The sequence below is a fragment of the Oreochromis niloticus genome, linkage group LG16, assembly GCF_001858045.2.
Source record: "Oreochromis niloticus isolate F11D_XX linkage group LG16, O_niloticus_UMD_NMBU, whole genome shotgun sequence".
In the NCBI taxonomy this organism is placed as follows: Eukaryota; Metazoa; Chordata; class Actinopteri; order Cichliformes; family Cichlidae; genus Oreochromis; species Oreochromis niloticus.
Window position 1 is genome coordinate 12,458,010 of NC_031987.2, and position 252,475 is coordinate 12,710,484.

The following is a 252,475-nucleotide window of genomic DNA, read 5'->3' on the forward strand; positions in this document are numbered from 1 at the left end:
AAAAAATTACAAAACAAAGCACTTTGGACCATCTGGAGCTAGAGCTTTCATCACATGATTATCGCTACACTGACCTCATTATTTGAAATTTTGACCAAGTATATTACGAGTCTGCACCAGTGTAATAGTATATATGAGAGAAAATAAGAAAAAGCATAACAAGTCCTCCTTAAGTCAGTAAGTCTCACAGATAATTATGGATGGGAATCGAGAATTGGTTCCCAGTAGATCAGTTGGAATTATTCGTCTGCTTGCCTAGGTTTGTGCAACAATTAGCTGATTTCAAGTTTGTGTGCCTTAGATGCAGTCTACAGTGCGGATATGAACTTTTATTTTTAATTGCAGAAAAGGACAAGAGCACAATGGTAAAGTGCAAACTGTATCCAGACAGAAACAACTGCATAATGTTGCTAACACTACCTCAGCTCTTTGCAGGCACCTGCACAGACAACATGCTAACGTTAAGCTAGCCAAGGACCCAAAGTCTGAACTTTAACAGTAGCACAGTGGATGAGTAGTCAGACTACTCCAGACTTTATTTCAACCTATTCATGTTTCTAAAGTAGAATAATTAGGATAGGGATTTGTGTTGGCGTGTGGGACTGTTGCCTATGGGTTTATATTGTTAAATGTTCATTTCGAGACAGTGGGTTTCAGGTCTTTTTACGCAGAATCACCAAAGTAACGTCACTGGTATTGTAATGAATTACTTTCTCCTGGGAGTAACTAAGAAATATACTGCATTAGTTTTAAGAAAAGTGTTCCGTGTGTATGTGTGTAATGCATTTTATTTTGAGGAAAAACCCCAAAGCTGATCACAACAAAGAAGGGAAAGCTTTCAAAGTATACTGAAAACCCACTCTGATGTGAATCCAACTACACCTCTTGGAGCACATCTTGCCATGACACACACACATTCAGACTCACAAGGTGAAATCAATAACATCCACGTTATTGCAGCGCTAAAAAATCTCTCCTCCCAACCCTTTCCACTCCTCCACTACTAATATATTATTCAAATTAAATAAGAATCAAGCCCAGAAAAGGGATTACTTTGAAGTCAAACAATTGCACTACTAAATAGCTTCTTCAAAAAGTAGCTTGCGCCTGGGAGCTCAACCCAGCTTCTACAGTAAAGCAGCATCTTATTCTTCAGAAGTTTATTTATCAGCTGTTTTGAAGCTAAGCAGCAAGATGCTACAAACTATGAAAGTACTAACACTGCTAAAAGCTTCAGTCATATTAACACTAAGCACACTGATATTATCTTAATTAAGAAACTGATTAGCAGTTAAGCACCGATAATCAAATGCACATGAATTAATTCAGCATGTGTGAGCACCTCTCTTAAAAGCAGATGTTTTGTTAGTTTGCTGGTCTGGAGCATTCAGGTGTGTGTTAACACAATACCAAGGAAAAATGCCAGCGATGATTTTAGAGAAGCAAATGTTACACCCATCAATCCCTAAAGCTTTAAACACCCACAATCAACATCATAGACTCTGCAGGCCTTAGTTATAGTTAAATGCTAAGGTTCATTGCAATAAAATTAGAAAAAGACTAAACAAATGGAGATATTTGGCCATAATGAACAGGATCACATTTTGTAAAACCAAACACGGGATATCAGCACAAATACCTTGTATCAGCTGACAAATATGGTGGTGGAGGGGTGAGGATCTGGACTGTCAGCCACAGGACCCGGGCACCTTGCAGACACTGAGTTGACCATGAACTCCTCCATATACAAAGGTATCCTTGAGCCATATGTGAGGCCGTAGGAGAAGTTGAGTCATGAATCTCAGTAGAGCAGCTGAAGGTGGTTCTACAAGCTGCAATATAATGGGGTGTCTTTTTCACATGGCTGTAAGTAAAATTAAAAAGGGACGTGGATATCAGAGTAACTTAGTAGGAATGAGTGCAGGATTACTGTCAGCAGTCAATCAGCTACACATTTCTCTAAATGTTTTGTGAAAAAAAGTTGTTAAGGCTACTGTAGCTGATGTTTAAGCTGCTTCTCTCCAGCTTAGCCCAGACACTGAACAGCATTTTAGTGAACGGATTGTAATGAATCTAGCTGCTCTGCAGTGAAGCACATACAGTTGCTGCAATAAGCAAGAACTACATTTCCATGTATAAGTAGTGAATGTGCTCAATTTAAAGATGATATAAAACTTAAAGAAGCATTAAAAAATGAAACTAACATTTTATCAAAGAAAAAACGCTTTTATTAACATTTATTATGATTTCATAAGATTTTTATCATGCATACATAAAGGCACAGTAATGGTTACAGCTCCTGAAATTGTAGTTGCTGGCACCCACTTGTCATACAGTATATTCACAGGTTCCATTTCACATAATTTAGCCATTAGAGGTTGAAAGGCTGTTTTACACAGTGTGAAACAGTCTTCATTTTTCTTTTAGTAATTCCATGGTTCTGCACTTTGGACAGGAAGCACACACACCACTACCTCTCTGAAACAAACAGGTCCATTATCATCATAGAGCAGATCCAACACGTCTGATGAAACTCATTATATGAGTCCATGAAGATCACAGCGAACCATTCAGCAGAGAGGTTGAAGAGATGAAACAAGAGGGAGATGGAGACATTGCAAACAGCACTGTCATCATATCTCTCTTGTGTCCAATTATTGCTACTGGCTCCGTCACCGACTCCTTTAATAATTCCAAATTTATATCCAAAATGTTCAAAGAAATGTGTTTTTGATGAGCAGTAGTTTGCTCAGCTTTCTTTCCCATAAGGGCTTATTCAGCCAGGGAAGGTGAAAAAACTCAATTCATCATGGAGAAACTCTTCCTGCGGCTTTGTGCTGTGTCTTACTTTCCCATAAACACACACATACAGGCATGAATGCGCATGTACATATGTATAAACACACACACACACCGAGGGATGTGTGAGAAATGTGAAAAAGCTTATTCCAGGGAAACCCATCTGATATCTGTTTCAGTTATTACCATAATAATTGGCACTCCACTGCACAGAAGAAGAGCCTGGCAGACTAGGATAGAATAATAACTAGATATGAGAAAGGAGGGGGCACTGCAAAATATACCAGTCATAACGAGTCTTATATTCTCTTTATTTCTCCTAAAATTTATGCCCAGTGGGCTGCAATAATTCTTCATCATTTCAATAGATTTCATTGGATTTGTTTTAGGATGTGTGAAAAAAAGGGGCTGTAATCATTTTAAAATGAGTCATAATGAAGGAAAATTATACTTAGTTAAAGAAATTTATGGAGGAAAAACAACAAATGAGAGCATGATCAGATGATCAGTGGCGATTTCCATATAAATTTTTCAGTGTCACAGAGAGATGAGCAGGTAATGCCAATGAGCATCTGTGGAGTACACGCAGTGATGCTTGGTTTCATGCTGCATGTGCTTCTGCTCTCCTGGCTGACAGCCATGTGAATCTCTGCTTTGCTGGGATTTTACCGCTGCCATGTCTCATAAAGTATTTTCATTGCTTTATATGAGGTTCTTCTTTATGTTGGAAGAGCTTTGCTTTGTATTTTTCTCCTCTATATCCACAATTGATTTTGCTCCAAGCATGCTCCAAGTGTTGATGAATGGCTTTATTTGGGTTAATGATACATTGTGTAGATTAAATAGCTATATGACGACAACAAAGATTGATGCTATCTTTGGGATTTGGGGATACAGTACAAAGCTAGAGGTATGGGGATAGTATTTCCAAATAAAATTTATAAAATCATTGCTAATCATAAGTCATTCATAAGTGTTTTTTTTGAAGATGCTTTGTTGGAGGTGACCAGCATGGACAAGATTAGAAATGAGCACATCAGAAAGACAGCTCAGGCTGAGTACTTTGGAGACAAAGTTAGAGAAGCAAGGCTGAGATGGTTTGGGGAATGTGCAGAGGAAGCATTTTTGATATATTGAGTAAAGCTCATTGAATATGGTGCTTCCAGGCAAGAGGATAAGAAATAAATATCTCAGAGGAGATTCATGGATTTAGTGACAGAAGACATGCAGAAGGATGGTGTGACAGAGGAGGATGCAGATGATCTGCTGTGGCAAGCTCTAAAAGCTGAAGAGGAAGAAAAAGAAAAAGGAAAGAGAACAAGAGGAAGAGTGATCTGTTCTGCCACACTCACACTCTTGGTTAGGTGTAAATGAGAGAAATTTCCATGCAATTATTCACACTAGTTTTAAAACATAGCTATAGCTTTTAACAACAGCAAGAAGAAATGATCTATCCAGTCTGCTGGAAACAACCCCAGGAAATAACATTAGATGAGATAATAAAGCTTCTCTGCCATAATTAAAAAAGATGTTTCCAAAGAAATATCTAGTTAAAATTAAGTAAGAAAGACCTCCGATCAGTCTTTGCTCCTGACACTCACTGGAAACTTTTGTACAGCATGCTGTATATCTGCGTAAATGTAAACATCACATAAGGCCTGACAAAGTGACACATTCTGTCTTCTTAAATGTCAAAAAAGCCCTCACTAGTTTAACTGCAGCTATCCTTTACTCACACCTTTTGCAACTTCTGATCAGTTTCTATTACCTGCTGTGTTTTAGGGTAAAGAATTGTTTAGCATGACCCCAAAGAATCGATTTATTACCTCCCTGTCAAAGGAAAAAGATGACTTGGCTGAGGCAGAGGGAGTTTGTTTTGCATTAAAAACCCTGCCTGTGGCTGATTCTGTTAACAAACGCCCCAACAGAGACTGAGCCACATGGATTTATCTGTAAGACACCAGGCATTTGAATGACAGCTGCAGTACGTGCTATTGATTCAGCAACTGGAAGGAGACTGCTAATGCTGCGTGGGACAAGTTGCAAATAATTTCATCATGTAGGAAGAAATCCCACAGATGGCATTGTAGTCATTTGGCAGGGAAACCTTGAAGGTGAACACCCCCCACTTCTCAAACATCTTCAAGTCACGATCAAACATTTGGCAATTAAAAACACAGATAGTTGAGCTGTAGGCTTATCTCTATGCTCTGTCTGGTTCATAAAAATATACTATTATGGTCACTGGGCAGCAGCTACAGTGAGCAGGTGGAGGTTTACACCAAAGTGCTTTATGGCTCCAGGCTGCTGCCGCTTCGCCACCCCGTTGAGAAATTAAGGAGGTAAGGAGGAGAAAGACAAAAAGATGGACTGTTGGCTCGCTTTTGTTTGTGTTGGCCGGTTTCCTCCAAGGTCACAGACAAGATGGTGCATGACTCATAGAATTAGTTCATAAATCATTCAATGGTTGATGAGATAAAAGCCAATATCTGGAAGCAGTTTGGCGTACGAGCTATCATATCTGCCACAAATACATTAGCAAACAACTAATTTGGAAAACAGATTGTGAGAAAACAGTACTGTCTGAATATATTCACAGGTGCATGGAGGACGACTGGAGAAGGCGAAGGTCAGGATTTGTGTTCTACACCATTGGTCCCCAACTTTCTTTGCACCACGGACTGGTTTATGTCCGACATTATTTTCACGGACCAGCCTTTAAGGTGTTGCGGATAAATACAACAAAATAAAACCAGTACCAGTACCAAAAAAAAGATTTATTCATAACACACAGGAAATACCCAAGGAAACCAAGTTAACAATTAAAACAATAACAAAATAACAATAAAAACTGATAAAAACCCTGAAAACCATAAATTTCACACCAAAGCCTGAACCCTTGCTGCCACACCACCTCAATTTTTAGGTTTAGACCGATAAAATAGTTAGAACTAAAGATATTAACTCAAACAAGTGGCTGAAGGGCTATTAGTATGAATTTATTTGATGCATGGTGCAGCATGGCCCTGTTTGAATGTGGTGTTAAAAAGCATTGGGCACAATTTTATCGCATGTGGTCAAGACACATTACCATTTACACCTGTGTCTGTCATGTGTCTCCATGGAGGACAAGTGACTGCTTCAGACTTTTATTTTTTTATTTTTTTAACTACAAGGTTAAAGGGCCCTGTGCACAATCACTGACAAAGAAAACTAAATGTTTCACTGCACATGTCAGTGCAATATCAGCTGTTGGCATAAGAAAGATTTTTGCAATTTCCAAGAAGGACGAGGACAAGAATAATAAAGAATGCTATGTCAAAAGCCTCCCAGACCACGTGGCAAACTGCCATTTCTTTATATTTTGGTTTCAAGGAGCCAGATTTTCCTTGTAGTTTTTTTTTAAATTACAAGAAAGAATAAAACATCCTTATTTGGATTTTTGCTGCTTTTACACATTTTCCTTCCAGCTCAATCATTGTATCTCACCATTTTCAGAGGAATGTTTTTTTTTAAGCAACTTAACGTTGACCTATGAATCATTCAAGCTTAAAAAGAGACACAACCACAAGGGATGTCTAGCAAGTAGAATCTACTTTTCAGCCAGTGGTGTTAGGATCTTGATGGATCGTGATGGAGCCATGAATGCAGAAACGTACTGTTAGATTTTTATCCACCATGCACTATGTGAAAAGCATCTGATTGGCATTGGCTTAATTCGGCAATGATCCCAAATACACTGTCAATGCAGTAAAAGCTTACCTGGGTAGAAAAACACACCATCAGTCAGCCAACATCCAAGGCAGAGCTCTGAATGTCCTTCAAGAAGCCTGGAGAACTATTCCTGAAGACGACTGAAACAGATGAGAAGAAAGCCCCCTAAGAGAATCCAAGCTGTGTTTAAGAATAAATGTATTCATACAGCACCAAATATTTCTTTTCAAGCTTTCTATAATCATACAAGCATGTGTTCTTGCACATATTTCAGTACATTTCGGCACCATAATTCCCATTTTCCAATGAGAAATATAAAGAAATGATTGGTGACTCTAGATTTTTGCACAGTACTGCATATTTGAGGCTTAACAAATGTGATTAATGCACTTCTTCCCTTTTTTTGCATCAATATCTTCATTATAAAAAGTTATAATCCATGTTACACCTTTGTTTAGTGAACAGGGTTGTCAGGAGAAGAAATGTAACTGAATGCTCGTAGGCCACTAAGTGAGGGATGTAGGTGGTTCTGATCTCCAGGGGCCAGAAAACACCCAGCACACTATTTATTTAGTCATTTAAAATCATCCAGCAGCTGCGTCGCATTTGGTGTCATCAGGCTCACATTACCCGATAACAAGTTAGGAATATTGCTCCTCGCTTTTGCCACCCACCCTCCCACTCTGGGAAACAGATCCTAGAGGCGTTGATGACTGAGAGATGACAGACTGAATTGTGTTAGCTTGTGCTGTTGCTAGTCTTCCCCCACATCTCCCTCACCTCCTTTCTCCATTTCTGTCTCTTTTCTACTCCGTGTGTCATTATAAGATGATATTAGCCCGCTAATTCAGTGCAGGTTTATCGTGATACATTATTAGGTGCTCACAGTTACACGAGTCACACCTTCCTTTCTTTTCCCTCATTGCCTCAATTTAGCATGACCTTCCCAAAGCTGTCTAGCCAGTATGTCTCATTATTGCACCACAGGGGGCTGAGACACACACATCAGGATGGTGAATATACACACACATGCAAATCATAGATAATTAAAGTGAATAATAATGACAGGCACGCGCAAGCAAATCAAATATCTTGTTGTTCACGTGTATCTACGCAGACACACACACACAGACACATGCAGCTGCACAGGATTGATGACTGACAGGAAAACTCTGGAGGAAAAAAAAGGTCTAAAAAGTGAGACAGCATGAAGGCTTTGTAGATTTATGCAGACAGGCACAAAAACAGAGAACATGGAATTTGCAGCAAAATGGAAACTAAATAGGAAACAGTGACATATCAGATTAGCTTTAAAGTTTGTTTGCATGTGGTCAGAAATCTCAAAATGAGTCCCATGATGTTATTGACAGAGCTCTTTTTCTGCTTCATAAATGCAAATAACTTAAAACTCCATAATCAATTTTCATGAGTAAATTTCTTCTTTAAGACATTTACTAATGGAACTTTTTTATTTATGTGTGCTGAAATCACCAAAATAACCCAATGAAAATAAATAAATAAATAAAAGAACACTTTTTAATCAGAGTGTAGCATGAAGCCAGTTAAACTTCTGGGACATTGACTGATAATTACTGTATTTGTCTAAAATTTCCTTGAGATTGGTCCACCCATTAAGGAGAAGATTGGGTACATACAGATATGTATACATACATATGCTCCAATTACCATTGCAAAAGATAATTATTACCTATACTAATTATTACTTATTATTAATTATAGCCCAGAATGACTTTCTTCGCATTGTAGCTGCATTTGCACTGCAATCTTTCCCACTGCTTCAAAACTTTCCACTGTTAAAGCACACAGAGGGGTTCGTTGTGGGTTTCAGTTAAAATGTGGACTGAGAAACAACACAGACCTTAATGATTTTATTAAATGTAAGGATTCAGTTGCAAGATTTCATCAACTCAAACATTTCCTCTGCTTGACAGCTAAAAACAAGTATATGCAAAATCATTGTGACTATAGCTGTCATGGTCTAGGCTGTGCCGCTTCCTCTTTCCTGTTTCCTATTTTCCCTGTTTGTCTTGTTGTCTCTGTCCTGTTTGTCTCTCTCTCGCTTTCTCTCACTGGGGATTCATGTTTGAGCCATTCTCCAGTCAAGCCCTGCTGTATTTATACAAAGCTTTACTCTTTATTCCCTTCAAGAGCTCTCATTGCCTGCCAGCCTGGTTGTAGCACACTGGCTAACTTTATCTTATTTGGAGCTGCGTTTTATATCCCTGTCCTGAGATCCACTGGCTCTCTGTGTTTAGTGCTTCAGTGTTTGCCTTGCTCTACCCAGTTTGCCAGCCATCAGCCAGGCTGACACCACACCTCATTTCTACCTTGAAAAAATGACTTACCTGCTCTAAGCCTCTCAACTCTACCTTTCAATAACATTATTTTTTGAGGTGTTGGTGGTCCAAAAGTATTAACTACACTTAGCAGTAAATTTTTATTTTATTCTTCTTCTGTCATTTATTTGTTTCTACCAATGTACAAAGTGTAGCACACAGCACATCCCTTTTTATACAGCATTTTCCAGCATCAGCTAGGAACAAGGGTACTAATATTCATTCAAGTAAAGAAACTTGAGGATGCATGCGTCCTTAGCAGTTGATGCTCCGAAAACTTGGCATATCACTAGCTTTTGATTTTTTTTTTTTCATGCAAGAAAGGAATGATGTATGGATGAACAGCTTGCCAAGCTATTCAATCTATTTAGATACAATGATGTGAAAGATCCCAGCACATTATCAAGGTAGAAAACTAATTTAACCATGCAATTCTGACTGTGCTGCCTGAGAGCTAATGTGGTTTTCCCATATCATATATCATATCATGGCTACTCTCCTGGTGCTAACAAACTGCTTTCCTGTCATACAGCTGTTGCTAGATATTTTGAAAATATATATTTTTTTAATTTAGCAAAAGTACTATTGTGAATTTCTTCTCCCGTGGCATTTTTTTCCAGTCACTTATAAGGATACTACTTTGGCACCAGTGAGAGACACATGAAAGATAAAAAAGGACTGGGACAGTCAATCAAATGTTTTCACACTTCACAAGCATACAGCTAAAGATAAAATGGCCTAAAAGCATATAGGCTTTGATGTGACCATACTGCACTGGCTCTAAAGTCCTGGTGTGGGGGTGGAGATGGGGTCACTGTCAGAGGTAGAGCTTGTGTTCACACGATGACAAATTGTCTCTCCAGCACACTGCGTGTTCATGCAGTGTCACTCGTTTGTCTCCTGAACACTGCCCACACAGACACACACCCATGCTGTTAGGTCCCGAGGCAGCCTTGATTGTGTGTGTGGGTGTGTGCGTATGTGTGTCACTATAATCTAATGGCTATATCGACCTAAAGGCCAAGGACACCGCAGCTCTCCCCACCTAAACCAAATGGCTTCTTAATAGGTGGTACTTCTCCTTCTTCCTTTCATCCAGAGCTGTTACCTCTGTCCTTTCCAGCTACCGATGATCTCCTCTCATTTTAAGATTAAAGAAAAGAGGATTGCCCCTCCTTTTCTTAATCTCCTCAATTTCTGCATAATCTTCTCTTCTTAAAGTTCTGTATAAGTTAAAAAGGAAAGACGTGGGGAGTGAAAGCTGGAGATCTGCATGTTGTTAAGGTACTAAAGCACACACTCCTACACAAACATTCACACCATACACGCAATTTAAAGAAGTGTCCGGTCAAATCTGCACTTCCTTTATGTGGGAGATAAAATAAGGGCTGAACTTTTCTAAGCTTAACCCGACAGAGTTAACACACAAAATATGCAAATCTATCTGATCAGTCACCAAACCTGCTGGATCCTAGGAACGATGTAAGAATAGCGTCCTGTGGATACACCACGAGTGAGTGGGTGCAGTTTATCCTGCCTTGGGCACACTTCACTCAGCCATCTCCCTGGGCTAAACCAAATGGAGTATTTTCAGTACGGTGAGAAACCATCAGAAGTGCATTATTTCCTGTTGTGTGCAGACGAGCATGCTACCAGGCAGGGCAGACAACTGCCTGTGATCCCAAGTCAGTGTGTGGCCCCGGAGGGCTGATAGAATTTAAACTGAAGCAGTGACAATGTGCAAAATTTGCAATGACACAAGGAGAGACCTAACCTAGCCAAAGAGTCACGTCTGATTCTACACACTCCCATTGCAAGTGACTATAATGATTCTGTTTAAATACGCTTAATGATAACAATGAAAGCCACTTGGTGAAGATATATGGGAGCGATGGGAGTTTAAAAAAGGAAGAAGAAAAAAAGAAGAGGTGGAAACAATGCAACGCAGCAGTGAATGGAGTCGATAACAATGATTTAATATATAATGCTAAATGATAAATTGCTGCTTCTCTGGTTTTAAATGTGGTAACACAACGGACATCACTTTACTTCTTTTGTATACTCTGATGTTTAACATTACTTAACTTAGCTAGCAGAGCAGCCTGGTGAGTCCAGCTCTGCTGGCCGTGACTTGACAGAGTTGAGAGCACAGTATTTTTGTTTGTGTTAGATTATTTCTGACATAATGGTGATGAACACTGGTTGGAGGGAGCCCCTGTGAATTTTTGCCAGGGGACTATAGAGAACTGCCGCTGACTAGACTGTGAGAGATGATAATTATGAAAATATTCATGTGTAAAAAATGGTTTGTGTGTGTCGTCTGTATGAACCCTACAGTGTATGCTTGTAGTTTCTTAATGAGACCGGTGGAGTTGGTTTTATATTTCTTGACAGCCTAGGAATATTTCCAGATATACTGTACAGTGAAGCAGTGCTGAAAATTATAGTACTACAGGCCACAAGCAAAACCACAAATGGCTGTGCAAGGTCTGATGTGCCTTATCGGCTTACAGCTCTTATGTTTTCCTTTATAATAGCAATTTGCTCCAACACAGCAGAACTCTGGTTTGACAGATGAACATGCATAACCACGTGTGTTACTCCCGACCTGAGGTACCACCTTGGATTTTGAACATTATGGACCCCTCCTCTAAAAACTGCTGTTTGATTGTAGCCAATAGCTAGTAGCTGGTAATTTCTCATCACCAGAAATGATCCTCAACATGAAAGTTGGATCAGTTTGACACAGAAATTGATATTTGCTTATTGCCCAAGTCTGAGATGAAAGTGGCTCAGAGATGCAAACAGAGATAAGCTGGAAGGGGAAATCAGACAAATTTTGTCTTTTACAACTTCAGAAAGAATTTACTTACAGTTGTATATTTTAGCGTCTGTGTTTCAGTAACTACAATATAAAGTGCTGCAAAAAGATATTAGCCCTCTACATGATTTCTTAGTTTTTTGCATATTTGATGATTTTTTTGATACCTAATTGTTTTCAGATCAAACAAATGTTAATATAAAACAAAGATAACCAGAGTAAATGATGATGTTGTTTTCAAATGATTTATTAAAGGCAAAAAGCTATCCAAACCTAACAACCAAAAGAGTAATTGCCCTCTAAACCTAATAACTGGTTGAGCCACCCTTAGCAGCAAGAAGCATTTGTGATAGCTGCCAATGAGTCTTTCACATCACTCCTCTTTGCTAAATTGTTTTAATTCAGCCACACTGGAGGGGATTTTGAGCGTGAACAGCTTGTTTAAGGTCACACCAAAGCTAATCAATTGAAATTAAGTTCTGAATAGGTCACTCCAAAACCTTTATTTTGTTTTGGCTTTTTTCGAGTCCATCTTCTTTTTGGTCAGCAGTGGGTTTCTTCTTGTGCTTTTTGTTCAGTCTTTTATTGTCATATCATGAAAAAGTGACCTTAACTGAGGCAAGTTAATGGTAAATGGACTGGTTCTTATATGGTGATTTTCTGCTCTACCATGTCTCATTCACTAATTCATACACATACTCGTACAATCACTTCTTTCTAAAAGTGCTTTCTGTCTGTTGGATGAATGAATCAGGAGAAATCAGCCCAGACTAGAGCAGCCAGGGATCAAACTGTCAACCTTCCAGTAAGTAGATGACCTGATCTATCTCCAGAGCTACAGCCACCCAAAGCGAGGCCTGCAATTCTTTTGAAAATCATTTTTTTACATAGAGCCATGTAGATAATAAATGAAATCATCATTTAAAAATTGTGTTTTTCAGTTACTTTTATTGTCTTTGTTTCTTTGATGTTTGGAAACATTAAGTGGGACAAATGTGCAAAAGAAAGGGGGCAAGTACTTTTTCACTATATTGATATGGAGTAGCTGTCTGTACCCTACAGACAAGCTTTCATCATATTTATACTGGCAACTTGAAGAAAGTCTCTGAAGTCCTCCAACCACCATCACCGGCTAGGTGCTGCACCACCAGAGGAAAACAGTCATCTGTTGTCTTCACAGGTTGTTAATTAATTTCAGGATGGGGTCTAATCAGTAAAGTCTCCTGCGTAAAGTCTTCACTCTCATGCATTTTCACTCACACAGTAACAAACTTTGGTGTGACATCTCGAGGATGTGAAAATCTCAGAGGTGACATTTATACAACTTTGGTTTTAATAGCACAGTAGTTATTTTTTCTTCTGAATTTTCTGCACCAGGACACACGGATCAATGAACTGAAATTTTGATCATGTTTTTGTGACATGTTCAAGTCCAGGGCCTTACGGTGCTTTACTACAAAACAATTTATAAAGCGATAAGCTGTAAAGTGAAAAGTGGTGTTTTTGTTGCGATAAATAACTTGCGGGCAATAACTTACAAGAAAATTGCTCTGTCAAAAATCCATCATAGATAAGCAGGAAAGGAATTGTTTTAAAGGATTTCATTTAGCAAGGTAGGAAAACAGAAGAATAACACTGCGCAGAAACACTTCTCAGATACTGAGTCCTGTCCACCACTGCACAACAGCCCGCACTGATGAAAGGTTACACAAAATGAAGAGATGGCTGTTTGCAACAGGCAAATATAGCTTAAGTTGAGCTCCTCGAAAGGAAGCCCTATTTAAATTGGTAAGTTACACTTAGCTACTTTTTCTTAGCAGGCTACTGATAGCTCATGTTTATTTATCTCTTTTCTCTGGAATCTATTCATCTACAGAAGGTTGTTGTTTGACTGTGAAAGAGACTGTTTGGTGAAAGATTGAAAACAGGTGGCACAACCACAACTGCTATCACATTTCATAAAACCTGTGATTTTTTTCATCTCCTTATCTCCGTTTTTGTCTTTTAAATTGCAATTATATGCCTAGATGTGTTTTATTCATGTGAGAGCAGGCCTCTCTTTCTTTGTATCAGTGGAAAGCTGCCTGCTTGGACAGAGCACTAGCTAACCTCAACTCCATGTGTGGGCCTCTTACGCACTGTGCAAAGCTGGAGAGAACCTTTTAGAACACCTGGTGTCTGAAAGGCTCAAAAGTCTCATCCAGAGCTTGGAAAAAGTGTAAATACACTCAAGAAGCACTCAAAGAGGATTGAGACGCAAAGTAGGGTAAAATCCATTCAATCAGATGGTGAAAAGCTTCTTTTTCTGTACTGTAACTACGTCAGGAAGTGGCTGCTGGAAGCACCATCTGTGGGGTTTGGCTCATCGGTCCCCTGTGATACTGGTAGATGAAATTAGTTGCTGTTCTACCTGTCTCGTTAAAGCGACAGGACTGAAGAAGCCCCTAGTGATTTCAGCACGAACATACAGATAGCAGACAACCCGCTGTAGCCTTAATGATCTCAGTGGGACCTGCATGGCTGAGAGAGCGGTGTGAATGGCAGCAGAGGATAGTGTAAAACCTTTGTAGCAATGATTAATTTATGAGTTAGTTCACAGACACTTGTTGGATTTCTACCTGTTGCTGCTAATTGTAATACTTTTGCAAATAAACTCTAAGTCATTCTTTTTCACAGCTTTCAATAAGATGACACAGATGCATTAATGCCACCTCTGGAAATAAGATGGGCCAACTCTCATTTAAATGTAGCCTAGAAACAAAAAGTAAAGTATGGACTTTGCCTAATTCTCCCATCTTTAGCTGTTTTCAGACATGTCATGAGAATTGGGTCTGCATTTTAGCCAGGGGAAGTTTAACTACACATTTAATCCCTGTGATAGTTTAATATAAGAAGAAAAGTGCAGTTCCAGCAGTCTGCCCCAAATTTTTTCCTTCACATTGTCTAAAGCTGGGCCAAATTGGAGTTTTAGGAAGGCTGATTCTGTCCCCCGAGCCTTATGTTTGACACCTGTTTAGGTGAAGGGTGGTGCCTGTAGGGTGCAGGAGCTAAGACAAGATGCATTGCTCCCACAAATTTGTTGTCAGTCCTTCAGGCAGTTACCTGCACTGTTCATTACAGAAGAGGATTAGGGTGACTGAAAAAAAAAAAGTGGTTGTAGGGGTGGGTGTGATCATTAGGAATTTAATTTTCAGGATTCTGATTTTAAAAATTCCAAATTCGGACTTTTTTCTGATAAAATTTTCCAAAAGACCCCACTGGCCCTCATCCTCTTCCGCAATTCTTACATCTCCTGTAATGTCTATAGAAGTTCAGGGCTGCGATGGATACTCACTGACTGCTCACCTGTTACTGACAAAGAAAGCAACAGTAACATCCTTAAATGGGAACTCTGGTTCATTTCAGCCACATCACTGCAACCATTTCTCAGCTTTTGAGGTTTGCACAAAAGTAAAAGGAAACAGGTTACATGAGGTCTTTCTTTTTACTTTTTTTTCTTTTTCCTGCTGTTGATGAAGTCATCACAGGCCAACCTAGATCCAGCCTTAGTGTTAATCTAGACTGTACAAACACTGGAAATACTACATGCAACTGTTGCAGTTTATATCAAACAACAAGGAAAGTCTTTACAAATTCAGTCACACTGCCTTTAATGCATCCGTAACCTGTTCGCTCTGACAGCTGATGCCCGCAAATTACACCAGGTGGACCTCGACTGTGCTCAATTTATGTTTCTCACCAAGCACCGATTCCACTAATAGTTTATCGACTGTGATGACGTGACTTCAGGCTACGCATACAACCTCGAGGAGCACAGCTGTTATTAGGAAATATGGTTACCATGTGTGACATCAGCCACCGCAGCGCATCCCATTTCAAGGACATTGTAGGACAAGTGGGGTGTTTCTGGGTTTTTGGGGTTTTGTTTATTTTTTTTTTAGGTGTTTTGCTCCCAAAAAAGAAACAAAGAAAAAACAGAAGGAAGGATAAGCCAGCCACCTGAGAGAGGAGGGGAGATTGTCATTCAGCAGGCGTCTGATGACTGTCAGGCAGTTCTCCTCCACTGCAGATGTGACGCAAACATACACTCCTCTTTCTCTTCTCTCCGCTGTGTCATCCTCCTCCCCGTCCTCCCCTCTGCTCCCTCTTCCTCTCCTTTCCTCTCCTCATTTCCTCTCCTTGTCTCGCCTGCTGTTTTCTTACCCTGCATGCCTCTGCTTACTCTCTGGGCATTTCTCTTCCTCTTTCTCCTTTTATTTATTTATTTATTTACCTCTCTGGCCTCCCACATTCCAGTTTTACCCCTACTTTTTTTTCCTCTTTCCATCCTCTCAGTGGAGATGAGTGGGTGGAGTGAAGCATTGTGCCCTGGAGATTGTTGTGCCATCCGCTTTTCAGACGGGCCAGACTTTGTGTGCATGAGTGTGTGTACTTGAAGAGCCCTCACACGACAAGAAAAATGGACATTCCCTTTTATTCAGGCTTAAATAAACGATCTGAGTTATTGCTTCATCGCTGTTGTCCTACAAATATATAAATCTTATTTAGACAATGACAGCTTATTTTCTGTTTCTCTGCCTCTCCCGCAATTCTTGATTTTGTGTCCAGACATTTTTCTTTTTGTTTTATTTTCGTTTTGGACCTAATTATTGCTCACGACCAGCCTTTTTCTCCTCACACTCCTTTCCATGTCAGCTCGGAATGAAAAATATCGCTCTCTCTCTCTACATTTCCTCGTATCTTCTCACTTACTCCTCATCTTCAACCCCTCCTCCTCCTCCTCTTTGGCCATTTTTAGACAGCAAATCCCATCCTCTGCTACACAACATCTCTGAGTGCCTGAGTATGTCCAAGTTCTGCATATGTTTTTTCAGAGATAGTAAAAGACCCACACATTAAAAAACAAAACAAAACAAAACATCATCCACCAAATCAAGACCACGGTATACCCCTCAATAGATATTTAACCTCAAGTCTTATTTACACATCTGGAAAAGCAAAAAAGGAAAGTGATGCTCATTTTCCAGTGGAATAATTGGTTTTACACAGTGGTTGGCTTATTGGTTGAGGGGAAAAATAGATGGAATATGGGAAATTGTAGGGAGAACTGTACCCACTTAGCAGTGTTCTGCAACAGAATGAAAGATTTGTTTTGCTGTTTTTCAGGTCACTGGGCTTGTTTAGTGTGTGAGCCTGAAGGCAAGTTTGTTGTCTTTTTTTTTTTCTTCAGGTGAGCTGCTTTATTTGTTTTTGATTTGTTTTTGTTTTTTTTAGAGAGATGCCTTCAAGACACATCAGAAGTCTCACCTTGGAGGATGAACTGTTGCTTCACAGCTTCTTGGATTTTTATACGAGTCTGTGTTTCTGTTTGAGTTTTATTATTGCACAGTTTGAAGGTCTGAAGTGCTTCATACCTGTTTTGAGTTCGAAGTTTGATTTCAGGTGATACTGCAGAGCTCTAATTTTTGCTCTGTTCTCATCTCTGGTTTTGAATCTTTGGTCTGTGTTCAGCTTCAGTTTCTATTTTGAGCTCCATGTTTTTTCCCCAAGTTTAATCCCTCTTTGTTCGTTACTCTGTCGCATGTTTATGCCTTTGTCCTCTGGTGTTTTCTTGTCTCTGTGTTCATGATTAGTGGAAATCTTTTTATCCTTTTTTTAGTTATATGTCTTTAGGCTTGTTTCCTGTTTTACTTTGACAGATGGTTTCTCTTGGGTCTTGCTTCGGGTCTCGCTTCCTGTCTGTCTTCCCCTGATGGTTCCGATTGTGAGCACCTGTGTCTTATTCCTCCAGCTGTATCCCTAATCAGCCTTCTGTGTCTGTATATACGGCATCCTCCCCGTGTCTTTTGTTGTAGCATCTGTTGAGTTACCCTCAGTGTGTGCTGTCCTGAGGGGTACACTACAAAGTTCAACACAGCCTCAAAGTTCAGCAAAACCTTTGTAGGTTTTTTGAACAAATCCATGGGTGCCTCCTACTAGAGAAATTATCAGGTTATGATGATAATAAAATGGCGATAAACTATAAATAACATAAAAATATATGCAAACAGGCAAGAAATTAATACTGCAGAAAATTGTTAATGTCAGGATTTAGCACATAGAGCAGTACGATAAACATTTCATGTCTCAGAGCTGCTGTTATTAATAATGTGATGGCTACATATTAGAGCTCAGAAACTGGTTACATTTAAACTTGTTACAGTCCCATATAACGGAGCTGTGGAAACCAGTTTGTCACAGTTCAAAGTGAAAAATAAAAGCTGCTGCACTAGCAGCTGCTGTAAAAGAGACTTAACTACAGATTAGAACCAGGTATGAAAATATTTGTACATTTTCTGCATCGCCAACTGAATACATACACATTCAAGTGATAATGTGATACACAGTTTACACATATAAATTCATATAAATATATAAATACCTCTAGGACAGAATCCATATCACAGTTAAAATACGCTGTAAATAAAAGAATGAAAATGTGTCTCTTCCCACAGATTTTAAATCAAAACTCTAAACATAACCTGTTATTGACAAGGTTGTGTGTTTTGCATAAGTTACCATGGTGATTTAGCCATTATTTTCAAAGCACAAATTTCATAAAAATCTCCAACTTTAAGCCATTAATCTCACTTTGTAGTTCCACCCTCTGCTCGCTTTTCTTTTTTATGACACCTTGAGTGTTAAAAAAGAAGTGACATGAATGTTCCTGAACAAACACACTGTGAACTTTAACTGCTGAAAACTTTTCTGATGGGTCACAGCTAGCTACACACACAGTGTGATCTTACACACACAAATTGGCTCAGTTGGATATAAATAAAAGCTTCACCTGTATGAGACAATAATCTTGAAAAGCAGCCAGATTGAAATTAGGATTGAGCAGGAACTAAACAAAAAGCAGCAGGAGGACATTCATGTTTGAGAAAGTGCTGGAAACTTAGATTAGGCAGGTATAGTTGCTAAAGCTCACAAAGAGCACATAGACTGTTATGTATGTATGACACAGCTGACACTGAAGCAAAGACTGTAGTGAAGACATCACTATTTATACATATAAGGGTAATCAGGAAATAGGACACAGCAGGGTAACAAGATGCAGGTGAAAATAATCAAAGACAATGAAACAGGAAGAGGACGTGAAACTAAGAAAGTACCAAAGTAAAACAGGAAGCGAGAACTGTAGCTAAATGAGCAGTTTACACAAGAGGAAGTGACAGTAGATATGGAGAGAATAAAATACCATATAATAAAATCACCACCAATCATTGCCATACATGACAGCGGCACAGCTCCATGACTGTCATACATAGCTTGCTGAAGTGTTATAAAATGTAATAAAAGATAAGAGATTACTTTTTCTTGAATGCACATTTAAACTCATACAAGTTTAAAGATTCTTTTGTTTTCAGGAAGCATGAATTCATATCTTCTCTTTGAAAAATATACAATGGACATTTATTTGCTGGGAGTAAATTGTCATAAGACTCAGATGCAAGAACTGAAGCTACAACACACAGATGCAGAATTCAGAATGGCACCTTAATACATATATTTATGTCATTACTTTCTAGTTAAAGTGCAACTAATATAACATTTTATCTGGGCCCAAATATGTCATACAATCTGAGATGAAGATCAAGTGTACGCATGGTAGAAAATCATTTTACACTGAAATATCACTGACGTAAAAAAAAATGGGTTTTCTTTGAAGTATTGTAATGATCTCTACTGGCCTCATACCAGGGGGCAGTCATACACCAGAGTCCAAACTAAGTCAGTCTGACTGCACAATTAGTGAGTCCAGAATGGTTTGTAATTAAAAATAGATTAAATGAGATACGTGGAAACAAAGCAGCGCTTCATACTATGAAAAACTGAGCAAAGTGAGCCCTGCTGTACAGTAAGGTGATAAATGCAGTTTTAATGTAACTCTGAAAAAGAAACCACGAGCTGGTGCACAGAAAAGATGGTTATTAGAGGACGCATCACTGCATGAAGTGGTGTTTCTTTATTTTACATTGTAAATATTATCATGTGCTCCTAAATAGTCAGGGTACTGTTAGGGCTGACATACCAATTATCACCTATCACAGACCGTATTGGTCAGGTGTAGTGGGCATGTGTGAGTCCTTTTGTCGTCTCATTCATCCCTCCATCAGGAGTCTTGACAAGGTCCATGTATCACTTAGCCCCAGGTTGTCAGGCCCTTCCCATAAGCCACTGCTGCCTGGAAGATTAATGACTGTCGTAATCTTACACTTAGATACTGCTAATAGGTGAGACTGCAGATAGTGTTTTGCCCCGTACTGTTGAGGTAATGAATTCTCCTTTGTTTTATATGTTTTGGAACATTTTAGAGGCAAATTAGACACCTGTAATTAACAGGTTCCCTTTATCTGCTGATTTCATTTGTTTTTGCTGTCTAATTGAAAAAAAGAAAAATGTTAAAGTTATGAATAAATGATAAATACTTTATCTTGTCTCCTGTCTCAATAAGCATTTTGGTTTTAGATACATTCAATACTTTGTGTGTTATCCAAAGAAATGCCATTTTCTTTTCCCTTCAAGTCAGAAAGAAAATTAATGAGTCCATCGACAGCTGGACATCTGTTGGACACATCTGTTCAGCAAGCTGACCTCAGATATGGAAGAAAAAGTCCTTCAAAAAACTTTGAGCAAAACTTGTGAACAGGTTTGGGATGCACTTGTGATTAGAGGCTCAGTGGGTTGGATCTTTAAAAAATAAATGCAGAAAAGAGTGAATATGCTCATCTTTCCCTCAAATGCATCTGTCAAGGTTCCACATAGCAACACATTCAGAGCTAATCTGTTTCAGAGGCAGTGGGTCATAACAAAAAACTCTGTAATGCATGAAGATAATATGGTGATTCTGTACCTTTCAGAAGCAAATTCACATTTTATTTCCTGAAATAAAGTAGCCTCTACACTTTACCCACAACAGTAAGCTTTTATTCTTTTTTATCACCAGTTCCAAATAGCAGGTTTATGTTTAGTGTCCTTGAGTTGTAATGATTTTTTTTAGCCATGCTACTGGCGTGTTTCTGTGAAGGGCAATGTAGGTTTAGAACTGAATATATTGACAGCTATGGACTGCCAGAATATTTTGTGCAAACCCTAGATTGCATATAAGAAAAATTAAACTTATATTGCAGTGCTTTGAACTTTCATTTTTTCCCCTAATGGCTAACAGACAGCAGCTCCTTGAGTGTGCAAAAAAAGTCTGATTGACTTGGCGAACCTGCAGTTTTGACCAATACTAACACCTCAAGTAAAAATGTGTTCCCTTTCCAAAAAGGAGATCAGAGTGTGCGCGCCAATTATAACACAAGCATTGCACTTTTTGGCCTTACAGGAAAGGGTGTTGAAAAGGAGGCTCCGGCTGACAGTTGGACTTCAGATAGAGGAGAAAATATGCAGGCTCCATCTTGGCCGTGGAACAGTGGGCAAGGTTTTCACAGTCTCACAGATGACCGAGGAGGCATGGGAGTTCACTAGGCCAGTCTACACGTGTTTTGTGGACTCAGAGAAAAACCTATGACTGTGCTCCCAGAGATATTTGAGGAATCTGAGGCGTCTGCACAAACAAAGTGTGCCAACATGTTCCGACCTGAATATGAGCAATAGTGTCTTCTCAGTCGTTTGGAGGTAATCACATAAATGAATGCTTATTAGACACTTACTAAGTTAAGCATTTGCATGCAATGAGCTCATTAGTTATTCCATAAGGACTTTTATGCTGGGAGCGCTGACACTCAGTGGTTCAATATGAACCTATTAAGCGTGTTTATGATGCTGTGGATTATACTCATTGTTAGAAACCATAATCTCTCCAGTATGAGCGCCAATTACCTTGACATAAATGAGGATGGCCATTTTGTCATTTTAGGTTGCTCTTTCTTTCCTTTTTCTGCTCGAGTGAACTCAGACAGCACTCAATTAAGCGCAGACATGCTATATGTGTGCTGGTAGTACAGAGAGCTGAAGAGAGTGTGTCAGATAGTAATTCTAAGAAATAGACATATACATGATGTAATTCTCCTCTCCTGCCATTCAGATGAGCTGTCAATCTTTCTGGGGGTTTGATTTACCTCTGATTCTTCTTACTTTTCTTTAAGGCAAGAAAACACCTGCTCTTCTGTGCCTCCTCTAATTGTCACATGCGCACGCAGACAGATGTCACACTTTTAATGGGTTTACAATATATGAAGATATGTAGGCAGGATCAGTGGTAAGAGGGATTCTTGACTTTTCCTCATGGTTTTATGGGTGCGTGTGATTTCCTCAAAAAATGTATTAATTAACTAATTAATTTTAAAAATGTTTTTGCGGGGTTCATAACATGGACAGAGTATTAAAAGGTATAAGCTTATCATTACCCACAAATAACCACAAATAACCAAGGACCTGCTGAGGGTAGCTTGACTCACAGATTGCAAGTTGCAAATTCAAAGTACTGATCGTACCAGAGCATTCAGCTATGAAGTGGCGTGATGGTGAAAGCCTAAATTGCAGTTCTTCACAGAAAAACTTCAGAAGAGGTTTATGTTGTCTGAAGGCTCTCCAGTCTGCTGTGTGCACTTAAGTATATATTCTCTTTGAACCCTCAGTTTTTTACCACGATGAATACCAGCACGTCACTGACTTTGTTTTATTATTGGCAAACTAAAGGTGAACTGAGGCCGTCTCTAGTTAATATTTCTGTAACATTGTTTGTACTTCCATTAATTTAATTAGAAAAATTTCAAAGGAAGCCAATTCTTCACAGAAGCATCTGAAAACAACCTGTGCGTATTAAAAAATATCAGATGCAGGTTCTCCTACAAACAAACAACAACAACAACAAAAAAACAGGCATAAATTGTTGTTTTCAAAGTTCTGAGCACGAAGCAGGTTACACAATAAAGTAGACTGTTGCTACATCCATAGGAAATAAGAGTGTAATGAAAAACACATGATTACATCAGAAAGTGTGACAAAAGTGTGTGCATTCACACAATGCCATAGAGGGAAAGACTTCAGCAATGATCTCAGAGAGACAATTGTTGCTGTCCAATCTGGGAAAGGTTATGAAGCCATTTCTAAACAATCTGAAATCAATCATCCTACTGTGTGAAAGATTATTCACAAGTGGAAGGCATTCAAGACAGCTGCCTATCTTGCCAGGAGTGGACATTTCAGCAAATTCACTCTAAAAACTCTGACCATGAAATGCTCAGAGAAACTACAAAAAAAAGAAAAGAAAAAATATAAAAAGCCCAAGAGCTACATCTCAGACTGTACCGGCCTCAGATTGGATGTTAAATGTTAAACTTCATGGCAGTAAAATTAGAAAAAGACTGGAAGGAAGGAGGAGCTCCCAGGGTTGCAATAGTCCAAAGTCCAGACCTTGACCCCAGTGAAATGCTGTGGTGGCCCTGAAGAAAATGCTTGAAGACCTCTACGAATTGAAACAATATTGTAAAGAAGAGTGGGCGAAAATGGCTCAACGGCGTTTTAGAGACTGATAAAGTGCAGCTTAAAGTGCTTCTGTGTCTACTGAGTCATAGGCTGTACTTAATTTTCCAGACACTGCATCTGGTTTTTGGCTTTGCTGTTAAATACTGTAAATAATGTGTAATATCACATGTTGTTCTTCATCTGAGACTAAATTTTGCTCATTTTCAATTTCAATTTTTACCATAGTTTAGAATAGAGGGTGCAAGACATGAAGCAGACAACCACTCTGAAATCACACAGACTGTAACTTTAGGTTGCTTTGGATAGTAATGTGCCAAATTAATGCTATATAAGAGTCATTGCATTACTACTACTTAGTAGTAGGTAACAGGAAGAAATAAACGTGAGAATTGCATTGTTTTCACTGTGGTTGCAAAAAAACTGTTTATACTGTGAGGCTCTAAAAATCATTCAATTTCGGGGTAAACGTGAGATTAAAGTTAAGATCAGGCAGGCACTGTAAGTCTAAAGAAAAACAATTTAAGTGAACATAATGTCCTCTGTTGTAATGGAAAAATGACCGTGTGTGTGTGTGTGTGTGTGTGTGTGTGTACGTTTCACTGATGGATCTGAGAATGTCTCAAAAGTTCAGACAGTGCTCGAGGCTTGCTGTCTCATGTCGAGCAACATCAGACTGACAGTTTCTCACTCACACACTGGGAAGAAGGATGGAGAGCAAATGGCACAATGATATGTTTATTGAGAGGCTTTGGATAATAGAAAAGGTGGCGGCTGCTGCTGGAATGTCACAATAATTGACCCAAAAATAAAGAAAAGAAAAAAATTAAAAGAAAAAAAAAGATCATAGACATCAACACCCTTATCTAGAGACACGCGCACGCACGCACGCACAGTCATTCATACACCAACATTCTTCACCTCCACTCCAATCACTCCAGAGAGAGAGAAAAATCTTATCAATGCACAGGACAAGACGGTATCACAAGTTCTACGAGTTAATTTCTACATGAAAAAATTCACAGTTAACACATAGGTGAGGGAGATTTCTTTTTTAGGCACGGCAAAAGCAATAAGATGTTCATCTCAACAACAACGAAATAATGATAAAAATAAAACAGTCCACACATTTCAATAAAAACTCAGGGGGCCCAGGTGCACTGAATGTTTACAATGGATTTGAGGTGGGAAATGTCTTCGATTTGCAGCCTCCAGGGGCTCAATTGAAAGGTCGCACTCACAACAAAGGAGAAAACAGTTTAGGGTTGTATGCAATAAAGGTTAAACGACACCAGAATGTGGCTTCTTTTAACTGGAATAGTACCAGAGTAAGGACTCAGTTCATCTGGTTTTACCCCCTGTTTACATGTTTGTATCACTTCATATACAGTGGTGTGAAAAAGTGCCCGCTTTCTGATTTTTTGGTTTGTCATCACACTTAAATGTTTCAGATCATCAAACAAATTGAAATATTAGACCAAGATGACACAAGTAAACACAAAATGTAGTTTCTAAGTGTTTATTATTAAGGGCAAAAAATCCAAACCTACATGTCCCTGTGTGAAAAAGTGATTGCCCCACCTTGTTAAATCATGATTTAGCATGCATTTTCCCAGGAGTGGCCAGCCTCCCAAAGTTACACCATCCAGGACGTCACAAAGGACCCAGAACAAGAACCAAAGAACTGGCCTCACTTGCCTCAGTTAGAGTCAGTGGTCATGACTCCACCATAAGAAAGAGACTGGGCAAAAATGGTCTGCATGGAGTTCCAAGATGAAAACCACTCCTGAGCAAAAGGAACATAAACTTGGGTTCTGCAGCAGGACAATGATCCAAAACACACCAGCTCCACCTCTGAATAGCTTAAGAAACTCAAAATGAATACTTCGGAGTGGCCTAGTCAAAGCCCTGACTCCGATTGAGATGCTGCGGCATGACCTTAAAAAAGCGGTTCGTGCTTGAACTACAAATGTTCTGCAAAGATGAGTGGGACTAAATTCCTCCACAGCGTTGTAAAATACCAGTTATTGCAAACGTTTGATTGCAGATTGCTGCTGCTAAGGGTTATTATGTTTAGGGGGCAATCACTTTTTCACACAGAGCCATGTAGGTTTGGAATTTTTCCCCTTTAATAATAAAACACATTCATTAAGAAACTGCATTTTGTGTTTACTTCTGTTAACTTTGTCTAATATTTAAATTTGTTTGATTATCTAAAACATTTTAGTGTGACAAACATACAAAAACATTGGAAATCAGCAAAGGAAAAAACACTTTTTCACACCAGTGCAAATATACACATTTAAGATTTTGCAGAACTTGGGACTGGAACATTTAATATAAATGTGATCCCAGGTTGTTCAGAGGAATGGCTATTTTTAATCTACAAACGTCTTCACTGGTCTCCTCCAACGCTTTGAAACGATCATATACGAGTAAACAACACACAGATAATATCACAGACAGTTACTGGAGCTGTTGTTCTTTTTCTATATTTGAAAATCGAGTTCAGAAATTTCACCGTGTTGTCGTGTCTGTGTAGAATGCTTCAGGAGGACGCTAAATACCGTATATAACCGGGTAATCAGTGATAATTTAGCAGCCACTTCTGCACGTCGACACGATAAGCACACTGAGACAGATCCGTGCGCGTTTCCTCCTTTCGTCTTTGGAAAACCTTGTGCTCAGATAGGAGGGAGAGTCTGTGACATTCCCCCCACTCACCCTTTCCAGCTAAAATACATCAATACATAAAATACATAAAATGTAGCAGCTGGACTGAGAAAAACACGGTAGCTCTTTGACAGGATGTATGTCACATTGTAGGCCTTTCAATGAGCGCCACTGAGTGGATAGGCTGGTGTTTTTATTTGTGTGAATGGAAGGATGTGCATTTTATATCTATATATCTATATATAGAGAGATATATAGATATATAGATATGCACTAGGTTTGGTTGTTTGTTATTTAATCAGTACCTTACAGTGGCCAAGGGCAACCACACAGTCAAACAAAGGAAGCACTGAGGCAAAAAACTGTTTTCAAGCAGCCTGAAAAACAATACAACACTCAAAAGACTGAGCAATATTGCTGGTATTTAGAGTCAGCCCACACGCAATTGCTAATCTAGAAAAAAAAACCCTGTGATGTTTGCTTTAAAATTATATTTTAATTTCTAATCAGAATAAGCCTCTCTTATGGGATGTAAACTTTGATGTCTTGGAGTTATGGTGCGTTCACATCATATCAGAGTCCGTGTCACACCCTGATAATTATAATAACTACGACCGGGAGGCGTTCCTTTTATTTTTTCTGTCATTTTTTCATCCCCTCAAAATTTTTCCCCCTACAATTCAGCATATTTGACTCGGAACAAGATAATAATAGATACTGAATACCTGGAAGCCAGATGAATACAGATGGCTTCCTCATCTCAGCCAAATGTATCAGTCAAAACTAATAAATTCCAAATGTAACGGCTTCAGTATTATACCGTCAGTATTTGTAATACTCATAGGACCGACTGCCACGAGATTGTGAATCCTCGCAAAGTCCTGGGAATCTTAAAAAGGGTTTTTTAGCATATTGCCTCCCTTCAAAGTGCAGGTTCCTGCGCATTTGGGCAATCTTTGTCAACTCATATATTCAAATATTCATAAGATATTAGGCAGATATTTGGGTTAGGGTGACCCATCATCGGTAGATATATCACATGAACCAAAAAGCCCAACACACTTATGAATAACATAAACCAAAAATGACTTTATAAGATGACAAGGACGGGGCAAATACGCCTTTATTTTTTCCCCTTGTAAATTTAGACTGTCGTCTGATTTAACGGTTGTGGCAGCGGGGGTCAGTCTGTCCTACAAATTCTCTGAAGGACGATTTTTTCGTCTCTGAATTGAGACTAATACTTAAACTGCTTGACAAAACAGCGAGAATCACATTAAATTTAACCATTTAAGCCATGAGTGCCTTAAAGCTGATGTCTTTTTCCTTTATGCATTTTCTTCCATTACACTTTGTTCCTATTCTTCGTGTCTGACTCTGTGCCACTGGCTGAATTAGCTACCACAGTGATACTATTGCTCCACATACGGGAGATCATAATGAATGCTGGATGCGAACTGTCTTTATTCAAAGCAACAACATACACATAGACTACAGTGGTGACTTGTGGTTAAGGATTTTAGCCAAAACTTAATTAATTTGAGATAACATTTTTCATCCCCACAGCTAAAACATGTTAATCACAGTGGAGATGGCATTAAGTGTGTCTTTGTATGTGTGTGTAAGAGTGTGTGAGCATGTTCCTGCATCACAGACAGACGTGTTTATTTGCTGTGCGCTTGTTTGGATAAGCCTATGCCTGGATGTACTGCTTCCAATGTTTCCGAGTGAGTGTCTGTGTGTGTGTGTCAGCTCAGCAGATGGAGTTTGATTCTCACCACTGGGAAATCTCAGTCCCACAATGCACTGGGAGCGGCGCCAAATGAGGAAGAGGCAGTAGCAGCAGCAATGAGGAACCAATCACAGTTTGAATGCTGAAAAAATGTGCTTTCCCCTCTCTCGCATTCCTTCTCATTGCAGTTCCTCCGGGGTTAGCCATTGTTGTGCTATCCATCAGCATGAATTGGGTCTATACATGAGTTAATTCTTAGCTTGTGTGCATAATACATGCACACGTATCACAGACACAGAAAAAAGCGATTAGCACAGATCACAAAGGAAAACGGTGACAAAAGGAATTTGAGGTCTGTTCCCAAACCTTTTTTTTTTTTCAAATTTTTTTGAACAGACAACCAGAAACAGCTGGAAATTCTGCTTTAGAAATAACAGCATAAAAATTCACAGCAACACAACCAAACGTTTCATCACTCTTGGGTCGAAGGGGAATCATTCCAAATTTAGGCTTACTTTTATCTGAAATATCTCACTTTTTTTTAAACCTCATCCCAAATCCCCCTAGCAGTCTTTTGTTGGGTTACTGAGTGCCGGAGAGAGAGGGAAGAGGAGACGATGATGGTTTCTTAGCTTTTTTAGCTAAATTCTCTTCTGTAAAAACATCTACTCATGCAACTACAACCAGCAGTTAACATGAGGATTCAATAGTAACCAATAAAAACAAAGTGCTCCCAGTAAAAGAGGCCGGATGGCAAGACGATTTGAGAAATCGCTGTGATGTGTCAACGCAAACTGATGACATCACATTCCCTTGCCACAGCAAGGCAGGATCAGATCAGATCATTGTCGTGGTGTATAAATGTGTGTGTACTGTATGTGCGTGTATGCTAGGGTTTGACCAACATGTTATTTTGTTGCCAAAATTAAGCTTTTGGATTATTTTACTGGAATTTTTTGTTGATGTGAAAAAGCTTCCAAGAGGCATTTAGTTATTATGGGCTGGACTAATTGAAAAATCCAAGTAAGGTTTATATCATAGCAGATGTCTGATTCTCTGATACGCGATCAGGGAATCAAATTCATCATATCTTGGTGGGTGCCATTAACTGATATCTGACTAGATGGCGCCAACAGCAACTGCCTGCTATCCATGACAGCAAAATGAGATATAGCTACAACCCTAGAGTGTGGTTGTGTTTGTGTGCAAATATATTTGCTTGCTCACAGTGAAAAGCAAAAAAAGCATCTTCCATCCCCTGTAGCCCTTCTTTGGCAGGTCTGGAAAAAAATAAAATAAAAAAGAAAACTAAAAAAAACCCCTAAAAGAAAGAGGTCTTTGCTCCCTAAACAACCAATCACAGTCCAGCACTGGATTATGACACTCGTAACAAATTTCTAGCAACGCCCTGATGTGAAGTATGAAAAAAAAAAAAGGGAGGAGAGAATGGCTGGCCGCCCTGAATATAGGGTCTTTTTTATCTGATGTTGTCAAATGGGTTTAGTCCTGTTGGTCATCCTTGTCTCATGCTAGTGGAGGTTCAGCAACTGGAGGCTGATTTCCCATAGGCTCACTTGCAGCTGGGGATCAAAGGTCAGCGGTGTTGTCATCTCCCTGCACCCATTGGCCCAGTAACCTCCTCCACAATCTCCCTCCAGAGCAGGTGACAGAGCAGCTGAGAGCACAGTGGTAGCGCCCTCTTCAGGAGTCTGGGGACAAACACATAAACACAATTAAAAATTTAAAGAGCTCCTGCATATAAAATATATAAACAAAAGAACTGGAATGGATGACAAGATCAACAACAACCTATCCTTACGAAGACAAAAAAATGTGCCTAAGTGTGTGTGTGTGTGCGCTGTGTGAGCATGGATGAAAGAGTAGGGCCAATGTCACTGTGTGTTAGCATCACTGAAAGGAAGGCTCAGGGTAAGTGCGTGTGCGTGTGTGTGTGTGTGTGTGTGTGTGTGTTTTCATGGATGAGCGTACGCTCGAGAGCGCTGGTGTTGATGCATTTTAACAATGATCTCAGTGTCAGCAGTGAGACCAGCAGCAGGTTTCTGAGCAAAGAGAGGATCACAACCTGAAAGCTTTAACAGCATACTTGCATACTTGTGTATAACAGTACATGAATGCTGTCTGTGATGTGTGTGGGCTGTACTACTGTGCAATAATTTCAAACATCAATTTTAATTGTTCTTCTAAATGAATTATCATTTTGCTTGAAGGGCTGAATTTTTAAGTACAAAAAAAGGGGGGGTATTGGCAAGCAAAACTTGTTCTTCATAATTCATTTTGCTGACTGTAGTTAAAAAGTCTCTCCATGCACGTAGGAGTTTTAGTACAGAACAACAACAGAAACCCCCATTTTGAACTCTTTCTGTGATTGGGGGGAGGGGCAAAGGTTTCCATGGCAGTAGGATGCTTGATGGTAGGGCCATTTTAAAGTATGGAGATGACACGGTCACTGTCAGTCTTTTACATGCACAGAAAGGAAAACCAGCCATAGACATGCTATTGAGCAATTTGTCAGGTGGTGTAAAGATTCTCATCTCCAGCTCAACATATTGAAAACCGAGAAAATAATTGTAGATTTCAGGAAAAATTCCAGCACATCTGATTCAACAAACATTAAGGGTCAAACCAAGGAATGTGTCCCTACAAATATCTGGGGACTATTATTGATTCAAGCTTGAATTTTCACACAAACTGTGAAGCAGTGTCTAAAAACATTTATATATATGTACATTTATAATAACCTGGAAATTTGCAATTTTTGTACGTATCTTTACATATACACCGTAATATTGCATACTCTGTATATATTATCGCTGTGACAGTGTTGCAACTATATGGGCAGAAATCTGTGCCATCAGAAACTGAATTTGAATAAGTTAAATTTGAATTTGAATTACTCGGATTGAATCTGAATTGTAACTTGAATGAAAGCTTTTGAAAACTGAATTTGAATTAGTCTAATTTGAAATTGAATTTATGGTTTGAAAATGAATTGATTTGCTTTGAAACTGTATTTTATCCTTTAAAAATTCAGCTCTCGAATAATTTCAGATTCACTTCTCACCATTCAGTTTCAGTTCTACAATTCAATTTCAGTTCCAAAATTCAGTTTTTTGGGACTTACATCCGGTTCCGGTTCAAGCGCAGATTAATAGAACTACAGACTGATAGCGTTACTGACGGAATCTACAGCGTCTTGAGCTGAATTAAGACTTCAGAAGTCATTCGTCATGTCGAATGACCAGCGGATAAACTCTCAGGTTGGTAATAAATGTATTACATGTATAAGAACAAGCGTCATGTTAACAATTGATAGCGTACAGTAACCTTTATGCTTATTGTAGCTGTTAGCTAAAAACGCTCATTTAGCCTAGTTTGCCCTGGATTCAGCTTTGACAAACAAATATGATCGACTGTTTCTAGTAGAATTCCAAAGTTGTCATCTTGTACCCTGTCAGAGCCCTGTATGCTTGCAGAGACCCCTACAGTAGGGAAACATGCAAAACGCTGTCCAAACCTTTGTATTTGAGCTTTATTTATGTCTTACACAGCATCCCAACTCTTTAGCTAACTTAATAACTTTAGCTAAAGTGAATAGTTAGTCTTATTCATTAGTGCAGCATTACTGGATCACCTCTGTTTGAAGTGATATAATATGATATACAACTATCACTGTGTTTAACTACCATAATAATTCTTAGGGTACTGAGTGCATGCTTAATTAGTTGTTTTTTTTAAACATACTGCTCCATTGCTATGTTTGACAGGCTGAAGTTGTCGGGTCTCCTCCTAAATCGACCATCTTTTACAGGTGTTTTGTGCCAGAAATGGAGTGTCCACTGAAGACTGAAGATACTGAATCTCTACGCCTTCATCTAGACAAGAGACATTAACTTAACCACTCTCACATGCTCTGTACCTACATCACCTTCCCTGACAGTCGTAGCTTGGCTCATCTGAGGGTGAAATTATAAGAATGTGTTATTTTGCAAAGTGCTCTCTAGGGTTCCTAAATAAAATATGGCATTGAGGTCATTTTTTTTTAAATTAATCCCTTCTTCTGAAATATAAGAACCTCTCCTGGTTTAAATGGCACTTTCTGTTCCACTCCCAACCCCAAATAGATGCTGACACAGTAACATGGAAGAGGGAAAGAAGTTGGAAAGGACTACTATAAATAAACCTAATGCCTAACAATGAAAAATGTAAAATAAGAACAATAATAATAATAAAGATAAAAGATGAAGTAACAAGTTTTTTGTTTATTCCAAATGATCATCCAGATGTCTGTGACATGTGATGACAAACACCATAATGGAAGGCCTTTGTCATCACATGCTTAAACTCATCATATATTTTTGCATATGCTGAACAGGCAGTCAGACATGCTGTAACTGTGGGGTAGAAAACTGCATGAACACCATACGGCAGGGGTCTCAAACTCCAGTCCTCGAGGGAATGGAAAAGTTGCATGACACCGGCCCTCGAGGACTGGAGTTTGAGACCCCTGTCATATTCCATATGACAGGTGTGGTTGAACTTCATGAAGACTCTGAAGTTTCTCTTCTGGCAGGACAGGAATGTCGCCTTGTCCTGTGAGCCACCGTAAGGATGTACTTAGAGTAGAACTGGACTGTCACCGGCCTCAGGCTCTTCACCTTTTCAAAGACAAAGCAGTCATTTAGATAAAATATTAGATATTGTTTACCTGTAAATGCACAAAGAGAATTTAGAAATGTAATTATTGTCAAGAGTGAACAAGCACTGATAGTGTAATCTACAGCTGTGGCCAAACGTTTAGAGAATGAGAAGTGTTGTTTATTTACAAAGTTTGCTGTTTCAGTGATAGTTGTATATCATATTATATCACTTCAAGCAGAGGTGATCCAGTAAAGCTGCACTAATGAATAAGACTAACTATTCACTTTAGCTAAAGTTATTAAGTTAGCTAAAGAGTTGGGATGCTGTGTAAGACATAAATAAAGCTCAAATACAAAGGTTTGGACAGCGTTTTGCATGTTTCCTTACTGTAGGGGTCTCTGCAAGCATACAGGGCTCTGACAGGGTACAAGATGACAACTTTGGAATTCTACTAGAAACAGTCGATCATATTTGTTTGTCAAAGCTGAATTCAGGGCAAACTAGGCTAAATGAGCGTTTTTAGCTAGCAGCTACAATAAGCATAAAGGTTACTGTACGGCTATCAATTGTTAACATGACGCTTGTTCTTATACATGTAATACATTTATTACCAACCTGAGAGTTTATCCGCTGGTCATTCGACATGACGAATGACTTCTGAAGTCTTAATTCAACTCAAGACGCTGTAGATTCCGTCAGTAACGCTATCAGTCTGTAGTTCTATTAATCTGCGCTTGAACCGGAACCGGATGTAAGTCCCAAAAAACTGAATTTTGGAACTGAAATTGAATTGTAGAACTGAAACTGAATGGTGAGAAGTGAATCTGAAATTATTCGAGAGCTGAATTTTTAAAGGATAAAATACAGTTTCAAAGCAAATCAATTCATTTTCAAACCATAAATTCAATTTCAAATTAGACTAATTCAAATTCAGTTTTCAAAAGCTTTCATTCAAGTTACAATTCAGATTCAATCCGAGTAATTCAAATTCAAATTTAACATATTCAAATTCAGTTTCTGATGGCACAGATTTCTGCCCATACAACTACTTGCACTTTGAATTCTGATTACACCAGATCTACAAGCACTATTTTACTTACTTATTATTACTTTCTTTTAAGTTAGTTTTTAGTCTTTTTAGTTGTGTGAAGGGAACCTGCAAAGTAAGAATTTCATGACTCTGCATACCAAATGTGTTTTTCAGTGTACATGACAATAAACTTCTTGAATCTTGAATCTTGGAAAAGGGTCATCGAGGTCCTCCTTTCATATTGATAAGACTATTATGACAATATTTTTTTTAAATCTTTTACTGAGTCAGTTTTATATTTTTCCTTGGTGTCATAGTACCCTGTCTTTGAAGGACAGGAACAAACTGAGTCAAACTGTAAACTGGTCAGGGCAGCTGATTGGTAAATTGCAGCTTAGCCTAGAGTCGATGTATACCAGACAGTTGCAGAGGATTGCCAGCTCTTAAATGATGATTCCCATCCCCTGTGGGATTTTCAGCTTTTCCAGGGGCAAAAAGCTGAAAAGCTATTGCAAATTGTGCACTTAATTTGAATGTATTTATTAATTTATTACATTTTTTCAGGCTTTTTGGCCTTTTTATAGTATTTATTAGTTTGGGGGTTTGAAGCTGTGGTTTTATTGAAGCCTGGAGAACGCTCTCTTTCCCTCTGTATGTGTAGCCAGTGTGTCCAGTGTCTGTGTTTGATGTCTGGTTGATGGGTTGCCTGCTCTTTTAACTGCAAAAGAAATCTACCTAAGGGCATCAATAAAGGAACCTGAACCTTCTCATACTAGCTCATCTATTGCTTTGTTGTTCACCACTTCACTGCTTTACTCTCATGGATGCTGCATTTTTGTTGGCTTCCTCTGAATATTGATTGTGCCGCACTCTCAGAAATTATACTAGGTTCATTGACTTTCAAAGGACCATAGAATACTGAGTGCTTGGGAAGCCTAAAACTGAGAAACCTTATATTAGATCTTATTGTACATCCTACACTACTGTGTAAAATCCTTGACTCTTCACCCCTGATTTCTTTATATTTTGATAGGATATGGGAAATGGGAAATAGGTGCAGCAATTTACTGAAACATGGAAATACAGTATGAAATGCAAAAACAGTCTTTGCACAATTCTAATGAACTCAAAAATCAGTATTTGGAAACTGTATCTTCATTCTTTAATATACAACCTGAACTCACTTTGGCAAGCTTTTAATATTTTGTGAATACGCCAAGTATTGGTTAATAGCTCTTTGAGAATCACCCTATGGTGCAAAACCAACCAAAAAGTCAGAATTCTGAGAATAAAGTCAGAATTCTGGGAAAAAAGGATTCTGAGAAAAAAGTCAGAATTCTGAGATTAAAGTCAGAATTCTGAGAAAAAAGTCAGAATTGTGAGATTAAAGTCAGAATTCTGGGAAAAAAGAATTCTGAGAAAAAGTCAGAATTCTGAGATTAAAGTCAGAATTGTGAGAAAAAAAGTCAGAATTCTGAGATTAAAGTCAGAATTCTGACTTTTTTCTCAGAATTCTGGAAAAGAAAAAAAAAAGATGTGCCCACTTTTTATTTTTTTCCAGTGACCCTAATCCTCTTCCGTGGGTATACGGTCTGGCCAGTGTTCAAAGAAAAACTCTGAAAAACCTTCAGAAAGCCTAGAGAACTATTGCTCAAGACCACTCAAACCTGTATATTTTTTTCAATAGTCAGCAGGGGGCGCCTCCTCTTGTTTCAAAAAGACTTCCAACTAAATAAATGCCTATTAGAAAATGACCCACGGTTCCCTTCCTCTGTGACCTCCATGGACACCTTCCTGATAATTATCTGATCTGACTTTGTTTTGTGATTTAGGATTAAGTACGCTGTGCTCTTTCAATGTTATATGGCTCTGCAATCAACTAAATGATATGGCTTAAGGAGGGGTTAAAGTGGGCTATTAATTAAATCAGTTTAATATAAAATACTCTCTACTGACTTTTCATATGCTGCAACCTGGCAATGCTTCCAGCTAACGACATGGAGATAGTTAAATAAGAGGAAAATCACGACACCTGACAGTTTGTCTACACCCTCAAAACATCCATTTTCCTTTTCCTCCTTGGGATGAATTCATGGTGTAGATTGCTGTCACGGTACTAAGCATCCTACTAGTGCTGAAAAAGAGAACCGTGCATAAACAGTTGCAGATAATTTCAAATGCAACTTTTCAAACAGCTCAACAAATATCAAAAGACACAGTTTGCAACACTGAGACGGATGTTTCAGACGGGTGTTTTTTTAAATAAGATATTGGCTCTATACCTGATGTGATGCAGTTTTTCTACGTCACTCTGTGCTCTTCATTTAACAACCTGCTTCTACGCATTTTCCTGATGTGGCACCATTACACCCAATCTTAGGGCAAAATCCAACTTTAATCCCCGGGTTTAAACAGTGACAGTTTTTGTGTTGTAAAAGGCAAAAAAAAGCGTGTGTGTTAGTTAATAATTACATGGACTATTTCACATGATAATAAGTTTGCATACTGTATGTGGGGCAAAACTATTCCAAAGGTTGTGCTCACAGGCAAATGTGACAACTGTGGCTTGGGGCTCAAACATGCACACACATCTTCTTCCATTAAATCTCAGGGACATTAACAGCAGCCTGGGGTCAGCGCTTTAAGTTATGCAAAGAAGGCTTTAAAATATAACACAAAGTGAAGAGGCTGGAGTTTTAGTAGCACTTCCATTTTCAGCAGGGTGGATGGACTGTGTGTGTGTGTGTGTTTCATCTCATAATAAAATCTGTAGAGTTCCCACAGTCAAGTTTGTAGGTTCACATCTAACAGTTTTAACTTTTAGAGATTTCCAGTTCCAAAACCTCACAACGCAAAATAAACTGCAACTCAAGACTTGAGGAAACACTTAAATTATCCAGGGTTGCTATCTTCTTGTTATAAGCTATTCTTCTAACAATAAAATAATTTGAAGATCAATTACTGTGATCATTCTGTGATACAGTGTGAACAGTATAAAATGCATTTACTTTAAGCACATGTCAACTATATTTGATCTGAACTGTACATTGTGTGCTACTTCTCTACAAGGTGAATATTACAGTTGGGACACAACAGAAAATGCAGAGCCGTGTTTTACCCTGAAGAGCAGGCGAGCGATGACACTTTGTGCCAGATGGAGGGGTGTCCAGAGGTGGCAGTAGAGTGCGGTATCCACCATGCCGGGATCCACGGCACATGAACTCACTTGGAAACCTCCACTCTGCATCTCTTGGTGGAGGTGGAAACTGAATAACACCTGGGCCAGCTTGCTCTGACAGTAAGCAGCATGCGAGGAGTAAGATTGGCTGAATACAGAGAGAGCAAGAAAGAATGTCAATTATTATCCTCCCTATGAAAAAGCCCCTTATTAAAGTAAGACACTTTTAACACAGCTTTTCCAAAAATCTGATTAAATTATATTATTTCACTTTGCTAACAAACTAAATTCCTCAAAACAAAAAAATGTAATTAATTAATAAAATATTAATAATTCTGTCCTCATCTATATAATGTGTGTAGTATGATAGTACCTTAAAATTATTATTTAAATATTATAATATATTTATAATATCCCCGAAACTTGACAAGGGTATTGTTTAAGTTATGCCAAGCTTTTGGACTAAAAGAAGTCTGTACTGAGTTAAATCAGCATTTGAGTTTAAGACCTTGGATATTAAACACTAATATGTCTATGTAACGACATGATGACGATACTCAGGCTGTTAATACATCTTGACAGCAGTGTTGAGAGCTGGAGCAATACTGAGCCAACTGGAACCAACAGTTGTCCACTTCTGCCAAACTGAGATGTGTAATACTGATCTCAGCATAAAGAAGGCAGGTGAGCAAAATACATAAGGATGTGAACCACTCTTCTGAAAGAATATCGAAGGACTGACTTTATTTTTTTTTTTAATAAAGCGCTTAATGTGAATGTCACACATCATTAAATATGGTTGTGGCTCAATAGTAAACGGCTGATAACCAGCAAACACTAAAGTGAAAAATTAATGACCGCTGTGACAATAGCAATTACATGAAATGACTCAGTTTGCATCTGAAGCAAGCATTTTTAAATTCTATATATCATTTTAACTATTTATTAGTTTATTATTTGTTATTAACTTCAGGTATTGTGTGCATCAGATGCATGTCTTTGGACATGTGCGTCTTTGTGTTTGTGTGTACCTACCAGCTATTCAGGTCATTTAGTCTGATCTGTCCGATGCGGTGGGCTGAGGATGAGACGTTGACCACACGAGAGACATGACCCGATTTCCCAGAATCCTTCAGTGTATCCAGGAGTAGCCAGGTCAAAAGGAAGTGTCCCAGGTAGTTCACACCGAAGTGCTGCTCAAATCCATCCTCCGTACGCCCCTCAGGAACCAGCATAACACCCGCTTGACACACACATCCACACAAACACACACAAATATTTGATACACAAAAAAATGCATTTTAGTATTTCAAATGTGAATTTAATTCAAACACTACAAGACTAATTTAACATTTTACATATAAAAGTAGTGGAGATAAAACACAAAAAACACAAAGGTTAAAGTGAAACCAATATATTAGTCAGTAATTCCTCTAATTAGTCTATGTGTGCTCTTCATTTACCAACCTGCTTCTGTTTCACTATTGCATAAATGTGAACTGTGCAGCAAACACCCTCTTTAGGGTATATTTCTTTAAAAAAAACATAAGCTGACAGCAGAGCATACCTGTGAGCTGTTGAGGGTTTAAAAAATAGTTCTATCAATATCAAATATGGCTTATATCATTAATAGTCCAAAGTTACATTCATTTAAGTTTAGTCTGACACACTTGGAACGTGACAGCTGTTTTCAACAAGGGAAAACATGAGCTTAGTATATAGAGTATCCAAGGATGTGTGCAGAACATTTCACAGTGTGACTGGATCTGTGTTTAATTCTCAAACTCCCTTTAAATTCAGCCAGTCGACTGCGTTGAAATTACACAGCTGCGCAGAGGCTTTCTACTTCTCTCAATAAATATTTGATAAACTACTTTCATGTGCAGAGTCCTGCCTGCACGCTTACAGAACACAAAGACTCACCATTATTGACCAAAATATTTAGCGGCAGGTCCCGTTCTCTGAAGCTCTGAGCGAACTGACGTACAGACTGCAATGAAGCCAAGTCCAGTTTCTTGAACTCCACTGCAATGGACACACACACACACACACACACATATGCATCAGAGCCATTATAAACGGATTAATCCTCCACGACACTTTGCCGGTAAGACATCAAAGAGTGTATTAATCATCTTCTCCAGCGGGCTTGGTGGATTCCTACACTGCAACACTAACAGCACTTCCATTGCTCCATCACATTATAACAAACCTAATACTCCCACCAGAACTCCATCAAAGCTCAGCACATTGTTATATCAGATCTAATATGTGATAAGACACAGGTAAAAGATCACTGGTCTGCAGCTTGTATCATCAGAACATGAAGGGGGGCTGCTGGCTTTTGTAAGCTCAAGTGTCTGCACGCTCACAGAAACATTTATTTTAAAAAGCTTGACAGAGATTTCCTGCAATATATAACATTTTAAATAATAAAATAATAATAAAATTCTCAAGTTCTGTGGCTCCAAACACAAAGTTACCTCAGCATCCCTTATTAAATGGCCAGCCAGGTAACAAACCTGTGACATCACACCTTAACTAAACCACTGAGATACCCAAGGTGCTGCAGGATTTATTGCAAAATAGCTACAGACTGGTGACAAATTAAAGGAACAAGAGCCCCTCCAATGAGAGCATCTTGTGGCTCTGCTATGCTGTGAGGGGTATTTTGCTTGCGCAGTTTAGGTCCACTTGTCCTTTAGAGGAAAATCAATACAAAGCTGTTCTGACTGATCACCTTTCTCCCATGCTGAAGCCTTCTATTCTGATGGGAGAAAGATCATTTTTTCCCAGGATGACGATATATTCCATCCATGGGGTATTAAAGGTCATTGAAAGCGTTGATTACAAAAATAATGTCAATTGTATGATATGGCTTTGAAAGCCCACAGGTCTCAACCCAAGTGAGCACTATGCAGGAGAATTTGAAATATATTAGACAGCACTCTCCACCACCATCAACATCAAAATGCCAAATGAGCTGTTTTGATCAGCACACTACCATGAAAATGTTCATCAAATATACATTCAAGAATCTCTTCAGGCTAAAGAAGCCATTTAACTGCCCTGATTAAAAGTTCTACTGTTTTTTACAGATACCACAATGAGGCATATATGACTGTCATGCAATGTACTGAATAGTGCAAAATCTCTGTATAGTAATACCTTTGTAATGGTGGGTAATATAGAAGTGACCCCTAATGGTCACTTCTCTTGTTTATCGGGAACAGTTTTATTTAGTCTTTCCCCGTTTTTGTGGTGCTTCTGCTTCATTTAATGGTGCAAAAACAAAAAGATAGATACATTTTCTTCTTTTTTCCTTTTTTACAGACTCTACATTTGTAGAATGACCTTCCCACTGCAGACACGACTGCTGACTCACTTCTAATCTTCAGCAGCAAATTGAAATCTCATTCCAGCAAGAAATGTTTTAAATTGTTCTTTAACCCTCTACCATCCTCTGAGTGCATTTCTCAGCACTTCTAGATGGGAAATATTCTTGAAAAGTAAACAATCCTGTTCCATTAAATGCTAAAACAGAAATCCTATTTTGGGTTCACTGGCTTAAAGCAACGGAGAAATGAGTTGATCACAGAAATGTGACACACAAAATATACACAAAAATGAATACATTACTCTAATAGCAAAGTAATATATACTAGTGCCCCCATCACATTATTGTTTTTCTTACTCTCTGCAATCTGCAGACTCATAACTCTACATGGCTGAAATTGTTTTGCATTTTTTGTCTTAGGTGGAATGTCCAGTGGAATGCAATTTTTATCTTCGTGTCATTAATATGTAATAATGTAAATGTAAATTTTAAAAAATGACCATCTATTAATTTTAAGGTATTAATGCGAAATATGTCGTCCTTAGCAGGTCTTGATTTTAGGTAAATACCTAACCTTAACACATGGCATATTACTGTGTGTCATTTATTTGAACAAACTAAGCCAAAATGCAGAAGCAGTGTGTGGAAAAACTAAGTTAACCCCCTGATTCAAAAGCCTGCAGAACATTTTTAGCAGCAATAACTTAAGGTCATTGTTTTCTGGACTTTACAACGCTGTTTCATGTCATTGAGGTTTGCAGGCGTTTATAAGGTTCCTAAGCTCCCACCATAGCAGAATAGTAAAACATCTTCTTTTATTGAGGTGATCACATTTTCTGCTCATCAATTAATTAAGTGCATTTGATTAGAAGCGCCTGGCTGCTACTTACCTTCTTAATTTGGATGGAAACAGAATCGAGGTTAGATAATAAATAAATCATGACATCATGTAACAGGCCGTCTTTCATACTTCACTTGAGGTTGTATTGATTTAATTTTAAGACTAGCTAAGGACAGATTGTGTTTTTATTATATCATGAGATATATAAGATATAAGCCTATGATTACAGTGAGAATTTGAAAGTAGAAGCTTACACATTCTGACAAGCAAGACTCAAGCTGCATGAAGCCTCAGGATTATTCACATGGTTTGTGAATAATATATCCCTCAATTCAAAGTAAAGCCTTGTGTCTTTCAAATATCTATAAAATAATGTATTGTTTCCTTTAGAACTCAGGTAAGCCTCTAATGTCTCAAATATAATGGACAAAGACAGGAAGAGGACAGAGAGAGCACAGGGAGGACGAGTTGATGGAACTGATAAAGAAAAGGGCTGCTGAGACAGATGAGAGTGCAGCTGTTCCTGATGAAGGTCTGATAGCAGTCTTATCTCCAAGCCACGCTACTCACCTCCTGCTGACTGTGTGTGTCTGAGAGAAAAAAAAGAAAGAAAGGAGGAGAAAATAATAAGAACAAACCCGGTGTGTGCATCAGAGTGACCGTGAGCACAAATTTGTCTTAGTAAGAGTGTGTGCTCATGCGCATTAGCCTGAAAACAGGTGCACGTGTTGCAGGAGAATTGTGTGTGTATGTATATGTGTGTGCGTGCCATGCCCGTCAGTCCTCTCTTGTCATCTTGAATGGGGCCTCTTGAGACTGAGCCCTTTCAGAAAACCCAGTCGTATTTAGAAAGCCCACTGGGAGTGAAATGCCATTGATCATGCGTGGGCCTGCACCCCAGGATTTTCTATAACACTCAGGCTCCTTGACTCAATCGCTCACTCAATCGCTAATGTCTTAAAACATGACGGGATGAAATACCTTTGGAGGCGTTGTACCGGATCTACTCGCTGACTCATTCACTGTTTATCTTAAATGAGCTGCAACTTGTAAAATGTGGAGGAAGTAAACTAAGTAAAGTAGTTTTAGTGAGATAATGAAGTGGTTGTTAATTTTGTATTACTCCTGAATAGTAGATGACAAAGATAATAAATAAATCAAGAAAAGATGACATAACAGTTTGTTTCTAAGCAAAAAGTCATGAAAATAACCATGAAAGTCCTCCATGAAGAGCGATTATCAAGGTTTGTGATTCTGCCTATAAAAAGCAAACACCTTACCTAGTTTAAATTCACTCTCTTTGCCCTTCAGGGATGTCTTCCTGTGCCGTTTCACTATCGACCTGTACTTGTGCAGAGAGCAAACATGACTTCTTTGTTGAACTAAACTACAGCTGTGGGGAAAAATAGTTTTCACAGTACTCTATGTAATCATGTGAAAAACTAAGTTTACCCTTACTACTTCCATACTTGATTAACTGATCAACTAACCATAAGCTGAGTTTTGGCAGTTTGCTGGTCTGAAGTATTCAGCTCTGTCAAAACAATCTTTCAGTGAGTGGACCGACTATACAGGCCTCAGTTAGTTAAATGTTAAAGTTCATGACAGTTGAAGTAAAAAAAAGACTGAACAAGTGCAGCTTGTTTGGAAGGGTTCCCAGAACAAAGCCTCTTCTCTCTAAAAAGAACACGGCAGCACGGCTTAGGTTTGCAAGCTGGCAGCCGAAAAAACCCACAAGGCTCCTAAACAATGTCCTTTCCACGGCATTGCCATAATACACAGCACCACGTCTGGCCAAAACCAAACAGCATGTGAGTTCCTGCTTGCTGGATTTGACTCCCCAAATCTTAATCCTCTTCCTAAAAATGAAATTGAAGTTGGCAATTTTACACAGTGGAACAGAACATATATGGTGATCAAGTACAAGCAGTAAGATTGGGACATCCAAAGAGTCATTCAAATGTAGTAGGAGCAGCAGAAGTGGTCCACAGGTGGACATTGAAACAACCCTGTCTTTCAAGGTGACAACACTCTAATTTAAATTAGATGAAGTTGTACTTTTTATAGGTGGAGGTACCTTGTACATTATTGTATTTTAAAATTAGAATATTTATTCAATGCAGATAGTCTGTATTTTATCTCTACATTTTCTGGCTTTGCATAATTTAGCCTCTTATCCGTTCCATTAATGTAATTTGCAATTTCAAAGTATGAAATTGTCCCTCATTTTAATCTTTTCTTTTGGATTAACTCACTAAAACTGTTGCTCTACAGTACTTCTATTTTCAGTTTAATGAGATTGCCTCAGTTATCTAAACAGACGAGCATGTGGCCATACAGCGAGCTGGTCATACAGCATGACACTGGTGCAGAATTGGTGCATGTGCATAATTAAAAACCAAAAAGTACTGAAAACAGTCAACTTTGCTATGAGAATAAGGTTGGAAGACGATGACGGGACTCAGTTCCAGTAAAAGCTGCCAAAGCTGACACAGGCAGGTCTAAAATAATTAGTAAAGTAATTTTAATGCTGATTTCAAATGAGACAAAATACCTTAAATAACAATCTCAGACCTTTTTAAAATGAAGACATTTCAACATGTTACAGCTGGGAAAGCACAAGTGTAAATAAGTAAAAGATAATAATAACAGCTGACTTCTAGTTATTCACATCCAAGAATTACTGTAACTTAAAAAGACCCATAAATAATTTATATCTGCATATGAAACAGTTCTGAAACAAGATGAATGTATTACTTACAATTAGTTTCATAAAACAGTAACACATTTGTAGCATGCTTCATTCTTGCCCACAAAAAACACAACGACCCTTGAACGTTAGGTTTCACATTTATGAATTGAAGTCTTAAGGGGATCAAAAGTCAAAGGATTGTTTCATGGCAGAGCAGCCATTTCTGACGCTGCTTCTAAAGCTTGTGAACTATCACCTTCCCTTTCCCCTTTTTCATCTCAACCAGCTGCTCTTAGAGTCCCAAGTGGATGGAAAGGCACAATTGTGTCTGTAATTTTGAACACTAAATGTGATTATAAATGGATTCTGCCACATCAGTGCACAATCAGAGTAACTACAGTAGCATAAGAGCTGTCGAAAAAAATAAAACCCTTTCTGATTGAAATTCCTTTGGTAACAGTTTAAACTGAATTTCCTCAGTTTTTACATACACAACCTTACTTAAAAAACACAACTGTTTAGCAGAGGTGTTTTTTTATGTTAATTCTATGTTTTGCAATTTTATGTATTTATTTTAGGATGAGCGTAATCTAAATTTACAAAATTAAAGGGAAATTCAAACCATCGTTTTTTTTACCACCCATCACTATAATGGTCATATCAGTGAACAAACAAACAAACCAGGAAAAAAAATTGTTGAGCCTAATGGATCCAAATTGGACTGAAAATGAGGTATATATGCCTGACCTACATGTATTTGAGAAAAGCAGGCTGCCTCTACAAAATGTAGGTTAATGTGTAAAGGTAATGTGATTCATACTGTTGTTTGGAGACACGCTATCAATCTATCTCCATTTCTGTTATAGCCGTATATTTTTAGCAATATTAAGCAATAGCAACATCAGGAAGAATGAGCATGAGTAGCTTGAGAAATACCAAGGGAGGAGCTAGAGCGAAGGCAACAGTGGTCACTCTGATGCCAAAACTGGGAGAGGAGCTCCAGCAAATTCCAAGAATAACATCCAAGATCTCTCTCCAGGAGAGAGCTGTTCTAGGAACAGCAAAGATGCCGCACAGGGCATCATCTGTAGTCTGACACGTCAGATGTTTTCTTCAGTCGCAGCTTTTACCTTTAACAACACTATAAATTACTCCAAAGGGCCCAATACCTAAAAGTGAAGGTTGGGTCTGTAGCACTAGCTTACCACTATCAGAAAATTACATCAGCAACACAAAAAACTGAAACAAAGGGTCCTTGTTCTTTAGAGTTTCTGTAGTAATTGCAAACGGCGGAAGGAAGCACTATCTTCATGGGGCTTGTGGTTACTGTAGATTCCAAGTAGCTTGTGATGCCAGTATACAGAGAATCTAAGAGATTTTGTACCTAAAACCTAAAACTAACATTGTATATTTTTAGGACACTAATACAGAAAACAAAAAACAGTGCTTATACTATTGATTTAGCCTGAATCAAATCATGAAAAGTAATTGAAAAGCTGTTCAGTTTAACTTAAACTTATACTGGAAAGGAGACAAAAAATTAGTAAGTGATTTAAAAACTTCCAAAAACTTCTTATGCTTTCATTTAACATGAATATTGTTAGGCTAGCTGCTCCAAACTCAAAGTGATTTTGCTAATTAATCCTGTCTGAACTAGCGTGCTCCAACTGTGATTAGAATATGTAGGCTAGGCATGCAATAGAAATGTCCATTCAAATTTCATTCTGACATGCTCTGCTGCAAAGCTACAGTCAACACAGTATGTCTGGAGTGGCTAAATTGCATTGTCATATCAATCCAGGAAATTATAGAGGATCTGGGGGTTCTGATTGCCATTTTTCTGCAAAACAGAAACCACCTCAACATGCAATTGTAAATATATTTAGACAATGTTAATAATATAAAATGATCCAGTGAAACCTAACCTCTTGGGACACACACTATATATATATATATATATATATATATATATATATACACATATCCTACAAACACTAATTCCAGTCTAAATCATGAACAGCAGGTAATTAATATGTGAGTCAACGCATGCCCAACTTGCAATATCACAGTAAACCTCCCTCCACTCTGCAGCATATTCTTAATTTTCATTTTTTTATTCAGTTTCTTGGCCAAACAATTCTAAAAGAGCAACACAGTGAAAAAGAAAAAAATTATGTCAGGACAGCCTGCTTCTCTTACCCCAAATCCTCCCTTCCCACCTGGCTCTAACATGCATCTTGTGTCCCGATTTTGACTACAGTAGATTTGATTAAGCTGGATTACACCTAAATCTGATATTAAAATGCATCAGTGGTAAACACATTAAATTTCTCTTCTGCTCGTCAACAGGCCGGAGATCTTGCATTACTCAATGCTTTAAAGGTGACAGTAAATACCTTGGCATGAAAAGACTGATTTTTGCATTGCACTCCCTCATTAGTTTCATTATTTATTTAAAATATTTTGTTCTTAATATACCACAGTACAGTGTCAAGTCAGAAATTCCCTTGATTTTCTGACCAATCAGCTCTACCCATCAACAATATTTTCTGACTAAAAAGATAAATGAACTATCTTCCCCGAAGAAAACCTCTTACGGGACCCAGGCGGGGAAATATAAATAGTTTGACTTTAAATCTGATAAACAACAAAGTGAAATCCAAGAATATTAGGACTGGGCAGCCTGCCAGTCTTAGTTCTTCCACAGACGTCCTTATTCAGCTGATGTAGGAGAGAGGAGGCTGGCTGGTCGAGTCCAGCGTGCAGCGCTGTTCAAAATTATTCACAATATCACGCTTATAACCACGTAACAATCCCTGAGGTACAAACGCGCACTAACAAGGTCAATCTTTTATGAACATCCCATTGCACTTAAATTCTGTTTAGAGTTAAAGAGCTTAGGTAAAACAACAATGTTTTTTGTAAGAAGGCAGCAGCTGCGTTACCTAAGCTGGAAGAAATTTGAATGTGTGCTAAGCAGACACAAACACACATAGGTTCCCCTGTTTCACACTGCTAATCTAGGCCTTTGGTTTGAGGCACAATGTGTTACTTTCAAGTGCACCGTGACTAAAGTTAGTGGGCAGACAGCGCTGCCTGTGGCAAGACACAGAAATACCCTGCATCTCCCAGTGAGTGTGTGTGCGCGTGTTCATAATTTAAAGTAAAACGCTCTAAGCTTCATTGTCTCGCGCCCAGGTGCAGTCCAAAATCATTAGCATATTTCCACAGGATTTTGCTAGAGGTTTCCTAGGGACATTACCTCTTTAGAGTGCACAATGTACTGCTACATGATTCCAAATAGGCCAAAAACACCTTTACACATTAAACCAAATGTTAAAAATCCCTCTGCTTACAAACACTCGAATAACATCACTGAATAGTGAAATGCATGGTCCTACGGCTGTGTGACACCTTTCAAAAGAGCAGACAGTTAATAATACATAAACTTTGCTGAGAAGAACAATGCTTTTTTTGTCCTGGTCGTGGAACACTGGGCCAGCTCTTTAACCTCTTAAGTATACTTGAGGGTGTGTGGGAATTTGCCAAGCCACTCTACAAGTATTTTGTAGACTTGAAAGCATTTAACTATATCCCTCGGGGTGTCCTCTGGTGGATTTCTCTGAAGTATGAAGTATCATGCCCATTGTTACAATCCTTCACAGTCAGACCCTGGTCTGCATTGCCGGCAACAAGTCAAACTTGTTTATGGCAGAATTTCTAGATGCAACCAAAATTCCTAGGATGCACTTTTTGATGGCCTTAGACTCACGTTCGCTTTTTACAGATGATTTGGTAATCAGTCGGGTTGATCTAGTACATTCCCACCCTCACCTTTGCCCACCAATGGCACGTAGTAACCAAATAAATGAGACTGCAGATACAAGCAGCAAAAACGAACTTCCTGTGAAGTGGTCTGGGCTCTCCCTTTAGAGGTAGGATGAGGAGCTCAGTCATCCAGGAGGGACTTAGAGTAGGGCCACTGCTCCTTTGCATTGAAAGGAGCCTGTTGAGGTGGTTTGGGCATTTGGCCAGGATGCCTCTGGGTGCCTCCTAGGCGAGGTGTTTTGGGTATATCTAACCAAGAGGAGAATCTGGAGCAGACCCATGAAACGCCTGGGAGATTATGTCTCTCAGCCAGAATTGGAACATTTCAGTGTCCCCCCAGAAGAGCTGGAGGCAGTGGCCAGGGAGAGAAAGATCTGGACATCTCTGCTCAGATTGCTCCCCTCAGAATCCGTACCCAGTAAGTCGTAGAAAATGGATGGACTGACCTAAAACATACTGCCATTTATGGAAACCTGTTTCTTCAGTAGAATTGTTTCAGTGTTTTTAAAAATGGATTAACAAGCAGAATGTGTTATCTACATTTAGGGTGCTTTTTGTGTAACAGGAATTTTGCTTTTATAAAGATGGCATGAAAAAGATTGCTCACCACGGCCCCTTAAAAAACTGCTTTTTAAACTGTCAATTACATTATATATCTATATATAAAATCTGAGGGCATAAAGTTATTCTACAATAATGTGCAAAAATCTTGAGCCACTCATCATTTCTTTATATTTTTATAGGAAAATTGGAAATATATACAGTGATTTATTGAGATTTATTGAAAACCTGAACTCTTGTAGGCAATCCTTGACTAATAGTGTTCCATTTCCATTGATGGATGGAAGATCCCAACACCACAGGCTAAATAACCACAGCCCCACCCCACGACAGACCCTCCACTGTGTTTTACAGATGATTGCACATACTCACTGTCGTACCTCTGTCTCCTGACCTCCTCTGTTCATACTCATGACGATTTGAACCAAAGATTTCGGATTTATACCTCAGCCATTTCTTCCCATTTCTTTTCTTTACAAATGGCTTCTTAAAAGCCATCCTAGCACTAAGACCATTTTTGATGAGTCTTCAGCAAACAGTAGGTGGATCAACTAAAGCGCCAACTGCTTTTTCTTAAGCACAAGACTTTGAAATATTGTTCACATGCTGTAGAAAATGTTTTGGGCCTGCCACATCTTCTTTTTACATCCATTTGTCCAGTTTCCCGATATTTTTTTAAGGATATAGTACAGATGATGCCAAGACATGACAAGTTTTCAGCAAATAGCTCTTAAGGAATTATCTAGTTGGTCACATTGTGCAAAAATACAAATTTAAGCCTGTCAAACTATGTTTTGCCATTTTTTGTTAGATTCAACTAAAGAAATTATGTGTTTATGTGACAGGCTGCTAGTAACAAAGTAAGTGTTAAGTGGCTTAACAAACAAAAAAAAAATCCTCTGAGAATTAGGTACAGGGACTGCATGGAAAATAAGTGAAAAAGCAGCCAATGTCAAAAAGCCTGAAGATCTGTTGCTCAAGCACAGTTTTTTTTTTAATACAAGAAAAATCTGTCTCCTTGGAAGCAAAATATCAAGTAATGAAGGGTGGCTCAAGACTTTTGCACAGTGCTCTACATTGAGATTGTGAAATAAAACACTTTGTCACTCGTGACACCTTGAAACACCCTAAGGGACCTGGACTTGTCTAGCCAAGTCCCCAGTTAGAGAATCACCTCCACAGCCTATGTATTATGAGCTGTCTCCCATTTCTCATAACAGACAAATGTACACAGGCTGGGAAGGATGCCAAAGGGCGTTTGGACAGAGATGTTTAAAGCTCCTGCCTCACATACTAATGAGAATCCATTACTGTCTCATTCAAATAGTCTCATACACACACACACACACATACGCATACACAATCAGCACATTCTCATTCAGTGCATAAGCATCTGGCTACAGACACCCCCTTGTCCCCTATGCTTCAGTGCCTGCCAATTACAAAAGAAGTAATCAATTCCACCACGGCTCCGTCCCGGGAAATCGACTTCAATGACACCGGCTACATGGCCGCTGTCTCTGTACCTGACAGCCACTTACACACAAGCAGGGACCCAGTCAACCAGCCTTCTGTTGCTCTTCAGTGCAAGGCCAAGCAAGATAAACCAGATCCCCCTTCCCAACTGGAAGCATTACCTCTAAATACTGTACCATATTTCATGGTCATCATGAATGACAATTTACAACAGTAAGTCTAAAGATCAGTGTTTTACCATTTGGAATCTGACAAAAAAGACATCTTCACCTGCACACACGCTTATTGCTTTGCAACTGAAGGCCGGCCGTTTGCAGGCAATCCAGGGTCTGGTTGCCTAGGTAACCCTCTAATGTATTTACTGCCAGATCATAAGTCAAACAGCAAAATTCTTCATTTGCATTGTTACGACTTGTTTCAATTGCTTGCCTGGAATTGCTGGTCCATTTCCTGTCACCAGCAGTTATTTAGTGGAATGTCATTTACTTTCTATGGTGTCTCGTTGTGGCATCGTTTCCTGCATGGGCACGGTTTTAATATTAGTTTTCATGTGCTACATGTCCATGTCCTCTACAAAGTGTTCACGATTTACCTTAGAAGCATCTCAAGAATAAATGAAGAAACACAGGATAAACCTGTAAATGTATTTTTCATACAAATCCTATAAAGTTTGTTGTTGACAGGACAAACAGCGTACAGCTTTTTTCTGTTAGCTCAAGGTCCCGAAAGCTTAAAACTCACAGTAAGTGCAGTAAATAAGCATGAACGTATCATCCAATCATCAGGTATTGGAAAAACTGGAAACATTTGAACATACAGTATCATTACACAGTGTAATGGTGTAGCTAACCCAAAGTGTTTTTAATAGCTTTGGACAAATGTGGCACTACCACACATGTTCTGGATCCAAAAACAAGTAAAATGACTACATTGTTTTAGTTTTTGAGAGTATTTTTTTTACATAAAAAAATATTTAAAAACTGTACTTTTATAAAGGAAAGCATAAGTAGCTCTAGTATGCCCCAAATATTACAGCCAGTATCTAAAGCCTGATTTTGCAAGCGTACCAATCTTGGAACACCTCTTTAATAAAACAGCAACTGACGCACCTTACGAGGTGGTAAAATCTCAAGGCTATTTGGTACAGTCTTCTTAGTCACGGCACTATAGTGGAATTTATGGTGATGTGAAGGTCAGCCGAATCAATTTCTCAACATGGGATTTAAAAAGAGAACCCTGTAAGCTGTTGTCGATGAAGTGATAAATCTCTACTATTATTTGTCTCTTCCCATTTTCATCACCACCTCTGTGTTTCCTATGTTCTTCCACCTCCTCATTCTTTTTTCCTATTTTATTAGGATAAAAAATGGTACAGCTAATGGTTTAGCACTTTTTATCATTATCTTCACATCCTTTTGCATCATTTTCCTCCTCATGTTCGTTACAGTGGATCTACAACACTCCTGACACTGCATGTATGTGTGGTTGTGTGTGTTCAGGTTTACCTGCAACTGTGAAATCATGTGTATGTTTGGTAAAGACTGGAAAAAAGCCTACGGGGCACACTACAGCAGCTCTTTCCTTTATCTTCAAACAGTGGCTTGCTAAAAAAAAACAACATTTGTGCATACGCATGCGTGTGTCTGTCTGTGTGTGCATGCGTTTAATGTTTGCAATGTTACCTTTGGCCTCTTTGTAGTGTTCACAGATCCTTCTGACAGCTGCAAGACCCTCCTGCTCATCTCTCCCACCTCAAAGAGAAGGAAACACACACAAACACACACAAATGAATACAATATATGACGAGCCCTTGGAGGCTTTTTATAAAAAAATACAGCTTTTCTTTTTTTGTCAGTCTTTCATCTTATAAAAACACATTTCCAGGAAAGGTTCTTCGAATGAAAGAACACTCAGTGCAAAAATTTAGCCCTTCAGAAATTAGGAATGTTAACAAGGCTTCTGATTCAATACATCTACTTTTTCAGTAAAGACTTTAAATGCAAGCCTGTAAAGAAAGTACAATATTATTAAAAGTATGAGTTATTATGAAAGTACCATCTAACTTCAAACAAGCTATATGAGGACACTTCACCAAAGAGATTTTAGCCAAAGAAAAATCACATTTTTTTAAGGTAACACAAACTAATTATCTTTACAGTATATAGACCGATAATGCTTGTTTTAATGCTTGTAAAGTCCCATTCTGAATATGAAATCAGTCAAAAGATACTTTTTTGCACCATCACTGGATCAAGGCAGCATAGCCAGACAGGAAAGTGGGGAGCACACTTTTATAATAATAAGTATTTTGATCCCAAAAATATCAGAAGAAATATCAGAGTGCTGCATATTTTAAAAAGCTATTTGGTAGAGGCAAAATAAATGGATAAAATATGGTGCTTAAGGAATTTATTAGACCACAATCCAATATAATGTTTATACCACAGCTGCCCCAAATTTTCTACAACGTTTCTGCAATGATTTATCAACCACGATGCACAAGCTCCTCATTCTTGTTATTCAGGAATTTTCCAATTCAGTGTTTTACAAAAAATAGCAGAAAATACAGTGATGCATATTATTATTTTTTGCTTAAGATGCCAAATTACAGTAATTTACTTGCTTCCTGAACACCAAAATTAGTTTTAGTATATGAATGTTATGCTTGACTAATTTCTGACTTCTCAGAGAATTCCAGTCTGCCTCAAATTTAAGCAAAAAAATGAAAACTGGGTTTGTTATTTGCCTGATAAACAATCACGTCGTTTTGTGTTCTGAATATTTTTTTTCTTTGAAAATATTTGTGTTTTGTGTTCTATGACAGCTGGTCTAATAAATTTGTTTAGCATCCTACTTGTTTTATTGTACTTGGTGGGGGAAAACGAGATTCACACAGTGCTCAGTGACAACTGAAAATGGCGTGTAATACCATCTACAACATCAGATCTGAGTTATAACCTCATAAACACAAGACCTTTAAACACACTGATCCACAGCTCTCTATTTTGTTTCCATATTGAATGTACTGTTCAGATTAATTTACATGCTCCAGAAGCACAAGACAAAATACGCAGAGAGATACATATCATGTGCTGCCTTCTAAGATCATTGTAATAAATATATTATCTCCATATGGACAATATCATTTTAATAAACCAGTTCTCACAGTGAAAAAGTCCCTGATATGCTCTTATCATAGCAGTCTTTAAAGTCGTTTTCCTTTCACAGTGCAACAGGAGCAAGGGGCTTTAACAGCTCTTTCATAAAAATAATTTACCACACACCCTATGCTGAACGTAGGGTAAATTAAGGAACTTAATGTCCTGTCATTCAGCTCAATTCAATTTCCATGGTGTTAAAAAGATGACTGTTGCTATCGTTAGATGTAGTACAAAAGATATGCTTAACACAAGTAAATGCTCTGAAGAATAAAAAATGCAGTCACTGATGCAGACTCGGGATAGATTTGCTGTTTGAGGACATTTGCATATAAATGAACGACTTCTCTTTGTTAGGTAATAAAGAAATAAATAAAATAGAAAGTGTAAGCAAAACACACAAATAAGAGAAACATGAAGCTGGTGTAATTCACTGACTCAATATTTTTAAAAAATAAATCATTCCAAAGCCCAGTTAGTTGCACAAACACAGGCTCTGACAAATAAAAGGACAAAGACACAATTATACTCTCAGTGCAAACAATTAGTGCCAACAATTAGTTGCTTAATTGATTAGTCAATTGACAAAATATTGATCAACAAAACACTGTGAACATACGCTGGTTTCCATTTGTCAAATGTCAGGACTTGCCGCATATTGACATACAAGCCGCATGACTAGACACGCACACACACACGCACAAACTTGTACACACAAATAGCCTATTTGCACACGCTCATTTCCGCTTTGCTCACACACATAGACACACTTATCTTGGATTATCACGTAGACCTTTTCAAGGGCACAGCATCATTTACCCTGATGCACCGCTGTTCAGGCAGGGCTGAAGGATGCAGCTTCTCTGAGTGACGTGCCACATGGCTCACACAAACACTCACATTCAGGACAGGAACAGCCTGATCTCACACAAACAGATTTTTTTTTTTCAAACGCACTAGTGCCCCTCCAGCAGGCTTCTCTGCCCATTTGCCAACACTCACTAAGAACGCTGCATATAATTGAATACACATCTCTTCACAACTGCTTCTGGACAAAGCTCTTCTTTAAAATAGCTACTGATTAAAAGACGTGCCCCAAGGAAATAGTTTGCCTACTAAATATTTTGGGATGGGTGTTGGAAAAGTAACCTAATTAATTCACAGACATATTCTTGCTGCAACTCAACAAATGGATAAACTGAGCAAGACCTGGAATAATAGTTAACCGTACACTGCCAACTACTGACAATCTCATGGATGCATTGGGCCTGTTGTGCTTTCCCCATAAACATTAGAAAAGATGGACATAGATTCTGGTCTGAAAAGTCAAACCAATGTGGAAGTGCTTTAAATCTGCAATTTATTTAATGGCCACCAGGGAGCAAAACCTGTGGTTATACAGACTTGTCATCCTATAGAACTCTATAGAAAAACAGCTTTCAGACATGAGCTTTCTGCTGAGTTTATGGGCTCAGTCACTCAATTTGGGTCAAAGGATTATCTGGATAGCAACAAGTTTGATGAAATTCTAACCAATACTCTAGAAGAAGTTGCGATTTTTATGAACTGGGAATGGATGTACAGATGCTTAATCATAGCATAAACTAAAAATACTTGTTAGCCAAAGCTCAGGCTTTATGCTGCTGTAAATGCTCAGTTTCCAAGTTTTCCTTTCTTCTGCTCTTGGATCTGTATGATGATACAGAGAAGGGTTAACCTTAATATGTCACCTCAGGCATACAGCTCTGGATATAAGCCCAGCTGCTCCACCCACCTGCCATTCAAACCTTCTGTTAGCAAGTAACAGCCAATCACAAAGGGATTTCTCACTTAAAGGTAGGGTAGGTGTCAATAAAATGAGAGACGGTAAAATGGCTGACAGTAAAGAGACTGCATCCAATCCTGGTATATGAAACTGTTATTCTGAGCTGCAGTTCAGGCAAATTAGTAGTTGGGAATGAGCGTACTTGGGGAGACAGAGTAAAATATTTTATTTGTTTAACCTGCAAACTGATTTGTGCATCATGTGCTACGTATGAGCCAGATTTTGTCTTTGTTACCAGCAGAGTGGTATGAAAACCTTCAGTCTGCTTTAGTCAGTTATTCTATTTGATATATTTCGATATAAGTCATCCGTTTCAACCACCTCCTCGAACTATAAAGAAATTATAAAAACCTTTCCAAGAAGCAAAGTCTTCCATGGCAAAGATTAATTTAAATTTCATTATCTTATCTTAAAAAATGCTCTGGACCGCATCATTTTAATCCAATACCTAGTGAAATGTATTTTAAGCACAAGTGCATGCTTTTAATACCCAACTCCGGTGTTTGACAGTTCAAAGGCTTAAGCCATTAACTGGCTTCACACAGATACTATGCTACCACTCCACCTGAAATATGCATCCGCTACATTACTAGAGAGGGATCCACTTTACCATAAATACTCTCACTTCATGAATTACCTCAAAGAGTTGGCATATTTGAAATGGAGATACACTCAGAGTCATCAGCTGTGGGATCAACTTCGGTACACATAGGATTGTCTGGGACTACAACAGACACTTAACCGAGTTCTGGTATGATTGATTTTGTGAGTGTAATCCCACACACATGGTGCTCACATCTAATTTATGTTCTGCTCAAACCGTCTCCAAGGATACTCTGACATTGACTTTGCGCTATACACTCTGAATGAATAAAGCAGAGTTTTCTTCAAAGTTTTTAAACTCGTGGACAGAATAGAAAATGTAGTCTCACCCTGGAAGTCGGTTTCATGAAAAAGATTTTGCTGTTCTGTGCACGGCATCTCAAATGTGTTTAACTTCAGCACCTAATATAGGTTATAAATGTAAAAAAGAAAGAAAAAAGCACCAATTTAACCAAATAATTTCATGATTTATGACCAGTCTTTGAAGAGTGAGTTGAAATCGAACCCCATAACATTCTGTCAAGATATTCCCACACTGCTTCAATAATGCTGAGGTCCAGGCTCTGGATTCCAAACCATGACTTATAGTGTTCCATTGTATTTTTTTCTATGCAGATATCCGTTTCCCACATTGATAGTCTGTTTGGGATCATTATTATGATGAAAAATAAAGCAGCTGCTAATCTGACAATTTCCAGATGGTACTGCATGGTTGATCAAAGTCTGCTGGTTCTTTCCTATGTTTATAATTAGATACATTTTAAAAAGATTTCGAACACCACGACTGAAATTCAGCCCTAAACCATAACAGCACCTCCACTGTGTTTTACCGATGACTGTAGACATTGACGGTTGGACATCCCTCCTGACCTCCTTCATATGTACTGATGACAATTTAAACCAAAAATGTAAAATATAGATTTAACACTCCATAAGACTCACTTATTGTTTTTTTGGTCCTTTAGTTTTTGTGTAATTTAGTATACGTCAGCCTTTTCTCTCTGTTTCCCTGCTTAAGAATAGCTTCTTGACAGCCATCCTTCCACTCAGAGGCTCCTCTGATGAGGCTTCAGCAAAGGGTAGATGAACTGAACTAATCTCTCAGTTCCTGTTTCAGGTCTTTGCTTCTTCTTATTTCTTAAGGACATGACTTTAAGAAACAGTTTATCTGCTTTAAATACCTTTTAAGGACTGCCATTTTTTCCATCTGTCCTCAACTTGCCCAGTTTACACATTTTATTTAAGAACACAGTGAAGTCCATGCCAAAATATGCCAAGTTTTTGGCTAAAGATTTTTTGCGAATTGCCTTGTTGCAAAAATACTGTTTTATGCTTGTGAAACAGTTATCTTTGGCATTTTTTCATGAATTCAATTAAAGAAATGAGAATGGCTGCTACTAACAAAGTGCCTAAAAGTACTATTTAAAATTGGTCTGTTAAGTATAGACAGAGCACTGTTTCATCACTTGAGTTAGCTGCCTTTCTTATGCTCCATAGTCAGAAAAACTCTGAACTAGTGCAAACGTCTACAAAGAAGTCTGGTTCCTTGGGAATAAAATAAATACGAGGTGACTCAAGACTTTTTGCACATCCAGGATATTACTACTCTTCCTCTAATATTCTGAAAACTTCAGAAATCACTAATGTGTAAGATTTGGCCTTTTGCCCACACAAACATAAATTTTAGGTCAACAAAGCTTTTGAAAAACTGGATTTTCAGGAACTCAGTTTATAAGCTTAAGCGTGGATGAGGTCTGGAACATTTCTCTGACATCAGACTATGGAGCATGTTATTGTTTGCTCAGGTTTCTGATTGCCTTCTGACATTTAGATACAGCTGGGTTACATCAACACCTGTTGCTTTTGCATATTCCTGAAAGTTGTTGATATTGCCTTTTTTGTTTTCATGTGTTTCATGCTCATGTGGACAAGACTCAAAAGCAGAAAAGTTTCATTAAAAAGAAAAAACCTGTTTGTGTGTGTGTATGTGAAGATAGCCTTAATCTACAACAAGAACCACAGATAATATTTTTATGCTCCCAGAAAGAAGTTGTATCTCACACAAAAGGAGACTTATGGAAGTGAAAAGGAGCTGGACTGTTAATGACAAATTTATTATCACATTAGTGTTGTAGTGATCAACTTATTCTAGCAAGTGGTTCTAGGCAGGTAGAGCAAAAGTGGCATGGGACATGTGGCACATGAAATGAAAAAAGGGACATGCCACATGATAGAAAACCTGGAATTGATTACTTATATACAGTACACATAAATATACAGACTTCTAAATTGCTATTATCTCACAGCCTTTATCTGTTTTTTCCCCCAACCCTTTGATGGTTGCTACTTTAAAAATAGAACAATGCACATCATTTGTTATGTTAAACTATATTCAGTTCAACAAACTACTTCTGGAATGACATTCTTTTGCATATTTTGCCATGCCTACACGTTCAAATTCACTTTTGTATTTTTTGCATGAAATACATTTTTACATAGATATTTAAAGAAGCTGTAACGTGAAGCATTTTTAACATTTGTTTCTACTGCATTTACCTTCCCACAATAAATATAGCTAAATGAATAATGGAACAATAGCAGACTTTGTTTATGCAAAAAAGCCTGTCATAATCCTTGAATTTGCATTTTAACACCCAATTTGATAACAGCCCTTTAATCCCAGTGAAGCCCCGAAAGTCTTTAAATCTCCTCACAGTGAAAAATCACACACATTTTCTAATGATGAAAACAAACTGTTGTGAAGCTATTCCAACCCTTAGCATGAATCAATGAGGTGTCAAGAGGGTTTCTGACAACAGTACACTTTTAAGTAGACAAACAGAGGAAGCCTTGGGTATTATACAGCTGTGGTTTGATCAGTCTATAATAGATTTTATGTTATCATGGACACCTCATCATTCAGCTTCACTGGTGCTTTGGGATGATGGTGAAGGCAGAACACTGACCATAATGTCTGTGCTTCTGTTTTCAGACCAAACGTTAAGCAAAGTTTCGTTTGAGAACTACTAACTTCTAACTGGGCTCAAATACTAAGATATTCTCAGAACGTACCCAGAATTTCTGTAAATTTGCTTATTTTTCTTAGTCTCCTCCTTTTCACTATAAAAATTAAGTTAAATCACACAGCTGACAATTGGCTAGTTCTCCTTTTTTGATTTTCTGTGGAGTGAAGAAAATCCACAGTCTGTGAGAGATTATTAGCCAGGAGGCTTTTGCAACACAATGCGAGACAGATTTTTTGTGGAAACTTAAATATTTTCAACTTACACACATGCATATTTGCCTCTAATTGATTCATGTGCAACAGCCGTGTATGCGATCTCAGTATGTATATACAGTTTGTGGTCCACAGTAGATCATGTTATGCTGCAATCAATATGTGGTACTTGCTAAAAGTCAATATAATCCTTCGCTATCACTACGGTGCCTTGTTCAGAAATCGCCAAGATTAACAGAGACTCAACTAAAAAATACTGACATTTCCTCCTCTACACCAGTCATTTTCAAACTATTTTTTGTTGCCCAGAGTACACCAAAGGGCAAACCAAACTTTCAAAGTACTCTTGTAGTCATATCGGCCATCGGTTCTTCTTTTGATTGGAATGTAAGGTGAAGACACTTTGACAGCTCATTTGCAGCAGCTGGACCTAGTATGTGTATCACCCCATCCATTAGCATACCTTACCTCAATCTAACAAATGGTGAGTCCATTTGGATTCACTGCTCTAGACACACCCTACGTTTGTGCTGCACAGCAATTTAAAAACTAATTTAAGTCTGTTTAGCAGTAATTGAGGCATTCTCGCCATCTTATGTGGTTAGACAAGGTTATCGTGCCAGCACTTTTCCACCTGCAGACTGAACTATCCAGTTTGTTGTTGCACGCAGCTACACACCATACACACAATGTACATTTTGGGTAATTGTGTGATATGTAAAATAAAAGCACTTATCAAAGGAACTAACCTTAATGAGACATTGGTGCATGTTTTAACAGATATTAACAGAGGTTTATAGACCACATTGGGTATTTGTTACTGCATTGTAATGGAGATTCTGGAAAGCTGAGGCATATATAATGTGACATATCCCAAAGTTTGGGCCTGACAAAGTTCATAAAATGCAAAGAAGAAAAGAATTTTCAAAATGAAGAAAATCAAGGACCAACAGAGAAAGAGATCAGAATTTTTAAAGGAGTGTGTGAATCAAGAAATTGAGTGAGCCTGCGGTTTGAATACTCCCTAACACTGAGGTTAATCTTTTGAAACATCATTTTTTTGTCTTACTTTCTCCAGTATTAGGCCACATCTCTTATAGCTATTTGTGCAGTTAATGTTTATGTACGTGAACAAGCCAGCCTTTAGGGAAAACATGTGTGTTTGTGCTGTTTGCATATCGGTGTTGACGTGCTTGATACAGTACCTATGATAACATGTGCCCCGAGTCTGACCAAGTGGCGAGCTACTTCATAACCAATTCCCCTGCCTCCTCCTGTCACTATGGCAACGTTGCCATCTTGTCTGGGCATCACTGGCAGAAGCAGAAGAGGAGACACAGATATCAGAGAGAATGTCACTTGATAAGGAAGCGTCTTCAGGACAGGCTGATGTTTCTATAGATGACAACTCAGTAAAAATCACATGGGCTTTTTGTAGTATTTTTTTCTTTTTATTTCCATTGTACTGAATAACAACTTTACTTTCTTTCTTTACTTAAGTTACTTTATGGGTTAAGTGGCAACAAAATAATAACAGAAAGGGACCTTAATTAAATGCAAAATAGAAGAAGTGTTCAATAAATTAAAAAAAAAAAAAGCATTTTAAGAAATGTGTGAAGACCATCAGGTTTTGATTTATTTTAATCAGAAAAGTGAAACACTGATATAACACTCAAATTAACAGAGTTAAATATCAGAAAACAACTGACAGCAGATATTGTTCACCTTATACTCCACCAGTAACATATAATATATTATGTAGTTACAGTTCATATTCCAGAGAACACATGAGTTCTTCCTATACCTTTTCCTGTCAATTTTCAAGAAGACTGGAAGAGTCTGCCACATTGGATGTGATACAACCACTAGATGCTGAGGAAAAATATGTATTTCCGGATTGGTCGGCAGTGGTTTCTGTTTCTTGCTAGGTGAAACTGACTGCAAAGAAGGGCCTGCACCAAAAACCTCCTAGTGATTGCTTCAGTTGCTAGCAGATTGCTTTAGTTGCTAGTTGTCACAGTTGCACATAGTTTTTCATATTTGTCTACTAGCAGGTAGTAACACCTGATGGAGTGTGACACAAACTGGAAACATCTTCAAAGGTTTGCCCTAAAAGTAAAAGTTGTGTCTCAGTGTTGCAGCCAACAGGTTTAAAAAAGGCACAGCTTTTATTTTGAAGGCAAGTCCACATCACACTTTTCAACTTCACTACAGCGTAGAGAGCAGCTAGCTAGTGTTTGTATACATCCACAGAAATATACAAATGACCAAAGAGGATACATGATTCTCACTTGCGAGTGGTAGTTGCGGACCGGTGTCTAGACATGTATGACTGGGGTTTTATTCACTTGATCCTACATCCAAGTTAAATCTCATGGTTAGTGGTCACAGGTCTGCGAAACCTCGACAGATGCTGGCAACAGTGTGGGTCTCTTGTGTAAGCTATGTCGAAGGTACTACTAAATTAAGTATAGCAGTGCTATGACACAAACCAGTGTTCATCAATCTAGTAATGTCGATAATTCAATTGTAGAATAATTCAAGTTGCTCATCTATAGATGTGTGGATAATTCCTATATGAATATGCTGTTTCAGTAAAACATCAGGTTTGTATCACAATTCTGGCACTTTGCAGTTTAGTTTGAATTTTTTAAAATGCTCAATTTTAAGTAAATTTTAATGGTTTCAGTGTTAGTTTTTATTTATTGTGGAGTGAACAGTATTTATCCAGAGCAACAAGTTTGCAGAACTCATTCAGAAAACTCAGTCTGAATAAATCATTGCACCAGTGCCTCCTGATCTTATGTTAACCACATTGCAAAAGAACAAAAATAAATTAGATTTTAAAAAATCTAAAAACAATGTATTTTTCATTTTATTCTGGTTATTTTTCTAAGTTAGCAATATAATTTCAGTTTTGATGACTTCTGAAGTCTATTTTTTATTTTTATTTCAGTAAAATAATAATAATAATAAATAAATACACCTAAAATAAAAACATGGTTATAGTTTAGGTGTAGTTAACCAGATGTCTGCAACAAAATTAAGTTGCGCTGTCTCTGGGCGACGAGCAGACTAGGCCAGACAGCATTATGAAAAGTGCACATTTAACCTCACAAAGCTTGGTGGCAATCGTAGAAAATTTGGAAGGGACACGTTGATGTTCTACGGAATCGTTAATTATTCGGCTGAATTCAGCATAAACAAGACGACAGGTAATCCTTTTTTTCGCTTATGTTTTGAGCTTAACACAAACTAGCTAACATAGCTAGCATCGTGTTAACATGTGCAAGTGCAACATAGTAAATGACCTCTACATGTAGTAATGAATGATAGATAACTCGTGCTAACTATAATGCACCCACGTTCATTGGTTACAACTTGGTTGCCCGTGCTGTCACTTACAACTGAATAACAACTTGTCAAACTAACGTAAGCTAAAGTTAAACCGACCTGGCAGCCTCAAAGGTCCGTTTAGCAGTTGAAGCAAAAGCACCTTTAAACCAAGCAGGTAAAGCTTTATAGCTGGCAGAAGATGACACCAAAAAGCAGACAACATCTCTGCGAGGATGTGTAACGCTGGTATCCGAAAGAGCCGTCAGTGCAGAGGCAGAGCAAACCACCACGACGCAGTTACGTCTGTGGGACGCGTTCCACTATGAAGTTGTCCAACCTCGCTTCCTTCCGTAACACATCTTCTAACAACTTATGTTCCACTTTTAGATTACTAAATTAGACGACTAACAATTCCCTGGCATATCTATTTTACAAGCTTGACTTATCAAATGATTTTTCCCCGTAGAGCCGCTATTTGAAATCATGATCCCTTAAAGTCATCTGTCACATGGCTGTAAAGCTGAAATAAGTGTATGATGGAGGGGACTCGTTCTCCTCGCTGCTCCTTGGCTGCTTGATGTGCCGTATGATCCTTATCTGTAGATCCAGCATATTGCACCCTTCAGCTCACTGACTCCCTGATTAACTGCTGCCAGCCAGGTCACACGCGACAAAAATCAACAGAGGGATGACACATAGTAGTCTGATCCATAATTTCCCAAGTTACGCTTAAAAGAACAAGTTTCTTGAGCAAGGTTACAGTCTGAACTAACAGTGAATTCTGGTCTGCCTGTCAGTTTTTCTTCCCAAGGGATCGCTTGATTCCACACCAGCATACTTTTATTAGAGGCTGCTGTGATAATTAGTGAAATGTAGGACTTGAGTTGTGAAAATCCTGATTGCACTAACTAAAAAAGAATCAAAATATGGTATTTTATTTATTTTAGATAGGTGACAAACTATGATATAACTGAAGTTGGCTGCACACTAACAGGCTGTATGATTTTATGATTTAATAACTTAGTCATCATAATTTCTCATAAATATTTATAGCACCTATCATGATAGTGAGGATTACAGCTTCAGAGAAATTATTTTCCACTTCTAGAGATAAGCTACTGGCACTTTTGTGTGACACCCCATGACTTCTAATCAGGACCAATACCCCCTGCTTACAGCAGCAGATCTTTGGCCATTTCACTGGGCTCAAAGAATCAAATGTCAAGACGACATTTTCAGGCATTATCGGATGAGTTTCACTGACATTTTGTGTCACCTGCCACTTTGGAGTACAGTGATTTTCAAGTGATTCTGAGTTTGTGTGATACTTAGAGGTCACAAGCACCAACTTATTTAAGCAGCTATCAAATATAGAGGACAACAACATAAAGCATGATGACATAATGAATTATTAAAGCTTAAATAAGTGATTCCTTGTAACTTTTTTTTGTCTGTTAGCTGACAGCAAAAAATACAGTTACCCTCTTAGCATATCACACAGATCACAGATTTTAAATTAAAGATTAGATTTTAAAAAATAAATGTATCCTCCTGAGACCCCGTGACTTCAGAGGGGTGTTACATTTTGACTTTTCTGCACCTTCATTCTTCTAAATAAAGTGTTTCATACATGGTTCAGCAATGGCAACTTCATTCTATTATGGTGTAAATTAAACCCACTATTCCCTTATGGGTTTTTTTCTAACATGATTCTTATAAGATCCTAATCCCAATTGTTAGGTGATAACTGCAGGTTAATTTCTTGCAAAATGTTTTTATTTACTCTTGTTTTTATTTATTCTTAACCTTTAGTCATTCTTTATTTGTCTGATTTTTTTTTCTCAAGCTTGGCTCCAGTGTGACCACAACAGTAAAATGCAGCGATATTGACAACCTCATGTGTTCTTTTTCTTTTTCTGGCTTCTCCTTTTCGAAGTCTCCACAATGGATCATCTGCCTCCATCTCACCCTATCCCTAGCATACTCACCCCCACCCAGTCAGGGCAGATGTCTGCCCCTCCCTGAGCCTGGTTCTGCCGAAGATTTCTTCCTGTTAAAAGGGAGTTTTTCCTTGCCATTGTCACCAAAGTGCTTGCTCATGGGGGTTGTCTGATTGTTGGGGGTGGGGGGTGGGGTCGCTGAAATATTGTAGTCTTTACCTTACAATATTATGTGCCTTGAGGCAACTGTTGTGATTTGGCACTATATAATTAAAATGTATTGAACTGAAAATCCTCCTGTGTCCCTACCAACCCTCAGGATGTCCTCCTTCACTATCCACGGATCTTCTTTGTGGTCTTCCTGTTTTCCTCCTGCCTGGCAGCTACATCTTTATCTTCAACAGTATAGTTGTCCAATATATTGATGTCTGATATACTCATTTCTAATCCCCAGTAGGGTCTCTGAGCATCTCCACCTCTGCCACATCCACGTCCACTCCTGTCTTTTTATCAGGACTACTCTCACCAAACCACATGTCCCAGCTGAATATACGGTTAGGAGGTGATGGCAGAGGGGCATGATCATTTTTATAATGTGGCAGACAATAATACTCTAAATGTGCCATAGATAATATTTTTACAAGCAGACCTTACCTTTACTTCCATAGATTTTTAACACAAGATTTCTCCTTGTAATGGACTATGCATTTTCTCTACTTCTTAAGAAAGAACACTGTTTATGTAAATCTAATAATTTATCAGAAAAAGTGTAGTATTTGATTGACACCTGACTCACAAATACCACCCAGGATTGAGTGGTTGTCCCAAAAGGTGAAATTAAAGTTTCTTTAAAAACATAAATGACTGCCCATTTTCATCTATAATCTACATATCTGAACAGATTACCTACTACAGTGACGGACAGGCTAACAAGCGAGGAGTGAGCTGAATCATCACTGGCACTCAAAGTAGGCCAACCAGTCTGTCCCTCATTTCAATAAAATTACAACCATTTGTGTTAAAGACAGGTCTGGGGCATTCACGATAACTTCCCCTTTTTTCCCTCTTGGCAGGAAAATCATTAGTATTAGTTCGCTTCTTGCCCAGTATGCAGTGGTTAAGGCCAGGCTAGAACTGCTGCAGTGACATGCAGTTGGCCTCAGTTATTAAAGTCAGCTCAGGAAGGCAGTTAAATGAGCATCAACATAAAGAAACTGTGTCATCACCACTACCCTGATGGAGGCTGAGCTGTGGAGGCTGTGTGTGAAGTCAAATGTGGATGTGTTGCTGTGAATTCAAGCTGAGAGGATGAGTTGTGCGCACATATGAGTGTTTGTTCACCCGCAGCCTGAGAGGTTGTGGGTCAGTAAGGCGAGCCGGCCTGCTATTGTTTAACAGAAATCGCATCTCACGCATGACTGTGGGATGATTATTTGGGATGATGGGAAATCAGGCAGACACATCGCACACACGCACAAAAATTCCCACATACGTTTGAAAGCACGCAAGACATGTTGGGAACAATACGTGACAGGAGGGTGTGTGAAGCAAATAACATGTGAACAGCATCAAAATAGCTCCAACTAACAGTCACCTAGTCTTGATGACAACCACTGGCTGCCTGCAAAGCCCAACTTGTCTTATTTTGTAAATCCAGGCTGACAACAGCTCTGCGGGATCTGTCTGTGTGTGTGTGTGCGTGTGTGTGTGTGCTAGTTAAAATGCAGTTTTTATTTCATTTTTTTCATACACTTATTCTGGGTAAGATGGTATTGGATATTTTTAGCAGAAAATGGCCCTAACTGTTTTTATATACTGATTCGATGCGCTCTTCCTTAACACTCTACCCCCCTGTTTGTATTTGTTCCTGATCAACTGCCACCCACGAGAGATGGGAGGTGAAGTGTCATATTGTGAAGAAAGGGAATTTTCTGGGTGTGTCATGGGCAATTTGGGCTCCGGAGTGCAACAGCTTGTGTGAATTGATGTTAGCTTTTTCTCTGGCTTTGAGCTGCCTCTTTTGTAGCTTTTCCTCAGAAGTCTTTGCCATGCGAGAGGCAGACAATCCAGGTTAGATTCAAAGCGTAGACTTATCCAGAGCTGCAGGGTGTACAGCCTGTAATGACACGTGTACATGTATATGCAGAAAAAAGAAAAAAAGAGAGACAAATCCAAGGGGAACTGCTTGTCTTGCAAACTAAAGCACAGGTCTATGTATACTTATTCTTGAGCTTGTTTAAATAGCAGATTATGTGTCTGTCTTCTGCTGACCAGTTCATTTCTGGTAAAACTGGAAAGTGCACTTCATTAAATACTAAACCTGAGTGTGTTTTTAGGGGCAATGTTTTGCATACTATTTTTCCACAGTTAATAGGTGTGACTGTAGTGTAGCGGTTTGCACATTTCCCTAACAAGTGAAGGATCCTGGGTTTGATTCAAGCAAGACAAAAGACACAAATCCCTTTGGGGTTATGTAAAAATCTGCCAAATCAAACATGGAGCTACCTGCTGTGGCAACCCTTTGTGAATAAGAAAGCAGCTGAAAGTAACTTTTAATAGAAGGTTGTGATAAGGATGCATAAGGATTAGAAAATTGAGCTGGAGCACACAGATCTATAGGTTTTCTCTAATTAACACCTATTTGTTTTTTTCAAAACATGCAAAAACTGTGTACAGTGTAAAAAATATACTGACTTTTATGCCCAGCTTCAAATGATGTTGCTTAGAAAAATATGAGAGTTGTAAATCTCTTGACAAGGAAGCACATAAGTGTCCTTTATAAAGTGTTAAACTATCCCTGTCTTTGAGTTCAGTACTTTAACATTTAATGTTTAGATTTTAGTGCTTTACCCCACTTGTTTGCGGTTGTTTGCAAAGCCCAGCGTGTCTCAAAGGGCATAGCAGCATGGGCTTCCAACCCAGCCTCAGCTCCCTATGAAGACACGAAAAAACTTACTGAAAGAAACACTTTTATTGTAACTAACAAGGGAAAATGAGAAGAAACCCCAGGAGAGGCAATTCAGAAGGAGAACCCCTCCACGGATGGCCAAATGTGTCCTGTGAGCCATGGGTGGGAAAAGGCAGTAGACTATGTGGGCAGAATTGGTAATAGCTGTGTCACTTCAACTGTAGCCACTTCGGGTTTTCTATGGGGAGAAAAGCCAAAGGCCAGCTTGTAAACATGAAAGTGAAACCTGAGATTTTTGCACTTGTTTGCAGTGGAACTACAGACATCATATACCAACTACCTGGCTTCACATTAGATGTAGAACATTTTTGGAATATTGACCCTCACTCTGTTTACATGCATTTCAATGTCTTTACTAATAACTCAAAAGTTGACTGTGTCCTAAAATCGTTTGCGTTTTCATTACTGGATCATTGCAGGATGGCTAAATAATCAGGAACAGACAGGTTAAAATTATTGTCATCATTTTTAGACATGTTTCAAACAACATGCTGAACTTCAACAGCTTCAGACAGCTGATCAATATTACAGTAAATTCCTCTCACATGATAACTTGACCGTATAATAACTTGAACTCTTTCCAGTTTCCAGGAAAGATAAGCATAACTCCAAAGCCATCCTATCTCACAAGCTTTCAACAACTTCCCAAATTAAACTTGGGCCTAGCACTCCCTCCATTTATGGTACCTGCGTGTTTTGGCTGTGGATGCTTAAGTGTAAAGATGTTAATAATGCATGCAAGATGTGCACAATGAGTTCATCAGAATGCAAGAGACAAAAATCTGTGTATATGTGTGTGTGCGCACATTCATGTTTATCAAATACATCCCACCACCATTACTGCTAACTGTCTTAAGGGAGTGAATGTCTTTCTATTAGTAGATGTAGAATGAGGAACAGTGGGAGGGATATTTGCCTGCACCAATTAAGACTGTCATTAACTCTGTACACCGAACACTCACACACACACAGCGAGACAGACGCGCACACACAATATTTAACACATTCAATTTAACAGTCTGTGAGTCAGTGTGTGCCTCTCTTTCTGTCTGTCTGAGACCTGTTGTCACTGAGACGGGATATGAGGAGACTCTTTCATCTCTCGCTCTCTCTCGGCTTTTTTCTCTTCCTGTCTCACACTCCAGGATTATGTGAACACGGAAAACCTTCAAGGATGTTTATGTGTACTGCTTTCTTGGCTTCAAGGGCGTCAGCTACCCCTCTGTTAAACCCAAAACCCCACTTCAATGCGGTCAAGCGGTCCGGTCTAGCATTATGAAATGGGATCTGAATAACTGTCTGGTATTTTTTAGGTCATTTAGAAGATACCACAGTGCTTATTTGCTCTCCTGTATGTCTAACCCTTTTTGAAAGACATTTTAAATATTGAAAATGTACAGACATGTAAAAGGAAATGTGCCTGAAGTAGGGTCAAATGATATCACAAATAATCCAGGCATGGTCCTGGCTTGTTGACCCAGCTTTTGTTTTTGTTTTTTTGTCTTAAGCTCTGTTTATCTTTACTTACATTCAGTCTGATTATTACTTTTTGCATTTTCAGCTTTGTACTTGTTTATTGCAGTTACAGTTGTGTTTGTGGTATTCCTTCTATCAGTTCACCTTACATTCCTTGTTCCCTATATATAGTGAGATACTCTCTGTTTCGTTACTTCATGTGTTATTTTGATAGTCATGTATCTTTTTGCCAAATTTACTTCCCAGAGTGTCATTATCAGATGTGGTTCAGCTGTGTGTAGTTCCCAAGTTGTTTCCATTCTGCCCTCATCACTGTGTATTTATACCCTCATATTGTTTTGGTTCTTTGGCATGTCATACTGTTACCTGACTTTGTTATTTTGTAGCCTTCAGACTACTCAAATGGCTTTAATAAAGGTTCTCATTTGATCCCTGCCTTCTTGCGAATCTGCATTTTGGGGTCCAACCATTATTACATGCAAACCTGTTTTTCCTGTTTGTCTTAGAGTGGATGGGAATCATTAAAGCAAAGATACAGTAAGCAAAAAGTGTGGTGGGGTGAGAATGAGGAATAGGGATGGTGACAAGGGGCCATTACTACTCTCAACAATTGTGTTATGATTATGTGTTTATGGCTGGTCAGCAGAACTTTCAGATAAATTTGGATCTTTATATGTGACCTCCCCAAACACTCATTACACACTTTGCTGAGGATAAAAAATTTTCTGAACCAGTGTAGAGGTCTATATTCACACCCAGGATAATAAGGAAGGAAACATAGATGGAAGCTGATTAAAATGTCTCACTATAATTAAGACCGCCCAGGTTTTCTCATAGGGGACCAGTACAGTTGATAAATATATAATCAAATTCCCAGTATAACATCTTTTCTGTGGCGGAATCTGATTTGATGTTTAATAAAAACAAAATCAAGTTAATCTACAGTCATACTCTAGATTTAAGTCCACAGTTGCTAATGTTTACCGGTACTGATTGAGCTGCCTAACTGACCAGAGGGATGGTGGATCTGAATCATGTCTAACGTGGTGTTTCCGTCCCAGTCTGTGCTGAAATGCTAATAACGTAGTCTGTTTGGGCTGCAGGGAGTCCATTACGCTGACTGTATCACATCTTTGTCCATTGGGGGACACGCGCTGGGGAATGCAGAGAGGAAGGAAGACTGAGAGGAAGAGAGGCTCACACGTATGTTCTGGGAAAAGTGTGTGTGTGCGCGTGTGTGTGGCTCTGTGAATGTGTATTGAAGCTCGGACACAGCAGACATGTGTCACCTCAGCTACAGTGCCGTCAAGCTAAACTGACATAAACAGCCCCAGGCGGCCCTATCAGAGATGGACTTTACATAACGGCTGAGTCACTCACAATCTATTTTTATGGCTTTGAGGTGTGTGTATGTGTGTGTGTGTGTGTGTGTGTGTGTGTGTGTGTGCGCGCGCATGCATGTGTGTGCGTGTTCCAGTGCATCTGCATTATTTCTGAGAGCCAATTTCTGAAGGTCTACAATTTTAGTTGTAGACCTTCACAATGAGGAATCTCCCCTTTTACATTGAGATCATCATAAAAAGATGCTCAGGAATGAGCAGTAGAGGAGGGCAATTAATTTTCCCAAGAGGCCACAATTAGGGCTTAATTGTAACATCTACTCTTGGCAGTTGCAGTTTATACAGTTTAAAAAGAAATAAATTTAAAATTAAGCTGAACTGAGTTCAACTTTGTGGCGCAGCCCTCGACAAAAGTCTCAGTTTCTCATGCGCCCCTTTGGGAAAATTAATTTCCCACCCCTGCTCTACAGCATTCACTCACACAGGCAAAAATTGCTGAGATTAGTTTTAATACTTTGTCACTCCTAAAATTAACCCCTATGGAAATCTTAACCTGAAAACAAAGTACTTGCCCTCAGACAGCTGAAGCTGTCTCAGGATGACCCAGCGTCACAAATATGATATTCCACAGGATGTCCCAGACATACAGCCTTGTACTGATGGCAGTGAATAATAAGATGGCACACAAGTGAAGCAACTAATCATTTCTCAAACAAGTTTTTCTCAAGCATGTTTTCTGTCTCATTAATAACTTCTTTTTTTGGTTTTGTAAGCACATCCTTAGCAATAATGAACCTTTGATGTTACTGCAATATACAGCTTAATGCACAGGACATAAAAAATACTTTCTCTATAGTTTCAGTCGGACAAACTAAGATAAAAACAGTACAGTAAGTCTGAGGTCTCATAGCTGCTGTTCCAGAGCCATATGTGCAGTGGCGGTCCTAGCCTGTTTGGCGCCCCGGGCGAACACTCCCCCTGTGCCGCAAGCAGCAGGCACACCTCACAAACGGAGGGCGCCCTTACTCCCAGCAAATGGGCGATAGAAAACCGATCGGTGCCTATGCCATTCCCAATATGCGCTGGCTGATGTCGGGGCAGCATGAGTACAAGCAATTTTTTTTTTTTTTTTTTTTTTTTTTTTTTTTTTGCTGACACCCGTGATGCCGCCCCCACCACGATGCCGCCCGGGCAACCGCCCGTGTCGCCCGTATCTAAAACCGCTACTGCATATGTGGCTCTTTTTTTTTCTATCTCCAGTGACTCAATGTGACTGAAAAAAAGGCTAGCTGATTATCCCCTTAATTTTGCTGAACCTCCCCTGCAATAGTTAGCACTGATGGTTCATATTTACTATGGATTCTAATGTAACAAAGGAAAATATAAAATTAAACAGTCTTCTTTGTTTAGCTGACTCTGCTGCTGAAAGTTAATTCAAATCAAATTGAACCTTGCCCATTTTTGTTTACATTGACTATATTGAGAGCTATTTTAATTTTTTCTTTTAAAACAAATTACATCTATTAATAACATTGAAAGACACATATTTATATTTACTAGGCTATCACCCTCATTAAGGTAAAATAAGAGAAATGCACTTTATTTAACCCAAAAGGTTAAAGTTCTCTGGTTATACCAAATAAAAATGTTATTTAAACACTAGAAATACATAACAAATAGCTTAAATAAGTTATTATAAGACTCAAACACATTTTGCTGCTCCATAAAGATTTTTGGTGTCAAGAATTGCTTAAAATTAGCTCTGTGGAGTTTGCCATCCCCTGTTCTACATCAAAATATCTTTAGCACATTTGATTTGAGATTCTGATTCCAGTTTAAAATTTTAATCTGTATTTAAAAAGCCTTTATTAAACTTCTTTTTTTTTTGTAGCCTTTGGTGAGACAGTCAGGATTTGATTAAAGTCGAAGCATTTTTATATGAGATATTCTCATTATTACCAAACTATACAGCATGACCAAAACCAACAAAACCTCAAGGTAACATCGCAACTTAACAGCCAAAAAATGTTTTATTTTTGATGTCATGAAGTTAATTAAACTCATTTCACTTCAGTGACCGCATCGCTATGGGGTATGTATTAGTGTCTGTGTGAATGGATGGATTCACTCGAGGGTTAATGAGATAGACACACGCACACACATAAACACACCCACCCATGTCACATTTGTTAAAGCATTCACCTTAAAGTAATTTCAAATCAAAGCAGTTCGTTGGCTTTTTAATTTTTAAATGTAACTTGGTAATTTCATGACCCAAACATGAAGGTTTTACATTTTTCTAAAAATCAGATGATCTCTAAACAAAGACCAGTTCTTTCAAAGTCAGGCCACGCACCTTTTTTTTGGCAGAGTGATTGTGAGTAACTATGGAGCATGACATAGTAATGAGTTCATCCAGGGGTAAAGAATATTTTTAATTACACGTGATTTTGGTAAATTAATTTAGCAGACAGAGCTTACGGATGTCCTGGGAATTATCTTGTTGATGGACATCCAGAATTTTTATAAATAAATTAACATTATGGTGCTCAACACCTGAAAAGCAAATGTTAAAAACTGAAATATACATAAGTATTAATTATTTACAGTAAATGCCAAACAACAGGATCATTAAATTTCCCTCTTCAGCCATCAGATTTTCATGGAGCTTCTGTGCTCTGTGACAAACACCACATTTTTCCATCCCAAATAAAAAATTCTGACTATTTACATTCATATTTATGATCTGGTCATCTGGTCTGGTCTAATACTATATTTATGGGGGGAGTATTATGTAGGGCTGAAGAGGGTTTTTTTTTAATGTCTGCAGCAACACATACACTTTGTCATATACAGTTTGCGCACATTGTGAGGCCTGAATATGTTAACAAATCCCTTCTCCTCTTCAAGTTTCAATAATTTACTTTTATCCCTACATATTTTATAACTTCAATCTCAATTGAACCTGGATCTATCAAAACGTATTAAAATTCAAGCAGGCCGAACGAATCCTTTCCATCTTTGTCGACGTCCTCCTTAAAAAATTAATATGCAAACAAAGAGAAGAAGAAGATTACCTTTTTTTATAGTCTAACTGACCTGGGTACAGGTGATGCAAACATGGCTAGAGTGCTTGGTTTAAAAGGTGCAGCCATGGTTCACAGTTTATAACAGAAGAGATGCTAAATTTAAAACACACACACACACACACAAACTGGCCGAGCCTTTAAACAAATGATGAAAAAGATGAAAGACCATCTGTTTGTCACTCAACATAACAGCACCCCTAATCAGCCAAGTCTCAGTAGAATTTAAAGAAAAGTGTAACAGAGATTCAGCGTGGTTGTTAGCAAGAAGATCCTGAATTTGAATCCACTGACCTGCTGGGGCATTTCTGTGTGGAATTTCTATGTTCTGTGTGTTCCTGAGTGGGTTCTCTCCAGGAATCTGGCTTCCTCCCACAGTCCAAAGACATGCATGTTAGCATTAATGGTGAACTGGTCTTAGGTGTGAATGGTTCTTTGTCTAGCAACCTGTCAAGAGTGCACCTTGCTGCATGACCCACGGAAAATAACTTGATGAATGCACTCGATTTGGAGCCAGCCTCAAGTGGTCATTTGAGGAACTGCAGTCTTTAGCACTTCCGTGCTACCTTCACTTCTCAATTGCAGAGGTTTTCACTGGTGCAGAACAAATTAAATTTCACAAAACTGATTTTTGTGAAATTTAATTTATGACCAGGCTGAATGTTGCAAAATGTTTTTGTAGACATGGAATCACTGAATATAAAACAAATAATGAAGCAGTCTAAAAGTTTCAGATGTTCAATTTTACCGATGAGTAATCATTTTAAAAAATGCTATTTGGTGCTTTGGTTTCCAAATGTATCTTGTCATTTTCAGGTTACATTCATTCACATTTCCTGAACAGCAGATGAGTGTGTGTCATTTTATCTATCTTAGCGTTGATGACTTTGCGTCCAAACAGTAAGTTGCCTTCATTTGCGGCTACAAGAACAGTAGACTTTAGTACTATTTTGACATACTGAATGAAGAGAAAAACAATATTTCTCTCAATGGAGGTTGGAACTTTTAGAGGTGGCAACCATAACATGAACCAAAATTTTGTATTTAAACAGGAGCTTGGAAGGTTGTGTCCACCCCTGGAAAGAAAAAACAAGACTTTTTTTGGAGGGGGGGCAGAAGTCAAACTTTCGGGTTATTATCTCTTTGTTTTTTTCGTGGTGGAAAGAAGCTTCCATACTAAAGTGACTGTTTTTAAAAAGGGGAACAAAAAACACAAGGGAAAATATATTCTAGAACTAGCTTCTTCTCCCATTTCAATATTAAAATGAAGCAGAAGAAAACAAGATCAGTGTTTGCTGTGTTGGTGTACCCGAGAACATCGGCTAGGATAATAAAAACACACCTTAGTGAGGAACATTTGACAAATTCTGAACAAAACAGCTGATACAGTCAGTACAGATACATTTTTTTTAAATCAGGGATTGAGTTATGATATATTTTCATCTCTTACAGTGTATTTGTTAAATGTAGGTGTAACAAAACCGGTATTAATCTGCTGTGTTGTTTCCAAATGATGTTTATGATTCATCTCATTCTCATTAAAGAAACAGCTGGACAATGTAGGAAGGATTCTGTTCTGTTTTTAATAATCAGAGTGTGTATGATAAGGGTTGTTTAACAATTTTGCCAACACACAAACACACACACACACACACACACACTACATAAACTGCTTATGCACTTACACAGTTGGCACGCTACAGCATTACAGTTTACACATGTATTCAATGAATGAACACATTTTCAATAAACCTGAGTGAATTTCATACTCATGCATGTTTGCACTCCTACTGTACACACACACACACACACACACACACACACACACACAACCTGTCTCCCTCGCTGACTACCACTGAGCCTTCCCTGCTCCACTTTTTTTTTTTATCTGTCATCCAGGAGCATGTCAGTGTTTAACCCCCTCCCACGCTGTGACACACACACACATATGCACACATGCAGCCATTTTCCTTTACAAAAAAAATGCACAAAGTCACTCAAACATTTTTTTTACCGTTCTTTCTGTCTTAAAACACACATACACAAACCAGGACACTAGTTTAGACAGACACAGACAGCTGGAGCAGGTATTATAAGTACTTTTCCTTTCCTTCTCTTTCCCTTGTTATGCCATTACTGAGGCTGATAGAGTCGGAGCTGTCATTTTCAGCCTGTGTGTGTGGCCACGTATATGTGTGTGCGTGCGTGTGTGTTGAGAGGTGTCACAGGCTCGCTGCATATTTGCTTTTGGCTCGCAGAAATCATTTAGTTGTCCGGTCAAAAAGGGCATCTGCCATCCAGCCACTCTCCTTTTCTCCGCAGGAGAGCACTCACAACAGTTTAGGAGGCTGCGGGGTTTCTTCCTCATGACTGCATCCAGCATTTAGGCTGCTCTTGGATATTTAAATACTAGAGTGTTGCAACCGTAGCTCAAAATAAGAAGGTTTAAAAATTTTAAGCCTAAACTTGCACTTTCCTGGTGAGTTGGGCTGAGGAGATGCTCAGGCTTTTTTTTAATCCCCTGTGGTGTTTATGGAAGAAATAGTGATGTGGTCTAGCAAGTGGCGAAACTAGAGTGTCAGCTGCAGTCAGCGATTATCTCTCAGTAATCACTGCTCTGTTATATTTCAAAGTATCAAGTCATGTGTTTTCTTTGTCCTTTTGTTGTGTCAGGATGTGTAGGATATATTTATGTTGCAAAGATGTAAAGAAAACAAATCAACTCTACTCTGCAGGTGATTAAAAAAAATAAATAACACGAATCTTCCGCTATGCATTCACACTTAAAAAATCAACATGTCCTTGGTGTGTCCTTCAAATCCTTCACTTTGGAACATCCAAAATGTGTTAATTTTCACAGTTGAAGGTTGGTTAAGGTAACATAAAATACTTTGGACCATGATGAAAATGGCAGGCATCTCACATGTGTAATAGCTTTATGGGGCATATGATAGTCTGCATGCATGGGGGGCCAAGGTGCCTGCAATAGGGAGAAGTGCTTGGCCAATTTGCAGCGTGTTTATTTATGTGTGTGGGTGTAAGAGTAAATATCAGTACACCTTCCTAAACCAAGACTGGCCGTAGAACAATGAAATAAGCTCACAGTTGTCTGGCGGAATTAAAAAAATGCGCTATGCGTAAAAGAATTAGCGGAGCATATACGATAAGGACGCAGAAACATGGCCCTGGACAGATTAGGAATAAGACGCACAGGAGCCAGTGGAGATAATCCCGTTATCTCGTTGGACGTAAAATGCCAATGTGAAGCATCCTCGGAGACCAGGATGAACTGAACATGAACTAATGCTGCGGATATACGGCAGGAGGAGTGGGGGCAATCAATACTGGGAAACTGAGGTAAACACTGTTATTCCTGACCTTAAGGAACATCCACGCAGTTTACCGCAATGTCACTGACGGTCTCCGTACTCCACTCATTGCGATCCCACACACGCGCGCACGCTCCGTGTTCCGTTTGACACCAGTTCGATGTCCCCCCCCGCTAATGACATTGTTTCACCTTTGAGAATTCCCCATCAGTACCAAGAGCGCGTCTCCAATACATAAGAGATTATTGATGAATGGCCGCTGTCAAGTTGAGGAGAAAGGAAGCCGGGGCTCTGCTCATTAAAGGCTCGGGATAACCGGGTGCCTGTGGAGACGCACGCCGGTCATCACCTTTTAACCAGAGCGCATTTAACATTACGCACGACAGGAATGCGCGCGTGTACACACGCAGACACGGACACAAGAGATACACAGATAACCACGAATTAAAAAAGCAAAAATACAACACGAGTATAACTCAAAAGACAAAAAGGGAGACAAGCAGACTTACAAAATGACCCTGGGCTCTGTTGGTTCCTCTGTGCGACCCATTGTGATATTTCCGTTACTCCGTTTTAACGGAATCCTCAAATGCCGTGGTCGCAGTCCACGTCTCTGCAAATGTACCAAAGGATCACATAGAGAATGAGGAGAATGGCGAAGATGAAGAGCGCTACTAGGATGGCCTTGGTCACCGGAGAGATGAACGACTGCATGTCAGGAGCAGAGCCGGGCAGAGCGGCGTGGAGCTCCGCGACCGTCCGTACTCAGTCTGCTATCTCTCTTGCTCTCCTCCTCTCCTCTCCGCCGCTCCGGTGGCAACTGTTGAGGATGGAGCCTGGGGCTTTGCCGTGCTCAAGCACACACATTTATAACCTGACGCGCATGCACACGCACTCCGCCACGCGAATAGCCTCTCTACCGGCGATCCGGGCGCGCAACGCGTGGGGGCTTCCCTTGCTAGAAGCGGCGGCACAGCAGTGGGTTGTATTTCCCCGGATCCACACTCCCTCGCTGCCTGTCGCACATCAGAAGACGCAGCGACAGGTGAGACTGGACTGATAACACCTGCGCTTCCTGCAAAGAGGACGGCAAAAAAACCCAACAAAAAATCACTTGAAATTCACCAATACAATACAATAAAATAAAAGCCCGCACAGATGTTTCCAGACACAGAATGAAAAAGTGCTAAGTTGCGCGTCGAGCTGCTGCACTTGTCGGCAAACAGGTTGATTAGTATTCTTCACAGCGGCGTGTTTGAGTGTGCATGCTTATGTGTGTGAGATGGCTGGGGATGACAGGCTATCATCTTATCACGACCCTTCGAACCCCCCTTTCTGGCCAAGCTGTGAGTCCAAGGATTAAAATATAATTCTACATTTTTAATGTTCCCATTTCCACCTGGTGCGCGCTTTATTCCTATTTTGTTGTATTACTAATCAGACTAGCCTATGCGGCTGGTACGTCTTGCGCATCTTTTTATAAGTATTAATCCTATAATAAAAAGAAGATGGTCTGCAAATGCCATCAAAAACTCTTGTTACGTATATTCCATCTGGGCTAATTAAGACAAGGTCGTAACTGATAAGGCTAGAGGATATGCGCCTTTCCTCACATAAAACGCAGATATCCATGTTTAAACCTATATGACCGATATACGTTGAGAAATCGGGTTTGGCAATTTCACTTAAATTGGGAGTCTGTTTTATTCAGAAAATACAAACACTACATGACAGAAGAGATGACTGCATTAAACAGCTTTTTAATGTGAGCAACAGTTAATAACCCCCGAAGAAGGTCGTGTATTTCTGCATGATATTCCTATCAGATAATTACGGTTACCCACAATTCAAAGACATTAAATCACTGAAGAAAAAAAACGCGCGCTTATTTTAAGTTGCCATTTCCAAAAAAGGTGCAAAACAATAATGGGATCAAAGTCTAGAAATAACTGGGCTATTAAGGCATCACTGATGAACATTTAGGCTGCAGAAGTAGGGCACCGAAAGGACATTATCAGTTGCATGATGAGGAGCGCTGCGTTCACCTCGAATACCACCGTGCACCACTAGATGGCGACAGATTTAAATTTCCATGTCCTGATGATGGTGTATTTGATTATTCCGCACACCATCACTGCACTGTAGTCTTGGATAAGAATCATGACAGTTAAACGGGCTTAATACGCGAAGGTAAGGAGAAATAAAATTAAGTTTTCAATTATTTTCGTATCAAATATGCACTACTAACGCGTATTATTGTTTGTCGTGGTAGAGAACAAGGTGGTTAGCGAACGTTAGCTTGTGAAGATTGTGGCCTATTTAGCAGAGTGGGTGAGGAAGCTAAAGTCAGCTATCACTGCTAATAAGTAAGGGAAAGTTGTGTTCTGTGTCACATGTGTCGTTTAGTGTGAGCTTAAATTTGCTGTTGAATGCCACATATAAGGAGGTACCGCAGCTATGAACATGCAGTTGCAAACGAATGTTATATCAAAAGAGAAAGACCAATGTTTGCAGCAAATTGCTAGTGGTTAGCTCACTAGCTTCAAAATAGGCCGTAAATGCTCGCGAAGTAGGCGCGTGCATATTGGAACTTCCGCTCTGGGCCTTCAAGGTAAAGTCCCAAGTAATGCGCTTTATATTGCAAGGTTGAGAAAAATACGAGTTCGTAAGGTTCAGACGAAGTACACAGTTTGTTTTTCAATGAGAATGGTAAATACTTAAAAGCCTTTTCCGGTATTTTTTACTTAAAGCGTTGAGGAAGCTTTTAATTTGAAAACGCCGTCGCCTGTCTTCCTGTGTTTTCTCCTGCTGTTGTTATGAATGTTTTTGAGGTTTGACGAGCGCAGCTAGCTAGCTAGCTAGCTTGCTGCCTATCTAGCAAGAGACTTAAAGGCACTTAACCAAAGTGACACAGAGAGTGCGTTTGCATATGGTACTAAGTGGCTGTCAGTGTGTGTTCAAACCCTGACAGATATTTATTGGCCCCGCTGTTTCATTATTCAGTTTGTGTTAGGAACAGCGTCAAACCTGTAACCAAACGGTCCACAAGTCCAGCGGTAGCTAGCTTTTTGCCAGGTTGAGCTCAAGTGATTTTAATTTTAGTCAGCCATCTAATCAGATAGTGCAATGTAACTCCGAATATAGGCAACATCGGCGTAATACAACAGTATAATGTACTGTGATGGCTGATTGAAATAAGCTATTCTCGATATTTAGCTGTGTTTGTAAGAAATATACTAATCTTATGGTTTGACGGTTTCGGTTTATTACTTTACATATACTTGTAGTTCTTTTAAAACATTAGAAAACAGAGTTTAGAGTTTAAATTAGAATATGTAAAATCATAACTGCTACACTTGCATGAAGGCAAAAAAAATGGAGGAAGAAGAAGGGCAGAATGCAAGCGTACCTGTGCACGTCAAAACACAAGCATGTAAACATACAGACGGCGGCATGTTTCATATGTTCACATGCTCAAAAACAAAAGAGACAGAAAATAAGCACAAGAACTTTGAACTGAAACACTCAACTGGCCAATTTCTACAGATCAGTAAAGATACAGCTCATCTGACTTAGTGTGCAAGACTTTTCTTTATGTACATAGATTTAAATTGTCTATTGTTCGCGGTGTAGTGTAAATATTTTATCTCATGGTTTCACAGTTTCACTCCTCAATTGGAAATACACCTTTTTTTTAAGGTAGTCAGAAAAAAATGGACTTCAGAATTAAAAAAAATTCTGCTCTGCTCTGCAGAACAGATCTTATAACATTTTACTTTAAAATTTTCAAGTCAAGTTGTTGGAGAACAACAAACATCAATTGATGCTATTGCAAAGTTGACAATTTGCTCAGAAGAGCAATGGCATGGGTTTTCCCCCCACACAATCGCTCTTCTTAATTTAATTTAAGGTCATAAGTCTTAAATTTGGTGAGGTAGCTGTTAATTTTTAAGAGCTTGGTTAGGCCTGTGTGTGTGTTTTTTAGTGAATAAAAACCAGTGGGATCTAAAATATAACTGATTATGTAGAACAACAGTCTTGCTACCTATCCTCAGGCTTAATATGCAAAAATGTTTTTTAAATTAATGTTGGCTTTTCGGATCATTCCTAATAGTGAACTAATATCTGATTCATAAAAGATGCTTAACACAAAAAGCCTTGCTTAAGCAGTTTCTAATAAACCCATAAGTAACTCATTTTCTTCTGTAATCTATGAAACTGAAGTCAACTTAAATTACCAGCAGTGGCCTCGGGGGGGGTTCTCCTTATAATACTATTACAAATATCAGAGATAGCCGTGCAGCAAAAGGTAAAAGCAAACTCTTTGGAGAACAGGCTCATAGTGGTGGTTAAGGAGAGTGAAACCAGACAACAAATATTATCCAGTGGACTAAATAGCGGGTGGAGGAATCCAAACAAGCAGCCTGGAAATGTGTTGCTCCTGCACTGACTAGGGTTGGATAGAATTACAGAACTGTAAAGTACACCAGTGGCTTTGAAAATCGCTCCAGTCTAGACTTAAGATTTGAGGTATGGTCACTTGTGTGCTGTGGTAAAGTTTTGTTTTTTTAACATGTTTTTCTCTTTAAGCATACTTAAGATAGTTTTATATATGTTTTATAAATGAGGCCCTAAAGCTCGTTTTGTTGGTTGCCAGGCTTCATACCACCATGGGTGTTTATTTTTATATTCTTTCATATTTATTTTTGGTTCAGTGTTGTGGGGATTGAAAAGAGCTGCCGATTTGCTCGTTTAAAAATAAGTAACCATGACTTATGGGAAACTCAGTTAAAAGTTACTCACATGCAGCAAGTTCTAATCTGTAAATAGACTTAATCCATGCTTGGGAAAGTGAGCCTTCATGGTCACAAAGGGGATCTTGGTGGATATAATTATTTCATCCATGATAGTTTGCAGTTGTATTATGTCCCTTTTTGGATTTTTTAAATACATTCTACTCAATTTGTACATTTTACATTTGGTTTTTTGTAACTGTGTTTCTTTGTTTTTATGTTATAGACTCAAGAGCTACTCTATGTAAGATGAACACTGAGGACAAACTGGAAGGCATGCTGCTGAAGTGCAGCAGCGGAGGAATAGACGGAGGAGGGAGAGTTGGCCTGGGCAGCGGAGGAGGACTGGTGGTGATGACACTCGGGGAACGATCGCTGGCAAACCACCCTCTGCTGGCCGAGGATGATGACGACGAAGACGACGACGAGGACTTGACTCGAAGCTCGCTGGTCACTCACGACCTGGTCCCTCCAGAGCAGCTGATGATGCAGGAGGAGATGACGAAGAATAGCGGTGGAGGAGAAGAGGAGGGAGGAGCCGAGGTGGGAGCGCATTTCCCCCTAAAACTCACAAATAAGTTTCCCTGCTTGCTTCATATGCCAGTGAGTTCATGCTGGTTTAGAAGTAGATCAGATTTTGATAAGCTCATTTCTGTGAGTACATCTACAGTCTCCACTTGATCAGAGTGAGTTTGCTTTTATGCATTTTATGTTGACTTAGCCTGACATTTTGGACTGTTCAGTGCAATCAGTTCTTTTAACACACAAAAAGTACTGTTAGTTAGCTGCTAATACTGCAAACTACTTTCACACAAGTTACTTTTAGTTGCCAGAATTTTCTTAAAAATGAGTCTAAAATAGGCAGCTCGCATTAGTGTTTTTTTTTAATGAATGACAGAGATTTTAATTGAATTTTTTCTGTCACTTTGACCCACTTGTTCATATTCAGAAACAATATATTTGTACACTCTGATCTTCTGGATCAGAATAAACTTGGAGCAAATGTGAACTTTAAAATAGTAATTTTTATTCTAAGAATACAGCATAATGAGGATAATCTGAATTCACCCTCAGGGACAGGTTTAAAGCATTGCTTCTCCTTGGGAACTTGTATGGTCTGTGTTGTTTGTCTGTCTGTAATTATTACAGACGGGTTATTTACAGAAAGCTGAAAAGTGGCTACATAAATTTTAAAATGCCAGTCAGAGGATTTGAAAACGCTGTCCCTAGCCACCTGGCAGATGTAATCTCTCAGCCTGTTCTGGGTTGTAAGGGGCTGAGGCTTCCCTCTGGTATTTTATGCCTGAGGCAACTGTATGGTGAGATGCCCTCACATTGGTTGATGATGCTCTGCTTGCCCAGTTGCATCTGTCTGACCTGGATAAAGTGCTAGCTGGCTGGGTGGCCCTTAAAGTAAGTCATGTGCGATATTCAATGTCTAAATGACTATGGTCCTACTTTTACAGTTGAGCATCAAGCAGGAGCTGAAGTTGTCTGAGCCAGCGGTCTATATAAAGAAAGACAAAAAGGCAATCAAGGATCTGACGATGTGTCCCAAGAAGAAAAAAAGGAAGCAGCGATCACCAGCAAAGGTGAATTCCATCTGTGGAATCTATATATTTTTAAAATACCAGGGACAGTTTTGAAAATTCAACCATACATGTGTTCTTTTTTACCCCCTTTGTAGATTCTCAGCATCAATGACGATGGCTCATTGGTCATACCAAACCCAAAGTGTCACGTCTGTACTCACTGTAATGCTGCGTTCAGAACGAACTACCATCTACAGAGGCATGTCTTCATTCACACTGGTATGAATAACCCTGGCATGTATAAAAATATGTAAAACATGTTGCTGTGAAATTAGATATGTTGACAGTAGGGGATCTTTTAGTCATCAAAGGAAGCTAAAAACTAAAAACAACTGGTTTTCATATATGTTACTGAAAACCTAGGTGAGAAGCCGTTTCAGTGCAGCCAGTGTGACATGCGCTTTATTCAGAAATATCTTCTCCAGAGACATGAGAAGATCCACACCGGTGAGTAACAAACAGTTTGGCAAAATTCCCAATTGTTATTATGATTATTGTTATGTTAGCCTGAACTTTTTTCTTTTTAAATACTTGTCTGTAGGTGAGAAGCCTTTTCGCTGTGATGAGTGTGGGATGAGGTTCATCCAGAAGTACCACATGGAGAGGCACAAAAGGACTCACAGTGGAGAGAAGCCCTACCAGTGTGACTACTGTCACCAGGTACTATTCTTTGATTGCTTGTAAATTAGTGCATTTGTAAGTTCCAAAATTGTTTCATATTTTAATTAGACAGACATGAAAGGTCTATTTCAAACCTTTAGTTCAGTCATTTTGGTTCAGACAAAGGGGAATTAAAATGTGTTGGGTTTTTTTGGTCTTGTGTTCACTAACTTTTTAAAAGAAATTTGTGAACTAGTTTTCTTTGGGTTATTTCACAACGACACTGTGGTCCCTTTAAATTGAGCTCTGGCTCATTTTCCTCCTTGGTGCGGTTCATTTGTGCAGATGCCAAGATGTGTGCTCGGCTGCTGACAACCACACCGAGACCCTTTTGAAAAGGGTGGTCAGTGGGAGGTTCTAGCTAAATACCTTCTTGTAGCTAGGTATGCCTTGCATTCTGGGATGTGGCAGAGTACACAATCTGTACAATAATGCCCAGAACTTTCAACTCTTAAGTCTCAATTACATCTTTTCATGCAACCCAAACTTCAGGTGGACTTTAAAACAGTATAATAGGGATGACAACTTGACCATCTCGTATAATCATGGCTTTAGGAGTAAATTTTCAGTGTAGTCCAATTGTCCTGACCTTAAGCACCTTCCTGTGTTTCTGGCCAGTAAGTAGACTGATCATTCTCACGTGGTTTTTAGTGTGACATTTTAGTTTATTTGGAGCTAGCTTGTAATTTTCTTTGAAAAGAAAGCAGAATATGCGAACATATCAAACTCATCAGCTGACCAGATGAACTACAAGTGTGACGATCTCCTGTGTGTATGTATTTGTGTATTTGAATAGGATGTGGTACAGTGGTTGGCTGTAATATAAAACATGTACGAATATGTGTGGAAAAAGGATGAGGATTGTAAAGCGCTTTCAGTGGTCAGTAAGACTAGAAATGCACTATGTAAATGCCACCTTATTTCAAGAAAACGCAGGTAGAGACAGGATGTACTTCGTCTTTTATTTTGACTACATTAACTGACTTATCACAAAAGAATACAAACACTAAATATTGCAGTGTAAACTGTCATTGATTGCTTAGTCTGGCTAAAATTCTTTGCTGACATGTTAACAATTTGCTTATAAGGATAGGAATGCCTGCTAAACAGTTATTACGCAAGATATTTTTTTAAGTAGTTAAGCTTTTGTGAATTTGTTGAGTGCCATTAAACTTCTAAATACTGCGTTTAAGACCTTTAGACTAAAAAGAGTCTGCTTAAAACTTAGTCTGGTTAAATGGTGTTTTTGGCATTCAGCTTTTATTGCCATGCTAAAAAGATTGTGTGATTAAAAACACATTTGGTGTGAAAACACTATCAGTAGTGCTCATATTAAAGATTTTTATGGCTGTAGAGAGTAAACAGGAAGAGTAAAATTGTGAACTCAAATAGCAGTCATATATACCCAGCTATAGATAACCCAATATTAGAGCCAGTAATGAAGGTTTAGCTGTTTTGTGCACTGCTCAAATAGTTAATGAAAGTACAGAAAGTGGAAAGTGCTTTAAACTGTGATGGTTTTTTTGTTGTTGTTGTTATTGTGTAACATGTATAAAATAAATGCATTGTGTCCTCTTTCTGCAGTACTTTTCCAGAACAGACCGGGTTTTAAAGCACAGAAGAATGTGTCACGAGAACAGAGAGCGAAAGGCAAACAAGACTGCCGGTAAAGTCGGACCTTTACGTGAAGCAGACTCTTTAGGGCCCCCCTTTGTTGCCAAAGAGTGCTCACTGCCCAAGAAAAAGCGCCAAAAGTGTACAGACAAGAGTTCAGGAGCTTCCACTACTACCCAGACAGAAGGGCACACTTTTACGGTGGTAGAAACAGAAGAGAAAGAGGAGCAAAAGGAAAGTCTTTCTTTATATGCTGTGTCCTCCAAAGTCAAACATGAGTACGTGATTGCTGACTACTCTGTGGACCTTCCTGAAGAAACGGCTAACCAACACCAAGATGGTGACGTCTCTTCGGAAGAAACAACTTCTCCTAAGCTACTTCTGAAGAAAGTCCCCAAGCGGAGTCTTAAGCAGTCGACTGAACAAACTCCTCCTTGCTTGTCCACTTTACCCTCCTTTGAGGAAAATACTAAGGTGGCACAGTACACCTTTGAGATCGTGGACAAGCAAGGCCTCTTAGACGTAGAAGGCAACAGTGAACTCGAATCAGTTGAAACTCTTCAAGGAGGACAAACAAAACCAGCAGCCAGCAGCACAAACTATGACGACGCGATGCAGTTTCTCAAGAAGAAACGTTACCTTCAAGCTGCAATGGCTAACAACAGCCGGGATTATGGCCTGAACACGAGCAGCATCTCCTCTCAGCCACCTGTTACACAAACTGTGGTGTCAACAGTCATCGACGAAACTGTTCCCGCCACCATCTTGGAACCCCAACCCATGAACACAGAGATTAAGACTCCTCACGACAAGAATGTTTTGCCTGATGAGGTTCTTCAGACACTGTTGGACCACTACTCCAACAAAGCCAATGGGCAATCAGACATTTCTTTCAGTGTGGCTGACACAGAGGTTACCTCAAGTATATCTATTAATTCCTCCGATGTTTCAGACAGCAGTCCGGTCGAGAGCCTCGGAGCATCTAGCGCTCAGGCTCAGCCACCTGCTGAGAAAGTGAGTCTCTTGCAAGAATACTCCAAATTTCTCCAGCAAGCACTGGAGAGGACCAGTCAGAATGACAGCTACCTGACCAGCCAGAGCCTCAGCTTGGTCTCTGAAAACCCCACGTTAGCTGGACAGCCTCTGTTCTCCACAGAGAAACAGTTTCCTTCCCCCAGCAGGTTCAAATCAGGGATGAGCTCTCCACTAAGGTCCACCTTAGAGAAACCTCACTTCGGGTTGCTGGTCGGGGACTCCCAGCACTCGTTTTCGTTTTCAGGCGACGAGACAACCCCTCCCTCTGCAGTGTCCCCAGCTGAGGAGGACTTTCTGGAGCAGGTCTCGCCCTCAAAAAAGACTGACTCTTCACAAGGGATACTACAGACTTTTCAAATAAGCTCCTTTGAACAGAACTTCAAATCTCATTTCCAGACATCAAGATCTGCAGCCTCCTCGCAGTTTACGGTTGCCAATGGACAAGTGAGTGTTCGAGGACACAGCACAGAATTCTCAGAGTTCCCTTTAGTCCGAGTCACTGAGACCAGGTCTCAACTGAACTCATCCCCTGACGTTTCGACCAGTGAATCGTTTGGCTGAGGAAATGGAGGCGGGAGCGTTCAGTTCTGTTCATCATTTCTGTGGCACTTTATCTCGTCTTTCCTGTGTTTTTGCCAAATCAAATCCCACTGCAAACGAGGGGTCTTTTTTTTTTTTTTTTTTTTTTTCCTTTGTGTAAAGCAGTTATAATTTTGTTTTTACGTTCTAAACTTCTTAAACAGGAATACTGAAAAATGATAATCATACTATAATTAGCATTTCCCCTTTTGGAAAAAAAAAACAAACTTCCTCCAGAATGTACATTATGAGATTAAGCGACCAAAGTGTAATGCAGGAGATTAATATTCTCTAATTCCATTGCCATTATTTTTAATGTTTGTGTCAATCATTTTGCCTTGCACACTTAACGATCAAGTCACACTTGCTGCTTAATGCAATATTTACACTTATTAAAATGTAGTTTGCGTCTATGTACGCTTTTTTTTTTTTTTTTTTTTTTTTCCCCCCCCTGCATTTTTCGACTGCACTGGGGGTTGGGTGGTCCAGAGCTGCACAAACCTACTGTTATTGGTACTTTTTCCTCATGAATGCGTTAATTTTTTTCTGCATTTGAAGATCAAAATCTGTCATTCAGCTGAGCTGAAATGAAACGGGGCCACATAAGTTTGTCCTGCTCCCCCTTCCCCCATGGCAGTGTTAGAATTTTTTTTTTTTTTCTTTTGCTTTAGCTACTTCCCCTTGCTCTGTGTTTGTTTTTTCAAAAAATATCACTTAGAGCTTTTCTTTACTCCAGCAGTTAAATTGTCTGCTGACACGCACGGTGACACAAAGTTTCGTTACCTAATAAGGGTGTTTCTGCAGGATGTGTGTAATGAACAGTACAGGATAGATTTGACTGATTGTGTTTGTGCTACCTGGGATCGAGTTCACTATCCATTTTGCAGATTGGGTCTAATTTGAGTAATAGGTATACGAAATTAAATTTAACATCATGTGAATTAATGTATTCCCTTTTGGAATGGTTGGATTTCTGGCCACTGATTTTACAAACATGAGTAGTGCAGGATAGACTGAGCTGCGCTGTATGGGAAATGTTTTGGGGGGGTTTTTGTTTTGTTTTTTCTCCATGCCCCCCTCCCCCCCAAACAAAAAAGTTTTGGGCATCAAATAGCTGCACACATTTAATGGTTGCAGGATAATTCTTAGGTTCTGTTGTTAAAATGCATAAAGATTCAGGGTTGTGCTTTGTGTTCACACAGTTTGGACGTTTTTCACATGTACATTTATATTAGATTATCACAGTATGTATAAGTCACTTTTTGTTAAGAGAATAGTGAGACTAACCACTTAATTAGTTTAAGTAGAAATTCAAACTAATTCACTTTTTCTTTGATCACTTAAAAGGACGTAGCTCTTATAAGGGAAACAAACTTAAAGTTCACGATCCCTTGTATTCAAGAGAATTTGATTAAAATGAGCAGTTTATTATTTTGTGCCTTCTTTTAAAAGAAATATTACAATTCCTTTAGTCATTCCTGCACAATGCATTTATTTCTACTTGGTCTACACTCTAAGGCTACTATTTCCACTTGCACAATACAGACAAGCACATAAGCTATCAACATGTTCACACCTTCATACATTAAGAACTGGGAGCTTTATTTAGTTTTGCCTTTTAATATTGTATTATTTTTAAAATTTTAGCAGAAACATATCACCAAATTTAATAATCAACATATTATCTGTAGTTGGGAGGAGTGAACATGTCATGGACTCTTCTCCAGTATGTGTGTAAGTACAGATTTAAGTTGTAGATGTCTAGATTTGCTGATAATCACTGATTTGCTGGAATGTTCTAGTCAGACTCATCTGTACGGGCCTTGTTGAAACCATGCAGTTTTAAACGGAAGTGGCAATGAGTTAAGTCTTTTCTGTACTTCATTACACTGTTGATTGTCGTTCACGTCTTAGGTGCTATTGTGTTAAACAATGTTTTTATTTTTTTGTTTTTCGTGCACCATCCAGTTTAGGTTTGAAACCAATGTTGAGCTCCCTCTTGTTACAGCTCCTCTGACAATCAGGGACACACAGAACCACGTTAATCATCGAATACTTTAATCTTCCTCAATGATCATTCCCTCTAGAATGTATAGAAGATATCCTGCTGTAAATACATTGTATATTTTTATGCTCTGAGAAGTACTGTTAGGTTTTATTTTGGTCCTTAGAAAGACAAGGCGTGTGCAAGAAACACTTTTTGTCAGTTAATTTGGCAAGTTTTGTTGTTTTTTAAGCATTTATGAGATTCAATAATGAAACGGTCCATCTTCCTGAGAAAATGTGGCTTTTGCAGAAATCTCACCACTGTATCAAATTTTTTTATTATATTTTCAGTTTAATTGGTGATTGATCAAAGTAAATTTAGATTTTTGTGAATGTTCATTATGATGGGTTTTACTGTATAACTATCATCCGTATGATATATTGAAATAATTCCTTTTAAACATATTTAAAGTTAAAAAAAAAAAAAAAATGTTCTTAGTGGCGGAAACAATCCTCCATTCAACAGCTATTAGCGTCTTGAATTTGTGTTAAAATATCACTTAAAAGTTATAGTGTGGTTGAAATACCTCACTAGCTGCCCTTTTTTTTTTTTTTATTGTAAGCAATCTTTAAAAGCACAGTGCAGATAGAAATGATGGTTTTGTAAATTGTACCCCATTTAGTTCTTTGAATTTTGAATTCAGTTAAAGTGGAAACCTATTGGAGATTAATGAAGTATGTGAGCAGTACGATGAATATTTCCTTTTAATTAACTATTGTCAGTAAGCTGACCATAAGTGTCCTTGTATAAGCTAGAGAAATCTCATTTGTGTGCGTGCGTGTGTGTGTGCGTGTGTGTGTGTGTGCGTGTGTGTGTGTGTGTGTGTGTGTGTGTGTGTGTGTGTAAAAAGATCTGAATTTTTTGATAAAAAGCTATTTTTGAAACATGTCATTTAAAGCACTGATATGTACAGTATATCATATGCAGTCATTCTCGCTACCCTCATTTATCTCTGTATAAGTCGTTTGTGTCAAGGTTTTTCAAATACAGATGGGAATCTGAACTTTTTCTTGATTTTAAAGAATTTGACAAGGAAGCCTACTGCTTCGCAGTAAGGTTGGGCTTACGTTAGGTTTATTCTGCATGGTCTCTGACTTGTTGGGTCAAGTGAACTTGTTTTATGGATAATGTGCAGCTTTAATTGTAGCTGATTATTTTCAGTCAAGTAACCCATATGATTAGACTTTTGCAATATACAATGATTTGTAAGCAATCTGATTAAATTGTTTTTGATTGTTGTGTGTCATGTCCTTATAAATAAATAATTCACAGCATGTGATCTTGAATTGTTGTTGATGTACAGAAGGCGTGCAGCTGCTGGTGAAGCTGAGTGTGGGTGGGTAAATGTGTTTCCTGCTGGAAAGCAGCCAGAAAAGAGAAATATAAAGAGACGCTGGGATATTTGTTATGGTGTGATAGGGGAATTCGAGGAGAATAGAAGTGAGGCAGAAGACTGTTTTCATAGGTACGCACTCGTACAGTAACACATTGAAAATCTTTCACCATTTATGGTACACGGTGACATCTTTTTCAACAGGTCCAAAACCTGAAGATATATTCAGTTTACAGTGATATAAAAGTGCAAAGCATAGAATTCTCACATTGTTGGAAACCGAATTGTTGATGTTTATCCTGGAAAAATATGTGGAAAAACGTATATCAGAATAGTTCGGTCTTAATTTTCTGACAAACTATTTGTCCAAGCACTGTAAGCCTTTATCACAGCCCAGTAAACCATGAAGGTCAACCAGCATGCACAACAACAGGACCTCCCCCCAAGTGAAATGCAGCTATCAAATACACCTGTGCTTTCCTGCTAGCATACAGTACTGTGGGAAAACCTTCAGCTACCCCTCATTTCTTTATTTTGCTTCCATTTAGCCAGTCTTTCTTGTAATGTTTAATGTGGTGTTGAGCAGTTGTTCTCCAGACTTTCTGAAAGTTCTCTGGACATGGCTACTTTTATACTCAATTTAAGCATAAAAAGGCACCTAACTCAAAGGATGAACCGGTGTTGTGTCTACATATAACAGAAAACTGAGCAAAGAAGTGGGTTTAAATTGTATCTTTAGGCACTTTAATATTAGCAGTCTGTCCGAAACACATTTCTTCCCTTTTCTTTAGCCGAATCTACAAAAAATCCCAAAGCATAAAAAACACCAAAAATGTTATTCCTTAAAATATGGGATCCAGAAAAGATCTGACACAGGACCTGAGAGATTTACTGGTCCTTCAGTTGAATATCAGTTGTTCACTGAGGCCTCATTAGAAATTGTCTCGAAAGAAGTGTGGCTGTCAGGAAGCCATTTTTAAGGAAGAGGAAACTGGAGGGAAAGGGCGATGTAGTGATGAACCCAAATATTAAATTTTTGGTTCAAATCATTGTCAGTATGTGTAGAGATGGTCAGGAGAGAGGTAAAACAGTGTCTATAGCCGTCTATGAGACGCAATGGAGGCTCTGCCCTGGCAGCATTTCAGCCAGTAGTGTTGGGGATTTTGATCTTTAATGGGAAACAGCTGTTTGGTAATGACTTTATTTCTCAGCATGGCAATGATCCAAAACGCAGTCTTCATGCAGTAAAAGAATACCTGGATGACAAATCGGACCGGCCTCCCCAGAACCCAGATCACATAGAGAGCAAAACAAAAGGCAGCCAACATCCAAAGAAGAGCTTTTAATGTCCTTTAAGAATCCCGGAGAACTATTCCTGAAGATTACTAAAAGAAATTACAACAAAGTTTGCCTAAGAGAGTTCAGACTGTGATGAAAGGTGGCCATACCAATGCTTGGCATAATCATCTTAAACCATGAAAATGTAAAATATTTTCATTGTGCTATTGTACAGGGAAACTCTTCCAAGTTTTGTTTTCTGTTATTTATTTATTTTTGAATATGTGTTTAGACTGATGTGTTTTCTGATCTGATTGGTAACTTATTGACTGGAATAAGACTCAGAAAACATCCCCAAAGTCTGAAATTCAAACGTGTTTCAGGAAATAACTCCACAAAAAGGATCAAATCCATGTGGATGCATTTTTCAGCTAATCATTACTAGCATTACCTGCCGCAGGACTTGCCAAAGCAAACACGAGATCCTTGTGCAAATGCTCCAACACATCCCGGAAAGGTGAGCAGTAACCGCATGCTTAAGTTGCCTGCTGGCAGCTGACGTATCCATATGACGAACACGTTGTCATACTGAGTGGATTTAAAGAAAACTGGGAAAGTGGAATGGATTTGTTTTTTCTTTAATTTTTAAAAAATTGCAAGCAGTGGATGAAATGAGATTGTGAAAGGTAAGGTGTCGCTGAGTTAATCTAGCTAAGAAGCTGTTTGAAAGAAGACTGCCACTCACACCAAACTCTATTGAAAAAACTGCCAATTTTAAGACTAGAGCACACCTCGGTTTTCATAATGGCGTATATCACCAGGAGCTTATTTTGAACATTTAAATTGATTACACTTTCTGATATGCCGTCTTTCCATAATCATAATCATAATCATAACTATTATTATTATTATTCATTTCAACATTTTGTTTTCTAACTAGGAAACAATGAATTCACATGTTTGTTATAATTCTTCGTTTATTTATCTGGAAACAGAAGCCTCCGAGGTAAAAGCAGTGATGCTAACAACTATTTATTGTTTGTCACATCGCAGAGGAGCACACCCTGCTGCATCCGGGTGTCTTCAAGCTGCACCTGTTGCTGTTTAACCAGGATAAACAGTGCTATTCTTTCCAAGACGACCGCTACAAATGCCTGTGCTACCGTACTGTTTACTATGCCAGGAAAAACCGTATGCTCCAATCATAGATTGCATATCTTCACAATTATGAGTGTTTTGAATGCGGCATACCAGAATTACCCAGTAACATGCTGCGATATTTCAATTTCCCAGTAGTTTCTGAACGGAAATGTATTAGACTAATAAGTAAGAAGGAAATCAATTTTTATCAGATGTTTTAATTGGGATATTATACATGTTTTATCCTCTTATTCCTTTTTCTAGTTTTAAGTCTAGAGTTTTCGATATTTGCTGAGGAAAAATCATACATGATAGTACATCATTATGTAAAATATGTTTGGGGGGGTTATTTTCTATTTTGGGTTTTGTTTTGTTTTTTTTGTCTTCTCGGGAGATTACTTCTTATAAATATACGTTTAAGACAGAAATGTTCTAAAATATAAATTAGAATATTTGACAAATCTGTCACAAACGTGTTTAAATTTAAAAATATATTGTTATTTAAAACAAACTGTATTGACTTTTTTCCCAGATTTGAAATACTCGACTTTAAACCTCTAAAACTTTTTTTTTTTTCATTCAGGAGTGCCGGGAATTAACTGTAAATGGAAAATTTGTAAATTTCAAAACTCGTGGAAAACATTATAATGATATTTTAGCTTTAAAAATATCATTTTGATTAAAGAGCTTATGCATGCGGATGGGTTAACCATTATTGGAATTGATTTTTGGTTCTTACCAATATTGTTAAATTGGGCACAGACGTTACATTGGGTGGTGATGTAATACATTTGTTAAGCACTGTACCTCTAGCATCCAGTAACTCACTAAGACCATTATTTTGGTACACTATGGTACACATGTCTTTTAGAGTGACTCTAATAGTATGTGATCATAAAAGTTTTTCAATATTAAAATATAGATTTTATTTCGTTGTTTTACATCCAGCCTGTAAATATAAACACTGTAAATCTCCAGGCTGCAATGGAAACCCTGCCAGTCGGTTGGACGGTATACACCTGTGAGCAGGAAAGAGCTGAGACAGGCCTGTTGAAGGGAGAATCTGATGACACTAAAGCAAACACACATGTTCAAGATCTGTTCCATGAAGATGCAAAGGCAAGATGTTCAGTGTGTCAGCTCAAATGAAACAATTTTTAGGATCATTGCAGACTGTTGTTAAAGTAAAGTGACTTCAGATAAGCCAGTGCTGCTACGGTTGTATTTCTGTGTTTAGGGTTTTCAGCAGTCGAGTCAGCCGTGGTGGAGGATCAAAGTATTTGTGTGGGAGCCGGTGCTTTTTGGCACCTGGGATGGAGTCTTCACCACCTGCATGATCAACATCTTTGGTGTGGTTCTGTTCCTGCGTACTGGCTACCTGGTGGTTAGTAAACAGACTATCTTTCACTTTGTGTATTGTAGGTAATTGAACAGCTAATCCACTTTAAACTCTCCCCATGCTAATAAAATGCTAAAAGGCTGAATTCTGTTAAACGCAACTGCCATATTGGTGCTTTAAATATGAGTGTAGTAACCGTGCATGGTGGATACACTGCAGTGAAAAAGGATTTTTCACTTCCTGATTTCTTATTTTTGCGTATTTGTCATGTTTAAATATTTCAGCTCAGACAAACTACCTGGGTGAAAATAAATGCAGTTCTTAAGGTTTTTTTTCCTCATTGGCTCTTTGTGATAATTTCCCCTAAACCTAATAACTGGTTGTGCCATCCTTGGTAGCAGGAACTGCAATCAAGCATTTGTGATAACTGGCAATAAGTCTTTGGCATCACTATGGAGGAATTTTGTCTCAGTCTTCTTTGCAGAATTGTTTTAGTTCAGCCGCCCTGAATGTTTTCAAGCATGACCCGACATGCTAAAGCATGAATCACACTACCACCACTATGTTTGACTGTTGGTATGAGGTTGTTTTTATGAAATGCTGTGTTAGTTTGACATCAGATGTAACAGGACTCAAACCTTCCAAAAAGTTCCGCTTTTTTCTTATCAATATTTTTCCATCAAGATTTTTTCTGGCAAACATGAGACAAGCCTTTGTGGTTTTATTGCTCGGCTGTGGTTTTCTCCTTGGAACTCTTCATGGATGCCATTTTTGCCCAGTTTTTTCTTATTGACCTTAACAGAGGCAAGTGAGGCAGTTATTTAAATGTTGTTCTGGGTTCTTTTGTGACCTCCTGGATGAGTCAGTCGACGCTCTCTTAGACTAATTGTGGTCAACTGGCCCCTCCTGACACAGTATACCACTGATCCAAATATCCAAATTATCTGTCTTTATGGATAATTGCTTTGACGGTGGTTCCACTGGAATCCCAAATTCACTCCATAAGACTTACAGATGTCAGTGACTTAGTTTCTCATCTGTTCTTGAGTTGCTTTAGATTATGGCAAAGATTATGGCATAATGCTCCGGTTACCGCTGTCTATTATTAAAATTTCTCTGATTATGTGAAACATTTAAGTGTGACAAATATGCAAAACACTAGGAAGAGAGTAAATACTTTTCACAGCCCTGCAGTAGCAGACTAAAGAGTCAAAATGAAATCACTAATCACCAAATTTTATTTTGTATGGTTTCATTTTTATACTTTATAATGGCTTAGCCTCATGTTTGGCTTTCTGCTTTCAGCTTATCCACATTTTTTAGCACTGTTTTTAGCTTCACATATAGTTAAGTATGTGTCATCATGACAATTGATCCAGAACACTGTAATAGCCATGTGTCATCACAGGATACAGCTACAAAGAGACCCAGTGATTGTAATTGCTACATCCATTTGGCCTTAGCTTGACAGCTAAAATATAGTTTGCTGTGTAGAAAACAGGGTTTCTCTTTCAGAGAGAGACGCATCTTATCAGAAATTTCTGAGCAAATAAAAAAAAGTGTCAGTGTGTCGATGGTCCTAATTCACCTGCTGGTCCACCACACCCGTATAGCATCTGTATGTTGATAGAAAATTGTAAACAAATACAAGGAGGAGAAAAGAGGAGTGATTAAAAAGATGTGAGAGATTGGAGAAAAAGGTGAAGACAGGATTATTTAAATGAACTGAATACAAAGAACTAAACAAAACAGGATGTCATGTACAGAAGATGTGTACAATACAGGTGGTATATTGGCCCAAATATATCCAGTTCACAACCGCAGATGCGTATTATGGTGTAGTTTGTGCAGTGATCACTCAGTATTTTGGATCTTTACTGTTTCCTAACATTATCCAGGGGAACACAGGAGTGCTGCTTGGGATGGTTCTCGTCTCCATGGTTGTGTTGGTTGCTTTAGTGACAGTTATGTCGGGAATCGGTGTGTCTGAACACTGTGGTGTTGGGGAGTGGAGGAATCTACTCCATGATCTCTACCATCCTAGGGGGAAGGGTCGGGGGGCACTGTTGGCCTCCTTTATGTGTTTGGGCAGGTGAGTAACAGAGGTTTTTAATTTGAACACCGCTAAAGTTGTTTGTTTGGAGTATTTTATCCCTTAAGAAAATCATAGAACGCTCAACCTGAATTTTCCTCCTTCTATCTCGTGTCGCTGTTAATGCTCTCTACCACTCTGCAGTGCGTCGCTGGGGCGATGTACATCACAGGGTTCTCCGAGTCGGTGGCAGATCTGCTGGGTCTTCAGACTCAGTGGGCGGTGCGCTGCATGTCAGCAGCAGTGCTGCTAGCCCTGCTTGGAATCAACTTGGCTGGTGTCAAGTGGATTGTCAGACTTCAGCTGCTCCTCCTGGCTGTTCTGGCCATCTCTACCCTGGACTTTGTCATTGGCACATTCACACACCTTGACCCAGGTAAGGCTGGGGACAGAGACACATTTTCAACAGAACAACCGTCACTATGAACACGATGAAAACGAGAAACAAAAAAAATCAACAATCAGTTACTGTATCGAAGACAAGAGAGACAGTCACAGTTTTAGTTACATTTTTTTCATGCATTAGGAAGATTTGTGTGAAAATTAGGAGGCTAGGATGGCTGCTGGTCAGAAGTAGATGTAGTGGAGTCTTTAATTTGACTCCTAATTTCTGTAAGAATCCAACATGGCTTTTAAGTATTGTTTCCTGTTAATTAACACACCTTGTGTATCATATTTGAAACATAAAATTTTTTGTGAGTTTTTGAGACTCTTACATCATCAGTGTCATTTTCCCCCTGAAAAACACCTAAATAAATTGCGCAATACATTTTTAAGCAATTTGAAAAAATGCCAGATGCAGGAAATACAATACAGACTAAAAGTCATATGTGGAAATTAAAATTTTATTAATTATTTTTAAAGAAATTTGTTAAATAGCTAAATAAATTCAGAAATTTCTGGCAATTATGTGATGATTCAGGCTTTAAAGGTTTAAAAAGCATTAGTACACAAAACATCTAGAGCTGAAGCTGTCTTTGACTCTTTGAGTGTTTGAGTATCAGATCTCTAGTAGAATATAAAGAGAAGCCTGGCTCATGTTGCAGGGAACACTGGTGTTTTGTATAAAGCTTTCCAGTTATAAATACCAAGACTTTATTATGCTGTATTTGTTTTTGTTATATCTCATTCTCCTTAACTCACTATTAAATTGGGGGGGGGCTTCCAAAGAGGCAGTGTGATGGAAGGAGTGTGGGAACCTGTTGTGACCTGTTTTAGTCAGTAGGTGTAGCTGCAGTATCACTTATTTTACTCAGAATACTACTGACATTCCTCTGTCGATTAACCTGTTTATTTCTTTTACACTTTAGCGATTAGTTAATGTGTAATGTTTTTTTTTTTTTCCTTCTGTTGTATTTTGAGATTTTAAGTTTGAAAATTATTTTATTTTATTTTATTTTATTTTATTATTATTGTGAGTATTTTTTGGGTGCGGTGGAGGGGGTATTCTTTTGTTGACCTCCAGGAAGTCCTTCCCCACATTTCCTGTTCTCACTGATTATCAACTTCCTGCCGAGTAGGAAGAAAAAAGTGTTCCAGGAGTCAAATCAGTCTGTGAACAACACATTTCACACAAGACCCAAGAGTTCTCACACACATGATAAAACATTCATATCTATAGTAACTTTTAAAAAACAAAAAAAACCCCAGAGAGATTACCTTACCTGTCTTGTTAGTTTTTGTTGGATTTCGCTCGACTACTTCAGGTGAAATTAAAACCAGACTGCCTACTGCTCTACACCTCCCAACTCCCAGTCTTGTTTAAAGCACACTTGGTAGAGACCAGTTTTCAGCCCTTGAGATCTGTACAACCAGCCATAATGACCACTCCAGATTTTTCCAATTAAGAGCAGCTCTGTGTGTGTTTTGGTGACCTAATGGTTGGCAGAGGACCAGCAGGTCTCCATGCTAGCTGAAACGGCCCAGATTAGCATGAACTCACTGAACACTGAGACACATCCTGGAGGAAAGGAGCCACCGCCAAAAGCATGTGGTCATAGTTTGATAACATGTCCCCAATTTTCACACGCCATTGTATATCTCTATCATGGCTTAGGCATGTCTGGTTAACCACATATTCCATCAAAATTTCACTTTCTATAGACATGATTGCCAGTATGTTTGGCAGATATTGCCATTGTAAACACTGAAATCAGTATTTTCCACCTCTGTCATAATCAGAAAGGCTCAGTTTAGAGTTCACTGATTGTCAATCAGCAGAAAATCATCATAGTTGTTTTTAATTATAATGTTTTGCCCCTGTAATGTTTCACTTAACTTTTATCCCTAGCAACAAAAATCACAGATATCGGGTGCTGGCTTTGACCATCCCATGTTAATCGTTGATAATCATTAAGATGAATTTAGGAGTGTTTCTATCTATTTAAGTATCTATGTATATGAACTCTTGACTCACAAACCTGGTTTTCCCGTTCACTAAGATGTCAAAGAAGTGGATTGCAGCAAGTCCTTTTTGCAGCACTGTAAGAGTTGGAGTTAAAATTAAAGTGTTGCATAACTGCAGCATGTAACACAGTCCTGAATAGTTCACAAGTCTGTAAGCACAGTAAATTATTCTGACAGTAATGCCGCCCATGTATTGTCTCTGCAACCAAACAGTTTAACCACAAACCCTTCTGATTGTGGTGCATCGTTGAATTACACTCTGACACGCCTCACCCTGTCCTTATACTTGAAGTCTATTCCCCACAGAAAAGGAAGCCATAATGTGCTCCTTGGGTCTGGGGTTTAGGGTGTTAACCAGACTCACCCACATTTTTGGAAAATGACAAAGAGAGAGAGCCGGAACTGAGATCTGAAGCCTGCTGCTACTCCAGAGACCGCCACATCATCTCTCCCTGTGATCCTTACTATAATATATAGTTCTCGATTATCCCAGCAGGACCTGCTCCACCTCTGTAAACTCCCAGCCTGGCCTATGCACCATGCACGGCAATTTATGTAAGTTAGTGTGGGAGTGTAAGAGGTCATTCAGACTGAGGGAGAGGCCTCAGATGTTCATGTAATCTGACTACACATTCAGAGGCATGGTTAACTCAGAATGGAGCCCCACTCTGCCTGTAAACTTGCTCAATACAGAATAAGTAAACTAGAATGAAGACATTCTTGCCTTAGCTCGAGCTGGAAACATAGTAAGTAGGCTTACAAAGCTCTACAGCTCTACAAAATCTTATGGATCAAACTGAAGACGTGTCAGTACAAGTCTTCTAGCTGTGTATTGAAAAGGATCATCAGCCTAGTGGGAGTTACCTTCTGATTCAGTATTATATAGGAAGCACTTAGATTGGATTCTTTGATGAATAAATATTAGGGGTAATAATGGTTGCTTCTTGCACGCTGCAAACTTCATAAAGAAGGCCCCACATAAAGCAAGCAATCAAGTTTGTCAGTTAATTATGGTAATTTGATTACTTATTTGGAAACTGGGGAAGGTCCTGGGTATAATATTATAAATTGTGGATATCTATGGTCAAAGTTTTCTTCATACCCATTTTAATAATAGTTTTACAATACTATGCAAAAGTCTTGAGTCGACTCTTACTGATAAATAGGTGGATGGTCTTGAGAAATAGTTCTCCAGGTTTTCTAAAGGACCTTTAGAGTTGGTCTTCAGACATTTCATTGCTTTTTCACTCATATCTAGTCCAGTCCTTGTACCTGACCATTTTCAGAAGAATGATTTAACATGGACCTTGTAGGAAATGGTTTCAGTGGAAGGGCAGCTGTCAAGAACTCATTTTTTAAAGAAAAGAAACAGGGAAGAAAGGCTAAAGTATGCAAAATTGCACAAGAACTGGATTTATGTGTGAAACCTGAATCCAAATTTGAAATTTTTGGTTGAAATCATTATCGGCATGTATGGAGGAGGTCAGGAGAGATGAACAACAGTAAGTGTCTACAGCCATCTGTAAAACACAGAGGAGGCTCTGTCATAGTTTGGGTCTTTATTTCAGGTAGTGGTGTTCAGGATCTTGTAGATGCATAATTAACGAATGCAGAAAAGTACCATCAGATTTTGATCCACCTTCTGTAAAGCTTCTGCTTGGCAACTTCATTTTTCAACTTGACAATGATCTCAAACACACTGCCAATGCAATGAAAGTAATACACAATGGCTTAAACGGGGTTTCTGGATCTTGTGTGAAGTATTAGGATGCTGTACACCTTGTTTTTAAAACAAGGTGTAGTTTGCAACAGGGCCCAACACAAATCTTTGCCAGCCTATCATTGTTATTATTCCTAGAGAAAATGAGGGGACAATTTGCAGTGAATGTAGTACATATAAGGATTTTATATTAAAGTGTAATGAATATGTGAATGCTCCAAAATAAGTACTTGGAGGGCTTAGCCGTGAGAGCTGGCAGAGTTGAGCCCACTTGGATGTTGGACTATGATGTTGTAATATGGGTGGGGTGCTCATGATGCCGTTTGACACTGGCTGCCCTGGATTTGTTAGATCATGATTGTTTGGATAGAGGGCGATCCTAGTGGGTCACAAAGTGAACAGGAGTTTGAGCTTTTTTGACCTCATTAAACGCATATGCTAGAGATCATTCAAAGCTGGAACAGAGAGTGTATCCAGGCCTTTTCTTTTGGCCTTTTGTAAAACAAAAGGGGAAAAAAATGAGCTCTCTCTCTCTCTTTCTCTCTCTCTCTCTCTCTCCCTCGCCATGTGTCTCTCCCTTTCTCGCTCTTTCCTCCCGCTCTCTGTCTCCCTCTCTTGCTCACTTTCATTCTTTCTCCCAAACTTGGAAGCTGCTGAGCTTCTGAAAAGGGTGGTAACTTCCTTTTGGATAAACATGTCATTAATCTGAGAGAACACATTCTTTCCCATCACAAGATAACCAAGGGGGAAATGTCCGGTTTTGTAACATAGGCGGGTCCTTCAGACTGTGTAGTTTAAATGGCCCCTTTCACACATTCAGCAAACTGACCTGACCTAGAGTCATCCTGTCATGTCTTTAGACTGTAGATTTGAAAGGTGTCACCGGTTGTTGTTGTTGCCATTTATTTTGACTGAAATAGACTTTGCAGCATTTATTTACTTGGTGTTATATTTCGGACTATGATGCTGATGTTGTTGAATTATGGAGGGCTCTAATGACTATGCAGATGTAATGCTGTACTGTTCAAACACCTGGTATATAGTGCTGTATGTTTTTCCTTTCTGTGTGCTGTGATTTCTTATACGGTTGATCTAATTTTCTGCACAAAGTGTAGCTTAAAAAGTCAGGAAAAGGCCAAATATGGTGACTGCTTATTAATCTAAGAACACATTATTAATCTGTTCGTGAGAGTGATGTGTTTTAAAATCATAAAGTAACTGCTGGCCCTATGTAGCAGCTAAAAACATTTTAAGATTGGACTAGACTGCAACATTTTTGTTGGATTGTATTAATAGGAAGTGAGAAATAGAAACTCATTATTATAATTATTCCTTAAACACAAAATCTATTAATAAGCCCATGTTAAAGAAGCAAATGTTTCTTCTTATTTATTTTTTAAACCAGTTTATTCCCTTATGCACTAGAGAAATAACCATCATTATCTCAGGTGGAACTGTTTTGTGTCCCTTCATGAACTGATTTCAAACGGATGAATGTTACATAAGATATAAAGTTAAGTATTCTTGTTATGAGTCATTTACAGCCTGGGATTGTGTGTTTGTTGCCTAAAATATTGATACATAAGTAAAAGCCTATAGAGCTGACTTTTCATGTCTAAAGAAAGACCTGAAACTAATTTTCATACCTCTAGCTAATGGAGTTTGCATAGTTTCTTCCTCCTTCATCATCATTTAATGTTCGTAACTGTATACTCAGTGAAGAAATGCTGGTAATTCTCACATGCCTTTCTGTATTGATGTGCTTTATGTGAGTTTGTCTCCACTTTCAGAGCATGGTTTCATTGGTTATTCAGCTGGGCTGCTCAGCAGCAACACTATGCCAGATTATACCACTGGAGAAAACTTCTTTACAGTATTTGGGGTTTTCTTCCCTGCTGCTACAGGTGAGTAGATCCTCAACAACTTCTTTTAGATGTCTGTATTTCACAAAAAAAGAAAATCCAAGAATAGGAAAAGCATGCAAACATTCAAATCCTGCTTATCATTCTTTGCTTCATATGCAATATAAAAATAAAGTTTGCATTGACAAGCACCTTGTGTACATTTTGTGGTTTGCACATCTTTGTGTGTGTTGTAGGGGTTATGGCAGGCTTCAACATGAGCTCAGACCTTCAGCGACCTGAGCACAACATCCCCGTGGGAACACTAGCAGCTGTCTTCACCTCGTACGACAACACCCCAAATCCACTAAAACATACACATATCTATACAGTGCTGTCAAGCAGTATTTATCCTCTGCACAAGTTCTTGTTTTTTGCATATCTATCAAATTCACATTTAAATGTTTCAGATCATCAAACAAATTTTAACATTGGGCAAAAATAACCAGAGTAAATATAAATGCAGTTCAATCCTACCTGCCCTGTGTGAAAATAATTTTCCCCTAAACCTAATAGTTGGTTGTGTCATCCTTAGTTGCAATAACTGCAATCAAGCATTTGTGATAACTGGCAGTGAGTCTTTGATATCACTGTGGAAGAATTTTGTCCCACTCTTTTTTGCAGAACTGCTGTGATTCAACAACATTGGAGGGTTTTGGGTACAGATGGATGTATAAGGTCATCTCAAAGCATTTCAATTGGATATAAGTCAGAACTTTGGGTAGACCTTTCCACAACTTTCATTTTTGTCTTGTGAGACATTAAGAAGGTGGACTTGCCGGTGTGTTTGGTCCTGCTGCCTAACATGAGTTCGTGTGAGCTTTGGTGCACGAACTGACGAACTGATGGCCGGACATTCTCCTTCAGGATTTTCTGGTAGAGAGCACAATTCATGGAATGATGAACTACAGAAGTCGTCCAGGTCCTGAAACAACAAAGCAGCCTCAGACCATCACACTACCACCACCGTGTTTGGCTGTTGGTCATGGGAAAGGCGACTCAAACCTTCCAAAATATTATACCTTTGTTTCATCACTCAACAGAAAATTTTCTCCAGAGTCTTGGGGATCCTGATTTTTTTGGCAAATGTGAGACAAGCCTTTGTGTTCTATTTGGTCAGCAGTGGTTTTCTTCTTGTTGAATCATAAACACTGATCATAACTGAGGCAAGTGAGGCCTGAAGTTTTTTAGATGGTGTTCTGGGCTGTTTTATGACCACCTCTATGAGTCGTTGATGAGATCTCAGAGTAATTGTAGTAGGTCCGCCTCTTCTGGGAAGGTTCACCACTGTTCTCAGTTTTCTACAGTTGTGGATAACGGCTCTCTCTGTGGTTCACCGGAGAACCACAGACAGTCTTAGAAAATGGCTTTGTAACTCTTTCTGGATGAACAGATGTCGCTGACTTTGTTTCTCTATGTGTTCTTGAGTTTCTTTAGCTTGTGGCATGATGTGCTGCTTTTTGAGATCTTTTAATCTAAATCATTCTGTCTAATGAAATTGATCTCAACTTTCCAAAAAATGTGGTTAAGCACAGGTAATTCATGATTTAAGAGGGGGGGACAATTATTTTTTGCACACACAGCCAGGTAGGTTTGGCTCACTTTTTCCTCTTAATAAATGAAATCATCATTTAAAAACTGCAATTTGTATTTACTTGGATTATCTTTTTTTCTAATATTAAAACTTGTTTGATGATCTGAAACAGTGAGGTTTGACAAATGGGGGGGGGACAACTCAGGAAGGGATTAGAGATGCTCTTTAATGGCACTGTATAGTTAAATACAAAACCACAATAGAAAAATTTACACACCACAGTACGCAATACTTAAACTAGATTAACTATGACTACAGTGACTGTACATTAAGAAATAGAAAGTACAGGAAAAATCTTTGTTAGAGTTGCTGGATTGATCTTTCAGAAAGGTTTATTCCTATATGTTTAGATTTTACTCTTGTGGTTTTCTCAGTACACTGAGTGGGTTTTTCTTTTTCATTCACTGGAAAACAAAAGTAACCCACTCTAAAAACACATCGCTATCAGACATTCACTTGTCGTGACTCAATTCTCCTATTAACAAGCAGAAAGAAACAGTTGTTAGTAATTCTGTGCTGTACTTTTGGTGACCCACAGGTGGTTCCTGTATCTGGTCTTTGTCTTTCTCCTGGGGGCCATCTGCACCAGAGAAGCTCTACGCTATGACTTCTTGATAGCTGAAAAGGTAAACTCCTCTCTGTGTTTCCATTTGGCTTTGTGAGGGGGGGGCCTTCCAACAAAAGGGAAGAGGTAAGGGGACTTCCCATGGTGGCTCACTATGTTAGTGGCGTGGTTAGTTTGTGTTCTGACTATATATAGCAACTGTATAGCAACATTATATTCATATTATATTTAAATGTGGAAATAATTATCAATTTTAGACTTAGAAGTGGGAATTTTTTTTGGGGGGTGGCAGCAATAATTTTCAAAAGTTGGGGGAGGATTACCACTGTGTCGTCTAGTCTATCAACCATAAGTGTTTCAGAACTGGGAGGACCACTTGCTATAGTGCTGAAAGATTTATAGTCTTATTTTTGCTTAATGTAGAAAATGTGCAGCTTAATATTTCAGGTTTTTCAGTTATAGGAATATGTTGGGCATGCAGATCCCCCTGTTTAGCACCTCTTTTTCCACAGAGCCATGCCGCCTTCATATGTGCAGTTGGTGGTTTGGCATTGTCTGGCTAAAAAAAGCAAAGTCTTCTCTTGCCTTCCCTGTTGCAATAACATGTGTTTCGCCGAAGCCTCCACTATACAGCTAATGGGCCTTTGATGCCTTGTGCACTGTGCACTTCTAACAAATCTGTCTCATACAGTGTTTTGTTTTGAGGATGGGGAATGAGAATCAATGCATAAATTGTCTTCAGAAAGTGTTGCCCGGCTCCAAACAAACAAACTGACCATTCGTCTCTTGCCGTAGCATACATTCAGCATAGCATTACTGCAAAATGGTAACAATTCTTAAAATCATTATAAAATGATCGCACATGAGTTAGACGTTTTAATAAAATACGACCATTAGATGTTGCTTTGACCAAGTCCTTGACTTGCCCATCAGTGGTGATTTCTCATTGTTTTTATAAGGGGCTGGCTGTAGCGGAACTGGATTGGGCGTAGCTGTTGTGAGCTCTCATCCCCACCCCATCCTTTTTCACCCTCTGTTTGTTTTCCTTCTTCCTCCAGGTCTCCTTGGTGGGTTTCCTCTTTCTGCTGGGCCTCTACATCTCCTCCCTGGCTTCCTGCATGGGCGGCCTGTATGGAGCACCCAGGATCCTTCAGTGCATCGCCCAGGAGAGGGTCATTCCCTGTCTGGCCTTTCTGGGAAGAGGGGTGGGTGGATAGAGCCATGAAGGGAGAAATGTGTGAACTGAAAACTATTAGCTAGAGTTTCTTTGATGTCAATTGATATTACTGAGGTGTATTCATCAGCTGCCAAATTCACTTACATGCAGAATAACGTCCAGTACTATGACGACTAAAACTGATGTTTGCCTTACTTGGAATGAAACAAGAATCACCAAAAAGACTCATTATTAAAGGATGATTTATGAGTCTAAGGATTTATTTTCAGTGTCTGTGTGTATATTGTGAGGGAGAATAAACTTGAGAGTAGCTTGAAGTCAGCATAACTAGTCAGAGATTAATTTCAGGGTGCTAGTTGATTAAAACAGATATCTGCAGACTGGATTAAAATGAGACAGTGCATCATCATTCTGTATATCTTCACACTACATGTAGACACAAAATGACTGTGAATAATTTTGACTCAGTGAAATTCCCCTATAACTCAACTATAACATATTGCATTTTGACTGCAGTACTCTGTAACTGCATGCTTACTGTATTATTCAGTGGATCAAATACAAGTTGTATAGAGTTTGGGATTGAAGTTGGTTTCTCTGATTGCCCAAAGTAACACACGGATACATTGTAAATTAATAAGTGTGCTTAGTCTGGCTCTGAAGGGGGCTGTGGTGTATGGATTCAGAAGGACACGGTCACAGGTCTGCCTAATTATAGAGCAAGCACTCCACAGAAGTGAGTGGACTGACTTTATTGCAGCAAAGAGTTACGACACATTGCTGCAAAACACATGCACACATAGTCACGTTAACAACCTGACCTCTTCCACCCCAGTTTTCCTCAGACTTCTCTGGATGGCAGCTGTATCTGACCTCTCTCAGCAGGTTGGAATGAGGCCCTAGACATCTTGGCCCAAATCAAAGCCCCAGAACAAACGCAGGAAGGGAGACGGGCAGGGCCCTGCTCCGCTGTATGCTCTGGAGGCCCTCCAGCACACAGCAGTGCTCCTTAAACAGTGAGATAGGACCTGGGAAATAAAAGCAAACTAGTTAACAAACCACATGTTAAAGCCATTTTTCCATTTTGAGAAAAGCGATTATTGTTGGGGGCATTGTTTTATTCCATTCATTTAACTTTGAATGCTGAACACTATTTAAGTTGTAAACACAAACATATTCTTTATTTTTGTATGTGTATGTGTTTGATTTAATTAAATGTAATGTAGGCATACTCATGGAAAAATAGCACCAGAACCTTTCTAAAAGTCGGAATAGCTCTCTCATGGGCGTCACAGCTATCTCATGTCAGACTGGCCAGAAGAAGTCCAGATGAAGTCATAGGAAGATTTTGTGTAATGGATTTTTTTTTTTTTTATTTACTCAATACGACCCACATTTTTCAAGCTATAAAGCTTACATTTGTCAGCAACATGAATAAGTAATCGTCTGATTGTTACTTGTTGGTAAATCAAACACTGAACAGGAACTTTTGAAAACTCAGTGGACAACAGCAGGAAAAGATCACTCATCGGGGTTTTATTTAACTCAGATTCAGCTTTATGTTCATTTTCATTGTGTCTCTGTTCTTCTGGATTGGTGTTTCCCCCCTTTGCTCAAAACGAACATCCATTTTACTTGGCAAAGGGTTAGCTGTGGCAAATGTACGAAATCCCAGGAAGAATAAGACATTCTTCTTTGTTACACAAAATGTGTTGGTTTAGAGGCACACAATATGTGTATTTGATACATAGTAACAGGAATCGCTAATATTGTGTGACCTTTTCTCCCTGACAGAAAGGCCCAAACAAGACCCCGGTGGCGGCTATCTTTCTGACGAGCCTGGTGACGATGGCCTTCATTTTCATCGGCCAAGTTAACGTACTGGCGCCCATCGTCACCATCAACTTCATGCTCACCTACAGCTTTGTCGACTACTCCTACTTCAGTGTGGCCATGACCTCCCACCTTCAGAATAAAGATAAGAGGGACACCGCCTTATTGGGCAAAAGAAACCAGCGCAGGTCCACCAGGCACAGCAGCACGTCACTGATTCAAGCCAATCTTCCAAACTATGGAAGTGATGGCGGGAGTCTGCAGAGTAAAGGCACTCTGCTGGAGTTCACTAGGGACATGGACCAGATATTTCCACCTGTGTCAAATGTGGACTCTGGAGCTGAGAAGACCTCCTGCATGCAAGAGATGAACAACACATCCAAGAGCAGAAAGGCTACTGCTAAGCAGAAACTAATGGACAGCTTTGGTTTGGACTCGAACATCAGTGTTTCCTCAGAAGAGAAAGAAGAGGGGACAAGTTCTGCTTCACTAGAAGAGGAAGACCAGGGGCCAGGTGGAGGAGGAGAGCTCAAGGCTGGAGAGGAGCCTCAAATCACAGGCTATACAAATGTTGGTCACGTTGAGCAGGATTTGCCTGCTGAGACTCACAATTACAGCACAGGTGATCAGATTTACCTATCAAACATTAAAATAGATTAAGGTATATACTGTATCATAGAAGCTACCTGTACCTGTTTGACCCTTTCTTAAATCTTTCAGGCACTGGAGGTAAAGCAGAACACCAAAGCTTTGAAATCCAACCCAAGCACAATTCCTTCTATGCAAGGTTTTGTAACCGCTGGATCGCTCTCATTGGGGTATGTCAGACATCATTTGCTGTACAATATTTTGATTTTGTTCTCATGACTTTCTTGATATTTTTGGAATAATGTGAACATATCCTTTGTTGTCTTTCAGGCATTGAGCTCCATATTGATTATGTTTGTTATTCAGTGGGTTTACGCCTTAACAAACATAATATTTGCCTTGCTGCTCTTCTTCTACATCGGGAAAACAAGTCCTGGACTACCAAGAGGTGATTTCCACATGTATATTTTCTTTTTAGAAGAACTAAGTGGATTCAGGATAAATTCATCTCCACTTAATCTTTGTACCTGATCTTGAAACTTCAGAGATTAAAGTGCTTTTTTGAGCGCTTCATAGACTAAAGTTATAAATTATTGTATTATTAAAAAACGAATATGAATACAAGCATAATGAGTCGTATGAGGAAAATAAAGCACAAAAAGAACAAAAGACACCAAAGTGGAAAAAAAGGATTTAATCTTGATACCTAATGGCAGTCGGGGTGACAATGCTAGCATGTAGACATTTGTATGTTCCTCCAGGGACATACTTCCCTAGACTATCACTGACCCACCATCCAACCCCTCAGGCTAAATGATGCTACAGGCAAACATAATGTTCTCCACAACTTCTCCAGAGTCTTTCACGTCTGTCACATGTGCGCAGGCAGAATTTGCTCTCACTATGAAAAACACAGGGCTCGACTGGTGGTTCTGCCAAATCTGGTATTCTATGGCAATTGCTAATTGGTCTCCAGAGTGCCAGACACTGAGGACAGGGTACACTAGATGATGTCGGCCCCTTAGGCCACCCTCATAAGGTCTCTTTCTGATTGTTTGGTCAGAGACATTCACAATAATGGCCTGCTGGAGGTCATTTTGTAGGGCTCTGGCAGTGCTCATCTCGGTCCTCCTTGCACAAAGAAACATACCAGTCCTACTGATTGGTTAAGGATCTTCTACAGCCCTGTCCAGCTCTCCTAGAGTAACTGCCTGTCTTCTGAAATCTCCTTCATGCTCTTGGGACTGTGCTGGGAGACACAGTGAGCCCTCTTGCGATCCTGGAGGAGCTGGACTGGGCAATCTCTCCAGTATCAGCTCATGCTGTCAGTGGTGACAAATTCAAAACATGTGGGAAAAATAACCTCTAGTGCTCCTCCTTTTAATTTCATTAACACCAAAGCAGCTGAAACTGGTTAACAACCCCCTCTGCTACTTAACTGACCAGATCAATATTCCAGAAGTTTAGCAGACTTGATGCTATACTCTGATTAAAAAGTGTTCCTTCCTAAACTGCAATCTCACATTTACGGATTTAGATTTGGTTACCATAGCATATGTCGTTACGTGACCCAGTAGCATAGTCGGCTGGGAGGTTCACTTGCAGCCTCTTTGCCTGGCAGCTGTTGTGGCTTAGGATTTCTTGAATAGCTGGATGTGACACCCTGCATCTGTGCAATAAACTCACCACATCAGTACGTGCCTCAGCCGTCTGACTCACGACATTTTTGAACACGAGCGTCAAACAAGTGTCAGGTCAAGTTAAGTGTCAGACATTTGTTCCACAAATGGAAATGTTGCCAGTGTCACAGTGCAGTTCCGACCTCCTGTGTAGTGGTAGAGCTTCAGACACTCACAGCAGAAAAAAGTGTGAAATTTTAGTAACATTGAATGCAAAATTATTACAGCAGAAAATTATGTGTTTCTTCCTGGCAGAAACATAACGATCTGGATTTTGATTTTTTTGCAGGAATTGCAGCTCAGTTCAGCTTTTTCACGTGGTTCAAATCGACACTGAGTAGCATTTGCAGGTATTTATGATTTTATTTTTGCACTGAAAAATCTTGCATCATTGATGTCTATTAAATAATGAAGAAGTCAATTTGAGTTTTATATGTGAGTTTAATTTGCTAAGAGTTATTTCTATTTCTGAATCATAATCCAGCAGTGCTTTTATTATAAAATCACAATGAAATCCCAAACCTCATAAGTTTGAAACTGTAAATGGTGTTGATTTCAGTTTTTGATTATTTTCTACATTGTTACACCTGAAATGGGTTTCTCTGTGTATTCTTGTCTTTCAGGAGAAAAGGATCACCCAGGGATGAGATCGTAGTGACGCCCTCTTTGTCTGGGACTCTGGGGCTGAAAACCAAGCAGCTGACGGAGGAAAACGCTGACTTTGCCTCTCGTCACCGCTATCATCAATCGTCGTTCATCAGGGCCGACAATATGGTCCAACCACCATTTCACTGACTGAATTAAACACTGCCTCAGTTATGCGTCGCAGCTGACAGCCTGAATACCACATTTTCTGCCTCAAACGGTGTCTCATGTTGCACTACGGGCAGAATACTGCTCACATGTTAAGAATCTCAGTGGCTCGAATTGTTTTCCTGTGGTGGTTCAAGGAAATCAAAGCTTTGCACAAAGGTTATGTGGAAGAATAAGATACATCAGAGACAGGCGATAGCTAAAATGTGCAAGTTTTCATGCAAACAGACAAATGCAGAGATTTATTATTTTCTCTTAATATAAACTTCAACTTTTAACTCTTTAATTTTCAACTGGTTTTTTTTCGCCATTCCATTACTCTAAAATGGCCTTTTAAGATACAAAACTTTTAAAACATAGTGTATAGTTTATAGATGACAAATACTTTATCTTATATATGGGATTTTTTTGTCACAGCAGTTGCAATAATAATAATAATGAAAAACTAACCTCTGCCCCACTAACCTGTCCAGTTAGTGGTCCAGAGGTTGGTGAGGATGATTGATAATCCACAATCACTTTATCCAGTCTGTTGTTGTCACGAGCTCTGACGCTGCTAACCCAGCAGAGCACAGCAAAGTACTTTACACTAACTACACCTCATTGATAGAATATCTCTATGTTGCTGCACACACAGAACAAGGCGCTGTGTGGGCTGTAAAACTGCAAAAGTCTTCTATAAATGCCGATCTATTTCCAATCAAACCTAAAGCTAATTTCAGCTGCTCCCTTCTCATAAGGGATTGGCACAGTGATTAGCTCCACGTGTTTTGATTTGACAGCTTTACGCTGGATGCTCTACCTGGCGCAACCACAAATGGGATTTGCGTCTCCATATCTATTTGCACATAATAATCAAAAAGCGAAATCAGAAGCAAAAACTTTGTTTTAATGTATTCTATCTGGACAAAAGTACTGGACCACTTACACATTATACCTACAGGATCTTGCTCGGCCTTAGTAACCCATGCCACGAAGCTCTCGGTGCACAGTTTTTGTGCTGATGTTAATGCCGTAGGAAGTCTGGAGCTCTGCAGTCACTGAGTCTGTAAGGCGTTGGTGACTTTCAGGCACTTCACACCTCAGAACGCAGTAACCCTGCTACTACCTTGCATGGTCTACCACTTTGTACTTGAATTGTTTCGCCTCCTAAATGCTTCTCCTTTGCAATAATACCATTTAGACATTTTAAAAAGTACTTGTTGTTATAGTGATATCTATTACGCTACCATACTCAAATTCAGTGAGCTCTTTAGAATCAGTTTTTTGAAAAAATGTTTTTCAAAGGTAGACTGCATGGATAGGTGCTTGGTGTTATACACCTGTGACAATGGGCCTAAAAATACTTGAATTCAAAGTCTGTATAATGTGTTCATAGCATATCTGAAAGTATCAAATAATGAGTTTTTTTCCCCATGTGTGTAAAGCACTTTAACAGCTCTCCTGGTTAAAAAAAAAAAAAAAATCTTTGAAGACACTACTTGGTGTGAATTAAATGCATGCTAAATGTTTTTGGGGGTTTTTTTTTCAGTTACAAGTATGATCTGCAAGTATCACAAAGTTCAAGAGTCAGTGTTCGAGCAAAGCTGTGAAAACCACTTCCTCTTATCCTGTTTCTGTGAAAGCAACAGCCCGCCAGCAGGCACACAAGTCTGTAAACCTACTGATTACTTATTTTCTTATCACTGGGCAGAGCTGTAGAAGGGTTGGTGTGCTTTGTGCCTTTGCAGTGACTAAGAAGAAACCCTGTGTGGTTGGAAAAGTTAGTATGTGACTTTCAGTTGAGACACAATGCCTTGAAATGTGAGCAGTGGGAATTAAATACACGATGGAGACAGGACTAAATTCTACTCACTTTTGGACCTACAGGATGTTTGGGCTTTGTGTCATGCAGGAATGAGATTAGAGCAAAATGTCTGCAGAAGATGAAAAAATAATAATAATGTGGTTTGTAATTTAATGCACTTTCACCAATCTTTCATTTGCTTGCTTTGTTTGCACCAACCACCAAAGTCACTGAAGCAAAAGTTCCAACAATGTGTGTTGCACAGCACTGGTTTGAGAGGCTGATTATGTTTACAATCAGTTATGTGTCAAGACAAATTTATGCATGTTTCTCTCTTTTTTTGTTGTTGCTTAATAGCCTAAAAAAATGAACAAATGAACTGCAGAATAGTACATATTAATTACAGCAAATTTAGTTTTCCTTGGGATAAAATGTGCTATAAATAATGTTTGTTATCTGTTATTCTACCCATAACACGAACCCTAATTCCCCCAGATGTTCTTTTGATCCCAACCAGAGCACACGAACATCTGCCTGGTAGTTCAGTCTGGCTCCACCTGAAATAGAAATATTTTAATGTCTGGATAAGTGGAATGTGCTGTGGATATGTATATACAAGCTCATTCTGCAGCTTGACAATGACTACAAACATACAGTCTGAGTCACAAAAGAGTAACTAAGCAGTAAACGTGAAGACCAAGGATCCTTGCAGCAGACGGACTGACCTACCGAGAGAATTCCACATGATTTTATCACTTTTTAAAAACCTGCTGTGACGTGATTGCACTAACAGAAAAGGAAAAAAAACATTTTACTTCATTCCCAAATGGAAAACCAACATATGAGGGTTTTGAATGATGAAAAGCAAAGTTCTGTGGGGAAATAAATCTCAAGATACGAACAAATAAACAATAAAATAATATTTTAAAAAGTAGAAAGAAAGATGGGTATCTTTGTGGTTAAGACTCTATATAACAACAAGTGATTTTTACAACTATAGCCTGTGATTACAGGTTATTATCAGCAGGTAATGATAGGCTACCGTAACACTCGGAATAGAGGGATTATTCGGTGATGTGAGTTACTAACAGCTCTTAAAAACTTCACGTCTTCTGTGGCTTGAAAAGGAAAATATTTATGGGCAAAGCTTCCGACACCTGCAGACAGCAACAGGCGCTACTGGGCTCAGTAACCGGACTCTCAGTGTGTGTGTGTGTGTGTGTGTGTGTGTGTGCGCGCGGGGAGGAGGAGGAGCCCGGGCTGAGATAACAGGCTGCTGCCTCGGCTCTGTTATCTTCCGCTCCCCGCCGTCTGAGCTGCGGATCTCCTCCGGACCTTTACCAGGATTTATTCATTTCCCATTAAAACTTCACTAAACGCCGAAGCGCTCCTCCCATGGTGTCCCCGGGAGACTCTCCGGCATTCACTCGACTTCACGGAAACTATCGGCGACCGTTTTGGGGGGTCTTGAAAAAATCATGGAAACGTGGTTTTTGAATCACGTCCTCGGTTTGTCTCTTCTGGTCCTCCATCTGGGTCTGCCGGGGCCCCTCCGGGCTGGGACCCCCAGTAACAACAGCACGAATGCGGCAACTCCAGCACTGGATGACTCGGTGGCCACGGATGAAGTCAGAAGCATGGAAAACAGTGCAACTTCAAATTCATACTCCAGCGAGACTTTAACACCATCACAGAGAAACCTCCTGCTCAGGCACGCTGCAGAAACTCACGCTGCTACTGCTGGAAACTTCGGTAAGAGCTCCGAGTGTGAGGCCTGCAGTGGCAAGTGCTGCACAATGATTGAAAAGATCTCCTTTTCATTTCGGCCTGTTGAGGTGAGGTAACATAAAAGCATCGATAAAAGTTCATTTGAGATCCTCCAACATTATTTTGTAAGTTAGTGGTCTTCTATTATTAATAAGTATGATTTTAAAAGAAAAATGTCTAAACACAAAGTTTCCATTTCGGTTATTTGTGACTGTGTTGTGTATTGTTTTATTTTTGAAATGAAATAATAACACGTGCTTAGACTCATCGTGTATGTGTGCCAGATTTAGCCAGGTGTGCAGTATTCCAACTATATGCCTCACTATAACTGTCCCAAAGCCTATTTTATAATCCCTTACTGAAATGGCTCTTGTAGATCTGTTTTTGACCATCAAAACTTTTACACACATGCAAGTTAGATGCCTTTCCCACTTTAAGAAATGGTATTTGGTAAATGGTAAATGGCCTGTATTTGTATAGCGCTTTACTTAGTTCCTATGGACCCCAAAGCGCTGTACACTACATTCAGTCATCCACCCATTCACACACACATTCACACACTTATATTTATATGTATTTTGTGAAATTGTTTTTAGAAAGGCACTAGAATTAATTTTCTTAAGCTGCTTTGCCAACTGCAAACAGTATAGAGCTGAAGCAATGTATATGCATTGACTGGTGTTATAACGGTTTAAAAAACAAAAACAATTTTACCACATTTACTGTCATTTCAAGTTGAGAACCACTGGGTCGAAACCCAAGGATCCTGAGATTAGTGTTATCAGGATTGAGGCCCTAAAGCTAATAGTTTGGGGGGGGTGAGTTTGGAACATTTCTGGTTAAAACTGTGGTAACTATATATGAAGACTGATGTAGATTAAGCTCCCAATCTAACTCATCAGCTAAGCTGTGCTTTAAAAAGAAGGTCATATTCCACTCCTGGAGCTCCTTCACGACTTCAAGTCTCACCACTGTAGGTAAACAGAGTATTTACCATGAACTGTTACAGCTTTAAAAATTGACGAGGTTATCAGAACAGATGCATTCACTCAATGCTTAGTAAACACTGGAGAATCTACTGACAAGGTTATCACTCATCACATCTTATCTGCTTTCGAACTTGACGTAATACTACAGGTGCCGGCTTCCTGTTTAGCAGGAGGTGTTGAAAGCCGTGATATTTGTTCATCGGCTTATACCCACCTGGACCCGAGCATCCAATAGTTAAACTGTTGTATGAGACTCATTTATACTGCAGTATAAAACAATCATAAACATGCAATTCGTCTGGACAGGAATGAGAGCAAGAGAGGTGGAGTGTGATTCTTGTTGCTTGGCAGAGATGTTACTAATACAGAGGAACCTGCAGTTGAAGTATTTAGAGCATTTGGTGCAAGAGGAGGAGGGAATCCACATCCTAAGCACTCCATGACTACCTTCAGAAGTTTGGATGAAAGAACTGGGTTTTGGGTCTGATTTCCTGTGCACAAAGCCAAATATCATCCATCGTACTAGAAGAAAAGCATGCCTCATAAAATTCCTGAACTATTGCCATACTGACTCAAAGCAATAAAAGATAGAGAAAGGGCTTTAACTTCTGATATTTCTACTTTGCAGCACCGATAACACTCTTATCCCTTAAATGAAGGGTTTAGGCATAACGCTGCTGTGCTGGAAGAACATTTCTTCTCTACCACAGCTGGTTTAAGCTACACTCCTGCCAGCGGGAAGAAGGAGGGTTTTGATGCTAGGGCATATGCAAAAATAATATTTAATATCAAGTTACATAACACAGCTAGTATCAGGCATAATAATGTACCATAAAATATGACTACGTCGTTTTATTTTGATAGTTTTGCTGCTAAAGTAGCAGCATTTTATTTTTAAAGCCCTTAAACTTCAACAAACTTTCAGCTTTACTACTAGAAATGCAACTTTTGCTTAATTACTATATAAACTACAATATACAGTGTACAAAGTAAGAATCAGCAAATACACACTATGTAATAAACACTTAAAAGATTTGTCTCCATGGTAATAGGATATCTCAAATGTTGCACTACAGCGCACATGCTTCTTTGAATTTAAGAGATATTTTTAATCATTATGTTGATAAAATTCTGGATTCTTAAAGTTGAACACAGTTCAATTTTTCAGTATAAATAAAGTTTAGGATTTTCATAGATGCTGCAAAGGAAAGATTAGGCTGAAATGATTCACTTTCCTCACTTAATGTTTATTCAGTGACCCTAGCAAGATCATCTTGGCTGCCCTCTTTGGCCTGCATAATGAGTATAAGCCAGTCTATTCAAAGCACTGCTGTGGTGTCATCTGAGGGTCTTTAAAATGCAAAATGCATTGCATTTGCTTGAATTAATATGCAAGCCATAGAGCTTCTGAAGTGGAACAGATGTTAAAAGACTGCAGTTACAACTGTGTTAACAGTTAAGAGATAGATAGTAGCTGAGGATCTGGGAGTGTCTGTCACTTGCTGCCAACACCACGTTCCTGTCTGAGTTTTGTTGCCCAGACGGTATCCAGAGAGAGAAAATGAAATAATAAGAGAGACAGACACATGCAGAGGAAGTGAGAGAGAAAAATAGAGTCTGGTGGCCCAGTTCTCCCCCTAGACTCCCAGTGGACTGGCTGTTTAGCTGTTGAACCCTCCCTTTTATTGGTTCTGGATGTTGTCTGCTGGTGGCACTGACACTCATCTGAAGAGTGGTGTTGTTCCAGTCCAGGACACCAGCCAGATAAGCTGTAAGACAGCACTGCACCAAGATAGGCAAAAAAGACCTCTCTCACTCTTTATCCCTATCTGTCTCATGCACACATTTGATGCTTAAGTACTTCTGATGCTTTAACTCTTCTATCCATCTTTGGGATACAAGTTGTGCAACTCTAAGCTTTTCAGAATCAAAACATTCTCAAATAGGGGGGAAAAAAACCTACCTGCTCCCAAAATAGGCAGTCCTTTGAGTGTATTTTCTGCAAGGGAAACAAAGGTTTAACCACTGCCAACCAGCAGGCAAAGTCAGTGACAAACATGGAAACCCAGTTCAGCCGTCATCTTATCAAGCAGTTGGTGCTAAAAATAATTTTAAGCCCCTGTGTGTTGGATGTGTAAATAGATAACTGAATGCTGAAATGTTTGACATGTGTTGAACATTAATTATTTACATGTGGCCAGAGGTGCTGGACAAGCTCAGATTATCTTGGATGTTTGGAAACTGTAACCTTGGGAGAATTATTCAAGCTGGAGACTTTGCTGGATGTCATCCCGCTTGCTCTCTGCTGTTGGTTTCTTTCTATCTCTACTGTCAGCTGTAAAAAGGACATGCCTGGGAAAAAAGTGTTTAAAACAACAGTCACTACTTTAAAAGTCATTCTCTTCCCCTTTAGTGGTAGTGTTTGGGGAGTTTTTATGACTTAACAGTTTTCACACGGACTAAAAAAGACTCTGAATATGAGCACACACCCAGATCCACCGTGACAGCTTTCTGCCAGTTCCTTGTGCTCACTCAGCTTTAGGAAGGAAATGGCTGATTCCCAACAGAGACAGTCCCCACCATATTTAGGACTTCAAGCCATTGTTAGAGTAGACAAGCTGGCTGCCAGTTGTTCTCCACCCAAAATCATTGCCCATGCTGCAAGTGAAATTCTGACAGCATTTTGTCACTGACTATAGACTGTACAGGCGAGACGGGGATAACACCCTCTGGTGGAGATAAAGTACAACATATAGGCGAGTACAGCAAGAGGGACACTCTTTTGAGTCTATTAATGAAGGATGCTGGTATATATTTTTAAAAAAAAGATTGCCTTTAAATTTTTAGGTGGCTGCAGCAGTGCAAAGCCAAAATACATGAAGTTACCAGATGTATATAGTAGAAAAGGAGAAAGCCAGTGCATATTCATTTCTCCAAGAGGTGGCGTATATACCCCTACCAGATCATTTAAAACAGGGATGTCAAACTTATTTTACATGGTGGGCCATATACAGCCCAGAAATTTCAATAGTTGTTGGTGAAAAAAGAACTTTTTGTCATTTTGTTGTCCTAATTTTAACTCTAATAATTAATTACTTTGTTGTTGTATATTGGCCATGGGATAGGTCTAAAGACCAAGGTTTATGCCAAATTGAAGTCATTCTGGCCCCCAGGCCTTATATTTGACACCCCTGATTTAAAGTAACATTTTAACATGCCTTAATTGGACCTCTTTAATGATAGAAAATCTTTAAAAATGTTCATAACTGATTCAAAAGTGTATGATTTTATATTGGTGAATATTTACTAATGTGATTTTTTTTTCTCTATTTCTAGGCACAGACCAGACACAGTCCATTACAGAAACAAGCAGTGGGTCTATAGAGACTGCAAATCCACTGTCTACTGAGCCACTTACCTCCAACTTTGTAACTGCCACTGAGGCCAGCAGCATCAGCAACAGCGACAGCAACAGCAGGGACTGGAAGGACAGCAGCAGCAGCATCAGCAACAGCGACAGCAACAGCAGGGACTGGAAGGACATGACTTACACAGACAAGATGCCAGGTATCTCTTATGTTGTGTCAGAGGAGGATAGGACCCAGGTGTTTACAGAGAAGGGCCACATACTCCAAGACAACCCAGACACTACTCTCCAAATGGGGGATGCCACAGCCTCCCACACAGACGTCCTCACCGACAGCACCTACACCACCACCAGCCGAGCTGGGGAGAGGACCTTGCTGTCTGTTACCTCCTCCTCCAGCAACAGCACCTCATCTGCCTTTACAGAAGACTCCAACTCCCGTCAGCCTCCTTCCACTTGGGGTATTTCTCCTAAGTCGACAGAGACTGAGAACTACACCCACAGTGCCCCGTCCACAGGGATTACTGGAAGGGACGTGACCGACTCGTTCAAAGGAGTATTTTCAGAGACTGGGAGCCCAGGGAGTTCCAGTGGAACCCAGAGTTTTACTGGACATCCCAACGCCACCCAACAACAGCACACGTCGACATCAGAGGAGCCGTCCGACTCAACGTCATCTGTCAGGGTGACAGAGCCCAGCACTGACCAATCTCAAGTGTCATTTTCCTCTACACCTCCTTTCACCTCACCTGCAGGAGGTCCTACCAACATTTCAGGAACAGAGCAGGGCTTGGGCTCTAGTTCTGGAGCTTCTACAGAGTTTTCAACTGGAGACCACAGTTCCAGCACTCAGAGTGGCACTGAGGGGCTTTCATCCCAGACCAGAGAGGGAAATGTCGACTTGGGTCTGACTGCAGTGCCCTCTACTGTCAGTAGTAGTACGTCTGAAACAAATCAGTCTCTGACAGATATGCCACCACTGGGTACTAACGTCTTCCTCACCACCTCACCTGCCACTGTTACAGAAAGGTATGCTAAAAAAAAAAAAAAGAATATTGATGAATACTAATAATAATTTGAAGTTTTTAAAGTCTATACCTTTAAAGAAGGCTTTAAGTGTCTGGAACATTCACAAGCTTGCATCAGTGGCTCTAGTGCCCCCTGCTGGCATGTCAGCCTTCACGTCTGTGAATCCATTTTTGCTTAACTCTGGATTTTTCCAGATATTAACCATTACCTGTCTGTGAGGATCAGTAGAAGCAGAACTTGATGTCATTCAGGTTTATTTTTTCTCTTCGTCAGATCTCAGATATCAGAAGAAAACCCTACCATATCCACTGCTTTCAGCACCACCACCACCACAACTTCCACCGAGGCTATTACCACACCTCCTCTAGTTCCAACTTCATCCGCAAGGTTGACTAGCGCCATGACTAGCTCTCCTCTACAGTCCCCTACCAGTGCCACTGTCCTATACAGTTCGTCCTCCACGGTAGCCTCCACCCTGGCAGCGCAACCGACCCAACGTGCGCCACCCAGGCACACGGAGGGCCCCGTGACTGGGATGTCTGACCCCACTAATGTCACCACACTGCAGATCGAAACGAGCACGGGAACTCACAGAGACACCACAGCTCACAGCCAGTCCATCACTACAACCTACACCCACAGTACCCCAACCAAGAGTACGGAAGCTCTGCACACCACTAGGAATCAGACAGACAGAGGTCCTACAGAGCTGGTGGTCACAACACTGCCCCCCGATTTTCAGCACACCAGTCCATCACCACCACCACCACCTCCAAGTGAGTTAGTCAGCTTCTTTCTCTTCAAATGACGGGACTTATTATTCAGTTTTCAGAGCAGAAATGTGTGTTTATCTTGTTCTTGTATGAATTGCTCTTCATATTTGCATGTTTTCTTCTTAACTATAACTAATAGAGGATTGTGCAATAACATCAGGTCAAATGGAAGAACATTTACCTCAGCTTTACATGATCTTATTACAATATTATTACTATTGAGAATGAACAACAACGATTAAGCGTATTACAGGTTCTAATATTCCCCAAACACTGTGCTCCCTGATCATGAACGTGACTAATAATCTGAGTAGATGACATTAGCTGATTTCTTGCATATTGCAATAAAGCAAAAAAGAGTTCAACCTTAATTTATTGACAGATTAATTTACTGAAAAGCAGTCTTTACTTTTCTGCGGGGCAGTTAGAGGATTGCAGCCGTCCTAAGCAATAAAATAAAAGGTACCACTGACATAATAATGATGAATACACATAACTTGGACTCTTCTTCACAATGAGATGCTGTTAAACAGATTTGTTCTCTCTTGTCTCAAGAATTTGCTGATGAATTTTCAAGTGATGCACTTGTGTGAAATGCTTTTAACGTGCAGCTCCCAGTGAATGGGTCTGGTATTCTGCACTTCTGATTGGATGAACTCACTACTTGGAACAATGAATCTTTTACAGAAGCAGAAAAATCTGGAAATTAGTTGTAGAAGTCTCAAAAAATCATCTATCAAATATAACAGACTTTGCATAACAGAGTTAAAACTGCACATAGGAGGATGGATGACAGGTCAGAGTGAAACCGCATGTCCTAAAAGGTCAAACCGTAGCTTTTTTAAGGATGCTATTTTCCCTGATTAATGCTAACACACCCTCTATCCACTTGTAAATTTTAGGAAACCCCTGTGTGCCTAACCCTTGTAACAATGAAGGGATGTGTATGGGTGATGAACCGGATGAGTTCAGGTGTCGCTGTCAGCAAGGATGGGAGGGACGGACCTGCAACAAGGGTGAGCTTTTCTACTCTTCTACCCAACAGTTTAAAAACAATATTGGTACTATGTGTGTTTTTCCATGTTTTGTCTTTCAAAATACAAAATGCATGAAATGTTGCATCAACCCCTTTGTTGTGTGATAAGGGTGTAAAAGTTTGGTGAAATCCTTCCCAAATATAATATTGTTACACCTGTGTGTTTAGATATTGATGAGTGTAAGCAAAAGCAAGAACCCTGCCCCAAAGGCTCCACGTGCGTTAACACGAATGGCTCATTCAGCTGTGAATGCCTGCTGGGCTTTGACCTTGAAGATGGACGCACATGTAGCCGAGGTAATACCGATGTAAAGAAAAAGGACATTAGAGTTTGTTTTTTTTCCAGTCAAAGTTATTTTCTCAGAGGCCTTTTATTTTTTTAATTCACACTTTTTTCCCCTTAATAGCTAAGACGTTTCTCGGCTCTCTGAGTGCCGACGAATCACTACGTAATTCTGATATCCAGATCATCATCAAGCTGGTGAGAGGCAGTTCGCGTCACTGCATATTCTGTGCTTCACTAAGCTTACGTGCATTATATCTTATACATGCTCCTGTTTTTGTCTTTCCTGCAGCTCAGTGTTTCACTCTCTGACTACCCAGGTTACAGGCACTCAACAGTGACCAAGCAGTACGTTTTTGCATTGAATTTCTGTACATTTTCTGTATTGTTTGATATATATTTAAAAAATGCAATTAAAGAAAGTGGTTGTAATTATTGTTAGTAACCTCAGAAAAAACTAATCTTTCAATTACAATCCTATAAGGTAATGTTTCCAATGCAGGTCTACTTGTTTCTTAGTTTTTCATCATTCAACTTCAAAGATCTGCAATTTTTTTTGCATTTCTTCTTCTTCTTTTGATAATGCTAAAACTTAACTAGTTAAAAGGGATCTCTCTTATCTATTAGAACCTTGTTTTCTTGTTATTTACAACACCAACAAATTCTCCATATTGACCTCAGATCTCCTCCCCATAGAGAGAAGGTTGGTATCATGGTTGTTAACACGTTTTCCATCTCCGCTAATGTGACAACCGCTGAGGTCAAGAACAGAATCCAGATGTCTCTCAAAAACTGCAGCTCTGCATTAGCCCACTGCCAGGTGGTCCTGAAATACAAGCTCACTTACAACGGTGAGTGTGATAGCCGGAAATCTCAGTGGAAATCATTAACTGGGTTTGTTTTAATTGATTAAATCGTTTTTCCAACTGCTCTTATTGTAAATTTTATTTAGGGCAGTCTCATTTCAACCACCAGAGGGCAGAATTAAGCCATAAAAACATTTAATGAACTGTGGCGTGATATATTTGTAAAAAGCTTTGCATGTTTACTAACCAGAAATTTCAAAGCATCATGTAACTGCTGCATTTCACAACATGACACTACCGGTAATCGTATAATCATATCACAGGACACTGATGCTGTGCCTCTAAATGCTAAAATATACTGTACAAGCTCTGCATGTCAAAATTATTCATTTTTTCAATGAAACAAAGGGGAACTATTAACAAAAAATTGTGTTTTATGATCAGATTTTTATAGCTGAGATTAATTCTGTCTGCACTGTGTTCCAGTGGAGAGTCTTTGTGCTGCTCAGAATATTCAGTGTGATGAAGAGCGCTCCAGCTGCACGGACACCAGTGGTATCGCGTACTGCCAGTGCCGTGAGGGATACTACAAACACAATCCTGACGATTTGTCCTGCTTAGGTAAGCTCTTCTTTATTTACATGTTGCCACATGTGCATTTTTGTTTGAGTCACCAACCTGAGAGAAGTCAAATTGAAAAGTTAAATCAAGGAAATAAATGCCTCAAAATGTCTCCAGTTTCCCCTAAAATTTGACTGCTACACGTTGTATGAGAATTTGACTGAGGAAGCCAAAAATGAATAAAACAGCACTGGCCAGGCCTTTGAAACCTATTTGCCAAACTGTGTTGTTTCAAGTCACTGAACAAAATGTCTTGTTTCAGAATGTGGAGATGGCTACAAACTAGAAAATGGCACCTGTGTCCCGTAAGTTTGCTTCCTTTTGTTTCTTGTCAGTACTGTTTTCTGAAAATAATTCAAGGCAACTGACGCTTCCATTTCTGTATTTCAGGTGCATGTTTGGTTTTGGAGGATTCAACTGTGGAAACTGTAAGTGAAGCCCACCAATCGTATTCATCTTAAATAGAATTTCTTATATCTTTAAATGTGCTAAATGTCTTAAGTGTAATTTTGTGTTATTTTTTTTAAGTGTAATAAGAATAATATTTAAGGTGTTTCTATTTGCAATTGCAGTTTACAAGCTGATTGCAGTGGTAGTGTCACCTGCAGGGGGCGCCCTGCTCCTCATCCTTATTATTGCTCTCATTGTCACTTGCTGCAAGTAAGTTTGCTTTATTGTTAATTCAAGAAAGTAAATGTAATGAATATTGCCTGATAATATTATTTAATATTATAAACCCAATCTGTATGTAAAAGATGGGCTTAATGTGGAAGTGCCTTAAAATAAGGCTCGTTTAATGATGAATAGGAGGCGAGGCCTCCTATTGCAAAAAGTCTGTAGAAGTCAAAAGGTCTTTCTGCTCAATTTATAACCTCAGCAGGTATATTCTTGATGAATTTATGGTGAAATTCACATGTGTCAAATCTTAAGTACAACATGATGTTTGCTGGCCCCATTTAGAGTTAGAAAAGAACAAAATTCAGGGAACACTAGATCCACATCTGACTCATGACATCTGAGTTAAAAAAGGAAAAAAATACTTAAGTAGAGACTTCCATCATGGTGGCTACATCCATCTTTTATATACAGGCTATATTTATAAACAAAAAAACCCATCAAGTTTAAGTTTTTTCAATGTGGAATCTTTCAGGAAAGACAAAAATGACATCAATAAGATCATCTTTAAAAGTGGAGACTTGCAGATGTCGCCGTACGCAGACTTCCCTAAAAATAACCGGATATCCATGGAGTGGGGGAGAGAGACAATAGAGATGCAAGAGAACGGCAGCACAAAAAACCTGCTACAGATGACTGATATCTACTACTCTGTAAGGGAACATGTCATTTCTCGCTTCTCACATGTCACTGTCTCTTGTTTAAGTTAAGGCTTAGTTTCTCTGTGTTTGGTTGATGATAAAGTCCTTTTTTTGTTTCCTCTGTTATTTCCCTCAGCCTGCCTTGCGTAACTCAGACCTGGACAGAAATGGCCTGTACCCCTTCCCGGGTCTCCCAGGCTCTCGCCATTCATGCATCTACCCAGCCCAGTGGAACCCATCTTTCATCAGTGATGATTCAAGGAGAAGAGACTACTTCTGAGTGGGCCACTGTGAACATGCAAACTATTAGAAACATACCATTTTTTTCATACTAACAGTTGGGATTAGTCAGGATGGGTTTTCTGTCACTGTGTGCAAACCCTATTTGACGATTTGCATTCAGGGCTGCACACTAAATATGTGTTTGTGTGTGTCTGCACATTATAAACGTACACATTTTTGCGAGCAAAATGTGTAAAGGTTTCAGTGTTTTTGCATGGCCCATTCACGTTAACACGTGCATTTTCCACCGTGCTGATGTTGTATTTAATGTGTTTTTCCTGCCTTACATACAGCCACCAATACTAATTTGCTGCAGTGTGTAGGTCGGTGATCCATTACAGTTAACATCGTGTCTGCCTCTCTTACTGCCAGAGTTATGTTGTTGCTGGCTGGTAATGCATTGCAGCTTTGCTTGAAAAAAAAAATGCTTAATGATAAATAAAAGCATTCATGATGTTCCCATTGTGCTCACCAGATATGGGGAAAAACACAATAAAAAAATAATGCTGCATCCTTTAAAGGGATAAACCACAAATAAAATGTAGCAAGCAGACATGCAAAAACACAGATAATGTAGTTTCTGTAAGTGAAAGTTTAACATGTGTGTTCCAATGCTGTGATCTTCTTACATAAAGTATTGATTCAACATGACAACAGCAAACCACTGAAGGGTGAACAAAGTTCTGCTTCATGCCAATAGAAACTTAGGGATGACTTTGTAGTCTGTTGCCAACATTTATTTATTCCTTGTATGTCCAAATCAATAACATGTAGCATAACATCTCGTACATACACACTGACTTTAGACCTGTGGCTTTAAATAAGTATGTGTGTGCATGTGTGTGTGTATGTGTGTGTTTGTTAAAGAATGAAAGTGTGTGAAGAATAATAATCTGTATACCAGGATCGTTACTGTCGTTAAATATTTGAATGTAAAGATGTATCATAATTAGCTATTTCTGTCGTGGATTATTTTTATTTGAATATTTTCTAACTTGGTGTTGATTCTGGCGTTTTAGTCAGATGAGCTTATTTAAATAAAAATGTTACAAAGCATTTTGTCTGGGACTCCATTCTTTAAACCTTTAAATCCTATATGTTTGGAATAAATGACACGCTTTATATTATCCAACTGTCATAGGTTAATTTCTGTTTCTTATGCTGCCAAAAAGTAATGATCATTGCATCGTTTTAGTACGATATTGTGCCACGAACCAAGAAGAACAAATGAACAATTTAACCTTGAAAGAAATGGGATGATTGGAAATTCAATACTAAAACAGTACATTTAACACTGGCTGGATATAGTCATGCATACCTTCATTTTTACCTTCAAGTCACTGTCCTGTTATTTGCACTAAGCTTTTTGATGCTTAGACCTTTATCATGTAAAACTCAGACGTTTACATACACTCATTATGGGTATAAATGTCTTGATACCTTAAGGTGAAGATCTAACAAGGAGAATTGTAGATTTACACAAGTTGGGGAAGGTGTCTTGGAGCCATTTCTAAACAACTGTAAATTCTAAGATAATCAGTTCAAACAACTGTACATAAATACGAGTGTTTTGAATGTGTCACCGCTTTGCCAAGGTCTGGTAGACTGTCAGCCTCAAATGATTTTCAGGAACCACCAATGCTTAACCCTGCCACGAAATGATGGAACACCAATGTCACTGTCCGCAGTAAGTGATTTTTCAATCGCCATGGACCAAAGAGGGGTGACCAAGAAAGTAACCCTTGCTCCAAAACTGACACTTTCAAATTTGACTGAAACTGCTTCTAAATTCAGATAAAAAGTGAGATTACTGTACTCAGCCCCAAAAATTGTGTCAAACCAGATATCTTGGATGACACGACCTTGGCCCCCAGTAACAATGTGAGGAATCCTGGAGTTATTTTTGACCAGAATACAGTTCAATGTGCATATTAAACAAATATGTAGGACTGCTTTCTTGCATTTGTGCAATATCTCCAAAATTAGAAACATCCTGAATCAGAGTGATGCTGAAAAACTGGTTCATGCATTTATTACTTCTAAGCTAGACTGCTATGGATCATTATTATCGGGCTGTTCTAAAAGCCTTCAGTTCATCCAAAATGTGTACAGACAGGGTACTGGAAAGAGAACATATTTCTCCCAGTTTGGGTTCCAGAGACAAAAATTTGCTCTACTTTTAATGTTAGGCTTAAGACTTTTCTTTTTGCTGAAGCGTATAGTTACAGTTGGATCAGGTTACCCTGAATCCACCCTTAGTTACGCTGCAGTAGACCGAGACTGCTTGGGTGAGTGAGTTTTTCCTCTTAATTCACCTTTTTCTTTCACTATGTGTTTATAAACCACTCTGCATTTATTCATTGGTTATTATTCATTCCTGGCTTTCTCCACAGTGCGTTTTTTTTTTTTTTTTACTGTCTTTCTCCAATCACCACCAAATGGTAACAGCAGATTGCTGCCCCTCTCTGAGCCTAGTTCTGCAGGAGTTTTCCTCCTGCTAAACTGAGTTTTTCCTTCCCACTGTCATCAAAGTGCTTGCTCAGAGAGGGTTATTTGATTTTTATCCAGCCTGAATTTTATGTAGCTTTAGTTGTTAATTGGATTCTTTTTACATTTTTTAAATAATTAATTAATTTATTAATTTCAGTAGTCATATTATGTTGTGGACGAAAGGTATGCAAAGCACAATTACTGGTTGCTCCCTTTAAGCCACTGGATACGACCATAAAAAAAAAACACTGATGGTATAGCTATCCATTGTAACCTGTCTGCATATTCTAATTTGCATACGGTGCAATTTTACCAATACATCTGAATTTAACCTCAAAATCAAAATTTTAGCTATATGAGCAGTTGAAAAACATGTAAATTCTGAGAATGTAATTTAGAACATCTTCTAAGAATGTATGAATCTGGTGCTTCTTATGAAGAAGGTCTAAAACAGAGACTGATCTGCTGCCTCCACTATGAATGTTTTCATTAAGATAATTTTTCTAATAATGATTAATGGACCTTTTTGCTGTTTTCAGCATTGCAAGAAATGTAACTGGTTTGTTTGCTTTGCATAGATTATAGAGAAAAGATCAAAAAGCTTCTCAGGCTTCAAGTAAAAAACTTGAGTTTCATAATAGCCTTGATTTTGGTGTTTGCTTGAAGATTTTCTGTTGCGTTTGGCAGTATCAGTTACAACCTCACAATTTGTCATGACATTTTTACCACCATCTCTGCGCAAGTTGCAAAGTACTATGTATACCATTGCAGTTTCCATACTTCGGCTGTTATTCCAGTGGTACTGCCATGCAAACACATAGGGAAAATAGCAGCAAATGGAAATTTCCCTCTCCTTTCAAAGGTCCAGCAGTTAGGTGAGTGTCACTGGCATCGCTAAAGGAGTCCTTTATGTGTTCTGTGCTGTGTGGTCTGTACATGTTTTTCTTAGCACATACTCATTTCTGGATGTCGTTGACTTACATATAGCTCGGAGCACATTTAACCTGGTAGCTTGTCAGGCTTAAATTGTGAACACTGTAAACAAACTGCTGTCAATCTTTACCATTTACATATATATATATTTAATGTTGAATTGTTGAATTTTCTAAATGTCTAAAAAACTGTGTATGAGGGTTTAGTTTAAATCTCAAATGTAAACAGAACTGTGTTTTGCAATGTTATGGTGAAATATTTGCTGAGAGGATATCTTTTCATATTTAAACTGACCTCTCTTTAGCATTTATAAGCAGCAAACTAAATGCGTTTAACACTCTAGCTGGTATACACAGGTATCTAGCATTTGTTAATGTATTTCTTTATGATAATTTTCTAGTGGGAACCTATAAAGTGAGGCTGTTTTTTTGAAATGAACAGCAATATAATAAGACTTGCTGTTAATAATATATATTTGTATTAGAGAAGTTATATTGTATGGGATCATTTTTAATGTCTTAAAAATGTTCTAGATGAAATATGTGCACCTTTATAATAATTGGATTTAATGTACAGCAGAAAAAATATGGTTGATGACAATTACAACATAAAAAGCCCAATATGTCATACAAAAGCATGAAGTAATGGTCCACTGGATCATACACTACCTGCAAGATTTTTCTTGAAATGACTGCGAGATTTTTCTGTCGTTCTCATTTCTATTGTGAGTGCTCACTTTTATTTCTGTGTCTGTGTTATGGTGATATCCAGTGGTACTACTGTACTCTACCTGTACAGACACATGTGGCATATGGCAGTGAATGCAGAGCTCCTTTCCTGCTCTTAATACACCAGCCAGGTGAGAGTCACCATTACTGGAATTGTACAGGGGCCCTTTATATATATCCTGTGCTAAATGGGTTATGTACATATTTCTTTCTCATCACCTTCAGCTTAAACCACTCAATTCATATGTTCATTTAACTGTCATTAACTTCTATGTGTTAGGCACCACGGTCAAACTGGTAGCTAGTCAGAGTGTATTTGGGCAAGCTGTAGACATCTGGGCAGGAATAGCTCAGTGGTGCAAAACACCTAAGGTCTGAGGGACAAGACTGATTTTGAAGAGCAGGGTTCTGGTGAGATGGACCAGATTCAAATAAAAAAAAATTTCTCTAAAATTTGAAGTGATGCAAGCTGCCTCTAAAGTTTAAATCCTACTGATATATTCAATCAATATTATTTTGGTTTTATGTAGGACATACTGTGCATTTTTATTTGTATTTTTTTAGATGAACTATGTTTGAAGTATATACCGTTTGTCACAATATGATATGTAAGTCTCATGCTATATATCATGCTCATGCAACAAAGAAACTTGAACAGATGATGTTTCAACACTGTTCTACACTGCTAAGTAAATTGTACGGAAGAGGATTAGGGCCACTGGGGGGAAAAAAAAGTGGGCACATGTTTTTTTTCTTCTTTTCCAGAATTCTGAGAAAAAAGTCAGAATTCTGAGATTAAAGTCAGAATTCTGACTTTTTTCTCAGAATTCTGACTTTAATTTTTTTCTCCGAATTCTGAGAAAAAAGTCAGAATTCTGACTTTAATCTCAGAATTCTGACTTTTTTCTCAGAATTCTGACTTTAAGTTTTTTTCTCTGAATTCTGAGAAAAAAGTCAGAATTCTGAGATTAAAGTCAGAATTTTGAGAAAAAAGTCAGAATTCTGAGATTAAAGTCAGAATTCTGAGAAAAAAGTCAGAATTCTGAGATTAAAGTAAGAATTCTGACTTTTTTCTCAGAATTCTGACTTTAATTTTTTTCTCCGAATTCTGAGAAAAAAGTCAGAATTCTGACTTTAATCTCAGAATTCTGAGAAAAAAGTCAGAATTCTGAGATTAAAGTAAGAATTCTGACTTTTTTCTCAGAATTCTGACTTTAATTTTTTCTCCAAATTCTGAGAAAAAAGTCAGAATTCTGAGATTAAAGTCAGAATTCTGAGAAAAAAGTCAGAATTCTAAGATTAAAGTCAGAATTCTGAGAAAAAAGTCAGAATTCTGAGATTAAAGTCAGAATTCTGACTTTTTTCTCAGAATTCTGACGTTAATTTTTTCTCCGAATTCTGAGAAAAAAGTCAGAATTCTGAGATTAAAGTCAGAATTCTGACTTTTTTCTCAGAATTCTGGAAAAGAAGAAAAAAACATGTGCCCACTTTTTCTTTTTCCCCAGTGGCCCTAATCCTCTTCCGTAAAATTGTGCTTTGTTTTTAATGCGAATCATATTTAGCAACATTTTAAACTAAATATTTTTACCTTTGACTACCTGATCGCTGATGGTTGGGTGAATATGCGAAGTTTGAGTTTAGCTGCAAAACATGAAGTACAGAAATTGCCTTTGCTGTGACTGATTTTTGCCCTTTGATGCAAGCCGAGGTTAAATAATCTCAGAAGTCACCTTCAGGTCCTGTCGGAAATTTGGGAAAGGTATAATGGTAGGCATAATAATAATCAAATAATAAGATTGATTAATAAATTTGTGACAACTACACCTACAACTAAATCACGTTCTAATCTTCAAATCATACAAATATATATATATATATGTAGGCATGGTATGTACAGGAATGTTGCATCTTATAATGAGAAGGGAACTTGATTAGCCTACAATACATCAGGAATAATGGATGTTATCAAATTGAAATCCTTTATCTTATATTTATAATATTATAAATAAGAGATTTTTTTTACAGTAGTGTAAAGTCTGAATTATTAGTCAACGCTACAATAAGTATTATAAGCGATACATGTTTTTTTTTTTCAATTGATGATCAAATGTAACTTTTGTTAAAGTGTTTGCCACATTTTTCTTAATACATTTGATCATCAATGATAAACTGCATTTTGTATTTATTCGGGCTTTTATTGTTCAATATGAAAATTTGTTTGATGATCTTGAAGGAGGAAAACACTTTCTCATGGCACTGTATGTGCAAGTTGTCACTTTGAGTTGTGAGAGATCTGAGCTTCTTAGATGGCCATGAAGGCATCAGGTCCAGCCCCTTCTCTCCAGGATCGTTCGGATGTGTTTCGTCCTCTCGGCAGTTGGTGAAGGAGGAGGAGAAGGAGCTGAACGGTTAATGTACAGGAGAACCACCCCGCCGAAAGTCTGGGAAAAGACAAGTGCCACCGTTTGATAAGCTGTTGGAAAGCCATAGAAGCCCGCCTGATTAGATTTTTCTGCTTTCTAAATGCTCAGAAAGATCAGATGTCATTTTCCGAAGCACATAAGCGATGTTAAAGTCAACGGTTTACCTTGTGTTCAGGTGAGTGTAAATCCACCTCAAAGAGACTTCATGGAGTGTTAACGTTACCGTTATAGCTCAGCTAGCCTTGGTGGTTACAGTCCGCCGTTATATTTGTATGTTTACCGTTACTTTTGACCTGTGATGGACGAGTACAAGGACCGGGCTCACTTCGTAACTTCGTACTGGGTTGGTATGTTTTCTGTATTTTCTTCCAATCACGTCCGCGGTAGGACTTCTAGTTTGGTCGTTATAAGTGGAAAACGCGGAAAGAGGCTGTAAAGGAATCATGCGACCAAAATTATGAGTCGATCATCCCAAATGTGTCTGGCACTGCTATTACTACCATATTCAAAATATACATAGCCCTTAATTATAAAAATGCGTCAACGTAAACTAGTTGACTTTGAAGTGCATTTTATTTGGTGTCTGCGCTTTCAGTTTATCCCTTATTATCTAAAAAAGTGACTTTTTTTTAGCTATACTGTGGCTTTTGTGATCTCAGTGTTGTCAGTTGCCAACATGTGTTTTTGCTGCTGTCAGGTCATTTCAGGCACAGCCTGTGAAGTCTGCACCCTTGGCTTTCTAGTGCATCAGTGGTTCAGAGAAGGGTATGGCCCCAGCTCTGACCAAAATCCTTAAAAATGGCCACGGGATCCACTTGTCCTCACCCCCTGCCACTGTCAGAACTGACTCAGATGGGAGAGCCATGTGCAGTATAGAGCTACAGCCTCACATGAGACCCATAGATGATGATGACAATGACCTCCAGCAGAAGATGTGGAACCTTTCTTCATTTCACTCCCTGGACTCCTGCCTACCTTTCAGCCTCTTGGACGCTCCTTCCAACCCTCCGCTTTCGCCTTGCCAGCAGACATCCGACAGCCAGGGTGAGACGATGTCCCTGCCCAGTCCAAACTCCCTCGTCAGCCTCCTGTCCTTCAATAAAGGCTCCAGAGATTCCCATCAGGTGGCCTCAGTCTTCCCAGATGTACCGGACATGTTTTTAGTTCCTGGGCCTGAACACAATAGACAACACGTTTGTCTGCCACATGGATGGAGTGCTGCTCCTGAATGCCAGCCATATGGTGGTGATGTGTGCCACTCCTCTCTTAACCTTACCAGTGTTTGTCCTCCATATCCCCAAGGGGAGTTTACATCCCAGGGCCACACACACTTGTTTGCACCTCCACCTTCACTGAGGCAGGAGAACGCAGCGGGGATGGGCTGCCCTCCCCCAGCTTCACAGCAGCCTTGCATCGGCAGGGTAAACCCTGACCAGCTGACGTCCAGAGCTGTGCTAGAGGAAGCTGTGAAGGCGCAGCTCTCCCGGCAGACAGACCTGCGCAGCCGGGCTTTGAAACTGCGAAAGAGACTGCAGATTCTGCTAGGAGAGCAGACTGCGCGGCACTGCAACCAGCAGCTGGAGGGGCTGGCAAAACACAGTCGGCACGGAGATTTGTCTTTTGACTGCCTCAACTCTCCACAAGAAAGCAGTAAACTCAGTTTTCCTTGGCTAGAGTTGCCAATAGCCTCGTCATCCTTCTCAGAGGTCGGAGAGTTCAGCCACTCCAGTCAGGTGGTACTGAGAGGTCTGCAGGAGGCCTTGGACTCTGAGGCTACAGCCAGCAGCAGCTCAGATGAGGAGCCAGTGGAGGAAAAGATTCGTAGCAGGATTTCATCCATGTGAGTATCCAGGTCTGTTTTTGTTTATTCAACCAGTGCCACAGTGAGCGTGTGGCTATTACAGCTGCTGATTACAGCTACATAAACCAGCAAGAGTGCACAGCTTAACCATTTATTCAGCTAAAGTCATATCAACAGTATATGAAAACAGGTTCCAAAACTCAGCTGTAGTGTCACTGGCAAACTGTTCTGGGATCTGGTTACCAGAAAGCAGCTGTTCTTCACAGTAAAAATCACTGCTCTTTTCTTAATTACTGTGGAAAGTTCACAGAGGTTGGCTCTGGCACTGGGCGTCTGGTCAGTTAAAAACGCGACAAGAACAGTTTTTTAACTTCGACTGATGTAAAAGTGGAGAGAATGGATTGTCAAGTTTGCTTGACAATAGGGGAAGGGCATATTAAGTCAGTATTAAGTCATGCACGGTTACAAATGCCAAGAATGACATAAGAAATCCACTCCTTCTTTTAGAATAACAGTGCAAGTTTTGGAAAAAATCATCTAAGTGTTACGAGGTCCACCGTGCTGTTTACTTGGCCTTCAGTGAGGTTTACAGTGTGGTTGTCATAAGTGCAAGTTTTGTCCTCCCAGATGTGGGGGAGTGTTATGACATTTTTTAACCATGCGCACACACACACACACACACACACACACGAGCGCGCGCGTTCCTCTTTCCATGCTGCAGTCATAACAGATTCAACAGAGCAGCCAGCTCTTTTTACCCACAGGGTAGGAAATAAACAGTCTTTCCAACGAGGCAGCAACTTGCCAGCCATTCTGTGTGCACATTCCTCAGCTCCTCCTCTTTCTAGTGAAAAAATACTTTAAAGCATGTGTCTAGATTCAAGGTTGAGATGTTTGTGGTGTCCTTGTTTTTGTTTTTTTAAAGGCTTATATTCCCTAAATGTGTAAAATATCAAAGAAATCTTTTTAAAGCTTTAACATCTAGAAAAACTACACTTAAAAATTAAATTGTTGTTGTTTTGCAAAATGGGAATTGGCTGCTTAGTCTAGTTCCTGATTGCCCTTTTGTTTTGTTTACCTGAATTCAGGTTTTGGGCTTGGTTTGCAAGTTTGTTTGCTTTTTTATTTTAGTAGCTATAACTGTCCAAAAACAAAACTAAGTGAATCAGAAAGATCTGTCTTGCCTACCAGGATGTTTAAAAAAAAAAAAAAAAAAAAAGCATTATGGTCACTTGGGATGATGATTCAGATGATAAACATGCATTTTAGACGACAGGCAGTCTTTGCAGTCGGAGCTCTTGCACAGATGGGGTTAACGGTTTATTTCAGGAGGTGTAGAGAATAAGCGCGTGATCCTAGCCTGTGCAGTACTTATTGAAATCTTAATATATTTCACAAACATTTCATCAATAAGATTCAACCTTGTTGACCCCTTAGGTTGTTTCCCGTGAGCCTGGATTCAGTTGCTAGGTCTGACAACAGTAATGAGACAGTATTGTTTGTGTGTGTGTGTGTCTGCGCGTGTGCTTTTATTTGGCCAGCTTGTGTCATCTCAGGAGTGTCAGCTTGTCCTTTGTAGAGACTGCTCTCCTCCTGCTTGGAACAATGCTCCGTTCTTCATCTGTAAACCTTGCCTGGGGATTTTTAAAAAAATTTTTATGGCTGGTTCCTTCTCAAAGAGGATAGGATGCTGCAGGGGAGGGGATGGGTCACTGCTCTCCTTTAGAAATGTTAAACAGTAAAGACTTTTATCATTCAAAGTATGAACTTGTGAAGCACAGATATAGTTTGGCTTAAAAGAAAAAAATCACTTCCAGATGTTGCTCTGTTTTCATTTTCAAAAATGCTGCACAGGAGTATTTTTCAGAGTCTGAGTGGTCAAGTTTAAATGCCAGGCACACCCAAAAATCTTGATGCTTCTACAAGAGCCAAGAACCTCAAATTGGGGGGAGGGGGTCTTCTTCCTGGCGCTTCCCTCTAAAGCTGCCCGGATTCAAATATGCAATATAGAAGTATGGATGTAATGGATGCAGTCTGTGAACATGCACAGTAACAGGTATGAAGCAGCCGTTCCCATTCTGTCCTCTCCTCTTCCCCTAATGCTCCGCAAATATTCCTGGAATTTTCTCATTATACAGTTGGAGTGAGCTGCAGGGCTGCCAGGTCTGGTCATTGTCTGTGAAGGAAAAAGAGCGCCTACTGCTCAACAAAGAGACACTAGCTTAGGATTGAGTGAAACTTATTGGAGAAATAAGCCATTTTGGACATTTAATGGGCTGTTTGGCTGGGGTTTTTTCTTTGTTTTTGTATTGACCATAAACTGAGGGTAAATGTGTTCATTGAAGCAAACAGCATTTGAGGTATTTGATTAATCAGGGTAACAGTGAAATAGCTAACTCATAATATCAAAGGGTATTTGCCAGGTGCACTGAGTGAAGCTGCTTGCTGACTAGCCTAACCTTTCCCTCTCCTGTTTGAAGTGGGGGAGTCTCTGTCTATCCTAGCCAAGGTCCAAGAGCAATGCCATAGCAACTATTGCCCTGCTGAAGTCAGCCAACCACACACAGACACACACACACACACACAAAGATAAATGCTAACTGAACAGCCTAGTACCATGGAAACATACTATAGACACACACCACACAAGTCAACTGTGCTTTATTCTGTGGCCTAGATAGGCTTTTGTGCTTGAGCAAAATTCCCCCCCACCCCCATGCTGTTTGGATGCTAAACAGTTTACATGCCTGTATAAAATAGGTCAGGTAGACAGAGCTGCAGTACAAAATTGCAGATTGATTAATCATCTTGTTCTCAGACCGACATACCTGGTTTTCATGATTGTATTCAGCGCGCTGAAATAAAAATCCAAGGCTTACAGCTTTACACTCGTCTTTCTTCTTGTGGGGTTGAATGGGGGTATAAAGCCTTTGACAGGGATGTATATAATATTAAAGTGCTTTTGTACGGGTGTAACTGTCCTCCCCTGTCATCCATCACCCTGTCCCTCCTGCCAGCAGCAGCAGCAGCTGTGAGAGGCAGTGGCTGGAAGAGAGAGCAGAGCTGAGCAGCCGATGGAGTTGGTTGGAACTGCGCTTGGCTGAACTAGAAGGGAGGATACTACAACTGGAGGGGGTCCACAAGCATATACGCTCTGTGAAGGTATGACAAAAGGTGTCTGTACCAACTGACTGACAGACAGTTGGTCAGTTATATTATAGGACATTAAGCTTGCACAGTCTTGTTAAGAAAAAGGATACAAAAAACAAACTTTCATGGATTGCCCGACCTACAAAAAGTAGTATATGTTTTAATCAGTGTTTGGCGCCTCTTCTGTCTTTCTGTGGATCTCTGTTTATCAGGGTGGGGTGGTGCTTGCAGACTCCCAGCCACTGACTGACAGGCAGATTCAGCAGACCCTGCTGAAGGAAATGGCAGGTTTATCCTGCACAGCTTCTGATCCGGACAACGAACCCTGCAGCCCTACACGCCTTCTGCACAATATAGAGAGACAGGTAGGAGGGAGGGATTATTACTTGCACCTCTGATACCAGGCATGAGTTTAAAATAAAGAGGATTAGTAATCTAGAATTATAGACGCTATTTTAGGAGATTACCCTTTTCTGTCTTGTGATCTTCCATATCCCAATGTCAGGTTGAGAGGATTAAACTAATTAATTATGGTATGCTTACTTTCTGACCTTTGTGGCAATATGCTAAATTAGAGGCTGCAGGTCAAATGAATGAATTTGTGCTTTATGAAGTCGACCGTTAAGTAATAAGTCTGTAACTCTGAAAGTGCTTATTTATTTTTTCAGCTGAGATAGTAGCTGACATCTAGCTATGTGTTTAAGATGGTGCAGACTCTTGATAGCTTTAAAGCTGTACTTTATGTGCACACGAGAATCGAATTTAGTAAAAAACCCAAAAAGTATTGATTCACAACCCACACCGAGACATTTTGTGATTTAAGTTTATGACCTAGAGCTGGGTAATCTGTTGAAAAGATCATCAAGTGCTCCGTTTTAGATTCATGATCCTTGATTTTAATCACATTGATTTGACCCATGTGACCATATGATTAGATAGGACACAAAACCTGTCACTTCAACTCCAGGCTAAAACTCGCATATCGTTGCTTTCTGTTTTGGTTCTGATTTTATTTTGACACTTCTTACCTTCTACCTAAGACGCATAGTATGTTCAGTGAGCACCGACCTTATTCGTTTGCTTATCGTTGCAATCCATATGATTCGTATGAAAAGAAAACCACATGCCAACCTTAGGTGATCCATGATATAAAGTCATTAACACGCCCCCAGCGTGCTCACCCACCCAAGAAAAACAACTTCTATTTGTATTTGCGTTTACACTTGCTTTAGAAGCGGTATGTACCTAAACACCAAAATATGTGTTTTGCCTCAACATGTTTTCTGAGCTCACTCAACGTGGGACTTTCTATTCACTCTCGGTTCATACTCTTTTTATTCGCCTCGGTGGAAAGTTCTCATATGTGTACTGTGCTCCTTTTTAAGATTACAAGGCTTGCTTATATTTATCAGCCTGATACCAAATAATAAGAATCAGCCAAGGCTAAAAACATCTAACTTGATATGTTCTTTCTGTGAAGCAAATTCTTCAGGGGAAGTCTGAACGGCTGGATTGTATTTCACTCCTATGTAAAATGCATTATTTGGCTGATGTTTTCATTGCAGAGTGCTCAGCTTAGCCAGATCGTCAACAGTCTGATGACCCCTCTGAGCTTTTCACCGCTCTCAAAACAGTCCCAGACCTGTAAAGACAGGAGAACCCTCCCAAGGTAGAGGACACACACACACACACACACACACACACACAACCCCGTTCAGCTATCTTAGTGAGGACCTTCATTGACATAATGCTTTCCCTAGCCCCTTACCCTAACCCTAACCATTAAAAATGAATGCCGAACCCTAACCCTTACCCTAAACCTAACCATAACCTAATTGTAACCCTGACACTAAAACCACATTTTGAGCCTCAAAAATGCCTTTAAATGCCTTCAAATTTGTGAGGACCGGGTTGTGTGTCCTCACAAGTGACTGTTGGTTCTCACAAGTATAGTAGAATGCAGATTTCGGTCCTCACAAAGATAGCTAGACAGGAACACACACACACACACAAACAGTCGCATTGTGTTAATACCTACATTATCCTGTGTGCTTTTTACAAGTTGCAGTTAAATGACACATTTACAAAAAATGTCTTTAAAAACTGTTAATTTATGTGAAAATCTGACATATTTCAGACTCTAAGGGTGATAGAAGTTTGTCTGTTATCTCTTTAAAGTCTGGGCGATAGGCTGAAAGCACGTCCCAGCTTGTAGTAAAACCCACTGAACCACCTTCGGTCTCTTCATCGAGTCTGACTTCAGTAATCCCTTCATGTCTCCCCTTCCTGTTGCCTTTTTAACTCTCTGCCTGGCTGGGAAGATGAAAGCCCCATAATAAATGAAAGGCATTCTGTTTGTTTTATTCATGTACAGTAACAAGTGAGTATAAGTAGGGATTGATGAACAAGATCTAAGGAATCAACACCTTGAAAGAAGTTGCTTTTTTAGCATTGTGATCTTGCTACGAAGCACAAACCTAACATGTGACCTCATCTGGTTGTGTTTCTGCAGCGGCCAGAGAGGAGATGACGTTTTCTTGCCTGTGAGCTCCAAGAGAAGGAGACTAGGGACTAGGCGGCTCTTTAAAGCTGATGCGTCATGCGTGTGTGCCCGAACCCGACCCCTGGTCACCTACCACAAGCCCAGACTGTTCACTTTCAACTCGTACGGCTCTGGCAGTCCACTGGTAAGCCTAATGTCGACCCCTTTCTTCTAGTCTTTAACCATTTACATGCTGTATATAATTGTCAAATTGTGCCTCTTATTACCCTGCAAGCGTATCAAATACATTGATTTATGTACTTCATAAAGCAGTTCAGAGATTCTTATGAAATGTAGCTTTAGAGCAGTGCCTTTGAGACCTATTTTAGCTTCAGTAGTGGAGTGCCATCACTAAAATAGGTCTCCAAATTAAACAGGAATTATTGTTCAAAGCCGAACACCTGCTTTTAATTAAGAAATAATATCTCTAATTCAGATAAACAAATGCAGGGTGCTATTTTAAAAGCTCGAGCCTTTATTTAGCCTGCGGGGCCAGTACATTATGCTGTCCTCTTACTGCAGATAAAAGATTGCAGTGGCGGTGTGTGTCGAGTGCTTCTTAGCTTCACACTGTTGCGGTGATGAGGATGTGTACAGCATAGGAATCTATAAATCAGCTTAACTATTTTATTTCTCATTCACATGTTCTTGACCTTGAAGGACTTTCAAGCATCGGCATGTCTCGCTCAGTGCCGAGATATTTATAGAGTTTCCGCATCTTTCTGATTCTGAACACTGTTAATCTGGACGGCATAGAACCCAGAACAATTGTAGCTGCTATAATAAGCAGCGCTGAGCCACCACCATTGTGACATTGTTCAATAACAAAAAGAGCGTTTAACAGATTAATTACTTTAATCAGTGCACTCCATCAGAGATCAGCTTCCTTACATCCATATCACTTATATCCTAAGAGAAAGGAAAGGTAAACTGTAAAGAAACTCTTCCCTGTTGCTAATCTTGCTCCGCCTATCTTGAGCATTTTTTTTAAGTAATCTTTTTCTTCTCTTGTTCTCTTTTCCTTTTGCTCCAGAACTCAAGAAAGTCCACGGCTACCTGCTCCTCCTCGTTCTCCTCATCTTCCTGTTCGTGCTGCTCCTCTTGTGATCCCATAGTCTCGTGCTCTGATCTTGACTGCAGCTCCAGTGGGGTCTCCTCCGACACCTTCAGGTTTCGACGTCACCCTGTGTCGTCTCTGTCGTTTGGTAGGAGAAACTTAGCTACATTACATTGGTCAGCATGAGCAAACTTTGTAAGCTAATCAAGATTTTTAGATCATTTGATTGCAATGTTGTTTTTGAACTGCAGTCAGCAAGAGTAAATATTAGGCTTCCTGTCTGACATGGTAGACCGACTCTGAAGGGTCACACACCCTGACCATGTATTTGTCATCTCAGGCCTGTAGAGCAAAAAAAACCAAAAATCACTGGTAGCAAGATTTGCTAAAGTAGGGGGCAGTTGAGATATGTTTGTAGGGTTATAATAAACTATAAGGTATAAAAGGTAGATGTTTTTAGTTATACGTCTTGTGATAACAGCTTACTATAGTGTGATCAGTCAGTATTTTAAAAAGACCCCACTGCACACAGCAGATGAGAATAATCAGCCAAAACTTAACCAAACTGGTCCACAGAGCCAAGAAAACAGGTCAGGTTACATGCAATATTTTAAAACAGGCATCACAATAATTAAACGTTAAAATGAAAGCACACGTCCTGTCGTGATGGACCGTAACCACGTTTTTAATCACACTTTGGAGAACGATCAGTAGATGAAATCAACATAGGGACAAGTCCAAATGTTTTCAGGGGGATAAAGCTCCTTAATCTCCTGGTCTTCTGTTGTGCTCTTTTGCAATGATAATATTTTTAACTACTGGTGACTACTAATGTAATTTGATCGTGATTCTTGGTGTTATTTAAACGTTTTTTCAATTCAATTCAGTTTTATGTATATAGCGCCAAATCACAACAACTGTCACCTCAAGGCGCTTTATATTGTAAGGTAGACCCTAGAATAATCTATACAGAGAAAAATCCAACAATCATGTGACCCCCTATGAGCAAGCATTTTGGCAACAGTGGGAAGGAAAAACTCCCTATTAACAGGAAGAATAGATGCAGAAGAATAGATGCAATAGATGCATAGATTCTGTACAACTAGGGTGACATACTGTATGTTGAGATGCTGCTGTTTAAACTGTGTGCTGAATTGAATTTGCAAAAGGTGTTGTATTCTGTGTGTCCCCACACTTAAAAATGGTCATATTCTTCCAGGCACACCTACGAGCCACCATGTAAAGAGAGTGCCAGGCAGAGAAGTATGGTCCCAAAGACCTTTAGTTGTCAACAGTCCAGCAAACTACAAGCGACACAGCTCCACGCCGCTGCACAACAGTAAGATCGCTCTGTATACTCGTACTGATTACAAATTACGCCTCATTGTGTGGTGCTCTCTTTCATTCTGCTGGTCTCCTTTGTTTTTCTTCTCTTCATGTTCACCATACTGATATTTAGGCTCAAAGCATGCTTGCAGAAACTATAGTGTGATCAGTCATTCAGCGAGTAAGAAGAAAGAAGGATAGAGGTGCAATTTAAAAAGCCGCACCTGTGTGTGTGCTCTTAATACCGATATCAAAGCGACTGGATCAGATTGTTTTTGCTAAAGTAATATAACATAACATAATATAACAAGCAAGCAAAAGTTACTTTAATTGTAACTGTAGCTAAATCAGTGGTAGCATTCATATCCTTATATTCTAAGCAGCCACTCAGATTCATTAATGCAACAGTTCAGTTGTAATAAATGCAGTCTTTCAGTGTTTCTAAAGAATAATTTGTGCATAATTAAAAATGAAATGACAGTTCGTCATATCCAGACAGCTCACCCATTTGCTTGTATTCAGTGAAGGCAAACAATAACCGGCTGCTTCAAAGTCATCCGCTCACTCTGCTTGTTTTCTCCCCATCGACTATCATAATTCATTCCTAGCGTGTCAGATATCCCACTGGGGCTGTAAGAGGCATCCAGCTGAGCAGTAGATGGAAATAAAATCATTTGGCATTTCACCTATGTCTGTAAGCACCTTGGTATGTTAGTCTGAAGCTAATGAATGATCATTTCCTGTAACATTTACGCTGCATACCTTTGGCAGCCTAGAAGCTTAACGATTTAAGAGGATCTTGCATACGTGGTTGTCCATATTGTAGATGGATGATTCAAAGTTTAGATTTTCCTCGATTTCTCTAGTAAAGGTTGAGGAAACACTGTGGAATGAGATAGATGAGAGGGGGAGGGCGTAAAGGAGGAGACACAAAGGAAGCAGACTGAAAACGGATGAAGGCATCAGACCCAGCAACGCTTGTCGATTTTGTGTCAGCTTGAATGATCTTATTGTCGTTTGTCAATAGCTGAAGAAGGCAGTCTGTCAGTTAAATGCCAGCTCAGATAATAGCCACATGGAAGCAGTTTTCTTATCAAAGCTGATCTCAGCTGGAATGGGATGAGATTACATAAACCGTCAAATCAGGCAAGACGCAGAAATGTGGACGGATGAAGTGGAGACTGATGATAAATGACTTTCAACTGTGGTATATATTTTACAGTGTAACACAGAGAATTCAGTGTGTTTAAAGACAAATTAATTGCTATAGCCATATTAAAAAAAATGATCCATTTATTCCTGTGTCCTGTTCCTTTAAAGTAATTTGAAGCAGCGGTTTGGTGAGTAAAACTTGCATAAATAAAGATTGAGGATTAATGTTTTCACTGATTGGTATTAGATTGGAATAAAAATGGAAAACTCAAAATCATTCTGACAGTCTATTAATTCAGTTTCTTGTGTTCGTCTCTGTGTCTCGCTGTAGGTCACGAATACAAGCAGAACGCCAGGCATCATAAAAGCAGAGTTATGGGTTTGTCACCCATCAGGTTGTTAGTCTCTGCTCGGAATCGACACAGCAAAGCCAGTCAGAGGAGAAGGAAGAGAAGACGCATCCACGGGCTGCTAGAAGGTGTGTATACGCAGTGAAAGCTCACACTTGGCTTTCATTACCTTTGCCACAGCTTATGTTTTTGGTCGTGTGTGCGTGTCGTCATTCTGTCTGCAAACACAATAGCTCGAAAAGTTTTGATCGAATTCTGGTTAAACGTTGTAGGGGTGTAGAGCGCTGTCATGTTAACAGTTCATCAGAATTTGTCTTTCATCCAAAAAAGCCTTATAACTCACAGATTCATCTATGTTTTGTTTGTATCATCAACATCAGCATATAGGGAATGATCTATGGGGATTCTAAGTATCGTTTTATTATTATTTTGTTATTTACATTACAGTAGCTGTATGTAATTTACACAGAATATCCTCATAAATAAAACCAAATTGTACTTAAAATTATGTCAAGTATATTTAAATGGGTTTCAGTGGGGCAAATAACAAAAGCCTGCACTTTCCACTTGTTTTTACTCGTATGCTAACATCTTAAAATACTTTCAAAATAACAAAGAAAATTAAATGAACATATAGAAAATACAATACTATTCCCTTAAACGTAAGTGCGACCCAGAGTGAGCTGCCTTAGTGGAAATTTGTGCTCTTGATGTTTCTTGTTATAGTTGTTTTAACAATGTAGCTGCTGGTTTTAGTGTACAGCATGTCTGTATATGTCTGTGTTTGTATACCTAGATGAGGAGGATGCCCTGTACCAGCTCTGTGATCCAGCAGAAAGTTCAGATGATGTGCTAGAGGAGAGCTACTCACATGCATCACACAAGCAGGCTTCACAGGTAACACAAAACATATGTTATTATTAAAAACTAAAGAGCCAAGAAAATGATACAGGTGAAATGTAAGAAGTAGCAGATTTAATTCAGATTAGGATGAAGGGCGGTTAGGATAGGATGGATATGACAGGATAGGATAGATCCACCTACATCACTTCATATGTGCATATGTGTGAAATGTAAAGAAAGATGACCACAAAAGTTTTTTCAGGGCATCTGAAGATTTAGGATGACTTTGAATGTGTAAACTCTTCTGAACGATTGGTACGCTCTTCATTCAACCTGGGAACGTTTCGTTCTAGGGCTTTGTTCGCAAACGCCAGGGTGAGAACGTGTACAACATCAACAACATTGTCATTCCCATGCCACTGGCTAAAGTAGAAAAGCTGCAATACAAAGAAATTCTAATACCCAGGTAGGAAATGGAAACGCCCCTGAAAGTGTTATAATGTATCACAATGAACCATAACTCCTTTAGGAAGACTAATGACCAGTCTTAATGACTGGTTTTACAGTAGTTGTGATTTTGCATAATTGTATTTTGCAACTTATTTATTATAAACGATCACTTTTACCAGAGTGATGTCTGATTTGTAAAGCTATTGTTTAAAAATGACATAAAAGTAAATGGAAGTTGTCCATTATCATTATTATAATGATTAGTTTATCTTTATTGCAGTTGGCGAGTAGTTGACATCCAGCCTCTGATGGAGATGGAGCCAGAGAAGGTGGAGGGGCATGAAACAGAGCATTTCTTTTCTTTGAACATGAGCAGTTTATTATCATGTGTGAACAATCCAGCATCTTAATGCCTTTCTGTGTGTCTGTGTGTCGTGTTGTGTTCAGGCGGAGGATCTCAGTGATGAAGTCTTTGCTCAGCGGCACCTGGCTTTGGAGCAAAAAGAGAAGTTACGCTGGTCGTCCTGGGATAAGAGGAAAAACTGTAGGCGCCCTACAAGGTGGACGCCCACACAAACTCACAAATGTAGCAGTAATGAGGGTGTCTCATCAGTAATGCAAAATCTAAGGTGAACTACAATGTTAGAAAATGTTAGAATGTTTTTAAAGGGCCTACAGAATTAAAACAATTCTGTAAAAATACAAAATAAACCTCAATAAACTGAGGAAGTTAATCCAGGTAGATAATGAGGATTATGATAATGAGGATAATGTGGATTAACGCCACCACTAGTCATTGTATTACATTTGGAAAGCTTTAAACGGTGAACTCTCAAAGAAGTGCCGCTGCTTTCAGACTTGTTTTATTTGTGTGCATGTAGAAACCTGGAAATTTGAGAGAGTGTTTCATGAGGTATGCTTGTTTTCTCATTCCAGATCTGGCAGCAGGCTTTTAGGCAGCGGAGGTGGGATGTACACATCAGGAGAGGACAGTTCTGTGGAGTGGAGTTGCGCTCAGCTGGATCTTGATGATTCGCTGAGGTCAGAGGAGTGGCTGGTAAGATCAAAAGCGCCACAGCTGAAACCTGAAATCCCCAAGACAAACTGAGAATATCACAGGATGGCTGATCAAGGTGACACAGGAGGCAGCTCATGTGGAGTCATGCATATTTACAGTGTTGTTTCCCTTGTGTCCCCAATATGCTGTTTACCGTATTTACGCTTGACTGTTGTTTCCGACACAAGGCGTTGTAAATCATTTAAAGGAAAATCAGTAGACTGCAGCACTTTCACCCATACGTTGCTGTAAGGATATTTTCTGTAACATACCTGTGAAAAAATGAAGCCGTTTCATGTGTCCTTCAGCAGAGACAAAGAATATAAAGCAGCAGCATTCATCTCATTCAGTCACCATTCATCTTGTGTGAGCTATGGAGCCTTGGTGGGTTCTTGAGAGCCTACACAGATACTTGTTTCCACTCTTGTTTCCTGTGATGATGCCCTGATTGCAGTGCTCTATTCCACTTTGCTTTGATTGGAGAGCGAATGAGTTGCCCCTAAACCAGACTTACCTAATCAACCTTCTCCACACTACAAATAACCCCTACTTCACTGCTTTGCACTTCTTATGCACTCCAGAGGCCATACAAACCATGATTAAAGCACAACCATTATTTATTTATTTTTAAACAGACCTCTGAGCCATGCACACATGTATTATAGCCCTCAATGTGCATATTCACTGAAGGGACTGTTATGAAAAAAAGGACAAATAAAAAGCTTTCTGCAGTTTTATTTTACACTTAATGTCTGCCTTGCAGGAAATGTATGTAGCCAGTTGTGAATACTTACAAAAACGCGCTCCACTGTCATATTCAATTTACAAATAAAGATAATATTCCAGTTTTTCTGAATGACATTGATTTGTCTTCCTTGTCCTCCAACAGCCTCAGACACCCTGGGAGCCTCGAGTCTTTCCTTTGGATGAGGATGAGGAAGGCGCTCTGCTCTCTGATGAACAAGAAAAAGTCCCGTATGGGTGCTTGGGGATTAGTTCAGCCTCTTCCACATCAAAGAACTCAAACTCCCGACCATCTCAGGCTTCTTATGCTACACTGCCCTCTGGGGGACAAAGCAAGAACAGCAGCTGATACTGCGTGCCTTCTTTTTTGTCTTTGAATGTAAGTTCATTGAAAATTTTACATGTATGTCATACGTGTGTGTATGTGTATTTTCTCAATTTTAAGCCAGTTTAATTTGTTTAACCACTTATTCCACATCAGTCATACACTGAATTGCCTGTGCTTTGATAAATTTATCCAGTATGTCATTCATAACATAAAATTGTTATTACTATTATTGCGATTGGACTCTAATACATACAATATTTATTTATTGGATCATTCATATAGAGTACAAAGAGTATTTTAGAAGGTTAAGCCTCTGAAAAACATCCTTCAGTATTTTATCACTTAATTTAATATTTGCATCATTTCTTTTCCAGATCTCCTCTCATCAGGGACAACGAGCAGAAAATGTGCCCTGGGAACCTTAACGGGAATATTTAATACATTCCACCAGCATTGTGATCTGATGTAATAAAAAAAAACATCTTTTTAGGCAAAAGTGATTATTTTGTTAGGGTTGTGACAGTAGTCACAGTAGTTTTAACTTCTGCAGCAATTTCAGGTTTTAATGTAAAAGTGGTACTGTATGTAAAGTAATATATCTATCAGCAACTCCACTGTAGTGTCACGTTTCTTTCATGTTTGTATCTGTCAACGCTATTTATGTCTACAGCTGTCTTAAAATGTAAATATAGGATGTGTTTAGTACCTTTTATTTAATTTTTAACTTTTACTTTATGTACTTGTGCTTTTTGTTTGAAGATGCTGTCCTTTTTGTATTTTTTTTTTTTCCACAAAAAAGAAAATGTATTTGGAAAATATAAAACTTTCCAATATAGATGCCATGCTCTGCTTCCATAGTTATCTCAGTGATCTGATGTGTAGCAAATGGACATGGCTGCTATTTTTTTTCCTGGATTGAGAAGCTGCACTAGCGACTCCTACTGGGTTTTTGTTTTTTTGGGCCATGCTTTGATTAGTGGTAGGAATTAAGGTTATGTCCACTCAAATCTCCATAAAAAGATATCTGTATATTCATATTCACATATCTGTACACAGTTTGTGGTCTAAATTTGAGAAACTAATCACATTCAGGCAAGCTGTTTCCAGGTAAACAATGGAAAGGAAAAGAAGGATGCAACCTAACCAGGAAGGAGATAGTTGGGTGCTCAAGTGTAACCGATTAGGAAAGGATCACCAATAAGACCCAATGAAAAGGTGAATATATGCATCATTTTGAAATGTCTCAGATTCTTACTTGTGGTACTGCAGTTGCTGAATATTTTATTCTTTTTTTTGTTGTTATTTGTTTTGTTTTTTTTAAAAGCTCTTTTTGCAGTGCCCTATAATCTTGCACACATAGGGGCATAGAAGAGCAATACACCTAAAATACTATGTTTTAATCCCCCTGAATATGTGGACAAATTACAGGGATAATGTCTGCACATGACTGAGGTGCCCCCCAGTAATATCAGTGTTTTGAAAATCAGAAAAATTATTTCCTTTCAGGATTCTTGCAGCCCGTCACTACTGGAAAATCCAACAGGTGTGTGGAAGGATTTCAGGAGGAGTTTAACTAGGAGCAAAAATGTAAAACGACAGAAGGGAGAGGAGGTAGAAAACAAGCTGCCTGTGTAATTAGGTCATGACATAGAAAATCTGAAATTAGAATATTGCACATCATTGCTTGTCAAACTGTCAGTGCCCATTAGTCTGAAAACGAACAAGTCAAGTGAGGCGTCTCTTCAGTCGAGAGCTCCGAGGTTTTAATTTCAGTAATGTGAAGGATGTCTGCAATTCTCGCCAAGTCTACTTAAATAAGATGTAATTTATAAAAGCTGGACAGACAGAACATTGTGAGGTCATTTCAGTGATTTGGATGATTTACCTTTATGGAGGTCGTCACTTTTTAAGGCCACAGTCTTAAAGTGAAACGGCTTGTATTTTGATCCTGTATGCTTAGCATCCTCTTATAACGTCCTGGGAAGGAGGCGTTGATGGGCAGATGGTGGTCAAGGTCATCCCTCTCACCTACTGTATGCATGTCAGCTGCTTTATACTGGGGATTTGGTGCTAAGATTCTAGAATTAGAAACTTGGCTTTCATTAAATTAATTTACAGATTATGGCTGGCTGATTCCAAGTTCATAGAGGTGAATGGGGCTCATCTGTGCTTTCACGTGGCTTCGGGTGTCAGCTGAGGTAAATCTTTTCATTCTTTAAGAGCCCCCTCCTTGGTCCTTGGTCACACTTGTATATAATTGGGAAATATAGAGCTAAAATGTCCAGCATTACAACACTCTTTGTTGGAGTCAGAAGAAAAATCTTAAAACCATCAAGGTCACTTGCACTCATTTCCAGTTGAGAAGTGGGAGACCTCGTCTCTCCTTGAAAATTGAAGAAGAGATCGAAGTGTCACCTCAGAGGTCCACCTTAATGCTCCTCTCCACATCTGGTTCTCCAGATTGTCTGATCTCAATAGCGGGCAGAAAGAACCTCTGGTGTCCACATGGGGGCCATATTGCTTCTTAGAAGAAGACTACACAAGTCAACGAACAATATAATGCATACACATAGGTGACTGTTTCCATGAGCTCTACATCAATTGAGTAAAATTAACCCTAACCTATAAACGAATAAGCAGATTATTAACCCGATGAAAAGGGGGGAAGATGTGTGCACTGAACTATGAAAAGCAGATTGTAACTACAGCATTTGCACTGTGGGAGGCGCTCGTATATCAAAGAATATCTGAATACCGATTTACCAAAAAAAGAAAAAAAATACATACTGTTGAACTGGGATGACCACAAATAACAGATGGGAAGTGATTCTTCATTAAGAACATTGTTTCTGGGAAGCCAAACTATTTTTCGTGCAGTATTTTTAATCCATGCCCCGAACTGCACGTGTGCCTTTATACTGATTTATTGCCATAGCAACCTAAAGAACGTAATACTTGACGAGACGACATTTCGCCAGCCTTATTTACTTTGTAATACCTGCTGGCGTTGTACCTTTACGTCAACACAGTAGGTAGGTTTAACACTTTCGTTTAACCTGAAACGCGTCGGTACAGTTTGTTGCTGCTCCGCCTCTGTGGTAATTTCTAGCAAAGGGTACACCAGAACACCGTAATGGCTAGTTTAAACACCGACGCAGTCTATCGGCGTGACTAGTAGGATCATTACGGTAAATGTAGGTTGCGGAGCCTGTGTGTGTCCGACAGACCGGGAGTTCCTCTGGAAGACACTGCGCCGAACAGGTAAAGAATTCAACACTTCTTTGCTTTTAACAGCATCATTTTTAATGCAGTATAATATATTGCGATTGGCAGCGACTTAAAAAGCATGGGACACTGACCGGCTTGAAAAAGAAGTCCTTATACCCAGCAGTAAATTGACATTTCAGTGAGCTGAAGCTGAAATGATGAGGTGCCCCTCTGTGTCTGTGTGGATGGAAAAAGGACGCATTGTTCGTCCGAAGGAGAACTGTGTCTGGGCTCCTGTGAGTCTGTGTGCTGTCTGAGCTGTGGTGTGAGCCGGTTTTAAGATGAAAAGTGCTGCGAAATTCATCCGATATTAAATCAAATCTTAGGAATAGATCTAGAAATCAGAAACCCGAGATAGGTAGGATTCGCACTGACGACCTAATTGACTCGTCTGTTATTGATCCACTTTTTAATTTTTTGATGGGGTTCACGAATAATGTCTGCATTGTGCTACTTAAAGGCTTCACCTACTGCGGTGACTGCGGGAACTTGGCTTGCTGCGGTGGCAGTGCAAGGCTATTGGGCTTTAGTAAGCCTATAACACATCTCGGAAAGCTGTAGGTAACTGTAATAAAATCATCAGAGGGAACCCCTAGAGAAATGTGACATTAATTTCCCATCACCCCAGAAGGGGAAAAAAATGGGTGCAAAAGGAAAAAAAATGGGTGCTGAGTCATATTGGCGGGTCCTTCCCCTGATTGATCTCACAAATTGAAGCCCTGTATGTGCATGTCTGTTGTTGTCACCGTCACCACTGCATTTAATGTTAGCTTACTGTTTAGTTTCATTTCATTTTAAAGGCATTTTGAAAGACTTGATGTCTTTATTAAACCCAGCACAACAATTAACACTTAAAAAAAAAAAGAGCCAGGGCTGTTACACCTCAGAAGTCCTTTTCTTCATACTGAAATGGCTATTAAGTAAGCTCATACATGATGGGTTCCTTACACAGTACATAGGCTTCAGTCCAGTCTCATTTACATACAGGCACTGGCTATTGATTTCCCTCCGTCAAGTCCATTTACAGTTTGTGCACACATACATATAAATGCCTGATGCATTCAGGATGAGGCTGCCATATATTGAGTCATGCACAGGCAGGGAGGCTGCTGTGAGCTCCTCCTTGCTGAGGGATGGGGCTCATGCTTTCATGTATGTGAAGGACCCGGCTGATGGTTCCACCTAGGTCTACATTTTGCCTGTTGGACGTAAATTCAGCTTTCTCAAGATGCTTCGGCCATCACATCCTTTTTATCTCTATGGCAAAGAGGACAAGAGGAAACATTTCAAGAGCTTAATCCCTGTTTGGATCTATACTTTGACATATTTTGGAGAAAAAAAAGGCCAAAAGGCAACAAAACTGGAACATATGTAACATATGCCTTCTGTTTTTTCTTTGTGAAGTGAAGGTTATGATTTGCATCCTTTAAATTGCATTAATATCGACACATTGCCTTTGCATTGGCGATTATTGACGTGTTTATTTTAGCATAAATGACTCCTTTTATATGGGCTTCATGTATTGATGAGAAGGTAAACAGTCTGAGTTTACTGATCGTGTTTCTGATCGCGTTTAGTCGGAATGCGGACCTCTGATGCTAAATCTTTGTAGTGATAGCCCTTTTCTCTGAAGTAACCACTTCACGTTGAAGTATATGTATTAAAACAAACAAAGAAAAAAATTAGTCTAAATGTCTTTCTATTGTCGCAATCTCAGATTAACTTAAACAGTGAGCTGAAGCTGAAATGTTGAGGTTAATTAAGCATTTTGGCTCAAAAATGTGTAAAAAGAAAGGTTGATGGTTTGGGTATTAAATGTTGCGCCCGTTTCAGTTGTTGGAAATAATATTGAAAGAATTCTAAGTAAAGTATTTGTTGTCTTACATGTATGCATTTGCAGGGCTGTGGTTTGTAATTTCAGCCAATAAGTGTGCAGAAACATTCTTAAAATTGATCGGATCTAATAAGCAAAACTGAAAACTTTCATTTTGCTGTAAGAGTGACAATCCAGTTTGAGGTGCCAGTTAGGATGGGTATAGCACTGCAACCTGGCAGTTCACATTCACGTGTGGTGCCTCGCATTGTGGGTCAGCTTTACATAAGCCTTGTGTGTCAGTGAGGCAACCTAATCCTGATTCCTACAAAGATACTTAGTCAGCCTGGACAGACACGCTCACACACACACACACACACACACACACACACACACACACACACACACACACACACACACACACACACACACAGGCAGTCCTCCTTTGTCACATTTGGAGCTTGATGTAATGCTCCGTGCTTGTTTGTGTCTGTGTGAGACAGAGAAAGTGGGAAAGGCTCCCTGTATGAAAGAAGATAGACACTCAGTGGTATCTTTGGCAGCAGTGCCAACACACTAACACTCAACCGACATGCCTGCCAGCTAACTGCCAATCTCGCTCCCTTCTTTCTGTCCCTCTGGCAAAGGGAGGTATTCCAGGTTTTTGTAGAGATTAGCACACTGGTCAGCGTGCCTGTAAAGTAGTGATTTATAATTGTCTTAAGGATCAACTATGGGCACAAATTTTCTCATTGCTGAGTAATTGGTCAGTTATTTAAATTATAGGTTGATTGATTAAGCATTTTGTCTCAAAAATTTGCAAAGCAAAAAATTTTTTAGAATCCACATTTGTATTAAAGAAGACAAAAATACTGGCAGTCCTCACATCTGAGAAGCTTTGCAGTTCACATATATGAAAACAGTTTATTTATTGATGTTAATGATTCAATAGTACTGCTACTACAGTTACTAGTAATTGTTGTTTATTCTTGTTGATGGCATAAACTTTCGCACTAAGATCCAGGATGCTTTCTTACACACCTGCACTTGAAATCGATCCTGTTATGAGGAGAGAGGGAAATAGATAAGCATATGGGGTTCATAAATAACTAGCAGGTCATTGATTAAGAGCTTGCTATAGTACTTTAGCTGGCCTCTTATATTCATTGTAACAGTGGGTAGTTTGGTGTCAAGGATGCATGGCAGGAGTTTAATGTCGCCAGGATAAGGTCGAGCTTTATGTTCGGTATTCAGCAGACTTTGTTGAGCATGGTGTTGAGACAGTGCCTATGCAATGCACCGGTATGAGGTCGGGGACAGGTGAAGGGCAACCATCGCCCGGAAGGCAATGTCTTGCTTGATGACAGCAATTTATTGACACTGGGATTTGAAGCTTTGATTGATTTAAAGCTTTGATTGATTGTCCTATTTAATAATGGTTCCTCCTTGTCAACTAAAGCTATCTGTACAATATGTAGGCTGAAGGATTGAAGCCCTACTGTGTTGCATTTTTGTAATTTTGTAAAGGTTTTCACATACAAAACTTGGTCACCACTCCAACCTTTAATGCAAGCATATACAAAGCAGTTGTTTCACTTAGGTAGTATTTCCATGTCATACCTGTCAAATGTCATATTTAACCAATACGATGCAGCTTTTAGTGACAAATTTTTCTTGTTTATACTGTGAAAATCTTACCAATTCTTCCATTGCAATCTGCTCTGAGAGCAGATTATCAGTGGAAATAAAGCGTGTAAATCGTAATCCCAGATCAGCATTGAAATGCTAATGGAAAGCAGAATGCTGACTTGTGTTCTTGACAGTCCTGTCAGCGAAAGAGCAATCACGCTGACAAGTCTGAGCTAACTAATTTACATTTTTGGCTACGGTTCAGGAGTGGCATGCCCCCATGCTGACCTCGCCTGACTTGAAGCTAACGGACATCCGCTTCCACACAGATTTCTACATGCTGAGCAGCATGATATTATATATGTTTTTACGTGTCTTGTGGAATTCTGTTCCTCAGCTTTGATTTTTATGCCCTGAGGGACAGCTGGGGTCAAGCCTGGTTGTCTTTAGTTTGCGGGAGGCTGAGATCAGTCAAGTCAAACCCACAAGAGCCTGCCCCAACATCCAGACTCTATCTGTCTTCCTGACATCTCTGGTTGCAGTATAGACAACGGCTGTTGGTTGCATACTGAACCTAAAGCACATCTCTTCAGTAATGTGGATAAAACCAAAAGCGTCCAAGCTTGAGCTTGACACAGAGATTTAAAATGTAGTTACACAGATATTTCAGCCTGTAGTACTCTGACAGAAAAACCTCTTAATTATTTGAAAGTGCACTTGGCTGGTTTTTATTTTTAAATTCACAAATTGCTTCCTCCTTATTGAAAATTCTTTGGACATGGAATATATTTGCTTTTGCTATTGCCAGCGCCTCACACTCTCAAATGGGAGCTCTGGCATGAGAATTCACATGAAAATTGGACTGTAGTGTTTTGTATTTACGCATGAATATGGAAAATGAGTCACTGTCCTTCCAATGTTGCACGTCAACTTTCTTACAGCAAAGCCTGTTGAGGATAAATAATATCCAGTTCTCAAGAAAAACCCCTAGAGTTTAAAGTACAAGGTGAGACTTGTGTGGTGTAACGATGGTGCGGTTTTACTGCAGTGCCATGATTTGAAAAACAACAGGTTTTTTTTTTTTTGTCATCATAAAATCACTCGCAGGTGACAGGGAGTGATAACATCAGGCAAGAAGCCACAGTTTCAAGTACTGTTGGCAGTTCCAGTGTCCAAGCAAATCCTTGTCAAAGAATATGGCACACGTGGCATATAGCACTGATATGTAAGAGAAAAAGAACAGGTGCATATGTTTACTATTCATATATGCATTTGTGCTTCAAGTCAAATATAGAAAATCGATAAAACACGAAACTTTATTGACACCATTTTGATGTCAGAAGTGTATATGGATGGATTTTTTTTTTTCAAAGTAAAGAGAATATGGTATGTAGAACAAGATAGAAAGCTGATATAAATACACGTGTGGGCTGAAGCAGGAAAAACATAAGGATGACTCACAACTCACCTAACTATCATGTTTTTCCTCTCCTCTCCTCTCCTCTCCTCTCCTCTCCTCTCGTGTGTGTTGTTTTTGCATCTGTGTTTGTGTACAACATCCCTCAGTCTTTGTGTGGGAGTCTGTGCTTAAGTGTGTGGGTATCGTTTACGGCTAAATAATGCTTGTGCTAAAGGAGAAAAAAACATCCCCCTCAGCATTTTCTCTGGTGTGTGATGTTGAGTGCATCCCAGTTGCTTTATTTTGTGACATAATTCCGTCATTTAGGTTCTTTCAACCTGCTTCAGCCGATTCAGTGGTTCCTTGCGTTTTGCTGAATGCCTGATAACAAGGCTCATAGAAGAGTGTGTGGGCATAGAAATCCAGCTAAATGGCCAGCCCATAGAAGCACTGTTGTGGGAGATAAACTTCAGGATTATGATTGTTTTGCAATAATCAAACTCTATTGTAGCCATACTGCAAATATCCCAATAGCACAATAACCCCCACTAATCTTTTCTTTATTTATTTTTTGGCAAATGCTTGAGTAATATGTGTTAGGCCTTTTTGCTTATATTTGATAGCCACAGTTCAACTGACAGGTAATGTAGAGAAAGAGAGATGAGTGATTTTCAGTAAAGATCTGATCGGTCTGGAACTGAACCTTAGACTCAGCTGATTAAGGCATTTTTCCCATGTGGCTATCCCCTAGCCACTTGAGTTGTCTTTATTTATTCCATTTAAGGCTAAACTAAAATAGCAGAATAACAAATACTGTACTGGAAAGCTCATCAAAGTGTTAGAAGTGATGAATATTTCTAAAATCTCACTGATGAGGATGATGAAATCCATTAGTGCGCTGATACAGTATACTGGTCAAATCCCTGAGTGTTTCACTGCCGTTCATTATCGGAGAGCCAAAACCCCTGAGATGATCCAAAAACAGCCATCTTCCCACCCAGTGCCTATAAAATTCCCACTACCCATCACGTCCTTATTTGAAAGGGTTTAAAATAAAACAGATGTATCATAAATATCCTTAAGTCTTATCTACATTTTCCTCTTTGATTTCCTGCAATGATAATAGGCCTCACAACATGAAGCCCGATAGCAGTGTCCATCTCATAAATGAGAGACCCCTTCAATCATTGAAGAGAAAGCTAAAGGGTCTGAAATCTTCTTGATGGGGTTTCTTCCCAGCAGAATTAAATGTAAACGTGCGAAACCCTGGCTTAAAGGTGCCAATATGTGCTGCACTTTTTAGCTTGCATTTCATCTTATGTAAGGTGTGTCAGACATAACATAATATAATGTAATTATCGCACAAAAAATATGTTGTATACACGTGTTCTTTGTCAGTCTGGGAGAAAACATACTTAACATACTGTACATGCAGATGCAGAATGTCAGTGAGCTTGCATAAATTGCTTGTGTTACAGCCTCTGTCAGGGTAATTGCATTTCACATCGCTTTGTTAAAATGCTTCAGTGTTACTGCTCTGTCTTCTGCCCGCTCGTCTTAATGGCTTTTCTTGATGGAGCACAGAGGTTGATGGTGACGCCCCCTAAGGTCTGCAACAGACCAGACAGGGGAGCTGCTGAATGACAACATTGCAGAGGAGTAATTATCTTTTGTGTTTCTTTCTCAAGCTAATGAAAAAAACAGACAGAGAGCACTTAAGTGAATAGCACTTTAAGACCTTCTTTCCACCTGCATTAAAACATGTTGACTGCATTGTGTCATGAAAATGCAGGAGTCCATCACTGTCAGCATTAATGCGCCTCAGATATGTCAATTAATTCATGCCAGGAATAGTCAGAGATGCATTTAATTACACTACCAAGATGACTGATGAAATGCTACCACTTTCAAAATGACCAAGAAGCGATAGGCTACTTACAACCGAGAAAATAGATGAGGATTACAGAACTGTGCAGAAGTCTGGAGCTACCCTTCATTTCTTTATGTGTTGTTTCTGAGGAGCCAGGCTTTCTTGTAATTTTGGTCTTGAGCAATAGTTTTCCAGGCTTTCTGAAGGTCTTTCAAAGTTTTTCAGTCTACTATTTGTACCTGGCCGATTTCAGTGGAATGCTTTTATTTGTTTGTTTGTTTTTAACACAGACCTATCAATCACTCAATCATTTTGAAAGCACCTAAGTCAAGAAATGAACCAGTGTTTTGGCTACATGGGCAAAAATGGACAATTCAGCAAAGATCCCGTTTTTTGTTGTATCTTTAGGTACTTTGTTTTTAGCAACCTGTCTCAAAAACACATAATTTGTTTCCATTTTATTAGTTGAATGTATGAAAAATGGCAAAGATAAGAGTTTGGCAGGCATGAAATGGGATTTTTGCACCAATAAGTTTATTTTTACAGCGCTTTTAGCTGAAAAGGTGACATATCTCAACATTGTGTACAGTTTGTTCTTAAGAATTTGAGGGAAACGGGCAAGTGGAGGAAGAGAGAGGCCTGTCTACAACAGCTCACCAGTATCTGAATGTCATGTCCTTAACAATGGGAGAAAATCTCTAACAAAGACCTGACACAGGACCTGAGAGATGTATCTGGCTCTTCAGTTGAACGTCAGAAATATTCTCAGTGGAAGGGTGGCTGTCAAGAAGCCATTTTTAAGCCAGCAGTGTTTAGGATCTCACCAAAATTGGAAATACTGTCAGATTTTGACCCACCATTGTCCATCCAACATGATCCATCTATTTTATGCAGCTTAGTTTTTAATCCCAAACACACTGCCAATGCAGTAAAAGCATACCTGGAGAGAAAACCGCATAAAAGAACACTAAGTGATGGGCTGACCTCCCAAGAGCCCAGACCTCAACATCACCGAAACAGCGTGGGATCATCTTGACAGAGAAGGTAACAAAAGGAAGCCAATATCCAAAGGAGAGGTTTGAGTGTCCTTCAAGAAGAATTTCAAGAAATGACAAGAAAGGTTGTCAATAAGAGTTCAGGCTGGGTTGCAGGATAAAGTAGGCACAATAATATTGACTTTCAAGTTTGTTAGAATTGTACAAACATAGTTTTGCCTCATATATTGTATTTCCGTGTATGTTTGCACCCAATATGTTTCTCAGTGTCCTAGCAAAATATTAAGAAACCTTTGCACAGTCCGTTTTTTGATTATTGATGTAGTTATGTGTGCATTTCTCTGCATTTTTATTACCTGGAGACAGATTTTTGTACAACTTATGAAGCTAATACTATTTGTTATTAGGAACGGGATCCAAAATACTTTATATAAAATAGACTAAATGCTGAATCACTATTTGGCCACAGCTAACATATGAATTTTTTTCTCCTTCATCGCCTGGCGTGTTGGCTTTCCTTTTCCCACCATATTGTCGGAAGTGTCACCAGACGCTTTGTAGTGTGTGTGATCTGTGATTTTGAACTTGTTGGGGATCTGTGGGAATTCAGAACGTAAAAGCCTACAAGTTAGACATGAGAAAAAACATGAATTATTCCTTCAATGTTTTGAAGTGTTGTTTCATCTCTTCAGCTTTCGTCTTCGGGGAAGCAAGTCGTCCCTCTTTCAGTTATGTCATAAACACTCACGCCTACTCATGTGAAAACCCACACACGGAACAAAAGCACATACACACAAGCATGCATTCACACAGAAATGCAATTGCACAAACTACACATGGTTGTCGATTAGAATAGATGAGTCTTTAATCTGGTGGTTTGTGAACTCTTTTGATGGCTGTGTTTCACTGGATGTGCTGCGGCAGACTTTTCTCGTCTTGACAGGATTATCCTGTCAAATGACTGTCGCCAGCTCCTATGGAAAGCTTCATCCATGCAACCTCAAACACTGTGGAGCTTTATTTTAAGATATCCACTGTCACAGCAGCACTGTCAAGGATTATCACTGGGCTTTTATTGTGTGCATTTCAGAGTGTTTGCTTCCTTTTCTGAAGCAACCTGTTGCTTAACTCTTTAGTAATAGGTAAAAAAAAAAAGAGCCTTTTCTTCCCAGGGTTTCAACTGAAACCCTATTTTTGATCTGGCTGTCACTCATCACATAATATACTCTGTGATGGTGAGGTACTTGTGCAGTCAGAACATAAAAGTTAGATAAGGTTACGCTAATCTAATCACTGATAAGAGATTTGTTGATTGCTTGGCAGAGAAACTAACTGTGAGTGCACATTTTAATCCACATATTCGATTAGGGGTTTGTCAAAAAGGTAAAAACAGAACTGAAGGTGCTTATGTAAACAGACAGACCTATTATTTTGTCAGAGAACAGAGGCATAGCCACATCTCACATGTACATAACTGGAAGATGATAGCCCATTATGTCCTGTGCCAAGTAGAGGAGGCCATGAGAAGGTCACTGGCATACTGTCCAAAAACTGTGAGTGCACAGTTTCTACCATGGGCCGGGATGTGTGCATCAGCAGGTCCCGATTAAACAATGTGCCACAAAATGCAAAAACATCTAACTGGATTAGCGTTAGGTAGGGCAGATTTAGACAGAATAAACTAAAAAACTGTGTTAACATAGAACGTGTATAACTTGCTCATCCATTAGCTTTACAGTTTCTCTAGTAACTTTCCTCTTTTAACCACCTGCCTCAATATTTTACACTTAGGCCCATAATTTGTTGGACAAAGACACAGTTTTTGCATTTTTTGCCTATGTACACAACCACAGTGGATTTTTTTATTAAATAGTCGATATCTGATGGAAGTGCAGATATTCCGCTTTAATATCAGGGAAAATTTTGCTTTATTTGTTTAGGAATTACAGTCATTTTTGTACATAGTATTCTATTCTCAGAGGCCCAAAAGTAATTCGACAAACTATAATCATTTTAAATGAGGCTTATTTTGTTATGTTGTTTTTCCTTCTTTGAGATGTTCTGCTGGGCTTCTACTGCAGCCGCTTTCAGTTGCTGATTGTTGTCTCCACCATTACAACACATAATTTAGTATGCTTCAGATCATGCTGCATTAATTTACTCTTCCCATCGTTCTGGTACAAGTTAAACTGTCCAAATATTTTTCCACAACTGTGCAGGCTTCTTTTGCTGGTTTCAGGCAAAGTCTAATCTGTCAATCTTGAGTGTAACGAATGGTTTGCAGTTTGCAGCCCTCTGTATTTTCCTTCATGACGGCATCTCTCGATTACAGAATTTGACAATGATATGACTATCATATCGTGTTAATAGTCTCATTGACTTGGTTAGATATGGCGAAGTTGTATTTATTTATATTTTAATAATTCTGTTATCATTCACCTTTTTCACATTTTGTCATCTCTCGGGTGTTTTGATGTTGGTGAGTTGGTCAGTGCATTTATTCTTAATAATCAACAAAATTATTAATTTGAGCCTAATGACGGCCTCCCTCACTTGCATTGACATCTCCTTGGGAACGAACCTCACCTGTCCGAGGATAGTGCTTGTCAGTAACTTGTGTAATTAATTCTGACTCTCCGAAAAAGGGGGACTGAGGATAAAAGTGAATGTAATTCCTCAACAGTGAATGCAACATTTTGTAAAACTTGCAGTGTCTTTGAAGCTGCACTTCAACCACGTTGTGATTGTTTGATTTAAAAGCGACTGTGGTGGTGTGCAGAGGTGAAAAATGCAAAGTTTTCCATTTGTCCAACAAAATATGGACTTAACCGTAATTCATAATGAAACTGTAGTGGCCAAAATGTAAGGGCTGACAAAAGAAAAAAAAAAGAGAGCACACAAAGCCATCCAAAAATACAACGCTTATTAGACTACCAGGATTAAGAGCTAGTTTATATATGACTAAATATGAGTGGAAACCTCCCTATTAGAGGAAATTCTAGGATTACAACAAAGGAACAGAGGATGGGATTACTGTACTGGTAGATCACATACATCCACACATGCATACACACAATAGGCTTTTGCATGACTGATAAAGAGTGGTAGGAGGAAAAATTGGAGTTATTGTGTGAGACAACCTTTCTTGTTGACAGGTCATATTGTTAATTATAAATGACTTCTTAGAGATAACAGACGGATAGTATCATAAACTGATGAAATATCTGCAAACCAATGGCAGAATTTTTCACTGTCTTATAGAAAATTATTTCCACAGAAATGAAAATGTGTTCATTTGTATTTCCAAACAGTGTTAATAGTGGATGCAGACCAGATTTGGTCTGAATGCAATTATTTGAAAAGGCAATGAAACATGATGTAGCACTAAATAAAAGCGTCTGTCATATCAGACCTGTGACATATTAGATAAACAACTGTGGCGAGGATTTCGGGATCTCAGCTTTATCAGGATTCTTGGCTTACTAAAGAAGATGGGGCTCAATTTCAGCTGCTCCTCTCGGACATATAATTTGGTCATCTTGGAGTAGGATCGAGGAGGATGCATATTAAACAGCTATTTTTTTTTCTTTTTCTGACTTTAAGTATTTCCATGCTGTATAAAGCTCATAATGTTTTGTGAAACATATTGAGCTTAGTCCTGCTAATCTTAAAGGTTATTCTGAAATCTTTTACAAAACGATATCTCACCTGGTGTGCCCATATTCAGTGTATTTGAGCGAGGCAGATGTGCCCACATGCATGTTAGCCAACTAAAACCGCCAGGCTTAGGATAGCTAATATTTTTTGCTTTCACCCAATGGTAGCCATTAAGTCAAACCACCCACTATTATCACGCACACACAGACACACACACAGATTAAAGCATGCTGCTCTTTCACAGCCTTCAATCTATCTGCCTCTTGTCAGCAGGCACTCCCTTTCTTTGATTTGCTCATTGCGGTGTTCTTCCATGTTGTGGTACCTGATGTTATGTGCCCTCTCTTGTTTTCGGTAGCATGGGCCAGAGACACGAAGATGGATAAAAGAATCCCAAGAATCCCAGGGAGAGGGAGAATGGTCTGTTCACCCTGCCAGTTCCCTCTTCATATGTAGCCACTACTTGCAGGGCATAGCCTTGAGGATGCAAGATTGGATCAAAATGATCCTCTCCGTTTCCTTCCTTTGTTTCCCTGTTTGTGTATATTTCAGAAAAGTGTGTATTTATTCAGCTATTGCATTAAACATTCATTTTTCCATGGCAACCAGGCACTAATGATCCATTTAGGATGTGTAGATACAGCATTGCTCACTGCTTTTCATTTCTTTTACATTAGGCCAGGGAGAAATAGAGTGGGAAGGCACTGATGGCTGATAAGCTAAAAAACATTAAATTATTCGGTTTTATTAACAGCTGATTGAAACACAAAGATTTAACCATTTTCTGTGTCTCTACTGGTAAAACAAAATAGACACACGGTGCCAAATTACTAAATAATATGTAAGAAGACCCACTCAGTATCTTTTATTGGATTGGATTAGGGTTACAATTTGTGCTTTATCTGTGGTTTGAAATAATGTGGATACAGTACTTTGTCTTTTAGAGCAAATGCAATAACGCCAGACTGCATTAATATAACCAGAAATTATAAACCGAAGGTTGAATATGTTGAATTTTTCAGAGTACTTTGGTTATCTTATTCCATTTGTCTGTCAAAAGGATTACACAAAAACCATTTGGCTGAATTTCATAAAACATGGTTGAGAGGTACAGTAGTGTGGAAATGTGTTGAGCCACTCCTCATTTCTTAATATTTTGATAAGACAATGTAAAGCCTAAAGCCTTACTGAAGTGGCACATTTAATATCAGTCTCCAGTGGCAGCAGAGCATAGGTTCATCCTTCAGAACAACATTAAATCAAACATGAGATGTTCTCAGTTTAACGTAAAGACACACAACCAGATAACAGTTTCCTCCTCACTTGATAAGCTTTATTCTGCTTAAACAAGCAATCGGTTTAAGTACAGTCATTTCATGCTTACCAGTATTTTAGTGCTTCTGGTGTCACTATTGGAAAAAGATACACTTAATGTCATGCTGACATAAAATGTGACCATACATTTGCATTGTTTTTTGTTTGTATTTTCTGTTCATACCTTCATAAGCAGGGGCTCTGTTTTGTATATTAATTTGATCATTTTTTAAATTAAATTCTTTCAGATGTATTTGGTGATTAAAATTTAAAGTGAAAGATAGTCATGATTATGACAGACCTTTTACAACCCTTTCTACCAAGATAGTGAAACACTCCACTCAGTCTCTACCACTTTGTATTGCATATCTAAAAAAATGATAAAATGTTTCTGTAGTTCAAGATGTGTGCAGGCTTGACAAAACAGACAAGAAATTATATTAACAAAGTCCTGATTTATGTGGTCTGTCATTTTGAATTCAGGACTTTAGAGGTCACTGGTGTTTTAGTCGCTCTACTCCCTTCCATTTTCTCAACCACATTCAAACCTTGTTGGCTCCTCCCTGTTTTCTTTGCAGTGATAAATGTGCTGAGAGTAAATGAAAATTAAAACCAAGGTCAAGTTATTGTATTTAGCTGATGGGGGTTGTGCTTTTTCTAATTGCGTTATATATCATGTAGGGGTAAAAGTGCAATACTGGTTGAAGTTATACCTCAGTTGAGCCTTATCGATTACTTGACATCTTGCAGAATTTGTTTGGTCATAGACCGTATTGGGCTTTTTTTTTTAGCCCAATACGGTCTATTGGGCTATTGGGCTACGTGACACATCATTATATACCAGCTAGCCAAACTTCAGTAACCCTACAAATGTAACTGCTGTTTAGGTTTCTGTCTTCATTTATGTTGGAAGTTATAGCAGAGCTGTACGTTTGAATTTTTTTTCCAAAACCCCGCAGTCAGGACATGCTATATTGTATTTAGATAGAAGCTAGCGAGCTAACTTCCTGCTAACTTCTAACGCCGTTAAATGTCATAAATTCCATTTTCATGGATGCCTGGATGTTAAACTCAATTGTTACACCTGGTAGAGCAGAACACTGATCATTTTATTAAAGATGAAAGACTTTAAACAGTTTTTCAACTCTCAGTAATGCTACAGTGATCGTTTGATATATGGACCTGCAGCGGAGTTTAGGCCCAGACACGGCCAGTGACGTCAGACTGAACAACCGGATAGGACTGAGTTCTCGAGACTGGCTAGGCCACTGCATGAACTGAAAGTGCTTCTTCTTTAGCCACTGCCTTGTAGTTTGGCAGTGTATTTTGGGTCATCTTCAGTTTTCTGACTTTTATGGTACATGGTCCCATCCACTGGCCCGTCAATGCAATGTCAGTGTCGACCTGTGCCACCACCTGTACCACCTCTGTGCTTGATTGTGGGGATAATCTCTAGATACTCAGCATTTCTCTTCGAGTTGATGTCAAAGAGCTTGTTTATGGTTTCATCTGACCACAGCACTTTCTTCCAAGCCTCCTCTGAATCATTTAGGTGGCTACTGGCAAACTTAAGATGGGCCTATGAATGTACCTACTTAAGCAGGAGGACCTTGCATCCCAATGGCCTTCAGATCATTAGCAAGCTCCTCCCTTGTAGTTTTGTGCTGATACACCACCTTTCTCATGATTATCCTCACCCCATGAGGCATAATCTTGCATGGAGCTCCAGACCGAGGGCGATCAATGGTTATTTTATACTTCTTCCATTCCCAAATAATTCCACCAACAGTTGTCACCTTCTCACCAAACTTCTCGTAGGCCATTCCAGCCTTCTGGACATATGTGCTTTATACATATAACAAGCTGAGAACAGGAGTATCTGTAATTGATTGGCTTTGTACCCATGTGGCACACAGCCAATGTCTTGGAGCCAGAATTCTGGCTGGGTTAAAGGGAATCACATACTTATTTTACTTTTTGTTTGTTTGAGTTTAGAGTGGATTATCTGCACTCTAAGTGCTCCAGAGTTATTCAAAAACCTGTAAATACTCCAAGATTTTAGTTTGATTATCTGTTGACCATCTCACCATATCAAACAGTCATTGTTACACGGGATTGTCCCCCAAAATTTGGTCCGGCAGATTTAGTGGATATCTCAGGAGTCTGACTCCCTACATTCCCTTCAAGGTTTATCAGTAGCAGCCTGAAAAAAGACAAAAAAAACCCTTTTCCCTCCTTCTGACATGAACCTTCACTTAGGCTGAATCAGCTAATGCTGTTATCAGTTGCTATGGAGACTGACTGAGTTAGGATGTTGCTGTGGAAACTGAGCAGCAGCTCATTACCACCCACAGCCACCCTCCACACTCGCTTGAGCAGCACCACACAAACACATAGCTCATACACACTCATTTAAATACACACATACACAGTAAATATGTTTTTTCATGATGTATCAGCCGTGAGTATGATTAATATTGCTTTTATTTAAACCTCACAGAGATACAGTGACGCGGTGCATACACCTGTACAAATGTCAGACAAGCGGCATTGGCAATGTTGCTGATGTAACGGTGACATGTATACTAAAATGAGACAGGGTGGGGATTATTTATTGGTCATCATAACTGAATGTATTGTTCCTTTCATCCTAAATGTCACACCGCACACGGCACAATAGCTCCAAGAAAGGAGATGATGTATTTTCTTCCAGACTTCTTTGTTCTGCAGCGCAGGTTTGACCAAGTTTTTGAAGAAATTTTGCGGTGCTTTTATTAAAATTTTGTATTAACAGGTAGCTCAGCGTGGGTTCACGTGAGTCAGTCTCTTAAAGATTAAATTACCGCTCAGCTCTTCGTGACAGAAGCTAATCACTAACCAGCACTTTCATTATCACTGCATTTAGCATGTGGCTTCCAGGTGCGCTCAAGCTGAAATTTGCTCGCCGTGAGCCCTTTTTCACCCCAAACACTCAGAGAATGTCACAGTAGGAAAGAAAGCACACGTGTTACTAATATTATTCTGTTCAAATGTTCCAGTAACCCACGGCAGTGTGACAGTAAAACCAACATGCATACAATAGCAGCCACTTGAACCTGAAGAAATGGAATTCAGCCATTCTTTATTCTTCTAATTAAAACTGGTGCCTTTCCTACTGTGACATGACAAAATGTCTGCCGTGGAAAGGGCCTGGGTGGGAGGGGGCAGATGTGGTCTCTCTTATTTGCAAATGGATCCTGCCTTTGTTTGTTTCCAGCAGTCTGGGTTTAGTCTGGATTCAACTTTTTTTCACCTCACAGTCATACCTTTTTACAACGCCATCCATTTCCTGATTTGCCTGCTTTTTGCAAGAACATGCTAATGAATTTTGTCTTTTAAATGTAGTTTTATCAGTGTAAATAAGAGGAATCATTAAGAATCTGAATGAGCATGATTTTTCCCCCCTAATTATAAGGCTCATTCCGTTATTTTAATATTTTTCACAGTGATTTAGAGTCACAAACTAATCTCTCCCTTAAACAAAATTACATTCAGTAAACAGTGTAACAACCACATAGGTGAAAATTATAAATTGTATGTATAATTAGCGTGGCATGTTACACTTGAGACAATGTTGATATCAGTCATCTCTGTCCACAAGTCTCTGTTAAAATGTAAATGCTGAAGAAAATCTTGACCCATGCAGTTGATCAGGGCTTTCTCTCCCTGCTGTTGTTTATTAATTCAGTAGTAGCTGTGCTGCCTGCTGTGGCTCAGTGTTTCACTGCTCCCCTGATAGTTTCCGCTGTGATACTGATATATTCAAAAACACACTCTGCACACTGCCTGAGAAGTCCGTAGAATTGGCTTTGCAGTGCACCCATATGGCATTTCATTCTAGCTACTCGAAGCACAACATTGGACTACAGTCAAGTGTCTCTATAACATCATAGTGCTAAAATTATCTTTTATATATGTAGGCCAGAGGACAGAAATGATATTAAGGCTATAATTACACAGGACATGTCTTTTGTGCACGAAGGTACGTTTTCTAAGTGTTATGCACGCTACTTGTGCACACCTCAGTCTCTGTTTGACTTTCTGTTTCAGATGCATTGGGTGAATATAAAAAGCCATTTAACATGGATGTTTGTATTCTAATTATGGGCCTATTAAGATGCTACACTGCACATGTTGCCATGATAAAAGATTTGCAGGCTACACCAGAGCTCCGTATAAGCGAGTCCATCAAATCTCACTGTCTCTTGTTGCTTCACACTTGATCGACAGAGCTTTGTCATAAAAATGAAAATGAAATCTGTCGTCTCAAGCATTTTGTTACTGCATGTGCTGCTGAACCCTCAAAACAGTTAAATATAGAAATCAACCAAAGCCTTTTTTTGTTTTTTGATGTAGTAAAAGCGTCACCCACTGCAGGACATATCTGGCTATCCATATGGTCACTGACACAGCTATAAATACTGCACTGTACATCTTCATTCACCAGCAGAGAACACACACAAGCTTCTACTTAATCATAATGGATTAACTATCGGATGTTGTGTTTGGAATATAATTCCCAAATCTCCCAAACTCATTTTAAAACTATGAATGCACTGTAGTAATTCTTTGTGGACTGCTGGATTTATGAACATCACGATATCACACATGCAGTTGGTAAAATTCACACTCACAGACTTGACAATGCCAGTGCACATACTGTATCAAAGTGCTCGCTATTGAACAAACCATTAGCACTGGTACTCTTAAAAATGTGAAGGCTGATCCCGAGATTGTTTTGCCACATGCAGTAATTCTACAGTGGCGGTGAAAATGAAAGCTGCATCCACTTGCACTCAGCACCAAGTGGGCACAGCCAGAGGCGGTCTATGTGTGCCCGATGCACACATGGTGCACCTGTTTGGGAGTGCGCTGCACTGTAGGTATTTGTGTAGTGATATGTTTGTGCGAGACCGGGGAGTGTTCATTAGCTTGCTGGTAATGTAACTGACTGGTGCTGTTTATAGTGGAGCCCACGCAAACTCCTAAAGAAGCTGTGAAAACGCTTGTTCTCTTGTAAAGAGCACCACCAACTGAAGCTCTGTGTCTGACACCGACAGGGCAGGCACTTTATTCCGTAATACATATGGTGTCTCAGCGCAGGGAAATAGCGCCGAAACACAGAGAGTGGAAAGAGGTAAATGAGGTCTCGGCAGCAGGAGGGTTTAGTCAATAGAGGAAAAAGGAGAGAAAAAAAATCTAATTTTAGCGAGGTCATTTATTCTTTAATGTGTGTGAACTCTTTGTTATTACTAGTATCTTTTCCTCTTCTTTTTATACACAGCAAATTGCACTGAACAAGGGAAAAAAAGGAGAGATGGGGAGAGGAAATTCACTTCATAATTTAGAGTGAAAAAAAAGCTTTTCTTCTTTCTCATCCCCCAGCTGATTTCTGTTTTCATTTTCAAGGGGAAATTAAAAGTTATTTTGGTTCACTTTGGAGAAACCACTTGTCCGACATGTTTTATCTCTCTAAAACACTCGCATTAAATCCAGTGTGCATATTTTATAATAATATCACTAATGCCTTTTGCAATTTCTTCACACAAAGCTAATTTCTGGTGGCCCTTTGCCTGTATTTATTCTCTTAATTTTGTCCCATTAATTATTTCTTGTTGGAATTCAGTGCCGTGAACACCAAGCCATTTACACATTAGTGTAAATGTTGTGACTTCATCTGGCGTTTTAATCAACTGTATTTGTTTTGTGTGTTGTTTTGCTAATTGATTAGGTCATTTAAGTTGTTTTACAAGGTTAAATGACCCGAGCTCAAAAAGCATCACTCCTTTAAAGCAACCTTACAGCTTGGCATTGATCTCATATTCACTCTTAATGTTTTTTGGACATATAAGCAAACTGAAGTAGGTATTGAGTCATCATTCAGTCATAAATTTTGCTCCAGGGATGTCAGGGTCTTGAGTTCCTTGGGGTGGGGTTTTTATCCAAAGGAGTTAATGTACAGTTTTCTTAGCTTTGGCACCCTCTGCTGGCTACATGACAAATTAAAAATGTAATTACAGATGGGGCCAAGCTGCTCAGCAGAGCAGTTAAAGAGTGCTGGTTCATACTGCTGGAGTATTTTCATTATATCATGTTCATTGCAGAATGGTGAACATTTTATGGGTTTTTTGTACCAGTTATTAACATGACCTCACTTTAAACCCTGTGCAATGAAAGATGTGACACAATAAATATGAAGTCATACTGCACTGTCTTCCAGATTTTGAATGCATTTTTTAAGCCATTAACTGAGAATAAACAGCATTTTCGCATGAGTAGAGTTTTTCTTAAGCAAATGATTGCAAATTAACAAATATGTTTCCTGTTCAATCAATCATCACAGTGCCTGTTAGCGGTCATTTTTAATATGGTCCCTGCTCCAGCTGAAGAAAGCAGGACCAGCATCTTCCAAACCCCACCCATCACAGTGCATTGATGTGGGTTCAAAACAGACCACAGAGGCCTGGGAGGACCCAACCAGATGAATGTCTGTGCCTCATGTTTTCCAACATCTTAGCGGTCCCAGAGAAACAGACATGCACACGCTGAGAGGAAAAAGTACAAACAATGATGGGGTAAATGTGGCAGCACTTCTGGGAATATTCATGCATGACAACATGTAAGAATCAAATAGACTACACAGCATTATTTAAAGGTAAAGGAACAACACAGTAATGGAGGGATAATAAATCAAGCATAAGTTATGGATGGTGTAAGTTATAGAACAGTTAGAAATTAAGATTTAAAGTTTTTCGTTTAAATTGTTGTCAATATTGCCGCACAGCAAGAAGGTCCTGAGTTCAATTCCACCATCAGGCTGGGGTCTTTCTGTGTGGAGTTTGCATGTTCTCCCCGTGTTTACGTGGGTTCCCTCCGGGTACTCCGGCTTCCTCCCACCGTCCAAAGACATGCAGCTTGTGGGGATAGGTTAATTGGATAATCGAAATTGTCACTAGGTGTGAATGTGCGAGTGAATGTGAGTGTGAATGGTTGTCTGTCCCTGTGTGTTGGCCCTGCGACAGACTGGGGACCTGTCCAGGGTGTACCCCGCCTCTCGCCCTATGACAGCTGGGATAGGCTCCAGCGCCCCCCGCGACCCTGAAAAGGATAAGCGGAAGCGAATGGATGGATGGATGGATGTTGTCAATATGTCAAATTTATGGAATCATGTATGCAGAAAAGTATCATCAGATTTTGATCCAACATGCAATTCCATGTGGAACGCAGCTGTCACCACCTTCATTTGTCAGCAGGACAGTGATTCCAGACACACTGCCAATGCACTAAACTGTACCTGGATAGAAAAACGTAGAATAGACTTTCAGTCATGGATTGGCCTCCCCAGAGCCTTGACCTCGACATTATTGAAGCTGTATGGGATCATCTTGATAGAGAATAGAATAAAAGGCAGTCAACTTCCAAAGATGAGCTTTAAATGTTCTTCAAGAAGCATGGAGAACTATTCCTGAAGACTACTTTAATAAGCAAGCTTAACAAAGAGAGTTCAGGATATATTGAAGAATAAAGCTGGTCAAATATTGATTTTCAAGCTTGTTTGAATTGTGCAAACTCGGTGTATCATATGCTGTATTTCCATCTCTGTTTGCACATTTCAATAAAGTAGGAAAATGGGAAACAGGTGCACTAACAACATATATAGAAATGATGGGTAACTCAAGACTTTGTCACAGTTCTGTATTTAATGTTTAAAAACATCACTGATTAGGATTATTTTCCACAATCAAGACTGTGTTATAAGCCACTTTTAAGTGAAAGACTGAATCCTCTGACTTAATTCTCAAATGTAAAAATGCAACACATCTGACTCTGTACTTTTACTGATTGGTACTGATTACATGAAGGTGCTCTCTCTTGTATGAGTTGATTATGTCTGCCTTTATCCACGATAGAACTAAAATGAGGAGACATATTTCACCATAGGACAGAAGAAGTCTAAAGCTTTCGTAGACACGTCATCTTCTTGACTTTGTTAAAGTTTTGTCTGTTGTAATGAGTGTGAATAACACTGGCTCTCATATCCTAGTCTAAAATAAATACACGATCTTGATTAATCGTTGGGTTGGTAAAGGACACTAGATTCCGAAAGGCTTAAATTACTGTGGATTTTCTAAGGAGTTAGGCACATATTTCTGCTGACAGCTTTAAGGTCAGATCAAGGTCAGAGATCCTAACAAATTAAACAACATCGGTCACATAGATAGTCAGTGTATCTGCTGGTTAACAGTGACTGTTTTTTCCTCCCCGTCATGACACTCTGACTTAATTTGTCCAAGCAGAGAGGAGAAAAACTGGGCCCATTGGTTACATGACAGAGAATCAACAATGAGGAGAGATGTATGGCATAATTGTTTTATTTGCCGTCTTTTCTTTTTTCTGTTTCTCTGTTCCCTCTGGCCTTTTGCTAACCCCAATTACGTGCTTGCTTTCTTTGCCCTGCCGCCTCCTGGTGTGCATATCCTGTTGGCATAAGGAGCTTTGGCCGCTTTTCTAGGAGACCAGAGTCTGTTCCCATCAGTGGAGCTGTCTGTTTGCATGGGAGTTTTGACTTGGTAGATTAATCCATGTTTACCACAACACAGTTAGGGACGTAACTAACTAGATACCAAGCCAGATTGATTGAGTGAAAATGAAGCTACAGGGATTGTGGTGTAATAAGTGAAGTCTCAGTGGTGGCTGTAGTGATCTTTGTGTTATTCGTCATTACAGTTGAAGACGGCCACAGACAGTTGTAAAGTTTCAGTAGCTTCATTTTGATGCTCTATAAACAAAACTGCCTGTCACTTACAGGACGAATCTTCTGCAAAGGACCTTGGGAATGTCGATGTCCTCCTATAATAGCTGTAAACTAAATTCAAGTATTTGCAGAGGCAAACCAGAACTAGATCAAATTTGCATGTATTCTCTTTTTCTGTTGCTTAAATCTAACCTCATCACATCATAGTTTATTCCTTTGGTTTTTTTTTTCTTCCTTTTCAGGGAATTAACTTGTCCTAAGTGGGCATTTCTTCCAGGCTGAAATATACCTGTCATCAGTTGCAATAAAAGGAAATGATGTTTGGCAGCTACAGAGTTACTGGCTAAATTTAGTCCCCAAGACAACTCCTAATTCCCTTTGTTGGGGACTGTTTGGCTGTCTCGGTTTTGGCGTGATGGTGATTTATAGTTATTTTGAACCTGGGCCACAAGAGATTTTCTGGGCCTCTGAAAGCACACACACAGGCACATCCAACACACATCCTGCAAGTAACCTGTGTGGTTGTAGCTCATAGCATACACAAACACAAAGTCTGCTTTAGAGTGGAGCATTTAAAGGAAGCTTACAGGTGAAGCCTGCAGCGCATTTCTTTGTTTTTTAATTGATAAAACTGTGGTTTTGACCTGGAACTTGAACCAAGGTACAGAGAAAAGGCACCAATAAATGCTGAAGTTGGATGTCTTGCAGGTCATACAGCTGCACAACATTCAGTTATAATGATGCTTTTACATACGGTTTATTTGTCAGTGTTGCTTTGGGAAATAATACAATTTGAACGCTTGTTGGAGCCATTTCCTACTGAAGGTAAAAAGTGAAGCGATTTAAGTCTTCTTGCTTGTGACTGATTACAGGGTGTTTTAAATGATGACGGAAATTCAGTCAGACACTGTGTGATAATGGAAGGGACTGTTGTGTTCATGAGAAGTTGTCTGTTAAGCTTTCATTTGTGACCAGATGCAGACTGGCATTAGTTGGATAAAGCTGTGAAACAAGCGCAAACACTGAATAAATGGCTGGCTGACGGGTTTGACTGACACGCCTACTGCATGACAGGGATTTGAGAAATTAGCATTATAAGTACAACTGAATAACTAAGAATGGCATGCCATTGCTGTGTTCGTGACAGCTTTAACACATTCATAATTTTGATTAAAAAAGGGAGATTAGCTAAAAAAAAAAAAACCCTGCCTACCTCAATCTTGTTGTTGTCTCTCAAACCTCCAGCTTCCTCTTTATGTTGAGTTTCAGTCTGAAAGTCATCTTTCAGATTTGGCAAAGCAGTAAAAAATAATTTCTAATGGTCACAGATATTTACACTAACTATCGAAATGCCTTATATTTAATGCACATAACTGTGACATTTCTTCTCAGCCTCTTAATGTCGAAAAATGTCGTAGCCACTTCAGCCAAATTGGGCAAGTAGATGGTATATTGTAAAAAATAACAATGTGTAAACACAGAAATATACTCATGCACACATATCCAAATGCAACTACAACTACCAGCAAGGAAACAAATAAAGAAGTCCAGACTCATCTTTAATGCTGAAAAGATTTATTTTTTAACTTTTGAAGTATAGCAAAGTCACATATTTTCTTCCATGATTGCTAATATTACACTGACCTACACATTATAAAACTGAAATGATGTAGAGCTTTGCTTTTGCAAAAGTTGAATGATCCTCGGTGGACATACCAGAGCACGTAGTTGTTGCTGTGGATGCAGCTTTATGGTTGCTCTACAGCCACTGGGGTAAGAATTATTTGCAATTGCAAAAGCACAACATCAGAGAATTCACTTTTAATTAGTTAAGGGACTGACGTACCATATGTATGTGTGTGTATCTGTGTCTCTCAGTCTGAGAGTGAGAGATAGAAAGGAAGTGAACTGTATTTTAGGGCACAGTAAAAAAAAGGGGAGGGGGTCATTGGTGTAAGTTTTGGAACTGCAGTTTGGAATTGGTGTAATTAAATAATCTCCATAAAATGTAGACCACTGTAATCTTGATGTTTAGGGGGAGATAAATATAAACATTTTTTTTAATTCTGAAAAACAATCTATTAGCTAAAGGAAAATGAATCAGTAGATTAAATCTGTGACTAAAATCCGCTGCAATGCTGATTTTCATGTGTTGTTTATAATTTGTTGTCTGTTTTGTGTTTTTTTTGTTGTGATATGAATAACATAGTCACATTTTTTTTATATTACATTGAACATCATCTCTATGTTTGAGGTATCAAGTGACTCATGAGCCAAAGCAGCAAGTTTATAGAATCACACCTTTAGCTTGTTTATGGGAGCTTATGCCAAAAGGTGTTGAAAGGAAGGCTACACTAGATACAGTTGAAACTTTAGGAGTAAGGATATGAATTCTCCAAATGTGGGAGTAGAATAGTTTTTTCCCTCTCTCAGCCATATTTGGAAATTCATTCAGGAATACTCCTGGATATGTTTTGTGCAAAAGCTGCATTTTTCTAAGGAATTTTCTAAGAAATATCTGAACCCTTCTGATGAAAGTGTTCCAGGAGTACAGGGTCCTGGTCTTTCTCCTGAAAGCTCTTCTCCCTTTCGGTCCATTCAGCGCCAAGAGTATAAAGACTGCTGTCTTTTTACTGTTGTACGTTATTCAGGAGCTTTTGAACCGAATTGTGGCTTACCCTTTCCAGTTGTGCTCTATTCATGGGCAGAATATCGGGGCACAGCAGATGTCTGGAGATGGTCCAGTTCAGGTATGGGGGTGGGTAGTAAGATCCCTTTTTATTTTTCTGGATATGGATTTAATGGTCCAGAAGTGAATGAATCAGTGATGTGTGATCCATGTCTGACAGTACAAAGTTATTCGTGATAACCTGTGAAGAGTCTGCAGCAGTGAATTCATAAACAGCATTTCTTTACATCATAAAGTTGCTGGAGATGCTTCTTTGCAGTATTCTATAATGGCTGAAATTAATGTAATGACCTGATGAAAGAGAATGCAAGTTTTAAAGATGAGTTTTTTGTCCACAGCTCACTGCCCTGACTGTTAACAGGAGCATGATGAATTCAATGAAGGGACTTTGGTAGGGCTGTTGCTGAGTCATTATTTTCCAATTAGACTCTTAGTCAGCGCTTTAAGCCAAATACTCATCTTTTAAGGGATGGCACAGCGGGTTTAAAGTGGAAAGGAAAAAGCTGTTTGATGGTTTTTCCAAATGTACAGCAGTATTATACTTCTACCATACATTTTCTTTATTTTGGTCACAAGAAGATCAGATTTTTAGCGTCTTTGCTTAACAGCTTGTCACCACTGCCTCCTGGCATTAATCTTGCTCTTCATTATATCAGGTAGTTAGGTGTCAGGTGATTTTGAGACTGGGTTTGTAAAAATGTATGTTCTTCTATACTTTTACATGCTTTTTACCACAGAAACTGTGATGATTTGACCTTAAAAATAGATTTCACTTAGCTGCATCATAGCTGATGATCATTTAAGAGTGTAGGGCTCCAGCAATAAGATAAGATAAGACAAGGAAAGGAAATGGCTTGCAAGAGTACTTTATGTCTCTCCTTGGGTCTTCTTGTTGCCTCTGCAATCTAAGGAGTTGGTTCAATAAAATATATGACTTCTGACACCTTATTTCCAGATCAGTAATGAGAATGAAACAATTTGTAAAGAAAATTCATCAAAAGGGATAGAATATTTGAAACACTATATTTCAAAAAGTATTCGCTTGTCTGCCTTCACACACATAGGAATTTAAATGACATCCCGTTCTTAATCCACAGGGTTTAAATGATGACGACCCACCGTTTGCAGCTATAACTGCAAACTCTTCCCGGAAGGCTTTCCACAAGGTGTAGGATTTTGTTTATGGGAATTTTTGACCATTCTTCCAGAAACACATTTATGGTTTGGTGTTTTGTGGGGTTGAGGTCAGTACTCTGTGCAGGCCAGTCAGCTTCTTTCACACCAAACTTGCTCATCGATGTCTTTATTGACCTTGCTTTGTGCACTGGTGTGCAGTCATATTAGAACAAGAAGAGCCCATCCCCAAACTCTTCTCACAAAGTTGGAGACATAAAATTGTCCAAAATATCGTGGTATGCTGAAACATTAAGAGTTAACTTCACTGGAACTAAGCGGCCGAGTCCAAATCCTGAAGAACAACCCCACACCATATTCCCCCCAGCACCAAACTTTACACATACATAACGAAGTCAGACACGTACCATTGTCTTGGCACTGCCAAACACAGACCATCTATCAGATTGCCAGATGGGATGTGTGATCTCCATCTGCACTGCTCTAGAGTCCAGTGGTGGCGTGCTTTACGCCACTGCATCCAACGCTTTGCATTGCACTTGGCGATGTAAGGCTTGAATGTAGCTGCTCAGCAATGGAAACTCATTCCATGAAGCTCTCTACATTGTTCATATAATCTTCAGATTATCTCAAGGAGTTTGGAGGTCTTTAGCGATGGATTCGATGTAGAAAGTTGGCGATCTCTTACATGGCCTACCACTTTGTGGCTGAGGTGCTTTTGTTCCCGATTGCTTCCAGTTTTTTATAATACCACTAACAATTGACTGTGGAATATTTAGTAGCAAGGAAATTTCACAACTGCATATGTTGCACAGGTGGCTTGCTATCACAGTACCATGCTGGAATTCACTGAGCTCCTGAGAGCGACCCATTCTTCATATTTTTGGCAGTATAGCGTATTTCTACTAGAAGTCTTGGTCAAGTTAATTGAAAATAGTAATTAGTTACTAATTACTGATTAATTCAATTCTAGTTTTTCTGCATAATCCATCATATAAAATTGAATCAAATGAAAAAGTCTATTTTTAAATCTTGTTTTATTATTTTTACAGAAAAGTAACAGTAATCTAATCACCTTTTTTTGCAATAGTAATCCCTTACCCTTCTAGTTACGTGAAAAAGTAATCGGATTACAGTAACACATTACTTTTAACGCGTTTCTGCCCATCTCTGTCTACTAGTAGGAAGTATTTTGATACTGATGGTTTATGCAGTCTGTCGCTAGCGTAGTGCCATTCATTGCTATTAACTCATTGCCCTCTTCCGAAGATACCCACAGTAGCCTGTAATGTCCAGGTGTTCTAGTATGTTTGGACTGTGCATGTCAGACTAAAGCTAATTTTTGTGTGTCTTCAAATGGAACTGCAGGTTGTGTGTATCTTTAAGAAGTAGAAAACAGGGAGGCAGACACAGCTGCTAGTCTTTGTGGCTGCAGATGTGGCATCAACAGGCACACACACCCTGATGAGGCCGCCTTTTTTTTTTTACTGTCTCTTCATCTCTTTCACTCCTGTACAGGCTCAGCCACTGCTCGCAATTTTCTCACCTATACTTCTCCCCTTTCCTTTCCATCTGTCCCTAAGATGTAGTGATGATGTGTGTGTGTGTGTGTGTGTGTGTGTGTGTGTGTGTTTGTGTTAACCGAGGTGCCACCTGCCACTGCACACCCAAAGTACTGGCAGCCTAATCTAATCTCCCTCCTCCCTCTCTCCCTTCCTCCCTCTTTTTCTCCCCCCACTACTGTTCTTTCCCCTTATCCTCCCTCATCCTTTCAGGTCTCGGATGTTATCCTTTCTTGTGAGCCTCGAACAACATTTCATCTAGCCAGGTGAGCTTCTCAATCTCTCCCCCTTTCTCTTTGTGTTGTCATCTCAGCCTCTGTCTCTTCCTCTCTGTCTCCACCGCATATGCTTTTGGGTGCTGCTGCAAAGATGCTGCGTCACTGTGCCTGTTTCATATGGACACAATTGTTGTTTCACTGTAAGACCAGTAACAGAAAAAAACAAATGTTTTTCTTTTTTGTTCCACTTGTTTCTCCTTTTGAGCCACCTTGTCATGCTGGGGAATTGTTTGTGTATGTTTACCTGAATTTGTGAAGGTATTGTTTTTATGATGAATCCAGCAGTCTGTGAAAATATAACAACATGCATTTTGTATCTGTCATTTGTTCAGTATGTCTAAGAGCATGTGCCTGAAACAACTGTGTGATTAGTGCTTTGTGTGTGTGTGAGTGTGTGTGGACATGTCTAGACGGTCCCAGACAGGCAGTATGACTTTCACGTGGTTAATGTGCAGATTGGAAACGTGTATTATCCCAACCAATGAAGACATTGTAGATTGACTCTGATTGTCAAAAATGACTTCTGCTTTCAAGTGTTGTCAACTGTTATCCAATTGGATGCCACTAATTGAAAAGTTGGAAGAAAATTGTATGATGAAATCACCAGCCTCAGCTCTTTTATCTTTTTTATCCAGTTTTGGATGAAGCAGTATAGTTACGGTGGCCCTGAGAGGTCAAATGCACTACTTAGGAAAAAATAAGCAAATAGAAAAGTTGCTGCAAAAGCCAAAAGAAAAAAATTCTGAAAGAAAATGGGAGTGTTTTTGGGGAGACAATAATGTGATGGAACAGTTGCAAACATCACAAGCTAACAGTAGCAAACATGAATCATATGATTAAAACACACATCACCTGCAGTTTTTCTCCCTCACAAAACTGATGAACTGTCTGTTTCGAATCTCAGTGTAATCCTTCGCATGTTTTGCTTTCTGTCACATCCACAGCTGGTCCGTCAAGTTATCATGTCCCAGAAACACTTCAGTTTTCTTTCGTGATTTTAAAAACAATATATTAAAAAAAATTCCCCGCTCGCCCCTGTGGGTGGTCAATCCTTCAAGCTCGGGTCCTCTACCAGAGGCCTGGGAGCTTGAGGGTCCTGCGCAGTATCTTAGCTGTTCCCAGGACTGCGCTCTTCTGGACAGAGATCTCCGATGTTGTTCCCGGGATCTGCTGGAGCCACTCGCCTAGCTTGGGAGTCACCGCACCTAGTGCTCCGATTACCACTGGGACCACCGTTACCTTCACCCTCCACATCCTCTCGAGCTCTTCTCTGAGCCCTTGGTATTTCTCCAGCTTCTCGTGTTCCTTCTTTCTGATGTTGCTGTCATTCGGAACCGCTACATTGATCACTACGGCCGTCTTCTTCTGTTTGTCTACCACCACTATGTCCGGTTGGTTAGCCACCACCATTTTGTCCGTCTGCATCTGGAAGTCCCACAGGATCTTGGCTCGGTCATTCTCCACCACCCTTGGGGGCGTCTCCCGTTTTGACCTCGGGACTTCCAAGTTATACTCGGCACAGATGTTCCTGTACACTATGCCGGCCACTTGGTTATGGCGCTCCATGTATGCCTTGCCTGCTAGCATCTTGCACCCTGCTGTTATGTGCTGGATTGTCTCTGGGGCATCTTTACACAGCCTGCACCTGGGGTCTTGCCTGGTGTGATAGACCCCAGCCTCTATGGATCTTGTACTCAGAGCTTGTTCTTGTGCTGCCATGATTAGTGCCTCTGTGCTGTCTTTCAGTCCAGCTTTGTCCAGCCACTGGTAGGATTTCTGGATATCAGCCACCTCCTCTATCTGCCGGTGGTACATACCGTGCAGGGGCCTGTCCTTCCATGATGGTTCCTCGCCTTCCTCCTCTTTCTTGGGTTTCTGCTGCCTGAGGTATTCACTGAGTACGCTGTCAGTTGGGGCCATCTTCGTGATGTATTCGTGGATGTTTCTTGTCTCATCCTGGACTGTGGTGCTGACACTCACCAGGCCCCGGCCTCCTTCCTTCCGCTTAGCGTATAGCCTCAGGATGCTGGACTTGGGGTGAAACCCTCCATGCATGGTGAGGAGCTTTCTTGTCTTTATGTCAGTGGCTTCTATCTCCTCCTTTGGCCAGCCTATTACCCCAGCAGGGTACCTGATCACGGGCAGGGCGTAGGTGTTGATAGCCCGGATCTTGTTCTTACCGTTCAGCTGACTCCTCAGGACTTGCCTGACCCTCTGCAGGTACTTGGTGGTTGCAGCTTTCCTAGCGGCCTCTTCATGGTTCCCATTCGCCTGCGGGATCCCCAGGTACTTGTAACTGTCCTCTATGTCTGCAATGTTGCCTTCTGGTAGTTCGATCCCCTCAGTTCTGACTACCTTCCCTCTCTTTGTTACCATCCGACTACACTTCTCCAGTCCGAATGACATTCCAATGTCATTGCTGTATATATATATATATATATATATATATATACATACATATTTATGTGTATATGTTATTTAGACCCTGAGCCACGGTCTAAATAACATTTCATTTAGAGATGTACTTTTTAAAAATCAGAAGCAACACATCAATATCAGAGATTAATGATTTAACACTACAATACAATACTACAATTTGACCTCATCACACAACAATAGCAACAATGGCAAAGAAGTAATTTCTTAAAGAAATTGTTTATTTTTTAATCCAGATTTTTGTAATTATAAGTAATTTGGCTAAATAGGTATTTAAAATAAATGTTTAGGGGTCTTATTAGTTTTAAAAATTATTCACATTATTTCTTTCAAAATTGTAAACTTAAAATATGCATTAAAATCCACTAATTCCTAGTTTGCTGATTGGTAAAACAGTTAGCATGAAAAACATAGAGAACTATAGTGGAGTCCAAATCCCAGAAAACGTTGGCTGTACTGAACAGTGCTCAGTGATTTTCATCGTTTTAAACATGTTTTAAGGCTCTTTCAATTCACTGAAGTTCTTTGTGTATCATTACTTCTGTTTGCTTCATCTTAGAGGCTATGCTCTAGGACCAAGAACATGACAAGCAAAAACAAGTGTAGCCCACATTACTGGATGTACTATCATGTATTTTTTACACTGCCCTATGTTTGGCAGCTAAAGACTACCAGCAACACCACTGTCATGCCAGATACTAAGAGCAATAACTCGCTTTGCTCAAGGCTTATTATCACTGTCAGTTACTGCTCAAGACAACCAGCAAATACGGGTTTTTTAAAATAAAAAAATGCTAGATAACTGTTATCAAATGATCAAACATCAAAGTGTTCTTATGCAGTGTGTCTTGAAGTTAAATTGCTGTATTTTGAATCAGTTTCAAAGATATTAGGAAAAAATACAACTGAAAAAGATGACAGTTTTTTTTTTTTTAAATGGTACACAAACAGAGTCTTTGTGTTGTCACTGGTCATCAATCGGTTACTGCCACCCTGTCAAATATAGTGAAATTACAGCATTCAGGCCTCTTCTCTTTCTGAACACTTTATGTGTTATTGAGTTATTTTCATTTTTTAAAAAGATTAACTTTCCCATCCATAACCCATGATGCCAAAGTGAAAATATGTTTTTCATTTGCTATCCAACAAAACCAGCATTATGTGAAGCACATTGGTAGGACTGCTGCCCACTGACCAAAGAAACCCGTGGATATTAAGAGAAGGATAAATGAGGCCACATACAGAGAGAGCCTGAACATAATCCTCATCCTGGATTTTTAAAAGTTGTTATTCTACTTTGTACCATGCACCTTGTTATTATGGGCTATTGAATATACATTAGTGGGAAATTGCATTTTTTTATCTGTGTAAAATTGAACCTACAATGCAGTCACATTTGTAAAAACAGGGACATTTAAAGCATAAAACCACTGTATGTAACAAACTTGTGAACCTTTGCTCTAAGCAGTTTTCTCCTTACTGACAACACACCGGTGAGACTCATATTTAATTATTTATTCACTCTAACTGGCTACAGGTGACAATTTTCACTGGCGCCTTTAATGCTGCTGTTTCTACAATATTCATAGCCGTTCAATCAATAATAATCATTCAGCTCCAGGGTATACGTTAGTGTTTCTCACTTCCTCTTGCACTCTCTTCTAGAAGTACACACACACACACACACACACACACACACACACACACACACACACACACACACAGACAACAATCAGTATGGCTGAGCAGGGTAATGTTTGTCAGTTTCCGTGTATGTTCAAACACAATGAGAACATCTGATGTGAAAACATGCAACCCTTCTGCACGTCTCGCTTTCCCCTGCCGTCACCATGAGGGTAAACGTTAGTGGCATTTCCCAGCAGGTCTGTTTGACCTTCTCTCCTTTGTTTAGCCTCTACTTTCTCCTTTGCTCCATCACAATTTGGTGGCTAAACCAGAAAGTCAGGCAGGAGAATGTTTCACTTACATATTATGTTTTAAAAGGGAAACATTCTCAGTTGTGTGTCACAAAGTTGAACAAAAATATTAAAAACTCGCCCGCATCAGGATTACCACAACAGCTGCAGAGATATGGATCAGCATTTGATCGATACAGAGCACACGAAGTGCTGGAACCTTTAAAAAGTCCAGGATTTGGCTTACTAAGGTCTAGGGAACAACCAGCAGTGAACTCACTTAAGAAAGACCACATATGTAATTATGTAAAGCTACATAACATAACATTTGAAAAAGTAATAATGACCTTTCATTTGATTTTAATGTTAAATTGCTTGTAATTAGTCACTTAGAATCAGCAACCCTAATAGTTATGATAAAAAATTGATAAAGTCTGTAGCAATATGTTGTGAGTGGAGGTTACTGTAGACAGAGAGAGAATGTAATGTTGGTATTGTCAGCCACTGCAGCAGTGACGTAATGGCCCAGACTCCCTCCACTCCTAAGGCTAGACTCTTTTATTTTCTTTCTTTCCTTGTCTACCTCTCCCCTGCATCTTTTCATCTTTTCTTCGCTTCATATCTAATTTACTCATTCTCAATTTCCATTTTCGTGTTCTCAGCTCTCTTTATCTTCATTTCTTTCTTTTGTTGTCAGGGTGCTCATCCATATTAACAAGAATTGTTATGAAATGCACATAAATGAAAGGATGAGATATTCTGCACGAAAAAATTTGCGTTTTCTTTGTTTTTGTGCGCTTTGTGGTGCCTTTGTAAATTACTACCAGAACTGTGTTGGTTGCAGTTTTTAGAATCCAGAAAGTTTATATTTGATAGATAGTTGTTTTTATGCTTTGTTTTATGGTAACAGTCTGGCCATGAAAGAACTTTGCTTCCTACATGGTAAGACTGGTGTTGAAAGGATCTTGTCTGAACATTTCTAAACATCTTTTTAGGAGCAAATGACATATTTATCTGCACTACTCTGTGCAGTTTTTATGGTCACGTAAGTCATATGACATGCTGTTATAATAAACCATGTGTGGTTTAATGGGTCACAGATAAAGTCTTGAGATGTTTGGTCTCTGTCCCTGTGAGAGTTTGGCTAAGAGGAATTGAAACTGTTCACACATCTGTTCAGTCAGAGTCCCCTGACCTCAAATCTGAGTAAAATTCAATTTAAAGTAATTTTTTTTTGTTAAATTAGGAAAATGAATGAATCTGCTTCCAATCAGTCATAGCATTAAAAATCACACCCTTCCTTCAAATCTAGCTGTTTAAAATGTGATGAATAAGATTTTTTTTTTTATTTATATGCCATTGTTCAGTAAGATAGAACAACTATATAAGCTGTCTTATTTGTAAGAGGTCACCATGACAGATGGATCTGCATATTTGTGATTTGGCACAGACATTTACACTCAATGCCCTTTCTGATGCAACCCTCAGAGATTTGCACGTCCAAACCACATGTGTTAGGTTACGCTATGGAGCCACATTATTGTTCAGTCAAAACATGTTGATTTTTTTTTTTTTTTTTTTTGATCGGTGTCTACAGTAACATGTCAGTGTGCCTTTTAGGACTGCAAAAAGTTGAATGGTATAGGTAACATGAACAATTCAGTGTTTAATTTTTATTACAAGTCATATTGTCACTTCCATTTTGAACAGTGGTTGTGCACATCACCCTGTTTCCTTACAATTTGCAAGCTTAGTAAACACAGCCCCTAAAGCTAATTAATACATTAGATGTATGTGGAAGCTGATAAAACATTTGTTGCTTGTCGAATTACCTGAAAATGTTGTTGTCTTAACACCTGATGCCAGTACTTTGAATTAACTTGTGAAAATAAAGCAAATAGGTGTTGTGTTTGAATTCAGACTTTAAAGCAGATATTGGTTTGAATGGTTTTGTAATCTTATATATATGACAGTATTACAGTTAAGACAGATTGAATGGGCTAAAAGAGCTCTCCATTTAATTAAATACATACAATTTTTTCAAGGGGGAAATAATTAAAAGAGCTTTTTTTCTTTTATAGTCACCTTAGTTAACGTGTGCTCTTTTAGTCTGTTTTATGGAGAGATGCTGAACTCGAAAAAAGAAAATTCATGAATCAAGTCATGCACTTTGCATTGAGTGACAGTTATCACTGAACTGGATTGTCTGATGGAAAATGAATGAAAAAAAAAAATTTATAGTTTAAAGAACCTTATACTTCACACCATGTCATTCACTTATTTACATAAAAATAAAAAATAAGTCTTTTATTGACTTAATTACACATTTTTACTCTAATAACACTGAAGTTGTGCTGTCATTGTAGCCAATAATGTCAGCTGGTGTCAAAGAAGATAACATCTTTTTCTGTGTTGGCAGTTGTTCGTTGTGTTGGTTGTCTTAATTTTTGCAGCGTTATCGATGCTGTAGTTAGGGTATGTGCATGCACACACACACACCTTTAAACGAACAGAGAAATTCATACATTCCCATTAGGCCACAGCACCCGCTATTTCTGAGGGGGAGCAGGTTAATGAGGAGAGGGATGATAAATGAGGGGCTAATGTAGAAGAATAATCACTATGTTCAGTTTAAGCTCTGGGAAATTTCCGTTAAATAGCACAGATTTTTCATTTTAGATATCAATTACATATATATGCATATGTTGCTTTTCTCAAGCTGCCATCCCAGCACAGTAAGGTAGCTGGAAATGTCCATCCAGCTATCCATTCATCTCATACAGCTTACAACAACTTCTAGATGTCCTGGGTTTGCCTGTTCTTATTCTTCTCTCAGTTGGATATGCCCGAAAGCAAGACCTAGAAAGTGTTGGTGAGGCATCTTAAACGAACCACCTCAAATGGTTCATATACAGTAGATTTTGAGGCCTTCTGAGCATCATTTCCATTGACCTGAATTAGCTTTAGGGTTACTTCTCAAAAATAAAATGTGAGCCTCATCTGGAAATGTTGCAGGATCATAAAAATGATTTGATAGCAATCTTTGCAAGAGAGGTGAAGAAACTTTAATCAAGACTGAGGTGATGGACCAACTAACATTGTCACTTCTTGAGTTTTTTGAGGTTTCCTAGATTATACACAGGTTGCACCAAAGTCCATACCTACACAATACACATAAGGACTGCTTTGATACTGTACTCTATAAGAGTTGTTCTGCAGAATCATACAGGCAGGAGTAAAGACCTTAACCTGCAGAGCATACACTCATTAAAAATTAAAGCTTTACATAACCATACGATTCACAATCGAACCTACTGGGAGCCAATTTTACAGCATTACTGAGTAATCCAAGACTCACAAGATTTTTTTCCTGAAAGCCCTTGCGGCATCAGCACATACATTTTGACTCCTCGCACCAGTCCATTCACAATAAATGAGATTCTTGCATTTTCAAAGCAAGAAGCAGCAAGCTTGGTCAGTTGAAACACACACACACTCATATGCACAAACATAACCCCCTACAGACTGCACAAAATGTGGGCTGACAGGTAGCTGCTGGATGTGCAGTCCCAGGAGACAGAACAAAGCACTTTCATTTTGTGTGTGTATGCTTAATCAGTATGTGTGTATTTGCAGGATCAGAAAGTGTGATCATTCTCTTTGTATGCGTGTGTTTCTGTGTGTGTGTGTGTGCCTGTGTGTGTTATAGGTACAAGGTTACATAAGAAGGAAACTAAAGTGACCTTCACTGAGAGGAAGGAAAGAGTAGCTCAAAGGGATGAGTCCAAAACTCTCATGGGCTCACTCTATAGAGTGCGTATTTGTGTGTGTATGTAGAAGACTGTGTATGCTGGAGGTGTACACAAGTAGGTTATGGGTTGGTCACAGGTAGTTGTCATTTGTGGATCAGAGAGAAACATCTTTTAGAAAGATGTAGAACAACTGAAGAAGGTGCATTACCACTATTTATATATTGAGCCTCCCATTTTTAAGAATTTAACAGTAAGCCTGGATTTATTTGTGATAGAAAGTAGTGCAGTTGCAGGTTTTGGGGCCAGTGTGACTCAGGAGGTAGAACAGGTTGTCTACTAATCATGATAGTTGGTGGTTTGATGCCTGGTCCACAAAGTATCCTTGAGCAAGATGCTAAACCCCATGGAAGCGTACGCATGAATGGTTAGACGAAACACTCAAATAAAAGTGCTGAATGAATGGGTGAATTAGACTTATTCTAGAAAGCTTTGAGTGCTCAGCTAGAATAGAAAAGTGCTGTATAAGTACCATACATAAGTACCAGAACTATTTTCCTCAACTTAGAGTAAAGAATGAGTGGGTTAGAAATGAATTGGAACTTTTAGATAGAGGCTTGGAACGTTGGTTTCAAAGAGGACAGACAATGAGCTTGTTGTTATCAACCATTTATTTAATGGAAATGGGTTTAGGCTTTTCTTCCATCTCTAACCCCACTTTAAAAAAGCACTAACAAATGAGACAATATGTAAAAAGGTTCATTTGTGGATTAGAGTCAGGCGTGTCTAGAAGTCAGACCTTTCTTAAAGGGCAGGGCAGTAAGGTCAATAAATAAATAAATTAATTAATTAATTCCATATTTTGTAGAAGCGTATGTATGCGAGTGTATGTGACTGTACCACAAGTGATCGTATTATATTTCGAAAGAATGATAGAGAGTTGAAGAGTGGTAATGGGGGCTCACTTTTATTCTTACATTTTTTATTTTGAAATTCTTTGTTGTAGGGCTGTTCGATATAACGATATATATCGGATGATGATATAAAAACGTCTATCGTTTCATTTTACGCTATCGTTTGTTTCGTGGTGTTGCAAAATAAACTGTTTACGGCAATATTTTTTTCATCGTTTTGATGGTCACTGTAGTGGTTATATTAATTTCTTAAAGTTCTCTCTTTCTCTTATATTTAATATAACCACACTACAGACGGACAAGCGCCTGTTTTTATGCGTTGTCGTTAGCAACAACGACGGTAAAACCATCACGTGTCCGCTTGTTTATTTTCCACATAAACCTTTCACAATAAAGCTCAAGATCCTGTTGAGACTTCAAATTAAACTGAATCACGTGAAAGAGTATGCGGAGTATTTACGGATGAGAAGCAAAAAAGAGCCGTCAGGTGCTAAAAAATAAACCTTAGACTCAAACCTTAGAACAGGCTTTTCCCCGCAGCACGCTGTGTAATAAATACTCACAAAGAAAACGGCGGCGGTTACAACTTATGTCTAAAAATGTATCGTTTCATGCATCGGTTAAAACACTCGACTCCAGGTACACGACGCCCAGCTGGAAACACTTCACGCAAGTCGAGCTGCCCGAGATTCACAAAATTTACAGAAAATGTTAAATTTTTGTGATTTATATCGTTATCGGGACGATAGATGTCTTATATCGGGATATGAGATTTTGGTCATATCGCACAGCCCTACTTTGTTGTACCAGTTGTAAAGTAAATCCAGTGATGCTGGTATTCCATCTACAACATAGACCATATGTAGTTTACTGCTATCATGTTATACCTTGAGGTGGAGTGATGTAACACATATTCTCTTATGTTTATGTGTGAAATATGATTATATAAAATGTAAAAGCCGGTTTGTGTATTGAAAACACAGATTTAAGTGCCTTGGTTAGTAAAAGGAGGAAACCCCTTTACAGCTTTTTTAAAGTGTTCTTTGAAAAAAAATCACTGACTACTACAAAAAAATTGAAAACAACAATAAAGGTTCTCTTTTTTCATTCTAATTGTTGGCCATCTATAAAGAAACTCCTCATACAGTTGGTGCTTTGCACTCAAAAATCTACTGTACAGTACAAAAGGGGGAAAAGGACAACCCTAGTGGTGTAAACACCATGGTGTGATTTAGACCTTTGATGCTTGGCAAACACTATAACAACTTAATGGACTAATTGGTGAGTGTGGCTGCCAGAGACTGGCGGTGTCTCCAGAGCTTCACCAGACCTGGTTCTGGCTTCTCTTTGTTGTCTGAAGCTGTGTCACCACAGTTCAAATTCATACCTACCCCAGTCTTACACCAGTGGTTTGTCTTATTCGTTTTTTTTGTCTCACTGTTAATTAGGAGTTATTTCACTTCAAGGCATTTCATTTGCATTTTTATTAGAAACTCTTGACCATACATAATTGAAGCTAGATGGGTTGATCATATAGGGCAGCAGGGTACATCTCACAATGAGAATCTGTTTATACAGGCTATACACTCAGTAGTTCACTTTTAATAGTTGCTCGTGTCATGTACATTTGCTAATGGTGTATTGTTTTTTTTAAAGCAATTGAAAAGACTTTTAAACTATACAAAAAGACGTAAGCTGAGGGGTAAGCGTGCATACCACATGGCTGCAGATGCCATCAGCTGAGTGTCCCTACTGAATCTTGCTTCTGCACTTTTCCTATGTCTTTAACTGTGTAAATGAATATTTGCACAGAGAACACAGAGGCTTGTCCAAGGTCATTGTTTGAGGTGTGACTCACATGTGACCCTTAGCTGCTGAGCCTAGGCACGAATAAAAAATGTGTTTCCTGCTTTTTGTAAACGTTGTTGTCTTATCTCTGAGGCTTTGACTCAGCCGAAGGCCGTCACTGATTTCAGTTCGGTCACTCGCCTCTTTCTATTGTCCACAATGTACAACAACTGAATAAGCAGAGTAGAGATACTACATGCATTATCTAGAAAATGTATGAACTAGTAAATGTGAAAAATACACTAATACATTACTACTTCATTAACTTTGTGAGATTTTACTGGGAGTAACTGTACATGAAACATGTATTCAATAGAAGACCCTTACTTGACCCTCTTTTTCAGTATATCCCATCCTTTTGTTGTACAGTTAATTTGTTTGTGGGGTTTTTTTGTGTCTGTGTTGTGTGCTATCTTTAGTCACCAAGTTTCTGATACGGGCAATCGGCAAACAGAATTAATTTGATGTGTCTGAGTATGAAAAAGTTTACAACAAATTCAGTCAAACTGAAAAAATAAAGTAAATAGCCAAATATGAAAATAATGCAGGAGGTCTGCTGCACTGGTTTTAGACTTGAATCAAATCTCTGTTTTGTTTAGTAATTTTACCAACTTCCAAGCCTTTTTTCATAAATTGTGACACTATCTGCCGTTCCCCATGTTTTACATGTTACAGCCATACTACCATACTGTTTACTATGCCTATCATATATTTAATATTGGCTTCAGCACCAGGCTGTATATATATTTTTTCATATTGTAAACAAATATTTTTTAAAAGCCACAAATGTCAATAACACCTTCAACTTGTGGCTATATTGTCACAACCAAACTGAATTGCAGTTTAGAAAAAGAAAAAAATTGCCTATTTGTCACAATGGAGTTACTGAAAGCACTGATCACTGCAATGTTTGTTTTGTGTTGGGTTTTTTTGTCAGATGAGATGTCTTTCTGCCATTACAATATTGGTTCTACCCTCAACTTATTCATGCATTAGCTGATTGCTTTGCATTATTTACCAAAGTAATTATCAGCACAGTTTGAGTGTGCATAGAGGCTAAGACAGTTATGCAAGCTAATGGCTCACTGTGCTATTTAAATTGCAGGGGGTTAATTTAATTATATACTGGAAAAATTAGATATAAAAATAGATTTATCCAAAATCTATTTTGGACACTATTAAAGACAACATGTTACCAATAGAGATGTAGCTACAGTTGCACCAGTTCTATAAATAGATTAAGATGTTAATATCACTGATTTATATTTGCTTAAAAGCACTTGCTTGATCATTGTCATATATGATGCTTATGATTTAGGTTTCCATCTGTTTTGCATTCAAATGATTTAAGTCTCTTGTGATCTACCAATCATTGAGAGGAAATATACAGCACTTTAAAGCATAGTAATATACAATAAAAAGAAATGCTGAATACCTTTGTACATAACAGTCTTTGGATTTGCTGTATTTGTCTTTTTGTTTGCAGTAATGCTGTAATCAGAACTAGTGATAGTTGTGATAAAAAGAAAAAAAATTACAGGGAGCAGTAGTTATGCCCGTTTGTAGATATATCATTAAGGGAAAGCTGTGGGTAGAAGGGTTGTAGATTTGTGTAGTTTCCTTAAGAAATTGAAAAAAACCCTTTAAGATTTTACATCCAGTATTGCATTCTAAAGTTCATTTTAAAATTGAAAACATTCTCACAAATGCAGTCTATATAACTCATAATGACAGATTTTTTGTTTTTTGTTAGATTTGTTTTCTGAAACATAATAAAAAATCAGATTTAAAACGACATACTCAATTTACTACATACTTACTACTTACTAAATCAGTGCATTTTCTTGCCCCCCCCCCAAAAAAAACAAACTCATGCATTTTGTTGGCTGTATACTTTGGTTTGCTGTCATGCTAAGAGCTGAAAAGTCAACTGAGCTCCAGGCGAGTACAGTCTGCAGTGTTCATTGATGATCTGCCTTCCTTCTGACAAATCTCCCTGTTTCTGCTGTCGAAAATAGCACCAGCTTATTCCTTAATCCAGGAGTTCCACATACATACTGTTTTTAGCCTTTGTCCAGAAATGCACTGTAAAATATAGCTACATATTTAGCTAAAATATAAAATAATAGCTAATAGCTAAAAGTTTTGAGTATGACTGTTTTTGAGGTTGTGGACAGGTGTCTTTTATACTGATAACAAGTTCAATCAGGTGCCATTAATACAGGTAACGAGTGGAGGACAGAGGAGCCTCTTACTTAAGTTAGTTACAGGTCTGTAAGAGCCAGAAATCTTACTTGTTTGAAGGTGAAAAAATACTTATTTTCCACCTTAATTTGCAAAGAAGTTCTTTAAAAATCAGTGAATGTGAATTTGTGGATTTTTTCCCCCTTATTTTGTCTCTCACAGTTGAGGTATACATATGATGAAAATTACAGGCCTCTCTCATCTTTTTAAGTGGGAGAGCTTGCACAATTGGTGGCTGACTAAATACTTTTTGCCCCACTGTACATTGCAGAGTAATATCCTATAAACATACAAGTTTGCGTCCAGATATGCTTTTTTTTTAATTTTTAAGGAATTTACAAAAAGAAAAAGCTCACTTTGAGATTGTGGGTTGAGTGTAGATTAAAAAGGGTAATTTTACTGATTTTATAATTACATGGAAAAAGTATAAAAAAAAGTGAATGTACTGTGGAAGCATTTTTGTTTTTGCCCACTGTGATGATTAATAATTTCACCACATCACTATGTATCCATCTGGGTTTAGTACACAAACAAACTGTAGTAGTTTATATGCAAATTATTTCTGCAATGAATGTTCAGTGATTAAGCCATTTACTCTCAGTTTGTTATGCATCATTTATATGAATAGAATGTCTAATACAGCAGCTCTAAAATAAAAACCTCCTTTGTGTCAAGTTTTTCTGTAAGCTGCTTTTGCAAGATCTCGTTTGAACTATGTGGGCATTTTGGAAGCTGGAGTTGCCGTTACTGCTCAGTTACATTGCATGAGTTAAACACAGGCATGGGGAAATAGTAGAAATGTCTGTGTTTCTATGCTTGGATGTGGTATTGTCCTAGTTTTGACTATTACTGTGGCAACTTAATGATTAATATCAATACATCATGTCATATCATGTCACACACAAACATATTTTATTTTTTGGGGCAGTCAAATAATTCTAAGAACAAAGAAAGCCTTCACAACAGCAGACAAATAGAGGCTATGTAATTCAAATAAGTACTGATCTTGTTTTTCTTAACTTACAGGTGCAAAAAAAGGGCCTGTCACGCTTGGCTTTCTCTATTCTTCTGACAATCTTGACGTCAGTCTTTTGATAGTGGGAGAGAAGATAGTTTCTCTGGATCCAGCCTGACTCCTATTCCAAAGTTCCATCCCACCTAATCAGGTAATGACTCCGCCGTATGTGTAAACAAACATAATGCCAGACTTGGTAGCTGCTTTTTTGCTGATCTTAAAATTAGGCCCAAATGATTAAAATGAGCTTGTGCTTGCCTTTTTCCTTAAAAAAAAATAGTATGCACAGAAAGATATGAGTGTGGTAAGGCCCAGGCTCCTGGTTCTATTCTGGAACTGTCAAAATCATTGCTGTCAGTATGATAGTGATTAAAAAATAAATCGTTACTTTGAAACAACTCACCAAATCTAAACGAATTAAGCCAAAACCAGCCAAACCTCATCTACTATCGTGCTAAGCCCGTTCAGAATCAAATTCATGTATTCAAACATACAAGATGAATAACTGTCAAAAAGAGGAAAAAGAAACATTTACAACAAGAGAGAGCTGGAGAGAAAGAATGCCTGTTACCTCCACAGATGAAATGGCTGTGTGGGTGGATGTACATGTGAGTGCAGGCTGCTAGGAGCTATGAGTGGGAAGTGGGTACTGAGTGGGAAGAGAAGAGCTGCTTTAGTGAGACAATCAGCACCAAGACCCACTGAAAAGCAGTCACGCTTTCATGGCTTTTCTTTGTTTTCTGTGTTCCAGGTAGTGAGGTTGGCTATGGATGATTGGTAAAAGTGTCTGTCTGTATAGAGCATGTGTGTATGTATCGGGGTCAGCTGATGGTCTGTCCCATTATTTCTTGCATAATCATGATGTAGTTTTATAGAAGACTCCATAGAAACAGGATAAAATAGACTCACTGGACAAAAAAAGATATTGTTTAAAAGTGACAGTAAGCCTCAAGAACTCATGTAAATGGACCTGCTGCTTTATTTTGGTTTCGGCTGGTTTATGTCATAATATGATTCACATATATTGTGTAAACAACAAAAACAAAATGCTTATGTGTATGTATGAATAGGCACTATTTTGGAGTATTTCTAGTGGAAATATGTTATACATATTCACTTTTTATATATTGCGCATTTAAGCATTTGTATCCAGTAGTAATGACAAAGTAGTTGTTGTTTATATAGAGAAGTATTATTTAATGCTGTTCAACATCTGTTTTTGCTTGTGTGCCAAAAATCGCGAATCACAAAAATCCTCAGATGTAAAGTATTTGCTGCAGCATTTAGTCTGCACCTACAAAATGTCAGGTGCTGTAATAAGGTCTTAAAAGCCTGGTAAAGCTGACATAAGATAGGTCTCTTTGTAGGTTTTAGAAAAAAGGCATTATTGAAGAAGAAAAAAACCCACAGTCCTGATGAATTTTAACATTTTGGTTTCTTCTGTGAGTTTTGCTACAACTTTTACAACAATTATTCCCCAAATCTGAAAGTACTACCTTGAATTTTTATGCATCATTAGAAGCTTTTACTTAGGAAATTGTGAATAAAACTGTGTTACCCATGCTAAAGTATAACCAGCTGTGTGACTGCCAAGTGTACTCTGCCATATAAAATACTTCTAAAGGTACAGTTACACACTCTGGGAAAGCTGAGAGTTAGATGAGAGGATTCACCAGCTGCCAGTTTGTCTGAAGACTGAAAACCCGTGGAAACAGCTATGTATACTCAAGTGGCGACCTGCAGTTACCGTATTCCTTTGAAGAGCTACTTGACGCTGGCTTCAGAAGTTAGCCAGTCTCCACAGACTTTAATGTTAAATTGCCTAGCTTCATTCATGAAATTCACATGTTTGTAATATGATACAAAAACAGTTTTAGATTTTTTTAAGGACTTTATTTTAAGTGTAGCTGCTTTATATTGACAGGTGTGCCGACATATGTAGCTGCATCCTGTACTGTCCAATAGGATTCACCTAATTTCAGCAGTATTTGTGGTATTGGTGCTCTTTGGTGGAGGTTGCTGCAGATGACTGACTCTCCCTGAGTGTGGTTCTGCCTGAGGTTTCTTCCTGTTAAAAGGGAGTTTTTCCTTCCCACTGTTGCCAAGTGCTTCCTCACAGCGAGTCATCTGATTGTTGGGGTATCCTCTGTATTATTATAGCGTCTTACAATATAAAGGCCCTTTAAGGGACTGTTGTTGTGATTTGGCACTATGTAAATAAAATTGAATCGAATTGAATTCTAATTATCAGGTCAATAAAATTTATGGATGCAGCTTGCTATTATTAGCTAATAACTTAGCGCTTTATATTCCCGAATCCCAGAATCAAGACGGCAAAGGACATGACATGACGGCTAAACCAGAAGCATCAAAACATGGGGTTCACAATCCAGAGGGCAATCTTTCAACAAAAAACTTATATCTCATCTATCAAGTATAAAAATCTCCTGTTTTATATGGAGTTACGAGTGGGAGCAGTTTCCAAGGATTTACTGGTCGTAGCCAAGAAGTAATCTGACACATAACCCCCTACCAATGGATTGCTATTGTGATAAGTTTTGTTTTTGTTTTGAGCTATGCTAGCTCTCAGTAGGCTATAGCATCGCATTTATTATATACATATAGGGGTAGTGTCACTTTCAACTAACTTGCTGTAAAAAATGCTAGTTTTATATTATATTGATTTCCCCTCATATCAGACTATTGGTTGAACAACTATGTGTATGCTCTCGCTCTCTAATAACTGCATGCTTAACACGTCTACTCGCATTCGACCTTGAACATGCAACATAAAAGAGCGCACATACTTGGAGACACAAGAGCTTGAATCCCTAGCCTCTCTTGCTCTCGGGCTTCTGCAGCTAGATGGCCCTCAGAGGAGAGCCCTGCAATGCAGCATCTGTGTGACTCACACACGCACGGACACACGCGCACACACACACAGCGAGATGGCAGCATGTAAAAGTGCTCAGATCGTAGGAGGGAAATGAGGTGGTAGAGAGAGCACAGTGAGGAGAAAGATGAAGCCTGATGAAAGGTGGAGGAGAATGAGTAGGAGGAACATTGAGTGTAGGAGGTGGAGGAAGGTGAACAGGAAGAAAAATAACAGGTAGGAAGAAAATTTCTAAGTGCAAGGATGATAAGAAACCAGACAAAAGAAGAAGAAGAAGCAGATAAGAGCCATGGAAATGACAAATGGACTATTTAATTAGCTCGATGATTACATTGTCTGGAATGAATCTTTATGGTTGATGTGTTCATAGAGAGTTTATCACTCTCACTTCATCTATTTAAGCTGGACTCACATTGTGATTCACACTTGGAGAATAATTGTCTTGAAACAAATGAAAATAAACTAGAATATTTCCACAGCTTCCAAGTTTATCTTCAACATGCTTCTGATTGGTGCATTAGATTTTGCTTTAACTAATTGCTGTTTTCATAGTCAAGCATTATTATACAGGAACAGCCTGTAATTAGTGTTGAAGCTACTCATAATTTGCTGAGCAAAGATAATTCATATGAGTTTATAAAAACTCCCAAATAATAAATACATAACGATACTCAGCAGTAATCCCATTAGTAGTTAGTGGGCAGGTGATAGTGGAGATGGACAGGAGCAGAGCCTTTCAGCCTCTGGGAGAACATGCAGTTTCACTTTACTGAGCTCTTTTTGCAATGTGACAGATGCATTTAAGTATGAATTACAATTCAAAAATTATGTTATTCCTCTGAACTGATTATATTTCTGTTTTACCCACACAGCACGCTTGCTTTTTTGAGGCCATGAGGATGCCCGTATGGAGCAAGTGTTGAATCAAGAATGTGTATTTGTGTTTTGACTCTCAGTTATAATAGTGTGCGCAGTAGGCTATACTTTTCTTTTTTCTGCCTGTCTTGTATTGGTTGTGCCTCACAGGACAAATATGCATAGAAAATGTGACAGTGACTGTTAATTATTGTTAATATGCCCTATAGCAGAAGACTGGAGCCCAGATCTCCAACACTGTAGCTCAGTGAAAGTCAGTCAGACACTGTTTAAACTGCACTGCCTTACAGTGTAAATGTGCATGTTTCTGTGAATGTGAATTATGCGTTTCTTTATTTTTCTTCCATGTAGGAAGCAAATAAAAACAGGCTCCAGGCTTTGAATCCTCTGACTTTATAATGATTGGGTTTTATTGTCAGCAGAAACAGCAGTTAATAACATAAGAAGGCAAACCCCAATATTTGCTTTACTTACATGGCACCCACTGTCCCTCCTCTGAATAACCTCTTTCCCGAGAAACAGTTTTTAAATTAGATGGGGGAGTCAGGGGAGGAAAAGTACCCTGAATGGTTTATTCTGAGGACACACAGAGGAAAATTGCCCCCTTTCAAGCTTTCTGATTTAAAAAATGTAAAACAACCCACTGCTTTCCAGTAATACTTTAGCTAGAGCTCTGTGCATAAACAGCTCAAGATATTTACTGGATTAATTTCAACATCTCACATCAGTGGTGTTGTGGAAAAAGCAGCTTGTCACTGTTGATTCATTCCTTTTTAATAATCATTAGACGTAGGTGAAGGGAGCAGAGAGGAGTAAAATATCGCCCTCAAAATTGCTTTGAGGCTGAATAACAATGTCAGCGCGTGGAAGGCTGAAACAGGAGATGTAATACGCCTTAGTTTGACATTATGAAGTAGATATCAATTATGGATGTGCAGTGAAAAAAAATCTAGATATGAATAAAAAACTGCAGATATACACATTGTGCTTGTTTACAGATTACATAACGACCATTTTGATGGTTTTGTTTTGATTTCTGTATGAATATCCTTTTGTTGCTTGTGTTTTCCTTTAAAATATTAACACTGCTGTGATGTATATGCTCACTTACTTTATAGCTGGCATTTATGTGACAACACATCTCACAGGTGATCTGAAGAAGTAAAAAATTACTTTCTATAGGATAAGCAAACCGATGCAGTACTGAAAAAAATAAAAACCTGCATTTATAGTGACGCTCAAAGTATACAACTGTGCAGACTGAAAACCGTATCATTGATTGATCTACATCACAAGTAGATCAATCAATGCTAGACTACCAAGAAACACTCATCTATAAGCATCTTAGTAATCTACTGATCATCAATATCACAACAAGGAACTTTTTACACTGCCAAAGGAGCAGATAATCCAAAAAAGTAAAATATTTAGTCCAGAAAATTTGCTTTTTTACTTTCACTTTACTTTTTTTTCAAGTCGTTTGATATTGTTTTTCCCTTTTGTGAACATATTTACTTCAATCTTTGGGTGACAAACTGGTGTTGAGAGCATTTTAAGCATTAATTGTCAGAACTTAGGCTTTCAAATATGTCAGGCATCTGTTTGCAACTAAATTTTCAGAAAAAGCCTTATACTGTGTTTAAACTATATTCACTGTAAATTGCATTTACGCACAGCGATCTTAATGGTTTAAAAAAAGAGTCTAAAGCTTTAAATTACTTTAGAGCTCGGATCGGTCTTTTAAATTAATTTTACTGGATGGTGTGAGGTCTCTGTTTACAAATACGTCAGAACATGATTTCAAAAGTGGCTTTCACCTTCATCCCTTTACATAAGGCTCACTCTGAATGCTTGTGAAAATTGTCTTAAATGTTACAATGTAAGAAAAGCCAAGTTCATTTTTGTTTGTCTGCAAAAAAGATCTTTTCTAATGTTTAAAAAAATGTTGACCAATGCTTGTATGAGTATTAATATTACGACAAAGAACTAAGGCAACGTTTATAACACAGTAATAGAAAAAATGTACTATAAATTAATTAATGACTGTAGTGTTTGGGTTATTTTATAGACTCTTGAAACCTTAAACAAACTGTTTTTGCCTAACAGGCTACAAAATACTATACAGTAACATGAAAGTGCTGCAAGCTACCATCCTAACTATCCACTTGCAGCATTGCCCTGCTCTGCTTGTCTGTTCACTATTCAACTCCATTCTTCTCCAGGGCAGAGAGAGTGCCTATCAGCATCAACCAGCCCACTGGCAAAGTGCCACAGGCTTTTTGCCAAGTGCAACAGACCTACTGTCTACTAAGACACCCAGCGTCTAACTCTATCATATCACAATCATACCAGAATTGGTATATTAACTGAGCATAGCATTATTTAGTATTTTTTGTAATGTAATTTTTTTTATGCATTATGTTTGATCCTATCTTGTTAATACCCGCTAAACCTCCAACCAGTATTTTATTTTGTTTTATAATATTGAATGAATACAAATGGTGTTAACTAGATTTAGTGAGACACTGAAATTAAGAAGAAAGATGCAGTTTCACATTAGGTGTGGTAATATATTATAATTTCCCCATTTGTTTTTATTTGGGCTTTAACCCAGAAGGTGGTGCTGTTTTATTTATACAGCACACCGTTGTGCAAAAGCATGCAGAGCACACTTATTGCTACCATCATCGTCAACAGCTCAACGGGCCTCCAAAGAAGGCAGGGCAAATGTCCCTCCCCCTCTCGTGAACCACCACTGACACCATGAGCCTGGGCACCAGTCAGTTGTATCTGGAAAATTGCCACTGAGCTGAATGTGACCTTCATCATCAAACAGACAGTATGTAGACATGGCATGAGGACAGCAGTCTCATTTCTGAATTTTATGACTCTTTTAATATTGTAATGGAGTCTTGTACAGGGACACAGTGAGTGAACAAGCAACAGAAGAGAGAGTGACAGTAAAGGTGCTGTCCTAAATATACTGTGGCTTTTGGACCGAGACAGAGAGAGCATTTATGTAAAGCAGGTGGTGGTGAGGTGTTCTTTGTTGTGGAGTCTGTGTCGTGGTTTCATTCACACTGGTGTTCCCTTCAGAGGTGACTCATGCAAAGCTCCATTGACTCCTGACTGATCCATTTAGGCTGCAAAGGCTTTACAGCAATCCTATATTCTCTTCTTTTCCAGAATATTCTTTGGGTCTCTTTATTATAACCACCTCTGTGCTCTGTCTATAATATTCATTCTCAGTATTATTTGTGGTCCTCCTAAGAACCAGCCTGCTCGTGTATGTCCTCTGTAATGGACATTTGTTTTTGGTCTATATCTTTTGACATGTTTGAGCTACCCCACTAAGTCCTGATGTCCTGGGCTTTCGATTGATATCCCATATGTTTGGGTGTCCTTTTTTATCTCCAAAGAGGCAGGAAATCACAAAAAAAGTTCAGAGATGTGCATGGTCCCAAGAGACTAAAGCCAATTGCTGTTACCTCAGCCTGCAGTTTATTTTATTAGTCCATAAAATAAACTGCAGGCTGAGCGCACACAGTGACAAACAGACAATCTGACAAAGACCAAAAGAAGGGCAGGAATATAAATGCACACAAGATAATTAGGGGAAGGGGATGCAGGTAAACACAAGCAGGGAAATGACTTAAACTGAGGCACAAGACAGAAATCGACAAAGTAAAACAAGAATTAATAAACAGAGAAACTTGACGAGGGGAACCCAAGGGAAAGTTAAACTATAATGTGCAAGAAAGCAACAACTAAAGGGGCTAGACTCAGATAACAGCCTCCATAAATACTAAATAGTACCTAATACCTAAGAGTAAACCTGCACCACAGCATGCCCCAAAAATGGGAAAGAAGTCAGTAGCATGGAAGTGGATAAATTAATACAGCATAACTAGACACAAAAGTAATTGGAACAGAACTCAACAGGCCAACAACTCAAAACCCCTCAAGACCCAAGACTGTGACAAAGGCAGCTTTGTACATAAACATAGTTTTTAGTTAATAAGCCTAAATGAGACATACATTATTTGTAACAGTATGCAGTGCTTTACAAATGTATTAGACCACCAGTCATAAAAAGAAGAAACCACAAATATTTCAGAAACCTGTCAAAATCCTAAAAGTTAAATCTATATTGTTATTTATTGCCTTAAAAATAATTATGTGCATTTATATTTTCTTATGTTTTGTAAAACCACGGATTAGAACAATAAATTCAGTTAAAGACCTTATTAATACTGGTGGATTAACCATTACAGATACATAAAAATTCTTTTGAGTAAAAAATATTACCAATAATGTAGCAGCTGAGGAATAAACCTTTTACATTGGCTAATCAATTTGTTAAGCATTGATTATTTATGTTATGCAAATATTTACATTATTTGTAATGACATTTGTGTTTATTATCCATCGTAACAAAAAATATGGACATGTTGTATTTTCAGTCTTTTCATACATCCTTTGTATGGGAATCACTCTTCTGTTTTCCATTTATTATATTCTGTTCCGCTCTTTTCTATTCTCCTGTTTGGTTGACAGTGAATAGTAGTATTTAATGTACTGTGAATGTAGTACCTAGTGCTCACTGTAGCAGTACCTTGGTCTTCGGCTGTAGTTATTGACTCCCGTTTTCTCGAGCCGACTTCACTTCACTCTCTGGCTCTCTGAGGACCGCAGAGCTAAATGACAAATTGCTTCTTCACACACACCCTTATGCACAACTGCACAGGCTGCCCTGCAAATGCTACCATCAACAGCCCTTCTGCAAAGATCACCAATTCCCTTTCGGAGTATTTCACAATTTTCTTTCTTCTCACTGAACCCTTTGTTTACCTCTCTCTTTGTCCTTCAAGATCAGATTCAACTCAGTGTACTTGTTCCACTATTGTGAGATTGAAACTACCTCAACTGAGCATAAAAAAACTGTATATACCAAATAAAAATATTAATAATAACAGCTCAGTGTAATGATTTCACATACACACACTTATTCATTGATTTGGTACTACTTCAAGTCCATTTATCTCTCCCGGCCAGGTATTTAAATCCTTGACTTTCACTCCTTGTCTCTGACTGTCCCGGCTTTAGGTGATAATAAGAACTGATCAATAGTTTCAACCTGTCACTTCTACTTGATCCTTCTCTGTCCTGATTTGATCAATGTTATCCACTCACTATGAGATATTTCTATGTTAGTCAATGAATTTTAAAAGGCACTGGTCATAATATTTAGGAGTTTAAACATAAATGCATTCAATAACAAAGCAATGTTGGTTATTTTAACAGGAAAAAGACATGTAAATACTGAATCAAAGCCCTACGTAACATGGCATTAGCACTTACCATTTAGATAAGTCCTAAAATGTTCACACCATGCTGATCAGCTATCATGCTTCCATTAAAAGTATTGGAAAGATGACACACTTTTTGTTTTTGGAACATTTGCCATTGGACTTTCACATAATAGAAGCCAGTATGTTGTAGTGAAGCTGATTCAGATGATGTTGGATGAATCTGAATCTTGGCTGAATCTTGTCAGATTGATCAGAACCCACCTCTAAACCCTACAGCCCAGCACGACTCACCGAAAATCCAAGGTCTTCTCTGTTCATTTTCAGCCAGTTGTGTTTTCTGTCTGAGCCGCTGGCTGCATGAGTCATTACACACAAACACACAAATCAATAGGGTTTCATCCAGTGGTTGTCATATGCCAGACAGCATCCAAGGACAGTATTTCACATAACCACCTACACACAAACTCACAGCTGCACTTTCAAAACTGTTGAGTTGAGCTGCAGCAGTGATCGTAACAGACAAAAAAAGAGATTTGCAAATGTGACTAATGTAACATGTCCTAGAGCCTCCTCTGGTCCATATACTCTTCATTCTCCTTCATTGCTAAAATTGCAGTTAATAACACAGACAAGCTGCGTTTTGACCATTCCTCATCTTTGCTCCTCCCTCTTCTTTCTCTTCCTTCCTGTATCCCAGAAGGAGAGACCCCAACCCTCGCTAAACCTCTTCGGCTGCTAGCTAGCATCAGCATGGCAGACAGTCGACAGCCAGAAGACGGTGCCCCTCAGTGGGACCCATCAGGGGGGCAGGAGCCTGGTGGCACCCATGGAGCCAATGGCTACTCCTCCTCAGCCTACAGGACCTGCCAGCCTGGCGGGACCCACGTGGCCACAGCCACCTACTCTGCCAGGGAGAATGGCTTCAATGGGGAACTAACTGGAGCTCACGCTATAACTGCAGGTAATGCAATTTTACCTTTTGTTAAAGGCATCTGCTTGTATTAATTGAAAGGTTTCATTTTCTACAGGCAGGATCAATGATGGCTGTGTCTATTGAGCTAATAGTAGATAGAAAAATGGGTAACAGCCTGCAAAACGTTCCTTAGAACAGATTATGGAAGGTCAGCATATTAAAGTCTTACAATTTTAAAACAGGCTGTGTCTGAAAACAGTCAGTTCTCACTACATATAGTGATGTCTGTATGTTATTGTACTCTAAATCAGTACAAATGCATTGTTTGTTTACAAATGTGGTTAATAAAGTAGAGACCCTAAAGATTCTTCTCTAGGGAAGGGGCAGAATTACATTTGACAACAGCATGTCGGTACAAATAGGTAAATGTGTTGTGCTGTGCTTTGTGATGTAAATGCTCAGTTAAATCATTAAAACTGAGAGCACAGCTGGCACCCAGTGGAGAGTAATAAACACGATAATAGGAAAACCTTTTTTTTCCCTGTGTGGATGTATGCATACTCATGAAGACGAAGTGAGGTCTGCAACACTGTGTGTTGTATTATCTGGTTGGGATCCGCATGTCAAACAGCTAAATTTATTTCAGAGATTGTATTCTTTGTTGTTTTGTGCGAAGAAAGTATTTGGCACAAAGGTTTATCAGAAACACATTTCTGTAGAAGTACTGTAGGTGGTGTCAGTCGTGGTGAGTCCAATCAGCAGCTTTATATAGAGTCTGAAGAGTGTGTTTCCTTTTGGTTTTTTACTCCAGTGCATGTGTGAAATTTCGGTTTGTATGACTGGGCATATCGGTATGTGTGTATTTGCACATTGGTATATGTGTATTTGTATCTTCACAGTATTCTTGGGTTTGTATGCTGGATAGCGATGTGTTTGTGTGTGTTTGTGCTCTGTCTCCACTCTAAGCATTCTAAGTCCTCACTGCAGACACATACTGTTATTAACAATGCTATAATTAACACATAAAATCTGTCTCTCTTTACCCCCCCCTCCTCCAATCGCCAACCTCACTTACACCCTGGAGACAAGACCAATAACGTACCAATGGTGTAGCCATGGCAACAGCTCCCCTACAATTTAGTTTGCCAGGCCTTTGTTCTTTTCAACTGTAGCTTACCACTGACAAGACCAAAAAGCATGCAATGACAAGACCCCAATTAACCTCCCATCTCCCCATTACTGCGACCTAGCAGTTACTAATTTTTGCTCTGATAACGGTGTTTTTGAGTGACCATTTTTATGCCTTCAGTGCCCATCTTTGATATGCTTACTTTGTCCATAAATTGGTAAGCAAGTTGTTCAGTAAACATAATGCATGGGCACTTGCCTGTACAGGTCAACTGCTATTTTTCTGTGCAAGCTCAAGTACAAACACTAAAACTAAATAGTTGTTTTATTAATACACTGTTTTTACAGCTAATAATGTTATTCTGCGGAGCATGCATTGGACCGTATCATCAGTTGTAATTACAAAAGTGTACTTTGTTCCAGTTTGACATCCTGTGCTTAATTAATCCCTTAAGTCAGTTCACATTTTTACCAATGTCCTTTGAATATATTAAATATGGTTTTAAAAATTAATATGTTAATGCCTGTGAATAAAATATTTTGCTCCCTGTAGTGTCACGAGTGAATTTCCAGATTTTCAGAAAATATGTGAATCAAATACCTACTGTGATGGAAATGAAATTGTCAGTGACCCTTTCCAGATCTGATTATTTTTTTTGTCTTTATGACTTGTATACTTCCAGTGTGTGCAGTTTTCACCTGTCACTGAGATTAAATTGATCTCACAGGAGTTTAGGGATTATAATGTGTCAGCTTGACAGACCCGTGCAAATCTGATCCAGTCACATGCAGGATTCAGAGGGAATAATCTGATGGGATATCCTGTTATTTGAGTGAATGAATGATCCATCAAGGTCATAAGATTAATGTGAGGATGTCTCTAAAATCAGATGACCAACAAATAGCTCTATTATCAGTGGAATAGTAATGGCTACCATTATTCTTACATAATGGCTAATAAGGGTAGCCTGTAGTTACAAATGGACTAAGTCAATTTGTGAAAACTGAAAATATCAAGTAGAATTCCTCCTCTATACCAGCTTTCATAGATGCCGGTCTATAACAATGTTAATTAAGAGTATATCAATACTTTTAACACAGTGCATTCCGTTTAAATATGACATTCTCTCCGCAGCTGTGTAACCAAAGCTGTGTTTACTGCAGAGCATCTTGTCAGCAGACATTAGCATTGCTACAGAACAGAGCAGTCTGGGGGATAAGTGGGGTAGGAAAGGTGGCAGAAGGGCTGATGTTGGCACTTGGTGAGCCTTCTCTCCCTGTGAAAAGCTCTTCAGACACAACAAGAACTACCGAAGCATGAAATTGCCCTCTTGACTTTCCTTTGAAACAAAGTTGAAAAAGCCAGTCGGCCATTCTACAAGTGGTCAAGAGAAAGAGATGAAGAGAGAGAAAGAGTCAGACTTAATAGAAACAGAAAGAATACAAAGGGTTGTTGAGCTCATTACAGGGAGTGCTTGGCTTACATAAATCAAGGAAGCCTTGGTGTTATGCTAGGGCTATTGCTTTGGCTGATGTCTGTGTCATTTATATCGTTGATGTGAATAACTGGGCATAGAGTCAAGAATCCTGGACAAGATTTTCTGTTGTTAATGTCCATCCATAGCAACAGCCTAAATCAGTATGTTTGGCAGCATCAGAGAGGATATTTTTAAAAATATTTCCACTTAGGGCTGGGCCATATCATACCGTTCACGGTAATACCGGTATAATGTTAGGCAATGATAAGAAAATGGAATATCGCAATAGAATATGGGTAAATCGTGCATGCGCACTGCCTTTGTTTCCATACGCACATGGCCGAAAAAGCATGGCAGCGACGCAGAATGAGAAGGGCGAAAGTGGATCGTTGAATGAAACAGATGAACCAAAATTGTTTTGTAAAAACTTCAGTGGTGCGGAACTGGTTTGGCTTCGTCCATCAGATACACACCAAAACACATTTTTTGGTAGAGCATGCAAGCGGGCCATCCTTATTACCGAACCGATTTTATGTGGTACACGGCACACAGAATCTGTGAAAAAATGTTTTAGTACGCACCGCTTGATGGATTGTCGAAGCATTACGGGTAGTCAGGAGCCTCGTGGAGTAACATGTACTGTGCTTCAACATAATATTACCGCACTGTGTGTGTATAACCTCTTTTTAAAATTTGTGGATATTACACATGGTTATATTCAGGATATGTCGGCCAATTTCCACTGGAAATGCCTTTTGGTTAAACTGTCAGCAAGGAATTTGCATTTGCACTGTTAAATTTTTATATAGCTTTAATGCACATAATAAACAGCTGCATGTTTAAGTGAAAATACATTGATGGGGAGGGGTTTGCACTAATAAAGTTGTGGAGTTGGAAAGTATTTTGTCTCGTGCCGATTATATCGTAAGTTATATTGTTATCGCAAATTTTCAAATGTATATCGTGATAAATATTTTTGGCCATATTGCCCTGCCATATTTCCACTACATGTGTATGTCAGGTCTGTATGTGTTGGGTTAAGAAAGCAAAAACTAATTGGTCTAATTGCCAAGGATAATATATTTTGTGAAGGTTGTTGTTTCCTATTACGCAGCTACAAACTGAGCTTGCTTATGTTAGCTGTTAGCTGTCACTCCTGGCTTACTTAACTATATTACATAGTTTAAGGTTATCACCACTATGAAAACAGAGGTTTAATTTAACCTTTGTTTTGAAAAAAAATTGTTAAAATATTTGTTCTGTATAGCTACAAACAAAAAATTTGTTCCACTTGGTTTTCGGTTTCATTGAGAAAATGAAAACAATTAACATTTATTTTACTTCATCAGACAATTTAAAAATAGAAATTGCTCAGACTTGCATCATGTATCAAAAAAAAGGAAATAAGTCATCGTTTCTTTTGATTGGTAGCTTTAGACATGGAGGCTGAAACAGAATGACAGGATGCTCGCATCTGAATTACGTATGGACCCAAGTCAATGGCCCACTGGTCTGTTGCTATGGCAACCACTTGCTTTACACATTTTGGGTGCCTGCTGGTATCATGCCAAACATCACTCCTGCTCTCTCTGTGCCCTCTGTGTGTGTGTGTGTGTGTGTGTGTGTGTGTGCCTCTGTGTGGCGCACTGTTTGTGCCTTGCATCGACTTTGGGGCTTCCAGTTACAGTCTCTGCTCAAAGACGGAGCATTCAGAGGTTCGGTCGCCTGTCATACAGGTAATGCATGCTTTTCTTTTACAGTGAGAGCAGGTCTGTGTATATGTATCGTGTTACTTTTGTTTAGTGATGTAGTAAGATAGATTCTGCTGTCACAGCCAGTGACAGACAGGCTGCTATGTCATTTGACATCACTTCATCAGAGAATGCTGAGACAGCCATACAAGGCTAGTTTTCATCAGTGCCAGCTGGCTTTATGGATGTGACAAGGTTGGTTTTTTTTTGCAGTGCTAATGCTTTGTCATTGTGCATTTGTCTAGATTTGTTTGTAACACACACACAAAAATCCACGATTTCCCAAAAAGTGGTTGTTTTTTTACACATAAATTCCATACTGCTCTAGTAGTCAAGTTGACATTTCCATATTTTTTAGTTTTCATTTGAATCTGGCAATCATGCAATTTAGCTACTTCCCTATTCTGTAATAGTTGCACTATCTTCAGTAAATCTTTATGCTTGCTTTGGGAAACTTTGTAAGGACATTTGTAAGTGGCTGCCTTACATGAACGTACCTGGAATTTTGTGCCAAGCATTAGTTTGAATAAAATGTGTCGTTCTCAGTGTTAAAATCATCTTTGCAATTGTTAATGTCGAAAAATAAAATAAAAAAAATGGCACAAAGGCAGTGTGGTTCTAAACCATTCACAAAAATGTACAGGCTTTTTTTTAATGCCAATTTTTAGCTTTAGGGGCTGTTGTTTGATGTTACAACCATTGAGCAGGTTTGACGAGGACGCCTCTCTTCTACTTTTTAGTATCAGATGAAAGGATTTTGCCTGGAAGCAGTGAAAAAGGTGGTACACATTTATTGCACTTTGCTATTGAAAATGGGAAATGGCGGCTTTGAGTTGGTGAGTGGGCTGTGTTAAGTGTTCCCGGAAGAAGTGAATGTATGTGGGTTATTGCGTGTGTGTGCGTGTGTGTGTGCCTGCCAGCTTGTGTGTGTTGATGTGTGGGTGATGCTGGAAAGAAAAAGGTTCTTAAACGGCAACAGTAAAAAAAACATCACAATGCCATCAAGCCATACATAACTGCTGTTACTATAGAAATGATGGTTTTGTTTAAAACTCTGCAGTCCTCACTGATTCATACATGCATGCAGGCAGACTGATGAAAGCTTGAATGCAGACTGCTTGACCAGTTTCGAATGGTGCCCTTTTTTGTGTGTCCTGATTTAGGATAACACTATATTAGCGCATGAGTACATAACTGTCACAGACTTACTCCCTTCGTTACAATTGAAAACTGTGTGCACGCTGGCTTTTCCTGTTATACTGTAGTTATTTAACACCTGCTGCCTACAAGTGTTAGACGGGCATATTGTGTTGACAGCTTCTTGCTAAATGCTAACACTAGTATTACCATCTAACATTGTTTTTTTTTCTTTTCTTTTGAAAGATAAAATGCATTTACTGTATAGCTGGTAAAAAAAAAAAAAAAAAAGAATTGCAGAGAGTTTATCTAAACTTGCAATAAATCCAATTTGACATTATAGTATCAGGAACTCATTTTGCTAATGGACACTAAAGCAAAATTGTTGCTGGGCTTTCTGATATATAAATACCAAACGGTACTAAACTGTCATGGCCAGGTGCTGAAGCATGAGTAGTTTAGTTCAATCTAAAGGTAAGTCAGTATATATTAAATGTTTTATGGACTGTCATGATTACTGTATATGTAAGTGCCAAGCTAGTTGTAAAGATATATACTATAGAGCCCCAGCTTCAAACTCTCGTTGGGTTTGGCCACATGTTTGGAGCTTTTGGATTATTTTTTAAATTAAATATTTACTGTTTGGTTTCATTGGTGTTCTAATGTTCAAAGTTTTTGATTATTGTTAGTTTCCTGTTTGTGATTTTATTGTATTTCCAGTATCTTTATCCTTCCAGGTCTAGTTAATTTTTAGTGTTGGGGTGAGTTATTATGGGGCTGGACTACTGGTTAGGATAATGGATTGCTCTACTGTTGCTTTTATTCAGCTTTAGTTCCTAGTTTGAGTTTGTTACCTGTGTTTAGCTCCCTCAGTGTTTCCCTATCGCCTTTCGGTCCTCCCGCTGCCAGTTTGTTCATTTATGTTCTATTCTTGTGGCTCGTTTTCCTCTCATGTCTGCTGTTTCACTCTCTCTCTGTTTATTGTGTTGATTAAGTTCTGTTTCCTATTCCCAATTAGTCCTCTGTGTACCTCCCTCTTTGTCATTCTCTTCCTGTTCCTGCTTTTTGTCAGGTTTTTTATATTCGTGGTTTAATCAGTTCCGTATTTGCTTCCATTCTGGACTGTTTTACCAGCTTACAGCTTTAAAGCTCACTTTTTTTGTTCTGGCCTGCAGTTGGGTCCATCTTTGAACTGCATCTTGAGACAGCACTCTTTCCTGGATAATGAAATTAATTCAGAATGATAGTTCAATTACAAAAAAGTCAGTGCCGACAGAACTGGATAGATTTTGTGTAAAGATAACTAATTAAAAAAATCAAAAACAATAGTAAACAACTGACAGTATTACACATTGCGGTATCATTCTTGTATTTCTATGTAAAAATCTGTTGCATTCTTTATTCTTTATGTTACTTTTAGGTTTGACAGTATTTTTATAAATGTTACTGTGTGTTATTGAAATGTAAAATTTCCTTTGTCGTGATGAAAATAGAGAAAGTATTACAGGTATTTTTTGATACTTTGTGTCTGCATTTTTGTAAAGGATGTTGTGTTCCCATGGTGACACTTGCAGCCTTCACTAGCAGACATGGTATTGCTGGTGTTATGAAGACAATTTCAGCCCCCTCATGCTGCCTTTCGTCTCACATTTTGAGTGACATGAAAGAGCTACTGTAAAGCAAAATGGATGGAGAATTAGTCTGGTTGGAACATGTTTAATAATATTGCATTGACCTTGTTTGTCTGTGTCTGGGTAGAGCAAGTGTCAGCCCGGATTGTACAGGAAGTGACAGCAGAGGCAGTGGCAGTACTGAAGGGAGAGCAGGAGACTCAAAGACTGCCATCAGGTGAGATATAAAAATGCACATGTGTTCTTTGATGGTGCTGCACAGCAGTAGCAATTGGAAAAATATAATACGCGGTCCCCTGTTCACATGGGACCTTATCCCTGCAGGCCCTGGGTGCAGAGGACATGTCTCCAGATGCCTAAAAGCAGCATTTCAGGAGTCGGAGCACCTAATCCATCTGCTAGGCAGCTGAAATTATTGGTCTTTAGTCCTATTGTTATACCTGGTTGTTTAATAAGTGAACAGTGCAGCAATATAGCAGACTGTTACTAACCTGAAAAGACTCGCTAATTGAAGAACGTTAAAAACATTTTGCAGCAAAAGCGAATATGTTGGAGACACAGAAATGTCTGTCTCCCTCAGCAACTCTAGTAGTTCTTTATAAACAGTAGACCAGTTGTATATTTTGTTTAATTAGTCGCATAACCTGCACACTTGAAAACCACGCTTCTGGTTGTCAAACATTTACATGGAACAGTGTACCTGTAGTAACAAGAGTAGCTCATACCTTCATCCTTTAATTAGTCACTTTCACCTCCCACGTTGCCTAGCGTGTCTCTTACTCTCTGACCCCCGTCTTTGGTGACAGAATCAAGCAGGGAACAGCCACGTATATAATACTCATAACAGGAGTAAAATGTGCATAAGCATAGTGTAACAGCCCGTTTATATGTACAGCAATGATATATGATCCGTGCAGTTTATAACTGTGATTAAAAAAAAAAAAAAAGACTAAATTGTTTCTAACTACTGCTGCAGTGAAAACTGTGAGCAACTGACACTGAAACTAAAACTAAAAGGAAATATGCACTCACTGGTATTAACTGATGATTTAAGCAATGGTTGGACAGCAAATCCTGTTTGGCTGCCAGATGTGGTACTGATTGGATGGCCAGAGTTCATATTTAGCAGTGCCTTTCTTTTTCTGCTATTTAAACAGAAAAATACAAAGCTATTGCTTATTCACAGCACTTTTTTTACAGGATTCTGCCACTACGCAATGTTTTACTCTTTTTTTGCTTGTAAAAATGCATTTGAAAATGGAAATGAGCAGTTATATGCTTTGTATACATGCTAGGCATGTTACCTTGCAAGAAGTGTTTTCTGCTAGTGGAAAGTATCCTTTATAACATGTGATTTATTTTTTTTTATAACTTCAGTCTTTTATCTCTGTCACACTTTCTAGTTGAAGACACCACCAATTTGCCTCCCTCGCCTCCCCCCTCACCTGCTGCAGAGCACTTTGGACCTCTAGAACAAGGTAGGCCAAGAATATAAATACATACTCGGTATGTCTCTTAAAGAGAGAGACTTCTTCTTTTGACTGTGGCTTCTGATGCTATATGACCACCAAGACTTGGGTCTTGGTGTATGCTTGCACTGGAAGTTCCCCACCTCTCAGGACATGCCCTGCCTAAAGGGGATGAACCACACATTGATAAACGTTCAGAAAATCTACTTAAGCTGCTATAAGCAGAAACATCTTCTCCTTTTTTCCTGTCATCCATTTCTTTTGGAATACTGCATATGTGTCATCATTGTATGCCTGAAACAGATAAAATGAATATCTTCATTATCATCCCCATTTATCCTGACAAAGACACACTGACATGCATGAACACTCCACTTCTACTAAGTGCACTCTTTTTGTCATCCTTTCCATCCATTTCCTTTTCTAACCTCCTCATTTCACTGTCTTCTACACACTAATATGACAGCCAATTTAGGTAACCCTCTGATTTCTTGTTGTTTGTGATTTTACTTGAGTTATGTCTTCAGTTTTGCCTGTCTAATCATTGTGTTGTGTTTTTTGGTCATTGTACACTGTGTCTTTGGCTGTGGCTATAGGTGACAGAAATCTAGCTCTTTTTATACAAATTATACATTTAAGGACTAAGAAAGCTGCAGCAGGGTGTAGAAAAGCTAATAAAGTGGGTATTAAAAAGCCCCTCCCAATGTAGAAATGCAATCTATACTTGAGAATGGAAGATGATGAATGTCGTTTGCATACATAAAATACTTTACATTTAGTTTACATTTTCTGAATCACACAGTGTAGATTTATTCTGTGATTTTGAACATCCCAGTTAGAGCTGTGATAAAGTTTGATTATTTGTGTTTGACCTAATTTTTTTAAGCAGTGACTGGGCTATAAAACTAAAACTAAAAGGTTAGGGCCTGCAAAGTCTTGTGACATGTGTTGTTATGTGTTGTGTGCTCATGACAAACAGCTGTAAAGCTTGTTGGGATGTAGGTTCCTTACTGTAGGTGGAGTGTTTGACAGGACTGAGCAGTTTGTATTAGTGTTGAGGTTTGTTCTTACTGTGGCTTTTAAAACCCCCACAAAACATTACTGGTTTGTTAGCGACTTCTGCTGTATTAGTGCTATAACTGTTGTAGCTGTTTATTTTTAATGTTGTATGTATTTTATTTTTGGTTGAATCATTCGTATGTGAAGCAGATATCTTTCACAAATGATACAATATGCCCGTTTTGTTGCTCTCAAAGAATGGCTGGCCCCCAAAGCTTTGTTATCTTGAGTTGCTTGTCACTGTCTGTTTGTCATTGTCCTCTGTGTGTTACGTCTCTCTTGCTCTCAAACAAGTTTTCTCTTCTTCTTCTTTGGCATTCCCCTCTCTGCTGACTCTTTCTGTTTCTTTTGTCGGTTTCTCTTCAAGCTTTATCTCTCTTTTCACTGCAAAAAATGTCCATCTTAAATAGTCAGGCAAAAATTGTTCTGAAGCTGCTGGTTACTTATCATTTCGTAAAAGTTAAAAGACCATAGCTGGGCCCATATTCGCTCTGCTTTCAGTTCTGTTCAGTCTAGTATCAGTAGCTAAATCAATAAGGATAAAATGAATGCAGAATATATTTTCCTGGTCATATCTATAGAGTTTAATTCTGCCGTTTGACCAGTCCCAAAAAGTTTCATGTGCAAAGTGACTGTTTGTTGTTCATTTGAACTGTTTATTAATCAAGTTTAAATTTTAAGGCTGATGAAATAATAAAGTCGAGACCAAATGAAAAAGTTTGGACCAAAGCTCCTTATAGAAAAAAATCTTATATTGCATGTTAAGTTACTTTTAAGATGGCCATTCTTTGGTGTTTTTTCCAGTTTTTTGCTTTCTTCTCCCTTTTCCTTTATCTTTTTTTCTCCATCCTTTTCACTCTCTCTTTCAGTCTTCGTGTCCAGATTTCCCTGCAGTTCTTCTCCTTGTGTCTGTCTTGTTTGTAGATGTAGGGGATGAGGAGGAGGCGGGCCCTCTCCGCCGCTTCCAAAATTCTCGTGAGAGGTGCAAGTTCCTCGCCCCCTCCATCTCAGTTTCCGTGCCCGAGGACGACCCCTACCACTCCGAAGAGGAGTACTATGAGCACCCATTGTTCAGCCCAGAGTGGACGCACTCGGGCTCTCGCCCCACAGGGCAAGCCGTGGCCTTTAGACAGATTGAAGGTGAACCACGCATGGTTCCTCTTTGCCATCCCCCCTCCCTCCATCTTCTTTCTCTTTCTTTCCTCTCCTCTCTTGTGATTTGACTCCCTTCCCCCATTCCTCTCTCCTTTCGTCTTTCCGTCTCTCCGTCCGTCAGCTCGTCTCTTCGTCTGTCTTTGTGTGCGTTTGTGTGTCCTCGTGTTGGTTATTCAATCAAAACAGCATATTAATTTAACAGCCATATTTCTCTTCTGTTTTAAATTTCTTTTACCCAAGCCCATTGCTATCCGTGTTTGCCATGCCGTTAACTCTAACACATAGTAGTGATGGTTCAAAGTAGTTATATAAATAACAGTGTTTTATTGCCATTCGCTCATCAGTAAGATCACCGTGCAAGTCTGACTTGTGGAACATGACCATAAGCCTTTCATAGATGTCTTGGAGACCCAGAGATGTATTTTGGTTCTGTTCTCCAGACTACTTCTCATCCCCTAAACCATACTGTGCTATGTCAGACCCTCTAAACCCATCCGTACCTACCTTTACACTCTCTCTCACTGTGGCAACAAGGAAGACTTTCAGCTCAGACATTTTCACCCACATTTGTGGTTCAGAAATGTGGACGTCATGCACATGCAGTCTTATGAGGCCCTTCTGCCTTTTTAATAAACACCCATTATCAACTCTGTTATAAAAAAAAAATCATTCCATTCATTTGTTCTTGTTATTCGGGGTCATCAGTAAACATAATAAAAAACCTTTAAAAAAAACCTTTAAAAAAAGCAAACCAATCTAAAAATAATCAGCTGATTTCATTTTATTTTTTTGGCATTTTTTAACAAGTTTGTCAGTCATTCAGCACAAGAGAAGTGTAAAGTCTAGTATGACTGTGATGCTGTGAAGGTGCTGTAAAAATAGCATAATAAATCTTTGGAAATCTAATGGCAGAATCCAAATCCCTATCCAGTAATATACAAAAAAGTAATATAGAGAAACCAAGAGCCCATCTCGAACCGATTCAACTTGTCTCAGTTATTAAACTTTCCTGATGCTGCTGATTTTTTTTTTCTTGCTCAAAAGAGTACAGGAAAGAAAGTTCTTTCTCCAGAGATATTAAATTAAAATGAAATGAAAAGCCAGAACTCTTGACTCCCATAGCTTAGGGATTCAGAAGTTATCTTACGGGACATATTTTACTGTCGTTGTTCGGAATCACAGATCTCAGCTGAACTTAACATCTGTGTGATGGTCGCAGCAGCCTGAAATTTGTGTAATACTGAAGACATTTATTAACTTGTAGTTAGTGTAAACTAATGTAAATGATCATATTTAATGAGTATTAGCAACCACTTTGTATGATCAACTGCAAATCCTTAGAAAGATGTGACATTGTCACGGTGGATCTGCAGCTGACTCTCATTTCACTCAAATGATTACAGTGTTCCTTCATTTACTTGCATATACGGAAGCGTAGAGCTGCCACCCAGGCAAAAGAAAAATAGAAGTATATCACGTTATAACGTGAAAAGTTTATTGTTCTAACAAGATACTTTTCATTATGTATATTGTATATTGTAATAACGTGATATTATGTTGGTCAAACGTGAAAAGTATATTGTACAAACATGAAAAGTATCTTGTTAGAACAATAAACTTTTCATGTTATAACGTGATATACTTCTATTTTTCTTTTGCCTGGGTGGCAGCTCTACGCTTCGGTATGCATATATAGTATCCTGTCCATGCAATGTTAAGCCATGAAGTGTTGTTTCCTCAATGTTATCTTTACCACTAAACAACTGACCTTAGTCGTAAATGATCAAAGGTCGGTATCTGTTAAGGATTTGCTTATGGACTGGAAAAATTGTTTAAAAAAGAGAGATATTGGGGGGAAAAAACATATTCCTCTAACATGATAAAAAGAAAACAAAAAACACATAAATAACAGCAGTCTGTACTGTATGTGTAATGTACATATATGTGTGAACAAATAAATATTTTAGGCCATCTTTCCCTAGAGCTGAAAGTGTCCCGTCATAAGTTGTGTTCTCACATAACCCAAGTCTGTGTTGCCTGTAGTCTTAATGTGTCCCCCTTTCACCCTGTTCTCGGGAAGAAGAGACCATGGAGGCTCTTACAGCTGAATACGAGGAGGAGGTGGAAGATGAGGAGGAGAGTGCAGAGGCAGCAGAGTCCGAGGCAGCTCTTGATGAGCAGCAGTGGAGTGGGGAAGAGCCCGAGCTGGACAGCCCCCAAGCTGAGCCCTTAGAGCAGGCAGAGGGCATAGACGAGGCCCAGGATCTAGACCTGGAGCCGGCTGAGGCAGCTAGTGCTACTGCAGAGAGCTCTATGGACAGAGAGGAGGAGGAAGCAGAGGGTGAGGAGAGCCCTGAGACAGGTGTGTCCTGCCCTCTGCTCTCCCTGCCTGCATGTTACTGCATTGCCCACTGTATAAGAACGCAAGATGTGTACAAAGGAAATGTATAACTTATAAGCATTATAATTCAAGTGGAATGGCAAGTAATCCTCCCTGCGCTCTGCTGCGGCTGCAAGGCAACACAGGCTTGTTGGTGAAAAAAAGCCACATTGTTTTAACTTAACCTGGTTTTATTGTGTATTTTTGCTTATATTTTCTTTTACTTGCTGTGGTTTTCGGGGCCGGCCGTTTTCGTAGTGGTATGATGAAGTGAAGTGATGCTAATCGTGACGGTTGCTGGTTTTGTTTTTTCCACCTGCTATAAGCTTCCAGATTTTTCATTGTGTTTATACATTGCCTAGTGCTGGTATGCCAGTGCTGTGCGCAGTTTTGTAGCCATGATTCATTCCTGCAACACGTGCATAAATCATTGGTATCATGAATCTGAGTACAGAGTTTGCAGGGGATTTTGTGTTGGCTGTCTCATGTTCAGTGTGGTGCAGTTGTTGGTAAAACCATCTCATCAAATGCATTTCTGTATCAGCTTAATTCCAAATTCTTTCTCTTTTTTTGGGTTGTTTTTGTCACCTTTAGCTGGTGATAGCATATAGCATTTATCTGTCATTTACCAGTAAAGTTCTTCTATGATTGTGCTAATAAACTGACATCTGAACATTTAAACCCTAGACTTTTTACAATAGTGAAAACTATTTAAATATTAAAAGCTTTAAACTTGACAAACTGATTAAACATTTGATTTTACTGAATGACAGAAATGCTATTTCACTTGGTATCTGATGGTTTTGAAGGTCAGCATGGATATTTCTCCCATCTGTTATTGCTTGTTTCCCATAAATCAACATCACAGTTGCCTCATGCTGGTTTCCGTCACGCCACCATCCCATTTTATCACCCATCTGTGACTTGGTGGACCGCATAATCTCGCCGTACTTCTTCATTGATGGCCGTACCATTGTGCTGTAAGTTTCTGAGGAGAGCTTTGCCTGTTTTTGTCATAGCTTTTCCAGACCCTGGCTTAATAGATATCTCATTCACAGCATGCTAAAACAATACATTTCTGTAATGATCGAACAGCCAACTTACAGATATCCTTTCAGCTTTGAAGATGGAGACAGACAAGCAGGACAGTGGATCCATGAGCCCTGACAGCATTGGATCAGAGAAACGCCCAGAGGAGTTTTATGAGCCCCAGATCCAAGGGTTCTTTGCTGGTGAACGAGTTGTACCAGAGAGTCCCACCATGGATATGCCATCCTTTGTACCCCCAGATGTTCAAAGTCAAGCCAAGGAACCCGTCAGATCGCTCACACTTCAGCCTACATATGGCGAGCCGATTACAGTGTCAGAGAAGCAGCCATCAGTGGAGGTGGTGGAGTTCAGCAGCATCAGCTCTCCTGCTGATTTCACATCAGTGGGAGCCAAAGTTCAAGCAGGAGACTCAACAAGTGACACAAAAGACAGATCTGGCATGTCAGCCTATTTTGAAACATCAACCATGGAAGTTAGTGAAGGTCCTCACAGTAAAGGTGAGGGTTATTACGAACTGAGTAGAGCTGGTGAAAAGAAGAGTACTGATGATACTAGTTCTCCTGAGATCAGCTACAGCACACTTGCTGAAGCTCAAGATAAACCTGAAGCTAAAAAAAGTACAACAGAAGACACTAGGGTATTTACAGTTCCTGACAGGAGTAATGACTGCAGGCTTTCCCCAGGTAAACTTGCCTTAGAGCAGAGGAGTTACTCACTTAACATCACCATAGGAGCAATGGATCAAAGTGGCCAAGGCAAACAAAGAAACTTCTCCCCACTGGCCACAGATATCATGTCATATACCAGTGGAAGTTTAGATGAGTCAGCAGACTACCTTCCAGTTACTACACCATCTGCAGATAAGCCACCATCTTTCCCTCCACTCATACTTGAGACAGCCGCTTCCATTACTTCAGACTCCTCATCTCCTCCAAGGATCACAGAGCAGCCTCCAAAACCTAGTCCTGAACCGGAATCGCCAGAATCTCCTGAGCCTTCCAAGAATGCATATAAAAATGGCACAGTAATGGCACAAGACTTGCCCGAAATGCTTGACCTTGCTGGTAACCGTTCGGGACTGCAATCAGAAAACAGTGACCCAGAAATCATTCGGAGGAAGTCGATTCAATCTGATTCTTCTGCCTTAACTTATGACCCACTGTCTAGCCTAATTTCAGGGGAACAGAGTCCTGGAGCTAGAAAGAGTGAGAGCCAGCTGGAAGAAATGGGTTATTGTGTATTTAGTGAATATTCAGGGCCCATGCCATCCCCTGCAGATGTGTTCAGCCCTACAGACACTTCTGCACAAGTCTTCACCCCGTCTGTCCTGGAGGAAAAGGTAGCTGAGCAGGCAAGAAAATTAGCAGTCAGAGATGTATCTTTGGAGGATAAGACACAGCCATCGGGAGTTGCTGATGCAGCTGAAGAAAAAGACCAGAAAGAAGAAGAGAGAAAAGATTCAGCTGAAGAAAATAAAAAGAGCAAAGAGGATGATCAGATGATTACCTCTGTAAGCGAGACACCACTTGCTCAGCCCTGTGAGCCTTTTGTGACACCAACTGTCACTGTGACACTGGAGGAAGGTGGGAGGTCAGTGAGCGAGACCGAACGGCAAGCCAGCGGTGAAGGCTCAGCGTCAGAAACCGAGATTGCCGACTATGAGAGGCAGATCCGGAAACTGGAGATGGAGGACAGGCCTCTCAGTTTGGAGGAGGAGCGAGAGCTGCAGGAGCTTCGAGAGAAGGTGAAGCTGGTGCACCAGGAAGCCTATGAGGAAGTGGACGCTGAAGATGTGTACCAGCTGACTGGTGTGGCCAAGGACCGAATTGCCAGGCCTGTTAAAACTTCCTCTGCCTCATCTGTGGAGAGTAACATCGATGATGACAAGCTGCTCTCCCCAGTGCTCTCACCTTCCAAACTTAAACAAAGAGAATTGTATGGCTCCCCGAAAAGAGCAGCTTCACCTGTGTTAGGCATAAACAAAGATGAGAGAGAAGATCCAGAAAAGAAAATGAAGGCAGAGCAAGAGAAAGAAGCAGTCGAGAAGAAACTTACAGAGGAGGAAGAAAAGAAAATCAAGGAAGAGGCAGAAAAGAAAGAACAAGAAATGAAAGAGAGAGAAGAGCAGAAAAGGAGAGAGAAAGAAGAGGCAGAGAGGATATTGAAGGAAGAAACAGAAAGGAAGGAGAAAGAACAGAAAGAGCAGGAAATGAGGGAGAAATTGGAGAAAGAGCAGAAAGAGAAAGAAGAGAGGGAGTTGAAAGAAAAGACAGAAAGAGAGCAGAAAGAGAAAGAGGAGCGAGAGTTGAAAGAAAAACAAGAAAGAGAGCAGCGAGAGAGAGAGGAGAGGGAGTTGAAAGAAAAGAAAGAGAAAGAGGAAAAGGAGTTGAAAGAAAAGCAAGAGAAAGAGAAGAAAGAGAAAGAGGAGCAGGAGTTGAAAGAAAAACAAGAAAAAGAGCAGAAAGAAAGAGAGGAGAGGGAATTGAAAGAAAAGAAAGAGAAAGAAGAAAAGGAGTTGCAAGAAAAGCAAGAGAGAGAGGAGAGAGAAAAGAAGGAAAAGGAAGAAAGGGAGAGAAAAGAAAGAGAAGAGAGGGAAAAGATGGAACAAGAGGAGAGAGAAAGGAAAGAAAGGATGGAAAAAGAAAGGATAGAGAAGGAGTTGAGAGAGAAGGAAGAGAAAGAAACTATAGAAAGGCAGCTGAAAGAGAAGGAAGAGCGTGAGAAGGAGGAAGAGATGAACACAAAAGTTGCAGACCAGCCTGAAGTGGATGCAAGACAAAAAAAAGCTGATGCAATAAAGCCTGCTGAGGCTGAGAAGCTGAAGGACAAAGGCGACGTGACGAAGGAAATACCCGAGGCTCATGCTGCCATTGAATCTGTGGTGACAGTTGAAGACGATTTCATTACTGTGGTTCAAACCATTGATGAAGCCGAAGAGCCGGGCCACAGCGTTCGTTTCTCTGCCCCACCTGAGGCTGAAGCAGTTTGCGTTGCTGCCCAGAAAGAAGAAGGAGAAGAGGAGGAAGAAGAAGAGTCTGTGGAGCTGGCTCAGGAAGCGGACATAGAGGCTGCCAGTTTAGAGGAAATGGGAGATGTTCCTGAAATTCCCGGCTCCCCCGAGAGGGAGGCTCAGACCATAGAAACAGAAGGACCAACAGAAAGCTATGATAGAGATGAAACCACAATGGATGACTCCATTCTGGACAGCTCCTGGGTTGACACTCAAGGTGAGATGACCTTTTTTGTTTCTTCTTTTTATTCGCTCTTGTCAGCTTCAAATACACAAACTGAATAATGTCTCATGCCCTATTTTTCCACACTGCAGATGACGATAAGAGTATGGTAACAGAGCACACTGAGCCTTTGCCCAAGATGTTTAGTCCGGTCAAAAAACCTGCTGTGGTCCAGAACAAACTAGCACAACAGCGGAAGACAGAGAAACAGGAAAAGCCTGTTAAAGCCAAGACTAAGGGGGGGCGGCCTAAGGGACGAATCTCGACTCCAGAACGCAAACCTACCCGCAAAGAACCTGCCTACATCCCCAAAGAGGAACTCAAGAAGAAAAAAGGTTATTGTAATTTTATTTTTCGTCGTATTTAAAATAATGTCAATAATTGAAGCAATAATCATTGTTAAATAATGTTCAAGTCAGCTGCTCCTCAAACACAGCATTTGTGCATCTGACTGTTTTGTATACAGGCTTTCTTATTGAAAAGATAGCTAATATTCAGTCTGCATGAACCATACACAGGCTTTCTGTGGTGTTTTCCATATTATAACATGACTGTCTCTGTCTGTGGTTGCACTCCTCTGCTGTTGTCACTGGTCCTGTTTTCTCTGATAATGCAGCAGTGATAAAGAAGGCTGACCTTGCCAAAAAAATGGAGACTCGGACTCAATCCCCCTCCAAGAGGACTGCAGGGAAAGCAGCAGTCCGCCAGACCCGTCCTATCCAGCACCACTCCTGCCCCAGGAGGATAACCACAGGTGACACGTTGCCTTGGTCTGTCACACAGCTGGTGCTTGCTGCAGGACAGTCACCACAACAGCATTCCCTGTCTCGCCTCCGCTTCATTTTTGTTTTATTGGTTGTTTAATTTTATTAGTTTTATTAGTCGTTTGTTTTCAAATGCATTTATTTTTGTGTTTCATCAATAAAGATTGACTTTCATTAATATTTTCTTTGGATTCATTTGTGTATTTTTTGCTTTTTTTGTGTTTTTTGTTCGTTCTCCGAGCTAACAAGTACTGTTTCACTTGTGTTCTCTGTTTTAAGCATTTGTTTGTGCTCAGACCTATGCTCATATATACATGTGTCTAAGAAGGCACAGCACACTTCCTCTTAACTACAGTATTGTTAACTTAAATAAGACTTTAATTCCTAACACATTCATAAAGATGTTATTCTTTATTCTTTAACATCTTTAACATTCATAAAGATGTTATTCTTTATGAATGCATCGTTCCTTCACAAAATCATTTTTTGCAGTTTGTATCTAGGTTCTCTGTCAGCTGCTGGTGTCCAGCTGACTTGTCACAATAATGAATCTTGTCGGTAAAGAAACTATAGACCTTCACAACCTCGATGGTCTTTTAAATTACATATCCAGTTTAGCTATTTCCAACTTGTGGTATCTTCACCGTGGTGCTAAAAGCACTTTTCCACTCTGAGTACTGAAAGCACTTTTTACTACAAGCTACTTTAATATAGTCTATGCCTTGAAGCATTTTCTATGTATTACACACACACACCATCACTACGATCAATGCATCGGGGGAATATGGGGGCCTCAGGATCTTGCCCAAGGACACGTCAATATGAAGACCAGAGGTACCAGAGATTGAACCACTGACCTTCCAGTTGGTAGACAGACTTTGCTAAGTGACAGCCACCCTTTAACTTATTACTAGATTTGCTAATGCTGCTCTGACCCAGAGGCAGTTTGCTCTCCATTTTCCCCTGACGGACTGAATTCTGTGTCAGTGATGAGGAATGCTCAGTATACTGCTGCAATGCCCCAATTAGATTTTTTTTTTCCAAGGTTGCCTTACATAATACAAAATCCCCCATTCTGTGTGATATCTTGCCAAATCTTTGCAGAACAAAGCTGTCAAGAGAGAAACATCCAGCTCCTATAGAACATTGAATTTGGCATATCGCTTACCATGCCACATTTAAGAATGCAAAGTTGGATGTCTGTAATTTTTACATTTTATGTAATGGGAACATATTCTTGCAAGGATATAAATATGGGGATAATCCTCCAAAGTAGGGCATTTAGAGAGCCCTAACTCCTTCTCCTTCAATGTACGAAGGTTAACGCACGAATTCTTCTGAAATATTTTTGTTTCCCTGAACTTCTCTGTCTGTCTGTCTCCGTCCCTCAGAGGTCCTACCTGACAGTCGTCAGCCTCTCAGCGTTGCCAGACAGTCTCGTGACAGAGCATCGGTAAGTATACTCAACAAACCTAACAATGGCACGACCTCTGGCACAAAAAACATGGAGAGAGATTCCAAGAAAACTCTGCTGGCAGTCAGCATGAATGAAAAATTAAATTAAAGGCATAGAGCAACTCAATGGATACTGAACACTAGAAACAGGCAGAACCTGTTTTTGGTGCAACGGATTTGAAACTTTTGCTTTTTTGCTATTAATATGAAACCGCTAATACACAACTTGCCTTCTGCAGAATCTGAAACAAAAAGCATCTCGTTAATTTGGAAAAAACAATTATCAGTAGAGTCATTAAAATGATGTTATTTCCTAGGGTGACTTGCTGAGTCAAAAAAAAAAAAAATCTCAAAAGAGAATAACACATCACATCCAGATAAAGCAAATGCTTTGTCCTTCCATCTACACACTAACACAGGCATGGAAAACAGTGTTGCATTAGTTTTTTGTTCATATTTCATGAAGAAAATATATTAATGGTGGTTACATTTTGTAAAATGTTTCCTCTTCTTGGCGTGTTTTAATGGGTTTTTGCACAAGTAGTAAAGACAGACGCATTTGGAGTGTTTATTTTGCTGAGTGGGTGTTGAACCAACCTGTGACATTTCTCCAGTGCCTGTGGTCGTGACTCCATTTCACTCCTCCGCCATGGTAATGACAGTTATTGTGTCTAAAAGAACATGGTTTCTATATTTCCTAAATGTCATGTCATCACAGCACACTGAAAGTGTCTTCTAATACCATGCTCTGCAGTGTAGCCTGTTTCTGTTGCATGGGCATGATGAAGAGTATCCCTCACCTTCTTAAGTTTTGTTTATTTGTTTGATATTTTCGTGTCCCATGAGTTTTCAGTTTCTTACTAAAATGAATGTGCAAGAGGAGCTGCTTTAATAGATTACATAGTAGATTGTTCCACATGATTCATGAGATCATGTGCATTCATGATGCATGTTGTAGCAGTGGTATTTTCCTGTGTTCTTTATTTTGTTTCCATGTGCCTCACCAACCACGCCTCTTTGTTGTACCATCTCAGTGCCATGCCCATCATTTACCGTTTACAAAGATCCCCACCTTCATATCCAGAGCGGCTGCCTCGTTAGATAGACCTCGTCCATCCTCAGCAGAGCCTCGGGGCTCCACAGAATTACAGAAACAAATAGCTAAGGTAGGTGGATGGAAGAGTGACAGGGTTCCTGCACAAGTCCTGGAAATTTCATACATGAATATTATTTGCTTTCATTTTGTAATATTGCTTGCATACGATATCTGTTGTTTCACATTGAATTAAAAAGATAAACCACAGTCTGCCTGACTGGCCTAACAATGCACTCCCTGTATGTTTTCTAACAGGATGGTGGGTCACGGAGCCCAGAGAAGAGGTCTTCAGTGCCACGCCACACCTCATTTATGAGTCGCCGTGGGCCCTATGACCATGAAGAGAGCTCTACCTCTATCACTAGCTCTGGCTCTACGGCTCCTCGCAGGCCCACATGTAGGGTCCAGTTCCCCTAAACTGTACAAAGTATCAGCATTTAGTTTACGTTAGGTTGTCTAAAACTAAACTCTTAATAGCCTCCAGGCGGTGACAAATGCTACTAATTCAGTCTTTACTGCTGTTGATCAATTTTAGAAAAATATTTCTAGAAAGTGAAAAGCACACTCATAAGGTCTTATGCTTGATTATTTTAAGAAGTCCCAGCTGACATCTGCTAATGAGTGATTTTTGCATACTCGCTCTATTTCTGTCTGTCTTCTGGCATCTTTAACATTTGTTTTTTTTATATTGATACTTAATTTACTTTTATTACAAAGCCAAAATGTTATGTTGGACTATTAGCGAGCACTAAAACTCCTCTTTTTCTTCTTCATTCCCCATCACTAAATCCAAAACTTTTGATTTTTCCCTTTCTCCAGCATTTCGCACTGAGATGAGGGCAGAGCACAGGACAGGGCGAGCTCCTAGCATGACAGGTAATTACAGACTAGATGTCTATTGATACTGAAAACTGTTACCTTGGCGGATTAACTCATTTCTACTATTTCTAGATTTAAGTTAAGACCATATTGTCATTTTGTGCTTTGGACTCAAAATATTTGGAATAAAAGGAATTGCAGCTTGTCTTCACCTCCACCTCCGTCACCTGTATGTGTCTCCTTACCAGTTACAGAATCAGTGCGGTCACGTTCAGCTCGCAGTGGTCACTCCACCCCACGCACCCCTGGCTCAACAGCAATCACCCCAGGAACTCCTCCCAGTTACTCATCATCTTCAAGGACCCCCGGGACCCCACGCTCCCTCAGTCTGATTTGTCAGGAGAGGAAGGTGGCTGTGGTCCGTACCCCACCCAAGTCACCTGCAACCACACCCAAGCAGCTCCGTATTATCAACCAGCCACTCCCTGACTTCAAGAATGTCAAGTCTAAGATTGGCTCCACAGAGAATATCAAGTATCAGCCTAAAGGAGGACAGGTAACACTTTTACTTTGTCCAGAAATCTGCAGCTTTTTTTAACTGCTTGCTAATTTTCTTCCATCTTCACATTTGATTTTAATGCTTATTGTAGTTTCCTTTTTTCCTATCTCTCCCTTCTGCACTGATCTCAGAGACAGAAGCTGCCATGTATTTTATTTTTGTTTCAGTAAGTTACATGTAATAGAAATAAAAAGTATATTAGGTATATACAGGTAGATATACTGAGCATGCAAAGAAACTTAATGCTTGCCTCCTAGCAGATTTTACCCAGGATTTGACCTTTGAACCATAAAGCAACAACAAAAAGTTCAATAGGAAGAAAAAATTAAGTCAGATAACTGTTTCATATGGATCTGCAAGAAAAATCTGTACAATATATTTACAGACCACTGATCTGTGATAAGGTCTGGTTTACCATTCCTCGTATAAATACTATTATAAGGTTTTGTCTAACATCTTCTGTCTTTTTCTTCTGCTTTAAGATGCTTATTTTACATGTTTCCTCCTGTCTCTAGGTCCTCGCTAAAAGTCTTTTAGTTTCCCTTACCTGCTGCTAGCTCGTGAATAATCTTGCCTGTCCATCATCGTAAAAAAAGAGTTCAAAATATTACTTAATGATGTTTTGTATAAGAAAAAAGGAAAATCACACTTAATTACACGTGTCCATTGGTTAAATTTACAATGTATACAATGTAAAGTGTAGCGTAAACTTTTCCTTTACCTGATAGACTGTCCTAAAATGTACTTCAACTTATAATGTTGATTTTAATGATATATAAACTTACTGGACATATGATTTATCATCTAAACTATTTATATGGTGAATCAAGACCTACAGCAGCTTAGCAGTTCTTTACCATTTCTAGACATTTTCAGTTCCCTGTCTGATTTTGTGGCTGTCTTCCTCAGTTGTCTCTATGTGAAGCATTAGTTCAGATATCAGTTTATAGCAAGTGAGCTTGCATACATTCTTTCTGCTGTCAGTGCAAGTAAAAGTAAGCTTGCGTTAATCAGATTCCAGAAAATTTGTCTTCAAGAGCTGTAAATGTTGCTCTGTGTCTGATGGATGAAAGCAGTTTGATATATCTGTTGCCATCAACACAGTAGACCGAGGCTCTTTTTCTCTGAGTTTAATATAGACTAATATAGACTGCCACCTGATGGCAGGTTAAAAAGTCATTTTAACACTGTTGTGATTGATTGTGAGTTTATCCCAAAGATAAACACTGAGATAAAGGTCTAAAGAATGATTTCAAAATGTGTATATATATACAATTTTTTTTTTACAATTTTTACATTTTTAAAGCAGTAAATCCTAGCTTATGCTATGTCAGCTTTATTTTTACCTGTGATTTTTCACCACCAAGCAGTTCTCCATCTAGAGATTTCAGTAAACAGAAAATGACATGACTCTGACACCTGAGCGAGAGTCTGAACTCTGAGCAGTAGTGTCCCGTAAGCGTTCCTCCTGGCTCTCTAAAGCAAAGACAGCAGTTCAGCAAAATCAGAATTACAAATCTTGTTTTCTGTTGCTGCACAGAATCTGCATTAGCACAGTGTCTCGGGGTACATTTCTTACATTTTGACAAATGTCTCGAGTCTGAAACACAAAGGCAGCACTGCACCAGGAAGCAATGTGTCTGTAGCCATCAGTTCCTACAAGCCTTTGCTGATGACCTGATTAGGAATCTAAGTGTTTGGCTGGCATCTTTATGACTTAGCAGGCCTCTGAGCTGCTCTGTGCAGTCAGCCATAAAATAGGGAGGGATCATGTTCCAAACGCCGGCCTGTCATCTGCAGGAGAAACACGCTTGAGTTTCTGTGGAGGGGGGGGTTAGCATGTGTACAGCATTACTGTTTATGCTTTGTCAAAGTGTTATTCATAATCATAGCTTCATCAGTGCTTGCAATGTGAATACTCAATTATACAGTCATATCACTCATTCCAGATTGGAAGAAATTTTAGCTGTGGATGTGGAAGTGCTTGGCCAATATTTCAGTGTGGATTTTGCTCCACTGTGTGTTAGTTTGCTTGTGTGTGATTTTGAATACTTCATGCTTTTGTGTATTTCTTATCTGTAACACAGATAGCAGATACATTGACTAGGGGGTTATCTCCCTGTTAGATAGACCCGGCTATTTATCAAATGCATCTTTTGAATTTGCACAGATATCTGATCCTTAATGGGAATTATTCTGCTTATTGTGTAGTTGTTCCTTCTGATTACAGGTGTTTGTTTCACACAGGAGCATGGTGCCTTCAGACAGAGTCTTTTCTTTTTGGAATCAGCATAGATTAATGCAGTGCAGGGCTATGTGCTGACAAACTCAAACGTTATTCGTCTTCAATGGTAGTTTGATAAGTTGTTGAGGTTCAGAGGTCTATGTTTATGCCCATAAATGAAACTGAATATAATTACTGATATCAGTACTGATATTTGGTGATTTAAAAAGCTAATATATATATGTTCTTTAACATTTCTTTTAGCCACACAAAACATTTGTTTTGTCTAGTTATTTGTCATTGTTTTATTATCACAGCAAATCATGGATTACTCAACGCTCTGCTCGACTCTGATCAGATCAGCTGAGATCTTGAAGTTGCAGAGTGCGCACTGGTGGACAAACTTTGGACCATCAACACCCATAACATAGTTAAAGGATATTTCTCCGGTCTCATCTCTGTTTTTTAAAATGTTAATTTATCAGCAGTTATAAAGAGTGATACTTTCTGTAATTTCGGGCTATATGTCGGGCCTACTGACATATCGGTCAAATTGTTTTAGTCTTCACATTTTAGTTTAGATTTAACAGACACCTTGATGCATATTAACAGAAGCATTTATAATAATACAATTACATATCCATCCATCCATTTATTTTCTTACCTGCTTACCTGCCTTGGCTGCTATATAGTGAGAAGCTTGGTAAATAATTATCATATATAATGATCTTTAATAGATGTGGGTGGGTATTGTAGGCATTGAATATGTGTCTAGATTACCTTCATAACATTTAACTGTAGTCTTTTGTTCTTTATTCTTTTTCTATTTCCCTAAATTGTGCTCTGTCTCAAGCTGACATAGTTAAATTTAACGGTACCACTAAGGCCATAGTTTTTTGTTCTGATGAAGTTGAACTGAAGAGGTATCAAAGTCCATGTTTTTACAAAAACACTTGCGTTAATGCTCCTGTTTATGTCTCGAAGGTTGTTTTAACAAAAGCAAATAACTTGAAAATATTATTGAGTGTTAATTATAAGAGAAAAATGGAAATACAAATAAAAAACTTTAGGACATATGAATGAAACAGATGATGTATTAAAGTATTTATTTAACTGGAGCCTTTATTACAGTACAGTGTTATAAACATTCATTGTTGAAATGGTCCTCTAGTGTCACTATTGTACCATTGAAGTAGTAAAAAAATTATAGATAGTGTATAATTTTATCTCTTTTTTAAACTTCATGAAAATTAAAAAGCCAAACTAGTGTGACAGCATTTATAGTGTTGCTAATGTTTATAGACAGTAGTTACATGACATGATGGTAGTGTACTCCTCACCTGTTTTTTATTATTCACAGCACCCTCAAAGATCCAAATAGTCTTACTATAAGCAGCTCCTGTAGTGAGCCTCCCCCAGCCCATAGCAATATAGCAAGCCTCTACTCAGCTACTGACCTGTCTAATGACTGTCCTCATAGAAACAGAAGGACCCAAATGGGCCAACAGAGGCCAAACGCAGGGCCTCTTTGATCTGGAAGTCAGTGCTGCGCCTCATCTCTGTTACTCTGTGTCTGTCTGCGGTACACAGCGTGACCTGGACGCAGGACCTGCTGGTATACCTTATCACTTTTAATTATAGCACTTTGAATAAAAAGTCTGGAAACCTTTGTCCCAGTGGAATAATTAAAAAGAAAGCATTTACTATGTGTAATTTTACTCATTAATATCTTGAAAAGGTAATTTGATTGATTAAATTTAAATTCAAATGAGCCATTAATATTAACAATACAAAAAACTATTTTAGAGCCAATTAATTATTACGTGGCCGCTGCCTTTTGTCTTTTGATTGATTATTGAATTTTAAAGTGCTGAAGAAAGTCCACCTCACAGAGCAGCAGCAGAACATGTTTGCGTAGCTGCTTTACATAGGATCGAACCAGTCACATCAAAAAATCAAAAGGCAGTGTTTTTCTTTTTTTTCTTAATATCTTAGTGATCGTCATGTTGAAATTGTACAGTACTGAGGAAAAGTCTTAAGCCACCCCTCATTTGGGAAATATGTACAATGATTTATTGAAATGTGTGCAAACATATGGTATAAAAAACAAAAACTGAGTTTGTACAATTCTAAGTCAACATTTAGTATGCCCACCTTTATACTTCAACACAGCCTGAACTCTAAGGCAACCTTTCTTTCAGTAGTGTTCAGGAATAGTTCTCCAGGCTTCTTGAAGAACAGTCAAAGCTCTTCTTTGGATGTTGGCTGCCTTTTGCTCTAATCTCTGTCAAGATGTTCCTACATTGCTTCAATAAAGTTGAGGTCTGGACTCTGGGGAGGCAAATCCCCGACTGATAGAGTTCCATTGTGTGTTTTTCTATTTGGTTATGCTTTTATTGCATTGGCAGTGTGTTTGGGATCGTTTTCATTTTGGATAAGGAAGCCATTGCCAATCAAATGCTTTCCAGATGCTATGGCATTGTGGATCAAAACGCTACAAGCCTCAAAGAATTTTTAGAGATTGCTATAGACACTCACTATTGTACCTACTGACTATTTGAACCAATAGTCAGTAGGTTCATCATGTTTGTTATTTTCTTCCTTACGAATGGCTTCTTGGCAACAAACCTTTCATTGAGACCAATTCTTATAAGTAATAGGTAAACAGTAGACGGATCAACTGAAAGACCAGATGAATCTCTCGGGTCATGTGTCAGGTTTATGATGGAATTTTGACTTTCTGATACTGTTCATGTGTTCAAATAGTCTTCTTCTTGTGCAGTTTCCTCAATTTTTTTTAAGAACACACTACACACCATGCTGAGATGTTTTTTTGTGAAAACCTGCTAGTAAGAAAGAACCTAAAGATACAATTTCATTAATGTATTTATTTTATCAATTCATTTATGTATTTATTCTTTGAAAGTTGTCTGTTATTTGTCGATAATACCTGGGTCCATCTCTTGAGTTAGGTGCCTTATTTATGCTGAAATTATTTATTAAAACTATGAAAGATCTCTGGAAAGCCTGGTGAACTATTGCGCAGGACCATTACAAGAAAGTCTGGCTTCAAAGTGAAAGAAAATTTATAGAAATGTGGGTTGGCTTGAGACTTTGCATAAAGAGAACTCAAACAAATACTCTGGTTGGCAGATTGATGATTCATGGGAAGAAAATTGAAAAACTGTATTTATTTATTTAACATGAATGCAAGAGGTACAGAAAACAGTTAAAGAAAACACAACCTTGTGATTTCTCATTCTTTAAAGTATTAATCATGCTCCAAAACAATAGAAATGTGTGCACTGACACTCTTTTCAGTATGCTGATCATCAGTATCCTGTAGTCCGTAGAGTATTAGACAGTGCGATCAAGCATACTAAGATAATGCACAGTCATTCCTATCTACCATTTAAGAGGTCCATATATCTCTGCATGTTTCCATAGATTCATATTTTAAACAAGAGGCAGGACTTCAGCCCATCACTGTCAAAGTGCAGCTCCAAGGATAATCTGAAGCACTCTCCTCGTGGAGCCAATGTATGTACCCTTCAAGCTTTGCCTTCCTCATTAAGAGGATTGGTGAATGCCTTATATAATCCTAGTTAGTCCAATTCCCAATAAATATTTTGATTTGTATCTCTTTAGGTAGTGTACAACATGTTGCTTCTTGTTGTGTTGTGCAGTATATGGGTAGGTTAATAGTATCGAAGTGAGCTAGTTTGTATTTTACCCCCCTTTTCACTGTAGTTTGGCTCTCGCTTTTTAATTTTAGATACAGTTGTCTCTTTTCACCTATAGTTCAAGGGCTGACAAATGTATTATAGGTTATATATTACTGGCATTGTGAACGACCAACAACAACATAACAAGGAGGATGCATGCTTCTGACTTATTTCTAATATTTAGCCGACTGTCTAGCACAAAAATGACCTGATGGTTAAGAGAAAGATCCACTCAGTTGACCATAGCCTTATCTAAACTGCTAAAATATATTTGAACATGCAGTCCTGTTGGATCCATATAAATACTGTAGCCTAACTTTTCTTTAGCACTTTACCCCACAAAATCCCTGTCATGTGTGATTAGTTTGACATTTAATCCCATACTATTGTGTGTATTAGGTCTAGTCCTACATTTCGTATAGAATAATACAAATAATAGTGAGTCGACAATAGATTAAATGTGTTTTTCCTTCCCCAGAAATTTCCCACTAGTTGTGTTAGTACACATACTTGAGTGCTCTTTTTCTTTCTATCCTCTTGCTTATTTTTTCCCCTTTTTCCTCCATTTATTTCCTTCTGAGGGTACATAAAATGCTTGTTTCCTCACTCTAGTTTATCCCACAATTCTAGGTTACATGAGATACAATAGGTCACATGCTATGCTATAGTGATGGTGCTTTGTGGCAAGGCAAGGTTTGCATATCTTGTGGATATTCTGTGGTGTTACAAGCGTGAATAATCTGCTCTCATTATTCATTTAGTTTGCTACGTTGTGTTTAGGTTGCATTAAGAAGAAAGACAAAAATAATTCCTCTTTTAAAGAAGGGAAATAAATTATCTGTTTTATTTAGCTATTAAAATGTTATTGATAGTGTAACATTTTACTGGCAGTGGGTAGAAAATTATGGTTCGATGTCCATTTATAGGTCACAGGAGCTGTTTAATGAGACCGCTTGCGCATACCCGATGTTTGAAGGGAAGTAACAGCAGAAAACCTTGTGCTACTTGAGAACTGAATGAAAACACTTCCTCTTTGTATCTGTCTGTTGCATATTAAAGAAATTCTCAATATAGCATAAGAAAGGATGTCTGATCCCCCGAATCATAAATACCCTTTAAATGAGATATACTTTATATGTTCTTTATTGTCTCTGGTTGCCTTGAGCCCATCGGCACATTAGCATTGCTCCAGCAATGTTTTGAACTGGGACTGAATGTCTCCCATATTCTTTGAACAGATGTGCGTATATTTGAAAGCACTGCTTGTGTTTCATTAAGCGGTGAAAACAGTTCAGAGGCCACATACCCGAAAGTCTCCGTTGTCCTCATCTTTTCTAATTCACAAAATGTGTAAGAAGTGTATGCACTGTCATTTTTTTATCTGGTGTAAACCCCCATTGCTTTTGCTGTGCTGTCGTGTAAAAATGAAGCTATTTATTTGTTGTTTCAGTACTGTTCCAACTCTGCTTTGTCTGCATCTCACTCCTGCTTTTTCTCCTTGCAGCTACAGAGAGTCAGCACACGTCACAGCACACTCACATATTCATCATCCTCAATCCCTAAAGTAGTGGCCTCAAATCAAAGAACTTTCAATTTGTGTTTTTAGCTTCTAAAGGTTCATCAGTTGTTGCATTTTGGTACATAACCCAGGCTCACAGACTGTCTAAGCTCACGCCATGAGACATGTAGTCAGATCAAATTGTCTTTTCCTCTGAGCTTAAAGTGATCGTATCAGTTGAGTGATGTTTGTCCTGGGCAACAGGGAAACCACTAGTCCAATTGTACCGCCAAACAGAGTCAGACATCTATTTAAACAGTGGGAGTATACAAAGTGTTTAAGAGACTTAAGCCCAAGCGTTTTCCCACCTCATTCCTCACCTCCACCCTGCAGGTTCTCATCCCCAGTGTTAAACTGGACTATAGCCATGTTCAGTCTAGGTGTGGGTCCTTGGACAGGCGTGGCTACTCGGCAGGAGGTGGAAACGTGAGTCTTGTGCTGCAAGCCCATTGTGTCAGTGTTGTTGTCGGTATTATTTATGTGTCGTGCTGTGCTGTGTTTCCTCTGTGTTTTCCTGTATTTTCATTTTGCCTTACTGTTTTTCAGTTTATTGTTTGGTCACTCATTCATTTGCGGTGCTCTTACCAGACTGCTCTGCATCTTCGCATTATTCTCCACCAGTGGTTTGTGTCCTGCAAGTAATGATACCAAGGGCTGAACGTGTCTGCCTCCAGAACCTGACATTCGGCTAGTCTGCTGACTTAGATTCTAAGGGTAGTAGCCAATATTGCCCTTAAGATGTTGCCAAGATATCAGGAGATTAGAAAAAATATATCCTTTTCAAATGCGGGCATGTTTTAAAAAAGCGAATAAAAAGCTAAGTCTTCGTCAGATGATAGCCAGTGGTTTCAGTATTGCATTTCACCAAATGCAATGTCTTTTTGATCCCCATCTTGACTTTGTAACTGCATGCAGACACAGCCTGCTTGGACTACAAGTCCAAAAACAAAACAAATAAACCCAGAAAGCTTCTGGTACCAAAAGATCCTTCCTGCTTGTACATATTCATGTTTGTTACACATTTTATGCTTAATGCTTTTCTAATCCTTTATTGTGTTTTTTACTGGACAGAGAAGCTCGTCAAATCTTATTGAATTTTTCTTTATGTACGATGACAATAAAGCTAATAAAGGCTTTCTTCTTCATATGCAGAAACACACAGAAGAGAAAGTAGACTTAGTGCTTAACAAAATTAGCCCACTCATTGCTAGCAAAACTCTTGCCAGCATCTCTCATCCACAACAGGTAGCACGCTGCATGAAGCACTTGATTAAGACTGATTACAGCCATCTGAAGGCAGCAGGTATAGTGTGCACTCCATCTGCAGTTTCTGATTTGACTAATGCACATTAACAATGCACAGTTACGCAAGCCTAATAACAATGAGACAGTTAAAACTTATCTCTTGACTTTATATCACTTCCCTCAGAATGATCTGTTCCCATAAAAGCTCTTTTTATTTGATTGTTGCTACAGCAGCTGAAAAAAGTAGTGCCAGGAACATTTATAAGGTCAATGCTTTTGGCACAGCAGATATTATCTGTTCAGGTGACTGTAGTGATTAAATTTATCTGTTGTGTAACAAGAAATAGCTATTATTTTGTGCCCAGTTTTACAATAGCGGCCTCAAAGTAGTGAAATCAGAGTTGGCATTGTGTATATTATTCTGTATTCTTACATTTTACGTGTAATCGCTCGTCTTTAATTATCTGCAGAAATCCGACGTCAACTTAAAGAGACACGTGGTAGCACATTTGCTCATATATTGCAGCGTCTTAGTTTCGAGAGCCTCAAATAGAGTGTCAGTACACATCAAGTGAAGAATGGCACAAAGGCAGACTGGTCACTTTGAATCACAGCCGCTCAACTGACAGTTTCTGCAGGTTTTTGGGACAAGCCCAGCACAAGTTAAGGTCGCTCAGGAGAGCGAAGGTGGAGAGGGGTGGATGGCTGAGTTGCTGAACGTAAGGACATTAAATTGCAGATTACCATTGCAATCAAACATTACTAAAAATTGTTGCATATAACTGTGCATAATTTCATGAGAAGTGCTCTTTACTCTTCCCTCTGTTGCAAATTATTATATTTGGAGATTACATCAGCTCCCGTCAGTGTATGAAAGAGCCAGTTGTAATGCCTCTGATAAATTAGACTTAAAAAAAACTCACTAGAAAACTGAGGCAAAGGTTTGAAAAAATTAGAGCCATAATTAACTATTAGTCAGAACATCTTTATTACATTTGATATAAATAAAGAAAACAATGTCATTTCTCCAGATTATGCATGCAAACACTCAATTATCGCAGTTCTCTTTTGAGAAACAATTAAAAATGGATATCATACTACTCTGCTAATGTGTAAAATCTACACCAATCATCCGCAACATTAAGCCCACTGATTGCTTAAATAAAAAAACATGTATCGCAGTGTTATTACGAAAAGTGTTATAATTGTTTAGTAATCTTGTTATGAAAAATGTGCAATTAATGAAGGTTCTTACTGTTAAAGACTTTGGATCCTTGTGTTCATCAATGATACTTTGACATATATATAACCTACATAAACAGGCATACTAGCCTTTTGCAGTGGCAGCGGCCTTTCCCAGCAGACCAATGTGCTCCACCAGGTCACAAAAACTCTTCAGCAATGACTTTAAGAGACCAAAAGTCCAAGGTGTTGACCCTGGCTCCAAGATCCCTGCAGCACACAGAAGAAACTTGATCCACAGAGACTCCAGCACACCAAAGGACCGTAAAGGACCCACTACCATCATCATACAGGGCCTCCATAAGCCCTAATGGGTCCAAGGTGCTTTGTACAAAGACCTTCAGAAAGATGGTTTTTAATGTTGTGTCTGATTGGTGTTTTCACTTCTTAGTAGAAATGATAAAATAAGCAATCAAGCGCATCTGAAGAAAAATGCATGTACAGTGGAACCCCGGCTTACGAAGACCCCATTTAACGAAAAATTCAAGTTACGAAGGCACTTAACGGCAATATTTTTGCCCATGGTACGAAAAAAAATGCCCGTGTAACGAAATACGTTTGCGAAATGCGTTTCGCTGTTCCACGTGAAAGACGTATTGTTGTTGCAGTGCGCTATTTCGTGTGCTTTTCGTTTGCAATTAGCCTATCGTTCATTCATAATGGGGCCGGCATAAGGCATAAATATGAGCGAGTTTAAAAAAATGTTAATATCATTAAATAAAAAAAATAAAAAAATTGTTAAATATCATTGCACAGTGTACGCATGTACATTAATTAACGTAAATGTAAGTTTTAGTTTTAATGTTTAGAATTAAATTCCATAATGTTATGTACATGTACACGTCCGTATGTATGCATGCATACATATGCTTTCTTCAGCCTCCACCAAGAACTTCGTCTTCAGCGAGCATCGCCTCACTCAAAAGGCGATGGAAAAAGGTGCTTCGACTTACGAAAATTTTGACTTACGAAAGACCCTCTGGAACGAATTAATTTCGTAAGTCGGGGTTCCACTGTATCTGGTTTATGTTCAGTTATATGAATAGGTCAAGAATTTGCATTTGCAAAAGGTACTGTTATGTAAGAAATCAACACATGCCATACAAATGAAGAACATCAACAGTGGGGTTAACAGATGCCTAAGTGACATTACTACAGGAGCGATGTGCCAGACAGTAGCCTGATGTTCACCCACGCTGACACAAAGCACTTATAATCTCTTCTCTTTAAAACTCATATGGTATACTTTTGCTAGTCTGTTGCATGTGTAAGAGACTTGGTGTTCTTTATCAGTCCACAGCTTCACAAAACAATAAGGCCACAACAAGGTATATTGTAGGTAAAGGCCCCATACTGTATTGTGTGCTTGTGGTGTGGAGTTTTTTTTTATGTGACTTTCTATGTGTCATCTCACCTTTTCTGTCATTTTGTGTCTCGGGCCTTGTAAAGAGGGTTGAAATTAAGGGACACAAAATCACTGGTTACAAAAGACATTTGTACTAAATCAGCGACATGGCAAAGGTTGCTGACCACAGGCGTGTCTGAGTGATTCATCTCAGGATGTGGTGTATCTGTCCTTGTTCATCGTGCTGTGTTTAAAGCTTTATGTTTGCTGTCTCATCAGTTTACTCCTTACACATTTCTCTGCGGGTTGCTCCTCAGACCTCCTCGGTGTGTCCCTGCCCTCTCTTTGCCTTACACTTCTCACTGTTATGTGTATCTGTTCAGTTTTCTAAATGGGACAAATTATTTTCAAGATGTACTTACAACTTAAAAACAGGTTGCTTCGGTTACAGGTACAATCTAGATCAGATGTATTCCTCTTGATAAATCAAAAGGGGATCTGATGATCTTACCTTACTGTGAACTGTGGGCTCTAAACTTGCCTTTTCCTGACTGTGTTCCTTCCAGGTACAAATACAGAACAAGAAGATTGACTTGAGCCATGTGACCTCCAAGTGTGGCTCTCTAGACAACATCCATCATCGGCCAGGTAAAGGTTTGCAGTTCCCCTACAAAGAGGACAACACTGCAGTGCAGTGAGTTTGCTGTGACCAGAAGGTTGCTGCTGCAGTCACTTACCTTAAAATATGAATTTTATATGTGGGATGTCCAGGAGTCCGTCGAACTGCTTAGATACACTTGAGCAATTTATCTAAATTTCATGAGCTTTTGAGTTCAGACTGTGGTTATACCGGAAAGCCTCAAGGTATGACTGCATGTGAAGCTAAAAATGTGAGTAGATAAGATGAACTGCATGCTCCCATTCTTTCTTTTAGTGAGATAAGGAAGTGCAGAGCAGACAAGCCAGACAGGTAAACAGTGTTGAGTTCAACATTCATCACCTAACTCTGTTTCATGCTGCTGGCTTACGATGCCAGGTAAACCCCAGTGCACTTCCACCTGGTCTTATCACAATAAGACCAGGGGACAGGGAGCTCCACAGATTAGATGTTCTAAGACCTGTTTTCTTGTATTTGTTAGACAAAGAATTTGCAACCCTATGTAAATGTATGTATTCATTTGGCAGTTTTTTCTTCTTAACTCCTGAAATAACATGTCAATCAGATGCAGCTCCAGGACCAATCTGTATCTAAATACGCAACAACAGTGGAAGCAAGCAGTAAACTGACAGCCTGATAGATGTGTCCGCAGGTGGCCGAATGTAGGAGGTGTTTTGGTTCCTGGCAGCATTGCTGAAATTTGTCTTTATACCTTGAGTGTTAGAGTGTGGGATATGATGTTAATAAATTGGGTTAGATCAAACCTGGAGAGGGTTTTACATTCAATTTGATGTTTTTTCATCCAAATCACTGAAATGGAAAGTAATAAATTGCCTTCACAGTAATGCCTTAACATGCCTAAATCCATAGGACTTGCACTAAAAGAAAACTTGCATATTGGTTTTAGGGTTGCTGTTGGTAAGTTTGAAAATTTTATTTCCATTAATACAGCAAAATAAATTCCCTGATGCTATTGGGCAGTGTGATGCTCTGTGACAGTCATATTAAAACCTCTACAATTAAAATCTAAATCATAATTATTAGATGCCAGAAAAGTAGTTTTATTTTTTTATTCTTCCGGATAACTGCACAGAACTTGTGCTTATATTTATCTGAATTGGGCTTTTAAATCATTTTCCGAATTTCCAACTGGAAAGATTTAGTTGCACTACCAGTACTTTGGCACCAAAGCCCCCTGCAGAAATATGGAATCCCCTTTTTATTTACCCATAAAGAGTATTGGACTGTCCTGCAGCGCCACCTGCTGTTCATTCTGCCATGTTTTTTACAGTCTTTCGTCTATTCCTAAACTCTCATTGGGAAGCTACTGGGGTTTCATACTTTAACTCTGCACAATTTTTAACCTCACTCTCTCATCTGACCTTTAATAACTTCTTAATAAGGTGGGTGAGTCTTGAGTAGATATTAGGTGGATATTTGGTGACTAAGTATTCACATTTTGTTTTTCTCTTGATGCTGTTTCAATTTCAAAATTGAAATAAATACTTAAAATGAATATAGCTCTATTATCACTTAATAGTTTTTACACTTCTTCTGCTTTTAAACAGGAGGTGGTAATGTGCGTATCGAGAGTGTGAAGTTGGACTTCAAAGACAAAGCCCAAGCAAAGGTGGGTTCCCTGGAAAATGCTCACCACATTCCTGGTGGAGGCCACGTCACGGTGAGTGTCAGCTCCATGCTTCTAATCAGCCATTTAAGGGAAAACATCAAGTTATTGAGAGATTGTCCTACTCATCAATTTAAATATAAGCTCTCATAAGTAATAGCCTTTACTCTTCTTTTACTCGACATTCACCCCAATCTCAGGCTGTGCAGTAGTCAGAGAAATTGCAAAAAAAGCCCAAGGCCTACATCTCAGACTCAATGTTCATGACAGTACAATTAGAAAAAGATTGCACAGATACGTCTTGTCTGGAAGGTTGTCAGGAGAAAGCTTTTCTCTACAAAGAACATAGCAACCAAGCTCAGGTTGCATCTAAACCTGCAAGACTTCTAGAGCAGTGTACTTCAATCAGACATCATTTAGATGTTTAACTGTAATGTATAATGTTCCATGTAGTCAAAACCAAAGCACAGCATATCAGCGCAAGCACCTTATATCAGTTGTCAAGCATGGTGGTGTGATGATTTGGGTTTGTTTTTGCCACAGGACTTGGGCACCTTGCACTCAGTCGGTCGACCGTGAACTCCTCAGTATAAGTACTCTATGTGAGGCCATCTGTCTGACAGTTAAAGCTTGGCTGAAACTGGGTAATGCAACTAGACAACGATCTTGTTGCATTACAAACCAGAAAAAAGGTTTTCCAGGACTCTGCAGTCATGTGAAAAACTAAGAACAAGAAAACCAGAAAATCGGTAACAGAATCTCTGAAAAAACCACAATGAACTGATGCAACGTAGAGAAGAGTAGGTCAAAATTCCTCCACAATGACGTGAGAGAATGAGGAAGTCGTGCAGAAAATTATTACTTAAGATTATTACTGCTAAAGGTGGTTCTAGAAGATACCATGGGTTGTACTTAGTTTTTCACATGACTGCAGAGCCCTGGAAAACTTTTCTGTAGTAGCAATAACTTGAAATAATCATTTTCTGTATGACCATCAGTCTCTCACATCATTGTGTGTGTGCATCTTAACTATTGGTTTCCATAGTTCTGTAGTCAATTAAGTTGAAATCTTATTACAAAACAGTGTTTCCACCAGGCCAATCTTCCAAAAACTTGCTGTATTCCTTTAGCAGCAAAGGTATAGTATATACATCAGTCCATACATGACTGCTCTTAATAAGTGATCAGTAATCCTCTGGAGGCATGGGAGTTTTCCACTTGTTCTAAAGCTGTTTCTAAAGTAAATCAATATTCATATTCATATGATGTCTGACGTTGTTTTTCCCCTATCCGCTTCTCACATCACACCATCTGCCTTTAACAGATTGAAAGCCACAGGTTGACATTTCGGGACAATGCCAAGGCCCGAGTAGATCATGGAGCCGAGATCATCATCCAGTCACCTGGTCTGTCTGGCTCAGTGTCTCCCCACCGCATCCGCGAAAGCCATCTATCATCCTCCGGGAGTCTCAACATGATGGATTCCCCACAGTTAGCAACCTTGGCGGAGGATGTCACTGCAGCTCTGGCCAAGCAGGGTTTGTGAACACTGGATCTCTGGATCGCTGCTCTGCACCCAAGACGTCCTCATCCTAATCCATTCAAACTTTTCTGTCCTCTCCTGCCACCCTAAGGCTGACTGATTACCGCTACTACTCAGCTAAACCGGTTCTAAGTAGAGACTCAAAGTAGGAGCTACTGTACTTTGGTCCTATTTATTCTGTTTTCTGTCTATTTTAAACCCAAACGTGCTATTTCTGATTGATTTCGATCTCCCTCGTTTTGAATGATGTTGCAAAGAAAAGTTTGCCGTATCCTCTAAATAGTGGGGACAAAAGATTGGCTTTACTGGTCTTGGATCAGTGTTGAAGAAGCAACAGCCTTTTTTCTACTTTGAATAAGAAATAACGCGACAACCACTACACCATACCGCACGTATTGCTCTTGTTCAGTAAACGTGCATGGACACCCTATCAAAACACGCATCCTTACTGCAAGTCATTCTTGTCATCCAATATATAATATATTTATCAAATATATATAGAAACATGTATAAAATAAAGGTTCTTTGCCATCTACATGTCCTGAAAACATTTTAAAAGGAAGTGACAAAATGGCTAGAAAATCTGTAAAATTGCATTTATGCAAGCAACTAGGTCATGTTACCACGAGCATGTATGGATTCAAGTCTTAAAAGAGGCTATTTTGTAATTTAAAATAAGGATTTTAGTAAGTTATTTCCTCATTTATTGGATAAAAATTAAACAAGTTCATGTTTTGTAGTTGATAGTTGTTTACAGTGTAATGCTTGGTGACAGTGTCAGACAGCTGATTTGGTGTTGCTAAAGAATGCATCTCAGTCATGTCAAAGTGCATCACACACTTGCACCTGCTCAGCGGTTCAACGCAGAAGCCTGTCCATACATCACAGCAGTATTAAACACTGGCACTCATTCGACAAACATCCTCAAAAGGAAAGTCTGTTCAGACGCAGCTCACAAGAATAAACAGTACTGACATTTCTCCAGTATTATAGGCTGACATTGCCCTCATCGGGACTGCCGGAACCACAGAGGAGATGCTACAATTTGCGACCTGATATTTAGCAGAAGATGCAGCTACTCTGAAATCTGTCTGTGCGTGTGCTTTTTGGTGCAGGTCCCCTGCTGTTTTACAGCGGACGCTACCGTATCTGGATGTTTTGTTGCAATATGTGGGAGAATAAATTGGACAAAAATATTTTGAAAAATCCTAAAAGTTAAAAAGACTCTAAATGGAGAAAAATAAAAGAAAGCTCAGTCAACTCCTGTTATGTCTGTTAGGAAAAAAAAAAGTGTTTGGGTGATCTAGTTTCTTTTTCAGACACCATTTGTGGTATGCCCTGCCTCCTGCCTACTACTTACTGCCCTCACCTGCAACTGTTTGTTTGCTTCTGTGTTTTTTCTGCATTCCCCATCTCTGTGTGCCCCTTCCCCACCTCCTACTCCAACCTACAGCAACTGTAAATGTATTTAAAAGGTCAAGTAGATGTACGCAGTTTTTCTCTTGTTGATATGACACCAGTTACAATAATTAATGACAATAAAACGACCAAAAAATGGGAAAAAAGTGCCATACTTGTTTTCTTTTCCGCTAACCAGAAAAAGAACCGCGTATATAAATTCAAAATGTCAAACCACTTCCTTTTGAAAACATGTGGCTTAAAATAAATGTCCAAATATCAGCGTACAACACACGGAGTCAAAAAGAGGGAAATTAAATGGGAGTGTGAAAAGTTTATTGTGAAATGGCAGAGGATACAATAAGTTAAGACTTAGGGAAGGTTAGATTGGAAGAGGATTGAATTCATTTTGATGGCCAGTCCTGGGCCAAACGAGTCACTTTACTGGCAGATAGAGAGCCAGACAGGCAGTAAGTGGGGAGGGATGGTCATCGTTATTCCGCCTTCCCATCCATCACTGTTCCTCTGTGACGAATATAAACCCCAATGACACTGCGGGATTTTGGTGAAGATAACGAAAGAAGCACCTCATGAGTAATCAGGATAGCTTTCCAAGTGACAGGAGGAGGAAGAGAGGAAAATAAAAAGCACCAGTTTGGACAAAAGAGGAAAAAGAAAATGTTGAAAAAATAAAACAAGGATTCAGGAAATGATATCTCATAGTCCTTTGATCCCCCTGCTTCCACAGATGGTACAGGAAGCAGCGAGCGAATGCAGCGACACCATGGGGTCTGCACATGTACAATGCTCACCACCACGGTGGCAGGGTCCTTACACAGACATGATGTGCTTGACGAAGGCTGCAGGTGAAGGCCGGGGCGGGAGACCGGAAAAAAAACAAGAAAAGAAGAGGAAAACTGAGTGAACTGGAAGAAAAATACATTCTCAAACTTCCATGAAATAAACATACGTTTAATTCAGTAAATGTGAATACTGACACTGCAGTTTCTCTGTTAACACCCTCATCATTCACTACATTTTCTTTGCTGATAAAAAGCACTTTGCTCTTTGCTGTTTACATTTTATGAGCAAATCACAAAGTAAGAAACTATCTCTGCTGTGGTTGTTTCTAAGATATTGTTTTCTGTGATTCACAGCATTTAAAGTATGAGAGTTTGTACTGTCTATAATAGCTTCATCTATTAAGCTACAATTTTTTGTCTAGAGAACAGATGACACTAGAAAAGGTTTGACAGTCACTTCTTTAAGGCTATAAAAGAGACTCAGAAGAGGCTAAGATACTGTGTGTTAACTCCAAAAAGTCTGGATTCAACACTTCTATTAATATCAAAGAAAAGCAACGACATCATCAGGGATGTGAAGCTCCAAGATAGAAGGAGTCTAATAGTTCTCACAGATGGGATTAAGCAAAACTTGTAAAGTAATTCTCACATAAGATAAAAATAATCTCTAATAATAGAATTAATAATTATTATGAACAGTGTGAATACTATCAGCAGCAGTAATAGTATCATCATGTTTTTATGTAGCTGTTGTTGGACTGTGTGGCTCACCCTCATAGTTGACACAGCCGTTCTCATCCTCTTGTCCTGCCATGAGAGCGTCAATCTCAGCCTCTGTCATCTTCTCTCCTGCAGGGGCAGGCAGAGGACATCTGATATTAACAACACACAAAGTGACTCGGGCACGCACCTGAACAGATCGAAGGAAACGCATCCTAGGCTGACTCACCGAGTGTTGACAGGACAATACGCAGCTCAGCACCCATCACTGTGCCGTTGCCCTCCTTGTCGAAGACGCGCAGACCCTCAACATAGTCTTCAAATCCTGCCTTGTTTGGGCTGTTGATGATGGCCTGGAGCATGGGCAGGAAGCCCTCAAACTCTACTCTCTTGTTGGCCATGTCTGCATGAAAGGAGGTAGAGTAAGTTGGATCTAGAGGTGACACTAAAGGGAGGCTCAGTGTTCTAGAGCTTCAGCAGGTTCATGATTGAGCACAGTGCGGTTCTATTTTAAGGCACATTTATTACTTTGTTTATTTATGTATTAGGTCATTTGTCATTTTGATCTTGATTGCAGTCTTGAGTTTGCACAAATCTGCACCTACACCATCATCTGTCTTCTTTCAGTTGCTCCCTTATTCACAAGGGGCTGCCATAGCAGATTCACATATTGGATTTAGCATAAGTTTTTATACCACATGCCCTTCCAGGGATTTGTCTCCTCCTGGTCTTGAACCAGGGATCTTTCTCGTCTTAGGCAAATATGTTAACCACTATAATAATATAGTTCTTCTGTTAGTTTAGAAGACAAAGTGTGTGTGATTAAAAACAAACAAAAAAGTATTACATCAGCTACAGGCTACGTTTTGTAATGAAAAATACAAGACGTGGACAAGTGTGAGCATGTATTGCATAGCTCTGTGCTACACTTCACAGCTTGGGAAAGTTTATGAATGAATATGACGGTGTTGACCACTAGCTGGCAGCATAAACAATTTATTATGCCATTTCCTCAAAGGCACAGATCTGTCCACAATATAAGAAACTTTTGATGAGCAGACTATCATTTCTCAATTCTTTGAACATGACTGCTTCCAGTCAAAAAAACAGCTACTGATAATTTCTCTCTAACACTTGCTATCGTTTGTGTTTGACAGCAGCACTGTACACCTCTTTTGCATATTTTACCAAAAAACCCAGAGCTATCCATTAATGTTTACCACACATATTATTAACATCAGTTTAGACAAATTAGCCTTTTGTACTATGGCTCAGTTAGTAATGTTCATTGTTTTAGCCCAGTGATGACAACACATCATACTGACATCCATACAAAAAACAAATTGTTAACCTATCTTTATTAGGATTAGAATGAATCTAGTCATGTATTTCATGTTCCCTAACTTTGTCTGTAGCAAATCTTTAAGTGATCAAGTGAGGGAGCAGTTACTAAATGTCATTACTGTACCATCAGCAGAGGGGTTTCCCAGCAGTTTGTTCACCTCCTTGTTGGTGGGGTTCTGTCCCAGAGCGCGCATGATGTCAGCAATCTGGTTGTAAGCCACCTTGTTGTCACCCACCCTGTCGAACAGACCGAAGGCCTCCCTGTAGTCTGCAAGCAAGAGAGGATTTTGCCAGCTTAATGATCCATAATATCCATTTTTATTTCATCTCAAAGTTTATAATCGTTATAGTTTGTTAAGTCTTTATCGTGGACGGTAAGACATTTCTGTTATATTCCTTCTAACTGTAGAATTTCTTTTATTAAACAGGAACTACAACAATGCAAAAACTCATTTAAAGATTGAAGAACTGCATTTAGAGCGCATTTACATTTAACTGCATAAACATAGCACTAATCTGAGGTATTGCAATATTTTTTGCATTTATATTTGTATAAAAAGAAGCTTGTGATGTTTATTTTATAGGCTAGCAGAGTTGCTCATTAATATATGTGATGTGCGTTGTCATCTGATTGTATGTATATGCAAACATAACACATCTTACTTCAAAGATTGAAATTATAGTTTGTGTAAATGCTTTTTTTAAAAAAAAAATTGAGTCACTAGTTTAGATTTCAGCCTTAGCTGTTGCGTGCCTGTCAGCAGGTGGAGACAGCTATGCTACTAACTGACAAGGAAAATATCTAACAAGTGCAAGACATCCCAAAAGGTTGTGGTATTATTGGCTGAATAGAGTCTCTCCTGCCGATCTCGTCACCCCTCATACTATTTCCATCTCAGCTGTCTCCTTCTCTCTCACTCAGCGGTGCAATGGGCTCTTTTAAAAGACCACCTTGGAATTGATAAACATAGCTGAGAATATGAGCCCCTCCTTTTAAAGGCAAGGCCCTCTGTGGGCGAGCTGAGTAAAAGTAGGGAATGCTGACTGCAGTGTAACAAGCAGCCTGCCAGACTTCAGGTTTGGTCATGTGGTTCCAACCAACAGCACACAGGTGTTTCTATCTGTCAAACACTGCACTGTCATTTTACTGTGCTTCCTTCTGCAATCTTTAAATCATCTGATCTCTTTTTTTTTTTGTTTTTTTTGGGCTGTTGGCTCTTGGAACACAATGAATTATCACTGATCTAGTGACACAGACTTCTAAAAAGCTCGTAAACAAGCTAAAGTTAATATCTGGTCACAGGGATTTGCTGGCTTGATTTGTGACATGCGACCCTTTCGTCATTAAATGATGCTCTTTACAGCCAAACTGTGATGTGATCAAAATGCTTTTTAAAATGTAATCTGAGTGTTTTTAACCTGACACCAGTTGTTCTATTTATTTTTACTAACGAGTTCAGTTAGTTGATGCATTTGTTGCCAGTGATTTTCATACAAGAAGCCACATGTTTAACCACATATGTGGTTTCTTATTCAACTCAGAATGGATTTGATGGTTTTCAAAATTTCAAAATACAAAAATGAATGAGGTGTCCATCTGTCATGAATACGCTGAGACCTGTTGTGATGTCTATTGTAGTTTTTTTTACATTGCTGTACTCTGTTATTTCTCTTTTGCTCCCTGTATGTTGTTAAATTGATGGAATTTGCAAGTGACATTTTATGATAAAGATAGATTTTCAGATTTCTCTGACGGAGGGCCAGCTGAGTTTTGTGGACTGTATGTAACAGTATAGAACTGTGGTGGATTGAGTTTTACATACCTTCAATCTGGTCTGCGCTGAATTCCACCTACAAGCCAATATAAAAGCAACATTTTAGTAAAAAACATGGAAAGGCAAAAGTTATCACTTGCCATGTAATTAACATCACACACATTTGTATTCAAACAACGTGATCAGGCACTTCCCATTTATTGTGCCCTAAACAATCACATCTAAACTAAACCTGTCTCTTTGCCAAATTTAGCTTCATATTATGCCACATATGTAGGTCCATCTTTAGCTACGTTAACATGTCCACATTTGGTGTCACTCTGCATTGCCATCACATATTAGTCACTACTCTGATAGTCCAATCCAGAGAGCCCAGGGTGTGGTCTAAGAGATCTAGGACATGGTGCGCTATCCATGGTCCCACTCATTCTCTCCAATACTCTGCACACCTTTGATTGTGGTCCTGCCAACCTGCATTTGCTCTCACTGACTCTGAAATGCATATAAGCTTATAGATATTCAAATCATTCATAAAAATGTAATAAATGGTGATTGTCCCTCCCCCGCCACTCCACCAAACTCTTTCTCCATTTAGCAAAAACACTGCATCCGTCTACTTCTGTCATGCAACTTTATGAGTAGAGAGAGCGAGAGAGAGAGATAAATCCCAGTTCTTCCTTCCTCGGTATCCAGCACCCCATCTCCATCCCTCCCCAGTGTAGATCTGGTTAAGCCTTCACAGGTCATTGTACCTTGATGGCGGAAAGGTCGACAGCGGGAGCTGCCGGAGCAGGGGCTGGCGCGGGCGCTGGTGCTGGTGCAGGTGCGGGCGCAGGTTCGGCTTTCTTTGCGGGAGCCTTAGCGTCCTTCTTGGGTGCCATTTTTGCTGATAGTAGAACTACTTTGGCCCTGAAGCACAGACAATTCCCGGATCGGGTGACACACAAAGACTGTAGCACAGACTGAGCACAGAGCAAGAAATCACCGTTGGGGCGTATATATATGTGACTATTTTTCCTCTTGACCACCCGTCAACCCTATCCCCGTGTAAGGATTGGATAGCAGATGGGAGGGGTGTGTGTATGTGAAGGGGTTCTCTCTAAACTTGGAATATAGGGCTACGAGCCAGAAGGTGTTTAGCCATATACCTATAATCACAAACGAAAACATTGAAACGGCGTGAAAGGTTACCCGGGGCCACGCGATCTTTCCGCTGGATCATTTCTTAAAGGATCCACTTTTACGCACTGCCCCCACTTTTACGCACAGCCTTGCGCTTCATTGCGTACAACCTATCTAGGTAATATATTCTGAAATGTTTTTCAGGCGTTGCCAATAGATGATATGGATACATTAACAAAAATCAGCTACTATCAGACCATTAAAACCTGAACTAAGAAATGGAAATGTGTATGAGTAGAGGAGAGATAAAGCATTTTGATGGAAAGTAAAGAGCAGATCCTATGTGGAGCTGCAATATTTGACATATTCCGGAAAAAGAAATCAGCTGCTGTCAAGCAGAAGTTAATGTGAGTGATTATGAGTATGAGAGCAGAAATACGTCTTTTTTCTCTGAAAAGAAAAAGACGTCCATGGTCATATCCTCTAGGAACTGCAGTATCAGTGTTTCATTAGACACATCTCTGCTTACCACAGTATTATTAATGTTAGCTGAGCTGATCTTTGACTACATCTCTGATGGACTCTTCGGGGGGCTTCATTTTTACCATCAGCTGTGTATCCAAGCATTGCACAGAAATTTATTTGAAATATAGCACAGATATCCGTGTTTCCAGTGAGTTTAAGGTGACGATATTTCTAACATTCCTTTAAAATATTACATATCTAGAATATGTGCAATTGATATCACGATGGTGCAATCATAAGAACATGGCATATCTGCTTTAATATTTAGCTTGACATGACCCATGTGGTGTCAGTGGAGTATTGATACAAATACATTTGGAATATGTGTGTATCTAAGAGTGTAGAAAACTCAAAAAGGAATAAATGCAGATGAAGTTTTGTGGTAAGAAATATCTCTGCTGTTGGCTGTAGTCAGAAAACTGATCAGACCACTTCAAATTAATATATCAGTGTCAATATGTCATTTTTTAGATGAACAGGTGGTGGAAGGAGTGTCTTTCAGAACTAATAAAGAGCCATTGTTTATTTCTAGTCACTGATAATGTGCGTTGGGTAGATCAGCAGCTGTGGTCAGTTTGATTCTCTACTGAGGGAGGTGAATGGGGAGGAGGGGTCACCACAACCACAGGAAGGATGTGACGTAAAGGCACAGGGAGATGGCGACCTAGTGGAGCTTTCAGCTGCTGATGCCAGTAACCCAGACAAGGCCAAGAGTGCAAATTCTACCTCCTTAATTCTTGTCTATATCTGTCTCCCAGTGCCAGCGGTGCAGCCCTGCCCCCAACACCATGACAGGGCCGAGTGACGAAGGAACAGCATAAATTCCTTCACCCCACAGCCCCCAACCCCTACACACTCCCCACCCACTTGCTTTCACTGACCCCATCTCCGTGAGAGTTAGCCAGAGAAAGCCTCAGTCCCTCAGCTGTCATCTAGGCTCACCCCCAGCACTCCACTTCATCTTCTTGGAGTCTGACTTCCCTTTACTCCCTCCCCCTATAGAAACTCTGCCCCAGTCCTTGCACCTGTGCTGCAGTCCAAACTGAGCTCCACTATAGAACCTTAATGGATTCAGCAGCACGATAGAGCTGGGCTTTATTAGGAGGTGATGGCAGGTCAGCTTATGAAAAGAGAGAAAAAAAACGGACAGAGCAAGTTCATGAGGTGATAATCTTTAAAGATTTAACAAGTAATGTCATTTCTAACATTTATAGAACATTTTAGTGAGTAAAATACTGGGCTGTTTTTGTCCTTTTGTCAATTCAAACCTACATAATGTTTCAATTTCACTCCCATAACAAATTAAAATCCAGGCAAATAAGTTCTGTGTCATTTGCTCCAGCAGCATGAAGAAAAAGGGTGTCTAAATATTTTTGGGTTTACTGTTACTGAGGATCGCATTAGTGAACATATACAGTGCTGTCTTCTCATGACTAAATGCTTAACCCTTTATTTAGCTACCTTCAGTGCTCAGTTCCTTTGAGAAAGCCATAGAAGAGATATGAGGTCAGACCTTTCGAGAGAAGAATGAGCTTCAGCCTTACAGTGCATGGCACGGCAGTGACATCTGAAGAACAAATATAACAGCCTCCCTTGGTGATTCACAATGCCGTCCACGGTGACAGAACAAGAGGATAAGGATAAAAAACAGTATTCAATGTTACAATAAGTTGTGTTTTCTTATTTTTGTGGTTATGGAGTGGAGCTGTTACATTTATGCATGAGGAAGACTATCTAAGGGAGATCTTATGTGGAGCTTCTTCGTAGCATAATATATACAGTACTGTGTAAAAGTCTTGAATAACCCTCATTTCTTTATATTTTGCTCAAAAGAAGCCAGACGTTCCTATAATTTCCAGTGGTCTTGCGCAATAGTTCTACAGGCTTCTGAAGGACTTTCAGTTTTTCTTTGACAATGGCTGCTTTTTTGGTCATTTTCAGTCCAGTCTGAGATCAGGCAAAGGCAGCCATTGGCCATAACTGGTTGTGGGTGAGGGAAGGGAGACAGGAGAAAAGATGGATTGTGGAAGAGATCTAGAGTTTATCTAGAGATAACCTTATGATTAAATGCAGAGAGGCTTTTATTGATGGAAAATCAAATAATCTTATGTATGTAAAGTGGAGGTCAGGCGAGAGGTACAACAGTGAGTGTCTACAGCCATCTGTAAAACACAGTGAAGTCTCTGTGATGGTTTGTAGCTAACATGGGGTGAAGAGGATTTTATCAGAATTGATGGAATTTCAAAGACAGAAAAAGTCAGATTTGGGTCTACCATGAAATACTACCTGGAAAGCAATTGATTGGCAGTTATTACAATGATCCCAAATACACTGCCAAGTAAAAAGATACCTGGATACCTAAGCAGTGTAGGATAATCTTGACAAAGAATGGAACAAAAGGCAGGCAACATTCAGAGAAAAGCTGTGAATCTCCTTCAAGAAGCTTGGGGAACTATTCCTGAGACCTACTTAAAGAAATCTCAAGAAAGCTTAACTAAGGTGGTCATAAGAAATATTGATTTTCAAGCTCATTAGAATTGCATAGACTCTCTTTTTGCCTCATATGCCATATTTCCACTTGTGGTTTTACATATTTTATTAAATACTTGCACCTATTTCCAATTTTCCTAGAGAAAATATAAAGGAATGAGAGCAGCTCAAGACTTTTGCACCATATTAGATAAGTGAGTGTAAAAAGATTCTACTTATTGGTGATAAAGAGTTCACCCATACTCATGTCCATCTCTCCAATCTCAGGTTGGCCCTTCCTTGGAGGACCAGCCTACATGACCTGTTGTCATGGTGCTATAGCATTATCTAGGCCTAAATAATGTACCTGTAATTTGAAATTTCTTTTATTTTTTAACTCTATTTTAAAAAACTCTGAATATATTCTCTGATCATATAATAAGTTATGTAAAGTGACCAGTTAGCCAATCTTCTTCCAAGCTCAGACAATACTGAGCTATAATTAGCCTAGTTAGGGTCAAGACCATGAGCTGTCAGAGCTATTCATATTTCTTATCTGCCTCGTATTCCTTCTTTGGTAGTCAGGTCTTCCAGTTGGTCAACAAGTACTATAAAAGTTTAGCTCTTACAGCCACAATTTTGCTAGTGGTTGTTTTCCCCTTTGAAGAAATAACAGAAATAGTGCATACAAAAAGTCTAGATCACCAGTTAGAATCATCCATGGTGCATTCCCTACACAAATATTTGTATTTATTCAACTTTCTTCTTACTGGAGCTTTTCTTTTGAGTGGATAGGATTAGATAAATCATCACTGAACAGTATAGAGGATCTGGGATGTTAAAGCAAAACAGTAACAGGAAGCAACAACCAAAAGTGGGGTAAAACAAACAGTCTTTATTGAAGTGAAAGCCTATTATCCTCCTACTTAGTAATATCCAAATTATGTTCCCTAAATTACGTAAGAATCCTACAGAGTGTCTCACTTGGCTTCACAGTTCTGTTTTCAATGTTTTACACTACAAGAGGCCAAACAGAACCATTCAAATATGCTTTTCATCACAGAATGACAAAGAAATTGTTTGCTGTAGTGTTAGACAAAGCAGTTGATAGATGTGAGAGGGGGGCTTTTGATGGGCGTTCTTTTGCAGTTACCTTGCTTTAACCTGTCTTCTCTGGGTCACTTCCGCACTCTGTAGCTATGCCCTTGGCGGGGACAAGAGAGGCATTTCGTATTATCACTCCAAGGTTTGCTTCAGGACAGGTGCTATAACAGTCTCACCTCAGGAATGGAGTTGTGACATAGAGTGCCAATGAATGTTTGCTACTTTGCGTTCATAGTAATTTGTCAAATTCTGCAGTTCAAAGTATTTCTAACTTGTATCCGAACTGGAAATTCTGCATCTTATATTACTGCAACTAAAACAGCCGTGAAATTACGAGTTGTGCAATTAAGATTCCACGAAGAAGAAAAGACAGAGGTACTGATTTCAAGACATAGCACCTGTCCTAGCCTTGGAGTACTCCTGCGTTAAGCATGATTAATGAAATGCTGAGAACATGAGCTTGAGAAAAACATCATGCGATGAGTGCAGTGTGGTGTAAGATTCCAAAGATGGCAGAAGCTCCTTGGTCACTGGCATTCAGCTCGGTGGGGAGCTGAAGTGCTGAAAGGGTTACTGCAAAGAAGGAAATGACGGACCGTAGCGAAGGACTTCCTTTGCTTTAAAATATTCAGCAGAGGTCACTCAGTCAGTCTTCTGAGATGAGCAGAGTAAATTTTGGATTCTGGTTCCATCTACCGCCCCCTCTTTTAAACCCTGAGTGCTTCCTTCTCTGCCCTCCGTCCATGCCAAAAGGAATGAGGCTGTAACTGAGCCTGGGGGGACAGATGGTACCTATTTATAGTCCCCACAGAGAAGTGTGAAGTTTCTTGGGATTTCAAAGAGCGGGGGCCATGGCTCCTTAAGGGGGCTGATGCAGCCTCTGTGGCCCGCGTGTTCTCTTCCCCTCCCTCGCTCTCTAGAAAGCCCCACACTGGCCACACAGGGCTTAAGATGGGTTCAGGCTAAACAAAGGTACCTATTGCCTTTTTTACTGAGGCTACTGCATCACTACAGAGGACAGAAATCTAATACGAGCCAAAAGGAAAAGTCTTCTCCTTCTTTTCTCTTCAGATGATAACTTTCTTTAACAATCCAGAGGTTGAATTTGCTTCACAGCAGGACTGCTAAACTGTCATAATACCACTCAAAGCATGTATGGTGACACTGTGAGTGGATTTTGTACCAGCTTGACAGCTCATGCTGAGGCACTGATGCAAAACCTTGTTCAAAAGCTTGTATTAACAGTATACAACACAACTCCATTATAGATACGGAGGCTTGACTGAATGATTATAAATCAGCGACTGTTTATTTAGAATAATTCAAATGAAAGCATTAAAATATAGTTTTACTATTTTTTTCTTTTAAATAATGGAACATTTAGCTTCAAAGTACTGGTTCAGAAAGTCACACAAACAATTTTCCAGTCATTACAACTGTTGCAACAACTGATACACATGTCACTACTCCTGCTCTCCTGCCATTAGTACTGTATGCATAAAATCCAGCTAAAGTGTGCAATGACTTGAACAAAATCAGGTCGGCCATGAATGTGAAACAAATCACTGCTTTCCGTGCATTTGCTTTCTGTATGCTGTGAACTGTAACTGAGAGGTTTGGTCCTGTGGTGCTGTACATTTCTCATCTGCTGCTACTTTATGAACCTTTCAGACCTCCAAAATCATCCCACACACACACAAATTCACACCTATTCTTGGAGTATCAGCATTTTGCCCCAGATGCACAAAACTCTCAGTAGTTTTTACTCCTTTCTTTTTTCGACCTGTTTATATTTTTCAATAGCATTTTTCATTAATCTTATTGTTGGAAGACACTATACAAAAAAACTTGCTTTCATATGTAAAGTGAAAGTATTGTCAGTCAAACTGCTCAATGTAAGTAGTCCGAACTGACGGCGAACAAACCCCACCATACATCCTTGAAACGAAGCACCAGTTATCTCTCTTATGTCAGGGCCAAGACTTGGAAACCTGGCAAACAGAGAGGCGAGTTAGCCCGGCCGTCTATTTAAGTCCTCTCTTAAGCTTGGTCACCATCTGAAACTCACACTTGAAACCGCAGACAATGTGGGATCCCTCCGCCGAGGAGAGACACTGGAGTTCATTAGGCCGTACGCCAGCCAATCAGTGGAGGAATTTAAAAGGCAGCTAATGACAGCCCTCCCAGTAATAAAGAGCCATACAGTACATTGCCCAGGCTTCTCATGTTCTCGCAGTCATCACATAGTTATTTTCTAGATGCAATTTTTTCATTATTGAAAGAAAAGAGCTAAGGCTGAATTTTGGCACTCTATCTGTAAATGGAAACATTCAGCAGAGAAGATGAGAGGACGAAATTAAAATTACTGTTGAATATAGTATATGAATACAGTCCTATAATTACAATTATACAGTCAGTTTTTTCGGTCTAAGATAGTGCAGTGATAATCTCTAAATGCTGAGTGCATGTTTATTTTTTTACTGCATTATTTACAAAAAAGAAAAACAACGACCCAGCATCAAATCGGATATTTGATGGCATTGTTTAAATGACTTGTGTATTTAAAAGTGACAGAGAAACAAATTTATTGCCCAATTAAGTGTTGAGTGGCTTCATAGTCTCATAAAAATATTTACAGACTTAATATAAAGCTTTTTAAAGCCAGTAATAATTCTCGGGCTTATGGATCTGCTATGACGGGGTTTTCTCAAGGACAACTTCAAATAAAAAGATTTATTACTGTAACGGTTCAGCACCAGGACGAAAACTGATGTGTAATGAGGTCTGTAATGTATAGACTCCAGGCCAAATGACTGTAGGAGTTAATGTTAGAGTTTCACAATCTGACCAGTTTAAAAGGTTAAGTGCACCGGTTGAATTTTCAATGTGACATTGTCTCTCTTCACTACATACTAACAGATCTCCTGCAGATGCCTTACCTGTTCATGCCTCTTTTTTCGGAATATTTATTTCCACATAGTTTGCCTCTAAAGCCAGAGTGAACTTTATATGGTTGAACCATTATATTTAATTATCCTCTCAGCAATGGGCTCTACAGTATGCTCCCATGCACTCAAGGAAAATTTGCACTTGCATAACTCACATTTATTGTTGTTAAAAGGATAGATAAATAAATGTTCTATGCACATGAAATTCTCTTCTGTGTTATTTTAATATGCAGAATAATATTGTACTGTAAATGTAAACTACTGCATAAGCTACAGCACAATCATAGAAATAAACAGTCTGACTATAGAGAGACAGAAGCTTGAATTCCCTTGAAGTGGCTGTTGTTGTGATTTGCTATATAAATAAAACCAAATTGTATGAAATGAAAATGAACCAATATTAACCTGAATGGCTAAGGTTGTGCTGAATATTTGCTCTCAAAACATGAAACCAACCTTTTAAATCCCTGTTAAATGTTAAAGTTCACCACATTGGATTACAGCATCAACTGTTTAAAAATACTGTAATGTATTAAGTGAGGTTTAGACAGCAGTATAAACGGAGACTATGCATCACACCCTTTATTACATCAAAAAACGACACGTCCTCTGACTTAAATTTAGTTGTCGTTTTACCTATAAAGCTGTCATAGCTTGTACGACATAGTAAGAGCGGAGGTGTTATTTTACTTATGCATATACAGAGAGCTGCAAATCTGCACATCAAGTGTATCCACTCACTGAGCTGCTGTAACACTATTCAGTGACTCAAGATCCCTCCGCAGCTCTTGCACAACAACTGCCACTGGATGTCAGCAGTGTTCCACAGATCTACAGAAGGAGCTCACTGGGTTCATTTTGATCGGGGAAATAATTGTGGTTTGCAGGGAGAGGAGGGTAGTTTCATCAAATAGAAAGGAACTACACAAAATGCATAGAACTAAAATATATAAAAATAAAAACAAAGTAAGCTTCATCACGGGAAATGTGGTATATATGTACAATGCAATGATATATTGCACCAGATCACTGGCACATGGCAACAAAGTTAACTATAAAGCACAGGCTATAGTTCCAAGTCCATTTTCTGGAGTGTGGAGGTATTTCCTGATCTAAACAGGTTCTAGTACTCACACCCACTTTGTTCAGACTGCTGAACACAGCAGAGTGGCAGTCAGACAGCCTTCTCCACAGAGGACCAGTCTTGCAGTGATCAGCAAATACACAGTACACTCTAATCCTACCACCATGCAGCCACTCCATGGTCAGTTTGCCTTTTTTTTTTTGCAGGCAATTGGCCTCAAAGAAAATGTTGTATAGAGTTTGTTGCACAGAAAGCACTATACAAAAGTTTGCTATAAGTGGGCACATTTATTCCCAGTGGGAAAGCATTTTTCTTTTAGCTCTGTCTGTGTTTAATGTTCTAAAATGCAGGGTGTGCATTTAATCACAAATGTCTTGTGTGTAGACATTTTAAAAAAAAGTCATTTTAGACTAGAGTTGTTTTTTTCCATTGTAACTTAAACTAAAAACAGAATCTAAGAAAAAATTGTCAAAAGCCTGTTTTTAGCTTAACGTTAGTCTCTATAATAATGTTGAAACACGGCCAAATGATTAGAAAAAAAAGCTACATCCAAGGTCAACTTATTAGTAAACCAACAGGTGACTGTGATTATATAGTTCACAGGTTAAGTCACGCTGATACACTACAGAGCTACATTTCTGAACACCTACTTCCTA

At 39.1% G+C, this 252,475-nt stretch overlaps 7 protein-coding genes and 1 long non-coding RNA gene across 19 annotated transcripts; 5 read left to right on the plus strand and 3 right to left on the minus strand.

The window, feature by feature from the left end:
- Positions 1-16,706: 16,706 nt before the first annotated feature.
- LOC112844184 (uncharacterized) lies at positions 16,707-18,691 on the minus strand. Of its 2 annotated transcripts, XR_003216857.1 has the most exons (3): positions 18,521-18,691; positions 18,113-18,147; positions 16,707-17,666 (listed from the first exon to the last, which is right to left on the minus strand). It is a non-coding gene; the product is annotated as an uncharacterized LOC112844184 (long non-coding RNA). The 2 variants fall into 2 exon arrangements; XR_003216858.1 differs by lacking the exon at positions 18,521-18,691 and having other exon boundaries at positions 16,707-17,663; positions 18,113-18,180.
- A 5,197-nt stretch (positions 18,692-23,888) lies between these two features.
- Positions 23,889-76,750, minus strand: LOC100711195 (dehydrogenase/reductase SDR family member on chromosome X). 3 transcript variants are annotated; one of them, XM_025903943.1, is made up of 7 exons: positions 75,982-76,750; positions 59,203-59,310; positions 50,856-50,924; positions 38,362-38,463; positions 37,474-37,681; positions 36,379-36,586; positions 23,889-29,280 (listed from the first exon to the last, which is right to left on the minus strand). In XM_025903943.1, exons 2-7 carry the CDS (start codon positions 59,306-59,308, stop codon positions 29,101-29,103), a joined length of 873 nt encoding a protein of 290 aa, XP_025759728.1. In that variant the 5' UTR covers positions 59,309-59,310; positions 75,982-76,750; the 3' UTR covers positions 23,889-29,100. The 3 variants fall into 3 exon arrangements, with proteins under 3 accessions (XP_025759728.1, XP_003445402.1, XP_005451992.1); XM_003445354.5 differs by lacking the exon at positions 75,982-76,750 and adding an exon at positions 61,451-61,835; XM_005451935.4 differs by lacking the exons at positions 59,203-59,310; positions 75,982-76,750 and adding an exon at positions 61,451-61,835.
- An 800-nt stretch (positions 76,751-77,550) lies between these two features.
- znf148 (zinc finger protein 148) lies at positions 77,551-89,066 on the plus strand. The gene is made up of 7 exons (XM_005451934.4): positions 77,551-77,662; positions 80,492-80,808; positions 81,732-81,857; positions 81,953-82,076; positions 82,221-82,304; positions 82,399-82,517; positions 84,102-89,066. The coding sequence occupies exons 2-7, from the start codon at positions 80,515-80,517 to the stop codon at positions 85,725-85,727; spliced, it is 2,373 nt and encodes a 790-aa protein (XP_005451991.1). The 5' UTR covers positions 77,551-77,662; positions 80,492-80,514; the 3' UTR covers positions 85,728-89,066.
- Positions 89,067-90,926: 1,860 nt separating this feature from the next.
- Positions 90,927-111,874, plus strand: slc12a8 (solute carrier family 12 member 8). Its single transcript, XM_005451929.4, is given in 17 exon segments — positions 90,927-91,089; positions 91,457-91,594; positions 92,522-92,662; positions 92,781-92,927; positions 94,781-94,885; positions 94,887-94,937; positions 94,939-94,974; positions 95,119-95,350; positions 100,891-101,004; positions 101,199-101,286; positions 103,134-103,221; positions 104,219-104,365; positions 106,132-106,792; positions 106,891-106,988; positions 107,089-107,206; positions 108,727-108,787; positions 109,061-111,874. Coding segments are annotated over 16 exon segments (2,274 nt in total). The 5' UTR covers positions 90,927-91,089; positions 91,457-91,579; the 3' UTR covers positions 109,233-111,874.
- A 428-nt stretch (positions 111,875-112,302) lies between these two features.
- On the plus strand, positions 112,303-124,361 carry heg1 (heart development protein with EGF-like domains 1). 3 transcript variants are annotated; one of them, XM_005451927.4, is made up of 14 exons: positions 112,303-112,788; positions 117,129-118,188; positions 118,462-118,964; positions 119,864-119,977; positions 120,166-120,294; positions 120,405-120,478; positions 120,573-120,628; positions 120,962-121,131; positions 121,573-121,707; positions 121,970-122,012; positions 122,098-122,135; positions 122,280-122,367; positions 122,858-123,035; positions 123,160-124,361. In XM_005451927.4, exons 1-14 carry the CDS (start codon positions 112,515-112,517, stop codon positions 123,301-123,303), a joined length of 3,006 nt encoding a protein of 1,001 aa, XP_005451984.1. In that variant the 5' UTR covers positions 112,303-112,514; the 3' UTR covers positions 123,304-124,361. The 3 variants fall into 3 exon arrangements, with proteins under 3 accessions (XP_005451984.1, XP_003445348.2, XP_019208885.1); XM_003445300.5 differs by having other exon boundaries at positions 112,304-112,788; positions 120,977-121,131; XM_019353340.2 differs by lacking the exon at positions 112,303-112,788 and adding an exon at positions 112,795-112,928.
- Positions 124,362-129,790: 5,429 nt separating this feature from the next.
- On the plus strand, positions 129,791-145,910 carry kansl1l (KAT8 regulatory NSL complex subunit 1-like). Of its 7 annotated transcripts, none has more exons than XM_013271430.3 (16): positions 129,791-130,054; positions 130,577-131,719; positions 134,695-134,842; positions 135,043-135,195; positions 136,396-136,499; positions 137,343-137,517; positions 138,406-138,577; positions 139,649-139,768; positions 141,239-141,385; positions 142,054-142,154; positions 142,454-142,566; positions 142,831-142,879; positions 142,998-143,179; positions 143,487-143,607; positions 144,497-144,730; positions 145,054-145,910. In XM_013271430.3, exons 2-15 carry the CDS (start codon positions 130,647-130,649, stop codon positions 144,698-144,700), a joined length of 2,862 nt encoding a protein of 953 aa, XP_013126884.1. In that variant the 5' UTR covers positions 129,791-130,054; positions 130,577-130,646; the 3' UTR covers positions 144,701-144,730; positions 145,054-145,910. The 7 variants fall into 7 exon arrangements, 6 of the variants coding, with proteins under 6 accessions (XP_013126884.1, XP_013126886.1, XP_013126887.1 ...); XM_013271432.3 differs by having other exon boundaries at positions 134,701-134,842; XM_005451924.4 differs by having other exon boundaries at positions 129,792-130,054; positions 142,998-143,110.
- Positions 145,911-147,494: 1,584 nt separating this feature from the next.
- On the plus strand, positions 147,495-238,093 carry map2 (microtubule-associated protein 2). The gene is made up of 21 exons (XM_025903717.1): positions 147,495-147,940; positions 175,016-175,068; positions 189,214-189,353; positions 198,981-199,244; positions 206,449-206,538; positions 207,725-207,799; positions 209,774-209,989; positions 212,085-212,366; positions 213,503-215,727; positions 216,019-216,661; positions 216,760-217,002; positions 217,284-217,421; positions 218,823-218,884; positions 219,921-220,052; positions 220,238-220,379; positions 220,802-220,858; positions 221,050-221,357; positions 227,032-227,124; positions 233,266-233,347; positions 234,926-235,038; positions 236,309-238,093. The coding sequence occupies exons 4-21, from the start codon at positions 199,034-199,036 to the stop codon at positions 236,528-236,530; spliced, it is 5,334 nt and encodes a 1,777-aa protein (XP_025759502.1). The 5' UTR covers positions 147,495-147,940; positions 175,016-175,068; positions 189,214-189,353; positions 198,981-199,033; the 3' UTR covers positions 236,531-238,093.
- A 146-nt stretch (positions 238,094-238,239) lies between these two features.
- myl1 (myosin, light chain 1, alkali; skeletal, fast) lies at positions 238,240-243,554 on the minus strand. The gene is made up of 6 exons (XM_003445298.4): positions 243,320-243,554; positions 242,616-242,643; positions 240,917-241,060; positions 239,678-239,851; positions 239,500-239,577; positions 238,240-238,785 (listed from the first exon to the last, which is right to left on the minus strand). The coding sequence occupies exons 1-6, from the start codon at positions 243,446-243,448 to the stop codon at positions 238,757-238,759; spliced, it is 582 nt and encodes a 193-aa protein (XP_003445346.1). The 5' UTR covers positions 243,449-243,554; the 3' UTR covers positions 238,240-238,756.
- Positions 243,555-252,475: the final 8,921 nt, after the last annotated feature.

Excerpts from the sequence above, each read along its gene's own strand:
- LOC100711195 (XM_003445354.5), bottom strand. The coding sequence starts at position 61,556 with ATGTTGTCTGCTTTTTGGTGTCATCTTCTGCCAGCTATAAAGCTTTAC. Across the intron at positions 38,464-50,855 it reads ACACTACAAAGAGGCCAAAG|TGGAGTTCAAGAAACTGGAC; the intron begins GTAACATTGCAA and ends TGTCCATTGCAG. Across the intron at positions 37,682-38,361 it reads AAATATTTTGGTCAATAATG|CGGGTGTTATGCTGGTTCCT; the intron begins GTGAGTCTTTGT and ends GTGTGTGTCAAG.
- znf148 (XM_005451934.4), top strand. The coding sequence starts at position 80,515 with ATGAACACTGAGGACAAACTGGAAGGCATGCTGCTGAAGTGCAGCAGC. Across the intron at positions 80,809-81,731 it reads AAGAGGAGGGAGGAGCCGAG|TTGAGCATCAAGCAGGAGCT; the intron begins GTGGGAGCGCAT and ends CTACTTTTACAG. Across the intron at positions 82,305-82,398 it reads ACATGAGAAGATCCACACCG|GTGAGAAGCCTTTTCGCTGT; the intron begins GTGAGTAACAAA and ends ACTTGTCTGTAG.
- heg1 (XM_005451927.4), top strand. The coding sequence starts at position 112,515 with ATGGAAACGTGGTTTTTGAATCACGTCCTCGGTTTGTCTCTTCTGGTC. Across the intron at positions 118,189-118,461 it reads CCTGCCACTGTTACAGAAAG|ATCTCAGATATCAGAAGAAA; the intron begins GTATGCTAAAAA and ends TCTCTTCGTCAG. Across the intron at positions 118,965-119,863 it reads ACCACCACCACCACCTCCAA|GAAACCCCTGTGTGCCTAAC; the intron begins GTGAGTTAGTCA and ends TGTAAATTTTAG.
- kansl1l (XM_013271430.3), top strand. The coding sequence starts at position 130,647 with ATGGCCCCAGCTCTGACCAAAATCCTTAAAAATGGCCACGGGATCCAC. Across the intron at positions 134,843-135,042 it reads AGCATATACGCTCTGTGAAG|GGTGGGGTGGTGCTTGCAGA; the intron begins GTATGACAAAAG and ends TCTGTTTATCAG. Across the intron at positions 139,769-141,238 it reads CTCCACGCCGCTGCACAACA|GTCACGAATACAAGCAGAAC; the intron begins GTAAGATCGCTC and ends GTCTCGCTGTAG.
- map2 (XM_025903717.1), top strand. The coding sequence starts at position 199,034 with ATGGCAGACAGTCGACAGCCAGAAGACGGTGCCCCTCAGTGGGACCCA. Across the intron at positions 216,662-216,759 it reads CTCCTGGGTTGACACTCAAG|ATGACGATAAGAGTATGGTA; the intron begins GTGAGATGACCT and ends TCCACACTGCAG. Across the intron at positions 233,348-234,925 it reads CAACATCCATCATCGGCCAG|GAGGTGGTAATGTGCGTATC; the intron begins GTAAAGGTTTGC and ends GCTTTTAAACAG.
- myl1 (XM_003445298.4), bottom strand. The coding sequence starts at position 243,448 with ATGGCACCCAAGAAGGACGCTAAGGCTCCCGCAAAGAAAGCCGAACCT. Across the intron at positions 242,644-243,319 it reads TCGACCTTTCCGCCATCAAG|GTGGAATTCAGCGCAGACCA; the intron begins GTACAATGACCT and ends ATTGGCTTGTAG. Across the intron at positions 238,786-239,499 it reads CGGCTGTGTCAACTATGAGG|CCTTCGTCAAGCACATCATG; the intron begins GTGAGCCACACA and ends CTTCACCTGCAG.